The 279,112-nt window shown below is 40.5% G+C and overlaps 12 protein-coding genes and 3 long non-coding RNA genes across 36 annotated transcripts; 10 read left to right on the forward strand and 5 right to left on the reverse strand.

Annotated features, from left to right (window-relative positions):
• The first annotated feature begins 12,448 nt into the window (after positions 1-12,448).
• LOC109989268 (hemicentin-1) lies at positions 12,449-31,029 on the forward strand. Its single transcript, XM_020640953.3, has 22 exons — positions 12,449-12,639; positions 14,007-14,282; positions 14,356-14,679; positions 15,329-15,556; positions 15,639-15,902; positions 19,105-19,356; positions 19,454-19,612; positions 19,854-20,066; positions 20,252-20,494; positions 21,654-21,855; positions 23,342-23,396; positions 23,449-23,608; positions 24,179-24,454; positions 24,840-25,163; positions 25,311-25,571; positions 25,826-25,977; positions 26,064-26,107; positions 28,632-28,789; positions 29,427-29,693; positions 29,776-30,108; positions 30,195-30,449; positions 30,534-31,029. The coding sequence occupies exons 1-22, from the start codon at positions 12,582-12,584 to the stop codon at positions 30,539-30,541; spliced, it is 4,512 nt and encodes a 1,503-aa protein (XP_020496609.2). The 5' UTR covers positions 12,449-12,581; the 3' UTR covers positions 30,542-31,029.
• Positions 31,030-31,493: 464 nt separating this feature from the next.
• Positions 31,494-33,501, forward strand: cmc4 (C-x(9)-C motif containing 4 homolog (S. cerevisiae)). Its single transcript, XM_020640919.3, has 3 exons — positions 31,494-31,632; positions 31,718-31,777; positions 31,865-33,501. Exons 2-3 carry the CDS (start codon positions 31,720-31,722, stop codon positions 31,999-32,001), a joined length of 195 nt encoding a protein of 64 aa, XP_020496575.1. The 5' UTR covers positions 31,494-31,632; positions 31,718-31,719; the 3' UTR covers positions 32,002-33,501.
• A 1,938-nt stretch (positions 33,502-35,439) lies between these two features.
• LOC109989188 (cell division cycle 37, HSP90 cochaperone) lies at positions 35,440-40,992 on the forward strand. Its single transcript, XM_020640847.3, has 8 exons — positions 35,440-35,815; positions 36,096-36,377; positions 36,902-37,007; positions 37,107-37,222; positions 37,440-37,562; positions 39,831-40,013; positions 40,106-40,177; positions 40,343-40,992. Exons 1-8 carry the CDS (start codon positions 35,708-35,710, stop codon positions 40,481-40,483), a joined length of 1,131 nt encoding a protein of 376 aa, XP_020496503.1. The 5' UTR covers positions 35,440-35,707; the 3' UTR covers positions 40,484-40,992.
• A 2,890-nt stretch (positions 40,993-43,882) lies between these two features.
• Positions 43,883-53,749, forward strand: tyk2 (tyrosine kinase 2). Its single transcript, XM_065964473.1, has 24 exons — positions 43,883-44,042; positions 44,544-44,746; positions 44,870-44,993; positions 45,501-45,633; positions 45,734-45,897; positions 46,650-47,028; positions 47,135-47,326; positions 47,617-47,774; positions 47,872-47,989; positions 48,086-48,269; positions 48,365-48,483; positions 48,584-48,754; positions 48,867-48,954; positions 49,162-49,289; positions 50,261-50,396; positions 50,945-51,096; positions 51,197-51,347; positions 51,435-51,526; positions 51,611-51,800; positions 52,138-52,256; positions 52,445-52,617; positions 52,707-52,824; positions 52,931-53,041; positions 53,124-53,749. Exons 2-24 carry the CDS (start codon positions 44,563-44,565, stop codon positions 53,265-53,267), a joined length of 3,528 nt encoding a protein of 1,175 aa, XP_065820545.1. The 5' UTR covers positions 43,883-44,042; positions 44,544-44,562; the 3' UTR covers positions 53,268-53,749.
• A 710-nt stretch (positions 53,750-54,459) lies between these two features.
• raver1 (ribonucleoprotein, PTB-binding 1) lies at positions 54,460-65,907 on the forward strand. 4 transcript variants are annotated; one of them, XM_065964950.1, is made up of 15 exons: positions 54,460-54,837; positions 55,805-55,871; positions 56,791-57,260; positions 59,973-60,164; positions 60,258-60,378; positions 61,165-61,265; positions 61,371-61,442; positions 61,789-61,867; positions 62,176-62,363; positions 62,465-62,546; positions 62,661-62,803; positions 62,997-63,068; positions 63,436-63,567; positions 63,780-63,845; positions 63,952-65,907. In XM_065964950.1, exons 1-15 carry the CDS (start codon positions 54,514-54,516, stop codon positions 64,096-64,098), a joined length of 2,256 nt encoding a protein of 751 aa, XP_065821022.1. In that variant the 5' UTR covers positions 54,460-54,513; the 3' UTR covers positions 64,099-65,907. The 4 variants fall into 4 exon arrangements, with proteins under 4 accessions (XP_065821022.1, XP_065821023.1, XP_020499859.3 ...); XM_065964951.1 differs by having other exon boundaries at positions 61,371-61,406; XM_020644203.3 differs by lacking the exon at positions 61,371-61,442 and having other exon boundaries at positions 61,786-61,867.
• An 11,561-nt stretch (positions 65,908-77,468) lies between these two features.
• On the forward strand, positions 77,469-129,364 carry pde4a (phosphodiesterase 4A, cAMP-specific). 2 transcript variants are annotated; one of them, XM_020644227.3, is made up of 15 exons: positions 77,469-78,664; positions 107,977-108,162; positions 108,571-108,607; positions 108,783-108,853; positions 109,636-109,685; positions 110,436-110,548; positions 115,737-115,830; positions 115,960-116,123; positions 116,557-116,655; positions 116,747-116,911; positions 117,037-117,136; positions 117,956-118,110; positions 118,247-118,369; positions 124,885-125,067; positions 125,274-129,364. In XM_020644227.3, the coding sequence occupies exons 1-15, from the start codon at positions 78,369-78,371 to the stop codon at positions 125,784-125,786; spliced, it is 2,349 nt and encodes a 782-aa protein (XP_020499883.2). In that variant the 5' UTR covers positions 77,469-78,368; the 3' UTR covers positions 125,787-129,364. The 2 variants fall into 2 exon arrangements, with proteins under 2 accessions (XP_020499883.2, XP_065820547.1); XM_065964475.1 differs by lacking the exon at positions 77,469-78,664 and adding an exon at positions 105,398-106,295.
• Positions 129,365-129,898: 534 nt separating this feature from the next.
• Positions 129,899-137,239, forward strand: prkcsh (PRKCSH beta subunit of glucosidase II). The gene is made up of 18 exons (XM_020644191.3): positions 129,899-130,053; positions 130,387-130,523; positions 130,605-130,721; positions 130,896-130,991; positions 131,524-131,581; positions 131,729-131,846; positions 132,347-132,476; positions 132,657-132,741; positions 133,072-133,150; positions 133,278-133,361; positions 133,437-133,601; positions 133,696-133,789; positions 134,133-134,202; positions 135,202-135,291; positions 135,394-135,468; positions 135,574-135,673; positions 135,790-135,949; positions 137,018-137,239. Exons 2-17 carry the CDS (start codon positions 130,436-130,438, stop codon positions 135,934-135,936), a joined length of 1,596 nt encoding a protein of 531 aa, XP_020499847.1. The 5' UTR covers positions 129,899-130,053; positions 130,387-130,435; the 3' UTR covers positions 135,937-135,949; positions 137,018-137,239.
• Positions 137,240-137,566: 327 nt separating this feature from the next.
• elavl3 (ELAV like neuron-specific RNA binding protein 3) lies at positions 137,567-155,288 on the reverse strand. Of its 14 annotated transcripts, none has more exons than XM_020644195.3 (8): positions 154,852-155,286; positions 147,803-148,022; positions 147,606-147,709; positions 145,319-145,472; positions 144,964-145,189; positions 144,561-144,614; positions 143,925-143,963; positions 137,567-143,146 (listed from the first exon to the last, which is right to left on the reverse strand). In XM_020644195.3, the coding sequence occupies exons 1-8, from the start codon at positions 154,858-154,860 to the stop codon at positions 142,798-142,800; spliced, it is 1,155 nt and encodes a 384-aa protein (XP_020499851.1). In that variant the 5' UTR covers positions 154,861-155,286; the 3' UTR covers positions 137,567-142,797. The 14 variants fall into 14 exon arrangements, with proteins under 14 accessions (XP_020499851.1, XP_020499852.1, XP_020499849.1 ...); XM_020644196.3 differs by having other exon boundaries at positions 137,567-143,125; positions 144,964-145,192; positions 154,852-155,279; XM_020644193.3 differs by having other exon boundaries at positions 144,964-145,192; positions 154,852-155,279.
• Positions 155,289-163,453: 8,165 nt separating this feature from the next.
• LOC109991805 (dedicator of cytokinesis protein 7) lies at positions 163,454-195,133 on the forward strand. 4 transcript variants are annotated; one of them, XM_029279408.2, is made up of 50 exons: positions 163,482-163,681; positions 165,699-165,780; positions 166,039-166,217; positions 166,421-166,489; positions 166,612-166,738; positions 167,186-167,398; positions 169,167-169,252; positions 169,353-169,419; positions 169,690-169,839; positions 170,009-170,089; positions 170,299-170,455; positions 170,585-170,715; positions 171,178-171,271; positions 171,393-171,555; positions 175,613-175,730; positions 176,898-176,968; positions 177,081-177,219; positions 177,341-177,442; positions 177,545-177,631; positions 177,981-178,212; positions 178,472-178,636; positions 178,760-178,932; positions 179,488-179,589; positions 179,947-180,033; positions 180,894-180,989; positions 181,176-181,316; positions 181,976-182,089; positions 182,194-182,364; positions 182,458-182,597; positions 184,086-184,255; positions 184,369-184,520; positions 184,825-185,007; positions 185,285-185,411; positions 185,521-185,605; positions 185,739-185,835; positions 185,934-186,068; positions 187,653-187,805; positions 187,956-188,114; positions 188,202-188,302; positions 188,384-188,576; positions 189,959-190,102; positions 190,635-190,766; positions 190,885-190,899; positions 191,396-191,521; positions 191,619-191,708; positions 191,915-192,151; positions 192,262-192,405; positions 192,920-193,026; positions 193,123-193,296; positions 193,882-195,133. In XM_029279408.2, the coding sequence occupies exons 1-50, from the start codon at positions 163,632-163,634 to the stop codon at positions 193,922-193,924; spliced, it is 6,354 nt and encodes a 2,117-aa protein (XP_029135241.2). In that variant the 5' UTR covers positions 163,482-163,631; the 3' UTR covers positions 193,925-195,133. The 4 variants fall into 4 exon arrangements, with proteins under 4 accessions (XP_065820546.1, XP_029135241.2, XP_029135242.2 ...); XM_029279409.2 differs by lacking the exon at positions 179,947-180,033 and having other exon boundaries at positions 163,483-163,681; XM_029279410.2 differs by lacking the exon at positions 179,488-179,589 and having other exon boundaries at positions 163,483-163,681.
• On the reverse strand, positions 173,052-174,662 carry angptl8 (angiopoietin like 8). The gene is made up of 4 exons (XM_065964750.1): positions 174,438-174,662; positions 173,766-173,918; positions 173,375-173,482; positions 173,052-173,294 (listed from the first exon to the last, which is right to left on the reverse strand). Exons 1-4 carry the CDS (start codon positions 174,660-174,662, stop codon positions 173,277-173,279), a joined length of 504 nt encoding a protein of 167 aa, XP_065820822.1. The 3' UTR covers positions 173,052-173,276.
• Positions 195,134-202,919: 7,786 nt separating the features above from the next.
• Positions 202,920-204,899, reverse strand: LOC114920865 (uncharacterized). The gene is made up of 4 exons (XR_010668911.1): positions 204,623-204,899; positions 204,244-204,337; positions 204,004-204,107; positions 202,920-203,420 (listed from the first exon to the last, which is right to left on the reverse strand). It is a non-coding gene; the product is annotated as an uncharacterized lncRNA (long non-coding RNA).
• A 10,780-nt stretch (positions 204,900-215,679) lies between these two features.
• LOC136183123 (uncharacterized) lies at positions 215,680-221,774 on the forward strand. Its single transcript, XR_010668942.1, has 5 exons — positions 215,680-216,063; positions 217,643-217,675; positions 217,893-217,961; positions 218,830-218,896; positions 220,518-221,774. It is a non-coding gene; the product is annotated as an uncharacterized lncRNA (long non-coding RNA).
• A 79-nt stretch (positions 221,775-221,853) lies between these two features.
• Positions 221,854-223,418, reverse strand: LOC136182972 (piggyBac transposable element-derived protein 3-like). The gene is made up of 2 exons (XM_065964247.1): positions 221,959-223,418; positions 221,854-221,875 (listed from the first exon to the last, which is right to left on the reverse strand). The coding sequence occupies exons 1-2, from the start codon at positions 223,416-223,418 to the stop codon at positions 221,854-221,856; spliced, it is 1,482 nt and encodes a 493-aa protein (XP_065820319.1).
• A 227-nt stretch (positions 223,419-223,645) lies between these two features.
• On the forward strand, positions 223,646-226,154 carry LOC136183122 (uncharacterized). 2 transcript variants are annotated; one of them, XR_010668940.1, is made up of 3 exons: positions 223,646-224,999; positions 225,297-225,347; positions 225,534-226,154. It is a non-coding gene; the product is annotated as an uncharacterized lncRNA (long non-coding RNA). The 2 variants fall into 2 exon arrangements; XR_010668941.1 differs by having other exon boundaries at positions 224,750-224,999; positions 225,581-226,154.
• Positions 226,155-266,266: 40,112 nt separating this feature from the next.
• On the reverse strand, positions 266,267-270,742 carry LOC109991827 (ADP-ribosylation factor-like protein 4D). The gene is made up of 3 exons (XM_065964265.1): positions 270,576-270,742; positions 268,756-269,435; positions 266,267-267,274 (listed from the first exon to the last, which is right to left on the reverse strand). The coding sequence occupies exons 2-3, from the start codon at positions 269,197-269,199 to the stop codon at positions 267,110-267,112; spliced, it is 609 nt and encodes a 202-aa protein (XP_065820337.1). The 5' UTR covers positions 269,200-269,435; positions 270,576-270,742; the 3' UTR covers positions 266,267-267,109.
• Between the last annotated feature and the right edge of the window lie 8,370 nt (positions 270,743-279,112).

The following is a 279,112-nucleotide window of genomic DNA, read 5'->3' on the forward strand; positions in this document are numbered from 1 at the left end:
AAAATAAAATTGCTGTGTGGTTTAATGTGCTGACTGGCCATTTGAGAAGTCTGTGCTGCAGTTTTTTCAGTAAGTACAATTCTATTTTTTCAAAAAAAACATTTCTACATTTTATAAGCTGACACTTCTTAGCAGGTATTCCTGTGCTCAGCATAACCTGTTTTCTCATTCAGTTTGTCTCAGACATCAATTTATTTGTGGCACCAAGTGCAGAGGAGTAGGGATTGTTGTTGGCCTGAAAATCATCCCAAAGTTATACTTTCAAAGTTGCGTGGTTCTTGTCCATCAGATGCCACTCACTCTCCCTCCTAAGTAGAAGAGGCTCAACAGCAAGTCTGCTGAATCTTACAAAGTCTATATGCTTTTAAAATGTAATAAATACATAACTCTGGTCAGCAATCAACACGAAAAGTCACATTCTGGGGGAAATAAGGTGGTTAACTAGTTTGTTTTCCAGCTAATATATTACAAGTGCAAAGACTGCTTTGATAACATGATGTTCCTCCAAGTCGGCTCCTCTTCAGTGCTCTCTTCTGATCTAGATATGGCTACTTCTTGCTCCCCGACAAAAGCAACAGCAAAAATGCTAAACTTAAGGCTTAGAATAGGAACAAGAAAAAACAATGGGTGACTTCACAGTGGCCACTATTTGTAGACCCGAGTCGTGTTTTTTTTTCAGCTTCATATGAGAGTAAGATACGTTTTCTGTATAAGCAACAGTGTAATTAGATCTATCAAAAACGATGAAGGCATTCTGAGTCTGTGGTTCGGAGCGGCTCGTCCCTTCCTACACAGTCTGAATGTTCTCATTGTGAGGGTTCAGAGTTTATCAGTGAATGTCCTCCCAGTCTCACTGCTGTCTCTTTCTGAATGTTCTGTTTCATCAAAGTATGAATATTGGCACAGTGTCAAATAGAGGGGGGGGGGGAGGCCCTTAAAAGACATAGATCGTCCACATTGACTGCCTGTCTGCTGCAGAGAGGGCTGCTTGTGATCGGGCCTGGTGACAGTGGGCCTCACAGGCATGTGGTGCTGTTTGAATTGCATCACTTTATCACTACATTCTTTTCCTGAATGATAAGTTTCTGATAAAAATACAGGCTTCCTTATGTTTCTCTCTTTGCTCCTTACAGTACAACCCTTCTGTGTATTTACATGTCCACATGAATGCATGCTTTAAGGGTCACAGGCTCATTATTTGAGCATGCTAGAACCAGTGATCAAGTCACTGATGCCAAGTGCCTGGAAGTAGGCAGATTTATTGAGGAGAATGGACCGTGTCTGAAGAGTTGGAACAAATTCACAAACTATGTTCAGCTCTGTCTCCCTCCCACACATCTGGGTATGAAACCCATCAATGTTCCCCTTCAGCAAAAAAAGAAAAGAATCTGTGATGAGCTGAGTTGCCGCCCAGCTCACAGTCATTTCACATGAAGCCCCTCCGTTAGATTTCTGCCCGGTCTTGTGTTTCCCGCTGGGCTTCTCTATATTTCTCCTTCTCAGTGGAAGTGTTACAGGCCTTCTGGCAGGATTTGCATCTTTGTTTCGTGCGTGCCAGGAGTGGCCAAACCCAGGCGCAGCCCTCTGGAAGTGAAGTGATTTTCTGTGGTGTTAGCACAAAGCGAGACCTGACGGTAACAAACGTGTTGCAACTCACTCATTTCTGGCTGCCTGAGAATGGTTAGGAGTGGGAGGTGTGTACGTGATATGAAAGATATGAAGCTTGAAGTGTGTTGGTCTTACTGGATGTGATGAACTTTTCTGTATTTATTTGTGATCTCTCTCTGCTTTTAGGGGTGTGCTTCTGTTCTGCAGCCTGTGCACGACATAGCTCCAGGATACATTTAATTGGGACTCCATTGATCCACTGTGAGCACGGTACTGAAATGGACATGGATCAATAATGTAGCACAAAAAGTCTAACAGATAGATGGCATTACCAAGAACTCTCGGGCGTTATATTCTGTGTTAAACTAGTGGCAAATTGCTTTTGCCTGTTTTTACAATAAAGCTAAATCATGCAACATGACCTCAGAGAAATACAAAGTATTATGCTTGCTTTGATAAGACCAGGTGGGCGTGTCCAGTAAAGAGGGTTGAATCAGCATCAGTTTATATTTGCAGTGATGTCATTTGTTGAAGCAACAGAACTTTGGCAGGAAGAGACTTACAAACACTCGAGGTCATTGACCCACTTCAGGGAAAAGCCACCAATCAGTGTGTGTCCCTGACACTTAGAATTAATGAATTTTCCCTGATGTAAAGAGGGAACAGAGCAGTCTTTGTCTGTTAACGCACATATACACACCACGTCTTTGTCCATGAATGGTTAAATATATAACTGCTTTTGTCATTTGTCAACAGCTCCTTCCTCTTTGCTCCCTTCTTTTCTAACCTGATCCCTTCCTCCACATTGTTCCACTGCCACGTTGCAGCAGTTTGGTGCTGGGGAAGGACAGACACCTGGATTGAGCTTTTTTTTTCCACTGAGATTGTTCTCCTTCCAGAGGAGCTTAAGCCGTGGTCATGTGAAGACAATGATGATGTGGCGTAGTCTGATAGTGAGAAACTAGTAAACAGGGGGACTCCACACCCCCGTGGCCCCCTCAGCGCTCTCCCCTCTCCTGAATCAAAAACGCAGAGATGTGTGGGACTGCTCTCACAGGAGGAACTTGAACCCTCTGACTTCCTGCCCGCTGATGAGGTCACTGGTCTCAGAGGGGATGTCTGTGAAAAGCCTGCTCAATAACAGCCGAATGATGGTGAGGCAGAGGGAGAGGGAGGAGGAACGAAAAAAGAGGAGAGAGGGGACATGTAACGAGGGTGGAGGGGAGGATGACAGGTTGAAGTGGGGGGAGGAAGAGGGGAAGAAGGGGGATAAAATCGTCCAGTGCTGTCTGTACTGGGCCTGAGGCAGCTGGCTGAGCACAGCATGCGTGTTATGGAGAGGACTCAGCTCTAAAACAAAAAAATTGACAAAGGGGGTGGGGGTGCGAAAGCTGCACCGCCAGGAAAAATCTCAGAAAATGGCTGAGAATGTTCCCGTCTGACGGAACTTTCTGTTTTTCATTAACTACGTATGCGTCAGTTAGTAATTGCCATCCGAGACAGTGCATATTTCTAAAATCTGACTCACGTATTAATGTGAGGGATCAGATAGCGATCAGGACTCCATATGCCAGAATGCCCTGCTTCGCCCTGAGGCTGGTCTCTTTTATGACCAACAAAATGAGGCCTTCAACAAGCCAGCTGACTGTCTGATGAGCATCTTGCACAGATGTTATGCTGTCACAATATAGATTTTTTGAGGAAGTTCTAAGTTTTTTTTTCTTTTTCTGTAAGAATTGTACAGCCTGTGGTATCACATGCTGCCCGCTGTCAGCTGGCCTGCCTCTTGCTGGCCCCCGGCTGATGTCAGAGCACTGCTGATTAAAGAGCAGACTGCCTTTGGTCCAGGTGAAGGTCAGGTTGCTGTGAGGTAACTTCTGCTCCCTGAAAGCAGCAGCAGACCTATGCTTCTGTGAAGCAAGGGAGGGGGGAGCACCTGGTACGGCCTGCCTTAGGCTGCGGCACTTATAGGTAGGGGGTTAGGAAGAGGGGAAGGAAGGGAGGGGTGGGATGGTGATCGCACATACAAAGCCATCTTGTTTTAGGTCAGGCTCAGATGGAGCTGCTCTGTTGCCAAGGCTCCAGAGCTCTACATCCTGCCGCTCAGTGAAAGAGTTCAAACAAGCTGTATGAACAAAGAGCCATACAGCACCCCTCCAGCACACACACAAACACACACACATACACTGTATTTTACACTGCATTGCCCTTCATCTCTGATTTGACTTCCCAATGCCACCCTAATTTAACTCAAAATATTTCTCAAGAGGTCACAGTTTCATACCTGAACTCCTGAAAAACAATGTAATTAAGTCATTCTCTGTAAAACACACACAGCTTGGCGAAAACACACATAGTCACTCCCCCGTCATTGCCTCCCTGAGCTTCACCCTCAGGCAGCAGCAGCATCATAATGCCTTCCAGATGTGAAGATACTGTACTCTCCAGCCTCAGCAAACCTTGGAAGTCAGTGCCCCTCTTTCATGGTGTTAATGGTGCCCAGGAGGCCTCTGAAAGGGGGAAGGGTGGGGCGGGGTGGGGGTGGTCGCAAGACCTTTCAAGCTCCTGCTGAGACTACAGAAAGACCTCGGCATCCTTTCCCTTTCAAGGGGTAATCGCTGATCTGTCTTCTCTTTGCACTGATCAGCAGGGTTTCAAATGAAAAGCAGCATGAGTAACATGGGTGGGGTTTAAAAAGTCATCCTGGAAACGTTTGAGGTGTGCTCAAAATAAGAACAGAAATTACTCTGCAGCTGCTCAGGTGGGTACAGGTGGTAAAAGCTGTTGGGTTTGTTTTCCTTGGGTTGGGTATCTTTTGTCAGCTACTCCTCATCAACTCATTAAATTATCCCTATAGTCTTTTTTCCTTGTTCTCAGTCTGGTTGTAAGAGCTTCTAGCATAAAAAAATCAATGGCAACTCTCAGGGGCTAGCTTGTGTTACCATCTTCCATCTTTTCCCTCCCTGTGACCCTCGCTAGATGATCTCATGCACACAGTCTCAGATTTATGTTTCAAGCTGTGCTCTATTAATCTGTTAAGGGCCAATCATTAGGGCCCTATATGTTTCCCAGTATGGACACTAAAACACCCTTTGACGTTGTAGACAGCCACAGCCCCTCAGGGTACATTAAAAAAACACGCTAATCTAATTTTAAAAGTCAGTGATTGAGCTCATCTGGCTTCTGTAGGAACTGAAATTTCTTTATTTTCATTTTCTATTGAGTTTTGTGGTGGTCGGATGATGAAATGCAACAATCTAAGACTGCTTCCAAAATTGGTTTTGGGGTTTTCCAGTTATTTTGGCAGCTTAAAGCGTAGTAAAAAATGACTACTGATTTATACTCGCATGTCTGGAGCAAAGGGACACAATGTGAAATAACATAACATTTTGGCAGGCCAGTGGATCCATCCAGGCCATGGGTGAGCCCCCGGACTCTTTACCCAAAGATGAGAGAGTGAGTCAGGGGGAAAGGAGGGAAACAAGCTCCAGGCCCAGGAGCTCTGTGAGAAAGTGTCCATCTGCAGCACATATTGGAGACAGCCCAAAACAAACAAGTTTAAAATTAAACCACAGAAAGACAGCCAATCTCCCTGTTTAAAGATCCTACAAACAGAGGATTACCCTGTTACCATTTCAAAGGTCTGAGAAATTGTCAGTTTTGTGGTTTATCCCATCACAACACCGCCGATAATGTCTGTAACTACAGCGACACCGCTGGCTGAGGCAAAGCTGTTTGTCACGTTATGAAGAAGGAAGAAAATAAAACCTTTAAAAAACAATGTTCAGAAGCACTAGCAGGTGAGTTCAAATCAAGCCCAGGATTGACTCTCACATTCATTTTACTTTAATTAGTAACAGCTCTCATATTCACACTTAATCATTTCCTCAGATGATTTTAAATGTATATTTCAAAACATGACCTCTGCTGTAATTAACACAGCAAAGTGAGCCAGATATAATAATGTGCCATATGATGGACTCAACACCTTTATGAACTAGTGAGAACACGATCACTCAACGCTGCAATGCCAAAAAAAAGTGCACAATGAAACTAAATGTAGGCCTATGTGTGGTTCACAGAGATAAAACAATGTGATGAAGCAGAGAATGCTGAAGCTTCACTTTAAACTGTGACAAAGTCTCATACACAGAGATGTCATGAAATCTGCCTTTGAATCACATTTCCTGTTCTGTGTGTGTTCAAAGGTTGCCTTGAAGAAACAAACAAGTTTAGATTTGAGCAGTTTTTGCTGACAAAAGAAAAAACATGCAGCGACATTAGAGCTAAAGAGAACATGTATGGGACTGACTCTCCTACCTGTCATTAATAATGAGCTTTCATATGAAATCTAACTAACAGGGATCCTACTGTTCAGCACAGCTGCCTTTGACGTTACTAATTAGGTTTTCACCAGAAGCTTTGGTATGGCCTCAGAGTGAGCGTATGTGGTCGCTGTGGTTGCAACAGCTGAGGTTTCCCAAATCCATATGATATCCAAATGTTTTCAGCAGCCCCCTTCTCCACCTTTACACAAAGCTATGCGTCCCCCAACAACTCTTCCCCCCAAGTTTTGGATGAGAGGGTTGAAGAGAACTATTGGAATTCTGATGTCAGATTTGACGCTATGCTGCTATCTAGTGGTGAGGATTAATAATCTGGGGCTGCTGTTTTTGGAGCGATATTTTAAGAGACTGGATAAGCATTGGAACTAGAAAACTTAATTTTGACGTCAAAAATACACTTAAATGTTTGTGAAGTTAAGTAATTTCCTGGTTTGTTCACTTTTATTTACTTTACACTTTGCTGAAGTCAACACTTGAGGGAGCCAGAGATCAGTGACTTCCAAGCATTAAAGTAGTAAAGCAGGGACAAGCCCCCGTTCTGAACCAAGAGCCATCAGATAAAACATTCCTTATGTTTCTCTTTCTCCCTGCAGAGGCTTTCATTTCATAAACAGATGTCATTTGTGGGAATGGGGGATATCATGCAAAGGGTCTGGAGGACTTTTCCATAGAGCAATCGCACCAAGATGATGTAGGAGGGTCTCTGCCGTTCAACTGGAAAAATATTTACAGTTTATTACTCCCCAAATTGCATGACATCATTTTTCACACTCTCTTCACACACACAAAGCCAGTTTTCTTACTCTCTACAAATCAAACTAATTACACAGAGGCTATTGCAAACCAAAATAATCACATTTCGACTTTTTTTTTCTGACAGAATTTTCTCCCCAACATGCAGCCCCTATAACCATTCCCATATGGCAATGATGTCAAGCTTTATGTTGCAAAGCAATGATCCTCTCTATGGACAATCAGATACTGCGGTCAGACCCTCCCTGTGTTTGTGGAACTGAATCACACTGTCAGCAAACATCTGTCCTGATCTTCATCTTGAGGTGATCTTCAGCAGAAACAACCTTGAGGGCTTTTTGATGATTCTTAAATTGCATTTTAAGGAGAAAAAAAAAGGGGAAATGACACAGATTTCTGTGTAAAAAATTGTTGAGTGATTTAATGATTTTCTCTGGAAGCTGGGTTGCATTGTGCAAATGTGAAATGTATTTGGCTTAATCCTTTCAAAACTTGTACAGCTGTCCTGAGGGGGCTTTGTGTGGCAGATCCTCTGACTCATCCTCCCCCGCAAGCTTGAAGTTTCTGGATGAATCTGATTGTTGTCAGTACACAGTAATGAAAAAAGGAGTGTGGAAGGGGCTGGTTGTTCTTGGAAAGACCTTCTCTTATGACTCAGCTGGACAGGAGTGAGCCTCCTTACACTAAACAATGTAACAAAACAAAGTCATCACTGTGAAAGGAGGCCTTCAGTCTCAGCTGAGACTTTCAATAGCCCTGAGGACTAAAACACTCCTTCATTTCCAACTGAAGAGAGCTGTTACATTTAAAAGGAGGATGGGAGAAAGCAGCCGAGAGAAAGCATATCCATGGGAAGGAAGTGGTGGGGTCAATTAAAGAAAAAGAAGGGGAAAGCTTAAGATAAGAGAAGGATTTAAGACAGCAATTCTCCACTCACTTTACAGTGGCAGAGACCAACATCCACTTGGGACACGATTGAGCAACAAGCTGCATTGTTTTGTTAATAAAGGTGAAGGTGAGGGGATACGAGGGAGCAGGCTCACAGTTTGATTGTTGTAAGTAAACAGATATAATGCAATCAGGAACTGAGTGTCAGACAGGACAGGGGATGTATGTGGTATCCAGAAAGCAGAACAGGAGATCATCAGATAAGAAATGAGATCAGGAAAAAGAGGCTTCCAGGCTCCTCTGCATGGCTCCCCACTTCTAACCGATTTGAACACTCTTCCTGTCTTTTGTCTGCTCCATAGACATGTTGCCGACTGTAAATGGGATATTTCCTGTTTTTTTAAATGTGGTTCCTACATATATTATATGAAGCCTTTTCATCATTTAATCATGTGTCATTATTTTTAAGTTTATTGACTTGGCAAGATTGTTTTTTTAAGGCAGTGCATGAAGATGAGTAAGAGTAAGTCAAAAGTGAATTACAGTTATAGCACTGGGAAATAATAACTATGGTCTGTAAATCAGTAATCCCAACACATTGGTCCAGATTAGACGGACTGACCTTTAAAATTGTGCAGACAATCATGATACACGGAGGAAAGATCTTAATGACCTACTTTTCAAGTAGCGCAAGCAAGTGATAAATGTCACATAAACTGAAACTCCTGAATCTATCTACTTGATGCAGTCATAACATTTGACAACAACATTTCCTCTGGCTTTAGTGGTCCACTGCAGCGCTGTAGGCTCCTCTTGTATTTTCTTCATTATTTAGAAAACATTATCTTCATTTATTTACCAAAAAACATAAAGCACATTTGAACCTTTTGAACACAGATATGAGTTCCCATGTAGTCTTCATTTTTTATATATATTCCAACCTCTTGGATACTTTCCATGACATCAGATACACTACACTTACAGTATCCCTCCCATGAGCACATGTGCATTCCAGAAGTGACCTGTGCTCGGCTTAATGATCGAGGGAAGAATTCAGTCCTTGGCAGGGGAATCCAACTTACCCAATGTTTTGGTATGTAGTCCTAACTCTCAGATGGGAATTTGTGCAGTGTGCGTGCGGTCTGCCTAGAAATCAAGGAAAGCATGTTGAGACTAACTTCAAACTAAATCCAAAGACAAATGACTTCCTTTGGGTTACCACATATTGGATCTGGAACATTTTACAGTAGTATTTTCTCTGTAATTCCTCTGAGGTCTGACAAAGTAGGCTGGTGGGTTATCATCAGAGGATGAGTAAGAGATCCTCCTTGGAAACATTACACTAATAATGCCGTTTTCTCAGCTGGTTATGTAAAATATGATGTGGTTTGTAAAGGACTGAACCATTTTCCTCGGCATAGATATCCATTACAGAAATCCTGTCTGCAGACTCCGTCAGGCCACCCTTACATTGGCACCGTTGGGTGCACAAGATAAAGGCAATGGTTTCAAAGTGAAAGCAGAGACACATGGAATGTGTGGACACAGAAGGACCTCTGTTAGACTCGTGCATTTTCCATGACAACATTACAGTAAGATTGGTTTCAGTTGGTGAATGGACAACACTTAAATTGTTGTTCTGTGAATGTCTCCCATTGTTCCCTCTGATTTCTTCCAGTTGTAAATTAAAAAATTCACTCCAGTTTAACAATACAGATGCCAAGTGGCTGAGAAAAAAAGCATCTGGACTCCAAAGCTGACGTATGGCTCTTTACTCGGAGGTCAAGGTCACACTATCAGTGTCCCAACAAGTCATTAGTCTCTGGATGGTTCTGGATGTGTACTCGTTCTATCACATGAGGTGTTTTTTTCTGGTCATGGTCACTGTCGAACTCTTACAGCTTTTTCCTCTTTGTCACAGGAAAAGTTCTGTAGTGGTAAAAAAAATCACTTATCCCCCCCCCTCAGCTAATGATACTATACCCTCCATGTAGATAAATAACCGGATCTAGAGAATCAGTGACTTGGGGATTTTTCTAGGGAATTTTACAAATGTGTTGACCTTGTCTTTCTTGCTAATCTTTTATTACACCACTTCCAGTTCCCTTGTTTTATCAGGGATTAGTGTTATGCAACTTTCCTTGCATAACAACTAATAACAGGGAACTGTTTTCAGTTCCTCTGATATTGTTGCAGGGAAATACAGACACCTTGTCAAGAGATTAAAGCTAAACATATTGGCAGGCGACCAATAACAATTTAATGAACTGTAATAGTAACCCTCTGAGACTGATATGACTGTGTGCACAGACCTCCTGTAGTCAGAGTGGAGAGTGGAGAGTGAAGAGTAGTGCATGGCTTGTCTGTTTTGCTTTGAGTTTTTGTGAATAGGGAGTGTTTCAGCGACATGACCGGAATCTCAATGCTTGTTGTTTTAACTGAAGACCCCCTGTTTGCCTATCTTCTTATCATCTCCTTCTGCTCCCATCTGATGGACTGCTGATATAACCTTTCACCCTGACTGGATTAAAGATGATGCGTTGTGTTGCGGCTGTTTATTCTCAGCATTCTCTCACTTTCCACTTTTAAACTACAACCATAATGCTCTGCTTCTATTAATCATTTTTATCTGGGTCAAAGGAACTCAGGGAGGATGTGATTCCACTACACGCTCTGTGCCCTCCTGAAAAAAAAAAAAAAAGCTTATAGATTTGTTTTATATATTGCTGGTCAGAGATACCTCTCAAATGAAATCCTATTAGCGTCATTTCAGCTATTTCAAATGAGCCATGAGGGGGATTTTCTTTTCCTATTACAAGGAATTCACTTCCAGTATATCCTGGAATATCCTGTACTTACAAAACCTGAAACAACTAAAAACAGGATGTGACTAAATGCTGTGTAATGTGGAAATTCCACAATTGTCATAAACGTCTGCCTATAGTAGAAGATGCTATAACTGAAAGAAAAAGTGTTTCTCAGACACGTTTTATTAATTATTAATGCCTAATTAAAGTCATCTTTATTTCATAAATTTGATTTGTTTTAGGTTTGCCTTGTGTCTGTCTGTTTTTCTATGGAATATATTGTTGTCTGTTTTCTTTTTCTATGAATATCTTAAGACCATGATGAAATAAGTTAGCATGTTGTCCTCCATATTTTGTAGTATTTTGTGCATCTCTCTGGGTCTGATAATCCCTATAATCAATCAATGTATCAATCAATTCTGTGATCATAACAGAGCGTACTTGTCTAAGCCATAACTCATTCCTGAAACCTGAAAGTGAACAGAAGTGATAAGAATGTTTTGGGATTTTATTTGTGTTAAAACATTCGGTCTAAAAATATGCAAACATAGTGCTGGAAGAGCTGCAAACGCTCAGTCTGTCTAGAAATGTGGGTGTTAATCTATGCACTGGTGACCTTAATAAGTGTGGGCATAATGAAGCCTTGCAGAATGCATTTGAAACATTTTCAACAGCTTAGCCTGATGGAGTAAAGAAGAATGATAGCATGTCTTTTGTTTTTGTTTTATGTCTTGAAATGAAGCAGTGCTTTATGTTTATATTTCAAACACAAGAAGATTCGTAAATTCTAGCTTGAAGTTTTTAAGTAAAAGTACATAAAGTGGAGCGCAGATAACACCTGTACATAGCATTTAGGAGCAATACATACAAACCCATTTATATTCAAACAGATTCATTTTGGTGACTTGATGGTGAGAGATAAAACACACTGGGCAGGACGTTTAGTGTTCTGACTTTTCTGTCTCTCTTTAGTCTTGTTTCGGTCTTGCACCTGTAACATTTTATTACGGTTAAGTGTTCTCCTTTTTTGCTGTTTTTGGACTTGATGGTGACACTGCTGACTATAGTCTTAAATGTTAAAGTGCATTGAACTTGTGAACTCTTAACCACAATGTGTATTTCCTTTTTTGGAAAAATAATTAGTCTGCAAAGATTTCTTGAGTACCATGATTTCTTTCTTCTCTTTTTTCATGTTCTGGTGTTATTCTAAATCTGTCTATGCTATGAGATATGTTTGACATCTATATGTGCAGTATGATTCTATTATTGGGGCAGTAGGTGGTCTCAAACAGGGGGTGATAGGAATTAGTGTATATGTGTAGTTACATTACAGTAAAGCAAATGGGCCCACATCACAATCAGTTAAAATCCATAAAAAAAAAACCTCAACATGCAAATCCATATACAACTTTTATACTTCAAAAAAAGACTGTTTTTGCATCTAAATGGTTCAGTGTTATCTTCATGTGGTCCAAAAACCTAAACCATTCAATCGTCAAAAATAAAAAATGAGTTGAATGAATATCAGAAATATTTCACAGAGAGAGGGAGAGAAATAGAGGGAGAGGGAAAGTTAAAGGGAGAGGGAGAGTTAGAAAGAGAGAGTGAGAGTTAGATCAAGAGAGACACAGAGAGAGAGAGAGGAAGAGGGAGAGGGAGAGTTAGAAAGAGAGAGTGAGTGTTAGATCAAGAGAGAGACAGAGAGAGAGAGAGGAAGAGGGAGAGGGAAAGTTAAAGGGAGAGGGAGAGTTAGAAAGAGAGAGTGAGAGTTAGATCAAGAGAGAGACAGAGAGAGAGAGAGGAAGAGGGAGAGGGAGAGTTAGAAAGAGAGAGTGAGTGTTAGATCAAGAGAGAGAGAGAGGAAGAGGGAGAGGGAGAGTTAGAAAGAGAGAGTGAGTGTTAGATCAAGAGAGAGAGAGAGAGAGAGAAAGAGGGAGAGGGAGAGTTAAAAAGAGAGAGTTACATCAAGAGAGAGAGAGAGAGAGAGCAAGAGAGAAAGAGAGAGAGGGAGAGGGAGAGGGAGAGGGAGAGGGAGAGATAGAGAGCATGTGTACCAGTTGGCTGTTGGCTGCACCTCATTGGCTTCCTACGGATCAGAACAGAGCGACAGAGAAGCCGAGCAGAGCTGGAATAAGAGACAGAAGAGACATTGTTCTGATCAGATGAGTAAACAAATCAAATGAGTGAAAGTACAACCATTATTCAACTCTTTGTGGGGTTACTCCTCAGTGTGGCAGGTAGGTGCTATTCACTTTCTTAATTTCATCTCCATTATGATCTATCTTTTTTTAATGTACACTTTTCCTTGACATTTTCAGGTTTGTTATTTCATTTAATCAACTCTTTATCAACTCTGTGTTCAATACCCAGAAGTTTGCAAAGGCTGTATGAGCTCCTGCTTTTTCTCGGTCAGACATATGGTGCTCATCAACAACAATGAAATAGCAGCAGGTAAAACAGTTTGATGGTATATTAAGGTGCAGAACTTTGTTTAAACCAGAAGAGAGCAGTACAACAAGGGCAGAAAAGAGACAGGCAGCTGATTTATGCCACAAGAAGCCACTTGTTGATGAAGAAGAATCACTCAATAAACCTAAATGGGACATTGAGAACTATTGAGAGAAAAGGTTCCTCCCATATTTCCCACCAGGGGGCTTTTGAAAAAGATTTAGAGAAGAACAGTAAGTGAACACACATGCACAATATTTATAACTTTTATTGTAAACCTGCCATACTTAAACATGGGATGCTTTGCTTTGTAAATAGCTCATCTTTAACCGAGATTTATTAATGTCTATATTTCTGGAATAAATTCATCTGTAGGCCATATTAATTGAAAAAAACAACTGGATTTTTATGTCAGAAAGAAAAACTGAAACACATGAAAACACACCTGTGGCTGATTTTCACTTCGACTTATTTTGTTCACGTGAAGTCTTTTAAAGAAGTGAAAGACTTTTAGTGGGAAAGAACCCATTGCAGGACATGGAGGGAAAGGTGACCGTTAATCTATCGGTTTCCCTTTAAATGACTACATGTCCTTTTTCACTTTTCACTGATATGCCTCTTCTTTCTGAATAGGGGATATTGTTTGTTATGAAATGTTGGTCAAATGCCTTCTACTAATCAACACATGCGCAAAAACCAGGAAAGTCAGGGATGGTTTAGTCACGGAAAATCAGAAGTTTTCATCCTTTTAATTTATTCCAGCTTTCAGAATCAGAATCAGAAATACTTTATTGATCCACAAGGGGGTCCTTACAGTTGCTCTTACACACGATATAGAAGTAGAAATAGAATGTAAGAATAGGAATAGAAATAGGAATAAAATAAGAAGTGTAAATAAGAGATACATCTGTAATTACACCAAGAGTGTGGAAGAAGTAAAGCTGTGAACCAAGTGCATGTTATTAAAGAATAAGCTATGTATGAAGCGCACATTATCAAAGAAATTAAAGAATTAGCTTGAGCTATTAGCTTTCAGTCTTTGGTATAGATTGGGTGGGGCAGTGTATACCTTACTTTTAATCACCAAAATAAAAAGTTGTGGTAAAAGTTTATAATGTAGTTACCCCATTTAACTGCATTCATCTTTTGTGTAAAGGTGGACATGCCTCCTGCCCCATTGAGTTGAGCCCACCCAGTGTTGTTGTGAGGTATGGAGACCCAGTCTCAATCAACTGCAGCACATCAGAGACCCTGTTTGAAGGAATTGGCTGGGAGGCTACAGAAGGAGCAAAACCCCTCCAGAATGTCAGCCATCTCACCTGGACTGTGGACAAGCTGACCGACTGGTCCTTCTCTACCTCCTGTTACTTCAACTACCATGAAAATAGTTCATCGACCCAGTGTCTCATTACCCCAGACGTTGTCCTTTACAGTAAGTTTAGCTTTTTGTTTTGATACAGTTTGATATCTGGACTGGGTCTAATAAAAATATTTTTTTCCCCCAGCATTCCCAGAAGCCATCACAATGAGCTCCAACAGTGATGAGGGTGTGATGAAAGAAATGGAGGAATATAACTTCACATGCCACATCCCTAATATAGCACCTGTTCAAAGACTCAGTGTAAAGTGGTACAAAGGAGATGACTTCCTTCACACAGAGACTTTCAATAATAACAATAAAAAGCCAGTCAATCAGACATCCATCCTCCGCTTTAAAGCAACAAGACAAGACAGTGGAGTCACTTTCAGATGCGAGGCCCATATGGACCTGGGCCAAGGAGAGCTACAACTTATTGTGTCTTCCCAAGACTATAATATCACAGTTCATTGTAAGTATACGCCAATCATGTAAATATACCTGTTGAAAATGAACTGGAAGACATATTTAAGTTATTTTAAATGGTTAATTTTAAGATTTTCTACACTTAAAATGAATGATTCTCTGATTCAGAGATTAGACAGAGAAAACTGATTTGCAGGTATTTTAATTACCAATAAATAATATAAGTCAGCAGGGAGAAATGCGGATTAAGGAGATTTCTGTAGCTCTTAAATTGCGTAAATGTGCTCATTTTTTCCTCCCAAGCTATATTAAACCAAATAAACAAAACAGGACCGTTTAGGATGAAAGGTTGAGTTCTAGAACAGATTAGTGATGTTTCTCACTGTTATGTTTGCGTTTTAGACAGAGATTAATACATTTCAGATGAATGAATTAGCCACAGTCCAATAATTCACTATACCCTAATAAATTCTAGTTTTTCCAGCTCCAGCTCTACGGTTAATTATCTTGGCTGTAAAACTTTCATGTGCCAAAGAGAAAAACGCTGACATTTACTGTGTCTGTAAATTGTACATAAGTAGCCTAGACAACACAACTTGGATAAAAATACTATGATTCTGTACATGTGATGTAGAGTTTTGCCAGTGTACATTAAACGTTTAAAAAGTGTTTTCTTGTTTTATTTTTGCTTTCAGATGGACCAGAGTTGCTCTGTCCAAGCACTTACACTGCTCTGGAGCATGCGCCCCACAGTCTCACCTGTACTGTTAAGGGCTTTCCTGAACCTGAGGTCGTCTGGTACAAAGAAGGCGAGGAGGTGGAACTTTCAGAGAACCTAACAAAAACAGATGCAGGGCAGTACATTATCACAGCCTCAAACAAACTTTCAAGTGTCAACCTCTCAGTGGATATCACTGTCCTGTGTGAGTTATTTTGACAACAATCTTAAATACCCAGTTAAGTATGATTAAATATGTACTGAATTTGACTTACATTGTCCTCTAGATCCACCGTCACAGATTGTTGAGCTTGAAGACTCTGAAGTCAGCGTTGGTTCCACTGTGTGGTTGAAGTGCTCCTCAACGGGCAACCCACGACCAAAATATTCTTGGGATTATTACCGTACTGACAATGTGGAGGTGGACAGTGAGGATGGAGTGTCCCGTCTGATCATCCATAATGCTACTGCATTTAACATGGGCCTCTTCACTTGTCATACCTGGAATGACATGGGAAATGTCTCAAAAACAGCCAGGGTCACAGTAAAAGGTAATCAATCTACCTCTAAGATAAAGAATATCATACCAGGAAAGCATTAGCCTGCTGGCAACATCATTGTGATAATGTAAGCATCATAGACTGTGTGCCAAGGACAAAAAGGCCATAAGTACAGCTTTTTTGGAAGTTGCTATTGTGTCATTTGGAGTTAGAAAAGACCATGTCACATATGACCACAACCTACTGATTCAAAAAAAATTATCCTTACCTGCCAACGCTCACAAAGGTTTCTAACTTTCAGGTAAATTCAGGAGTATGCAGCTAACAGCTGTTTATTTATTTTCTTTTACCTTTATTTTACCAGGTAGTCTCATTGATATTTTGTAATCTTTTTTTCAAGAGAGACCTGGGTACATCAGTGGCAAATAAAATAATTAAAAAAAACATCAAAGTAACAGACACCAAAAACGCGCATGGCCAATACACACAAAAACATCATACAAACACATTAAAAGTCAAGTCAGGTGTCCAATGCAGGACTATTTACATCGACAATTCCCAATTGATTTAAATTCGTGCTCTTTCAGCATCCCTTTAAATTCCACTAGAGCAGGGGTGCCCAACCTTTTTTGAACCAAGATCTACTTTTAAAGTTACCAGTCTGCCGAGATCTACCAGTCCACATAGTGAGCCATAGCCTTTACCAACAGCCTACAAACGCATTTAATACTCACACAACAAACAGAAAATAATAAATGAGAGTTCTGTAAAAAATAATGTAATATCGACATACTTTTTTTTAAACTCTTATTTTAGGGTAGGCTACAATTTAATATCAAGTTTGTATTTATATCACATATGTTTTTCCCTTAATTTTGTTTACAACAAACAACTTTAATCTGTGTGGAGATGTTCACAGACTACAGCAGGCTGCTGTGAGATGATGTTGCTTTTGTTAAATTAGCTGCAGACACGGTGAGAGTGAACGGAGTAAAGTCCAACCGACTGTTTGACCGGGTCACGTGTGTTCCCACCTCGGTCCGTACGGATCACGGATCAACTGTGTGCTGTAGCACTAAAAGTAAAAAGTAAAAAGGTTCGCGTGGTGGCTGGCGCTCCAGTGCAAGTGTGTGCGTGTGCGTGTGCGTTTGCGTTGTATGTTGGTGTGTCTCAGCGTGCCCCGCGATGCTCACAGTCATGACAGCAGAGAGGAGCAGAGAAAAGTAGCTGCAGCTTCATCAAATGCGCTTAATACTCGTAGCATAGTTTCTATATATGACTTTTTGGTAAAACATTTACCCCCCGGTTTTACCTGCACGTCATTGCGCATGCCTGCACTCTCTCTTGCGCGCGCTCTCTCTCTCTCTCGCTCCCCCGCTCGCTCTCTCTCTCGCTCTCTCATGCACGCAGCAATTTCATGAATAAATGAAAAATTAAATACAAACAGGTCGGAAGTATACTTGGCTCCCCACACAGGTATCGTGTGTGGGAAACAGTGCAATGAGATGAAATTGAAATCACTTTTCTATTTTACAATTGTATTTTATATTGACAAAACATCTCGCGATCGACTGAGAATCAGTCAGCGATCTACCTGTCGATCGCGATCGACTGTTTGGGCACCCCTGCACTAGAGTAACCAGATCACTCAGACGCAAATCATCATAATTATGATGATGACATGGATAAAAAAATGATATAGATTAAAAACATTAGCTTTGGGTTAGTTTTTTAGTTATTATCCCGACAATAGAATTTACAGCCTCACACAGCTGCTATAGCCATCCTCTGCCAATAGTTTACATCACAAATCTTTTTTTACCTGCCCATACAGTCGATTTTCAAGTTTTGAAAAGTTGGGTCTTTTTAAAAGTTGTGGTTACATTGTTTGTGCCACTTTGACCAAAAGATTAGCCTATTTGGTTAATTTGTAAAAACACATCCGTGGGCTCTGACACTTAGGCCTAATTCTAAAGTGAACATTTGGATTATTATTATTATTATGTCATTTTCTACCAACCTGTTTGTCAATAGCAGGCTTAAACTTTTTTCATTTTTCTTAATGCAACAAAAAGCCTCTGGTGTCCAGGCTCACTTGTCTCTAGCATGCGCGGCAAGTTAGAGACATTTATAGACACAGTGGTGCGTGTGTGTGCGTGTGCGTGTGTGTGTGTGTGTGTGTGTGTGTGTGTTGTGTGTGTGTGTGTGTGTGTGTGTGTGTGTGTGTGTGTGTGTGTGTGTGTGTGTTTGTTTGTGTGTGTGCGTGTGTGTGTGTGTCTAGTTCCCATGTCAAGTAAGTTTTCCGGGGGGAGGGGGAGGGGGAGGGGGGCTAGAGCTGGGAGCCGCGCTTGCAGCCATAGCTTAGCTTAGCCTTCTCCATAAAACGTCAACATTTCGCCGCTGGCTCGCCCCATGCAGCGAAGGAGAAGCAAAGAAGAAAAAATCACTCGAAGGCGCTCAGTGTAATAGAAAAGGGCCGGCAGCTGTTGGAAAATCATCGGAGACTCTTTTCAAATGGATGAAATAAACTCTCTTCGTCTTCTAACAGTCTTCATAACTTTAGAGCTGCTGTCGGTTTCTAACGGGACGGGACCGAGTAAGTTGTGACACTCGGCGAGTGATCTTAATGTTATTTCTCCTGTTAAAAGATAGAAATATCTCCATTAGACGTATAGGGAACAAAAAGTCTATTTGTGTAGATTCCTGAATGATGGCGACGAGTTAACTTAAGGCAACGGGAATATCAATGTTAAAAATGGCTGAGAGGACAACATTGTTCATGACATCACAGGCCTATTACTTATTATTTGAATGTGAAAGAATAGTGTTGTTGTGAGTTAGTGAATACAATTGAAACAATTGGTTACTTTGGTAATTTAATGTGTGTCTAAATACTGATAATAATGCTTTTGTATGCAGTGAACATCATGATAAAGCCAAGTCCTTCTGAATTACTTGACTTAAAGCACTATTCTGTGATAAACTTGTATAATGGGACTCACATTATTGAGATATTAGCCTATAACAGAGTTAAGTCAAGCACAAAGAATCACTATTCTTTGTGCTTGGCAGCAAGTGTTGACTTTTTTAAGGGAGGGGTGTATCCTTCCTGAGCCTTTTCCTCTTGCCTCCCTCGCTTTTGTTCAACAGTATTTTACCACAGCACTGGAGGTGGAAATGTTGTGTTAAGATAGTGGAATATGTGTAGACTTTGACTGGAATAACATTCCCACTCCCACTCTATGTTCAACAGGTGCAGAGCAAGAATGCCCTATTGAAATAACTCCAGACAGGATGGTGATAGAATACCAAGGAAGAAATCAGAATGCAACATGCAAGGCAATATCCAACATGCAAGGCAATGTTAAAGAAATATACTGGCAGGGCAACAAGTCCTCCAGTTGGTCTGCTGACACCCATAAAGACTGGGATCCAAAGCCTGTTTGTAACGCCAACTTTGAGGGCATAGGATGGTGCAAGAAACGTTTAAACTTCACTCTTTACAGTATGTATCTTTACCTTCTTCAGAACTTGCTCTGTCACCTTCTCTGAACATGTTTCTCAAGTTTTTGAACTCTCCTGATTTCAAATCATGTCTTCAGAAATCCCAGACAGTGTCTCCATCCTCATTGTGGGTAACTTAAGCTCTGTGGTGGAGGCGAGAGAGTTCCAGCTGCAGTGTGATATTACCAACGTTGCTCCAGCAGGAAACCTGGCAGTGCGATGGTACATAGGGAATGAAACCATTGAACCACTGAAAGGTAGGAGGCATTTCTTTACATAAGTCCCAACTATCTCTCCATTTTTTAAAATCTGGGCTGCAGTACTAAAAAAGAAAATACAAGCTATGGTATAAAAAAAAACAACCCTTGTTTCTAATCAGCTGAGCTCTTATTTGCATCAGACTTTGTCTCCTTTCAAAGTACTCTAAAAATCAACATATTGTTTTTTGTTTTGTGGCAAAACTTTTGACAAAGTAAGGTCTGTCCTCATGTTCCTCAGGCTCAGTGCGGGTGACGGGCTGCCTACTCGAGAACAACAAAAACTGTGATGGCATTCTATCGCCTCTGAATGTGTTGTCGACTATCAGCATTACTCTGAACAGAACGCACAACGGAGCTGAGCTCAGATGTGAAGCGCAGTTGGACCTTGGATTTGAGGAACCTCAGCCTCCTCCAAACATGAAGTCCAGCCCCCTCAACATCTCTGTCCACTGTGAGATCACATTTACATTTTCTATAACTACAACTGAGAGTTTATGGCTCTTGCTCATGATTTTGATATTTTGTTATTACCTTAAGTGACAGTAGAAACGTTCTTTGAATTTGGGTCACCATGCCATAATGACACACATTCTTTGACCTCACACTGCTCTTGTTTTCCATTTTTTTTTGCAACAGATAAGCCAATCATTAATACCACAAAACTTGCAAAGACAGTCCCAGTGTTCAGAGGTTATCCTGAGGAGCTTGTTTGTGAAGCTGATGGTAACCCACCTCCAAAGATTGTGTGGCTCTCCAGCTCGGACAACGTGCCCCATGTGTCTGGAAACATGTTGACCGTGTCTGAAGCGGGCCTCTACAACTGCACGGCCGCCAATGACGTAGACTCCATCTCCTTTGAGGTTGAAGTGATTTTAAAAGGTAACAACAAGTTTCATTCAATGTTATTGGGAACATTTGCCTGAAAAAAAAATAGATCCCTTTTCTAAATATATAGTGTTCCCGAGCAGGGAAAACAGATATTCTGCTGCCATTAAATATGTACCACAGCTGAATCATTTTAGTTTCTGTTTCTTTGCATTGATGCTTGAAGCATTATGCTAATTTTCTTTTTTTTAAAGATTTATTTGTGGGCTTTTTGTGCTTTTAATGGCATGGATTAGAAATCAGAGAGACAGAGAGGAGAATGACATGCGGGAAAGGAGCCACAGGTGGGATTTGAACCTGGGCCGCTCACCTGGAAGAGCAAGGCCTCCATACATGGGGCACTAACCACTGCGCCCCCGCTAATTATCCTTTTGAAATGTAACACCCCCAACGATGTCATTATATGACTCATCAGTGGCACCCTGAAAATTACTTTACTGTAACTTCAATGTGAGCAAACAATAAAGTTACAGTGAGGTCATTTTCAGTGTGCCACGGATTATTGAGTTATTTTTAATAGCGCACCTGAGAACGTATCGGCTGTGCACTGAGGACCCTGTTGGTCATTTTGTCATTATAAGACTGTTATCCCTAATCTTTACTTTTAAACAGTTAAAATGTTAGAGTTGTGCTGGTTGGGTCAATATAATAGAGAAAAACAAATCTATATACTGATGAGACAAACAGCTTCAATAAGGTTCTGTCCAGCCACATGATTTATTTCAAAAATGCCGACAGGACTTTTAAATCTTGTTTGGTTCCATAGACAGATATAAAAAAAAATCAGAAGGTCAGTGAAATATTTGAGGTTTTGTTAAATCTTCTTGAAAATATGTAGCTTGTTCTTACACGGTGTAGTGCTCTATCAGAAGGGTTTCTACATTTCTACAATAATCATGCTAATAAACAAAGCCTGTCTTCCTGTCTGAGGGGTGAGTAAAATCTTACGTAGATTATGATGATTGTCAATATTATCCAAGAAAAGTATCCATGTACTAAAATGCAGCTTCAGTTGAAAATGAATGCAGATTAATTTAAACATTCACATAGATCAAGTGAACATGAAGTGAAGCCTAATGAGACGGAGATTTCTAGAACTTAAAGCCGTTTTGATGATGTTCCTAACACTATCATGCTTCCTGTTTCATTACAGAGGACTACCTTCCCCTCATAGCTGGATTTGTGGCTGTCACTGTAGTTGCCATCTCCATCATATTCGTCTTCATCTACTCAATCTACTACAAGAACACCAAGATGCGACGCTACAGTCTTAAAAACCCCAAACTTAACACCCACAATGGAAACGTAGCTCACAACGGCTGGGACATGCAGTTTCCTATGACTAAACTGCCCTAGCAGCACATCTGTGCTTGCACAGAATGGAAAGTTGACCACTCTGAATGAGCTGCATCTCTATGCCAACAGCAACTTCAGTGTTTAAAAAAAGCCACTCTGACAGCGGGCTCTCACTGGCCTTTTGGAAATGTATTCCTCCAAACGTCACACTCTGTTTTGCCACATGTTGTATGTTTTCTTTTCATTTCCATGGAATAACCTAATCACAAAAAATGAGCAACATTGGCCTGAGATGTACACTTTTATATTTACTACTGGATTTCACCTGTTTTCACTGGATGGACAGAAGAGGAGGAGCAAAGACTAAAAACCAGGCCCTGAATTGTCAGGAAAAACTGGCAACTGTTTTGACGTTGTTTGTGAGCACAAGGGGAATTTGTTGTTGTTTTGATGTCTTCTTTTAATGTACTTAAAGTCAGATATATGTATGCTATATTGTATGTTATTATTTTACAAACCAAACCATGCAAGTGTTAACTTAAGACTGCTGTGGTTTTAACAGTTACACTAACAGGAAGTGCACTATGTTTATAAAGGTGTGATATTGAATCTGTGAAAATTAGACCAGTTCGGCCAAATTGTGTAGACACCTCTGCTTGTACATTCTTTCACTGAGTCCATTTTGCCATCAGTATTCTTTGAAAGTCACTCTGCACTTGTTTCTGAGTTGGTTGCGTTCTCTGTGCCTGACCCTTCGCAGTGCCATGCTGTGCCAGGATCTGGCCTAATGGGAGACACTGTCTTGTACCAAAAATGTGTGCTTTTATATGACTGACTGCAGGCATCGTGCCGTATATTCAGGATAATATGTTATGTAAATGAAATATGTATTTATTTGTAAAAAACAACAACAACAAAAAACATTAACGATTGAGCTATTTAGTATGGAAAAGGGACTGCAGTGCATTTTGATGTTACAAATGATTGGAAGTCTCAGTGGAAATGACGTCCTACCCGCAAAATAGGCACATGAGGAAGTGTAACACATTTGTGAATACAGCTGTAAATATTTGTGACCAGTGTAAAACTGTATTTTAATAATAAAAATATGGCTTTTCAAACTGATCGCTCTGACACCTCAACTTTCATTTATGTCTTTGTGGATGGAGGAAAAAATGCTCTATAAAAGTAAATAGTTCTGCAGTCTTATACAACACAAAGTTTGGAGTTAACTTAAAGGAGAAATCTCCATTTTACTGAGTTCCAGCACTCGTTTAATCTTTCTGAAACTAACAAGTGAAATCCTAAAACTTGCGGCACAGCATCCTCTAACATCCTGTAGAGGGTGCTGTACATGGCCCCCTATATCGGAGATCCATATGAGATGTATGCGGCATTCTAGTGCAGTCGGAAATATTATAGACTGGGTCTTTTCCATGGTAGATATGGGGTTTTCCGATACTTAAATTGCAATTTGAACAATTTAAGGGTTGAAAGTGCGGGATATAGGCCTATGTTCATGCAATTTTCTTGTTCGACGTCCAGCTTCTCACACGGTAGACGACGTAGGCCTACTCGCGCGCGAGTGTACGAGTTTCACGTAAATGCATCACATGGGTAGGTTTAGCTTTCGGGACTTTGTATTTCATTAGGTGAATGAAAAGAAGGAAAGGGCTGACACGTACGACGGACACATTTTTGTCAATACGTTTTTCGTCTGGACCATTTTTCATTTGACTTTGAAAGGCTTTCGTCTTGGCACATATTGCAGAATGTTGTTCTTCGTTCTTATCGCCTTGAGTGCGTGCTCAGGTAACGTACATTCTCAAGGGATCTTTTTCGAGGTAACTTAAGCGTAGGCCTATAAATTCACGTTACAAGTTAGTTTTTTTATATTGCGTCTCGATACAGTCAGAGTGACAACTACTCGGAGTGGCCTACGCCCATTGCTTTATTATCGCTTGTCTGTTCTGACACATTGATCATATTTGTTTGTTTGTAAATCGGTGTTTTTCATATTTTCACCCGGCATGTTTATGTATCACATCTCAGGATGCCTTTTAACTAACAGTCTGTGTGAACTTTATCATATATTTTTATTTATTAAAGAGAAAATCAGGACACAAGTTGAGGATTTGTTGTAGGCTAAATAAGAAAATACTTTCATTTTCCACCTCTATGGCATTGGAATGCTTTATGTCCCTTAGTTTTTATTAGAGTGAGAGATATATTTCCCACATATTGTTGCAAATGCAGTTTAGTAGTTAAAACATGAAAACAGTGTTACCTGTGTTTGTTATCTGTAAGACTGTTGGAATGGCAAGTCAGGACTGCTTTGTATTTTGCTGGTAGTAGTCTGTAACACTGACTGTGCTCTTCTAGGACAGCCTGTGACTTCCTCCTGTCCGGTTGAGATGAGTCCTACCACAGCTGTGGTGAGATTTGGAGACCCCTTCTCTGCCAACTGTAGCTCATTGTCTAACCAGACAGAGGGGATGGGCTGGGAGTCTACATTAGGAGGCACACCACTTACACACGGATTCACATTCCTTCCCTTAAAAATAGACTCTGTCACAGACTGGACCGTAAATGCACAATGCTTCTTAAATACGCTTGATGAAAATCAGTGTTTTAAAATCCTGCCGATCACAGTGTATAGTAAGTACCCATTTTACTGCATGAAAAGTTGCTGAGGTTGCTCCTTGTATCTATTAACAAAAAGGCCGGCCCACTTTCTCATTGCCACAAAAATAAAAGGTTATTAAATCACAAAGCTTTAACTGGTTTTTGTCAGGGGATAGATTTTGAACTATCCTGACAAAGACCAGTCCGTTGAATCATTGTGATTAAATGAATTGTTTCGTGGCATTGAGTTAGTGTGTGGGCTTATCATCTTTTACATGTTTTTGAATTGTCCTTATCCAGATAACCACCCTTATTCAACCATCCCTTGTTTCTTTTAACCATTGCATAAAACTGATTTTGGGACTAATCCAAACGTTTTTTTATTATCAATTTGTCCCTTTATTTCTTTTTTTTACAGAAACACCAGACAGTGTGTCTGTTCATCAAGTGGATCAAAAAGGCCCAATAGTGTCGGGCCAATTATATTATTTGCAGTGTGACGTTGAAAATGTTGCACCAATGAGACACCTCTCTGTGTACTGGTACCAAGGAAATCAGTTAGTTGAAAAACATAAAGTTGGCGATCCAGATCCAATTCCAGCCAGCAAGTCATTTACCCAAGGGATGCGTGCCCATTCTGATGATAATGGGACTAAGATCTGGTGTGAAGCACAGCTGAACTTTCCGGGAGTACCAAACGCTTACACAGTCCGATCAGAGCCACATGAATTGATTGTCCTGTGTAAGTTTTTTATTCTATAATCTTTATTTAACCATCACAGTTGTTGGGTTACCTTTAGATTATTGGGTGTGTTAACCATTCTATTTTAATTTTCTCCTCTGTTTTTTTCTCTGTCTGTCTGTATTTAAATTTCATGTAAATCCTCAGACCCACCCTTTTTCATGGATCCTGCAAATGAGACGCACGAAATTCGAGCTGATAGCAAAACAACATTAAATTGCACTGCGACAGGAAACCCTTCACCCAGTTACAGCTGGCATTTCCCTGACAACACACAGATGAACTGGAGTCAACATAAGCATCCAGCCTTTTTGACTCCGGACAATGATGTTCCAGGGACTTATAAATGCACTGCTTCTAATACCCAGGGCACCACGAGCAAATATTTCACTGTCATCAAGGCTAAAGGTAAGAAAACTAAAGCCTTTTTATTTCTCATAATGTTCCTCTTTATTAGAAGTCATTCTGTGATTCATCATGCTGTCGTTTTCCATCAGGTAGTCACCCCGGGACCACTGCTGGGATTTTAATGGCTATGTTTTTTGTTTTAGTCTTTATTTTGGGATGTGTCGTTTATCACAAGCAGAGAAACTCTTCTGTTGCAAGACCAGAACAGATGAGCTGAGAGTGAGAATTTAACAAAAAACTCCCTCCTCCCACAGGGAATCGCACAACCTTTGCAGCCTTGGTTGGAGGATTTGTGTCCCTGGGAGCCCTGCTATTTGTCGGCGGACTCTTTTTCATGACACCTGAAGGCACATTTGCTTTCAACAAAGGCAGCTATCTCAAAGGACAACCTACCTCATCCGGACCTGTATGAGACTGATTTTTTTTTAAATTCCACTTTGCATGGCATAGCAGTGGCAATGGCACTTACTAATTATTTTATTTTGCGTATAGAGACGCAAGAAAGATTTCCTGCCTTTTAAATGCTCAGGGGCTTGGTACTTTCTGCATGCTCAGTTGGTGGGCTTGGTTGGCCTTAAAGTTGTGCTTGGTCACTGTAGCTTTAAGAATACTTCATCTCTTATGCTCTTTTTGAAACTCCACTTAAAAATATTATCATAGCAACAAATAATACCTTTACATGTGTTTGAAGAGTTTTTTTCTCTTAAACACAGTAAACAGTTAATCTGCCTGTAACCGTGTTGGGTGCATGTAAACACTTTGACTGCAGTGAATTACTGTTGAACCAATGAACTTGTAAGTCTGGGGTGCTATGGAGCTTTTTGGAGCTGTTTTTTTATTTTTTGTTTTATTTTATGGCCTGTGTGTTTCTATACAATGTTTTAAAGTATGAGTAACTCTGATCAAACTTGTATCCACACACATCAGGGATATGTTTCAATATACAAAAAAGTCCTGATAAACCCACTGTCCTACAGCAAAGTGACTTATAGGTGATGATATTTAAAAGAAGTTGGTATGAATCATAGAATATGGTGGACACATAAATTGAACACTTTATAGGGCCATAATAGGTTTGGACACTGGGTTTGTCAGCTGATATAGAGTTTGCCCCTTAGTGGCCAAAAGGTTAATACATGAGATATCAGAGATGGCGGCATACCTCTGGATAGAGGTCTATTTTTAAAAACTTGCTGACAAGTCATTGGACTTGTATAAATAGGTACAATCTAATGGTCCTCATTTTAAGAAATGTACTCAGGTACATTAGTTTGTATTTTTTGTGACAATCTTTCCAGAAACTGCAAAACATCTACAGTAAATACTTCTGAGCAATGGGGCACAACGTGGGTTCATAGTGTGACTTTTTGTATTTGTATTCACTTTTTGGTGTATGCAAATACTTCCCTCATTTTATGTTCTGTAAAATGATTTTATCAAATGATTTTTTTCATATATTTTTATACGCACAAGTTTAACTCTTGAATGTTAGAATATTTTTGCACTGAAACACTAACCATGTTACTTCCAGGGCTGGCCAACAGATTCATATGATGAGACAATCAGTTGCTTTGTTGAATGGAGCTAAAAAATGAACCACTAGAGGATGTGTTAGACATGCATCTTGTCTAATGTACCAGTGAAAATATTTGAAAAGGCTGATCTTTGTAGTCCTTTGTTGGTGAATGTATGAAAATGTCTGTAAGATAAAATGACTTAAATGTGATGTGTTCATTAGCAGCTTGTTTATATACATCAGATGTTGAAGTAGGCCAGTTTCACTATCATCCTTAGGCAGAATACTGATTGAGCCAAAGTCAAACCAGAGTCTTTCATGACTGTTTTGTCTCACTGCCAACTTTTGTTACCCCCACCCCCTCTCTCTTTCTTCTTCACTTATTCAATGTGGCTTACATGATACACCACCGAGACCGCAATACTAATTAGTAGCCTACTGAACTAACTCAATGTAAAGGAGAACATTTGTTGTCTTGCCTACAGCTGCCAATTAAAACCTTTTATTTCTGAACCGGGTTCTTTCTGTTCAGTCTCAGTCATTCCTGTGAAATATTTCTGTTTGTGTATGATCTGAAAGGGTTGCTATAACAACCTGGCAAAGTTGATATTGCTCAATTTGTCATGATGTTTAAAAAAATATGCCTAATATAGTCACACAGGCTTAACATATTCCTCTTGAGGGCTTGAAGCAGGAGCAGAATGTTAAAAGTGAAGGAATCATGTGCTGTCATTTGAACAGGATTCTCTGCAGGGTTGTCTAGATATCCATCAGAAGCATCTGATTACATGTTCACTTGTCCAGCTGTGGTCAGAGTGGGTATGCTGTGTAGCATTCTGGTCACAGTGTGAGTCTAAAAAGCTACACGCTGCACAACGACAACACTCCTTCCTGCTGGGACTCACAAAGCATGAAGTCCAGAAGCAATAGGAGTCAAGCAGCAAAAGTAAAAGTAAAAAAAAACGGCTTTTGTTACCAGCAAGTCACGGTTTGACAGCAAGATGAGAAGTGTTAATATGAAACCTCAACATGACCACACCTCAGGCTGGAATGTAGAGAGCATAACATAGCATCAAACTTTTACCTTTTTATATGTAGCTTTAATCAGATTTATGTCTGTATCTAAGGTGATTTACGTGGGTCAAAGGTCATTCTATCAGATGTTTGGGCAACATAAGTTTTTAGCTGAACTTTTTCATGGTGGCTACAAGCCTATTTCAAATGTACTGTAGATAAAGGCCTACTGATAAAACGTAAACAGTAAAAATGTGTCATCCATGTTTTGTCCCCAAAACATATATTTGACTATACATTTAAAATGTACAAATCTCATCTGAGTCTCTCTATTATTCTCACAGTTGAGTTGTTTCATTGTGTACATTTTGTGCTCGTGGTACATTTAAAGTCCTGTGATTTCCTACCAAAATGTGTCTAAGTTCAATGCAGTGCAAAAGGAATAGGCTGTGTTTTTCGCAGGCCTGACACCTGTTAAATTTCCCTCTTTCCCTTCTACCCCCCACCCCCAAAGTCAGCTGGGATTGAAGGGGGCCCTTTTGTTCCAACATAGTTCCCTGCAGAGTTGCCAAGTTTGTCCAAGTTGGATTTTTCTTTCCCTCGCGGCTTTATCGACGGATCAGTGCAGAAAGTAACATGGGGACCACATTTCTCTCATGGATTCTGACCTTTTGCATGTTTTACTCAGGTAAGGATTTGCAGTACACTGTTTTTTTTCAGGCACTTTTTTGCGATAGTTGATGGCATTTATTGCAGTGTTCGTGATGGGAAAAACGGTAATGTCGAGATTAATGAAAACGTAGAGTCAGTTCGTGATATTTGGTCGGTGAAAATAGACATACAAATACGCATAGGTTTTTGATGCAGTCGTAGGAAAGAGTAGGCCTAGCTTTAACCGCAAATGTATTGTGTCTAACACAACTAGAGCAGAGAATAGAAGCTTTACATTACAGTCCTCGCAGAATACACGCTGTAGCTCACTTAGTAGGTTGTTCTTTACGTTTTCTACACAAATAAGCACCAAGTAGGCCTAGACATTCTAACGGACTTCCAGTTAAACTTTGTACTGTTTTATAGAGATTAAGCCAGCCTGGGACGATTTTCATGTTCTGCTGCTTTAACAAAACAACAACAACATTATTAGCAAGACTGCCAAAAAGTGTTATTGAACACAGAAATGTTAACCTTTGCCTGATAACTTTACTTTGTGTTGTAACTGGGTTACATAATAGGTACTGCCTGCTTAATGCATTTAAGTGCTACAAGTGGACAGAAGGGGGTAGTGATGACATTACATTGATGAAGACTTTGGCTGTATGTCTCAGTGTCAGGTGAAGGTTGTTCCCTAATCCTCAAGCCCTCCAGGGTGGTGGTGGGCTTTGGGGAGCCGGTGTCAGTCACCTGCGAGGCCGCCCGCCCCGTCCGTGTCCTTGGATGGGAATCGGCCATCAGTGCTGCACACACTCAGCAGGAGTTGTCTGTCCAGTGGAAGGTGGACAGTCTCATCGATTGGATAGAGGAGCCCATCTGTTATGGAGTGTTTTTCACAGCCCCGAGACAGTGTGAGGAGAAACTCAACCTTGTCCTCTACAGTGAGTCCTGTTTTAGTTTAGACAATGGATGACCGAGAGAAAGCTGTATGAGTGAATTGAGCTTTGTGTCTTCTTCCTTTAGAAACCCCAGACAGTGTCTCCATCAGGCCTGTGAACCTCACTGGCCCCATGGTGGAAGGAAAAGAATACCAGCTGCTCTGCGAGGTTCAAAACATCGCTCCAGTTCAGTATCTCACCCTGAGGTGGTACAAAGGGCAGACTGAGGTTTACAACCACTCCTTCTCTGACCTCACATCCACCTCGCCTGTCCAAGTCTCCTCTATCCTCTTGGTCACACCGACCAAGGCTGAGAATGGAGCACAGTACCGTTGTGTGGCAGAGTTGGAGCTCGGACCAGAGGGACCAAAACCCCCTCCTACTGTGACCTCAGAGCCTTTAAATGCCTCTGTGTACTGTAAGTCATTTAATCAGTCCTTCAGTAGAGCTCTCATATATTTAATATGATACAGGTATATCTAATTCTTTTAGTCTTTTTCCTAGTTCCCCCAGCGTTTCTCAATCCTGAACCAGAAGTTTTGGACCTTATAGAGGGCGTTGAAATAACATTAAACTGCACTGCCACCGGAAACCCTGCGCCTGTGTATAGCTGGCAGTCCTCACATCCCATACCAGAGAGGATGGAGGATGAAGCAGCTCTTACCTCCTCCTCCTTGATCCCAGGGACGTACACCTGCACTGCCTCCAACACACTGGAAAAGAGGAGCAAGCAGTTCATTATCAAGGCCGCGACCAAAGGTAGAAGGGACCTAGGAAGGGCAAATGTACCAGTCATCTATTCACAGTACATCCTAATCAGCATCCTCTTTTGCTTTTCCATAGGTGCTTGAAACAGGACGTTGGGATGGGACAAGATGACCACGTTGGATATACAGTTCAACCAAGGAGACTTTGAAAATGCATTTATGACTCAACCAATATTTATAAAGCGATAGAGAGCATATTTAAGAAAGCATCAGGCAGAAGTAACTCTCTTTAAAAGAAAAGATCTTAATACTTTGTGTGATAACAGTCAATTAATTTGTCTGTATTTTCTCTTGAATGTGGTCTACGAGAGTGATCAGAGTCGGAGGATGTTCACTTCTTATGCTCTCAGTGTGATATCCTGTATCTATTTTATATTTTTTTGCTTGGCTAACTATTGTATTAACAAAATGATCTTGTGACTTTGCGAATATGTAGCTACTTTACATAGCATTTCTTGCTAACACGTTAATTTAATACTGCAAATGTAATACCAAATGTTAAAGATCAACAGGCTATTACTGTAAATATGAATATTTACCTATCTTTATGAATAAAGTTAAAATCAACAGTATTTGTTTTGTACTTACATACTTTATGCCTATGCTAACCCTAACTATAGTACAGCTTTGTATAGCTGCTGTGTGTGACTGCTAAACTTAGTTTATTTGATAAAGGGCATAAACCAAAAGCATTGCAGGGAAATGTTATATTTTGGTTTCACATTAAAGCAGAACAGTTCTCATGTTGCGTATATTGGGGCTTTAGGATAAAATCTCCTTTACAAGCCCTATGAATAGTTTTATAATAAATATAATGTGACATATAAATAATAAAATGCAAGGATATATGATATGATGTGACATATAAGATCATATAATATATGTTTCAAACAGTTTAAAGTCATTTGAAGTGGAATTTGTCTGTTTACAGTCTATGGTTTTCACACACTGTAGAAGATGGCACACTGACGTGCGGCCACCAGATGTCGCTGTTACACTTTTTTTCTTCCGCGATCATATGATTCGCTGACAGGACGTCACGTGACCACAACATTGCCTGGCGCCTTGTATTCACTAACAGGAAGTAGCATTTGGCAGCTAACATGAATGAATGACGTTACTTGGACTTTCCCAGCTTTCCTGACAGATAAATGAGAAGACCTATCCATTTTCAGGTACTCTGTGATTCAGTGCCTGATATTTGTTTCCCAAATACGAGTGAAACATTTTAGACAAGTGTTCCTCTGTTTTCCCCTTCAGGTATGCCACAGAAAGATCCATGTCAGAAGCAAGCATGTGCAATTCAAACGTGTTTACAAGGTACAAAAAAACACCCTTGAGTGCCGTTATAAGTTATTAAATGGAATCTGACACAGGCATTTCTCTAATTCGCTTCTCTTTGTGCAGCTAACAAATACGTGGAGAGCATGTGTGAGGATGTAATCAGGGAGATGCGGCGGTGCTGCGAGACACATGCTGCAAACTCCATCTGCTGCTCCGGATTCAGGGAGTCAAAACCCCCGGAGAACAAGAGTAACACATAGCTCCGTGTGAAGATAGCACAATAAAGAACTGTGTGTCAATGTTTGAAACACTGTGGTGCAGCTAGCTAATGAGCCAGTGCAGTGAACTCTTTTCTTATCTCAATGTATAGAAAGTTTGAATTCGACTTCGTCATAGCAGTTGTTCTGGCATGAGACACAATAGTACCATCACACCTACATGTATGAAGTACATCTACCAATTTATAAGATCAACATACCCTAAGTAAGGGCTAATCCACCCTATAGGCTATTGGATATATCTTCACAGTATGTCCTGAACAAATTTGACCTGAGCCAGGAATAACCTCACAACAAGTGTCTGTTCTTACTTAATGTTTCGGAGAAGAGGGAGAGAATTCTTTTTGTTTTATTTCACACCATTTTTTTGGGGGGGGAGATAAACACCCACTGAGACATCATGTATTATTTTACAGTAGACATGAAAATGTAACAGCCATGAAGATTTCAATATATTCACCGTGAAAATGGAAATAGCTTTCTGGAACTGTTTGGGTTTATTAAATAATCCTGTGCAACTGTGAAACACTGTCCTCTCTGCTATCATCAACAGAATCCTTATAAATACCATCCATGATAATTAAGTATGAATTCAACAATAATCAACACTGAGTACACAAGACATAAAAAGCTGCTTATTGAAAAATAGTAGAAAGAGGAGCTGTAATCAGAGTTAATTTCCCTCCTTCAAATCACTATTACACTATTCACTACTATATTTCTTTTCTCATGAAAGATCAGAGAAATGGTCCTATACAGTAAGTCTTGCTGCCATAATATCAGTCAGTTGAATGTCAGATCAGGTACCTTTATAATCTTATCCCCCACGTTTGATCTGTGTTTTGACCTCAGTTAGCTCAGAATAAATTGATTCTGATTTGGTTATTGTATGATTATTTTGTTACACTGCAGGCGCTTTTACTTGAAGGTGCAGATCTTGCTAAAGTGTCAAGGCATCCTCTGACCTCTGTCCCTGAGATCGTCATTCTTATGTCAGTGTTTCAAAATTCCCCCATGACTCATCAAAGGCCAACAGGTGCCTTTCTCTGAAGGAACCTGGGCACACGTGGTGGGAACGCAGGCAGTCCTAAAAATAAACAAACAAATATACAAAAAATACACATAGCATGTAGTGTTTCACTGTATGAAGATTCCTTTAAATCTGTTTTATTTAATCCAGGTCGAATATGAGCCAGAACGTTTTTACATTTCAAAATGTTTTATTTTGTGTATATTGGGTCATTGTTGTCAAAGTTAGAAATGAAAGACTAAAATAATGACATTAAGGTTTTCTTTAATGCTGTCAAACATCAAAACGGGTTTCATTTGACCTGAACAGTATGTCAGTATTAATGTTATTAAAACTGTGTTTAAGAAGTAAAATTGTCACATCCCATGTGGGTTGCAAATGAATGTTGAAAACTACAATGTATAGGCTGTGAAAAAGACGATTTATTAAAGGGAGATTCTTTCAAATGTAAATGTTCCTTTCCTTTTACATCATTGAGTCCACACCCTGTTATCAAGTATGTGGCACATGTTGGTGCATGTCAGCAGTGAGCTATACTGAAACGGTTATACTTCTGTGCATAAAAGCCCCGCACAACCACGGTGAACACACAGCTGATTTTCTTTTTGGGCTTAGAGGCATAGGATTCTTAGGACTCCAACTGTGTGGGTTTGTAGTTATTAAACTTGTGTTTCTGCTGTTTCTGAAGGCTTCTCCCTTTTCCGAGCTTAGAAGCTAAGCAGGGTTCATCATTATAATAAACACCTGGTGTGTGTTCACTTCACATGAAAAACATGTTTGACGCCTCAGCAGTGTATACTCATCCAGACACTTAGAATCCCTGTCAGAAGAAAAGTTTCCTTTAAGATCCTCCATAGCTTCTCGTATTTACCAACATATTTGATGTTTGCAAGTTATAGTTTGACTGAGACAGTCAAAAGTTACAGATGCCCCAAACTGCAACAATTATCTAGATTTTCCCCAACAGATAATTATGAAAAGCTTGCGTCAGGCAATGTGTAAACTGTGTGGTCATAGTTGGGCATTTGTGGATTTCACTGAGATTACCTTCGAACATGACAAATAAACATGAAAATATTTGTTTAAACAGAGCTTTTCAAAATAGTATGTGGAGAAAATGCTATGTCCGGGTTTGTGGTATTTGTTCTGAAATAAACAAATAAATCAGCCCTATGCAGATAAGTTCTCTGTTACTTCTTATAAGCCTAAAAGAAATGATCTACTAAACTGATGCATGAACAATACATTGTGTGAGTCGTAGGGATGTAAAGATTAATTGTAAAATCGTGATAAAGATAAAGTGTCAAGATCATATTGGTACTCTGAAACATGTATTGGAATAATATGGTGAGCGTCAGCAGCTGTAGAGCAGAGGCGGTTGGCAGCTGCAGAGCAAGTTTTTGAAATTGAGGAACTACCACCTTAATTTAAATCAGAGGTGTGGAAGCATTTTGGCTTCCCGAAGACAGAAAATGAAAGAGGTGAGAAGATAACTGACAAGACAAAAACTGTGTGCAAATATTGCAAGAAGACAGGGAACCAAGCAAATAGAACAACCAGCATGATACAACATTTAATCAATACCACAACGAGAAACTTCAATCACCTCACCTTGTTGAGAGAAAAAAAACATTAAAAGGCCAAACCACACTGACAAGTGGGTTTGCAGTCATAATTTGTCTACAGTCTCATTTTAATAATAAATCGTGAGAGAATCGTATCGTGAATTGAGTGAATCGTTACATAGTTAGTCGTAATAAAATGGGATGTATTGAGCAACCTTTTCAACATCCACAAATCGATAGACATAAGAATGAGGCGAAGTTGACTTTATTTTTCTGGAACATTTGACATACTGTACCATATGACGATGTATACAAAGCATTTCACATCACTGACTTGCATGAATGGGCAGAAAATACTCACGGTATAGAGTTTATGCTATTTTAAGTATTGGAACCTTGAATGATTCAAGGGCAAATATCTTATGAGGAAATTCCTTTTCACATATAAAGACAACAAGATATTTGACTCATATCTGTATTTATGGATAGCTGAAAAATGGAATTTGCAAATGAATCTTGCCAATCAGGTCATTCTCTGCATAAAGAGTAAACAAGAGATTAGACTAACCAGAGGAAATGTTCACAATATATCCTAACAGTGTACTAGATGAAAAAAAATAAAAAATAAACCTACATAATGAATTAAATGGATAAATATAATAAATGATAATAAAATGAAAATGTTTAACTGTATTTGTATTACTGCATTGCTAGTTTTTTCCTACCGTTATGTGGTTTTTTTTTCAATGAGAAATTATTAACAGTAAGGTAGATACTCATTTTCCTCCAATCCGTTGCCGTTCGTCTAGGTGACGTAATGACGTACTAACGTCAAACGGAAATTGCAGCAGCAATTCTTCTAGAATTTTGTATCAGTTTGTGGCTAGCCCGCGCTGGGTGTGTATGTTTCAATTGTTTTTGCCTGAGCCGAAAACAGCTGAATTGAACGCAAGTACACATTTCTGAAGAGTACTACGTTCTTATGGTCTATGTTGTATGATTAAGGAGCCGGTTAGCTTCGTTTAGCCCACTAACTTAGCCGAGTCATTTTCCAAGCTAACGCTACTTGCGTAGTTGGGTTGTTGCTGGCACAATGTCCAGGATAGACTACAGTGTTTGGGACCACATTGAAGTGTCTGACGATGAAGACGATACCCACCCAAACATCGACACACCCAGCCTCTTCAGATGGAGACACCAGGTACAGATTTCAAAACAGTGGTGGATTTTTATCTTGTTAGCGTTACACATGTCATCTAGTGCTGTGTACAGTTTGAATTTAGTTATTAGCCCCTGATAGGAGCAGGCCACTCCTATAGTAGTCACAATATAGTAATAATGTGTCAACCTAATTCTATTATGAATCTTGCTTGTCAATCTAAGAACTAAAAAATGGTAATGACGCATGCTTGCAGGACTATGGCGGATGCATTACCATGGTGTATTTGCTTGTGACTTGTGTTTTAATATGTGTACTTCAGGCACGCGTGGACCGGATGGAAGAATTTCAGAAAAAAGGTGAAGATATGAACAAGTCCCTCCGAGAATCCCGGCGTAAACTGGCAGAGGCACAGAAGAAGGTGCAAGAGCTGACTATCTCAACGACGGATGATGCCAAGGCAGAGCTGGCCAAAGCCCAGGCTGAGGAGAAAAAACTGAGAAAGGAGGAGAGGGAGTTGGAGAAGAAGATGGACGAATTCAACAGGGAAGAGAAGAAGATGCCATGGAATGTGGACACACTCAGCAAGGAAGGGTTCAGCAAGGTGAGGCGGATACAGGAGTCAGCTAGACTAACAATGTTTTCTGGACCCACATTCAGGTTGACTCTTTGTTTATAGGATCAATAAGTTCACCCTGGTAACAAGTATCTTCAAATCATTGTCTCTGATTGGAAGGTGCTTGTGGCTATTGGGCTCTGGGGATATCATTAGTCGGTATTGTGAGAGCTGTTTCTTACATTAAGTGATGTGCCATGATGGTAGTGCTCCTAAATATTTTATGGTACTGCTGTGTGTTTTGTTTTCTATGTCAAATTTGTGGTGAAAAGGGATGCCAAAAACAGTTGTGGTTACTGCGAAAGCACACCCAGACCCAGTAACTTAAATTTCAACCTTGATTTGTTTCTTTGCATCCATATTGATTATTCTCAAAATGTTAAAATGACTTGATCTCAAATCTTGGCTCTTCATTTTGTATCTTGATTGTTTTTGTGAGATATTTTCATGTCCTTTACGGGGGAATTTGTTGTTACATGTTGTAATTCTCTGCCACTGTCGATCCTTTTCAGAGCATTGTTAACATAAATCCTGAAACTGCTGATGAGACGGAAGAACAGAAGGAGCAAAAGCATAAAACCTTTGTGGAGAAAAATGAGAAGCAGATCAAACACTTTGGTGAGGATTACTGACATGTATTCCCCATTGTTATTCAATTCCTGTTATTAATGCTGTTTGATCGTCTGTGTTTGTCCTTAACTGCTGTCTGTGCTGCAGGTATGATGCGACGTTGGGATGACAGCCAGAAGTACCTCTCTGACAACCCTCATCTAGTATGTGAAGAGACCGCAAACTACCTGGTCATCATGTGCATTGACCTCGAGGTTGAGGAGGTAAATACTGCAGAATAGAATGGGATTCTACATGTTGCTCTAAGCAGTCATATATCATGCAATATAAGTATTTTTAAATTGAAATCAATAAAAGTTACTGTTATGGGATATCATATTAGAATCGTCTTCATTTACCACAGCTGGTTTTCTTTACAAAGCCATTGTGTTCTTCATAATATTTACAATATTCTAAAAATGCTTCCCCATTTTTTTATAGAAACGCGCATTGATGGAGCAGGTGGCTCATCAGACCATCGTCATGCAGTTCATTCTGGAGTTGGCAAAAAGCCTCAAGGTGGATCCCAGAGGCTGCTTTCGACAATTTTTTGCCAAGATCAAGGTGACTCATTTTGAAAAAGATATCACTTAAAGTACTGTTTGACCAAAAGATTTGACAAAATACTTCTGGAAGCTATGGAGAAACGAGAGGAACTTCACCTATGTCCCTTTTCCACTTTAGGGTTTGTGTTTCCTTATGATCTGAAGAAGGCAAACAAGTCCAATTAGACTGAATGCACATTTTAACACCTCGCTAGGTTAACACAAAGTGATCACTTGTCTTGTTCTCCAGTCATGGCCCTTAACTATGTCTTGGTTCGTATTGTGCCTTTAAAGGAAGAATATGCAACTTCTTGATCCAGTAGATGTCGCCCATGCACCCAAACATGCATGAAACCAAAACAACTTGCGCTGCATTGTTGTGTTAGCATGCTAATGCTAGCGATCTTTATTATGCTGGTATCTTCACACTGCATGTAAATTTACCTGAAATGAGCGTGATCTAGAAACACAGTTAAGCAGTGAGTACAGTATGTTATTCTTCTTTTCTCTAGTCCCTCAATTAAACAACTTTTATACACGAGGGGAGGAGTCAGCCGGCCGTCCCGACGATGTAAACAAAGCGACGATAAGGCTCGGAAGATTCTGAAAGCATCACAGACAGTGCGACTCTAGTGTCACACTCATTGTCGACTGACATGACTCATAGAGTTATTTTCAGAGTAGTGTGAAAAATCGCATATTCTTCCTTTAAGTATCTGATTAAACCTTCAAAGAAGAACGATTGAGCAGCTGGAACCAGTGAGTGGACAACACATAGTTATGGCTTCTCCAGTCAAACACAAGTTAAATAATACTTTACGACAAGGTTTAAATACAGCGTTTTGCTCCCTTCATCAGTTGAACATTTAAAACCTATTACACCTCTGACCACACTGCTTAATAGGGGTGCAGAAATGCAAAAAATTCTCTAATCGATTACTCTTCCCATTGATAAAGCGAGTACTTGAGTAATCGTTTTGTAGTTCTTTTTTTTCTGTGATTCTTTTCCTGCACGGGAGGCCCCGCCCCCAACTATGACGCGATGCCGACTGTATCTATTGATTAATTTGAATCTTCGGGATTTTAATAATTGTTAGTAAGGGCGCGGTCACACTGGCCATCTGTACTGTGCTGTACCCAAGCACGATTGCGCCGCCCCTGCTACTAAGAGGTCTTTGTATTAACATTCAAATATGACATTTCTTACTTCAACAGACAACAAACCTCAAATAAAAAATCACACAGACGTATCTTATGACTGTTTTAACACTTTATTATAATTAGAGCAGTGAGTGTGGCGAGTGGACGCGCAGACATCAATGAAGCTGTTTTGACAGCAACATTCTGTTAACAAATACTACAGTCTGCAGTGTAGAGCACACTTTACTCTGGTAAATGAAGTTACAATAGAACAGGTGTTTAAGTGTCTGTCTGTTCTATCTTTCTCCTCTGTGCGTAATGACACACTCACTCAATCTTGCTCGCACGTCCGCTATGACCTATTTCTACCTATAAGGTCGTTGCATTTTGTAGTTATTAAAAGAATAATCATCTAAAATTCCAACATATAGGGAAACATCTAGTTATTCTGCTCTGTCCTGGATGATCAAACGTCTTTGGTTTAACGGAGTAAAGCGGCAATCGCGAAGTGAAAGTCCTTTTTCTGTGGATTAAAAAGACAATTTGAACTGAACTTTCGGAGATCATGTTGCATATTTCGTTTGTTTGGGACTTTTTGTTCATTGTGAATTCATAGGGGGGGTAATTAAAGGGATATTTTTGTTAGGGTAGCAGCGTATGGATCAACAACGGACGCATTTCAGCACAGAGCCTTTATCAGCGCTTTGTTTGTCGTCTATTTTCTTTTTGCGCTCGTGCTCCTTTTCTTCTGTTTTGAATTAGGCCGATCCTAGAACCCACAATGCAACAAGAAACATATACAAAAATGTGGGCTACAAAACAATTATCGATTACATTTTTTTGTAACCGATTATTATTTAATGAACAAGTACTCGGGTACCCGAGTACTCGTTTGCACCCCTACTGCTTAACACTGATTGGTTATGGTTAAAATCACATTCAATGAATATGTCGAAGGCTACTAGAGTGCACTGTAAGAGGTATACCACTAGATATTAGCAAACAAATGATTATGAAATTCTAAATGTTCATACAAGAAAAGGTACCAAAGGTTCCCTCGGACATAACTGTGTGGTCATTATTATGACTAAGTAAGATGTTTAATTTGTATGGTTACCAACACACCACATGACGTGTCCCCCCACAGACAGCAGATCAGCAGTACCAGGACGCCTTTAATGACGAGCTGGAGTCCTTCAAGGAACGGGTTCGGGGCAGAGCGAAGATCCGCATAGAAAAGGCCATGAAGGAATATGAAGAAGAGGAGCGACAAAAACGTATAGGACCCGGGGGATTAGATCCTGTTGAAGTGTACGAGACCCTGCCAGCTGTAAGTCTTTTTTGTTTGATGGAGCTCGTGTCACTTTTCTTTCTTGCGCTATTTTTATTTTCAAATGCTTTACAAATGTGTTCTCGTTGTAGGAGATGCAGAAATGCTTCGATGAAAAGGACATTGGAATGTTACAAGAAGTGATTAGTAAAATGGACCCCACGGTAGGTTCCTTTTGCTAATTTAATTTTACAAGAATGTGTTTAATTTTACACATTGTGTCAACACTTAAAGTGTACTGGGAATAGTATTTTGGTTGTCTGATTCGTATATGAATGTTTGTCCTTCTCTGGTTCTGTTAATAAACGTGATTATTTTACACCCAATAGGAGGCAAAGGTTCACATGAAGAAGTGCATAGACTCGGGTCTCTGGGTTCCCAACTCCAAGACGGACGGTGGGGATGAAAAAGAGGACGATGCTACCTATGAGGAGGTGAAACAGGAGCAGGAAGAAACTGAGAAGGAATGACCATCATTGATCCTATAAATTTAAATTGCTTCTTCAAATGTACTTTCCCACTGTATTGCAATTTCACCCTGTGTGACTAGTTTACCAATTAAGGAACAATGAAATAACTTCTCTGAAGTATTTAGTGGAGGCTTCAGGGTTTAGTGTTCACCAACTGCACAAGTACGTCCCATCAAGAAATGCTATTTGGATGAAATGGGTGTTTTTAGGTGTTTGATTTGTTTGGACATCACTAAAGGTGCATCTTAACATTTAATTTGTACACACCTGTTAATTTGCTTTGGCGTTCATGTGCACACATACCTGCTGGCTTCATTTGCGCTATTGTTTAGTTGAAATACATTCTATACATTGTCAGATTGTGCATATCATTTTTCTTTTTTTATTTCCAAATTGAAGGCTTGTGTTTGACTTTGAGGGATTCATGTATTAAGATGGTTATTTCCTGAACATTTTCTACAAACTTGCTCGACTAAAAGTTGAATAATATCCAATAACTGACGATCAAAGTACTGTGGTAATGTCTTTATACTCGCTGTGTTGGTGTCAATCCACACAAATCATCAGATAAGAGGTCTAATGTGTGAGGTATAAGAGAATCAAAAGAAGAAAGATATCTATGATAGAGCAAGTGCACATGTTCATGGGTTTTCTAATGAAGCAGTTGGTCAATGAAAGTGTGACTCAGACTATGTTGACTGTGCCTCCACTGCACTCTGATATAAATATGATCTCCATTGCTTTAAAAAAAAAAACAGCAAACAAGCAGATGTAAACTCAAAATGAACATTTTTTGTTAAAAGAATTTGGCATGCAACCCGATAGGCCTTGTTATAACTTCTTTCTGATATACATGAATGGTCTTGATAAACATTGATTATGTTAATATGACGTATTGTTCGGGGGTTTAGTCTTTATATTGCCATTGCACGCCTCCTCAATTTTAAAATGTTCCACCAAAACAAGTTTCCTGCCTACACGACTAAGCAAGGACCCCAACGCTGCATCCTGAGTTCAGCATCACCTAAAAGGTTTGTGATTGTTCCAAAGAAATAGTGAACAACTGACAAGTTTTTTTTTGGTTTTTTTTACATTAAGTGAAATTAAAATAGGTTTTGTCATTTTTTGGCTAATTTTCTGGCGATGAGATTTAGTTATAAAATCAATTATAATGCATTTTCTCAATTTGACTGAAATAATTTAGGATGCAGCAGTCTTTGTTTACATGGTTGTATTTGCCTTGTTTGTTGCTTTCCATAACAACTTGCAAACCAGACCTGAGGCCTGTCGACTGGTGGCTTGTGCCCTTAAAGTGACAAGATTCAAGAATCACTTGATTTGTCCCACAAGGTGCTACAATCTGTCATGGGCTCTTCAACCAGGCTGCAGCCCACATTCCTCATCCACATAAATCATTCAATATTATTAAAAGATGTCTGTAAACAAAGATAAATACCATCACTCTTAAAATACCAGTGCAAAACACAAAGCCAAATCAGGGTCCAGGGTCATCCTGCCTTATTAGCCACTATTTAAACATTTTACAGACGGGGATAGATGCATTTTTAAACTAGTTCAGTATACAACCACTAACACTCAACCATGGCAGCAGCTATCTCTGTAGAAACTGGGTTACTGACAATCTTATTGGCTTGCCTGACAGTGGCCTGTTCAAATAGTCTGCATGGATGTGTGATGTTTACCTCCAGTCATTTCCTGTGCAGTCTGAATCAATGGGATCAGTTAAGTTTGTACCTACACAGACATGTTGGCAAACCATCCTGTGATACCATACCTCTGATAAGGCTCTCTAGACTGCCTGATAGAACAAACATAAACTTCTGGTCAACGCCATCAACTCTCAGATGAGGTAAGACATGTAACACTGTGTGTTACAGGTCAATAGAAATGCCAGGATATTAATATAAGGACACCTTCGTGATAGTTTGGTTGTGGATGACCACAGGCCCCCCCGGGGTCAAGCACAATCACCTCTGTCTTATTGACATTCAGGAAAATGGTCATCCTCACACAAGTTCACAAACTTTTGAATCTCTAAAAAGTACTCTGATATGTAACAGCTCTCTTCCATTAGGGATAAAAGTGCAGTGTCGCCTGAGAATTTGATTATGGGTGGTTAGAATTAGAGATTCTGCACTTATCAGTATATAAAGGGAAAAGAGTCTGAATTTTCACAGCCCTGGGTGACAATGGTGAACATACCACATCCCACAACTGAGGTCAATGAGGTCTCTATGCAAGTCCAAAGAGTGGACATTTAAAATTCAGCCTTAGCCTCAAGTGACTTCTGGTGTGAAAAACAGATAAGAGATATAAGCCAATACTTTCTCATCTGCTTGCAGGTCTGACAGACGAATTGTGACACACAATAAAGTCCAATTTGAGACATGAATACTAACACATAGTCATAGAATAGTTGATAAGATTGGATTTTAGCTCTTGTATCTGGCACCTATTGCTCTTAAAACAGACTTTTGTCCTGCATGCAACCAAATCCTGCTCCAACCTGCCTGTTCAGAAGTCAGAATAAACAGGAAAAAGTAAGCAGAATAAAGTTAATAATGCCTAAAAATATGAACATATTAACATACACAATAGAGTCCCATGATGACCCTGATAGGCCTAAGACCAAGGGGTGATTGAAGCCTTTCATGAACGCTACTTATTCCCTCCGTAATCTAATTAGAAACCTTATTAAGCGACTTACAGAGTCTGTGCAGGCCTTAACAGTGATTTCTCTCCAGGCTGCCATAAGGCGATAAGGCACATGACCCAAGTGTGTTTCTAAGCTTTATTTTGAAAGTTAACGTGCTGAACAAGAAGAGAAACAGTTTACAAACGCAAGAGTCGATTTTTTTTTTAAATAGACAACAGGACACACCATGTACTGCTTAAAAATAAACTTATTCCCAAAGCTTTTAGTCTGATATACTTGATGAAGGACTTGCCCTTCTCACTTTCAAAGTCTTTCAACACAAGTGTTTGGACAGTATTTCACTTTCGGGACACAGAAGATAAGTTAGCCTACATGTCAATCTGTGCCATGAATGGTAGCCTACATGATGGAGGTTGAGATGTTCTCATTTTAACTCATGTAAAATAAGAAACGTGAGGGATTAATGATCCTATATTTTAAACTTTACTATTTAGGCCTACACCACAACTTTAAGTGTAAGCTTTCTACGTATTGCCTACTTGTCTGTTTTTAATTGTATAATAGAATATCCTGAAGCGCTTAATACTCGGAGTGGGAGATATTAACCGCAAAAAAACAATGTATCGATTTAATTTGGAGACGTCCTCTGACGTTTACTTTGAAAGGCCAACGGTGTACGTGCTCGCTGCTGGACGTAAGAGGGAGTAACCGTCCATGTTGGTGTCGGGTCTGCCTCTTCTCTCTCACGCAGTTGAAGAGAAACTGGGCGCGTAGGCGAAGGGGAAATACGCACTCCAGATAATGAAAGGAAGACCGACTGTGAGAAACTCTTCGTGTTTTCTCGGTCTCCATGTAATAACTCGAAAAGCCCGCCGCTAAACGGTAAGGTACCTTGCTAAGTCATTTACGGATATGCCTTTAATATTGTTTATTTGTTTCCTTGTCATGGCATCCGGTTCACTGTGAAATTTACGAGGAATTATATTTCTGGGTCAGTCGATGACGTAATCACGTGTTTTATTCACAATTATTTACATAAAATAGTGTGTCCGTTTGAAGGATAAACAGTGCAGTGAATGTAAACAAACAACTTGACATGTAAACCCCGGAAGCCAATCCTACTAGGCTACATGATAAGATAACGCGACTTCATATTTTAATTGAACGTGCGTCTTTTGTCACAATATGTAATTTACCAGCTTAGTGGTTTTGTTTTCATATTAATTTGATATTAGAAAAGCACAAGATGTTGCTTTAAAAATAGATGTTACCTTACCTTTGATTTTATGTAGCACAGGACTTGATAGGTATGTGATGCTTGCCATTGCAACAGCTGATCAACAGTCGTATACATTGATGTGTGTGTGTGTGTGTGTGTGGCAGTTATTTGGCTGTTCACACCATGTCTAGGAATGGTTGGTCCAAGCATTCAAGGCCAGGGACACATCTGGGCCCGAGTGAGCCTCTCCTGGGACAGGGCATCCATGTACTCCTTTTCTGGACAAAGGAAGGGGAAAGGTATCTGTTCCACAACAGTGGAGAAGTCACAGCAGAACAGCTGTGCATCTCAGCTGCAGAGGCTGTAGGTGAGACTGACCTTGACCAAATAGATCCACACAAACCAACGCAATGTTTGAAGTCCATTTCATGTGTTATTATAGCCTGCTTTTGGCATGTGTGTGTATATAACCTCAGTGTTTACCCCACAGGGATAACTCCTCTGTGCCATGTGTTGTTTGCTCTTTACAATCCACAATCATGCTGCTGGTACAGTCCAAACCATGTTTTCAGTCCAGAGGACAACTCCAGCCTAGTACTTCATTACTGTATGAGGTAAGTCAGTTTTGTATTAACACTGGATGCTGTGATGATTTGCCCTCAAACTAAACTAAGAATAAAAGTGACTTAAAAGGCGAGACCCACTGGCACAGCTTAATCTACCTCTAACGACAATGTGTCCAAGGTCTTTTTATTAACGTGAATAACATTTCCTTCGGTTAATTTGACATTTTCAGCAAGTAAATAAGAAAAGAACAATGTTTTTTGCAGCCCTTCTTTCCTCTGTCAAAATACAACAGCTATTCCCTTTGGTTGCTTGTCCAATACCTGCCTGCTCACGTAGATCCAGCTGGTGAGCCCACGGCCCCCGGTACCTTCTTAACAAAAGCATTAAAAGAACCCTAGTTTGCTTCAAAGGAAATGATGAATACATTAAACTTATATTTCAGTTTTTCTCCAAGACAAAATAAAGAAGGTTTAGTTTTGAATATTATGACATTTTTCAGGCAGATGGACCACTCCAAGCTTTTTACATGTGTTGTCTGTTTTCCTTTTGCCTAGGTTTTACTTTCGGAATTGGCACGGACTGAATGAGAAGGAGCCCAATATATGTCGTTATGCCCTTAAATCTGGAACAGACCAGGGGGGCTCTCCACTGCTCGAAATCCCCTCCTTAGAGTACCTCTTCTCTCAGGTGTGTGTCCATATTTATGTGTATCATATTGAACGTTTATTTATTGAATGCATGTAAAAGTTAATGACCTAACACTATCCGCTTCTTGTGTCTCCAAAAGGCTAAATATGAATTTGTGAACGAAGTGGTGCCGATGGAAGATGTGAAGTCGGAAGAGGAGATAAGTCGCTTCAAAAACGAGAGTTTGGGGATGGCTGTACTTCACCTCTCACACCAGGCAATGCAAACAGGCTGCAGCTTACAGGAAGTTGCAAAAAACACAAGGTAAGTGTTTTTAAAGTCTTTGTATGTGATTTTTCACCCTTAAATGTATAAATCAAGTATATCCTCTGAAAATATGACTGTCTACAATGGGTGTAACACCCGAGTCCCACTGTCTGTGATGTTTTCAGAGTTTTCAGAGTCCTATCTTCAGTTTGTTTACATCGTCCGGACAGCGGCTGACTCCTCCCCTCGTGTATAAAAGTTGATTAATTGAGGGACTAGAGAAAAGAAGAACAACATACTGTACTCACTGCTTAACTGTGTTTCTAGATCACGCTCATTTCAGGTAAATTTACATGCAGTGTGAAGATACGAGCATAATAAAGATCGCTAGCATTAGCATGCTAACACAACAATGCAGCGCGAGTTGTTTTGGTTTCATGCTGGTGCTCAAGGGCGACATCTGCTGGATCAAAAAATCACATATAAAGCCTTTAAAGGAGTGAACATGGCACATAGAGCATGTGCTTTGAACCTTTTTTTCTACAAAGTTGTACGTACAGTTAAAACTATATATTAATAACAGCTAACTCCTCTCAATTTATTTACAAAGATTATACATTTTCTGGATTGATTATTATTTACTGGAGTTGTGTTTAATTAGCCTATTAGATTGATTGGTTAACATTTTCTTTATCCTATTTTTGCTACAGTTTTATTCCAGTTTCTCCTCTGGATCATCCAAGCTTATTTAGTATTACCTTATTTAAGGATCCTGGTTTGCTTTTGGTTTTGTTTTTTTTATTTTTCAGCTTTCTGCGCTGCATTCCAAGGTCCTTTGCGAAACACATATCAAAAGACAACTTCTTGACAAAAATCCGGATTCGGCGGGTGTTTGCAGAGTTTGTACAGACTTTCCAGCAGCACACTGTGGATAAAGGCCGGCTGGGCGCCCAGGAGATCATGTATAAATACATTTCTACTCTTGAACACTTGGCGCCACAGTTCGGCACAGAGACCTTCCCTGTGTGCAACCTGGAACTGAGAGAGGAAGGGGATGGAAGCAGTTCTTACGCTAACACCACCCATGCTCAGGGTGTCACAAAAGACAACTTCACAGCTCCCACCACACATGAAATAAATGTATCAGGCACCAAAGGGATACAGTGGAGGAAGGTGTCCGGACAAAAGGTTGTTAAAAAAAAGACTACTTTTGATCTTCTTATGGCATAATTTTGTGGCATGCCTTTGTCTTCTGCCGATGAAGTCATTTTGTCAAATCTGTCTCTCTACCTAGGCACAGGCAAACTCTTACCTCAGGAATGACTCTGCAAACTACATGAGGAAAACAAAGCAGCAGTCCAGCCCAACAGAACAGAATGCAAACACTCCCAATAAATGGACATCCTTTTGTGATTTCCCAGAAATAACTCACATAGCCATTGCTGGAGCTAATGTATGCATTAGCACTCAGGACAACCACTGCTTGGTGAGAGTGCTTGTTTATCCTTTGAACTAAAAGCCGCAGTACATACATTTAATTGGTAAATGTGCTTGTAATGGATTAGGGCAATTGATATGGTGGAATGAGTGATGTACAGTATGTTTGAAGTGCCTGAATGTACTGTACAGAGGGCATATATGCCTAGATTCTCATATGCGCTCCCATTCTATATGTTCATCTTTATAAAGGCTTTGCACATTATATTTTGAATTTGCATGTATCTGTAGGTGGGAGCTCTGATTGTAAGCTAGTGGTGTTTGTGTGTGTGTATGTAGGAGGCTCAGATGAACTCCAGCCAGGAGGCCCGTTCCTTCATCTCCCTCCTAGATGGATACTACCGGCTGACTGCAGACGCCCACCACTATCTTTGTCATGAAGTGGCTCCCCCAAGGGTAGTGCTGAGTGAAGCAAATGGACTGCACGGACCTCTGCAGTGAGTTTTCTCCTCTTTACACATGCACATACAGACAAAAAGCAGGCTATCCACGAACACAGGGTGTTGTTATATCACAACTCTGGTGTGTTTCCAGCGATGACTTTGTGTTACTGAAGCTGAAAAAGGAGGCAGCAGGGGAGGGAGCTTTCCTCGTACGTTGGAGTGCTCTGGACTATCAGCGCATCATCCTAGCTGTCCTCAACAAAAAAGAGGTAAATAACACCCACGCCACACTCTGTGAAGAGTTACAGTGTAGTGATGTCAAAAATGATCAGCTACAGTTTGTGTTTTTTACTTTTGGCTCATAGAATGGAGCTACACCAAGCCACAAGCAGTTTCGTATTCAGCTCAGGGGTTCCATGTTCTGTCTGGAGGGCTGGGACAAAGAGTTCTCCAGTTTGAAAGAGCTCACAGAGAGCCTCAAGACCTTTGTACTCAAGTCTGGTTCGGATAGCTTTACGGTTAAGAAATGCTGTTTCCCAAGACAAGCAGGTTTGTGTTTAGTACAACTTTTAATTCAAGACATGTATATGTATTTTTTTGACTTTGTGTTGTGAAATGTTTGTCTTTCTCTGTTTATGATGTAGAGCGTTCCAACCTCCTGGTAGTAAGAGAAGGTGTCAATCACAATGTTCTCACTCAATCCTTGTCCCTGAACCTGACCCAGCTGCGCTTCCATCAGATCAAGGATGGAGACTTTGTACAGGTGACAAGACACACTTGCCACCTCCGTCTGCTTTACCTGACAAGTTTTCTGTTCTCAACTCTGTGACTGACCTCTGTCTGGGCTTTATGTGTATGAACAGCAACAGCATTTGGGACGTGGGACCAGAACCAACATCTACTCAGGACGTCTGCTGGTGCGAGGTGGGGGAGCAGATGATGAAGACGACGAGTTCAACAATAACTCAGCTGACCGCAAAGGCATTCAAGTGGTGCTGAAGATTCTTGACCAAAGCCATAGAGATATTGCACTCGTAAGCCTTCACATCTTTGCATTAATGAAAAGCTAAGCAGATATACCCATGTCAACCTGTTCATGCATTTGATCATTGCTGTCTCATATTGTTTCCTCTCATGTTATTTTAGGCTTTTTTTGAAACAGCAAGTCTCATGAGCCAGGTTTCTCACAGTCACTTGGTGTTTGTACACGGTGTGTCGGTCAAAGGATCTGAAAGTAAGCACTCCAACTTCCACATTTGTTACTTCTTCATCACTCTCACGAACAGTGTTTGTTAAGTCAGAGAATGTGGTACCAAGCTAACCGCAGACCAAATGCTAAACTCTGCTTACCCTGTTCTGTTTCACAGAGGAGGTTGCATGTTTACATGTGGCTTTAAGCAACACCATTCTATATAAATTTGTTACTTGGTTTACTTTACAGGTATCATGGTGGAAGAATTTGTGGAGTTTGGACCTTTAGATGTTTTTCTACGCAAAGAAAAGGCATCGGCGACTCCTAAGTGGAAATTCATTGTAGCAAAACAACTTGCCACTGCCCTCAATTATCTTGTGAGTTTAAGTACTGCTTTCTTTATGCCACAAGTTATTCTGAGTGACAGCAGCTAGGTCATTTAAATAAATTGATACTGAGGTCATTAGAGTGTAGCACTATGTATGTCCTGATAGTCTTAGGCCTAATCCAAACGTAGACGTTTTTTGTTGAGGTTTTCCTCAAAAAATGATCCTGTCCACACATACTAAATTCTCAAAAAGATCTTCGTCCACATGAAAATGCACTTTTACTGCTGTCAAGAGCATGCCAAGTCAAAAACGATGTTCTATGGCATGCTAAAATTCTCTCGCCATACCTCTGCAAAGACCATTTCATTTAAAAGGTAGTCCATTCAGGCGTCTCTGATCATCAACATAGTGAGAGAGTCACTGTGTCATGTATGTTTAAGCATGTAAAAACTCCAGTTAGCAAAATTAACACCAGCATTAGTTTGGTTACGTCTGCTGTTGCACTAATCTCATGTAAACAAAAGGGAAAGCGTTGCGCAATGACGTCCACGGAGAAACCAGCCCACAGTGTGATGTTACAAACCCAAAAAAGGAATCCGTTTTCCCCGTCTACACATAAACACCCTAAACAGAGTTTCTGAAAATCTTCACCCTGGAAGGAGTTTTCCAAAAGGTGCATTAACCTAAAACGCTGTTTGCGTGTGCACAAAAGGTCAAAATGCACAGTTTTCCAAAATACCCGCCTACATGTAGACGAGGCCTTACATTTAACAGTCAGCTGCCTGCAGCTATGAATGGATGACACATTTCGAATAACAGAAATAGGTAGTGCAGCTTTCCAACACAAGGCTTTAGTTTGAGTTGCTTGCAGATATGGTATTCATCTATTTTCTTTTTTTTGTTTTAGATCAAACATCAAGTTCATTTTTATTTTGATGCATAATATCATAAACAGCATGTGTAGAATGTATTTATTCACCTGATAAGATCATTCAAACCAGTGCCATTGTCATCATTAGGAGACCAAACGTCTGGTTCATGGAAACGTCTGTGCCAAGAACATTCTGGTGGCAAGACGGGGTCTGGAGGAAGGCACCACTCCCTTTGTCAAGCTTAGTGACCCAGGGATCGTCCTGAGCGTCCTCTCACGAGAAGGTCAGTAAACACACATGAAAGTCTCAAGTCTCAGTCAGCCTTTGTTTTTCTTCAATTTGCGTATTGCTCTGCCTCTGTTTAATCAGATATATGGAAACAGGAAACTTCCACCAGACCACTTCTGGTGACATATTTCCTGTTGTCTGACAGTTTTTCTCAAAATGTGTCATTCTAGTCAAACTCTGCTTAGAAGTCTTCTTTCAACCATCCTGGTTAGTTTTGTCTATAAATAAGAATCTCCCTTAGCAAATAAGAACCAAGATCTGATACAGTGAAGTTAGGATTATTTTTAGTGGCCATTAATACACATGCTAATCAGGTAAATATTGTCTTAGTGAAGAGCTTTGTGGACTTTAGCAAGTCAAGGTAATTATTATTAATTGATCATTATTATTAATTAATAATAGCATTATTGTTTTAGGAACCATATTAAATATAGATTTTTGGTTGATTTTCTAAATAAAAAGTTTAACTAGAGCTTCAGAGGCATCACAACATACAGTAAAGCTAACTTCATACATTTAATTTTTGCTCTATGCACACTGCAGAGCGTCTGGAGCGTATTCCATGGATCGCCCCCGAGTGTGTTGACAGCGGTACACCCGTCGGCAATGCCTCAGACCAGTGGAGCTTCGGTGTCACGCTGCTCGAAATCTGCAACAACGGCGATCTCCCAATGAGTGGCAGCACATTGTCTGAGGTAGGCACTTTATATCTTTCCAACAACCTCAAGCTGCAACCGCCTGTTTTGTCCTCCCAACTTTGGAATCGGATAGCTGAAACCTTTGCCCCTTAAACAGAAAGAGCGCTTTTATCAGCAAAAGGGCCGACTCGCTGAACCGTCCTCCCAGGAGCTGGCCAGCTTCATCAGCATGTGTTTGACCTACGAGCCCGTAGAGAGGCCTTCGTTCCGCACTGTGCTCAGAAAGCTCACAGAAATTATGATCAAAAGTGAGTCCTAACTTGCTCGTAGAACTTTTTTTAACTGATGTCATAGCATTTTGTGGCATGTCAATTTTTTTTTGCTTTTGGTCACAGATCCTGATATATCTCCAAGTGAAGCTCTTCCTGATGCAGACCCTAGCATGTTCCATAAACGCTACCTGAAAAAGATGCGGGTATTAGGAGAGGTGAGATTCACACATTACAAGCAAGTTTAAATTTTTTTTAATGAATCCTTGAAAGTAATCTTTGTCCTCTTGTGATTTCTCCAGGGTCACTTTGGAAAGGTGACTCTTTACCTGTATGACCCTGCCAACGATGGGACGGGAGAGCGTGTGGCAGTGAAGGCTTTGAAACAAGAGAACGGCCAGGTGCCTGACGGCTGGATGAAGGAGATCGAGATCCTGAAGTCCCTTTATCACAGCAACATTGTCAAGTACAAGGGCTGTTGTACTGAACTGGGTGAGTCCTCAGCTGTCATCTATTTGCTTCAAATGTATTTATTGACATGCTGTGCTTGCATGTGCAAAGGAGTACTTACTCAATACTCTCTCAGCTTGCAGCACTCGCAGGATGATTCATGGAATTGATTTTCGCTCCCTGCTGTTTCCCTGTAGATATTGAAAATCTATTCAAAGTGCAACTCTGCTTCCATGGCGTGTCAATATTTTGAGCTTTCAACACACAGCATGCTGCGCACCACAGCCAGATCAGCACCAGGACAGACAACAGGCAACTGTTGCCTTTAGAAAGGGATGGGAATGAAAGGATTGAGACACTTTGCACTCTCTGTTGACAGGAGGACAAGTGGTGCAGCTAATAATGGAATACCTTCCTCTGGGGAGTCTGCGAGAGTATCTCCCCAAGCGTAAACTGGGTGTGCCGCAGTGCCTTATGTTTGCTCAGCAGATCTGTCAGGTGAGTAAAGTGTGCATCTGCATTTCCACTTGTTCTTACAGAATGTTGCTCCAAAAAGACGTTTATTTAAAGGTCCGGGTTAAAGGGGAGTCACCAGCCATGTCAGCAGCTGGGTGATGCTGTGAGGACAATGCTGATTGTGTTTTGAATGTCAATGGCTTAGCAGGTCTTTGTTGTTTCTTCTAAAGGGTATGGAGTACTTGCACTTGAAGCGATACATCCATCGAGACCTAGCTGCCCGAAATGTCTTAGTTGAAAATGACAGTTTGGTAAAGATTGGAGATTTTGGCTTGACCAAATACATACCTGAAGGTGAGATCTACTATCGCGTTCGTGAGAATGGGGACAGTCCAGTGTTCTGGTAAGCTTACATGGCAGAAGACAGAATTATGCAATGCTTCGCTCTGTAACTTTTGCCATTCAACTGCATTTTTTTTCTGGACTGTAAAGGTATGCCATCGAGTGCTTGAAGGAGAGTAAATTTTCTTTTTCCTCTGACATTTGGTCGTTTGGCGTCACTCTGTATGAGATCCTTACCCGCTGTGATTCTCGCCAAAGCCCTCCAACAGTACGTACTAACTGCACATATCTTTATCTCAAATGTATTGGGTGTTTCTACAATCCTAGCCTCAATGTAGAATTCACTCTTTTTCTGTTTTGTTTTTTTATTGTAGAAGTTCTTTGAAATGATGGACGAAACGCATGGACAGATGACAGTGATGGTACTCATTAAGCTCTTGGAGAAACAGCGGCGATTGCCTTGTCCCAAAGACTGCCCACATGAGGTAATATAGCAGGCCATTTAAATAAATGAACATCATTTGCATTATGTGTTGTGTGACATTTTTTTTTTATTGTTTCCAACAGGTGAAGATGTTAATGGAGCAGTGTTGGGCTGCAGAACCTGCACAACGGCTGTCCTTTGGATCCCTCATCCAGAAGTTTGAGGGTATTCGTCAAAAATATGACTGGCAGTCGAATATAGACTTTTCTTCGGCTCAGATTTGCTGATCGGGACTCTGAAAATCTACCTGTCCTCTTGTGATCACTTTGCCACTGTAGCAGCCATATACAGTATGAATATAGGGTAGCTATTAATTTGTTTGCCTGCTGCATTCATTTGAATAGTTATCTTATGCTGTTGGTTCCTTTTTGATAAAAGCACACAGCTCCTCTCTTGATGAACTCAGTCAATGTAAATTGTTTCTTGGCTGATGAGTTTACCAGAGATAATATAAGGTGATGTCGTTAGCAGACAGGCAACAAGTGTCAGCCTTTGTCTTTTGAAAGTTCAAGTTTGCAACATCACTTCATGTATTAAGAATTTCTCTATGCTTGTAAGAATAATGTCTTAAATTTTAGGTTTATCTTTGTATGTTTCCTAATCGTATGTTTAATTGGGTTTTATTTTATATACCAGTATACCAAAAGAACAACAGAACAGTCTTTTGAAATGTTATTCATTTGCATTGTTATTAAATACTTAAACAGTCTGATGTACCAGTCTTGGAAGTGATTACAGTGCTTTTCAGAATTAGCTGTACAGATTTGTGTCCTATGTGGAAAAACTACTAAATCTGTTGATCTGAAACAGATCACAAGCTTAGGGATGTACTGATATTTTCACATTTGTATATAATTTTGGATTATTCCACCTGTAGACTCCTACAAACAACTAAGCATCTCTAACTATTACGGCTATAAATAACTATATACTGTACATAATAACAGCTTTAAAATAGTATTTATTTTGTAAGAAAATCTTTAAGCAAAGCAATTAATTAAATTAAGGTCTGAGTTAGAAGTCCCAAAGGTTAGGGTCTCTTTCGCTTATAACCTCAATCGTTTAATAAACTACACACTTAAAGTATATCAGGAAAGTTGTTGGGTGCATTTAGGAGAACATTATTATCAGAGTTGCTTTTTAATGTGATTGTTTTATGTGTTTGCCGTGTCTTTACAGTTATTCAGCCGTCTTTATAGTCCAAATCTGAAAATCTGATCCAGTGCAAACAAAGCAGGGCTGATTACAGCGAACGGGGAAACCGTAAAATCCGTTTGAATCTAGTTTTGAGGAGAACACTTTCAACCGATACAACAACCTTTGCCCCGCCCTCGCTGTCAGTGACGTCGTCATCGTGGAGATACGTCCTCCTCTCATCCAATAGGAAGCGGCGCTGGGGCCATGTGTGTATTGTTTAAACTGCTCAAATCCAACTCAGTGTCCAGAGCGATAAAACTTCCACCAAACTCAGTGATGGCGGCCGTCGTGTCTGTTAGCACCGCTGCCAGCGATGAAAACACAGATACAGGGTTCAGTTTCGACACTCGTCCACTTCACGATAATTACGACCCCGTTGAGGACAACGAAAACTGGATGACCGGAGGCCACCGGCATTCCGAACTCGAGGCCGGCGAAGAGGACTCAACTCCTGAACGCGAGTGTCAGCGTCGGGTCGACGAGGACTTGACATCAGTGAGCCCCGAAGAAATACAGAGCCGCTTAGAGAGAACTCGCCGGGAGTTTTACAACCGTAGAAAAATTATAATTAAAAATCTTCCATCCGACGTTAGTAATCAGGTGAGGATACTTTAAAGATTGAGTTTAAATTGCTAAATGATTGATTGATTGATTGATGGGTTCGCCTGGCTAACTCTAGCCTAGCTCCAGTATGCCTGCCATGCTACCAATGTTAGCATGCTAGCCATTTATCTCGGTAGCTGTTTAACTTTGATGTTGTATTTTGCGTTAGTAAATTCTACAACTTGTTTTATTAGAAATAACATATACTGGTAGTCACCAAAACAAATGTGCATTGCTTAACTATATTAGTTTAAACTGACAATCACTGCTGTGTGTAACTGCCAGGTGGTCAGATAACTGTCAATAATGGTCACTGTGGCCTGTATGACCTGCGAGTCTGGCCTCGTAGGTTTAAAACATTATAAATCATTCATATTTCTTTTCAGTTTTCAAGCAGTAGCACTAAACGGTAAAATCATGCAGATTAGATTTAAAAATGTGTATTACTAATGGGCTCTATGTAGTTTAAGCGTGTGACTGTGATTTACACATGATGCCACATTTTTATTTGGAACGTGCCTGACTCGTTGGGAGAGCTGGGCCTGCGGGCGGTACCATTGTTCAGTGGGGGGGATTCGAGATGTGAGTTGCACTATAACAAAAGGTGGAAGGTGTGGGGACAAAACGTTTCAGAAAATGCTAGACAGCATCGCCATTCGTTCGTGACTGGTCAAAAGCAGCACAGAACAATTTTTACTACAACAATGAGTCAGTTATACAACTCTCAACCCCCCACAGGTGCACTTGTTGCTAGTGACCCAGTGGACACGAATTAGTTAATTGTTTGATTAGCAATATCTATGATCAAACAGTCTACAATTACATACCATAATAATTTTCTCAAAATGAATAATGAATAAAATTACCATATATAAAATTACCCATAAAATTATTTACACTGTGCTATAATGTGAAATTATTCATTTTATGTCTGGATATAATTGTAGCCTTTTCATTTTTACAGGAGGTTCATGAACTGCTCGGCAACTATGACTTGAAGTACTGCTTTGTTGACAAATACAAGGGAACAGGTTGGTCTTATTGGTTATATATCTTTTCAGATATTTAATGTTCATTTTCAAATAATTAAAAAAAACAATACAAGATTTGAAAAAACAGTTGACAAACTTTGAGGCCACAGTGGCAATGAATATTGCTAAATTTGTGACTTGTCACAGCACAAAGTCATCATTTGTATGCATCAAGACAGCTTCTTTTTGCAATTAAAATACGTAAACAAAAATATATATATTTTTTAATTGATCCCAAGGGTGTTGAATCAACTGTGTTTGCCCAATAAAACGATTCACTATGCTCTAAGTGAATCAAAGATCAGCTTGCTGTTTTAGGCCTAAAAAAAGAGCCTTTTAAGAAGAGCAGATGTGTAGAAAACTGCATTGGAAACATCAGCTTTGACTAATGATTTCAGAACGGTTTAACACATATTTTATCTAAAAGGGGCCTATACGAGGCCAGATGCTAAATTGAGAATATGCCTCGTATCTTTCTACCAATCTTTTGTGGCAGATAACCAGTCATAATCAGATGTTGTTTAGGTGAAATGCAGAGGACTAAAAGAGTCTCTCATGCTTGAAGACATTCTAAAAGTAGCTGTTAATAACATTTAACTTTTAAAAAAGGATTTGAATAAAAAATAGCCTGGATGAGGCTGCTATTAAAAGGATGCTCAGTCACATCAAAATCATTCTGCCTTTGGTTTTTTTTTTTTTTTTAGCTTTGGTGACAGCCATTACTGCCCAATGGGATTGTCTAAATGTGTTGTGATGTGACACTGTGCCAGCATACTTAAGGAGAAATGGTATCACAACCACATGAGACCTGCTGTGAAAGATAATAGAATTTTCTCCTAACACTGACTGATTGACTTCCTCACTTAACCCTGAATTGTTGTTATTGTCTCTCTTCCTCCCTCTCTCCCTGGACCCTCAGCGTTTGTCACACTGCTCAATGGGGAACAGGCACAGTGTGCAATCAAAGAGTTCCACCAGCATATGCTACGAGACAGGGAGATCTCTGTGCAGCTGCAGCCAACAGACGCTCTGCTGTGCATTGCCAACTTGCCCTGTGCGTTCACGCAGCAGCAGTTCGAGGAGTTGGTGCGACCCTTTGGTAACCTGGAGCGATGCTTTCTGGTTTATAGCGCCTCCACAGGCCACTCCAAAGGCTATGGCTTTGTGGAGTACATGAAGAAGGACTCTGCAGCCAGGGCCAAGTCTGAGCTTTTAGGAAAGCAGCTGGGCTCCCGCATGCTGTATGTTCACTGGACCGAGGTGGGCTCCCTCACTTACCCACTGCTGCACTCTAAATGCCTGTGTGTGGACCGCTTGCCCCCAAGCCTGCTGACAGCCATGGACCTCCGCAACGCCCTAGCTGACACCCATGCACCAGTCTTCTGCCAGGTCAATTTCACCTCATACAAACATAAAACTTCACACAATTCTACTACTCTAGTAGTAATTACTCTCATAGTATTTCTGCCAGGCCTAATGAATAGTATTCCTGATAGGATGTGAATCTCTTGGTCCTTCTAATGAATTAGTAGATTGACAGAAAGTAACGGTACATTACACATGTTACATTACACGTGTTAATTACCAAAGCCTTGATTCCACAATACACGTGTGCGGTGGTTCATTATGCTGCGCCCTCAGGAGCTGATCACGCCTACTCTAGTCAATCTTTGTATTTCTACTTTAGGCACCGTAGCTGTCTCAGAAGTGTCCCAGAAGTGCCACTTTGCTCCACTAGAAATGCGTGCCTGGTCTATTTTCAAAGAAGAACAAGCTAACCTGAAACGCTTCAAGCTGAGAAAAATGTAATAATATGGTAGAAGCAAAAAAATAATAATCTCAGATTAGTATCCAAATGAACAGTAAATCAAACTTGGTAAAGAAAACTGACCTTTTATTTGTTTTGTATTTACACATTGTTAACACGCAATCTCATGATTCACAAGCAACCTTTTTAGTTCTCTTGTAATGTTGTGAATCCAGCTGATTCAGGCTACATTCATCTGAGCTGCCCTTCTGACACGCTTCCATTAGGGTTTGGTGCTGGATGGCGGACAGATCAAGGAATCATAAATGTCATTACTCTAATGCAAAGAGGCTAGACATTCGATTAAACCAGGTTGGCAAACTTTAAATTAGTCCTGTTATTCAGTGTCCATCATTTTAGTAAATTATTTGACATGTAAAAGATATTTTTAGACTATCACAATTTTCTGGAAGACCAACTTCATGTTGTGGTTTCACAGATTAAATACTATAGATAAAATATCTGGCTGGTTAACTGATATGAGAAAAGGTATTAGTTGTAGCTTTTACCTCTTTTCTTTCAGCTTACATTTTTAAGCAGAATGCGACCTATGACTCCAAATCAAAGTTGGTATTGGTAAGCTTTCTCTTTTCCTTAGTTTTGGTTCCTTTGTGCAGCTGTGCTTGATTATTGCTGTCTGATGTTTTTGGAGGTGACCTGTTTGTGATCAATGTATATGAAAGTTAAGAGAATCGACACTAAATGGCTCCTTGTGGCATGAACTATTTTGTGAAATTGCATTCCCTATTGGAGCTTTCAGTCCCTTTGACCTTTACCCCAGATTCTATGGCCACTCAAAATTTCTATGGTAGTGAGCATTACTGGTTTCTATGGTGATGACCACCTGACTTTCCCATGTGGTGTCATTCAGCCACTGTTTCTGGAATGAGAGAAAGGGATGTCCTTTAGCCCATCACAGTGGTACTTTTCTGCTGGTTTCAGGGTATTTCAGAATTATGGTAAAAGCGGCGATGTTTGAGGGTCATGTGGTGCTCAACAGGAAACAGTTTAGCACGTGCGCTTGTTTTAACAGGCCTGCCTGTGGAACAATGAAACACTGCCAGAGTAAATCTGAGGCCACATCCACTGACCTTTCAGTAAAGGGCATTAAATTCAAAACTTAAAAGGTCAGCAAAATAATGCTTCTCACCAATTCTAAAAATGAAAGAGTTTATTGGTCCACAGTTAATCTCAGAATGTTCTTACTTAAGACAAATTGGTTATGTTTAACATGAATCCTTTTCTCTCTGCAATCCCTATTTGTGTTTATTTTCTTGTAGGCTGCTAACTATCTGCTATGCTTCCAACCACTAATGTGTAATCAATTTGAAAGATTTCCAACATCCCTTTCATGTAGTTTGATCAGTCATTCTGGTGCTTTTCTGTGCTGTTACAGAGCACTTCCAACAGACATGTGTGATAAGACAGGAGTTGACTTTCAGTTAAAATTACCAGTGGCCCTCTTGGCCACTAGTTTTCAAGAATCACTGGCCCAACCATTGTAGCCGCTGGCCCAGGAACGTTAATTGTTATCCAAAAAATAACAGTCGCCAATTTAATCTTGAACCATTTTGATGCAAAAGTCAATTACAACTTTTATTAAATTAATTAAGCTCTAATTATATCAAATATTGTGTATTTTCTTATATCTACATGCTCATGTTTATTCACCATGCTTGTAACTGTAAGAGTCTACTTAATCTGATATTAATGAGGCTGTGATAGATCTGGAATCGCTCCTTCTTTCTTCTGTGAGAAACTCTTCATCCTTAGATCTTAAGAGAGCTCCTTAAGTAAAGATCTAAAATGCTTTGTGAATAACTTTTATCTTTACCAGGATCTAGTCTTTAACTTGAATGTGTTCCAGCTCCTCCAGCTGTCTGTCACTGTGGATCAAACTTTTCTCCCTTCTGTTTTCGTCATGCCCTGCTGTCACTCAACTCTTCAGGTGATTTGTTTCCTTTGAATGCTGATTTAAGCTCGGCTTTTGTCGGGATCTGATGGTTTTAAAACCGTTTTACCAACGGTGTTGTTTTTTTATTATTAGAGAAAACCTGCGCTAAGATCTGGGTGCGAGTGTACAATTTGAGAGTAGCGAATGCGCTCGCGGGAGGGGCAGCAGTGAAGCCGGCTGAACGTGCAATCAGCTGGCCTGGACTCTGTCAATCATTCATCCAGGCCAGTTATAATGTCGAGCCCTGTAAAAGGTCTCAAACATGTACTGTCCATCCCCTGAGTCTAAGTGAAAAAGCACCAACATCACAGTTTCTGTTGGCTTTTTCTTTCCTCCACAGTTGGCACAGGGACAAGATGGAAGTTTTCGGCGGTTTGCCGTGTTGGAGTTCGCTACAGCTGAAATGGCCGAGGAGGCACAGCGACCAACCGATGGCAGGCTGCTGGGCGGGACGCATATCAGGGTGTCCTTCTGTGCCCCTGGCCCTCCTGGAAGGAGCATGTTGGCTGCTCTGATTGCTGCTCAAACCATGGTATATAAAGTCAAATTCATGCACTGAATTCCCATTTCCATTTTGTCTTTTCTTTTGTTCTTCATTCCTCTCTTTTATCCCCTTTCCTTCAAGGCTGTGAATAGGGGTAAAGGTCTCCTCCCTGACCCCACAGCCATGCAGATACTTACAGGCCTCAATAACCCAGCCACTCTTAAGATGCTGCTCAACCCACTCTCACAGGGACACAAACAAGGTGAGCAGTTACATCATCAGTTGATCAATGTTTTTATTTAAAGGCAGGGTTGGTAATTTTCTCAAACTAGCATGATTTTTGAAAGTAGCATTCCCTCAGTGCTCCGTCTGCACCCACCCCCTCCCCTCTGTGCTCCCTCAAAAGCGCCATTGGTCCAGAAGTGAGCCTCAGCTCATGTCTTGAGTATGGGCTCATGCATGCATAGGGTAGAGAACGATCAGGGAGACAAAGGAGGCAGGTTCATCAGATTGGTACCTCATGGCAGACATTGGTCAAAGTTTTTACATGCTACAGATGACAGATTTTCTTTGTTCCTTTTTCAGAGCACATGAGTTATTAATTTCTGTCAGGACCTAAACACAATTTCAACAAAATCTTACAAAGTGTATCTGGAGAAAATGATTAACCCTGCCTTTAAGATCTATTCTGAATATGTACATTGTTATAAGGGCTTGGTGATATAAGTTCAATATATCGCTGTTATTGTTTTGTGTGTGTGTGCAAAAGTCACATCACAGGATGGGCAATGTCAAAAACATGTCATGCTGCCACTTTTTAGAAAAGGTTGATGACATAACTAGCACAACTGATACACCCATCTGTGTTTAAAAAGATCTGGTTTTGTTTTGTAAGCATGCGATAATTTTAATCGGAAATAGTGATTTAAAACTGACAAAACACACTACATTTTCTCTTTAATACTTTATGTTTACCGCAGAATGAAAAGTAATATAATTTTTTCCCAATATTGTGCAGCCCTAATTTGAATAATCACCTTGTGTGCAGGCCTGCTCGGTGCTGCCCCTACGATGCCCCTGCTGGCCAACCCCGCCCTCTCTGCTGCGCTGCTCCAGCTGCTCCTTCAGAACCAGGCCAAGGCCCAGCAGGTACTGTCACCTCTTTCTGGTTCTTCTCTGACCTGTGTGTGCAACCCCTTACTGCTGAGCACCTTTTGATTCATCCTCTCCCACTCCTTCCTTCTTGACCATTAGCAAGCCTTTCTGGGAAACCATCTTCTGTGGGCTCAGGTGCTGCATAAAAAAGAGAACCCTTTTGTTCCTTGTGTGAGTGATGATGGTGTTTTTGTTTTGCTCTCTGTGTGTGAGGCAGTAGCAAAGGGAGTGGATCTTGGTCTTTTTTATTTGATTGGTTATTTTAAAAAAACGTCTGGGTAGGTAAGCTCTGGCTGGTAGTGTGTTCTCTTTCATTGGTTCTGAGTGATGCAGTGGTTTTTCTTTTCTTTTTTGTATACAAAGAAGTGCAAATACCTGTTCTGTTAGGACATAGTTTAACATGTGGTGAGTAAGTCAAAGCTCTACTGAAATGTGCTCGATTAGTTGATAAGTTTCGAAGCCAGGCTGTGTGACCCTCTGTGACACTGAACTCTCCCCTCACTCCTTTGGCCAGCAGGTAGGACTCATTGGGGAGAATCCTCTGGCGGCTCTGCCTGTCCAGCAGGGAGTCCATCTGCTCGGAGACCTTCCCCAAGGTTGGGAATCCATCCAACTGAGCCCAGCCTTAGCATCTTTCACCACACACTGCATGTTTTCACTTTGCTTTAGATGTGCAACATCTGTAGTCCTCATTGCCTTTAAATCATGGTTTCACCTCCTATATTATACATATGTCGTAAAAACTCTTTTATACTTGCATGTTATTTATTAGGAAAGCTAACACCTGTAGATTAGAAAGACATGATTCTCACTGATTCTAATTAAAAAAAGTACCAAACAAGATTCAGTTGATTGTAATTTCAGTTGTTTCACTATCTTATTCCCCTTGGCTGTGGGGTCTCAGGTCTTGGGCTTCAGACGGATCCTCTGAACCCTCTAAAGCCGATGACACTTGGCAGAGCCCTGACAAGGGAGCAGGAGTCCCCAACAGCAGCTTGCACCTTCCCACAGACTTCCTCTCCCACCCTGCAGGGCATCTCCATGCCTTTGATGGGTGGCATGATGGGGGCAGATGGCCTCACAGCACAGGGGGTGAGTTCCTCAGTACTAGACGCAATACACTCTCTGCATCTTGAATTTTGTCCAGCTCTGTATCCCAATGTAAATGTTTACAACTCTGCCCTCCCTGTCAGGTATCCATTCTTGGAGATCCTCCCAAAGATGGGAACCATCCTCAGAGTGCCTTTTTAAGTGTCAACAATGGTTTTCCGTCAGGTGAGTGTTTTTTTTTAATTTTTTATAACGTGGTTCTGATATCGGAACTGTTTTTTTTTGTTTTCTGTACCAAATGGGGTATCAAGTTAATGTGTGACTGCCCCACCCCCACAGGAGGAAGCTGCAGACCTCACCCCTATAGAAAGAGGCCAACTCTTAGTAATGTGTCTAACCAGCACACACACCAGAGCATCCAGCCAAATTACAACCTGCGCTACCAGGACTCCTACAGCCCAGAATATCCTCCCCTCCACCAGGTAACCTCTATGTTTCTGCTGATTTGTCAATTAAAGAAGTCCATGCTTATCTTAATGGCCTTCAGTCTTATTAGGTGTAGCTTCATGATGTCAAGGTGACATGGTGGGTTAACATTATATCTGCTCATTATAAAAAGAAACTGCTGCTATAGGATGCCATCTGATCTGATACCCATGTCATGTTTCTCCCCAGGATCCACTGGCCCACTTGTATGAACAGCAGGAGAACATCGACACTGGAGCCCTGACAGGGTTTGGCCACCAGGTACTGTTTAGTAAACTGTTACAGACTGCATGAGTGAACCTTAAATGCTATTATGTGACATGAATTCTCTCTGACTGATGATGACATTGGAGTGGATTTCACTTCACTCTACAATCCACAACCAAACATACTGTCATGTCCCAATCCATAAGGAATTAAAACAGCCCAGAAAATATGAGCAATGATGTCGTATTTTATAAGAACTGCTACTGACTTATTGTCACAATTCCTGCCCTAGTCACAGATCAGTAGGTGCAATTCCCATCCTGCAGGAATGCAATATGAATCTTATGACTTGTAGTATATCTTGGGGGGGGGGGGAGTATAAACCTGTAATAGCATAACTTTTCTTTGGTCGTGTCTGCAGCTTTCTCGTCACCATGAATTCAGTGAGCAGTTTTCCCACTGCAGTTACCCTCCCAGCCCGCCCATGTCTTACTTCAGCTCAGGGACTGAGGCCTGTAGCAGCAGTAGCCTTCCTGCCACCCAGCTTAACAGGGTAAGCCCTTCTTCTTGCAATTAACTTCTGTTTTGGTTTCAAACTATTGGTTACTTGTCAGTGAATAAACATCTTGACAGCATTGGAAGGGATAAAAAGTGGAGGGTCAGGTCTAAGAATAACCCCATGCTCAATAATTGATGTAGAGCAGTGAGTGCATGAGCCTCTGTAGAAGAGTTTGGGGTCACTGAGAGTTTCTTGTTTTTCCTCAGGCTGTTGGAATGCCTCCTGTAAGCCACGCTGACCACTACCCCCCAGGTCTTGGTAATGCTGGGAAGGTAATTGACAAACTTTCATCTCTGCTTGTTTAGGTTTCAACTTTTCAAATATGTTTTTCTGCTTTAAGACTGAGATGTTGTTTATTAACCTATTAACCAATCACAGACTCCCATTGGAAGCCAGAAGCGCGTGTTCTCCCGACTGATTCCATCTCCAGAGCCGAGTCCAGAGGGCAGCTATGTGGGCCAGCACTCCCAGGGCCTTGGTGGCCACTATGCAGACTCCTACCTGAAGCGAAAGCGTATATTCTGAAGACTGCCCAATGCATCCTTATGCACGAGCCATTCAACAGCCAAGACACAGTGTGCATCTCCTCCGGCCTCCTCCAGTGAACTGTATAGCTTGGTGGTCCTCGGATTTATCTTGTGTATTTCTGTGAGTGACCCCTGGAGGGTGCTAGGGAATGCAGCCTGTTGCTATCTGGACAGTTGTGTCACTCCATGGGAATTCTTGGTGGTTGTTTTTTCCTTTTTTTCTGTGTGTGTGTGTGTATATATGATTTTTAGTGTGTTGGTAAAATAAGTTTTAACTTTTCCCCTTTTTTTTTTTTTTTTTTTTTTAAATTAGACTTTTAATTTCTTGTTGAGAAACTTGTACAGTGAGAAAAAATGGTTAATTAGCTAATGAAGTCTTATCTTTTAAGCGTTTTTAACTCCAGTGTTTGTGTGTGTGTGTGGTGTCAGCAGAGCTACAGATGGTTTGGCCTGTTTTTAGTGGCAGCTTGAGGCTGCTCTGTGTTTGACAACTGACTTAAGTGATGCTGTCTGTAATTTCAGGCAAAGGGACTTGCATAGTGTAAAAACAAGCTTTACTTTGAAGGTTCTCTCTTTTTTTTTTTTTAAAGCCTTCCTTATTTCCTGTAAAGAGTTCAGTAGTTTGTTTAAATGTGATGGTGTTTTCGTGTTGTGTTTTCGTTTCCCCTTTCCTTTTCACAGGGTTGTATCTTTTGCTCTATGACTCTGGATTCAGGCCTCTACTTGTTGGTCACATGCAGCTTTCCATCCACCAATGACAGCTGTATGTACCTGCCTTTATGTTTATGACGAAGTTTTTCCGATAATTCCGGCACGTTTTGTCTCAAGACCTACCTGTTCCACGTCGTTTGTCTTTTGAGCCACAGCCTCCAACATGTTTACGGAGTCTGTTCACTATATTAGTTGTCGATTGATGCACTTGGAGAGGGCACATGTCACAACTCTGATCTGTTTGCACCGCCGTATTCAAGTCTCGTCTCACTCATTTGTACATAAGTTAAATATTTTCTGTGTGTGAGTTCAGTTTTCAAAATTATATTTGAACGTCTTTTGGAAGTCCAAACACCACACCTGGATTGTTGAGTTGGTTGGATGGGGTGCTGGAAATGTGCTGTGAGCTATCTCTCAAGCTGCCAGCAGGTGGTGAATACAGGAACATAAACCATCTCTCTCTCAGCCAGAGAGGCTTGACTGAGTGAAATGAGCATCTCTAGGAGAGTAGATAGCAGCTGGAGTGATATACAGCCTGTGTTCAAAGGTTTCAGTACTGGTGGGAGTTTTGGTATAAATGGAAGCTTGTGGCAGGTGATTGGTCAGTGACATGACTCTCCTGTGTTTTTTTTTTCTTTTTTTTTTATATAATTATCTGATTGACAGTTTGATTGTGAAAACCCATTACCTCTGACTTCTGCTAGGAAATGCAGCTACACGTGAGCCTGAACTGTGCTTTGCATCCATCAACATTTACCATTTCTGTGTTATTTGCTGTGTAAAGAGTTGGGTGTGATCATTTTCTCGAGTCCAACTTTTTTTTGTTTTCTTAATCATACATGCCTCTGGTCTGGTGTTTTGAATGAATTTGCTGCTCCTCTTGTTTTCGTTGTTCTCTGCCTGTTTGTTTGAATCTGATGTGACAGAGTGGTGCCACAGCAGACTGCTCATGTTGTGTATGGACCAAGAGATGCAGCTGTACTGTATGACAGTCATCTATTTCAATTGATTGGATTCTAACTGCTATCTTCACATCTGTACCGCCATGGTTGTCTGTATGTGTGTGATGTGAGCAAGTAAATGTTATTTAAACTCACACTGTTGTCAACTCATCATTTTAACTCACCATTCTAACAAGAACCTGGCCGATTTGGGATTTTTGTGTCTGTCAATATAATATTAGGAATCCCTCGAATGCAAAAAATTTTTTTAATGAAGATGGTCACTCAACTGGAAAGTAACTACATGTGCATTACTGCTTGACACTCTGGAGAGTGATGAAGAAGATTTACTTTTATTGATCCCCGCAAGGGGAAATTTCAGTTTTTACACTCTGTAGTCATGAACACACACAGGCTGAAGTATATATGCACACAAACAGGATCCTATGGACATGCACTAAGGGAGAGATGTCAGAGTGGCGGAGCGGCCTACAGCGGGCGCTGCTGAGCTGATGGTGGGGAGGGGGTTTGGTGCCTTGCTCAAGGGCACCTCTGCAGTGCTCAGCAGGTGATCTGGCACTGTGAGCTACCAGACCAACTTCAATGCTTAGTCCGCACTGGGACTTGAACCGGTGATGCTCTGATTCCCAACCCAGGTCCCTATAGACTGAGCTACTGCCTGAATCAAAAATTGAAATGGAATCATGAGATACCCAAAGATTCCCAGCCCTAGTCAGTTGACGAGCTAATATCGGCTGGCTGATGATTCAGTCTGGTTCTTATTCTAAACGGGGCTCTGTCAAATCTGTAGGTGACATTTTGGGGATTTTCAACAATTGCCTTTAAAATACCTCAATTAAAAATGTTTCTGGAGCCATGCCATAGTGTAGGGGTCAACATGATCTCACCAAGAATTAAAGGAATTTAAATTACTTTCAAGAGTAGTTGCAAAATTAATAGGTATGTTTGAATAGAGCTGGATGATCAGTTAAATAAAGTTTGGACATTTTTATTGAATTATCTGTTTGATTCTAGCATCAAAGTAACAAACCTTTCAGAGCATTTCTGAGCTCTTTTAAACTCTAAAGATGCTCTGCAAACTTACATTCTTTTTATTGAAGGGAGGACACACACAAGTTTTTCTTTTTTTCTTTTTATAAAGCCAGAGGGATCGAGGAACACTATAGTGATAATATATCTTAAATGTAAAAAAAAAAAGAAACTGATGTGCTTCTTCTCATTCAGTGACTGCACTCACAGCGAGCTGATGCTTTGCTTCATTGCATCGGAAAACCAACCAGGTAAATGCTTCTGCACGTTTTAGACGGAGCTCGAGTGGTTACAACAGAGATATAAAGTGAGCAAAGGGAGAATGTGTCAAGAACATCTGCTTAATGTATAAAACATCTGCTTATCCAACTCTTGGCTGTGAATTGGACAGCAAGATTCAATTCAATATGCTTCTTTTTCGCATTGATATACCATCATCCCCCTGACTCTCTCATCCCAACATTTTCTGCCTCTCTTCAGCTGTTCTGTCCAATCATAACTTTATGACTATAAAGTAATAATTCATCCAGGTCTTTCTTCATTGAAAAAGGAACTAGGAGAAAGCATCTTCCGACAATGACAATGTGTGGGGATGTACATAATGCCTAATGAGTGTTAATGAACCCGCCTCAGCAGACACTTATCTGTTCACTTCAGCTACAGCATGTTGTCAGGAGGAAGCCAAGGGCGTAAGCTCCCTGAATGCCATGAATGTGACCTGTCTGAATGTTAAGCAGGTAATTGCTAAGAGGATAATTTCAGCTCACTGATGAATAATTATTTATCACCTATCTCAGTCAGTTATCAGCTGTAAAGGCTGATAACAGGCTCCTGAAGACATGAAAAACAAGCCAAGAAACATGTTGAGCTGAGGGGTTACTTTGATAAGTCTGGATACAGAGCCTGGCATGATGGCATTCAGGCTAAATTTAAAAGAAAATTAACTAAAGAATGTCTTGATGTCAGCTACATGCAGAGTTATGAGCCTCTGTGCGGGGCAGAATCTGAAGGAATCAGCAGGTCAATTGAGCTTTTATCAGGCAGAAATGGAGCTTTTACTCTTCTACCCAGGAGATTGGCTGTGTGGCAGTACTAAGCCCTTTGCAATACTGCCTGTCACCCTGCAGACTGAGGTGCTAGGAGGCAAGAGGCAGTGAAGAGAGCTCCTCTTTCCCCCCTTTGGCCGCCATCAGGATGAAACGTTTTGATTGAATGTTATTCTTGTAGTCCCAGCGAGCCTGAAGGAGCCGAGCCGCTGATGGAGGTTTCCCTAGATGGAAAAAAAAAACACCACTGTAGTACACTGGTCAAGAAAACTTGCTTTTAAAACACCAATATAGTTTGTGACATTTTGCAGCAAGCATATTTTTTGGTCTGTAAGGACATAAAAGCAGAAAAACTATCATGTATATAAAGACAATGGAAGTGAAACATTGTGATCAAATGATGGGATCATTTTTAAAAACGGCCTTTGAGGCATTATGTTAGTTTGTTTTTTCAAGCCACTGGGTTTAATCCTGCCATATTGGTCTGTAATGCTTCATGCACCCCTGAATTATGTTCGTGTACCTGCAGCCACTCTACCCAGAGTTCTCCGAGAGGACCACAGAGGCTCAGTTGACGCTGTGTCAGACACATTTAGATTTCTGCCTTTCATTTTTCCACCCACTCAGTCATCCCGCACAGTTACTGGTGAATGCTGCTGAAACCTGTGATCCCCCCCCCCCCCCACCAATACACAGAGGAAGGATGACTGGCTCTGATGCAGATAACTGCAGCATCGTTTATCAAAACTTACAAGCACAAAAAAAACTAAAACAAATGTCTATTTCCACTTCTGTCTTAATGTGTGTAGTAAAGCGAAAAATGCAGCTGCCCCCTCTCTCTCTTTACTGCACATGTGTGTTGAATAGGAATAGGGCTCTTTAAATATACAGTTTCACTGCAATAAACATGGAAAACACTGAATTCACAGGTACCATGATTTATTACGCCTTTAATTTCAGTATACCAGCAAGAAAAAGGAACCAAGCAGAGGATGTCACAAGAGCTGTTTATAGCGGGATTAGTCATAGAAAGCAGCCCACTCCCCACAGTGACAAACAGTCTATAAAAGAGGAGAACATCTCAATGAGCGCAGGAGAAAGCTACTGGTCTGCCTTTCAGCTTCAGGAGAGGAAGCCTCAGCCTGAGCGGTGCTCCTGCCTAAACGGCCAAACAAGATTATATTACAGCATGGATTTAAATTCCAAGCCCGAACATGAACCCTTATCCCCCTGAAATAAGCTCAGGTATTGTTACGCTCCTTATTGTCATCTTCCCCCAGACGATCCTCTGTGTAACTGTATATCACTGAGATAATGGAAATAAAAAGCAATGTGTCTCAGTGCAGTCTTACTCTTCTGATGCACAGAGAAACATACCTGACATGTGAGAAGAAGCTTGTGAACAAACATTCTCTGAAGCTTTGTACTCACAGTGAGTCTCATTTTTAAACATAGAGATACTAAGAATCCCTCTTAAATGTTTATTCAACATCTCCAGCATGCAGATGTAACCCAGACATAAGACCCCTTGCAGGGAGATTAACCTGACTTGAACCGTCTATCTGGCTGAGAGTTTTTTAATTAAAAGTAAGGCATTGATGTGATATATGACAGTCTGGAAATCTTCATAAACAAACAAACAAACCCTGAAACACTCCTCAAGAAATAGCTCTTGTCCTCGTCTCTCCTATTGAATTAGCTCGACTGTCGTACATCCACCTCCTCAACATTCAAAAGATGACACTTTTGAAGGGCAGCCATCTTTGTTTTGTCTATGCTGGCATGGCTGGTAAAGTGAAGACATTGTTGGGATAATACCTACAACCAGTGCTCCTTCTTCCTATCCATTTTCGACGCAAGTAGTCATAGTAGTTAGTATTTCATTGAACAAAGTCAAAAGGATTAAGTTATCAGTGTTGATCAGTGAGTCATAAACAAGTTCTTTTGTAGATTTGTAGAGAATTGTACTTACTTTTTTGCACACATAAACCAAAACAATGCAATCTGCTTGAATGAATGAGAAATTCTAATCTGTTGTGAACGACAAATTAATTGTTCAGAGATTTGAGTTTAATGTTTTGAAAATGCTTTTCTTGAGAGTTCAGCTAAAGAGAATGAGAAAAACTGGAATCATTTATATATTCCACAGCGGTTCTAGTGTATGCAGAAGCACCATGCGGTCATTCTGACTCTTGATTCCTATCTTCAGTTACCATTAGAGTTCGCCGGTACCATTATCAGAAGTTTTAAAGCTCTAAAATCTACTTATTGCATCATTAGAGCTCTCACTGATCATCAGCGTGTCCCTAAAGTGAAACATAACCTTCCTGATGATGCTTTACATCCTTTCCCATCTAACCCCGCCCCTCCGCCGCTCCACCTCCATGCAAACACACTTATCAGCAAGTTTTGATCGGTTTGGAGCAAGAAAACACTTTGGTGAAAAGTATTTGCTCACTCTGCTGCTTGTCATCACATCCTAGAGTCACTCCTGAATGGTCGTGCTGTTCAGTGTGTGGGGGATTTCTGCAGCTCCAGACTCCAACATTAATCAGTGTGAGTGTGTGACTGTTTACGCTGATGCACACACAGCATGGACAGAAGGACAGTCCACCCACACAGCTGCACCTCCCCACAGAAAAAAAACCGATTAGAAGTAATTTCAGGGACCCTTCATGTATTATGACCTGCTAGCCTGAGAAACACTGTTTCACATATTAACTCAGACGCGTGTGAACATGGCTATATCTCACACCCGCACATTCGAGCACGTTCAGCTATACTTGTCATTGTCTTACATGGGTGTAAACACAAGCTGGGACACACTCATGCAGTGTCACACGCAGTCATATTGGCCGCCAGAATATTGCTCACTGTCAGGAAAGAGCAGTCGATTACTATTTCATGGCAGAAAGTGGATCCGTTTCCCAGCATCCCTGACGCCCGATGTGTAGCCTCAGTGTAGGCCAGAGGGAGCCTGTCTGGCCTCTGACGCTCTTTCTGCTTGGCATGCAGTTTGATGCCTTCAGTGATGGACTGCGAGCTGAAATTCATCTAATTTTAAGCTATAAATTTCCTCACTCTTCACCACTCCAACTTTCAAATCTAAATGGAAGGAAAGCATTTGCATTTTCAACGCCCTGCACAACTCTCTCATCCACACATACTGAGTTAGTACAACTGCATGGCATTTCAATTATTCCTCACAATATGAATGTATATAGCGTGCAGAGCCATTGGGCGAGTCTGGTCTCAGTAAATCAGATGCTCATGAAATGGAGTGTGCAGCTGACTCAAGAGAGAGGAACATTTTTTTTTTCTCCACACCACAAAGGGGAACTCTGCTCCCCTCGGTGGGCAGCGTTCATTTCATCCTCCAACCTCCTCCTCCCCGCCCCCCCCCCCCCATTACTTTTCTATTCAGGATCATTAAAATAAATTACAATGCATAATACATCATAAATGCATGAGGATTTGTCACCGTCACATTTTCTCTGTCATTAAGGACTACTTTAGACTGAAAAAGAACATATTAACATTCATTTCCCTTCCAGTGTCATTTTATATTCAATTATTGGTACTGTTGTAAATTGCTCGGATGTTACCAGAATAATTAATGCCTTGAATAAAGAGTGGGATAAAAAAAAATGTGCCTCAACAGAAAAATATCACCCAGTGTCACATTCCATTGGTCTGCTTTCTTGCTTTTTTTTCGGTCAAGGTTTTGGGCAGATGAAGGGCCTGTCAACAAAAACCTGGGTATTTATTAAAAAGTGTGTGTGGGCATACTTTCCTGTTGGATTTGGTCAAGGTTCTTTAGAGATAAAATGAAAGCAAAGATTCTTTTGTTGGTGTGCTCGAACTAAAAACTGCTGCTGTCTTCATGTGCTTATTCACGTTCTACTGAAGCCTCTGAATCATGTTTAAACATGCTGAAATTGTCTTAAAGAGGAATCCCATTACAGGCGTTTAATCTCAACTGAAAAGTCATATTATTTTATTCTAAAGGCCTTTTTGTTTCCCAGACAAACACTACTGTAGTCTGTGATTCTCATAAACAGCCCTGAGTTTTCCTTTAAGAGTGTTTCTGGACCTACTCTGGACCCAGAATAGCTTTTTAATATAACTCCATTGTTTCATTAACACCCCCCCCCCCCTCTCTCTCTCACACACACACATGCACACACACATACTCTTTCTATATCCAGTTTCAGACAGATTCTTCATTTTTATTATTTTCATTTTCTAAGGCCGTGTACTACTGACGAATGTCTCTCAAGGAGACAGCACTGAATGTACTTTAGTCCAGCTGCCCTGAGAGAAAATAATCATTTGCAGTTGAAATTCAATTGCAGATTTATTGTGTGGTGGCAGGCAAGTAAAGAGGGGAAAAGAGTAATATCCAAACTCATATCAAGATGACATTTAACTATAGATAAAGCTTAAGACTGGGCTGGCTGCTCTACAAAGTGACCGCCAAAGGCAAATGATATAAACCACTGGGTCTGATTGGGTATATTAATTTTTCATTACATTTGTGGGAATCTGAGTGAATGTCTGACACTTTGAGGGGTTTTTTTTTTCTTAAAGAAAGTTACAGTTAAGGTCTCGGTTGTACTCAAAATGCACTTTGTCAAATCTCTTCCTCCAAGCTGACTCTCACAATAAACAGAACATTTCCTTTCTTGACACATTTCCTCAGTTATTAATATAACATGCCGAATAGGAAGTGTAATTGTGTTTTATTTTGTACAGCTGAGAAAAACACTAACATTAGGCCTGCCCAGGCTTTTAAAGAAGCAGACAACTTAATTGATGCTTTTCTGTTGTGCCTGGACTGCTGCAATGCTTCTGTACGCGCTGCCGCCAAGCTTCTGCAACTCCACTCAAGCTTTAATGCTGCTGCTGCTTTTTTTTTTTTTTTTCTAAAGGCTGCTGTCCAAATGGGAGTTTTGTGAAGGGAATGAATTCTACTCTGAAGCACAAAAGTAGTGTGTAAATATTTAAGGTCTGTTGGGTCAAGACAAGCATTCCTGGGTCATTATCTGGTTGATTCAGATTGCTGAATGTATGAATCAGCATCACAGCTGAAATATGTAGTGAGACCCAGTCCAGGGGTGATAATTGAAGGTTTCATCTGTCTGTCCGTCCATTTAATCTACAATAAAACGACTCGACCTGTTGTAGATTTTGTTGAGCTGTGTACTCAGTTTGTTCCATATTTTTCAAACAGTGTTGAAACCCAGAGGTACATGTAATTTTATTTTAGGAGATGGTACATTTCATTTTTGTTACCTGTTGTCCAGACAGCAGGGACATGTCTTTGGAATTGCCTCAGGTGGCATTGCCAACCCCTACCCCACCTCCAAAATCAGATTTGCCATCTGATAATCTATGTTTGGCCAACTGCCTGATGGGAGTCGGGATTTATTTTTAAAAACAAATAATGTGGCTCTGCTGCAACCAACAAAGTATTTTTCGCATTTTAAATTGGCACATTTCCCTTGGTAAGTGGACTAAATGGACTTATGGTTGTATAGCGTTTTTACACCACATATTCAGGGCAGCTGTGGCTCAGTTGGTAGAGTCGCCACCTCTCGATCCTCAGCTTCAATCCTCAGCTGAGCAACGTGCCCAATGTGTACTTGGGCAAGACACTAACCCTGCAACCGCTGCTGGGGCAGTGTATGAATGGATTAGTGTTGTACTTACTCTCTGATGTATGTCGCCTCGGATAAAAGCATCTGCGAAGTGAATTGGAACAATGTGACATATCACACCTATTAACACACTGATGGCAGAGTTGGCAGTTATGTTAAGTGACCATCAAAAGTAACTAATCCCATTCATACACATGCACATGTCGCAAGACAAAGCAGTGGGAGCAACTTGGGCTTAAGTGTCTTGACCAAGAACACTGGGGATCGAACACCTGATCAGCCAGCTGACCGATTTTTGGGGAGAACACCTTGTAAGTAAGCAGTTCAGTAGAAATGATAAGAATATACAAAAATCTTTATTAAATGCTTATCAGACATTCATAAGTCTGGACATGTCGGACTCTGGGGAAAAGCATGACTGATTATACAGAGCTTTTATATTGAAGGGCCTACAAAAATAAAATAATGGAAAGCTTTCAATGAAATGAGGGGTCCCATTTAATGGTAAATGGATTGGAGCATAGCACTTTTCTAGTCTTCTGACTACTCAAAGCGCTTTTACACTGCAGGTCACACCTACCCATTCACACACTGATGGCAGAGGTTGTTGTGTTAAGTGACCATCAGAAGTAACTAATCCCATTCATATATGCTGCTGATGAAGCAGTAGGAGCAATTTAGTGCTCATCAGACATGTTGCTGCAGGAGCTGGGGATCAAACCCTCAACCCTTCGGTTGAGAGACAATGACTCCGCCAACTAAGCCACAGCCACCCAATTAAGACTGCCTATCTATGGTGCCCAAACTGATTCAATGCCCCTAGGCTTCTGGTGAATTAGAGTGAAATAACATTAGGTGAGTAAATCTTTTTTTTTTTTTTAACTCAGCAAGAAAATCATTTGTTGCCCCCCAAAAAAATCTTCCTATGATTACCCCTTCTGCAAGCCATCAAACTATGTGTTTGCAGTTGTTTAATTTGGGAGAACTTATAATGTACCTTATAGGGTACATGTCTTTGATATTTTCATTGTAACTCAGGATGTAAAACTTAAAATCAATTGTGATTGAATAATCAATCATGTTGGACTATCTGAAGCTGCTGATAATCTTCACACATCACCTTTAAATGTTTCTGTTTGACTGTGCTTCTGGACTGTATTCATCTTGTCATTGCACTATATTGCTTCAAAGTCTAAAACCACAGCTCCAGCAAAACATATCAAACAGAAAATGAATCCACTATGTGCTTTGTGTCCCTGCTCTGAAACACAGACAGCTGGACACAATCAAAGAATACAATAATTCCCTTATTTGATTTGAGGCAGAAAAGAAAGAAGTGAAAAAGCATGGGGACAACAGGAAACTATACTGTGCAGAGTGTCAGTCGATATCCTCAGCCAGTAATTACAACAGAGATAGAAACCGGCCCTGTGAGGCTGTGATGAAAACAGAATCCTGTGCTTATTCTAAACGTCTTTGCACTTTTTTTTTTCATCAATAAAACAATAAGAAATATGAGGGTGGACATGATCGATAAGATAGAAGATTTATTACCAGGATACAGCTTATATTTCAACATTTCTTTTAAAATGATTGCCCATACGAAGTCTCCTAATATACCCTGCATTTCTTTCTGCTCATGTCCTTCTTTTCTGTTGTAATCTATCAGCTAGGAGAAACTACCACTTAGGAGAAATGAGGGAAAGCTTTAAGGGTACCCTGAGGAAACGGTGGACTTTTAGTTAATTCTTAGTGGCACCATCGCTTTGCCAGTTCAGTTTAACTTCTACTACTGTGGCCTACAGCTGTTCGTCTGTGGTGGCTTCCAGCTAATAGGCTTGACCTACCTGAGGGTTGGCGCTGGCTGTGATGTAGATCAGCCAGTCAGAAAATGGATGAAGGGGGATCTTGGTAGAACTCCATCAAAGATCTCAGCAGTCCCTCATATCAAAGTCATTACAGTCAGTGGTGACATCTTTGTTGATTTGTTTACATATGACAACTGCTTTCAACAGGGAGGCGCCTCTGTATGTACCCTGCATCAACATCCCTCCTGGGTGATCTGATTACAAGTGGATAGTGTGGGAATACACCCCAAAGCACCCTGAGGACGGCTCGAGATCTGGTAGCTCGGACCACGAATACGGAGATGGTCTTGCATGCATCCATCCGGATTTCTTGCATCCTAGGCAGCAGTAAGGACCAACCCCTCAATTGGAGGGTGTAAACGATGACTGTTTACTTCAGCAACTTACTTCAACAACTTTTTATCAGTCAGTCCAACCACTCAAACCATTCAGAGCATCCCTCCTGAGAACATTTAGACTGAGTTGGCAGGAAAAGAAGCAGCAGCATTTTTTCTGCAGTTTACATCCAAACATCCGTCTGTCTATTTTTTTGCTTTTAGCTCCTTATCTGTGTCAGGGTCACAACCGGCAACAAGCAGCAGAGCCAAGATGTTCTGTTTCAGGAAATCTGAAGAGAACTGAGGCTCAGGCCATAATGAGTCCAGCCAGTGTGGTGCTTCCTGGTGGGCTGTGCTAATAAGGATGTCTATGGTAGGGATCTTTTCTCACAGCCTCACATAACCCTAGCAGCAGTGACTTGACTTTTGGATGTATGAACTCCTCCATTTGAAGAGCTGACACTTCTCCTCTTTAATTGGGCCAGTGATTCTGGTAAAGAACTCTCACATCATCACAAGCGCATGTTCAGCTACAAACCCTTCAGATGCATCCGCAGTCGCAGACGCACGTAAATGTCACCGAAGTAAACAGTGTCTGGGCCCCAGCTGCAGCCTGATCACGGTCTGATTCAGGTGTTTGACATCTATAAAAAGAACAAGCTGGGTTAGAGATGCACAAATACAAAACAGCTCTGACTCTGAGTGTTGGATTAAAGACATTAAAATAGTATCATTCTAACTTTATTTTGTGGAAAACAAGTAAAATGTCATGTAATGTAATGTAATGTAATTCATTAAAAATTTAAAGTTGACAGTGGTCAATGATTATTTCAATTCTCCTAAATTTTAACTCCCAGTTGTGTCCACTTCAGATTTATTGTGGATAGAGTGAACGTCACATCATATTTTATGACATAAAGACAAAAAATTTTACCCTAAAGGCGCTGAGATGGCTGTCAAAAATGTCATAGTTACATTGAATGAGATATGGCAGGAGATGACAACTGTGACCTTTTGAAAGATGCTAATAATAGCATATTGATCTCAACCTGATTAACTGGAATGGTTGAGAGTGAAATCATATTTAGCATAATTTGAAATACCATCTTTTATTTTTTTTAACTGTAAAACACTGCAGTAAACATTTGCAGAGGTCAGCATTTTGCCTACAAAGTCACTCGTCAGGTGCTTTACTGTACCATTAGCTGCGGTGGCCCTGATGGGAATAAAGCCTTTTACTTCGCAATGTTCCTTCTCCCAAAGTAACCAGATAGTTTTTACTTTTGCACCTCGTCTAAAAATACAGGCCGCAGGAACACCTGGGGGAGGACTGAAAGGACTCAGGGTTGTCTCAGACATATGAACATGTTCTCCTCAAGCCTTGGCCACTTAAAGTCAAAGTGACAATTTTCAGCTATACCAAATAAGTCAGAAAGATGAAACAGCATCATTTAAGATGTCATGTTTGATATTTTGACGAGCTTCTTTCCCAGCTGACATCATTTGAACAATTTCTTGTGTTTGTTCTCCGTCAAAGAAATGAAGCAGTGAACCAGAGCATTGGGCAGAACATAATGGATGAGTGCATAAAAGGTTCAAAAACCCTCCAGTGCAGACAAATCACAGAGGAGAACAACAACCAACCAGCCACCATAGACTGGACTTGGAGGGAGAGAGAGAGAGCGATAGGGAGAGAGAGTGATAGAGAGAGAGAGAGAGAGAGAGAGAGAGAGAGAGAGAGAGCGAGAGAGAGATGTGGTGAAGCAAGTGTTTGTCGTCGAACTCCAGCAAATATGAGGATGGGAAGATAATGGCCCAGACTTAACAGGATGACTGAATTATGAATTTTTGTCCTTTTATGATGCATTGTGGGAAAACAAATACCGAGGAGGACACCCTGGACAGCAAAGAACAAAGGATCGCATGTGGTTTTTGGACATGTCCAACCATTCCTCACACATCCTGATCTATTGAGGAGGAATGGTTATTGAGTCTTTTCTTCTAATCTACGTAAATCACTGGATCCAACATCTCCATGGAGGAATTATACGAGACTTCTACTGTGTGTGCGCGCGCGCAGGGATGCCCTAGCTCCACATGAGCCGTGATAGATTGGAGTACTTTTATGGAAATTGCTTGGAAATTTCAGCTCAGCTGAAAGAAATCCGGGCAGCAATAATCCAACAGCAACACACACACACATAGAAGTCAGTGCCGGCGATCTGTGTGTCTCTGCAATAAGTGGCTGATAAAACGCAATAAATTCTCTAAAATAAATACAGTCATCCGGTTGTGCGCTATGGGCGACGAGGCGTCAAACTTCAGGGGCAGCAGCAGGACCGGTGTCTCATCACCAAAAGCAAGGACTGGTGAGGATCACGGCAAAGCGGAGAATCTGGGCTAAACTAAATCTATTCTCTACAGAAAACAATGAGATTTACGATTTTTGGATAACTTATTAGATGATCACTGTGACAGTTTTTGATGTTATTCAGAAAACATAATTCAGATCTGCGCTGTGCTGGACTTGGTCACTTTGATTTGTTCTCTCGGAGATCAAGTGGCAGAGTGGGACATGAGACGTTGTGTGCTTAAAATAAACGAATACAGCCATAGCATTTAATCAATAAGTTTAAAGAGGACTCCTGATTTTTTTATATTATTATTTTTGCACTATGATGGAACCACCACCATGCTCGAAGAAGAGCCTGTCCCTGTCGCTCCCGGTTCCCCGGGAAGGGCAGGCGACTCTCAAGCCTCCGCAGCATCTTTGGAGGCAACCCCGGACCCCGATCAAAATCAAACACAGGGGCTACTCCGACACCGACCGGCATCACCACCGGCACATGGAGCGCTCCGACGCCGTGGATACGAGCGACCGACCAGGGTTGAAAAAGTCTCGGATGTCTTGGCCATCATCCTTTCACGGGACTACAAACACATCCATTGGAAATTGTGTCGGCAATAAACGGTAGGCGAGAGAGCCGTATGCAATCCAAACATCCCAATAATAGCCCATGACAGCCCACAAGGCATATGCGTAAACGGGGAGGGAGGAGGGGGTGCATTTTAATGAGTGCGTAATAACGCAGTGTGCCTGAAGGGTTAACTGAAATGAAACGCTTTCTACCGGGAGGCGGGACGCGTGGGTTTTCGGTGCTGATGCGTTATGCGTCTTTGGATAGACTGTGTCAGATGGGTATGAAGCGCAAACCAGTCCGCCTACTCGAAACGCAGGAGCAGCATCTGCAAACACCAGTAACATTTTACAGAGCGTCCACATGTTCCACGTAGTTGATAAGAGGCATGAGGCGCAGTGGTTTTAATGGCACCAAAGGTCTATTGGGTGCATTCGAGTGTGAAGCACTGAGATATTGCCATCAATGCGCACGCAGGCTTTTATCAGCTTGTTTGCAGAGGGAGGCTTGGACACAATTGGCTGAGGACCAAATATTCAAGCTCCCTGTTTATTAGAAGGCACCCCTCTTATAGCGTGTTGTGTCAACCTCTGACCCCCTGTATAATGACAGGTTGAAAATACACTCTATATAAGGTACAAATAAAAAGTGACAAAGTTATGAGGTGTTACAGGCCTGTCACACAGATGGTTTCAGATGGCCTCTTATTGGCACACCAGGTTGCTCACTGATCAGATATGAGAGTAAAAAAAAAATCAGTGCATTAGAAAGAGGACACTGACTGACACTGGAGACCAACAGGGCAGATTTTATGATGCTTAAACTCTACCAGCTAACAACTCTTCCAGCCCTTTAATTAAATTACACCATGCATGTTAATCATGCAGATTAGATTAAAGGCATCTTATTAAGTGAGTCATGGAACGATACAATTTTGATATAATTAGTCTGTCCTTACTCAACAATGGCTCCATTTATCTTCTTGAGGAGACACTGTAAATGCCACACCTGGTTGTTTTTACCTTGAAACACAGAACAGAACATCTTTGAAAGAACATCATAAAATTCAAAGTACAGACCGGGTTCAGCTTGGTTGATGTTTGTCAAAAGATGTCTGCCTACAAGTCAAGGCTGTAAATGCTGGTTTTCCAGGTGACTCCCTCTTCCACTCTGTCCTTTGTGTAACCCAGAATCCCCCCCCCCCCCCCCCCCATGTTCCTGAAAGTAAGAGTTGGCTTACATTCTAGTCTGTTTCTTTCTCCCTCCTTAATGTCCCTCACCTCCTTTCAGCCACATATAAAGCCTTAATGTGCTTCTTCCACAAGAACAACACATTAAACTGGGTGATGATTACACTAATAACATTGCTGAGAGTGCTTTGGGTCTCGCGGGAACTGGTGGGATCCATTTCTTTTTCTTACTGCTGTTATTATTTTCATTTTTTTCTCTCTAGCATTTTTTTAAATGCCACAGACGGCCTTCCCGGCAGGCCCCTGGGAGAAGGGCCAACTCCAGCTGACTGGAGGAAGGGCTGATTTGTATTTTAGTCCTCCGGACACGCTCTGAAGCAGTCCAATCTTTAGTGCATTGGGACTGACTCTGCCTGCCCTTCTCCTTCTGTGGGCGGCAAACCATGAGAGGGCAGAGAGAGAAAGTAAGAGAGAGAGATAATTTGATTCTGACAAGCTCAGTTCTGAGAGCAAACCAAGCTGGCTCAAACTATGTGTGTGTAAGTGTTTGTGTGTGTTTGTGTGTGTGCCTTCACAAATCCATGAGGTGAGCTGTACAATCTGGGGGTGTTTCTACTACACACTGGTTAAGAAGGAGGGTGTTAGGAGGAATAGAGGCTGGTGGAGAAACAGGTGTGTCATTTTTAATGGTGGAATGTGGCCGGTTGTGTCATGGTGAGTGTGTCTGTGTGTTTGGAGTTATTTATGAGTGGGCTGTACACAGGTTAGAGTCTGACCTGGAGCCATTATGGATTGCAATAGGCCTCATTTTAACGGTCTTCATATCAAAGGAGTGCCAGGGGAATTTATTTTTACATATGTACATTGTATTCAGCCTCTTTAATGAATCTTGATGGAGGGATCTTCTCATTGGATGCTTCGTCTCTCCTTTGGATTTATCAGGCTTTTATGAGCATCCATGTCGATCAAGCAGCTCTGTGTTTATTAGCTTAGGGCTAACTAGCATTGAGTTCCAACCTAAGAAGGCAGCTACACGCACATCTCCTCTCACTACTTATCTGAAGGCCCTTTTTTAACATGCACTGAACGTCTGGGAATAGTACATCCCCAAACCCTGAAAAATAGTAAATGACAGGCGTTAACTAGAACTTGCCCTAAAGACCCTGCTTTTATTGACCATGTTCCCCGGGTCCATGTTATAAACCTTGGTCTATAAAAATGGACAACACATTTCTACCTTTTGCTGTTGTACAAAGGTGAAGCCAAAAACAATTCCAGTGACAATTAGGGATAACTGGTGGAGCCACGGCATTGATGTCACACTGTTTCTGTTAACCAAAAAGACAAATTAAATCACTGTTTAATCTTTAAAGATCCACCATGTTGATACAACCCACAGCAGAAAAGAGTCTTGAAGATTTAAAGCAGCAACGTGATTAAAGAAAGTCCAATGACTCTTATGTCAGTGTTCATTACGTTTCCTCTCACAGTCCTCATTTACTCTGCTGATCCGGGGCACCACAGCACTACAGCATCAGCATTTGTCTAAAGAGCTGTAAATCATGGCAGTTTACAACTTTTTGTATTATCAAAGAACAAATCAAAAAGCAACTTGTTAGGAAGAAGAGGACTTGAACAATAATGGTGAATGGAATTCAGATTAGGTTGTGCACCATGTACAGAGACTATAGTCATCTAAGCCGGCATCCTGAGTTCAGGTCAGACCTGCGACTCCTTTCCTGCATGTCATTTCCCACTCTCACTCCTGATTCCCTACTCTATCCATATTTAGTCTATGAATTAACTCAGTTAAACCTGTCTTTAATTTGATGATGATGTGATTGTCAGAGTTGGGCCAAGTAGGGCTGGAAATCTTTCTGAACAGGAGGAAAGCCTGATGTGAAAACATTAGCAGGCTTATTCATCCGATTCTCAGGCTTACAGTGAGCACTTAACTGCTGCTGACATTCTGTGATATAGACAATAGTGTGAAATCCGGCCACATTTTTTAAAATAATTATTATTTTTTTATCACGCTGACAATTACTGTAAGTTTATTCACCAGGGGGATATTAATTGACATTGTTGTTAGACAGCTGAAAAGTAATTGGTCTATGATTGGTTGGGCACTGATCGAGCCAGCAGATGACCTCCATGTCTCAAGGAAGAAAAGCGGTTCACTCACTGAAGACTCAACCAAGACCTCATCTCGAGGTTCGAAAGATCAATCAGAATGAGAGAGGCTGGTGATATTGTTTCAGACAAGATTCAGAGAAGACGTGGCTTGTACGTTGTTCCTGTAATTGATTCCCTGGCTTTTGAAAATGAAGCACTCCCCTCAGTCTCCAGTTAAGGGATGGATAGCATACAAGAGGGATTCTGGGTGTTGTCTCTCATAATTGTTTGAATAATCATTGTCTGTGACAATGATAAGACTATCCCACAAAATGTCAGTCTTAGTGGCAATCAGCTTCCCCTTAGAGTGTCAGTCTGCCTCCTCTTCCCGCCCCTGGTGTCTTTTGTCAGAGGATGCTAATACTGAGTATATCAGTCATCAGGTCCCATGCTCAATACGCTCTGGGAAGTTCCAACACGAAAATGAATGACTGACACTGAGCGGCTCTTCCCGCAACTCTGTTGCTATGGTTACTTGTTTAGTACATTTGTAGAATAGATTTCATTTACCCAAAAAAGGCAGAGCCCACAGGCACTTGATGGGCTTGACTTTATAATGTGTCAGTATGTAGCAGATCCCACTGGATATGCATCATGACTTGTATGTTTATAGGAGAGAAAAGAGAATATTAATACACCTCTGCTGAAGAAGCGCAGTCTGCCAACAGTTTAATCACAGTCCTCTGTAACAATTTCAAACCAAAGCCTCCCACCCTCTCTTTCTCACCTATCACTTCATGCATTCTTTACACATTTTTTCCCCAAGCTGGGATCCAGGGTGGATTTGTAAGCTGCTGCTGCTCTTTTGCCTGCCTGACTGGCCGGCTGCCATAATAATTTAGTTCCTAATGAGGTACAGCTCCAGTTAATTACAACAACAGCTGTATTTTGTTGTTGATCATACATTTCTAAACTCTGGATGTGAAAAAAGTATCATGCAGAGTGCATTCAGGAATTATCCCAACAAATGTGTTTTAATAGCGTTAAGTAATAGACCTCTTATCTCATTTGTGTAGTGGAACCATCCGTTTAAGCTGGGATTGCGCTCTTCTGTGAATACATTTCGCTCTCTCTCCACTCTCGGCACTAATTAGTATCTGGAGGCAGTTCATGTACTGGAACGGCGCTCGCTGTTGGTTGGCTCAGGCGGCTCCAAGAGACCTCAGGTAAAATCCCTGCGAGATCTTTTAGCAATGACACCAAACGGGTTGTGTGTTCACAAGGAATCTATAAAGCTCACATTCAAGGACCCTCTTTATGTTTATTCTCTCGTCATCACTTTGTCTCCTTGGGGGCTCCTCATGCTCTCAGGCCACGGGTAACCACATTTGGCACAGTAGGTTTACTTCATGGATCAGCTGGAAAACTTGGCCTCCTTGCATTATAATTAGTTTCACACTGAATCCTCCTAAAATGGCGAAACACTCGTCATTTGTTTTTTTGTTTTCTGACAAGTGTGAATGGGCAGGGATCCCAGCTGGAGGAAACAAAATGAGCCATGGCATCAAAAAAATCCAAACTACACAACAGTTCCACCTGTTACCCACAAATATCTCCTCGTATGCAACTAGTCTGCTTACATTTAAAAAATATATATTTTCCCATAATTTTCATTTTATTCTTTTCATCCCTGCTAAATCGCTGCCGGGGGACTTTCTGCCACTTACTACTCATCAGTTGCACAGCCTCTTTCAAGACGTCCAGTGTGATTGTAATAGGCCCTGTGCTGGCCATTTGGTATCCATTCTGATCTAATTATATTGCTTGAATCCCTCTTTTGTCCATAAAAATTACAGTCTCTGATAACAGCATTTATCCCTTTTTAATCCTCTACCCTCTCAGTGCTTCATTTCACCCTGTCGTGAATGGAAAGCATTGATTCCATCTCTATTTCTGTTCTCCGTTTTGTCTCTCTATTGTGCTGCCCGTCTCGCTAGCCCCCTGTAGTTTCTGAGAATCTCTGATAGCCTTCTTGTTGCTTACAGCGGCATTAAGCACACAGTTTCTCTATCATAAATCTATCATATCATCCCACTCTCCCTCTCTCGTTCACTGAGATCATCAGCTGCTCGCAGAGTCTCTCCCCCCTCGAAGCCATATCTGAATCTCAAACCCTCACATCCCCAGTGGTGATACTGACTGCCCACTACTGACAGTGTGCAGTGCCTCATCTCGTCCTATATTCTTCTCCTTAAAGGTATTTTACAATGATGTCATTTTTCATTCTTCACACTCTTGCCGTGTCTTGAAAAATCACAGACTTCAAGGGCAGAGCAGACACAAACATCTCCATCACCAGGCTGGGGGAAAAGAAGCCGCCATTAAAGAGAGAGTTTAGACAGACCAGTTCATCAAAGAGCTGTCTATTTGAAGGAAAAACAGTTAATGATTACAGTGCGAGATGAGATTACACACTAAAAATCATTCTGTGTTAAATCAGAATCAACTCGTGCTGGGATTTGTTTTCCTTTCGGCACAAAAAAATCTGTATTTTGGCAGAAGTAACAGTAAGTTATTCTCCAAGCCCATAGGAGCTAAGAGGAAACTGAAAGGAAAAACCTTTTAAGTGTGATCAAGTCACCCACTCTTAACCAAAAAAAAAAAGGTCTAAACTGCTGAGACTCTGGAGAATCTAAATGTCAAAATGTGCTGTGTATTCAATTTCCAAATAAGTGGTAGTCTTTCACCTCTCAGCAAACAGCTCTGCTTGAGAGGAAACTCTAATATGATTCTCTGTCTGCGTTAGATTTCTTTACAAAAAAAAGACACACAAAGATGGATTTTGTATCCACATTAAGAAGGTGAGAGGTTCTGGATAATTTAGAGGCATCCAGCTGTGAGTGATGGTGTAGTACATATTGACTCCATTGAGAGTGGTACCCAGCTTAAAGGCGCTTAAGGCTGCTATCATCGGGCAGATGTGCCTGAATGAGTGAGACTGACAAACCCTTTGTCAGCTGTGTGTCACTGCAGCACACACACACACAACACACAAATGTACTCAGTGAAGCAGAAAGAACACATAGCATACACCTGTCAGGCAGAGAGACCTGTCAGACTAATTTGAGGTACATCAGAGGAAGCCTTGCTCATATCAGGAGCCCACAACAAGTCAGAGCTCAAAAGGATGAACGAGTGCAGCAGGACACACAAATGCAGAAGACTGTGTGCTCTTTTAACTGCCTGCTGCAGCTTGCTGATACCCACGACTCATCTTGGGTATCACTCCGACCTGCCCCGGGACACTTCTCTGGCACAAATGTATCGGCAGAATGTCAGCATCACTGTATGAATATGAAAGACCGTCAGACCTGGTTAGAGGAAAGGGACAGATGGCGTTAATAGTGGCTTACCTTGTCACTGACTTTCCTTACTGTATACTCTGGCTGAGACCCAGTGAATCCTACAGAAGCTTTACTTCATTGTTATTCCATTCACAATACAAACCCTAACTCGGGTACAGCCAGTTTATCAAAAAAAAAAGTGTTGACAGACAAAGAGTGCGCACCAGACAGAAATATAGTGGGGAATATTTCTTGTTTGGCCCGTTCGTGGTCTGACTCAGCTACATTGGTTGTTGTGTGAGCTTGATTGGAAAAATACTGCAAACAACAGCAAATAATATTTAGTTGCCATCAAAACAACAGCATCAAGATTGGCCACTAAATATATTAAAGTGTGCTTATTGGGAAGCAGAAACCATATCAGCCTGCAAATATGAATTATCATTGGGCTCTTGGATAGAGCCCTTATCTGTTACATTTCTCTAACCCATGTGAAACCAACAATACTGCAAAGCATTTATACTACAGTGCATGTCAAGTATGAATCGGTCAATCAACATGTTATGTCAAGCGGAGAAAAACAACTTTTACATCTAACAGGGTAGATTTTTGGCTCCAACATTGTCACAACAGTGTGACGAGGACTGTAGCTAGTGCCTTATATTTATTTATATTTAGTCCATGAACATTTGTTGTTGCTGATGTCTTGATTGCACATCTTTTTGCACACTATCTTTGTACTTTTCTAAACCTATATTTTAAATTTTTTTTTGTATTTTTTAATATTAAGAGTTACAATGGAGTTTGCACTGTGGTTCGGAGAGAAATCATTTTTTGATTTTTCTGTGTGTCCAGTATGTCCTTCACTTTTACAGTTGCCCTAGAGTAGATCTGCTTTTGCAATCATTGCTTGTAATTGTACAAGAAATAACAAAAAAGATATAATTTCTGCTTCATAACAAAAAAAATTGGATGGGGGTGAAGGATGGCTCGAGGGCCCTGGGTGGTATTTCTATTTGATGCTCTACTTTTCAGGATCTTGATGTTTTTGAAGATTTAATGTTTTTTATGCCTCCGCGCACACAGCATCCACGGCCGGAGGCTTATTGTTTCTGGTTTTGTCCGTCTCATTGAGCTGAAATCTCAGGAACACCTAAAGGACATTTCTTAAAATATGGCAAGAATGTTGACTTGGTCTTCAGGAAGGACTGATTTGACATCAGCGATCAAAAGTCAAGGTGACTGTGACCTTGGTCATATATGGAGAAATCCATCGCCATTGATAAAAAAAAAAAATTGACACAAATATCAAATTGGATAAGACGATGACAACTATGACTAATGGTCAACTTTACTATTACACAGAAAAACTCTCAACTCTATGGCCTGGAGCGAAACGTTCTTTAATGCGTATAGCACATAAATTAGATTATTTTTGGGAGCCATAGGGTTGTGAGTCTTTGTGCATCATATCTAGTGATTTTTTACGACTCAGCATCTGAATAAGTGATATGCGTTTGTTTGCTGACTTTTTCAGCTTTACAATGACATCATAACAATGACATCATAATGTCCAGGAAGAAAGCACTTTCTTGCAAAAATTTTAACAATAATTGAGAAAGTATTAGAAGAGATTGGGATCATATTTCACATCTGTTTAGAACCTGAATTGGTGACACTGATATCGGGTGCTCACCTTGAAGCTGTTGTAGACGTTAAGATGTGTTGTGCTGTTGGGTTGAAGAAAAGATAAGATAATTAATTGAACCACAGAGGAGAAATTCAGGTGTTCAGAAAAGATGAGTAAGAGTAAAAGTGTAATATGTGTTGGAGTTGTTCATGTGTGGAAATTTGTTGCTTCTTTGCAGGAGCATGTATATTTGAATTATTTCTTTCTTTCATCACAAGTGTTGTAGTCAAGACCACACAAGACCAAGACATATCTGAGACTAGAGTGCTCCGAGACCAAAACAAGACCCAAGAGATTTAGGGATTGAGACAGAGTCAAGACCATGACCATGGCAAGGCGAGACCAAGACAAGACCAAGACCATGAATATTAAAGAAAAATCATCATCCTCTGTGCAGCGGGCGTGTCACTCACTTAGCACCGGGATGGTTGCTGCCGTACCTGGGGGATTAAGATAAAATTATGAGTGACTTGAAGTTTGTTCTTTTAGAAAGAGGTATTTTCCTTCTAATCAAAGTAATGACTGAAAAAATCAGTGGTGGTCTTGACTGGAGTCCACCCAGTTTGAGACTGAGACAAGACTGAGTAAAAACGTTTTCCATTCTGAGATGAGACCTTCTCGAGACCGGTCTTAAGACCAAGACCGATTTCAAGTACTACACCACTATTCATCACTACAACCACAGCTATCAGAACTATCACAACAACTTTGTGTTTTTGCAACAAATAAAAGCTTTATTGACCAGTTATGTGAAGAGAAATACAAAGAATTTGACTGTTTCATTGGGTTTAACAAAATGAATCTACACACTTACATGTAGCAAAACAAGTTAAAAAAATACCTTCAAGTCACATCAATTATATTTGTACATCCCAATATAACAAATTAGAAATTAGCCTTGAGGGGCTTCACTATCTTAACAGAAAACAACATCCTCTATTCTTAGATGAGGAACAACTACCACTAACACATTAGCAACAAATAAATGAATAAATTACTCAGGCAGAGCTACAGAGGTCTCTCTCTCTCTCAGGACAGACGGACTTACAAAGGATTTCACATGATCAGAAAATATCAACAGTTAGTTACGTACTACTAATAGGCTCCTTTTGTAGCATCCTCTGCCATCACTGTGTGAATGTGTCTGTGAATGCGTGTGTGAATGTGGCATGTGATGTAAAAACACTTTGAGTGGTCAGAAGACGAGCAAAGTGTTGTAGAAGTACAATCCATTTACCATTTAGCATTCACACAACCTCTACTCCTGCATGGAGACACTGAGGAGGACGGACTACAAAATCTCCCATGAGCACAGCTGTAGCTCAAACAAAGCTGCTGATTGAGCTACAGTTCTCTATCAGTCCTCATGTTGTCCCCTGAAAAATAGTCTAGTACGTGTTTGTTACTATAGGATGTACTGGAATCATAAACGTCATTATTATTCAGTCTTCATGGGTCTAAAAAACAGACATGGATGCAAATTGTAGCTTAACCTGTTTAAATAAGGCTGTAATTCAATTTTCTTTTTTTACTTTTGACAGCTCCGCAGCTGTAGGATTTTAAGAACATTCTCCATAAAACACTCTGTCATGAGACTGCAGAGTGGTGTGCACACACAGAAGTCACACATGATTGAAAAGAAAAGCAGAAAGATGTCAAGAAAGCCCATGAAGATCTACAAAAGATGCAAAAGGAAGCACAACTTGAGAAGATCTGAAATGGAGGTAGTGCTGCATAACCTGCTGATTTTTTGGGGGGTCTTTTTACCTTTATTGGTTAGGACAGCTGAAGAGAGACAGGAAACATTGGAGGAGAGAGTGGGGGGCAACATGCAGCAAAGGGCTGAGGTCGGATGCAAACCCATGGCTGCTGCAATGAGCCTCCGTAGGCTAGGTTATCCAGCTCCTCAAAAACCTGCTGATATAATATTTAATGTTAAGTAGGACAAAATACTAAACTAAAAACCTACATCAGATGATATCACTGGTTCAACAAAGGATGTAATCAGAAAAGGACACACACCAGTCAAAGTGAAAAATAGTAAGAAACAGAAGACAGAGGCTGATCATACCTGATTATTATTCATTATTAATACAATATAAAATGAATTATTCTCGAGTGTGCCACTGCTAATTGATGGAACATGTGTCACATTTATAGTTTAAATGCTTATGTGTTAAGATAGGCAAGTTTTGTTGGAAATAAGTGTTCTTGAATCAACATATGTTTGAAAATTGTTACATAAGTGTTTAGGTTTAGTGCTTTGTTTATATTCTTAATTTTACATTTTGCAGTTTTAAAGTTGACCACATGGAAATCATTCATATGAAAGTTCATAACTGTGAAAAATTACAGAAAACTCAATAACTTAAGAAGAAGAAGATGTACTTTATTAATCCTGTGAGGATAATTCTGTTTTACACTCTGTTGTTGAACATGGTACACACACATAGGCTGAAATAATTGAGAGATGTCCAGGAGGCTGCCCACAGCGAGCACTCCTGAGCTGGTGGGGGGGTTCGGTGCCTTGCTCAAGGGCTCCGAGGCAGTACTAAGGAAGTAGACTGGCACGTCTCCAGCTACCAGACCAATTTCGAGACTTGGCCGCTCCCAACCCAAGTCCCAGCATACTGAGCTACTGCCGCCCCCACTTAAATGTGCACGAGAGTTAAGTGTTTGTAGATTTTTTTCTAAGCTAAGTCCTGGATAAAAATATTTAGGTGAATGTCAGAATCTTCTTAAGAACTGCATAATTACATTTTAACAACACATTTCTTCCCAAGAATGGTTGGTGAATGTGGCCTGTGGCTATTTCTCAGGCGCTTATTTTGTGATTCATGTGTGGATTGGAGTCATTAGTTGCCAGGTTTTCTATGGGTTTTCTATAGTGCATACTCTCTTCTCTCAAGCTTGACTTTTTTGGTGTTGAAATTCTTTTTAGAACCTGTTAGGTTGCTGGTGAAATCCACAAAATTGGCAGTGTAAAAGTTTCAAAGTGTCCCTTATCTTTCCATGTGTTACAGCTACAGCGACAGCCAAATTCATCCTGCAATTACCATCCCCGTCCTTAGTACCTGAAATACCAGCTTGCAGCATTGTGGTTAAATCGCAGCAGTAGAAGAAAAAAAAAACAGCATGTGCTCTGCAGCATATCATCGCTGCCTGCCAGCTTTAATAGAACAGAATAGAATAGAAGTCTTTTGCATCGAACAGGTGAAGCCAGCATCAGGGAGAAGGTGTGAAGATAAGGCGAGCGAGAGATGAACATATAGGTAAATGTGACAAATGAGGAAGCACACACGTGTCAAGAAAGAAATAAAGATGTCGGTTGTCTTCATGGATCTCTAGCAATTTTGAAATTTGTCACATCAAATTTGATGCGAGACCTGTCTGTGATTGGTCGTGTCTCTTGCCATTCAGGCCTTAGTTCCACAAGCTGGTGATGTTGTGCACAAGGAGGCCAGCCCTCCTCCCTCTCAGGGTGCTATAAATAGGGGGAGAGAAGCCTGGGGCTCTCAGTGTAATGAGATTAAACCAAACCAGCCTCAGCTCCTAGTGTTTTATTGAGCTTTATTTCAGTTCCCATTCTGTATTTTCAATATGTATAAGGAAGATATTGAGTGTAGCTGCTGCTGCGTGCTGCACTGAGTCCATGTAGGAACATTATGTGATCGTAATGTGAAAGACTTGTGTGAGTATGTGTGTAATGCCCTCGTTTTGCCCCCCGCAGGGCATGAAACATCTCCTAAAGACGTGTTCAACATGATGCTAAAGCGTTTGTCACCATAATTTCCTGCAGTCACGAAGCTCCAACCGCTGGCCCCAGAGTTGCCTCGAATTCCTCCACTTTGCTTGCAGACCTTTTCCAGCAGTTTCCATATTATAGATGTGAGGCAAGTCGGCTGCTGCCAGTGGAAAAGTGAGAGTCAACCACAGTGCACAAGTCCTGTGCGATGGCTATTGTTGAAGCAGACAGAGAGAGCCGTAGTAGAAAAGTGTTTGTGGCTGAACTTCTGTGTCTGGGTATGTGCTTGAAGGAATGCTTTTTTTTTGGGAGATGGAAAGTGTGTGGGGAAATACAGAGTCGTGCATTCTGCTTGGACATACTGCTGATTCTCACAGCCCATATTCCCAGACTCTGACGTTTTTAAACGGTCTGTTAGCCTCTGACTGCCTTTCCAAGCACGCCGCATAGACATCATTTCCCGATCACAGCTTCTTCCAACCGTCATTTTGCCATCAGTCAGGGTCTCCTCAGATTCACTCTATTCTATGCTGAAAAAAAAAAATCTATTATTTACCTCCTACTTTTCCTGCTGTTGTGCACATATAGGATCATCTGTACATGAAACTCTTTAACGCTCACATTCATCAGTAGTCAAGAAAGAGAAAGTCAGAAAAGAGTCCTTTTATCAGGGTCAGGTAAAAATAAAAAAAACATAATGTGACCAACACAGGTGACACTTAAGATGCAGAAAAATCCAAGCTGCTGGCGTGATGTGACGAGGTGGAAAATAAGTGGAGACAAGAAGGCTGTGTTTGAATGAAGGAACATTTTTGCTGCCCGACATAATAGTGCCTGTGCTTACAAAAAGAGGGAGATTATGAGAGAGGACAGGGCACAGACTGACATACAAGTAAGAATGACACACAGATTTACTCATCAGAGGAGCATGTCGCAATCGCTGCCCCGCTGCAAGGACAAGTGAATCCAGTCTTGTCCTCTCTAATGATATCTCACTGCTATCTAAGACGATTACACTGATTTTTCTTATCGCTCTCTTACTAACATGACTCTCCTGGTTAATAGCAATATAATTAGAGTACAGTTTTGCTAATTGTCTTTCATCTCCATGGCTGTAATTCCCCCTAATCAACTTTTGATTTGGCAAAAGAGATAACAGTATGAAATCATTGAATACATTAGAGTGGGTGTTATCCTAAACAGGGTAAATTAAAACAGCTATAATTCGTATTTTGTAGAAATTGATGTGTTATGTGAAAGGGGGATGTTTGAAAATCAGATTCTGCTGTAAGTCATAGCTCTTAGACACATGATAGCATCTTCAGCTTCTTGATTTCGAGGTTTCAGTTTGAAACTCGTCTCTTTTGGTTTGCTCTCAAAGCTCTAAAAAAACAACTGTTTGTAACCGTATCCGTCACAGTAGACCATAAACTCATCACTGCAGAACTTATTTGAATCAGTATATGCTTCTGCCACAAGTGTGAATATGATGGTCAATACAGTAAAATCAAGAAGAGGGAAGCAATTCACCCATGATCTCACTTTTTTTATTCAAGCCGCTCCATGAATGCAAAACAGGACAATTCATAGGCATCAAGCTAAATGGACCGTTTTACTGTGTGTTCAAATCAACCTTGTACTGCTTTCTCACTCTGCTGCACCCTGCCCAGCATTTGTTTTTACAGCACGTTATATATGTAATTATCTATCATTCCAGGGTAATGCGCAGCCAACCATCTTTGTGCTGGGCAATATCTATGACGAATCGGATGCCAAGACCGCTTATTAGTCCGCATTTCACTCCTAGATTGGATTAAATATGACAGTGAAAGTGAAATTACACGGAGGATGTGAAGATTTTCAGTCCATGAAACGCACAATGATAGATAGATAGATAGATAGATAGATAGATAGATGGATTTGTCAAAAGGGGCAGATCGAGTGTATAACCAGAGAGGACGGAAAGATGGTGAGATAGTGAGGAGGAACAGAGCCACAGTGACACAAAGGTAGCTCTGGATGACTCACACTTCTCTATCTCTCTTCATCTCACTCTAGTCTGGGTTAAAATAAAAGAGGCCCAGCAGCCCCATGCCTGCAGTGAGGGAGTTAGGCGCTACATCTCAGAGATAGGGTGGGCGCTAAAAATACCACTCCCTGTATGGGCTTGTTGGGGAGGGAGGTTATTATATTTGTTGGTACAGTATAGACAGTACTATCACATCTGTCCATAGTCCAAGCATGGTTGCATGTCCAGCTTCCTTATAAGCCTTTTTTCTTTTGTCATCACCCCTGCTGTGCAGTGTGCACTAATTGGGTTTTGTAAGATTGCTCTTTTCACTGTCTAAGAATGCTGCTCAGTGCAATTAAAATTCAGTTCATTAAGCGGAATTCAGTAAGATACCACTTTCATCTTGTGACCCCCATTCCTTCATTCTCTCACAACCGGCTCTTCTTGCATCTCCTCTCTGACAAAACTCCATTAAACATCAAAAGCGAATCGATATGTATTGCTCTCGCGGCTGCAGAGCAGTTAGTCTCCCGCACAGAGGACTCCCTCTCCCAAATGCTAATTTATCACGATGCGAGTGGCAGGAAACTAAACAGAGCACCAATTGAACATGTCTCTCCATCTGTCATCTCTCATGATGGTTCTCTCTTGTCAGCTAATCCATCTGTTCAGCCCAGCTTCAGTCTCCACCACAGTGGAGGGGAGGAGGAAACACAGTGGATCTCCCCGCAACACAAACCTACAAGGCGCCTTCTGAGAGGAACAATGCTCATTAAACAAAGAGTGCCACTGATTTTCCCTCTGATGTTTGGGAAACAGAACGCAGGTTACAAAAAAGAGCTGGGTGAGGAGAATAACAATTTTTGAGTTCTTACCTTTTGCACTAAACAGTCCCCGGGGGTCACATTGGGGGGATTTAAATATAAAACGGTGAGGGAGCTCTGAGGAGGCTGAAATGTGAAGAGAGGAAGGGGAGGCAGGAGAATGATTTTCTTGCTGGTGACAAAATGTAGCTGCACTGATTTACTTTGCATGTAGACTGAATCAGAAAAGAATAAGTGAAAAAGACTTTCTGATAGGCTGACAGATGAAAGACAAAAAAAGAGCACGGAAAGGAAATAGTACAAGTTGTGCTGATCTTGTTGCCCTCTGTTTCTGATGCTTCAAAAGTTCAGAAGACAACAGTAAACATTGTGCAGAAATACAGTGCAGGTTGACAAAGGTTTTTCATTGCTTTGGCTTTGCTCCAAGACAGAGGCTGTAAGGATAGTGCGGTCATTTCCAGCCTTGAAGTTCCTTGGAGGTATTTTGGGTAAAGTGCAGTACCCAAATTCAAGGGCACTTCAGCAGGAAACATACCGACAAGAAAATCAATTAGATGTCCTATTAGTAAAGTAATCTTGACAGACCAGATCAGTGTTCTGAAGTCGACCCAGATGAGTGTCTGTTTGACTTCTCAGAGACCAGACTGAAGGCCAAAAGGCCTCAGAACAAGCATGACGTAAAGATGGCTGCTGCAGAGGCATCACAGTGGAAGACCGAGCAGGAAATAAGCATCCTAATATGAATTTTGATTACTCTTGATTTAAACGAGTCGTATGACATTCTGTACATTTCCAGTTAGATTTGGGGAGCAAGAATCAGTGCGTTGATACTTTCACACTTCACTGTGCTGTTGCATTGTCTGTGCAAAACACATCCACTGTGTGTTGAACAGTAGGCCATGTCATGAAGTTGCATCTAAACAGAGTTGATGTCTCGTCAAGCAGGCGCAGCGCTGACAGAATGAGTCGGCCTCCACCTGAGGAGAGGCTGCTGTGAGTCTTCAGGAGTACAAAGATGCGCTGACGGTGATTGGGAGTGACAGTCCGCCTCTGGTGGGTTTTCAAAGAATACAGCGTGTAAGACAATCCACACAGCAGAAGAACCTGAATTTGTCAGGTGTTAAGTGATGAAAAAAAAAAAAGTGCTCCAAGGGCCACCTGTCTAACTGTGAACAATTCACTTCAGGTACACATTATTTTGATCAGCGCATTAATAGATTAAAAAGGGCTCCTTTCACAATGGGATGGTCCTGTTGCTGCGCAGAATAAAGGATGATTATCCTGTCTAGTGTTGCCCATAAAGTAAATCCCTTTTCCTGTGGCGTTTGCCAGGTGTGTGATTGTGGCCAATCCCTCCGGGTTCTTCCTGAAAGGCATGTGTTCTGCACTCTCAAAAGCCCTCTGTGTTTGCGGCCGCCCGGAGAGGGGTTGGTGATCCTGTGGGCAGCATAATCTGCTGTAATCCCCGGTTCTGTGATCTGACCACAGCGTGGCAGAGAGATGGAAGGGTTGGGAGAGCCTACGCGTGGTGCAGACAGTAGTGTGTGTGTGTGTGTGTGTGTGTGTGTGTGTGTGTGTGTGTGTGTGTGTGTGTGTGTGTGTGTGTGGGGGGAGGGGGGGACCATGGCAGGACCCAGGGGAGTTTAAGGCCGATAAACTGTTAACACGTGGATTTATTACTTCTTAGAAATATAAATCTGCAGGCATTTACATTCTGTGTTAAATAAACAGGTAAAGATGTGTTTGTTGTATTTAGCACGAGTTGATGTAGGACTCTTGATTTAAAGGGAGACCAGAGTTGTAAAAACAACTGGGCTCTAGTTTGACGAATGTTTCACGTCAGGTTTGCTTTCCAGTTGCATCAGACCTCTCAGTAATGTTGGATTTACTGCCTGTAGCCCACAGTAATGAGCCAGTCCTTAAAACTGATGTGGCCTTCAATGAAGCTGAGGGAGCGGAGAGGGATTTGGCTGGAGTTTATTTTGATTTTTAATCAGGGTTAATATTGTTTTCATTTGAGATGCATGCTTGAAAATACTCATAACAAGCCCCCAATGTTCCACTGTACACACACGCCATAGAGGAAGGGTTTCTGCAGTTCCAGAATAAAATGAATGCTGCAAAGTATGATATTAAGTTAACAATATTAGTGAGCTAATATTATTCGGTTAGATTACTAAGCATGAAGCAGTCATGTTGCAAGAGGTCACAAAGCCCGAGTTCATCATCAAAAGTTCTAAAATACTTCGGGATGTGACATATTTGATCTTATAACATTAAATGTATTCTAAAAGATGGATTGTTTTCATTACAGAACAGATTTTACAGTGTGACTACTGAGAAAGCAGTCACTGTCACATTGGCAGTCTTTTCACAGTTTTCCAACTGTTTATCCCCGCTTTGGCGTCCTGTTTTGAATTTCTTCCTCCTCCATGTATGTCACTGCATTATTCTCCTCCTGGCTCTGTGAAGCTCCAGTGGCCAGATGCTCTCTCGCTGCCCATGTGGCGTGGCGCCAGCTCTTTCTCTTCAGAGCTTGAGCTTCTTGTGCATCCTACTGTGAAACTGCACATTAAACTGGAAGCAGGCCTGAGCGTGCGCCTCTCTCTTTCCCCCTCGATCTTGTCATTGCATGATAAGAGCAAAGGGCAAGCAGAGGCAAGCCTAGATGGCAGGCTCGCTCTGGACATGTCATTCGAGATGTGTCAGTTACGGGCATGTTGCCCTAGAGGCATGCCCCATCCGAGTGCCTCATAAAAACCTTGATAGATCCGCTGATGATTCAAATGCAGCAATAGAGAACATCTGTGATTATATGGTCAGCATATAAAAGTAACACCCCCTCCCAATTTGCAAGTCCCTACTTTTCTTCTCTTCGACTCCCCTTACTGCCACCCCCACACTGCTAGCAATCAGCCAGGTGCTAAATGCCTGGGTGAGACACAGCTCATGTGGGGGGGGGGGGGTATAAGGGATGTGAAGGGAGGGGGGTTTAAATTGCACGTAGAAATAAGCATCTGTGCTTGCTTGGCAGAGGAGGAAGCGGGGGCAGGAAATAACTGTCACTCTCCACCGAGTCTGAGAGAACGGACTGTGTGTGTGTGTGTGTTGGTTTGTGTGTTTGTGTCTGTGTGCTTGTCGTAGGGGGGAGAGGGTGATGGACTCAGGCAGGTTAATCATTAACTTACTGAACTGAAGAGAATGAACAAAAAGGGGGGTAGGGGGTAAGGACTGACTGTTTTTTTTTTTTTAAGTAGCTTAAATGAATGAGAGTGGGTTTCATCCCCTCAGAGGGAAAGGCCTGATTAACAGCATGCATGCACGAGGGAGGGAAAGGAGAGATGACACCAACCAGACTGGGAAAACGCTGATAGCGTAGCAGCTCTTCTCGGCTAGAAGCTGGACCTGGTGATGACTGTTAGTGAATAATCGATGGTAAGAAAGGGTCAATGGAGGGATGTATGTAAATCTCCTCTACACTGTCATACAGACTTATAGGTTTAATTAAACTAATCACCGCATAGACTTGGGGCTCCACAGCTCTTTGAAGCCTGCTGTACTAATGACATAATATCAAGCCCCCCTTTTTGTTAAAGAAATGTGTGCAAAAAAAAGAGAGAAAATTAAGAGCTGTAGCAGAAATATCCAGTTTAGCTGGCTTTTTCTCCGCACAATAACACCCAGTAAGAAGATGCATAGTGCTTATTTTATAACTACAATATTGCTACAGTAATGGGATTTCTCTGAAATGCCTTTCAGCTTGATGTTACACAGCACATGTGATAAAGGTGCTCTGGTTAATGACCACATTTCTGTCATACAAAATGAATTGTTGTGTGTCTAAAGTATGGTCCAGTTAGTTAGTTATGTCATAAGGCATTGTCATTATTCCTATTGTTGTTTACAAAAGAAAGACTGGTGCCAGTAGGAGGCAAAGAGATACACTTTTGTTGTATGTTTTCTATTGATTGAGAACAGTGATTATAAGCACACAGTGTTAGTCAGTGTTAAGTTTCACATCATGAGTAATAGTAATAAGAAAACTCTTCTGTACTTTTTTTCAGTTAAAAAAAAGTTTGTAGAACCTCAGAAAACTGCAGTATAGGTCAAGTGCACTTCAATTCTGTCCCAATCGACAAGCTGTGGAAACTCCCTGATAACATTAAGTGTTTGTGTCAGAAGAACTGCAGTGTTATTAACTGTTAACAGCTTGTAATGTTTCTGTGTTATATAAATTGAAACATTCTTGAAGCTGATCTGTCATTTTCACTATGTTCTTGTACTCTCTGGATGAATTAATATTATGTCAATATACTGTATGGCAATTCATAACAGTTTCTTGTAAAAAGATAATGATGTGAGGTTTCCAAAACATCTAAGTGTTGTGGTTGATTGCAATTTGGATATTATACAAGCAGCAACCTCCGGTCTTGAAAAATGAAGCCAAGGTGGAAGTACAAAATCCTGCAGTTCATCGAGTGTCCACTTGAGGCTGGCTACAGGAACACCAGAAGTCACATACACATGACTGGCAAAAAAATGTTTTTCCAACATAAATAAACATGTTTAAAGCCAAAAAAAACCAATAGGTCTGATTATTTATTGTCATTACTGGCACACACTGTACAGGGCATGGATTTTTTTTAAACGGCTCAGTTTTTATACGTGTTATCAATAGTTAGGCGCGGAGCTGACATGATTGACAGGTGGGCGCGATGTAACGGTTGGTCAAGAGGCTTAAAACCCGCCTCAGCTAAAGCTCTTAGCTGGGATTTCCAACATGGCTGCTGCTGCCGATGAGCCTCCGGAGCCCCCTGCCCTGACTGGGCAGTCTTTGTCACACTGGTTGCAGGTTCGACTCCCGTTCCTGATGCCGTTCAGTGCATGCCATTCTCCACTCTCTCTCTCTCTCTCTCTCCACTCCTGACCCTTAAAACCAGTCCTATCGAATACAGACCAAATGGCCCCAATGATCTAAAAAAATAAAACAACTTGGTGTTTTCCATTTTCTACTTAGCATCACAATGTCTTTTTTGATTTCATGTTTAATTTTGTTTATATTTCTAATTATCTAATTAACTGGCTTATGTTGTGTTTCATATTCTTTTCATTAACTTCATTCCTTCAAACCATCAAAATTGTAATTAAGGCTTTGGGAAAACACATCACATGTTTCTCCAACTAATTAAATTGAAATTGAATTTTGTATCCCAACATATTAGCCATGTGTTCACAGCAGTGTTTTGAACAAGAGGGATGTGTTTTATCAGTCAAGCTGTTTTTTTTAATAGAGTCGTAGGGTTAGACAATGTTTCAGCTTGGAATGCCATGAACCCCCCGGCCCCCCTAACAAGTCCCACCATATGCCTCATTGCGGGCCAATTGGGGGGCTTGGTATGATGGATTAAGGCTGGAAAATCTGAAAACTCACCTCCAGAAACTTCTCCATTTTACCCAGAAAAGATAGTTACATTTGTAAAAGAGCAGGCTCACCAAATGAACATTAAGGCAGCTAAAGCTAGATATTGATGACAGCCAAAGTGTACCTTTTATAGACACCAAAAGAAGAAAAGGCTATGTTCATGAAATCTATGGAAATTAAGAGATCACCTCAGTTGATCCACTGAGACAAGACATCTAATTGATGCCTTTGGGACAGGGACAAAGGACACTGTTAGAATCACTAATGAAAGAGAAGCTGTCATTAAAGGAGATTTTGACAGTGAAGCAGTCAGACTGATTGTGTGGTTTGCTTGACGGAGAGAAGCTCCCTCCATCTCCACCGTCGACACTTCAGTAACAATTCCTGACAATACTATGAGTTCTGTCAAAAGAAACTAAAGGGTGAAAGCTTCAACACTGTTAGCCGCAGTGAAAGCAGATTAGGTGTTATTGAAGAATGAGAAGCAAAAAAAAAAGTAAAACAGAAAATTCATCTCAAACTGTAGCAGCTATGCTAAGGTATGATTGGAAAGCTAAAGGGAGAGGAGATGTGAGATACAGTATAGGCGAACTGCCCACTAATAATCCAAGGGTAGTATCACCTCCACGGACAGATGGGACTCATCTTGCTTGAGTAGTCCAAGAAAATATAGCCCTGCACATGACCCAATCCAGTTCACTGAGTTGAAACTCACCTCAACGAACAGCATCTCCATGGACACATCAAGTGTGTTGTTACTGGACGCCGCTAAGATGATGCTAAAAAATGTATTGAGTCTGCACTGAACATGATTCTCAGGACAACATCCTTATTCTCTATATGTTGACAGATGTATGCATCTCTGTTAGCAGCACAAAAAACGTGTCTCCCCTGTCTTGCAGTTCATCATCAGAGTTTTCTATGTTGAGTTTTCTAAGGTAAATAAAGCTTGAAAAGGAAGCCAAGAAAATGTTTGGTATGTATGTTCTTTGACTGCACAGGTTTGTGTGTAGCAACAGATCAGTGATAGAGAGTATATCAAGAGTTATATAGATGTTATTCTGTGTCGTGCAACGATGCAACTTCCCTATCTCACCCAAACTTCCTGTACCCAGCTGTCTCTCTTACTCTCTCCCGCAATTAAACAGTTCCACAGAGTCCCCTATAGTCCTGGAGCACTTCTGTTAAAGGCTGAATACATGTGTTTTTTTTTACTTGTTTCATTTCTGTACTTTCAGTGCGTTTGATTTTAATGCAAGTGTTTTACATTTTTGCGGCGCGATTGTTTCTTTTGATTTGATTTTTTTTTTTTTTTTAAATACTTTATTAATCCCTGAGGGAAATTCTGGTTTTACACTCTGTTATTTGGGGACATGCTTCTCACACACATAGTCCCGAATCACACATATGCACAAACAGGACCTGTGGATATGTATTAGTGGAGATTAGTTTGTCGGGATGGCACAGGCAGGGTTGGTTCTCTCTTGATTGGACTGCAACAGTTGTGGAAAAGCTGTGTGAAAATCTAGTAAATTTAGAGTAAATCAACCTTCTCTCCTTTTCTCTTTAGCAGAGAGCTAAACTACTAATCTGATGCAGGTACAAATGGCTGTGGCCAGAGTTTGTATCGGAAATATTGCATAAAGATGCATAAAGTGCTAGAAAAGTTCAGAGTTGCTCCCATTAAGGTCACAACTGCCCTCAGGACAGAGTTGCCCAAGGAGACACATCTGAGCACAACTCCTCAGCGGTGTAAATATTACCCTAGAAAACCCCACAGAGCCGCCTCAAGAGGTTTAAGTGTAACGATGCTTCTCACATCAAATTAGTTTACAGGACCTCAATCCTTAGGAGATACACACATACAAATGTCACCACACAAATATTAATTGGAGACCCTGAAGTCAAAAGGAGTTCAGACGCTAAAGATACAAACCATAGGGCAAATAAATCTCTCAGAGTAATTGTCACTCAAGTTGTTGAACGCCACCTTTTCAGTGTTGAAAGTATAAAGGTCATAGTGTAACAGCTCACAGGAGCAAAAGGATGCAAAGTGCATTACCATGAAATACTAACAGCATTCAGATGAGAATAAGTGGTTTATTAAGTGCACTTTATAAGATGGATGCTTTTTTCTGACCAAGACGAAATCCTCAAGTCGGGAGGAAATCTGGAATATGCAGATGTCTCTTTTCTAAATGTAAATATCAAAGACTCTGTTTCTATAACCAAGCAAATCTCCAAAGCATGTTTAGTCAGTTTAACCACTTATCTCAATAAATCAGTCTAAATATGAATACAGAATCTGTTGGCGAAGGATAAGATTCTTAGAGTTGGAAGCATTCTGTTTTCCATTTTGTAGTTTGAGTTGTATCGCCCACTAACATAAACAAGTGCATGGAGAAAATATCTTGGCCGGGATTCTTTCAGGCTTATCTGAACAACTAGAGGCCCAAAAAACATCTTGAGGGGGCACAAAGGGTTCAAACATTGGTTTTCCAACAATTACATAAGGTGAACAAGCCTTACCTGAAATACTGGATGAAATTATGACAGACGCCTTCTTTAATGGTTTTTAGGAACTAGGTGAAGTTTTAAAGCAAGTGTACAAATCATTTTGTGATGACATTCCTGGCTGAGATGCATTGTGTATTCAGCATGACCACTTAACACTGAAATCATGCAGGAGATTTTACTTTATTTTGTTCAGGAGAGACTAATCAGAACAGTATGTAATGTGCCAATCACCTGCTCACCATGAAATCTGGTGCAGCTTCAACAACCCCAGGTTGATTTAGCAGAGAGGGCATGTATGCTTGTGAGAGATGTGTTCAGTATCTCAGAGCAACTCTTGGGTTATTGGAATCAAAAAAGTACCTCACTGATGTAACAACAGCCCATGATAGCACACTCAAATAAAGTACAAGTTAAAAAAGCTGAAAATTAGAGGGGCGATTCCAGCTTTTTAGAGTTAAACGTCTTAATCGAATTAGGAAATGATTTGTGTTTTACATGTGAAATAGATATCATAATAACTAATAATTTGGTAGATTTGTAGATGACATTTAATGGGGTCTGCTTAATAAAATGTTTTTATGCCTTTTCATTTACATCAGTGTTATTGTAGTTATATCACTGGCTGGTGCATTTCTTAGGCAAGGGGGCAAAAGGATAGTTGGTGGACGGCCTGACAACACCCCCTCCTGTTCCCTATCCTTCTTCCTGCATCTTATCCCATCTCCTCCTATCCCATTTTCAAGCCCGGCGCAGTTTCAGTTCTGCCTCTTAAAAGGACATTTTTTGATTGAAGGATGCAGGGTCCACACATGGTTTGTCAGCACAGTTAAAAGGAAAAATCGGAACAATTTCATTCTTTTATATGTCGAATAATTGTTTACAAGAGCAACAGGTTTGTCTTTTATTGAGGAACATTCAAAAGCTGGTTAGAAAATCAATGTATGAGAGCCAGTGCGATGTCAGTCTGTAATGTTAAACAAGAAGAGGACATTACTTGGTTAAAAACTTGGTTTATTATGCTGGCATATATAAACTTGATTCATTTGTAATTATAGATTTGTAATACACAAACCCAGAGTTTTGGCTGGTGTTGTACGATCAATAAAGCCACAAGTTCAAAGGCAGACCCTCGTTCAACCGAGGATGATGCTGGAGTTGTTAACATATCCGTGAACATAAGTTTTGTCAGTGGCGTGCGTCACCCGGCTCAAGTGAGTTAACAGAGTGAGGCAGTTCAGGTAGCGAGGCTACATGAGAGACAGCAGCTTTAATGTGTTCCACTCCATCCTCACAGAGATGGTTTGTTATCTCCTGTAAGAACGAGTCACTCAGCCGGCACAAATCCCTGTCCCTCTGAAAACCTCTGATCATCATGTCATTGTCCGCAGCGATACACTCCAGGGACTCTGCTTTCACATAATGAAACCAAGAGAGCTGCCCACAGTCCGGCTTATAATCACCCTGTGCACTGTGTGTGTGTGTGTGTGTATCCATGTGTACATGCATCTAGCTTGTCTTTTTATAGTGTTTGAGTGAAAATAAAAGAGCTTCAGAGCTAATGTTCACCCGTGTGTGCACTTAAGTGCAACATGGGGGTGTGTTCCTGCTAGTGTGTGTCCACATCTGTGTCTGTCTGTGTGTGTGTGTGTGTGTGTGTGTGTGTGTGTGTGTGTGTGTGTGTGTGTGTGTGTGTGTGTGTGTGTGTGTGTGTGTGTGTGTGTGTGTGTGTGTGTGTGTATGAGTCACTTTGAGAGGTTTCAGCAGCTATTATTGAGCTGGGACTCTGTATTTAATAGGAGATAGAATAATTGTCTCTTCATCAGCTCTCCAGTGATTTCAATAGTAAGTGTCATGAGAATTAAAATTCTTGACATTTTTCCAAATCTGTCTTTGAAAGGTGCTGTATGTTAGGCCTTGTCAGAAGTGACTTTCCTAGAAGAACTGCACCATCAATCCCCCTGTGTGTCATAAACAAACAATAGTTACTCTCTACCAGTAAAAGCGGAGAGGGGAAGGAGAGACTCAGGAGACAGGGTAAACTACTGAATGTGGAAGACAGGAGGCGAGGAGGAAACAGCTTGACAAGGCATCTTATCTCTTCTGTGTTCTTCCCTGTGCTCAGGCTTTAAGCTGCTTGCTGAGAGGTGGAACACTGAATTCATGGAGCAGGTTTTTTTGCGAGCTTTTTTTTTTGCAAGCTTTTCTAACAGAAAGAAAACCAGCCACTGTTCACAAGTCTTCTCATTTGTGCTCTCATTTTGTATGTGGAGAGTGTATATTCAAATTTTGACACAAAGTTGGTATATCTTTCCTGTTGGTGCCTCACGACGGTAGCAAATAAACATTGAAATACAGGTTGCCACAAGGATGTGCAGCTGACATGATCTCACTCACTCACTCACTCACTCACTCACTCACTCACTCACTCACTCACTCACTCACTCACTCACTCACTCACTCACTCACTCACTCACTCACTCACTCACTCACTCACTCACTCACTCACTCACACACACACACACACACACACACACACACACACACACACACACACACACACACACACACACACACACACACACACACACACACACACACACACACACACACACACACACACACACACACACACACACACACACACACACACACACACACACACACACACACACACACACACACACACACACACACACACACACACACACACACACACACACACAATTTCAGTTTTCAAATCTGTATTCAAAACACTGACGATAGGTTAGCCCAACTACCAACAGCGAGAAGTGTTTGGAGAGTTTTCCACTTTGACAAGCAGAAATTAAAAATGACTTTGAATCAAGGTTTGGTGATACTATTGTTTCTTTTTCTAATTTCAGACATTACAACAAACCTGAAGAATGGACAGGAATTATTCTTATAGACATAACTTACTGAAACACAGTACTGGACTTGGCCTTTGTTTTGAAATTGAATGATGTTATAAATAAATCACCAAAGACTAAATATCCACATATATATTTGGTAATCTACTTGACTCGGACTCTTTAGAAAGACATAAAAAGGACTGTAATTCCACTACAAAAACAGTCCCGTATAAATGTGTTCCTCTATGAAATGACAGCAATGTAATGTTACAGATAGAATCTCTGAGAATCTCTTTCACACAATTGCAATATCATTACAAAGGAACAGTGATGTATGACTTTGATAACGTGCTCACCACTTCTCTCATTCTGTCTTTAGGGGAAGTTCCACCTATTTGCAACAGTGATGTTTGCACATGCAATTTTGGTAATTCGGTGGTTAATGAGGTAGTTAGAATGCTATTAATCAATATCCTTTTTGCAACTGTGCTGAAAGCAAACACAACAGCTCCAACACAGTTTTATAAACACTGCCGTCAAATACTGTTTTTTGCATTTTGAGAAGCACCCTGAAAGTAAAGTAGGCATGTGACCACATAAGTGTAAAAAACAAATCCTGCTTGAGGCGGTCTCACATTGCTATCTCCGATGTCATCACTGAATTAGTTATGGTTGACCTAATGCTCCTTGTTTGAAAGCTATTTCATGGTCTAATTGTTGCTCATGTAGGATGTTAAGGTAGCACCGGGTCTGCTCACATCTAAAGGCCAAGGAAAAGTGCTGTTTAGAGCAAGGCTGTTGATGTCAAAATACAAAATGTTTTGGGCGCAAACCTTGCACGCTCTTTAGTGGAACATGTAAACATTTACACAGGGGTATGAGTCAACCCCTTTTCCCCCTGCCTTCCTCCTCTCTCTGGGTTGTGTTCTATCTTCCCTTGAAATCCTCATTACACAGACTCTGTGTGCTGCTCTCTTCTAGACTGTTGTCTGTTACTCTTTCTGATCAGCCTTCCTGTTGCTGCAGAGGAACTGTGTGCAGTGAGATAAGGATAGTGAGAGCACATGCTTGCACTGGGGTGGTGGGGGGGAGGAGTGAAGAAGGAACAGATACAACGTGAAGGGCGAAAGGCTGACTAATTAGGAAATTAACAGAGATCATTGCATGTCTCGTGGTTGTTTTTGCAGCCCAGGTGTCTCACAGAAGGGGCATGTGAGACAGCAGCCACATTAACCTGGAGACCAGATGACGACACATGGTCCAGTTTGGGCCAGTTGGTCCCAGCAGCGGTGTTGGACTGAAACAGAGCTGAGGTGGTGAAATATCAGAAGAGCTCTCCTCTTGGAGGCGGTTACAGAACTGAGCGGAGGAACACACAAACCTGCACAGGCAAGGATTAAGGAGACCTCCTGAAATCCAGGGAACAAACTGAGTATGTGAGAAGGGGTGAACTGAAGTTTAAGCCTCCAGGGTCTGAGGATGACTGAAAGCAGGATATGCATATCCATGCACTTTGACTCCTCCGGCATGACACGCATGGGAGACCAGGACTGAAGGGAGGATCAGGCCTTGTTATTAGATCTGGCTCTGGATTGAGAACAGTCTGGGCCACGTACAGCAGGTGCTGTCTGCCTGAGACGTGAGCCAGCGCATTAAAAAGTCCACGAGAGGGGCTGCGTGGGAGGGAGGCAGCCAGTTTTAAGTGGAGGCTGGGGGAGTTTTCTTTAACTGGTCGGCTACACCAGGGCCAGAGTCGGCAACCATGAGTCAGAGGAAGCTGACGCGACAGCTGAGGTTGTGGGAGAGTCCTGAGGGTCCACCTCCTGTGCCCTCTCTCACCTCACCTGTGTCACCAAGTGATCACTCTCGGGGACCCGGGGGCTCTGCTCTGTTTCGACGTATGAAACTGAACCGCAGTATCCAGGAGCGCAGGCGCTCAGCACATTGTTTTTGCAGGTAAAGTTTTGCACCAGACTAGTGATTTGATTTTGGGAAGTACTCACTTAATGATCTCTTATCTATTTAAAAATATGTTCCATCAGTGATTTGTGAGTACTCTGCATTCATGTGGGTGAGATGCAAGTATTACAAACATTTGTTCAAATATTTATTATTCACAAGTATTGAAGAGAGCTTCAATAGATTTCAGGATTTAGTATTCAATGCGCACACTTGTGACTTTATTCAGATGGATTAGACTTTAGAGGAGGAAAAACTCAGGATGCTGAAGTCTTAAAACTACATTCACTGTTTGGAGGAGAAAAAAGAAAGAAAAGAGGATTAGTGCATGCAGCCATCAGAGGGTCCCCCCTGGTACACATTTTTGATGTGTTGTACGATGCTGGGCCAACTTGTGAAATGATAATTTGATCTCTAGCCATATTAAAAAAAAACCTTCAGGGGGGAGGAGGGGCTCCTTAACTGGCCAACTTAGACACGTGTTCTAAAAATATCACACTTCACACTTCAAACTTCATATTCATAGTCAAACTGAAAGCCATACAACAACTGGGTTGTACATGTATAGTTTGAGAAGTTTTGGAGAAGTGGGGAGATGTTGTGGGGATGAAAGTTATATCACATTAAAAATAGATGCTGCAGCTACACTGCAACCTGCTTCCCTGTCTGTCCTTGTCCTCCTACATTTGACAGCAGCCTAAAAGTGTCAATTACAGATTCATATCCTTGTGTATGGAAGGGTCTGCTTCAACATCAAACTCAACCAGTTAAACTGTTAACCTTTTACAAATATTGTATTTGACTGTGCTGTTCTAAAAAAGTGATCAACTATTTTTTGATATCTGATGCTAAACTCCTAATTGTGATTCAATAAATGTCTGAATTTCTTAGGTACAGAAAGAAAAAAACAAACTGGTTTGACGATTTTTGGTATGGAACAATGACTTCAGATGTTGTTGGAAAACAGAAGATTGCAACCTGAGAAGTGTGTTGCTGTGTCTCCTTGGGCTAATCTGGAATGTAAAAGGTTGTGGCATATTAGTTTCAGCCTTGTGTTTTGGATTTTTAATGCTAATCAGCAATGTGATGGCCTGATGCTGTGTCTCCAAAGGAGTCAACAGACATTGATTTGACATGACTGTAAAGGTCAATAACAATGTTCCTTTGTCGCTTCTTTTCTTTTTTTGAGGGTAGATTTAATGTTTGTAGTATCCACTTGGTCACTTTGCTTTTTTGCCAAAGTTTGCTGATGACATAAGCAGTTTTAATATGCACCGTTGTCTATCCTTGTTGGGGATTTTTCCCTGAAGAAATCTGAATCAAAATGTAAAACCTCAATCACTCAGGCTGTCAGACAGACAGCTTTGGCCAAGGGACATGCTGTTAAAGATGTGGCTCATTTTGTTCACTTTAACATGACTTGATCTGAAATTTGACAGCAAAGTGTAATTCTCAGGGCATTCTGGCACCACAGAGACGCTGCTGCATCTGTCACATCTCTCTTTCTTCAACTTCCTCTCCTAAACACCAAAAACCTTTCAGCAGGAAGGACTTCCTTTCTTGTGTTTGGGCTTATCTTGCATCTATTTGTCATCACTGTGAGATACGAGAAGCAGAAGACAAACAGACACTTAGAGCAACAGTTGTAAACTCTTTTTTTCATCTCCTTATCGTTCAGCTTCGATTCAGAGAATGGTCCCTCGCCAGGCCGCAGTCCCATGGATTCGCAGGCGAGTCCCGGGTTGGTGCTCCACCCTTCTTTCCCTCAGAGCCAGCGCAGGGAGTCCTTCCTCTACCGCTCCGACTCGGACTACGACACGTCGCCCAAAACCATGTCACGCAACTCCTCCGTCAACAGTGAGGGGTAAGCATGAAGCCATCATCCTCGATCCGTCACGCGGCAGACTGAACTTAAACACATTTTTTCTTTTTTAAATCTTCAGTGTCCCCTCACAGACACACCACAGTAAGTGCACATTATCCCAATCAACAATGCAACTGTTGTTCTTGTAATTATGCAATCATTATGCTAATGAAATCATGATGAATCTCTTAACATTGACTGCTGTGCTCTGTCTCCTGGCTTGTTGAAACCACCCAAAAAAAACCCTTCCATATTGATTTCAGGGCTGTTTCTCTGTTTGTATCCACATAGGGCTCTGTAAACACGCAGCTCACAGACACAGCCTCTCATATAAACACTAACACCAAGTGCCTCAGCGGCCAGTAACACTCACATTCATCTTTTCTGTTCTCATCTCTTGCCCTGTAGGCACGCCGAAGACATGATCGTCACCCCTTTCGCTCAGGTATGTTTCCTCATGCACCTTCCTGACATGTTAAATTGCTGTAAATGACTAATACGGTGGCTAATTAGTGCAGTGAACTTGTCCCCTCTCCCTTCTCCCCACTCCTCCTGTTCCCTTTCTCCCCCCTTCCCTCCCACTTCTTCTGTCCCTCCTACACTGTCCATCCATCCCCCAGGTGTTGGCCAGCCTACGAACTGTAAGAAGCAACTTCACCATCCTCGCCAATGTCACAACACCCACTAACAAGTCAGTATCATGCTGTCAAACACCCCTCCCCCCACTTCCACTCGTCACGACTACCTGCTTAGTTTGCAGTGTGTGTTTGCCTGTGCCTCCCTCTCCTTTCTCCAGGGAAACACTTTAGCCATAATGATTAAAGAGTTTGCAGTTATCATACTATGCTCAAGGAAAATATGATCTGTAATTCTTTCTGGCGTCCCTCCAACTTGCTGGCTGAGGACCGAGAGCAGAGAACAACTTGCCTCGGCATGTGTGTGTCCCTGACTCTGTACCCAGACGACGGAGATGGTCAATAACGCTAAAATTATTCTTCTTTGAAATGCAGCAGAAAGAGGGAGCTTGAGTTGGCAGGCTTTTAGCGCCACGTCAATATGATATATAAAGCTGTGCTGTACAGAATTATCAGCATCTATAATTATGCTGTGTCTGGCTCTGAAAATGCATCTAACTACATATTATAAACCATGAGGGTTCCTAATAAATAGAATAATAAATGTTGAGCAGAACTCATATTTTGTGTTTCACTATTCAGGGTCCTTGAATATTGGGAATTTATATTCACACATTGGAGTTTTATGATAAAATAACTTTTTAAATAGACATGCAAACCTCTCTTTGTCTCTTTTTCATGTGCCTATTAATGAATAACATACATAGAAATAGTCATACCTCCTCTGTGAGCCAAGCCTTTTGTCCCCTCTTGTTGAAATGATAAATGCATGTTGAACCCCAGCAGGGGGCAGCAGCGTGTGCGTCTCCCTCTGATGTAATGCTGTGTTTGTCCACAGGAGGTCACCAGTGACAAGCCAACCCACTGTTCCCCAAGCTACACTCTCTGGTATGCTGTCAGCTAATTAAAAACTTGCGGTCCAAAGAGACCCACACTCCCCTCACACGGCCTTAAGGACACACTAAGGCTCCCACACTCCCCGAATGCATCTTCAGTAATGAAAATGACTGCAGCACAGACCATCATGTGCCTACTACTGAGGGTCCTCACATGAACTGAACACATTTTACGAGACTAAATACAGTTTGTATCACTCAACATGTAATGCAGAAACTAACTGTGTGTAAAGAAATGAGAATATCTCTGAACAGCCAGAAACTGAAGAATGCTGCAACATCTGTTTCTGTTAAAAGATTACAATACCTTTAAATATAACGTATTTCTCATCTAATCATACAGTTATAAGACAAGTATAGCCACATATTTAGACCTGCAAATCAATCATGGGCTAATAGATGTGTTTTAAATGTAAACTAAAACTTTATGTGGCTTCAGCTGATCATAATTTAAAAATATACATTGCTGTGGCTTTGTTTACAAATATTATATATGTAATATTTATATATCATATTATAACATTATATATAATATTTTCATGAAATCAGAAAAAAATACTTTGGGTCAGTTATTGTAAATGCATGCACTGGCTATAATAGATTTTTAAAAAAGGGCATAGCTCACAGTACATAGATATTTTTTCTAACAAGCCTTCAGTGCTTTAGCAATATTTTTTCTGCTCTGGTTTTATTGTTGTTCTGTGTATTCAGCATGTGTCTAATCCGCGCGTGTCATTCCCAGAGGAAACATACCAGCAGATGGCTCGGGAGACTCTGGATGAACTGGACTGGTGTCTGGACCAGCTGGAGACCATTCAGACCCACCGCTCAGTCAGCGAGATGGCCTCCAACAAGGTGTGCATATACCTGTCCACACACAAACATCTCTCACGGTGCTGATAGTTTGTCATCAAATTGGTAACTTGGCAAGCTTCTCGACGAATATATAAAACTTTTTTTTCATCACTGTATGGCACATTATTAATATAATGACAACTCATAATGAATAAACACATATATTATGATATTATAAATACCTAAATATATATTTTTTTATAACCTCATGACACTATTATCATAATAAACCCTGATAGTACAAATTAGATGGTGGAAAACTTCCTGTTTAAGCTTCCACTGTACAAATACGGCCTTATTTGCCTTATTTGTATTGTAGCTGCATACAAATAATGCAGCTAGAAAAGGGCACATAAATTACTATCATTTTAAAAAAAATAATAGGCTGGAGCATCAGCAAACATACTCATAAATGTGAGTGATTAGGATCTCTGCATTTTCCTCCTCAAACCTTTGTGTAAAACCTTCACTTTCAATCTTTACATATAAAGACAAAATATTGTAAGGAAAATGAAGTATGATTGTTGAATGAGCCATGTGCTGCAGAGGTATTTCGGTACATTTTTAGAGTTGTATATAAAAAAATAGTAATTTTTAAAAACATGTGTTTCTTATTTTGTTTGTTAATTTTTAGATAAAGTTGAATTAATGTGATATGCACCTCACATGTAGAAATCCATCTCTGGGTTTTTATGTCACTCTGTCTGTATTTGTGTAACTGTAAGAGTCGTAGGCTGGTTGTATTGAATTTTGGTGTTCATTTCTATCTATGCGCATGGGCAGGTTACGTTGAGATGCACACATCTGTATTTGTGGGAGACAGAAGGGAGGAATGGTGACACTGTGGGTATGGGGGACATGAGAGGGAGGGGGTCCTGATGCTGATGTCTCTGCTGTAACCTTGGTTGCTATCGAACAGCAGCAGGGTCTGCCCTTCTCTTTAAGCCATTGGCTTGCAACTCTGACCACAAGCCATGTGGTTTGGGCAACAACCAATCAAATGGAGGCGATGCTCCTTTAATAGTGTTCTTTCTTAAAGGGACAGTACCTTGTTTGTTTTATTCTACAAATTCTTCCCATGTTGCACTCAATAATTATTTATAGTGAGGTTCTTAGTTATTATCATTATAATAACTAAGAATCATTATTCAGGCTTTTGATGAAATGATTGAGAGAGAGATAACAGGGCTTGAATGACATAATGTATATGTATGTGTGTGTACAAATATGCAGAAAAAAAGTATCCTAGGCTAAATGGAGCCTGTTCATTTGGTGCTGCCTTTTATGTAGCTGCAAAATAAGCTACAGAAATCCTCTGCACTGTGCCTACATGGAGGTACACATGAATATTCCCACTCAGTCTCTCACTCATACTCACCCTCACTTACACACATATTCTCAGCAGACGTACATGCTGTCTTGTTGCACATGCGCATCCAGCCAGCCAGCAGAGGCAAGCACAGACACACACACACACACACACATGCATGCGCCTGCAGCCACACTGCCTGATTAGCTTGCGAGAGCTGTCTACAGCATCCAGGGAAATGGCGCAAGAAGCAGAGCATTGGAGGAAGAATGGCAGCCTAAAGCGGCAGGATTAGACCTCTGGCATTTTAGACAGCTGAGGCATGGATTGACTAGGAGCAGGGGACTGGGCAGCGGAGCCAGCCTGACTGACTGTGGGTTGCTGGAATCGGTGTGTGCAACAGCACAAGCGAGCTGATGCACCGGTAGGACTGGGCCGGGCCTGTGGATCCGTACCGTGGGGGAGGGGCAGTCGACGCAGGGAGAGGGAGCCTGTTTTTCAAGACCACAGCTCTGGTTTGATTCTTCAGCCTGATCGTCTGCTACAGGCCTGCTCACATCCCTCTCTGACTCTTTCTCCTCCTCCTATCCTCTCCATCCTGGTTGTCTCTGCTGCTACTGTCATCCGGTTCTCCCTTCCTCATTCCCAATGATCCTGCTGCCATCCAAGCTACCCTCACCCCCATCATTAAATTCTATGGTCATCTCTCCATCCTGTCGTCACCATCACTACATCCCTCTCACCTCCATTACCTAAATTTTTTATTACTGTTTGTCAAGCAGCTCTGCCCTCATTATTTTTTTCGTTTGCATATCTCTCACATTCCCACTCATCTCCTCCATTGGGTCCTCTCTGTGCCCTTCAGACGGTCCCTCAATCCCTCTCTGTTTCCCTCCATCTTCCCTGTTTTGGCTTCCATACACCCCTACCCTGCAGTGACTACATTTGGGTCAGTCTGCTCTGCAAATGGGATAAGATGTAGTCTCCACAGCAGCCAGATCCAGGGGGCTCCTGGTCTGCCCATCAGGGGGACCCTCATCTTTGGACAACATTTAGGCTGGAGCCTGTCTCTGGACTGACTGGGGGGTCTGCTTTGGGGTGCTGCATGTAGGCAAGGACTGTTTTCAACAACAACCCCTACCCTCACCCCCTTCCCCTGTTCCTTGGTCCCCCATCTCGGGGCAGCCGTCACTCTGGAGAGTCCCGGCTTGACTGGTTGTGGCCTCTCCCCACACACCCTGACGACGCCCTCATGCCACTGGGGCACCTGCAGTGCGCCCACCCCGCTCCACTACCGCACCTCTTGCCTGTGCCATCGGCCCAAACCCCCTGTCACCCTCAACATGGGTGTGGTGGAGGCCATTGACCCTGCACCATCCCCTTGCCCCTCGCCCGTACCAGGAGGTTACAGGCTGCCCCGCTCCTCCAGCTACAGCCCCCTGCAGGGGAGGGCAGGGGCAGAGCTGGACCTTGATGCGGCTGCTGGAGGGGTTCTGGATGGGGGTGGGACAGCGGCAGAGCGCAGGACACCCTTAGTGGACCTGTTCTGTGAGACCTGCTCCAGGCCCTGGCTCATCGGTTGGTGGGACCAGGTAGGACTGGGAGAGTTTGCAGAGGGCAATGAGGCCTGGCAGTGGCCATCTTGGATAAATGTTTTGACTCTTCAATTGTTATGGCAACATTTATGCATGTGTGAACAACTCATCTATTTGTGCTTACTTGCTGGTTTTACTCCAACCATAATCTGTTTATGAGTTGAATGTCTGTTAGGGAGAACATTACAGTACAAGGTGCTTCATGGAGAATAGTTTATGATATACTAGATAAAATCTGATGTGTTCAAGGAAGGTTTTATGGGTCAGACAGTGGCTTTGTGAGAAACTGTGGGTGGTGGGTATATTCCTGTACATTTTTAAATAAATCCATGAAGGGGAACAGTGATAAAGGCACAGAGTTAATTAACTCTTCTCTGTGTTTCCACATTGCCGCAGCACTGTAAACAAAAAAAACAATATCACTCTCATTCTTTGTCCTTCCATACTGGTCTATATTCCTCTCCTCTGAGAAAACACCAAGATGCTCCGAACACAAGAAATAGCTTTTGGAATTTTTTAAGTAATCTTGCTGTCTTCACTGCAGGTATTTTGCAGTGTCACATAATGTCCGTTTCCATCCTCCACACCTGCGTCCCACATCCCACTGCCTTTCTCTCCTGCTACTCTGAGGCTGGCCTCAATAAAGACTCAAGGAAGCCAAGCATATTGTTGTTGAAGGACAATGCTTATTGTCCCAGGATTGAGTAGATGTTTTATTTTCTTTCTTTATTCCTCAGGTGTGCCACAAAACATCCTTAAAAATATATGAGGTTTGACACTGCGTGAGTTTTTTTCTCACATGTCAATTATGCAGTCGATTTGTTGTCCTTTCACCATGTTAGTTAAGTCAATTCCGGGTTTTGTCGTTCCTGCTATTTTGTATGGTATGTTGACCTTTTGATACATAAGTTGCTTCAGTGCTCATTTTTTTGAATTATGAATTCATTCAAAATACAGGTTAAGTTCAGAGGAGTGTCAAATTTAGCATGTTTAGTATTCAGTTCCAAGTTGAATGTAATAACTGGATGCATAGTATTTTTTCATGAGCCTACATTTAGGTAAATAAAGATTTCTGGTCCCCTACATGTGCAGCTAGCAGTTAGCATTTGTGGTCATTTCAGTGCAACGTTAGCATGTCTGCTTTATTAGTCAGTGTTAGAGGGAGAGTGCTGTTTGTCCTGGCACTCGGACTGGCACCGTGGAAGTGTTGGTTGGCAGCTATGACTCAGCTTTACATTATAACAGAAGGGAAGAATGAGAGCGAGAGCAAGAGAGAGGAATAGGTTTGGGCTGATCCTTCTGTCTTAAGTGTGCCACTGGGCTTGACTTGCTTTCCTGATGACTGACTCTAAAATTTGATGTTTGCTTGCGCAATCATAAAACAAAGGCCACACCAGACGGCATGGGTCAATAAAGAGATTTGACTGAATGTGCAGGAGTGAGGACAAGGGAGGATTTTGGGGCTCGAGGGCTGCAGCGAGGAGAGTTGTTTACCTCGGGAGAGAGGGGAGGAACAGAAATAAGAAATAGACAGATGTAGAGAGGGAACAAAGCAGGAAGGGAGGGTTGACCTTGGTAAAGGTCAGAGACACCTGCCTACTCTCTCAGATTGTCACCCAAGCAGCCACCGCTCTCACATCAAGCTGAAGGACTGACTATGAGGAGGCAGTTGCCACGGCAACCGCTCTGGTTGCCATGGGGATTGTTATGTGTGAAAGATCAGTCAGTAGGACACAGACCGAGGGGTCTTGTCCAAATCGCATTGTACCTTTGAATGACTTGTGCGACAGATGGCTTCCAAGCCTCCAAACACAACCGTTGTTAAAAAATATTATACAAAGGCTGAGGGAAAATTGAAGAACAGTGTTTTCTGTCTGCAGGGATAATGTATTCACTTAATCACATTTTCGCTTGTACTGCAAAGACCTGCAGACTGGTTGTCCATGACAACCACTGGAGAAAAATATTTTAAACAAACTACATTACTGCGTATTGAAAATAAATGACAATCAATTGAAAGAAGTGTGAGTTGTTCTATTGAACAGTATGTTCTCAAAAGAGGAGGGATGATTAATAATTTATTTTCTCATCCTTAAGTGTATAAAGTGAGATTGAGGATTATAATCCACTGTATCATATTTGACTCACAGAAATGTTTTTATATTTATTAGAACAAATGGGATCCTATGCATAATGTTGATTATTCTGCTGATGTCTTTATTTTGGAGAATTTTGTGCTTCTACTTTGTCACACACCTCTTGTCTCTATCTCTCCTCCCATCAGTTCAAGAGGATGTTGAACCGGGAGCTGTCCCATTTGTCAGAGATGAGTCGCTCAGGGAACCAGGTGTCAGAATACATCTCCACTACCTTTCTAGGTAACACAAACCTGCCATGCTCTGATGACCAACAGCTGTAGCAAATCCTTTATGGCGCATGTGCCTGTAGCCTGAGCCAAGCACAACACAAGTCTCTATTCTGACTGACCTCCATCTTGCCCCCAAAAGATAAGCAGAATGAGGTGGAGATCCCATCCCCAACTTTGAGGGAGCGGGAGAAGCCCATGTGTCATATCAGTGGTGTGAAGAAGCTCACGCACAGTTCCAGCCTTTCTAACTCCACCATGCCTCGCTTTGGGGTAAAGACTGAACATGAGGATTCATTAGCCAGGGTAAATATTTCTTCAATTGTCGCATTTGTTATTAAGGGATGAAATTGATTTTTTCTGTCTTGCTGCAAAAAACTCTAGCGAGAGAACAACAGTCTTAGCTGACAAGCCTTTTTCTGACCATCTGAATGCCATTGTCTTACTCTAAATATAATAACAGACCAACACATGTTTAATGTCTCCTCAAAAAAAATGTTAAGCACTAGAGCAGAAACCAATTGCATTATTCCAAGACTTAAAATACAAAAAGATGTCAAGAATTATAACCAGTTGAATGTTGTAAACTTTAGGTTCCATGCAACTCAGTACAAATCTGATAAATGTAATTATTTGACAACAAACATCAATGGTAACATGGATCTTTGCAAATAAGATGGGTGACACTATGCTAACTGGTTTTAATAATGTTTGCTAATGCTGTCTGTTGTGCCTTCAGGAGCTGAACGACTTAAACAAGTGGGGCCTTAATATCTTTCGTGTGGCAGAGTTCTCTAATAACCGACCCCTCAGCTGCATAATGTTTGCCATCTTCCAGGTGAGAGGAACTGCTTTGACTAGCACCTGAATGGTAACACGTTGCTTGACTTATTGATGTCCATGGCACCTGTGTACTATCTCTGCTGCAGGAGAGAGATCTACTGAAGACCTTCCGAATCCCTGTGGACACTTTTGTCACCTATGTGATGACCCTGGAGGACCACTACCATGCCAATGTGGCCTACCACAATAGCCTCCACGCTGCAGATGTCACTCAGTCCACTCATGTCCTGCTATCTACACCGGCTCTAGATGTAAATACCTCGACTGATCTGCCAAAATTCAAATGGACAGACTCTCACAAACACAAGGCCCTCTTCAAAGACTATAAACTGCGCCTTAACATTTTCCCTTTTTCTCTTTCTCTTCTCACCATAAGGCTGTGTTTACTGATCTTGAGATACTTGCTGCACTATTTGCTGCTGCCATCCATGATGTGGACCACCCTGGAGTGTCCAACCAATTCCTCATAAACACAAGTGAGTCCAAATCACATTTAAGAAACACACAGACATATTAATCATAAAAGTGGGAAAACAGGGGACACCATGATGGCAGTGACTCTTTTTATTTCTTCTATTTAAAAAAATAATATTTTTGGGGCTTTTTGTGCCTTTATTGTAGAAGAAAGTGGATAGAATTCAGGGAGAGAGAGAGTGGGGAATGACATACGGGTAAGGAGCTGCAGGTCGGATTCGAACCTGGGCCGCCCTCTTGGAAGACTACTGTATGGCCTCCGTACCACTACGCTACCTGCGCCCTGATGGCAGTGACTCTTAAAATACAACTTTTGCTAAAAATCAAAATGTCCTAGGTTTGATTAAACCTCATGTATTGCATACAACCAAAAAAAGTGCTCCTAAACAAAGAACAAGAACATTTAAATCATAACATAAATTGTCTATAAAATCCCTTTTCCCCAAAAAAATAAATAGGTAGGGCAGGTCCATTCACTTGGTCAGTTTCAGATAAAGCCACTACTCTGAGTCAGTTATTTTCAGAACATCTTGTATTAACTTTCTTTTTACCAAGAAAAGTTGTTTTCCTTGCGTTTTTAGATTCCTTTTTAAAATTCTTGTGTCAATCTTTGTGCAATTTTTTACATGAGTTTCCTTGTTATTATGTGTTTGAGACCTCTATACCGTGTTTTATCTACTTTTTGTGAATCAAAGATCTGAAGAGTATGTTTAAGGCAGCACAGTCTTTTTCTATCACTAATGGTGAAATCATGTTGCTGCAGATGAGGTGATATATTTACTGTGTTTTGACCAATGTCTGTCCTTTGGTGCTTCCTTCAGACTCAGAGCTAGCCCTGATGTACAACGATGAGTCTGTGTTGGAGAACCATCACCTAGCTGTGGGCTTCAAGCTGCTCCATGAGGACAACTGCGACATCTTCCAGAACCTTAGCAAGAGGCAAAGGCAGAGCCTGAGAAAACTTGTAATTGATATGGTGAGTGTAGACAACACAATCTTTCTGAATCATGAGAACTATTACCTTGCACATAGTTCTCTTTATCTGCTCCCATAGTTCTCCTTCCTTGCCCAACAACCATTATGAAATATATCCATATCAACTCTCTTTCCAGGTTTTGGCAACAGATATGTCTAAACACATGAGTTTGCTGGCAGACCTCAAAACGATGGTGGAAACCAAGAAAGTGACGAGTTCTGGAGTACTGCTGCTCGACCATTACACTGATCGGATACAGGTGAGATGTCATCTTCAAGTTAAATAACTACAATTAAAATTCAGCGATTCAGCAGATGTTTTGATTTCTTAGTTACAAAAGAACTGAACATGACTAAGGATGTATTGAATGTAAGGGTGTAACGGTTATTTGTCCCCATCCGTGACGGTATGGATGTCAAGGTTCTGTGCATGAAGTCTTTCAACAAATACATCTGAGGGAAGAAAAAAGGCAATCACATGGCGGTATCTACACCCCAGTCCGGGTGGCTGTAATGCTTGTAGCTGTTTCCAAACAATATTTACTCTTTCCCCGCCATTGACAAGATTTTGCAGTAGACAAATGCAGTAGATCTGCTTGCTATAAATCAGTTATTTAGGAAAACTTTGGGTTTCAAGTCGATATGTCATTGATAATGCGTCAAAAATGCTAACTGATATTAGTTGGCACCATCCACACGTGCCAATCTACGCAGCTAGGTGAAAAGAATAGGTGTCCAACAACTAATCCCTGCTGTTTACCAAAAAGCCTCTGGATGGGGTGCTGGATAACCTAGCGTCTATGTTGTGCGCCTGATGTACTGAGGCGGTAGTCCTCATCACAGCAGCCAATATGGCAAAAATGTCCCAAAAAATAAGCCTCTGGATGTGAAAGCAGCAAGAGGGTCGAAGACATTATACCAAAGCTAGTTACATATAGGCCTACATACATACAACAGCTATGTGCCCAGTAGCTGATCCTGGATTCAAGTGTGTATTAATAGTGCCCAAACCTTGGTTCAATATCACAATCCATGTGCACATAATCCAGTTCATGATCCGCCCTTCACTGGTGTACACGAGTGGTGATTAAGCTCGAATTGTCCACTTTACCTGCTGTTGCACTAGCAACAGATGGATTGACCTCCTGTGCCTTTGCTAACTATCACAGGTAGTTCTAAAAGACACTGAACAAACTGTAACTTGTCTAACTGTCAGTTCAAAACAAATGAGAGAAACCTAGACTCATGCATTTCGTTCATTTTGCTGATCTTTTCCTGTTGTACCGAACTCATGCTAAACTGTTACCCAAACACTTGAGGTACAAACCGTGACTGCAGTGTACCGTTGTACCCCTAATTGGTTGAAATGATAGGTTACACTAGCAGGTTACAGGTTAGGTTCAAAAGGAGGGCTGAGCAGGATGTAAACATTGTTTTGGTATGGCTGATGTAAAAGGTCACTGGCGGGTTTAAAGGTTGATTCATACCACTACGTCAAAAAGTGTTTGAACCTTTGTAGAATGTGGCTCTCATGTAGAAGATATGGCCTTGTCATAACTTACAGTAGCGGTAAAACTGTGAATATAGAAGCTGCAAGAGCTGTGTGTGTGTCTGAATGTTTTGCAATTTCTTCTATGTGTTCTGTGCTTGGACTGTAGGTTGGTAATGAAGAGTTAATTCCTGTTTTTTATATGTTTAGATGTAAAGTGACTAGTAGGTTCCAAATGTTTGAAATTTCTACAGTTAATAACTTCAGCCAGCAGCTGTAACATGCCTGTAATGGCTACAATGTAATGGCTACAATGTAATCCTTTGGGGCAATTACAGACAGAGACACAATAGGCACCCGCTCTCTAACTTTAGACAATGTGTCAGCAACTCACAGAGTTTTTAGTCACAGACTAAGATTTTGCAAAGACTGGAGATCTTACAGGGTCACTAACTGCAAGACTTCAACAAGTTTCTTTTTGAGATTATGACCCATAATGTATAAATTGTCTACATAAATACCATTAGGCCAACTCATTCAAATAAAATGAGAAACCCTAACTATATGGACGTATTTCTTTTTTTTTTTTTTTTTACATCTTATCGTTTCTATCTGATGAATAAGATGAATAGTTTTTGCAAGTCCCTGTAAATATAAGACAATTCTCAGTCAAAGAAACATATACAATTAAAAAGAAATCCTGAAATATAATATAATGTAAACTTTTTGACTTTTTAAAACTTTTTAAAAATCTTATTTGAAGGGCCTTTAAAGTTGTGAGGGTTTAATAATCCACTCCCACTCCGCGGTAAGAGGTTTTTAGATGGCACACAATGTGGCAGACACTCCACGTGAGCGCACAAATGGAGTGGAAATGGAAATGTGTCGGGAGAGGTTGTATAGAAGGGTTTGAGAAAGGCCCTATAACTCCACATTCCTTCACCTCCTGCCATGCTTACCAGTTTGCAGATTCCTGTTCGGTGAGGGCAAGACCGCTCCTATTGGTTGTTGACAATGGTAACATAATTGAACATCACAATTCGCATACGACGTGACTAAATATCATTTGGTGTTAGGCCAGCATAAGGTGCTTGTTTTTGTGATTCCAAGTTTCTGAAAACACCAAGAAAAGCATCCCTCCAGTTTTGAAACCTGTAGGTAAACTCTAAGTAAAAGAAGGCAGGGTCTTACTCTGCACACTGAAGGAAAACAAGCTGCTGCAACGCTGCAAAACTCTGGTGGTACTAAATCAGGTTGTATTCAGTTGAGTGCTACTGTAGAAGCTCAATTAGGTGTGTTTTTTTGGTTTAATGAGTGGGACCTGTTGTATGTTGTCTTGATTTGTCTAGGGATGATGATTCAGACACTTAGCAATGCTGTGTTACCACTTTTTGGGGAAATTATAAAACATGCTAGTCTATCTGCTGTCCACAACGAAATGCACCCCAAATCTCTTCCTGCAGCAAGTCCTGAGCATTTGAAAGCTTTCATTCAAATGCGCATCTAAAAACACATCCCAATTTAAAAACTGTAAATCGTAACAGAATGTGAAGATTTGCAAAAGATCTAAAACGTATTTTTGATTTTAAAAAAAGAGCAAAAGACAACGTAACAAATTTTGAAACTGTGAAATTACATCATTTTTTTGGAGAATGACATTCTCATATTTAATTTGATGCTGACAGAATGTTTTTTAAGAAGTTGGGACAGTGGCAACAAAAGACTGGAAAAGTTGTGAAATGCTTAAAAAAAAGCTGATGGAACATTTTACAGTTAATGAGGTTATTGAGGTTAGTAACTTTATTCTGTATGAAAACAGCAGTCTTTGTGAGGTAAAGATGGGGAGGGGTTAACCCTTCTATGAAAGATCGAACAGGCAAATAGTGCAAGAATATAAGAACAAAGTTGAGTGCAACTGCAACATGCACATAGTACTGTTAAGCCCACCCCTCTTAGACAACATGCATTTGTTTACAAGCAGGTGGTGCAAAGTTGGCAAAAATGTTAGACACACAAGAAGCTTAGAAACCATGCTGACTGACAAGGTACAGTAATACAACCAGATTTTGGGTGAATATGCAAGTGTTTTCATCCTGTTGTTTCCATTTGGAATATGTGTATGTGTATTCAACTGTTACCATGGTATCTATGGGCTGTGGCTAAATTCCTACATTGGAGAGGGTGACGTATTATGCTAGTTAAGATAGGTTTGTAAGATTCCCAACTTACAGCATATCTGTTGTGAATAATATGGGCTGGGGTGTACACACCTGGTCACTCCCTCTTTTTATTTTTTGCCTTATCCGTCACCGTCTTCTTCCTCTGAGCCGCCATATCAAACCGTACAGATACGGGCTAACTGGCTTCTATTTTATGACTGAAGGCTTGTGTGTGTGAACAACCAAACGCCATACACACTTCTTGCAAGTTGATCGCATCTGATATAATGAGGGTGCATTAGTACACATGGAATGGTTAAGCTGCACCAAAGTGATGGCGCAATTAGTGCTGTATACCATATGCACGGATTTTGGAGTAATGTTTTCTGCCAAATAGACAACTTCTTTTTCAGGAAAGGTCTTAACCCACAGTCTGCATGTATTACATCAGTATATGGCTCCATTTTAAAAAAGAGTCCAAATGCTATTTGACCTGCCTGCAGTCTGTAAGAATGGTAAAAACACTCCTCGTTCAAAACGACTGAAATTGGTCTCAGTTCCCAAACTCTTAAAGACTGGTGTTAAAAGAAGAGGAAATGCAACAGTGTTATACATGACCATGTCTTAACTCTTCATCAAATTCAAAACAGATTACCAAAAACAATTACGTTTTTTTAGTTTTAACATTTTATATGTTGTCTTTTTGCTGTTTTGAATTCAATACAGGGTTTCAATGCTTGGAATGGAACCACAACAGGGTCTCACCCTGAAAGGGTTACTCTGTGATACCAGCTTCTCTCTAAAGAAATTACAAAAACATATAGATGTTGCAAAAAAGATTTTACTGATTTGAAAATATTTTTTCTTCTACTAAAGAGCTCACAGTTGGAATCTACAGTTAAGAGCTGAGACCATAACAACAGTAAACTATTTTCCTTTCTTAAAATGAGACTGCCGCCGCGACCTGATCTCGGATAAGCAGAAGACAATGAATGGATGGATGGAAAATGAGACTAATTAGCTTTAATACTCACATTAAGCTGACCATTTCCAATGATGGTCTGACTGGATTACCCGCAAAGTTTTGAGCAGCACGTGATCCACAAACACCAGACTTTTCTACGTTTCATCTCAGTTCTTATTTTGCACGTATGAGCTAGTTACAGGTGACAACATTCAGAAATGTATCATCAGTAACGTAATTTCCTGCACTAGTTAAGTAGGTAGCTGCAAGCTAAGATAAAAAAAACTATGTTACAGTGTGCTGTGTTTGTTCCAAAAACTGAAGATAAAGCCCCTAGAGTCATACGATTCCTTTGGTGTTTTGTCTTACTACACCGTAGACTGTAATTATGGATGAAGCCTGAGTGAGGTCACCACCAGCAACTCTGGGCCCCGTGAAAAGATATCACATTGGGCCCCTACTACGGCCCAAACTAACCCAGAAAATTTCTATGACCATCACACAAATGACCCATAAAAACTTTGAACAACTATGCTTTGTTTTACACCCTGAAAATGGAAGATAAATAATCACTGTAATATTTCCTCATAGCTTAAAAATTATTTAAACTTCGTAATATTTGCACCTTTCAGACATTTGAAACATTTCCAGCAGCATTATTTTACTTATTAACTTGCTATAGTTAATGTTCTAAAGGCTTTTATTGTCTTAAGTGATCTTATTGGTTAGCTTATTGAATTTAAATTCTACTGGCATTAATGATAAACATACAATAAATCTGAATTAGATTCTACCATACCTTTAAAATGAGGCTGTAATAGTTCTTCTCTGTTCTGACTTCACTTTAATTCTTCTTACACTGCATTATCATTTGTCTCAGCTGACGTTCAAAATATTGTTTTTTGGGCAAAAGCAGCGGACTCAGTTTTGCTGCTAGCGCGACAACATTGGTATCATATGAATTGACAGTTTAGAAAGAATCTGTTGATATCAAATGTGTGTGTTTTACCGCGATGTAATATTTTTACAAAATAGGGTCATATGAAATCGTATCTATGAAGGGGATTCATATGGTGAATTTATGCATAAAACACAAATTTAACAAAACGATATTCTTGGCTTAATCTGGTTTAATCAGCAGCCTGCCACATCTCTCCCTCTTGACTCGACTGACTGACAGACAAAAGAGGGGAGAGGGGCCTTTCAGACAGACTCCACAATTTTTTCCAGAAAGGAATTCTGAATGTTTGTTTATTTATTCAGACAATTTTAGTCATCTTATTGCGGTTATAACTTAGAGAAAAAAAGCTAAATAAGAAATAGATTTTTATTTATTTTGTTTCATCCCGCCAACAAGCCAGCTACCATCTTAACTGGCGAATTTGAAACTCTTTCCCCTGTTGTCATCCTCTCTTTTCTCTCAGTAAATGGACTGAAACCAAATTAACCGGACTTCTGCAACCATATGCTTTTTTTAGTAACGGTTTGTTCTTCTTAGCAACAGTGATCAATCAATGTATAGCAGACCGTTGCTATGCTTAACTGGCCAATCAGAATCAAGTATTAAACACAGCTGTGCAATAAATGTATGTAATAGCTGCCAGGTGTATGTGTCAGATGAGGTGTGTTAAAGCATACTGCCAAAACAGCCCTTTTCTTTTCTTAAGTCATTTTCCACTGCAGAGATTCACAGTGAGTGATACCTGAGGCTGTTCAAATTAAGATCAGAAAGGACTTCTCATGTTCAAGACAAGGTCAGCAGAGATCAGAGGCAAAACTTCATCCACAGAGGGCTACAAAATCAATGCAAACCAATAGTTTCTCATAAGATCAATGTAGGTGACAGAATTGTAACAGGGAGAGAAGATGTTGCAGTTTTGCTTGGCTTTTTAGAGGAAGAAGAGTGCATTTGAGGTGTGACTGGAAAGTAATGTGAGAAAAGGGAGGAAAGAATTGAATGAACTTGAAAGAGGTGGTTAGATACAGGTTTTCACCACGTACTTTCAGCTGCTTAAAAAAAATTGTTTTAAAAGCACAAATGTTCAGATTACCATGGGGAGAGATGAGGACACGGTGAGGTGATCGTCATGCATATTTAAGTCAGTGTTAATAACTTATGAAGTGTTAATGCAGTGTGGAACGTGTGACTGTGTGTTTGTGCAGGTGTTGAGGAACATGGTGCACTGTGCAGACCTGAGCAATCCTACTAAACCCCTGGCCGTTTATCGACAATGGACAGAGAGAATCATGGAGGAGTTCTTCAGGCAGGGAGATAAGGAGAGAGAGCGAGGGATGGAGATCAGTCCCATGTGTGATAAACACACTGCATCTGTGGAAAAGAGCCAGGTAAGTGAGCATGTCTGATGTATGACTCTGTAGACTACTGGATAATGCTGTAGGTGGGGTGCTAACGACATTTTCAGAGAGCGATCTGACATCTCTGATCACAGCAGTCATCCTCGTACATTTTTAATGCTAATTATGTTGGGATGAAATGACACCACTGTGCTTGTTCTTGTCATGCCAATCATGCTCTGTTTTTGTGGATGTAGGTGGGCTTTATCGACTACATTGTCCACCCACTGTGGGAGACATGGGGGGACCTTGTGCACCCTGATGCCCAGGACATCTTGGACACCCTAGAGGACAACAGGGACTGGTACCAGAGCACTATACCACAAAGCCCCTCCCCTCCTCCTGTGGGCCAAGATAAGGAGCTAATTGACAAGTTTCAGTTTGAGCTCACCCTCGAAGACAGCTCTCCGCGAGAGGAGGGAGATGAGGGTGAAAAGTCAATGCTAAACCACGTGGAACAAGACTGCAGTCAAAGGGAGGAGGAGGAGGAAAATAAAAAAGAGGAGGAGGAAAACACAATGGTAGAGGAGGAAAACGAGGACATAATAGAAGAGGAAGATGAAGTGGCAATGGAGGAAGAGGAAGCTGAGGAGGAGCAAGAGGAGGAGCTAAAAGCTCAGCTGGAGGTGAGATCTGAAAAGGAGAGACTTTCTGACACAAGTCCTGTAGAAGAAGAGGAAGATTCTTCTTCACAAGCTGAAGATACATGAGTTCTGCTCCTGTATCTCCCTCTTCACTTGCACACATTATCTTGTTCATCCTTGGCCAAACCAAGAACAAAAATAAGACTGCAAAGACGATGCAGACCTTTAAATATATATTTTCAAAAAGGGAATAAATCAAAATTGCTCAAAGAGAAGGTAATTACACAGCAACTGTAGATTTGGAATGGGACAAGTCCTTGGACTTATTTCACAACGAACTCTGAACCAAGAGGAATTTAGGAGATTTAAGATGGGCACTAAAGACAGCGTAGCACTCTGGTACTGGAATGCACACACATAAACACACATCAAGTCACACAAGATCACACATGGTAGGGTAATGTGTTGAAGTGCAGGCATCAGTGCATTTCCACAGCTGAGACCAATGCACAGGACACACACACACACACACACACACACACACACACACACACATACACACACACACACACTTGACTTTATGTTTATGTGTGTGCATAAGGGCCATTGATCATGTAATGAATCTCTTTGGAAAAAGCCATCTCTCAATGGAGTATTAACTAGTGTTCAGTCAGTATTAGTAATTCATGTTCGTTAGAACCTCAACAGAAACTGTTCTCCTCAGAAAAGCTACATGTCCGAAGGGACTTTTTTTTTCCATTTCTGTCGGAAAAAAAAAAGAATATCCACAGAGTTGGAGGAGAGAGGAAGGAGGGTACAGAAGGAAAGAAGGATGCTGCGATGAGGGGGCCGCCTGGTCCCACACCCCTTTTTCCCTTTACGAGGCGAGTGCTACTGGTGCAAGATGGCTCTGTGCCTTTCAGAAACACCAGCTTCCTGAATGGAGCTGTCGTGAAGCAATGCATTGTGGGCTGGGAGTGTCTGATTTGTTATAATTTTTTGATTGTCTCTTGTTAACGATCTCTCACTGTTCATGATATCGTGGTGTGTATCTCACACGTACAGTTACTGTGGTGATATGTTTTAAGCTGTAAGTCTTCCTTTTGTTGCTCTTCTGGTAATATAAAAACTCAGAACTCTAGATGCAGAGCAATCACTACCCGCCACCACAACCACCAGTGGTTCTCATTTTCAGCTTATGTTTTTTTCTTATTAGAATTATTTAAAAAAAAAAAAATTCAGAGAATAAGCCATGTGATGCTTTGAAGCATATTTTTTGCCTAATATTCTATTTGCTGGATATGTTCAAGGGGTACCGATTTATTTCATGAGCAGAAACAAATTCTCAACCGCCATCTCACACCCTCTTGCACTGTGTGTTTATGTCTCCAATGATTCTCACCAAAGTAAAGGATGAGAAACTCTGGCAGTTTGACAGTGGAAGAAAGGATTGGAAGGAACTCAGAAATATTTGAAAATCAGGGAGGTAGAATGTCAAGAGAAAGAAGTGCGACTTGGCCAAAAGGAGGTCCGGCAGTCCCTAATCATCCTTGTTATGTTTGATGCTTTTTGCCTTAATGTGAGATGCAGGAAACATACCTGCCAGTATGTAGATTTATAAGATATATAATAGATATCCTAGTATATTTATATCACGTCTGTATGCTTATTTCTGTGAGTATCAGTGTGTCTATACACAATGTATCCAGCATTGCATTTGGATGGAAAATGGAAACATTGCTGACAATAAGTTTTTATGCAGTTGCTTTGCTGGGACCAATGTAAAGAATGTGTTTCAATCATGACGGTAAATGACGATCTTTGAACTACCTGGAGGCATGCAGAGGAAATAAAAGAGGGTATTTGCAGGAGATTAGAGGGGAATAAGGATGTCCTCTCTTAGAAAGTGACCAGATAATAATTTACTGACATGGTGTAGTTGATGCTTTTTTTTTGTTCGTTTGCTTGTTGGCTTATTGTGTTGTCATGAGCAGGCTATTGAGTAACCAAAAAAAGAGAGAGAACAGGACGTTAAAGATATTGTCATAAGTGTAATTTTATTCCCTCACTGGCATCACCACACCTCGTGAGTCGTGAATGGTGTTCGGGATTTGATTAGCACAGCTTCAATAGGTCACAGGTTTGTTTAGGTGTTTGTTTTTCACAGGGTAAAAAAAAAACAATGAATAAAAAAACATAGGTGTGGTTGTTTTGAAGGTAAAAGCGAGTTTCTGCAGGTCAGTAACTGAGTTTATCTGAAGACACCACAGCTCGGTGCAACAGAAACCTGTGTGTTTGACCTGCTCCATCGCAGGATGGGGCAGAGCTGCGGGGCCACCACACAGGCTTTCTTACTGGTAATGGGAATTCAGGATTACTACTAGGATTACTTAAAGGTTCCCATATGCATCGGCCTTTTACTTTAACGATGTTGCTTTGTTTTTGTGGCTTCATGTTATATCATAAGCTATAAAAACGTTACTATTTAATTGCCATACAAACACAATACTGTAGCAATTGTTTCTTATTAAGACAATTATTCAACTGATTGATTGCTGCCATTCTTTTTAAATGATGAGAAGAAAACCATGGTAAGTGTTTTCTTTGAACAGTTTGTGTACAGTTTATTTTTATATCATTCTGGTGGATGGTCTGGAAAATAAATCAAGTATTGATGATAGCTATAAGCATTACCACTCTTGTATATAATGTAATATTGGAATGTAAATGAGAAATTTATCCAAGTCAAAATGATGACAAATAACTACTTAGGGTTGTTAAGTGAACCACAGAGGCCCTGCAGGCCAACCCCCCCCCCCCCCCCCCCCCACCTTGTTACTTCTATGATTGTTTTTGTTCACTTGTTGCTTACATTCTGTCACTATTTTCTGTGTCCACATTTCTGATTCAAATCAAATATATTTGTACCAGCACTTTATTTCATCAGGTTTAGAGACAGGCGGTGATTTTCAGGTAGTGTGGGGTCTCTGCTGGTGGTTTGGTCATTGGAGGTCACCTGTTGATTATATTCCATTGGGCCGAGTCACAAACCTTCATCATGCAGTCGTCAACGTTTACCTTTTTTCTAGTGGTATAAACAAACATACAAAACATTGTCAATTACTAGTCCATGTGAGATTAAACTCATTTGACTGATGCGGTCAAATGTAAACTGATGAAGTCACATCAGATGTGATATGTTTAAAGGAATCAAATGTGTCCTTATCCAACTTGGCCATTTCTAGTACTATCAACACCTCCTTTTCTTAGTAACTTTAAATCACTAGCCTGATAGCCTAAATGTTTGTCCAATGGCGACCAAACTAGCTGGTCACCATCAAGTTACTTTGTCGTCGACTGAATCCTTCTGTGTAAAATTCTCTGGGCTTTAATACATATGTTTGTTCACAAGTAAGAAAGGTTATACAAGGGGAAAACAACATTAAATGATTGTAATATTTGTAAATGATCTTGTTGTAATGTGTAAAATGTGTCCAAGTTATTTTTTATTATATTATTTTTATGAGAGTTTTCCTCTTTAACAGAGCTGAGGTGTCATTTTGTGAATAAATGCATTTAATAAGCAAACATCTATATATAAAACAATATTATAGTATATCAGTATATTTTTCTTTTATTTCACTGTTCGGTACTGTAAAGTGTGTTAAAAATACAAATAAAGTAAGATTTTTATATTAAATGCATCACCATTGTCATGTTTGGTGTCATAAGAGTTTTAGTGCAATACATTTTTGGAGGTTCTTAAGAAATAGACTGTCATTATTTAACTTCTTTGCAGGCTTTCATAAATAAAGTTAATTGATAAGACTAGATGCTGATAGTGTAATCATATTTTGAGACTATACAGCATTAATTGGTGCTTGTTTCAAGCCTCATTTGCTTAAACTGAGGGTTGTAACCACTAAAATGAGTCTTGTTTCTGACATTGTGCAATTTGTGGGCCTAAAACTTTATGTAAAACCTGGCCCAAATACTAACATATGATGTCACTAATGATATAATATGTTGGCAGAAAATGTGATTTTGTGAAAAACATGTACATACATTTGGATGATTATGGTTCATTTAAATAGACAATAGTACAATTGGAGGTTATTTGTATGGTTTTTTTTTGTACGTCAGTTTCAAATAATGTGTAGGTGAAGCATGTTAAACGGAGACAACCACCTGCAACTGTCTGTCGCTGGCATGAGATGGCTGCATCCTGAAATGTACCCAGAATCCTCGACTCCAGACGGCTGCCAGAAGTCTTAGCCAATCACAAGAGCTAAACAAAGCATTGCCCAATCACTGGGAGACAAGACAGCTATGGGTGCAGATATGCGCATGCGCTTTGTCACTGCGAAACTGGGCGTTTCATTAGCCGGCAACGGTAAGCTATGTTTTCAAGAGTTTTTCATTGTCATTATCTATTTTAACTCTGAATTTTTATTGTATTTTAGGTGTTTTACTAAGGTATTGTAAAGACATGAGCCCTATTGCTATTTGTATCAACTTGCTGATAAATAATTGTCCGTATGCTAAATCCGCTAGTTAGCAATTATTTGTTAGCTCTCGACTATCTGACAAGAACTCGTCTCCTCTGTCGAAATACGTGATTTTTTTTAGTTAGTTTATTAAGTTTGTGCGTATGTTACAGCATACTATGGTTAATACCGTGTATTTCTGGTTTTAATCTTCAAATTCTGTCGGATGTGTTACACAGCTGATTCTTGCTACATTTTCTCAAACTGCGGAGGTGCATCCACAACAACATGTCGTGTCTCTACCTGCTGCTGCTGCTGCTGAGTGTGGGAGTCTCAGCGGTGGAAGTCACACGCCCTCGTGGTGTCCCTCTATCAAGTAGGCATTCATTATTATAATACAACTATTAAAAGAGAGCTATGGATAGTTATCAACTCATTTGTTGGTTCTCCTCTGCAGAACGGCAGTTCTATGAGGAGGACAAACCTTTCACTTGCCTGGATGGCTCCCGCACTATTCCCTTTGACAGAGTGAATGATGATTACTGTGACTGCCAGGACGGCTCTGATGAGCCAGGTGCGTATGGTTTGCATGCTTTAACTCCTGTATTACCATGTCGTTCTCTTCTTTACTCTACCTTTTATCTTCTTGTTAAGGCCTTAAGTAGATAAAATGGGTACTGACAAATATAGGTTTGCTTTGTCAGTGTTATTCTTACCATTTTTATTCAATGACATCTTTTCTTTTCAGGAACCGCTGCTTGTCCCAATGGCAGCTTCCACTGCACCAATGCAGGTTACCAACCAGGCTTCATACCTTCCTCCCGCATCAATGATGGAATCTGTGGTATGATTCATAATTTTATAACCCATTTCTTTTAAGGTGGCTCAGTGTTAGAGTTGTTCATCCCTCAATGGAAAGGTTGGCGGGTCAATCCCCTTGCTCCCGCAGTCTACAGGCCCAAGTGTCCTTGGGCAAGACAAAATGGGATGGTGCATGATCCTTTTAGAAATATGTTTTGGTTTAAAGTTAGCTCTTGAATCCACTTATTCATTTATTATTTCAATTTGTTTTATTTTTAATGAGTTTGTATTGTTTGTTTATTTTTATCTGCTGTACAGCACATTAAGTTTATTTTTGCATGAAATGTGTTATACAAATAAAATTGAATTGAACAAATAAATTGAACAGTATGGATGAGTAAGTGGACACTTCATGTATCAGTTCCATCAGCATGTGGATGTGTGAGTGGAAGTTTAAATAAGATATGTAGTGTAATGCTTTTAGTGGAAGACTAGAAAAGTGCTATGTGCAGTCCATTAATTATTTTAAGGTGAGTTCGCAGAAACTTTTTTCAAACACTGTGTTTCCTGTCTAGACTGCTGTGACACAACCGATGAGTACAACAGTGGGGCTACCTGTCAGAACACATGCAGGTGGGGATTTGCCTCTTACTGTAACCTTTTGTAGACCAGATGTTTATTCCACTGAGCCAACACAAGTGGTTGTATTCATATTGAGTTTTCAATAATGTTCCCTTCGTTTGTTTTTGCTAAGTATTTTGTCGTAATTTGTGATTGCAGGGAACTATTGCGCAAAGAGACAGAGAGCCTGCAGAAGTTGGCCGAGATCGCAAAGGAGGGTTTTCTGCTGAAGCAACAACTTATCCAGGAGGCCAAGAAGGGCCTAGAGGATAAGAAGGTGTGAATGACTAAGACAACTTTTGGTGTATGCTTATTTAATATTTTAAATGCAGAGGTCTGAAACATTGATTGCAATGTTTTCAGTTATGTTTGTATACACAGACACATACAGTTCAGTTAAGAAATGACAAGGTGCCTATTACAAACCTTGTACCACTAGTCTTAACCTCATCCTGAGAACATCCTACTCAATCTGAACGGGCTTGGTTCATGTTCAGATACCACGTCTCCTGTAAAACATGCATTCAATATCATTCCGGAGTAATGAATTCTCATAAATTATGTCAGATTATAGTGAGGTTATTGGAGGAAAACTGTTGTCATTCCTCACTGTTTATTATTTTGAAATTATTTCAAGCAGTTTTTTTGAGGCCAATGTCGTAGCAGTTGTTTTCCCAGGAGGTGATGTTTAAAGTATTGTTTCATAAGCTAAATTCAGTTTTCAGATAATGTGTGGGTCTCATTTAAAAACAACTAATACATGTTTTTATTTGTCAGGTTAAACTTGCAGAAGTCCAGGTTAGCAAGAAGGATCTAGAAGATAGGGTGGAAGCTATTAGAACTGAAAAGGAGACCGTAGAGCAGCCAGAGAGAGAAGCCAAAGAGCGCCATCTCAAGGCCTGGGAAGGTAAGTTTAAATGTAAACAGATATCACCATCTACTGTTTGTACAGAGTATCACATTACAGATTGTATAAGTGCTTTTTATGAACACTTTGATTTCAACTTATATGTTTGATTGCAACATAACTAACTGTAGTAACACCATGAAAGGAATCAAGAATAAATCTTTTTCTTCTTTTTTTTAGATGAAAAGGCTGCTATTCACCTTAAGAAGGAGAAAACTAGAATGGCTAATGTGTTTCTTGAACTGGACGATAATGCAGATGGCTTGTGAGTATCCGCATCCTCCAGAATTTGTAGTGCACACAATGAAGAAATATTTGGGATCACCTGTAACCACACAGGTATATGTATGAATAGAACAGGTAGACAGGCTGCATTTTAAAGTTCTCTGTACATTATTATAAGGAGTTGACATTGATCCTCCACAGGGGGCTTAAAAAACATTTGGAATGTGATACAGAAGATAAGATTTTGGTTACCTAAATTCCATCCTTGTCTTTCATATGTAACATGTTGCTGATCATTAGTCGAAAGACTGGCAGGCATTTAATTAAATGTAATTAACTCTGAATAATCTTTACATTTTGTTCATCTCAGTGTTTCAGTGGCTGAGCTTCTGTCTCACTCTGAGCTCGACCCAGATTCAGATGGTTCATTAACAGAAGCTGAAGCTCAGGTAAATGTTTTTTTTTTTTTTTTTTAAAGTATCCTTTCAATAAATGTACTATTGTTACTCTGTTGTATCATTAAAGGAAAGTTAACACACAAAAATCCAAGAGTGAAAATAGATTTTGTTCACTTAGGGACTGTTGGGAGGTGTAGACAAAGTCGACACGGTGGCATTTGAGTCTGTTTGGAATAACATCAAAGAAAAATACATCTCCGAGGTAAGAATGTGAAAATTATTTTCATGAACTTCATGGTTGAAATCTTCCGTTCCTCTAAACGTGTCGTGGCATCAGGCCAGCGCAGACAACCCAGCACCAGTGGAAACTCCGCCAGAGGAGACGAGGGACTCGGTCTCTGACAATGACTCGGAGCAGTACCCTGAAGATGACATCCCAGAGGAAGATGAGGAGGATGATGAAGAGGATGATGAAGAGGACCCAGATGCGGGAGACTACAAGGTAAGCCCACTGAATTTCTTCATCAAACTTTGGCTGCATGATTCTAGAGGTTTTTGTTTTTTTCAACTGAGTCACTGTTGTCTGTGTTCGACAGAGCCCTCCTACGACACTGACTCAAGAAAAGAAGGATGACGATGATGAGGGGACTATGCCACCCTACGACCAAGAAACGCAGAACCTCATTGATGGTAAGAATGTGGATGAAAAAGAGTGACTCAGCCTATCCTCAGCGATGAGTAAGTGAGTCATGCTGTAAATTATCAGGAAGAAAGCACATTCACTGGATATATACTTGTTTGAATTCTGATGTGCTATCTTTAAACTCATCACTCATCCTTGTTTATCAGGGGAACAAAGTGGTTTACTGAACAGCTGTGTTGCTTTTTTTGTAGCAGAGGTATGCTGCTTGTCGGTTCTATAAGCATAATCAAGAAGGCAGGATTTGCTTTGACGGATTGTATAACTATAAAAGCACATCCATGTTTACGTGTTTGGAGTGAATTTACATCGAGGTTGAAATTTGTTTTCCAGCTGCTCAGAAAGCCAGGGATGAGTTTGATGAGGCTGAGAGAGCTCTCCGGGAAGTAGATGATCAGATCAAGTAAGTAGAAAGCCTGAACATCAAGAAGCTTCTTGTCAGCAATTGAAAGAAATTTAATTACTAGCCCTATTCAGACTGCCTGTTCAAGGTGTGATATTTACATTCCTGTGACGTTAGGCCCTCACTGTGCTTATCACAGAGACGTAATGGGGGTACAAAGTGATTCCCCCCCTTTGTGGATTGTAACAGAGATGTTACAGGGGAGAGACAGGAATGGCGGCGCTGGCAGTGGTGGTCATCGCTGTGTGTTTGCTCATCTGAGTGTGTGTATGTGGAGCTCCATACACACAGCTGTTACTACATGTTGTGCTTCTGCAACGCCATAAGGCAATGTGAATTCACAGACTAGGACACCAATATTACGCCCTTGTGGATTCAACGTGACAAGGGTTGCAATTTATCCACAGCTAGAAACATGTATGCATGGCATCTACTTTGTATTTTACATATGAAGCAATGCTCATGTTGTGCATGTGTCTGTGTTAAATAAACAATTAAAATGAATATTCACCTGCAGAGTCCATTTGCACATTTAAGAAAAAGCTAAAGACCCTGCTCTTTCATGAACACTTATGCACATAATGATCAGGATGGTTTTGTTTATAGTGATGATGACGATATTTAGGATGGTTCTGATGCTGACTAGAACTCTCAAGAACAGCTGTTGATGTTGTGCATTGCCTATCAGCACCTCTGTATCAGACTTAAAGCTGTTGTTCATTTACACTTACTGATGTTGTTTCCTCCTTCCTTGCTTGTGTTGTACTTACTCTCTTATGTATGTAACTTTGAATAAAAGCATCTGCTAAATGAAATGTAGAATAATATATACAAAGATGTATAAAGGCGGAGCTTGGGTACGGCGCTGTTGCAGAATCGCACTCTGAAAAGAGTCCCAATGGAGGATGATGTTGCGCAACCAGTTTGTTATACATTAAAGGCTGTACAACTAAATTAACATTTTAATATGTTTGTAACTCTAACTCTTTTTCCCTTCAGGAACATTGAAAAGGAAATCTCCTTCGACTTTGGACCCAGTGCTGAGTTTGCTCACCTCTACAGCCAGTGTTATGAGCTGTCTACAAGCGAGTACGTGTACACTCAGACTCTTTAAAAATGTCCTGTTGTGATGAAAAATTTGGTGATGAAAAGTTTCTACTACTTAAAGAGTAAGTCAGTGTTTGCTTTTAGGTACATCTATAGGCTCTGTCCGTTCCACAGAGTATCTCAAAAACCCAAGTATGGCGGATCAGAAACTAACCTGGGGTAAGAGAAGAACTATATAGTTCCCCCCCCCCCCCCCCCCCTTTTTGAGTTTTATGCTGCCTCTTTAGTCCACATTTGAATCATCCTGTACTCTGCTTTTTGTAGAACATGGGGGAAATGGTCTGGTCCAGAAAATGATGTCTACTCTTTGATGAAGTATGAACACGGGACAGGGTGTTGGCAAGGCCCGAACAGATCCACCACAGTGAGTATCCGCTTCTCTGCCTTGACTTTCTATGTTGTTGTTCTAACCGATTTTTAACCCCATTAATATCTCTGGATAGAGATCTGGATAGCAACATAAATCTCTTTGTCTGGCAGGTCAAATTAACATGTGGGAAGGAGACCGTTGTGATGTCTACCTCAGAGCCAAGTCGCTGTGAGTACCTGATGGAGTTCACCACCCCTGCTGTCTGCCAGGAGCCCCCAAGCCTGGATTTAGGCCTACATGAGCATTCGGAGCTCTAGATCATATAGATTTGTGAGTAACTTGGTCCTAAAATACAACATTAATGATGAATTGAGGCAATCTTGCACTATTTTGGGTGTGGCCCATTATGGAGTTTCTGTTGCAGGACAGTTAGCCTAACCCTAACCTCTAATTGGACCTAGATTTGGCAGAGAAGTGACTGTTTTGAGCATAAACATCTACTGCACCTACGCAGCACAGGAGATCAGCCTTTTTAGAATATACTTACTTTAGCAACACAAAGACCAGTGACAGTCAGAGCTGTCAAGATTTAGCGTTTTAACATTTTGTCTTGAAGAAACACCTTCGTGCAGTTACCCTTTAGAATAAACGAAGGACAGGAGCGAGAGCAAGGTAAAGGAATCTTATTTGAGTTTATTGTAGCTGATGCGTTCATAGAGGATTAAGAATTAAACCGGCTACAGTATTGGTCTCTATGGTTGATTTTGTGGTGCAGTATCATATCCATCATATACTGCAGACACTTTCACTCTTCACGTGTTCACACTGCTTTGACAGTTCAGCCTGTTGTAGGTGTTAGTTAACTTTTGTCTTTTTTTAACAGAAACATTTATTGATAGTATGGATTATAAATGATTATAAATAATTATATGGAGGATTCTTTCTATTTTTAACAGCTGTGTTTATATGATACCACATTGCATCATAGATACTGCCAAAACTTTCAGTATATTACTTAATACAGAAATAGCTTTTCAGGTTATGTCATTGTAATCAAGACTATAGACTACTTATGTGTATGTGATATTGTAGCGTGTGCTTTTCTGTTAGGCCCTGCCCCTGGTGGTAAGTTGAGAGCATAGGTTGTAGCATAAGAGCATAAGAATAATTAGAGACTATTTAAACTGGAACGTGTTGTTATTGACTGTGTCCAGGACCTCTAAACCCAACACAAATATGGATTCTGATTCTGAGCTGGTACACCACTGATGCAAAGGCTTACTCTCTGGAAACTTAACCTTCAGGAATCAATGACAGTGAAATTGACCTTCACTTTCACAACTAGAAAGTCAGGACCTAAGCAGACGAGCCCTTTGAAATGTACCTTTGCTCTTGCAGGTTTTTCCTTGAGGGACCACAATCACTGCAGCAACATGATGTTGCCAAGCAATGAGCAGCTCCACCTTGGTGTCGGTTAACAATCAAGAATCAAGGATGGAAATTCCAATAAATTCACACTTCCAATTTCCAAAGCTACCTGGGTTGTGCTGTTTCTGTGAATGTGTCAAATGTCGTCATTCCATTGTTTTTCTCAAATAAAGTTCATTTTATCATATTCCACACCTGAGTTGAGTATCAACAATTGTGATGTAACAGCTTGTGATTAACCCACTTGGCCTCCAGATAAGATCCATGCAGCAGGAATTTACTGTAGAAGAAGACTTACTAACTGAAAAGTATGTGTAGAAATCCTCAATACATGTTTTAAAATGATGCAGTCTAATGTTCCTCTGTAAACATTCAGCACAGTATGTATTCTGTGTTTCATTTATTGAGATGAACAATGTCGGAAAAGAGCTCCAAACCAAACTTAGAGACACAACGACAGAGCCATTCTTTTAATAAATCCTCTCATCGTACTTTGAAAGTCAATAAAACTGGGGCCACTCAATATTTGTAACTTTTATTTTATTTTTTTCTGGCATGTAAAGTACAAATAATTAAACAATTCCATGAAAAAGTCTTCAAGCGTCTTCAGCTGAAATCCCAGTAATAAATATCCTAGACTAAACTGAAAGGTTTTCATTTGTTTTTCTTCGTTAAATTTTGACTTTGATCATTTGGTCATGTTTGGAAGTATGAGATTTTTGTATTTCTTTCCACTGACAGTGGTGTCAGCAGAACTGTTTTGATCATTTTCACCTTTTGATTTGTTCTACCATTCCAGGAAAATGTAAGAAAAACATCACTAAGTTACTGCGTCCCCTCTTCTAAATAAATAGACACAAAATACAGTTGGTTGAGAAACAGAAGGACCACTCACCCCATTACTACCCTAGAGACTCTCAAGAAAACCTTCTTGCAGCTTTTTTTCAGCACTGTTCTATTATGCCACAGCTCTTGGCCCGGTTTGTCTTTGCATCTCACTGCTTCAGAAAATATTAGTTTCAATCAGACAAATTCATTCAGGTGATTTCTGAATTCAGTGCTCTTCCAAATAAGGAATCATTATCTTTTTTTTAAATTACATTTTGAACTATCAGCTTAAACAGGAAAGCATCTTGAGAGTCTTTCAAAACCAAGGACACCCCCCTGTTGTTGGCTAATTGCTGGACCCCGGCCGGATGGGCCGAAAGCCTCGCTACAGGGACGTCTCATGTCTCAGGGGTTCACCGAGTGGTTGAAAAAACAAGACTGTGATTAGATTAAATAATTAAAAGATATTCATTGAACAAGACAAACAGAACACAGGCAGTAAAGGCATAACATCTAGCACACAGCATGTATGTTTATACACTTCAATTAGGTAAATATAGCAGTGCATTCTTTGACTATGGAGAACATTTCCAAATCATACTTCTAAAGCTGTTTTTCTATTTGTCCCCCTTTTTAAGAAACGAAATGGTGTAACCACAATTTTGGCAAACTTAAAATCTTTTAAACTTGCAAATATAATGAAATAAACCATAAATATACACAAAACATACTTTATACGAGGCAATAATAATAATAATCATAATAAATAGTTTTTAAGTTAACAATAAGTTAAAACTACAAGCTTAAAGTCGCCCAAATAATACAAGTTTGTTGGCGCTATTTTGAATTTTTTCTGTTTAAATTATTTTTATGTTGCAACAAAAGCTACCACAGACTTTTACAAACACAATTGAACACAGTTTGATTGAAATAAAAAAAGTCTAACTAAGTCTAAAATCTGCATACACCGTCAAAACTGCAACTAATTAAATAATGGAAGAAAATAAAACATTACCCAATCAATGCAACCGAACAAAAATCTTTGACCCATGTGTGTTCTCTATGGTAACATCAACAACACAAATACGCTAATTTAACAAGTGAGTCTTGATATGTAAATGAAATCAATAAATTACAAGAAAAAAAAATGATATTTGAAATTGACATGGGCTAAAACTGATGATATATTAGACAGTATTCCTTTCAAGGTCGTTAAGAATTGCTCTTTTAAGTCAGCCAGATATGCTTTTTTTGTCGAGCTTGCATGGTCAGAGCACAAATTAGGGGGCTGAGGAAGTGATTATGGAAATGTCGAGATCCGAGCTCTCATTGATTGTTTGATTTTTTTCTTAATGAGTCTGTTTCGTCTGAACTTTTGCTCCTTTCGTTATCCCGCAAACCTTTCAAGTGTGACGTTTAATTTCTTTTTTAAAAAATATATATCATTTGTAATCAGTCAATATAAAAACAAAGCACATTGCACTTACTGTTCCATAGGAAAGTTTTTTTGTCTTTTTCAATGATTATTGTTGTTGTTGCTCAAGCAGTGTAGTACTGTTTCCTGCCATGGTCCTTGGCTCTCTACTGTTCATCAGGTTGTAGGTCTTTTTATAGGCTGTGTATGAAAGGTGTTTTCAGGCCGTGGGTTTGCTTTGTGGGTTGACTGTACTACATTGGACATGGCTGGGTAAACAACTCCAGCTGCAGTTCAACGTGGCCTGTTATCTCGGTTGTTTCTAAACGTCTATCACTCGTCTCACCAAGTGCTCAGTCCTATGGTGCTCTCTCTCTTTTTGCAAATTGCTCGACCCCAAAAATGATCTAGATGAGACCTTTTTATGTGGCCAGCTCTGAACACAAAAGCAACTATCATTCAGAGTATTTCAGGGATGAAACAGTATGAGTCAGATCAGAAGATGCCAGAGTAAGGTGTGCAGTGTTTATGTTTTTTAAAGGATTCAATTGGTCACGAGACGAAGCAATGATTTACATGTCGGGGGGAAATACATTATATGGATGTGTACAATTGTTTCCTTCGTCTAGAGGTGATCATCATTAAGGTTTTTTAAATCTCTGATATGCCTTTTTTTATTCGTCGTGTGCAAATTGGATGACTTTATCTGTTTCATTTTTAGCATTTGGTTTTAGTTGTTTTAAGATTAACAAATGCAAACTGATATGCGCAACTTATTCAAAAGTAATGATAACAGAAATTGGAGAGGGTCCTTATTCAATAAATAACATAGATTTGTACAGCAATTACTCAGGGAATAATATAGTTAGTCTTAATTAATCCTTCTTGCAACTGACTTGCGAAGCAATTCTTTGGCAAAAAATCAAATCTATCTAATCATGAAGAATCATGCTCAGTGTTCATAATGAATCTGTATCACTGTTTGAATCTGTGTTTTTAACCTTTTTATTTGCAAGCAGCTATTCCGTTTGTTTTTTTTTCAGCTGGGCAGTGAGCCAGTCTCACTGCAGCTTTGTCTGGGATTCTCAAGTCAAAGAACTTCACTTCACTGCACCATCATTAAAGCAACACTGTACACAAATCCAGGACAAATGATGGGAGTGTGTGTTCACGCACTCAAGATTACAGATGTGTCTGTCAGGTTGTACCCTAACTTTACATTTAATTTATTTTTCTTTCTTTTTTACATCAAATTTGTTTTTGTTCAGTTTGTTTCAATCGTCTCCATATGCTTGAACAGTTATGTTTGTATGAGATACAATGTTCCTTCGCCCCCTCCCTAAATCCCCTCCCATACACCGCATGCTTATTCCCCCTTACTCTGCAAAGATCAGAGGGTTTAAAATAAAGCCATGCGATGTCCCAATTTTTCCAAGCTTAAGAATCTGTAAAAATTCAGCACAAGGTCTTGTTCCTTTGTATGTATAAAAATAGATTTATCTCTAATGTAATCCTTTCAAAGAGATCGTCCTCTTTGGCTAACACAGCGTCATTTAGAAAAGCAAAAGCAAAAATGTCTTGATATACTTGACCTTATTTAATCTATTATCATGTGCAGATGTCTTGATATTGTTAGACATGAGCTCTCCCCCATGGTACATCTAGGTCTGGTCTTTAACAGACATTCAACTAGACAGGTTGGCATTAATGTTTCATCAAGGGTTCCATAAATAATTTTCATGCATTTGGGTTAGGGATATTTAGAGAAATGCTATTTTTGTGGTAGGGCCAAACAGATCTGAAGCAAATAAATACAAATCGTTCTGCTGTAAACAGAAGTATAATTATGACCCTAATTTGTAGGCTTGATGTTGTACAGTCATTATTTGAGAGGGCAGGAGTTCAGATTTCCTGGGAAGCTTTTTTTTAAAGAGAATAAAAGGTTTTTAAATAAAATCGAGAAACATTTGGCAAAGCTGAAGGAAGTGTTAATCTTTCGCCTCGGTGGAAAAGTGATCTTTTTTAACATTGCCAGATATCATCGCTCACACACCTGACTCTGAAGTCAGTTTTAAATGTTCTCTTAATCTGCTCTTTTTTTAAAGTACTATTTTATATGTTCAACAGAATGGTAAAACTAAACCTCACGTTTGAGCTTCTACCTCTTCCCTAGACTGAAGAATAATACCGGTGCTCTTTGGGTTTTTTGCTCATCTGTGTTACTTCAGACCTCTTAAGACTGTTTGTCAGTCAATGGGGTGGGCTGATATAAAGAGAGATGTCTACCCAAACCATGGCTCACAAAGTGGCTCCATTTAAAATGATGAATCTAAAGTTCATGTTCAGTGAAGAAGTGGCACAGAAGGAGAGAAAACACCGGTATTTTTCTTTGGCTGTGGCTGTGAAATGATTCCCCCTTGCTCTCGTCTACTCCTGCCCACAGGAGAGTTACCTATGAACACTGTCAGCATGGGAGCTCTGCCACTCTGCTCTGAGTTTACAGACACAGGTTTGTGTGAGGACCATCCTGAAGATAGGTTAGAAGAAATACAGGAACTTTTTCTGTGAACTAATTTTTTTTTTTAGATTTATATATCTCCTAGACTTTGATCTATGTTTGTGTTATACATACGTGTACTATTGTGTTGTTCAGTGTGAGACTATGAGGGAAAGAGTGATTCTGACGGCCTTCGGACTGCTCTTCTCTGTGACCAGTATTCATTGGTTGACCTATATCTAATTAGGTCTGAGCTAACAAGCTCACATAGGGTAGAGAAACTGCCTTTACGTTAGGCACCACCTAATGAAGGTCAGGAAACAGTAGTCAAAGTTTCTAGAAAATGCTTACATACTCGGCTATTATACCACCTTAAATATATAGTTATATTTTTTTAATAGACGTATATAAGAGAACACTGTTTTTTAATTTCATTTTCTTTGATCTAAAAAAATCGCTGATTCAAAATGCCCAAGTGTAAAAAAGTGACTACATCCTCTCCAGCAGGATAAAGGGAGAGATGGTGGGGTAAGAGTTAAGGTAAATTGCACATATTCTATCATTTAAATTTTTTTTGATCGATTTGTTCATCAGTTGTCTTCATTTGCCTGAATTCAATCAAAGCACTCAGTACACATTCTCTGTCACATTCGTTAGACTGTCTCCTAAATAGATAGCTCTTGCCCATACCCAACAAACCAGCTACGTACCCCTTCTAATTCAATCCAGGCAAATATATAGGGAAGGACTAGCATGTTGTGTAAAGAGAAAAGAAAAACTCCACTAGTGTGTTTGATACTCTGACTCGTGTATGCTTGAGTATGGATATGTTTGGTCGTGTGTGCATGTGGGTGTGTATCTGCCTGTTTGTGTTTGGGGTAATATATCATGAATTTGTGTGAGAACGTGTCAGAGAGAGACTCAGTCCAGGCCCAGGTAGAGTGAAGGCAGAGGGAGCTCAGGTGGCCCTCCCTGCAGGTCGAAGGAGCTGGTGCCAGCAGCCTCTCTCTCTCAGGCCTTGTGCTGCTTGCTGGTCTTGAAGGAAACCTGCAGCACGCGGTCACCCAGGCGGTAGCCATTAAGGCTAGCGATAGCCATGGCAGCTTCGTCGTAATTGGTCATCGTGACAAAGCCAAAGCCCTTACATTTGTTGGTGGTGAAGTCACGGATGACCTTGACATTGGTGACAGCGCCGAAGGGCCCAAAGAGCTGCCACAGGACGCTCTCATCCGCCTCAGGGGACAGGTTGTATACAAAGATGCACCAGCCGGCTCCAGTTGGACCAGTGAGGTTGACTCCAGCCAGACTGGTCATGCTGTCAATTGTGATGGGGGAGAATCTGGGGAAGAGAGTAGGAGAGCTACCATGGGTGTCATTCTGAAGTTCAACACAGCATTCAGTGATCTATACTGTCTCTTATGGCCATGTTTCTCAGTGAGAAATGATAAAGACTGTAGTTGGGTATGGAGTCAGGGGACCCCATCTCCATTCCCTCTGCTGTACAGTTAGTAGGTAAATATGTGTGGGCACCACAGTTGCTCCAAACAACCTGCTTTCATACAAAATGGCACTGTGCGCCCTGAGACACACACACCTACACAATGTGCATGTTTTCTCTGCTGACCAAAGCCTATGAAAGAATTAAACACATGAATCACAATGTTCAACGAAAATCACAGTGTATCGAACAAAACACAGAAACCTAGAGAGGGATGAAAAGCAAATTGGAATCAAATCATACACAAACTGGAGCAAACAGAGGAGACGTAAACGGAATCTGGTATGTCCATGCTGGTGAAAAAAAGGGGACATTAAAGCAACTGAAACTGACAATGTTAGTTCATAAAGAAATACATAAAACTTATTTCTATTAATTCAAAATAAAAGAACGAAAAGGTTAAACAAAGCCATGCCAGAATACCCTGCTGTTGGAAGGCTGCACCATTGCTCATTGCAATTACTGTTAGTATTTAGTTGTCTGTGCTGCTTCTGTGACATGGCTAAATGGGCAGTGGGTATTAAGAATTACGGCCATTAGATCTGATTTTGAGATGAAGTCAGCAGGTGGTATTCCAGGCACTTTGTTTGAGGTTTAATTTTGGCATGGATGCTTTTGAAAATACACCTTTGGCATTTACCTCTTGACTCCGTAGCTGGCGTTTAGTAAATTGTCGAGTCTGCAACGCAAGAGGGAGAATGAAGGGGATGAAGAAGTTAGTTATGAGAGCTACAAGGAAGGGGGGCTTTCAGATAACATGCTGCTCCTTCACCAGCTGGCCTCCAGAGGGCATCCTTCACTGCAACGCATTTCCAAACCATCCAATCTCAAATTGATGCAGTATAAAGTAGTTCTGTGAATATATGCCCCATCTGGTAGTTACTGTTATTATTGTTGATGTTTACGCTCCAAAAATCGATTCCCCTTAAATATTTTAGATATAGGATATACAATATATGTGTCCTTCGTAATTTCTCATCAACTGATTACAATAATTATCCATACTGAAGTCATTAGCGTTCAAACTTATGAGGCAATCTATAGCTGTTGGTGAGGTTCCATGAACATAATGAATTCTTGAATAATTACTTTCAAACCTTTAATTAATTTCCCTCAAAAGACGTTCCCAATATATGGCAATTTCAACTTTCGGATAGCTATGATGCCTATGTAGGATAGGTACAGTTCGAAGGTTCAGTATTATTCCCCCTAAACAAAGATTTATTTAGCGTTTGTTTTCTTATTGTATTTGGAAAAATCAAATCTGGTCTCTTACATTGGTTTTGAGCTGTTATTTGGATCTGGTCCCTTTCCAAGTGAAGGGATCATGCTGCAGTTTAAAAGAAAGTCAGAGAGAAAGAATGAGAAGGAGGGACAATGAGATATTGCCTATTCCTTCTGAAATATCAAGCAATGGCATTGCTTAGAGGAACAGCTTGCTAATACGATGTGTTAACATGGACAGAAAGTGCTGTTATTCGTTTTTGAGTTGTTTTGATTACATATTTTCTTCTTACAAAAGAAGACCACATGTGCTGTTTTTGGGGTGTGCCACTTCATCGGATTTTTTCTTGTACATCTATTCTTAGCATTTCTCTGTTGTAATAGAGGCTTGACAATAAAAGGAAGAACATTCAGAAACTTGACGATGACTGTTAAGTGAGGTTAAGGTTCAGTACCTGAAACGTTGAGTCTGGTGGTGGAGGGGCCCCGTGTAGCGGCGGGCAGCCGTCTGGTACAGCTGAGTCAGTAAGGCCTGGCCCGTCTTCTGGCTGGGGTTGTTGGCGAATTTGACAGTGATTGGCTCAGCGGCACCCAAAGGCTTCTGTCCGTTCAGACCTTTGATGGCCTCCTCTGCTTCATTTCGCTTGTCAAACCGGATGAAGCCCACTCCTCGTGATATGCCTGCTCCGATTAAGAAGAACAACAAATGTTACTACCTTGGCATCATGGACGGCGGCTACCTACAAGTCTCAACCACATTCAGAGAATTGTTGCCGTGGTGACAGCTCCAAAAGTAAAATAAGGCTATACCTGTGACCTGGTCCACTAGAATGCGGGATGTGATGATGCGACCATATTGGGAGAACAACTGTTCCATGTCCTTCTGGCTCATGGTTTTGGGGAGTCCACTCACATATAGATTGGCATCACGAATAGATGCCGAGCTTGGCCGGGCATATGATACCTGTAACAGCCAAATGAAAGAAGTTAATGAGTGATTTAGAAATAAAAAATAGAAAAGTATACTAATTTAAGTTGTTCTAAAGACTTGATGTAACCCCAAAGAGTTTCAAACAACTTCCCAACAAACAGTCTTCATTAAGACGGTTGATTCCTTCTCATTTGCCATCGCCATATTCCAGACTGTCCTTTTGCTATCTGTGGACTTAATCCGTGCTATAAGCTCACACTTGGATAGAATGAGACGGTCTCAGAAACAATATGATGACTGCAACCTTTAGCCAAACTGATACCAATTATCAGTTAACAAGCTCAAGTTTGAGCTCTGTTTTAGCACTCAAAAACATCATCCTAATTGATGCATTTTCCAGAATTCACTGGTGACTTAATTAATGCTCGGCCATTTTTGGTGCGTCTGTGTTGACATCCCTGTGGTTTTTGTGTTGGTCTACTTTTCAAAACATTTTCCATCTAGTGCTGCAGATGAATATCTGACTGACTGTGAAAAGAGAACTTGTAAATATATTCTTGTTTTGGTGTGGACAGGAGCATGTGAGCACGTTTGTGGTAGATAATCCAGTTCGGTGCATTGTTGGCAGTGCTGTGTTTTGTGTGTGTGATGCAGAGACAGAGTGAGTGTTGTCTGAGATAGGCTGATCTGCCCTCCCTGCCCTTCCTCCTTCCTTTGTCTCTATCCTCTTGGGGAGAGCAGCTCAACTGGCAAACAGCAAACAATGTAAGTGCATCACAAGACTCGCAGGATCCTTGACTACTCATAAACACACTGTTCAGGCAGCTCACATTGTTTTTAAGTAAGAATAAAAATGTTAACAGATTCTCAGAAGATATATGCCAGATTAAAATGTTTCTTAATGCACAGCTAAAAAGAAAGCTGGGATATAAATTAAAATGAATTGAAAGTGATTTGTCAAATGAATACAGGTGTTCAGATTTCAGCCGTCAGCACTAAGCACCAGTGCCTTTTGTGTACACAGACGGACTGTATGAGCAGGAGGGTTGTGTGGTGCAGTGATTAGGGTGTTCTGGACGAATCAGGGGGGAGTTGCTGTGTTCGGGGAGCAGAGGCTGCCCTATAATTAACCCTCTCCCTGTCGCTCCCACAGTACAGATGGTGCCTGAAGCCCATATGGCCTCTAATCCTGTCATTGGCATTCTGCTCCCTGAGCTACCCCCTACCTTCCACTGCTGCCCCCCTCCCTCACAGCCTTACCAATATCTTGTAAAGCTTTTCTTCCAAAAAAAAAGAAAGAAAAACTTTTGTCCAGAGGACCTATTTTTTTTAACTTTTTTTTCAGAGGTTAATTTCAGGGAGAGCATTACATCATGTTGTATGATATAAATGAACATGATCTCCGGGGTCAGAAATTAAAATGTTCTGAAAGCTGTTTTATGATATTCTAAACTCTATGAATACACTTCACTTACTTACTTACTTCAAAAAATCTTCCTTTATCCATCCTTCCAAATTGAAACTAATTCAATTGCTTGACTTCTGCTGCTAATGGCTTGCTGTTTGATTATCAGAATTAACCCCCTCACCCCCACCCCCACCCCCACCCCCGCCCCCACATTCATGGACAGCTGTTGGGAGATCACCTGCTCTGCTCTCTCACAGATTTGATTTCTCAATCCTGCAGTTAGTCAAAATCTTTGATCTACTTTGATCAGGCCTGGGGGATGGAAGGAAGCAGTGTTTAATAATATGTCCCTGGTTCCCCCCCCCCCATCTGATTTTGATTTGGGGACAAAGAACCCCCCTAATTAGCCTCAACTCGAGGCAGATGGGGTAACCTGGACTGACCCTTGTGCACCACAGTCAGGCTTCCTAATTACATTTCCATCACAATAACCTCTGCATGCTGTCCGCCCCTTGCTTTCTGACCTCCACTCTCCTTCTCTTTACACCCCATCTTTCACTCTCTTTGTTCTTGCCACCACTCCCTTCTGCCTCCTCCTCCTCCTCCCCATTTTCCTCCTCTCCCTCTGTCACGTCTGCCACCACCTCTCAACGCGCCCCCTCCCCGAATAAGTCCCCACTTCCTTTTTTTTTGTCTAGTACAATGCCAAGAATGAAAATATAAGAGTGAATATTGTAGATATTGACCAAGTTCCTCACCTTGATTGTTTTAGTCTGCAGTTTGAGACCATTGAGTGTGTTGATGGCCTTATCTGCATCATTTGGATCCACATAATTTACAAAGCCATATCCCAAACTCTGACCTGGACACAAACAAAGAACCACAGTGGTGTCAGGGATTGTCAAACCAAAGTGTTGTGGCAGTGTTTTAAATCATCATAGAGAAATAATGTTACCTGTTATCTTGTCTCTGACTAGTTTGCAGGACTCAATCTCTCCGATGCTACCAAACAAACTTTTGAACTCTTCCTGGGTCATGTTCTGAGGCAGATAGTTGACGATCAGGTTGGTTTTGCTGTCGTCTGTGGAGCCATTGGTGCTAATGACTGGACCGTTTGGCAGACTGGTTCCGCTGGGACCGTTGGACACCTGGGTTTCCATGGTGCTGATTATCTGCTGAGGAAGAGGGTGGGGTTAGATTCATAATTCATAAAGAGACACAAAAGACACAGCAGTAATATGACTGGATAGAGGTGCACATGCTAATATTGAACATGTTTAATTCATGCACAGAAAACCAGACCTACAGACAGGCTGTGCACTTTGTCATCGTCAGAGGGAAAGGTCAGGAATCAGCATTGCTAAAATGGAGATGGATGCAACGTCTGAACTCTCCCCTCCCCCACTTTTACCCCATCTTTCCTCCTCCCTAGCTCCGTGCCTCTGGTCCTGCAGATGTCACAGTCCTTTTTCCTTACTCTACCCCTCCCCCTACTCTGTTCCAGGGTCAAACACCATTACATCATTACACAGGGACAGATAATAGTAAGTGTGTATGAGGTTGGCAGGAGTTGAGATGAGGGACAAAAGGGAGTGTGGCCAAATTTAAATGGATTTTGTTAAACAAAGATTGAGGTATATCCCAGTATGTTTTAAAAAATATCTACACATTTGTTCTTCTGACTAAATGTTATTGTGCAGTCAACTGACGTTTATTTTTTGCAAGTGGAGAAATGTTGTTTGCCAGTGCACAGTGTAGTGTCTGTGCCTCCTGTGTTGCTTAAATTGATCCACAGGGGATTCTCAAGAAGCATCTGTGTGGTCAGAAACAAAACTTCCTGCTCCACTTTCGCTTTCCCTTTCCCTTTCCTCACACCTAAACACCTATCTCCTCTCTGGATCGTTGTTTCCAATGGAAAATCACTGCAAACTCTCTGCCTTCAGGTAAACAAAGGACAAACGTTTTCAACTGGTTTCAGAGTTGAGGCTTATCTTTGTTCTTTGAAGTGAAAAAAAAAAGATTTACATTTTACTTGCTATTTCTGATACACAAATTGAATATAATAACGTGCAACTTGAAATAACATCAGTGGGATTGTTACCTTCTAAACATTGGTAGTTTGACTTCTTGAATATTTTGATTGTCTGCATATGTGCATGTCTACTTACACTGTCCTTGTTGCAACTATAACAAGCCACTTTAACTGTAGCATGTGTGTGCATTTGCAGTACCTATTTAGCTGAAAATGTGATGCCTTAAATGTCTGAGTTCCTTCCTCAGTAAAAAAAAAAAGTAAGGTGTTTGGATAAACAGTGTGATTGCATGTACAGTGAGCTGGCACTGGCAAAATGTAAATTGTTATGTCAGATTCTGGGTTTGAGCTGTTCCACATCTCGAGCTGGTGGGTGTTATGAATGTCAATAAGGCTAAATGAGTCTCCTCTTAAGCTCGTGTAGTCCAAAGCAACTGAGGGACTTAATCATGAACCTTGGAATTATTAAAAAATTATATAATCAATGGATTTATAAAGAATTACAGTCGATTCCACTAAAATATGAATATCATTTAGAAAATAAACTTTTACCTGACTGATTAGCATCTGTGGACTTTTAGAATCATTTCCTTTAATACATTTAAACAACAGCTTTCTTCTCAATCCCTTTATCTCATCCAGCTTTTCATGCTATCTCAAGTGTTTTCTTTATAAATGACCGAGGAATGATCCCAGACAGAATGACTATTATTGACCCAGGAGAGGAGATTCTGTTCATTCGCTGCCCTTCATCTCTTCTGTTATTATTCAGGCTCTGTTTCTGTGTTATCCTCACATTATTATAATGACTCCTTCTTTTACATTTTCCCCTTTAAATTTACATGACATTTAATGTGTTCTCTCTCTTTTTCCAGCTTCTGAAAATGAGTCTGTCTAGCCTGCCTCGTCTCTGCAACCTGCTTTCTGCTCTGATCTTTACCTCCACTCGGGTTGTCCAGGTAACCGCCCCTGAAAGACTGCATTGTTTCTAATGGCTTTCTTACTTTAGGCTGAGTGTGTTTGTGTCTCTGCCTATTAGGAGCAGATATACAGGTCAGAGATTTTTTACTCCGTGTATTAATATTATATGGCCCTGCAGAGGCAGGGACCATCATAAGTCAAATTGGTAATGACAAGGGGAGAAGGAGCACAGTGACAGAGTTAAGACAGCCTAAAAATAAAATACTTCAGACACATCGCTGCACAAAGGCAGTACAACGAAGAAAGCAAACTGTCAAGATTCTGATGCACGGCTAAAATACCTTCTGACTTTCTTTTCAATGCCATAATGAATTACAAGATTTACACAAGCTGACAAAAGGGTAGAATAAAGCTGGTATATTGTAGTTTTGTCAAATTAACCTGGGAAAATGTGGTTTGATGTGATATATCTGACTAACAGAAATGAGCAACTGAAAGTGTCCCAAATATGACAAAAGCATTTTGAAGGGATGAAAAAAACAGATTAGGGCAAATTTGACTCGCCAACTGAAATAACCCTCAGCATGGCAGAACACACATCCCCAGTGAACACAGTGAAGTTATATAATTCACAGACCCACTGAGTAAGGGCTGGGCACTGAGATTGGCTGACACAAGCAGCAACTAAGAATTTGAAAAAAGAAATGGAGGAAGACAGCATGCTTTGACGTTCTTTGAAACAAATTGGGAAAGATAAAAAACCAAAGAGGACTGTTTCATCTTTAGGCAGTCATATTTCATTTTGTGTACCAACAACAAAAATTAGATAGTCTAGAGTTTGGTTTGACATAACCCAATTACTCTGACATGAAGAGACGATAAATCATTGTGATGTCAGAGGAAGGCTGGCAAAAGCACGAATAATCTCTATCCGCCCAGTATAGATCTACTCCAGCTTTTTCCTCTACTAGAGACAATAAAATGTTCACTCCATGGGCAGCTTAACCATGGCGTACAGGGCGTACATATGGCATGGGAGTTTATGCATATCATTTCTGTTTTCTCTAAATACATTTCTTGGTTTTGAAACTAACACCAAAAAAAAAAAAAAAAAAACATGGGACAACAATAGTCTTTTATAGCTGCTCTTTTTCAAATCCAGCAGTTAGGGTAGCACTACTTCTATTTTGGGGTTCGGTGAGATCTCCCTTAATATTTAATGCACTGCATCAGCATCGCCCACACATGGTCGCAGACTTGCACGCAAACAAGAGCCCTGCCTCCACTGCCAAACACATGAACCCAGACTTGCACGCAAACAAGAGCCTTGCCTCCACTGCCAAGCACACGTACCACCTACACTGTACACAATTAAATTACAAAACACAGAAGCATTAGACGACTGAATGTAAACGCAGGCAGTGTTCTTCATCCTCTGATGCTTTCCCAATTCATTTCTGCTCCAAATGCAGCACTGCAGGCTATACTACACAGGAGAATAATTGCTACCCAGTTTAGTCATGACATGATATTTGCCACATTATATGTAACAATGCAAGAATGAAGAATAGCTAGAAATGAGATGGTCATCATCCTGTTTTGTATTGGCATACAGTGTCTGGAAGTATTTGGCTTATTTTAAATTCAGAGTATATTCAAGATGTGTTTTAATTCTCTTTATAGACAAAACTTAACGTCAATCAAGACGCAAACTTTTGTGCAAATAAATATTTTAACTTAAAATTGTAATGTTAATAATGTCTAATTTTTCTCTATATTCTTGGTCCACATCAAAATGCATTATATAAAGATATGTTTTTCTTAAGGCATAAATCAAACTGAATGCAAGGAAAAGTGTAAATGAGCCTTCTAAATAACACAGATTACAGGATTATCCCAAACAAAGGGAATTAGCCACACTCTCTGCAGCTTAAGGGATCATGGTGGCAGCTGTAAAACAACAGGACGACAGGAGTCACAGCTCATGTCAGCCATGCACCGAGGCTCCGTCCCATTCTCCGCTTCGCAGACTTAGAATAAAAAAGATTTCTAAAAGATTTCATCTCTCCGAGTCTCATGTGCTACTTTGATAAGATGTGAGCCGACAACGTCAAATGCTCGGGGAGACAAATCTGTCCTGCAAGTCCTTGTAGCATGAGGGGCGCTCTCCAGCGTGCTGAAAAAGGGAGTGGCCTTCGGACGGTCTCATTTGAGGCCACAGAGGCCTGTAGATTCGAGCAAAGACCACTAAGGCGTTTTATTTATCATCTTTTTTTAAACTAAAATCATTTAACTTTATTTCTTTCTACATAAATCCCACATATTTTAATACAAGAGACGCATGACACAACCTCTCGATTTCTCCGTTTCTCTTATTTTGCCCCCCTCTTTTTTTTTTTTTTTTAAATGGCAAGACTTGTGAGCTCTGCAGGCATTCATGAACCGTAGCGCCTTTTTGCTGAATAAACGTATTGAAACGACCAAACAAAAGAGCCACCCGTTCCTCCTCTTCTCCCTCGCAGAGGCTATGGCAGCACTATGAATATTAATGTAAACAGTGGCGCTTTGTGTCTTGGCCAGGGGCTGCAGGACTCTCCGGGAACAATGACTGTTACAGTTGCCAGCTACGATTCAAAAACGCCTCGATAGGTCAAATAAAATATCACCAATAAACTAAATATGTATTTATTAACCTTGGTGGTCTTGCCATTTCGTGTAAGTTGCAATTAAAAAGCTGGTTAGACTAAAATATTTTCTAATAAAGGGAATAGCCACTATTAGCCTATAAATAGTCCTACAAATAACTATTAACAAAAAAATACAGTTTTTATGTAAACCTTAAAAAAATGAGGTCTGGGTTTCATTAAATTCCAACATTACTTGTGTCATAGAATCATCAATATTTGTTTCCGCAAAACATGATTGTGATCAAAAGTAGTCCCTGAAGTTAGCAGTGCAATGTGAGAGATATAAGGTACGGTCTCCGCCTCTTTCTTCCCAACAGGCTTTATATTTGTTGCTGATAATTACACTCGGTCGTTGGCAACAGGAGGCAAATCGCTGCTTACATAACATAATTGCATTTAACGCCTCATATAAGTTAGACAGGTCATATCTTAACTGTGAAGATTAAAACACGACATGAAACCTTTCAATATATTTTTTGTGTGTGTGTGGGACATATTGGACTAAATGCTTTGTAACCTTTTACATTCAACTGCCTTATGTCCTAGCATTTTCAACTTAACATCAAGGAAGTGTTAGGGCTGGTTTTACAGTGAGGCCTTGGCTGCCCTTGCCCTTGAATTGTGTAAGTGCTTTGGATAGGTTATCTGACTCAACGCTTTTATTTGCTTGGCACTGCGGTACAGGCATGGAGGACTGCGGACCATGTGGAGGGGAGCTACATCCTCTGTCGCTGTGATTCTGTCGAGGCATGCTGTGGACAATAGGTAATGCACAACAAAGACAAACTAAAATTGGATTCTGAAATGTGTCAAGTGGACAGTTGGAGCCTCGCAGGTGATGAAACAGCGTGCCGACCACCTTCATTTTGCAAGATTATTATTTTTTTTAAATATCAATTGCTAACCGTTTCAAATTGGGTGAAGTGAATCTTAAAGTTGTTCATGGACCAACTCCCTCCCTCACATCGTGTTCCTGTTATGTGTTAAATAATGTAGGCTAGTTTGTTTTCATAATATTAGTCATAGACTGAACAGCCTGACATTTTGTTTTCTGTGGATTAAATAACAATCGTAAGGCGTTATGTCGTTTTCTAGCAAAGTAGTAAAATAGTCCATGTTATCTTTCGTCACTTTCACAAGCAGTGTTTTGTATTTATTTTATTTTTTTTACACCTGCACGTGTTTTGGTTTGCTTTGTGCAGCAGCTGCGCTGATTCTTATTTCTTTAATTCCTGGCTTCTACCATTTGATGTAAATGCGTCTGGTCTTAATTGGTCTGCCGTGAACATTAGAGCATGTCAAGAGGTAAATGGGAGGAGGCCTTTGAGGCTTCAAGGCCCTCGTTTGGTGCTCACGTCCACCAGAGACACGCCCAATCCGGCCGTCTGCTCACAGCAAAGCTAATTTACAACCGCTTCCATCCTCTTTTATCCGACCAGCGCAGCGCATGGCCATCTTGTACTGTATGCGATGTGAAATTCGCTTAAAATGGAGATGTCCCTGCGTGTCCTTACTGTCGCGGCCTCTGATTTCCAGCCCATTTACTCGGTTGCATCGCAACGAGAACCCCGAGGAATTTGACTTAGTCTGATTCAATGCAAACCGATGGATGCCTAATTTCCCTCCTCCCCCTCCCCCTCCCGGAGTGACTCGACCCTTTTTTCATTTGCCTTGCTGGATGGGCCCTCAGCCTCCAAGGCATCATGTTTTGTCTCGGAGAACCGTCTCCAGCATCCTTGTGCTGCACCAGGCAAATAAGGCGAGACCCCCCTCCCCACACACACACACACACACACACACACACACACACACACACACACACTACTGAAGCCAGCGCCTCATCGCCTTTCTCCCTCTCCATCACTGAAATCCTGCGGGATTCCTAAGTCTTCACGCCTGCATCTTAAGGGCTGTGTAATCAAAGCTGCGACATTGAAGAAGTCGGAGTGGCCGTGATACAACAACGTAAATGCTTTGCCATCTAAAATGGCAGAATACTTTATCCATAGCTGATGACTGCGGGCTAAAGCGCAGCCGGCATGGCGCATCAGTATGAGAGAGATTACTAATTGCCACTATCGATCGTTAATCTTATTAAAATGATATAGCACTGCACATTGGATACAATAAAGGACATTAATGCAAAAGCTTCACTGTGTTTTGGCATTTCGGCATTGCCATGGAGCTCTGTTACACATGATTAGTGTCTCCATGTAAGATATCAGTAAGATGTGGTGTAAATCTGTGTATGGCTACAACACCTGTGTACATGTTTTATAGTGCATAACAATCGCAGACTGAGATACAATGTAGCTGCTACAACATCCCCTTAACAAATATAAGAGAAATAAGAGTCATACGTACAGTAACCATTCTTGACGTACAATGAAAGAAATCTAGGTCCTTCTTTGCACTGGTCTTGAAGCTGAATGCTGAGTCTCTGTTTGATCTTCGGCCTTAATATTATGTGGCCCTTATGTTCTGTCAGGAGTCCAAATCAAAAGAAAAAAAAAAGAAAAAAATGAAAAAAATACAATCTTCGCCAGGGAATCTCAGCCCTCTGAGATTGTAGGTGTCCTCTATAGGATGAAAATGAGGAGAAAGGGGTTTTCTACTGGATGATGATGAGGGAGAGTGTTCTCTCCAAGTGGCGTGGGCGATGGTTCAGAAAAAAGAGAAGCAGTGATCCTCAGCAGGGTGTGTCCAGGGGAGGGTGTTCTGGTTCGGCTGTTTTTATGTGTAATTCCCTGCTTCTCTTGCAGTCTCCTTCTGTGCCTCTGCTGCAATGTTCTTCTTTTATGCCTCCTCCTGGCAGGCAGAGCGCGCTGCTGATTGGCTAATTGTGCAGGGAGGTACTACATGGCAGCCATTGCAATGCGCTCTTCTCCCATTATCCCCTTCAGGAGAGATCACCAAGAGCCCCCCCTCCTCCTTCCCCGCCACCCTCCCTCTTCCATCCCTGCTCTTCCATCCCTCCACTCCCTTTTTCTCACATGCCCTTCCTTTCTTCCTGCCCCCCCTCTTCACACACACATGCAGAGCAGAGTGAATAGGGCTCCACCTGCACTTTCAGAACAGATGGGTGCAGCAGAAGACAGCCGACTTGTCTCTCTAGTTCCCCACACTTTGCACTCACTCCTCTCTAAGCACAGCCCCTTCTTTTCTCACTTTTTCCTCCATTTAGGCCTGTGAAAACCATTGCAAACAACTTCACTCATCAGGTCTTTGTCTATGCACATAAAAGCAATTTTGAGTGTAGATCGTCAGACTTTCTGAATCCACATTCTCCGCTGATAATTGCAGAATGAGAGCAATGGGGAAAAGCACACAAATATGCAGTAAGAGGTTGTGGATTGTGGCTAGAAACAATGCATTAAGGCCATAATAATGAGTGGATAATTTCTGGACCTCTCATGTGAGGCAGATGGCTAGCTATAGGGTCAGGTGCAGACATGAGAATAACAAATTAGACACCCCCTGATTAAATCCATGTCAATACATTTAAAAGTTGAGAAAGGTGTGGTGCTAGCTCTCATCAGGCTCTGCTTAACCTGCTTCCTCAACAGAAACGGGGGCCAGCAGTGATTTTTGTCTTACTTTACGACATCCCTGTTACCTCTTCCTGAAGAATTCTCATCCCTCTTTACCCACCTCCTGCTGTTCTCCACTGTGTCTAGCTGTGTGGTGAGTGCTCACTGAGACATGCTGTTTGGGCTCATCTATAATGCATTCCCCTGCCCCGGGACATCATGTGTGACAAATGACCTATTTCTGCACAGACCCCCATAGGGCCTTGACCTGGGGGGGTGGGTGTGCGTGCAAGTGTACATAAATCAGTGTATGTTTGTTTATTTGTGTACGAGTCAAGTGTTGCTGTTCATTTGAGGGGGTGTGGTAGCTAAGGAAGGTGGTGCGTTGTGTAAAATAAATGTCTGCTGTGTGTGTTTTTTATCAGTCGATGACGAGTGGTGATGCGACTTCTCTTGCAACAACAATCAGTTTCTCTGCTTTGCTCTCCCTAGCTGACCTTGAGGAGTCCTCAGACATCCCTGGCTGTAAGGACTGCTGGTGCAAGCAGAAGATTGTTTGCGTTATTGACACTGACCACCTACCTTTCAACGCGCTGTGGATACAAGCCTGTAAGCACTAAGCAGATAAAGATAAACCGCAGGGAACACGTTTCTTGTTTTCTCGTATTTCTGTTGTTGTTTCTCTCGCCTACCAGTCCATCCTTCCCTGTCACTTTTATATCCCCCCTCTCCTCTGTCATTGTCCCGCAGCTCTCTTCCAGTCAGATTTTGAACATGGACTCTGTCTGATATTTTACATAATTGCCTTACATAAGTAGCAAGCTTGGCTCAGAGCTTGGATGATATTAGTGGAGATGAATATTGCATGAGGAAAGCACTCGTTAAGCGTTAATAAGAGGATAGAGATGGAGCCCCACTGTCAGTCTTTCTTAACCCCGCCCCCACCGCTCTGTCAAGCAGTGACTCAACTCGGCCCGGATGCGTTGGAGCCTTTGAGTCAGTTTGTAAGAGAGGGAGAAAGAGTGTGTTTTTTATGTGTGTGTGTGTTTCTGCCGTTTTGTATGACCGTCTAAGAGACGGCGAGATTCAGTCATTAGGTGCTTGTGTTTTTTCCGTCTTTGTTTGCTGAATAATAGTGGCTCTTGTGATACAAAGACACCCAGGTCTGTCAACTGACTGCAGCCCCACTTACAGTTCACACTTAATGTGAATAAATGGGCTTAATTGTGGCCTCTCATTAGAGCTCTGGTTGGTAGCACGGCAGCTGAATTCTCCCTGTGGGTAAGAGGGCATTTGAAGTGCCTATTGTACATTACTGAATCAAAGGATCAAGCATTGCTTTTGCTTAAAAGGCTTTTTGTTATTCTTCTGATTATTTTCTTATTGTTAAGTCTTCCTTCACTAGTGCTAATTAGGAGTCTCATTGCAGTGGTGTCTTTGTTTTTTGGCATATCATGGAATGCTCCTTGGTGCCAGAGGGATGAACTCTTCACATTAAAAAAATTAGTTTCCTGATTTTGAAGTTCACAAGCCCACACGGGGTACGTATTTAGCACTGCTATCATGGAAACTACTGCACAGGAGGCAGAAAAACACATACATTCTATATAGCATATACGATTTCAATTAAGTTTTATTTATATACCTTAATGCCAGTAGTAGAAATGTATTATAATTGAATTCAGAATAGTTAGCAGATAATGACACTTCACTTTGTAAATTGCAAAATCCCTTAAGGTCTGAATTTCTTGGCCTAGCGTGTCCTGTTTCTTAAGTCTATCATTCTGTAGTATTACGTCAAAATGAATGCCTGTTGCCATTGCCCTGCGGTAAGGTAGTGGCCTTGTGTGTGTGTGAGCGAGAGAAGGAAGGGAGGGAGAGCGAGTGAGCGAGCGAGCAAGTGACACTATGACAGTGTATCTGGGGGATGGGGAAGATGATTCAGCCTCAGGTCTGGTTAATTCAGTGGCCTCTCTTCTAGGCCTGGCTCTTGGCATTTCAGGGAGCTGTGGCGGCAGCAGTTATTGCTTTTAGGAAAAGATCCAAAATGAAATTAACCTCTTTTTTAAAAGGACATTTGTTGGATCATGGCAACTGGCCTAATTCAGCCCTTTATGTATTATTTGGCAAATTTCTTGTAGACTCCCTCATGGGTTCACTTCTTTCTCGGTGTCTCTCGCCTCTCTTTCTCTCAATATCTTTCTCTCCCTCTGTCTGTCTGGATTTGTTGTCTCTGGGCTATTATTAGAGTAGACAGGCTGGTGGGAGGAGGTCTCTGAAGTAGACGCTCTTGTCATCTTTTTATTTATGGATTATATTCTGCTTTCCATGTGCCTGTTTAATTCTCTGTGAACAGTTATCTGTGTTAGCTTGTATGAAGTCAGTGCACTGTGCGATGTGTTGAACCGTTAAGGTAATTTGATTTTGTGTACTCTTATTATTCCACTAAAGGAAAACAAAAAGACACAATGAGCAGTACATTCATTTTTATCAAAATGTGTCAGTACTGTATGCTCATGAATGTGATGTGGGTTAAGATTGGGCCAAGAAGGACTAACCTCCTTTTAAGAGACCACACTCTCCTCCAAACCTTTTTAGATATAAAGCTGTAGTTATAAATCTTTCATTTTGTCCTGTCTGAGTTGGTATCTGGGGAGAAACCTTAAATACACAAAGCTCTTAGACATTCTCTTTGTTTTTCTCAAGCTCCTTTTTTTCTTGTGCTCTCTCTCTCTCTCTCTCTCTCTCTCTCTCTCTCTCTCTCTCTCTCTCTCTCTATGTGACATGAAAAAAAAACACACACACAAGTGACAGACATAAAACAAATAGACGAGGTGTAAGTATGCCTGCTCCTGTTAAGCAGAGCTGTTTTTAGCTTCCTGAACTTCCTGACTTTTAATGAACGATAAATAATATAAAGCGCATGCCCCGCCTCAACCTAAAATGTACTCATTGTTCTGTGTAGAGTTTGTTTTGTATTTACTTGACAGGGAGAGAGTAGAGTACTTGATACAGGCCCAAATGGAACAATAATGTTCCCTGGAAAAAGCTCACTGGTTTGGGCCATTGCACTCTATTCTTCCCCTGCATCTTCATGCTTCCACCTCTCCTCTTTCAATCCCTTGCTCTCACTCCCTGTAGTCCAGCTCTCCTCCCTTATGGCCCTCCCCAGTTTCAGTAATAGGAGACTTGAAATCAATAGCACATTAGTCTGGCAGGAAACTCATGTGGAATTAAATATGAATGACTGAGATTGCAGCTCTTCAGTACCTGCTGCTCAGAGAGCTGCATGATGGCTCCTGGGGAAGTGGGTTTTTTGTTTTTTTTTCATTCCCCCTATAAGTAAACAGGCAGGCAGTTTTGTGCTGTTTTAGTGCTTACCGGACCTCTCTGCTATACCTTTGTTTGGTCCGAGAGCAGCGATTACAGTGCTGCGGACTCTGATAGGAAATTGTTGGGGTTGTTATTCTTCCTCGGCAGTGACCGATGGCCAGTCCGATTGTATAATTTGATAGAGCAAATGGGTTCGTGGAAAGCACAAAGCCGCGACAGCTCAGGAGGCAAGAAGAATCAACTGGCCACACCCATCCTCCGAACACAGCAACACTATTTGAATATGAAAGAGCTCTCTTATTTATTAACAGATTGCATCTTACTATTTTTTTTCCAGTATTTCCTAAAAATACGATATGTGCTTTTGCTTTCATTAAGCTATTAGGTGCGCTGCTCTGCACATTCAGTCTGGAACTTTTTACATGCAAATTGTGTTGCTTGGTAGTCTTTCATTTTCTGCTTCAATGTGTAAAGTGGCAAAATGTCTTCTTACATGCTGTTTGGCTTAAAAGCATAATTTGCAAGGTGGTTGGAGAGTGCTGGCCGGTGGTAGGAACGTAATATGAGACAAAAAGCCACGGTGTTTGCTTCTGGGAATTGGTAGAGGCTTGGGCAGCAGTAAACTAATACACATAGATGATGTAGAGGTAGATGTATTTGCGAGCTATATTTCATCCCATTAGAGATGAAACGGTTTGTGACAGATGGAGTGATATTGTTCCCCTATACAGCCCACGAGTATGGCGCCTCCTGCTCTCCCTCCCTGACAGATGTAGGGGGAGGACCACAGTGCACTCTTCTTTCTTTCGATTGATTTGGGTGCTTGAACCCTTAGGGACTGGAGGATGGTGGTGGGATGGGGGGGTGGTGGTAATTGTGATGGGGGTGTAGTTGTTTCCTGCAGCACAGAACCTGTAAAAAAAGTCCTGAGCAAGTGCCGCTAAGAAGTCATAAACATATTAAATGCATATATCTGCATATATTCAAGCACGGTAATGTGCAGTGTGCTCTGTGAACTGACTGCAGTGAGCGGAGCTGGAAGGGAATATTTCCATAAATCTTGGTTAGTGAGTGACAGCATAGCAGGCAGCCATGCATGTAATGTAGGCAGAGGAGAAAGTGAGGCTGTGCACACTGGTGGTAGAGACGTAAGTGTTGCTGTGCAAGATATTTTCAATTGATTCCTTACAGTTTATTAGTGAATATGCACAGAGCTGCAACACATTTCTCCTCTGTGCTCAACATATCTATTTGTGGCTGGAGGAGGGGTGAATACTAAATTGCGTGTGGCTGTCAGATATTTTAAAGTGATTGAGCCATGATTACCGTAAGCCCCCCAAAAACCCCGACAGTAGAATCAACATTAGGAGTCTTAACAGCTGTCTCGGAGCAGATGTGTCCTGTTGCTGCTCCTCTCTCTCTCTCTCTCTCTCTCTCTCTCTCTCTCTCTGTCCCTGGAGGGGAAAGGTCAGGACAGGGGTGGAGGTTAAAGCAGAGACTCTCCTGAAGATGCTACATGTTGATGCTTTGAGAGAAAGAGACAAATGAGCATCTGCCTGCCCCTTGTATATGACACCACCACAGGATGGAGATTAGAATTAGCATTATTGATTACAACTTTCAGTCTGGTGTAATTCCTCCATCCTGCTTTAGGATCGGACCTGTGCAATCACTTCCTTTTTTTTAACACAATATATTTCTTCAAATAATAAATAACACTTAAAGTAATTATATTATTATAGTTATTATAGTTATTGTATGTGTATATTTATTCATTGTTGATAATTTATCTTTATTTATAAAGTTAGTGATCGTTTTGTCCTTCTTTTTTAGGAGTTAATGTCATTCAAGTTTTTACAGCTGTCTGAGTAATATCCTAAAAGCAGACCCCAGTAAGAAAAGTGGTTAATGATTTTAATAGGACTCCCTGGTGGGGCGGCATAGAGGGTGGACGTGCCCTGGCCACGGGCATGTGGCAGTGGAGCAGGTGGATGACGAGCAGCTGAGTAGTGGGCTCCGAGGAAGGGGGGTGAGTGGGGGCGTGGGGGGGGGGTCCATTTTGGAGCACTCTTGGGGTTGAGCGAAACCCTGAAAAAAGGCAACCCCATCTGGAACTGAGGTGGGGGCTCTGGTGTGAAAGAGATCTAGTGGGTGGTGTCTGACACTCTCTCTTTTGTTCTTTGGTAACGCAGCAGTGATGGTGGTGGTGGTGGTGGTGGTGGTGGTGGGAGGCTCTTGCTGCCATGGGGGCTGGGCGCTCAAACAATAGTTCCGATCTAGGAATTGAAAGCCTTCGATGAACAGAAAGGCAGGGAAGGTGCGGACAGAAGGATAAAGCAGGCGTGGATTCAGCCTACTTGTAGTAAGCAGGTTTTCCAACAAGGACACTGCAATGTCACACAAACACACAATCTGCTGAATGAATATATTTTGAAATGGTTTATATTCGGGAATAGATTTAATCAGTTAAGTTCAATTTGATATGTGTAAGATGTATTTGCATATTAATGCCAGGAGGAGACATATATCATACTTAATTAATTTAAAAAAATCTACTATGGTAAGCACCATTGCACAATAAATTTAAATTTGCTGAACCTAAGGGCGGAAAAGAAAGAAAGATTAGTTTTTGCATTGTGATAGAAGCGTGCTGGTGTAGGGTGGTGGTGGATTCATTTATTTTCATTAGCAGCATTCATGGAGCAGACTCATGCCTGCTGTGGGCTCTTATGCTACTTTCACTGCCGCTCTACACATAAACATATATCCCCGAGACGTCTGTCCTTGCTCGGGAAACAGCCAAGCCTCTACCATGCAAGGTTGATTTTTACCTTCGTCTCTCCTCTCTGTTTCTCCCGTCTCTCCTATACAATACAAGCCATTCATCAGCCATCTCACAGAGGACGACCCAAGTACCTGCAGCAGCTCTCCGTGGTGCTGAATGAGTCGACTGTGGGATAGAAGGAATAAGCAGCAGGGGGGTTGGGGGGCTGCAGCAGTGAGCATTGCTATATGAATTCTTCGTAGAAACATGGGGGTATGAAGTACAAGCAGAGTGGAGGCTGGCTTAGACGTGTCGTTACAACAAACTGACAAGTCCTCCATTGGTAGGAAGAGTCACTGACAATTTCATTCCTCACTGTCTCAAACAGACAGAAAAAGGGACTTATATATATACAGTTACATGCATATTTGTTTTACCCATCTGAAATAATCTGTAACATCCTTTCATGGCGACTTATAAAGATGGGTAAAATATGTTTTCATCAGTTGACTCTCTAATATGACTCTCAGTCGCTTTAGGCCAGTAAACAAAGCTGTAGCTTCCCCCATCTCCTTTTAGAGGTCAAATTTGAGGACTGAATCTTAAACAATCACTGATGAGACATGACTTTCTTTTTCAATCATGGTGAACAGCTCCACCTGCTGCTGAACTTTCTATACAACACGCTTTGTTGCCTTGCAGACTTGATGTTGTGCAAGCAGTCCTCTAGATGTTGCTATTGTGCATTTTCTCCCTTTAATTACAGTAGATTTGACTGCAGAGTTTTGCCCTGAATTTAAGTTAGGGGGAGAAATATGAATTATTGCGAAATCCAGATAGGTAATTGAATAACACTTTGTCATTTATGAGTGTCTAAGCCGGGTTGTCAAAGTGAAAGAAAAAACAACTAAAGCTTCACGGTGAGGATTATTTGACCCGCTTCCTAAATGTAGTGCAGAAATGAAACGAGAGAGACCTTAACCAAGGTGGATGTGCGTCATTATCAGAACTCTCTAAACCGGTCAGGTGAGATCTCAGCATGCACAGATGGTGGATATAGCCACCGAAATCAAGCTCGTTTCACTACTGAAATGAGAATTGTAAGACCGGAAATAAACAGATGACGGCCACGACTCTGCTTAATAAAAGTAGCCTACATTGATTGGTGCGCTTATTTGAAGTTGCTAGATCGCTATAAAAGGATGTGGGGGGGGGGGAGTTACATTTATTTAATATTTCACACTTCGCGTAATGGAGCGGAGGATTTGTAATGTAATGAAATTTATTTTATTTTGACTTTTCACCGGATGTTTTTCATGTTTCACGTTACAGTTGACAGTTCAGCTCCCAGCCGCTAGGAGGAACAAGGAGGGAGCCATGCCCAGTCCAAGCGTGGAGAAGGAAGCGGGGCAGGGAGTCTGCATCCCCACACAACAAGTCGGGACATAACCGAAGCAGATGACCTGAGAAATAGTTCCAGTTTGACTTCGAAGAGCTTATTTACATGGGGACAGGACATGACATCCACAGCGAGCGAGAGGAGGGCGTTTGCTCATAAAATCAACCGGTGAGACTGAAACACAAGTTATTGTTTAACAGATGACCTGCTGGACGGTACACTTAGCAAGTATGCTAGGATTTGTAAGGTATCACTACACATTAACCAGCCCGTAAACACACTGTGGAACATTTCTGCAAGTAAATACGTGTATTTCAAACTGTTTCCACCATCATAATTGGTCTTGAATACTTTAAAGAGTTTATTATTTAGTCATGTTTCTTTCGTTATCGTAGCATCGTAAGCGCATTGTCATAATCAATGATTGAGCTACTTAAGGATAAAACTGTCAAGCTGAGGACTAGTCTAATGGATGAGATGTGTTAATTGGCTGTATTAAAATGTTTAAACGTCTAGGAATTCATAATATGGTAACACTTCTAATTATTTAAGCGTTTTATTGTTAGTATATATCGTGTGAACGCCTTGCAGCATTGTTGTAGCAACCTGTTTCCACATGTTGTAAACTGGTTTTCCCTCCTCTAAAAAAAAAAAAAAAAAGTGACGCTATATTTGCACTGCATAGACTTCTAGTCAAAACCAGTGTCTTATTATGCTAATATTATTGATCACACATAGAAATCTTAAATACATGTGCTTGGCTCTTTAAATAACATGTTATAACAACACTGGTGTGTGTGGAAGCCAAGTAACTCATTGTTGGCCACAAAACATCTTTTTTTTAATCAATAGAACTTTTACAAACATTGATTCTGTCCAAAATGTAACTTGCTTTCCAGTTTTTTCACCACATCATTCAGTTTTTACAGGAGATCTTGTTGTGCTGTTTTTCAAGAACCAGCATGCCTTGCAGATACTGTAGCTTTTCCAAGAGCCAGTTAAAAAACAACAGGATGACAGATTATTATCTTGAAGGTTCACTTTTTAAAGTCCAGTGTAACCTTGGTGAAGTCTTGCCTTTGCTTACACATTTTAGGCCAGGCACCATCACAAGTTTGTTTCTTTTCATTTTTAGTGTTGCATTGTAGGTCAGCTGTCATTTTGTACGAGCCTTTGGATTGTTAATACCATATCATGTAGGAGTATGTGGGTGATTAAAAAGCATCACACTGCATTCCCCAAGTCCTGTCGTCCTCTCCTTAGACCATTGTTTGGTGCCGGAAGCAGGAAAGGGTGGGAAGGGGTGTGCTGGCCATTGCCCTTGCAGCCGATAGCTTTCCTTTTTCCTGTTTTAAATTGAGGTGCAAAGAGCTGCAGACACTCTTTCCACATCTTCTGAGGACAAAGCCACCGTAAAGTGTAAATATTTAAAAAGAGAGTCTTTTCAAACGGTTCAGCTAAAGTTCTAAAAGTCTAGCTACATTTTGGAGACAGGAATTGTGATCCTAGGTGTTCTCTGTGCATTGATGGAATGACGGCTTATACCAAAGCTATGTAATCATGAGGGCCACAGTTCTGTAAATGTTGAAGCTGTTGCAGCTGTGTATATGAGAGAAGGAGTTATTTTGTGGTTCTAGAGTAGCAGCTGCTAGCTATCTCTGTGAGAGGATTGTTTTTTCCCCATTTTGTCTCTCTTTTAAGCCTCCCATTTGCCGTTAGTACATAAAGGCTGGGGACAGAGCTCTGGCTCTGTGCCTGCTCCCAGGAGCCTGCCCGCCATCTCTCTGTGAGATCTGCCATAGTCCCAGTTCAGAGCAGCTGCTGGCTATAAGCATGGCTACTGGTACAAGCAGCATAAAAAACAAAAATGAAGAGGTTAGCCTTGTAAGTGAAGCTACAGCTCTGTATTTGATTTTTAAAGCTTCACAGTGAATGACAGATTTGTTTATCAAACTTCTCTAGTGTTGTAAAGTCATTCAGTTTCTTCTGAAGTTCAACCACTCCTTTGATCCTTACAGTGGAGTATTTCAACATTGGACTAAAGTGACCCATCAAACCAATCTCTTTGTTTTTAATTCATACGATCCATTTGTCAAGATGTCTACAACTTTGACTTGTCTGTAAATCTTTATTTACTGTATGTCCTCTGTTTTGTGTCTTTTGTTTTTTTAACTCCCTTTCTCAGGACGATAGCTGCTGAGGTCAGAAAACAAGTGTCCAGAGACTATGGATCTCCACAGCTGACCAAGAAAAGGCCACACCACCCTGTGAGTCACACTGTTTTTACCTTTAAAATGGTCATAGGAAGTTGGCTAGATCAGCAGATGGTTGGTGTAACTTGTGAATTAGGTTAATACATTTTTAGATAGATGGAAAGTGTCATCTGTCTGCCCTTCCTAACTGCATGCTGTCTCCTCTGCTGTTCTTTCTGAGTCTTTTCTGTCATGGTGATCAGATTAGGATCCTTCACTATGGCTGTGTTATAGTAACTGTTACATACACGATTATCTACTGTTGATCGGCAGTTGCCCCTGACGGAGGTGGTTGAGCCGGTGGACTTTGAGGAGTATGTGAGCAGCCATGCTCCTGGGGTGGAGCCTGGTCCTCTCAGACAGCTAATGGAGTTCCCCCAGGATGACCTTGAGCTCCTCCACCAGGACAAAGAATGTGTTACACTGGAGCCACCGTTGCCTGAAGAGGAGGAGTGAGTCAAGCTGATGATGGACAACACATATTGTAACACATACATCCATATTAAATTGTAACATTACCTCGCATTATAATACTGTAAAAACAACGAAGGCAAAGATGGACACAGACACGAACAAAGCCTTTGTCTTTGTGACACTGAATGTACTAGATGTATGCTTTGCTAAATTATTCATAAGTAATGTGTTTTTTATGTAGCTCTCTGGATTCCAGAGTGAGAGACGCCCTTGCCGTCTACACCGATGACTGGCTCATTATTCAGAGAAAGTAAGTTGTGTCAGTTGAGGAATCAGTGGAATTAGCCCCAAATATGTATGTCATTTACATGTAAACGATGAGCACCACTTCCTTGTTCACTGTTTATGATGATGTTTTCAATTCTTCTCTAGATATCAGCACTACAGCACCACATACACCCCCCACAACTCAGAGCGACAGAGGGAGAGGCAGCGAGGGCTCGTCAAACAAACCTTTGAACTGGACGAGGCTGCTTCTGCTGAGCGCCAGGATGACCAGGTAGCTGATGGTGATGTTCAGACCCAGATGACATCTCAGTCTTCTGGGTTCACTTGCCACATTTGTTGATATAGTGTACATATAGTTTTGCTACTGTAGACTAAAAGGTTTATAAACGGCCATTGTGTGTTAGATGGACAAATATATGAAGAGAAAAGTCAGAGAATAAACCAGGTCTCTTACTTTGTTAGGGAGAGCAGTATGAGTTGGATTCCTCTTAGTGATTTCATCATGCAGAGATGAGTAATGTATAAATGGATATATCATATCCATTATCCATTACACAGTCTCCACATGAATCATATTTAATGGGTAATGGGATCTTCAGCATATTGTTTCCCCTTATATTTCTAAATCATCCTCAGTGAGCACTTAAAGGTGACATCTGTTCCTGGAGGAAATAAAAACATATGATCTCAACCCTCCACCTCACTCTTTTTGGCTCAGGATGACGCAAAGCGGCGGTCAGTCAGTCTGGATGAGACACCTAGGGGAAGCTGGGCCTCCAGTATCTTTGACCTGAAGAACTCCTCCCCAGATGCTCTCCTGCCGTCCGTGCTGGAACGTACTGCTGCAGAGGACATGGACCACCGCAACACTGAGGCACGCCTGCAGGGTCGCCACAGTGACCTGCTGGGTCTTTACCCTCCCCCTGATGAGGTTTGAATTTAAAAAGTTAAGTTCAGTATGATTCAGGAAAGTAAACACTGGCTCTGTATCACAAAACAAAGTCCACACATTTTAGATGATTATTAGATGATTTTCTAACTCTCTTTTAGATACTACGGTACTTGGACAATGATAGCCATACACCTTTGCTAACTATTACCATGAAGAAACACTGAGTGTCTAGGTCTATTAGATAGCATCCATGATTGTGTCGGTTCTTTGCATCTCAGTCTGTCCCACCAGAGATGCACGGAGAGATGCAGGAATGCTTTCCTCTGAAGTATCAAGTGATGCGACATCCGTTTGGGATTAAGGCTTCAGAGCGTTAAAGCTGCACCAGCTAGTTTAACTCTTCTTTGTGTCTGACCACATTAGCACTTTATTAGTTCTAAAAAATAATACACGCAGTAACTGTTTTTTTTACTTGATTATTTGACCTGTTCAGAAACATACCTTTACACTGAGAACAACCTACAGTGTGTTTATTTTGTGGACTTTATCCTGTTCCGGACCACAGGAATTTTTGTTTTTGCAGCTTAATGCTATAGTGTAAAAAAAATTAAACCTGACACTTGTTACAGATCAGTTACTTTATACTTTTATTATTACACAACATTAAGTGTAAAAAGTGTTTCTTAGCCACAGATATTTTTACTCTCTTAGACTTATGTGCTATCCAATAATAAAAGTTCATATGGGAAAAAATCATCATGGAAAATAATTATTTGTTTTATACCAATATTAGGCTTTATGAATAATAATATTTTGTTAAATCAGAAACCGAATCATATGCAAAACTTGGAAGTGATACACTCTATTATATTGATTTTATAAAAGTTATCATGAATATTTCATTCCTAATTGTCTAGTCAAACTCTTTTATCCCTGCTTATCAAAACACAACTCTTTAGAAGCGGACATATGTCTGTAGTCTGTTTCAAGGCACCCCTTAGTGCTGTTTTAAGGTCTCCATTCTCAGTTGTTAAACTCTGCTGATAATTGGAAGTTTCAGTTAGGCTGGGGGGCGTGTCTGTCAGTAAAACTACCGTGAAGGCTGCTCTCATGTATCCCGTCATCGCTCCGAGCGTGGATCAAGGAGTGAGGAAATGTCAAATAAGTGACTTGAGATCCAGCTACAATAATACAAACATTTTTAGTAGTATGCTTCTTACATTAGAAATGCTGTATTTTAGAACTTAATCAAGAACAATCTCCATCAATAAATGTATCACCAAGGAAGTGTATTTAATCAGTAATTTGTTTACTTCCTGACATGCAACAAAGAACATAATGTGTGCAAATCTTGAAACTTAACTCTACAACTGAGTTTCCACATCTAAGCTGCTCAAATGAAAGCATGGAAAACCAAACGGCATGAACGAAAAATCAGAAGTAAACAAGTTTCCAGCACCAGCCACACAGATTGAAGGCAACTTAAGTTCAGAGATCAAACCTTAACAGAGCAACCAGCAAAACCCTGAGTTGAAAATGTTGGCAAACATGGCTGCCATTTATTCAGCTCAGTAACATTATTAAGAGTTGCCGTAAAGTGAATGTCCATAACGTCTGGAAACCCATCCAGCTGCCGAGCTGTTTGCTTTCCTTTCCTCTGTGCTCTCACTTTCTTGCTCCGTCCTTCTTTATAATCTGTGTACACACGGCCGCTTCCTTTTCTCTCCATGTTTCCATGACATCTGTTCAAATGTTATGTTGTAAGTGTGTGTGTGTTCTGTACATGGCTTTGTTCTCTGTGTGGCAGGATGAGGCAGTGGAGAGATGCTCTGTCATTGAAGTGCCCAAAGAACACTGTGGCCAAAGGATAATGGTCAAGTGTCTGTCTTTGAAGTGAGTTTAGAACAAGCATTCGTATATAACATTCAACGTTTATGTCTCCATGCCCTGGTACACACTAACAAATACCCATAATGCTCTCTCTGTGTTTCAGGTTTGAAATAGAGATTGAGCCGATATTTGGAACACTTGCCTTGTATGATGTCAAAGAAAAGAAAAAGGTACTTTTTTGGTTCCAGATGTTGTTTTCCCTCTTTTTTTTCACATAAGTGTTCTTCTGCTGACTTTAACTCTCTATAGCCACTTACGTAATGCTGAGTTCATGCTTAACTAATTGAATTTCCCTTGTCTCAGAAAGCTCTTAGTGGTCTTGCTGTTCAGATCATTGAGTCCAAACTGAATTAAAATCCCTTGATGTGCATTTCCATTATCATGTTTCCTTCCCCTCTCTCTCCGCTGTTTCCCGGTTATCTCAATCTTCCCTCCTACAGATCTCGGAGAACTTCTACTTCGACCTGAACTCGGATCAGATGAAAAGCATGCTTAAACCCCATACGCCTCACACAGCCATCTCCACACTTGCCCGTTCTGCCATTTTCTCCATCACGTACCCGTCCGCAGATATCTTCTTGGTCATTAAGGTAGAGAGAGAAGCTGAAGAAAACCTCTAAACATGTTAAATAATGTTTTCTTATCAGCTTAGAAGACAATTATTATTTTTTTAAATGCAACCTGAACCTTAATTTAATTCCAATTCACAAATAAGATATGTGCATTATTGAATCCTTTTTCTTTGTGCATGGATTTCAGCTTGAGAAAGTCCTGCAGCAAGGAGACATTGGAGAATGCTGTGAGCCCTACATGGTGATGAAAGAGTCTGATTCCTCTAAGGTAATGGATTTTTAAAAAAAGGAGTTTTAAACTGTTGCAACACACAAGGCCAACAACCAGCTTTTACTGTCTAGTCACCATCATTACTCAATCTGTCTGGAAAGCTGCAATATTTACCATTCATAGGGGTCAGCTCAGCACACATGAGAAGCCCGTATTTATCTTTAAATTATGTAATCATATCTGGTCAACTTTCTGTCCTGCTCCAGCACAAAGAGAAGTTGGAGAAGCTGCGTCTACAGGCAGAGCAGTCGTGTAATCGTCTCGGACGTTTTCGTATGCCATTTGCCTGGACGGCCATTCACCTTGTCAACATCGTCAGCAGTGTGGGAGGTCTGGACCGGTCAGACCCTGACTCTGACTCTGGTACTTAAAACTTAAAACAAGTCTTAAAATGAATCCAGTTTGAAACATGCACAAAGAAATAGTAGCAGCAAATTACATTCAAAAACATTCCTGTCTAACATTGACTTTTTTTTTCTCCTGTCTGTTAAGAACGCAAAGGTCATGGAACATGGAATGAGAGAAAGAAAAAGGGCTTTGAGCGGATGAGTGTTGGGGAAGACATGTGCAACTTCGCAACGTTCCGTCCTGCAACGTTGACCGTCACCAACTTCTTCAAACAGGTCAGGACCTTTGAAGCTGCACTGCTTATGATTTCTAAAGCTTGGCTGTTGTTGCATCCATCTTGTCGTGTGACAGCAGAATTACTTCTAGTTGAATCCATCATGCTTAGGGTTGTAGCTGTAACGGGATAAAGACAGGAGCCAACTTGTACTCTACTTTGATTACGTCTGTGCAAAGTTTTGCAATCAATAGAAACTCACATACTTTTCAGGGTTTCTCTAGGAGTTTCCTAGGTTGTGACTAATTTTATGAAATAAGTTCTGTTTATTATTGGAGTTAAACTGCAAAATAGAAGCTGCAATTTTCCAGAGAGACAAGCTGGCATTGATTAACCTGAAATAATTTAAAGGAAGTAAACCTTTTAGTACTTGACTTGTCATTACTCTATGTATTTTAGAAATTACTGTTTTATTCACTTGTTTGTAATTTGTTGTAACTCTTTCCTATCTGTGTTTTTGAAGGAGGGGGACAGACTGAGTGATGAGGACCTCTATAAGTTTTTGGCAGACATGCGCAGACCGTCCTCTGTTCTGCGACGCCTAAGGCCCGTCACCGGTAAACAGGACAACAAAGTCCAGATTTTTATGTGACATTGGAAAGAGGCGTTGATGGGTGATGTTTGTGGGGGATTTTTGATATACAGTTTTTTTCGTCTTGTGTGTCCATTGTCCCTCAGCCCAGTTGAAAATTGACATCTCTCCAGCTCCGGACTCGCCTCATTACTGTTTGTCACCTGAGCTGCTTCACGTGAAGCCATACCCCGATCTGCGTGTTCGACCTACCAAAGATGTGCTGGAGTTCCCTGCTCGCTACGTATACACACCTCACACCACCTACAGGTGAGTGTTCACTTTTCACAGAGAGACAGATGCACACACACACGCACACACACACACACACACACACACACACACACACACACACACACACACACACACACACACACACACACACACACACACACACACACATCAACACCCCTTCACTGCATGCCTGGTTTTCTGTGTTTGTCATTTGCAGCAGACAGAATTTCCCTGCTTTTTCTGCCTTGTTCTGGTCTGAAGTTTTAAGAAAAAAGGACAGTAGGTTCTGAGTTTAAACATAAACACAATTGTATTCATATCATTTTTTTTTTTAAATATATAAATAACATTGTTATCAAAAGTATTCTTCATGATAGCTTACAAAGAGCGCAAGGCTTTGTTTACATATTTGAAAAAAATTAACAATTTTTGTAAGTGACAAAGTGAGTGAAGGCAAATATAAAAACTGGTGTCCTTGTTGTGAGAGCCACAACGAGTACACAATCGAGAGTGCTAATATATGACATTTGAAATGATATATTAGCAATCATGAAATATCGTAGATCTTTTGCAGAGTTGGAAGGGAGTGTAGTGTGGATTGAAGTTGGAAATTAGCACCATAACCTGCCAAATACAGGTTTTTTTTTGTTCTTGCAGTTAAAGGTGAATTAGCTCGACCTACCAGCCATAGTGGCGGTTAAATAAAAGTAGTGTGACGAATTGATTAGTGACAAAAAATAACATAACTTGAATCCTGGTCTTCTGCTTGTTCCGCTCTGACTTTATGAGCAGAACCAGGCGGTCCTGCATGCTCAGTAACCACAAGGCTCCACCTTCTCCTCGTGTCAGAGTGGTTGTTGGTGTTTACAGTGATGGGCTGTCTGCTGAGAAGACTTGGCTTGATGTCACTTCAGAGTAGCGTCGCACAGATTAACATCTCAATTACAGCGGTTCTACGTGCTGAAGGTTTGTTTAAACTGATGTCTGGCGGTGTCTTGTTTTTAAAGGAGCAGTTTTAAATACTGTTACTCCCAACAGCGTTATCAAAAAATCACCTGGGCACATTTGTTGATAAACACATTCTATTTCCGACAAGTTCTTCACAATAAAAGTCCTCCATTTAAATTTTGTTGAAGTGCTTTTATTGTGAATCAGGAAATGGGGTATTTTCAGTAGTAGCACCTTAACCCAACTCAGACTTTTGAAGTTTCGTTTCACTCGTGCGTTTTTATTTCAATCTTCAGATTTAGTTAAAAGCTACGATGTACTGAGAACCGAACACGCAGTGCCCTATAAACATCTTACTTAATGAAACGCACACTTTCCAGCAGAAACCTTCATGATTGTGATGACTCCTCATTTAAGCTCATGTACTTATTAAACAATATGTTGATTACTTTGCCTTTATTTGAGCTTTAGTTGCAGCTAAATCAGCCTTTGAGGACAGGCAGCAAGCGAGACTCTGAGGCGCCTTAAATAATGTACTCAAGTAACTGAAAAAAACTTTTTTTCTGTTTATGAGCAAGACAAAGAGCATGTCTCTATTTTCTTTAAAAGCATCTTACTTAAATACTATAAGCCTTAATTATAATATTTACAATACATCTTGCTGTCTATTAAAATAGAGTGACTGGTAGATTTTTGAATCCACCAGTCACAGTGGCAAAAGTTAATTTCCAACCCTGGTGACGATACAGAGTTAAAATGTGGATGGCTCTTGTCTTATTCATTGAAGGCTGGGAGACCCATGATGAAATTTAAACGGCTATGTCACTCTGAAAGGAGAAAATAAAACTGTTAATACATTGAAATAAAGTCACCAAAGGTTCAAAACTTCAGATAAGTGACTAACCACCTGAAGCAGTTTGGAGAGCTTCTCATTCTGGGTCTCAATCATCTCTTTTTGAAACTCAGTCAAATGTTGTAAACCTCTCAAGACATCGGTTATCTCCTCTGCTCTCTCCTAAAGACAGGAAGACAACTCTGTATGATGAAAATCAGTGACTGGTATTCAAGTATGTTGAGTGATCAAGTGTCTTTGCATCCATCAATCTATCAATCTTTGTTTGTATAGCGCCAATTCATAACAAATGTTATCCCGAGACACTTTGCAAAAAGCAGTTAAAATACCTTACTCTTAAGCAGAAGTTAATGTTAGCAGGCTGCTGTGATAGACAAAAGTGACCTACAACATTTACTCTGCCTGAAAGTTCAAATTAAAGAGACATTATTCAGCTTTCTGATACCTGCAGATCTTTGACGCTGGTAGGTGGTACTGAGTTTATAACGTGCTTCTCCAACTTCTCTACTTTGGTCCTCAGCTCTGCCTCTTCTAGCTCCATATTGGCCAGCCAGTCTTTAGTCTTCTTGGTGTCCGCCTGTTGCTTGGCCATCTGGGCCTGTCAAAAGAGCATCTGCCCTTATTATCCTCTTCCTCAACAAAGATCTCAGTGTAGCTGGCAGCTGCCTGCCCCACAGTGCACTATACAGCTTTCAAAAGACACCCTCACTTTCTTATCTCAGATGGAAGAATGAAAGACCAAGATTCATCCATATACATTGTAAAAAATATATGAAAGAATCCTTTGGTCCTCACACAATAAGAAGAGTGACATGCCCAAGCACAGACTGTTGCATACTGTATATGTTTATGCAGAAATTGTCCAGGCCTTGTTGTGTTGTTGATCCATTCTGCAAATCAGCAAAGAGCTGCTATTTATGTCAGTTAGACAGTTTTTTTATTCTCCAAAGAGCTGATCATCTACTCTGATGGAGGTTTTAGATACTCAGATCTACACATTGTTCCGTTAAGATCTGGAATCTGATTGTACTTCCCAGAAGTAGTCTGTCTTGAAACAAAAACAACATTGGGCAGCACATGAGGAATGCATTGTTTACATGTTTCTGTGTTTTCTTACCTGTAGCAGCTGTATCACCTCCTTCATTTGCTCTTCCACCTCTGCAGCCTGCTCAGTCTGCCTCCCCAGCTTTTTGAGAGTCTGCTCATGCCTTTTCATTTTCTGGCTGATTTTATCTATCTTAGCCTCTGTGGTTTCATAAACATATTTTAGGGATTCGCTGAACTGTATGACACCAAACATAAGCACTTCGACTTCTCCCTCTGGTGCGGCCATATCTTCCATCTTTTCGGTCTTCAGGAGCGGAGCTGCGTGGACTGTTCTTAAAGCCATGGCCAAACAAAGCAAGCACAGACCCAAGATCACCTTCATAATAACAGTCTCTTACAAACACAATATAGTCCAGTTGTCTGTTTCCAAATTCAAGTCAGCTAAAGTAATAGTACAACAAAAAGAAAAGTCAAATCATAAGGCTCTAAATCTCTCAAAGCTGTGCCGACCATGGCATCCTCAGAACGAACCATGAGGATGATGAATTTTGAGGATGGTCAGACCGCCTTATATTTGATATGTGCATGCAACACCATAGTAAAACATTAGCTCAGCAGCGGTTCGATCACCGGTCTTGTCCATGGCATTAATCCCTGTGACTTTGCCTTGAAGTTTAACCCCTGAGGTACTAGTTTTGTCATTTAGGTCACAAACAAATGTGACATGCATAACTATGTATGTAGCACATTTTATAGAGACCATGCATGAGCAGTATCACAATCTGTGCAGCACATATTATTTCATGGTATTTTAAAAAATACGATTTCTCGAGTGTAAAAAAAATCGGCTGTTACAAGAGGTGACCAAATGTTACCTCCAGTGTTTGCCTTGGAAAAGAGTTAATGTGACCAATCAAATCCAGTGCTTGGACACACTCTTCCCATGTGCACACATGGTGCTCTTTATCTTTTTTTCCTTTTTTTCCTCTCTTATCTTTGACTGTAATACAGTTTTGTAGGATTTCAGGATTGATCCATGATAGATGAATTGTAATGTTGCTCATAATGTTGAAAACATAAACAGATTAAACTGGACTGTGAAGCACTCATTCTTAAAGAAGTATATTAAATTCTAGGTTGCCATCATAATTCACTTCAACATGAAACCATATTGGTAATATTGTGTTATTTTCTCTGTCCTTGTCCACTCTTCTCTTTCTAATGTGTGCCTTACATCATTTTCAGGAACCTGCTCTATGTTTACCCTCAAAGTCTGAACTTCAGCAGTCGTCAGGGCTCAGTGAGGAACATTGCTGTGAAGGTTCAGTTCATGGCAGCAGAGGATCCAAGTCAAGCTTTGCCAGTGAGTCACTGTGGACGGATAATGAAGTGTTGTGACTTCGATGTTCTCAGAAAAATGAAATTCCAGACACAGAGACCTGCTTGAGGCACTGAAATACTATACGATGTCTTCTTGGAAAAGCGAACTTCTTCAAAGGCATTAGTTTTACTCCGGAGGCAGGGGAAGTCAAGTTAGGGAGCTACAGGAAAGCTCTTTTGTTCAATCTCAAATTTATTTATTTTAACTGAAGAAAACCAAGGAGTGGAATCTTATATAAAGAGCACATTATAGGGCTTTCACACTTGCAGAAAACTCCTGAACAACTCCAGGAGGAGCTGTATGTGTGAACACAAACAGCCACATTTTTCACTCATGAAATAACTTTACCTGGAGTTTCTCCTCCCAGACACCTAGTATATTTTTCTGCATATATATACATATGTATACTGTGACTGCTGCACGGTGCATAGAGTGTTTTCACGCAACCTCTACGATCTCGTTGCACGTAATTAAACGGCTGCATTACTTTTTCTGTTCGCCAGTATGTTGTTCTCCTCTCTTTTGTTGATGTTGTCATTCCATTGGACTACACATAGCATTGATATAAAGGCAAATATTTTCATTATAGTATCGTATAGCGGATTCTGTTGTTTCGTCCGCTACTTCAACGTCCTTTTTTTTAGCGTCACCTCTTACCTCAGTAGGCCCCCCTGCCCCCCCCCTTCAGGAGTGCATATGTGAATTGGCTTTGGGGTAATACTCCAACCAAAATCTACCCTTTGAGTACCAGGTATTTATGCTCTCTATACTTAGAAGCTAAAGGTGTCACATCAAAAGTAGAGTCTCCTCAAACCACGTCTCTAACATAATACATTTTGTTTTCAACCACTACATTTTTGCCAAAACACTCCTTAAGTGTTGCTCGTTTGGTTTTAAATCTACAATGGTGGTCCGCTCAAAGAGTGGAAATAAATGTAAGTTTAAGGCTCCTGCAAGAAGAAAATCATATATTTGACCTATATTTGTCGATTGGCCTTTGCAAAATGATGTTCATAGCAACGATAACAGTAACACCATAAGGCTGTCTATCCAGAAAGTTGCACCTTTGAGAGATGAATCAAGGATTGTACATTCAAATTCCTCCTCTTGGTTCTAAACAACTTTCTTCATCGTGTGGTGTGTGACCAGGTTATCTTCGGGAAGTCGAGCTGTGCTGAGTTCACGAGAGAGGCGTACACGTCTGTCATCTACCACAACAAGTACGGCTCAGTCATCTGTTGACTATCACTGTTTATCTTCCACTGGAGTCCATCCAACTTTCCGTCTTTCACTGTCTCTTCCTAAATGTTGCGTTTAACTCTTGCTCAAAAGGTCTCCTGAGTTTTATGAGGAGATGAAGATGAAGATTCCCGCCAATCTGACAGACAACCACCATCTGCTGTTCACCTTTTATCACATCAGCTGCCAGACCAAACAGAACACTCCTCTGGAGACCCCTGTGGGCTACACTGTGAGTACAACCCTTCAGCTGGCCCACATTTCATACTCCCACCTACACACTCTCCTGTTTGATCGTTACCTTTGTTGTCTTGACATCGATGAGAGATCGCGTGTCTCATTTCTCCTCACAGTGGATCCCTCTGATGCAACATGGCCGACTACGCACCGGCTCCTTCAGCTTGCCTGTCTCGGTGGAAAAGCCCCCACCCAGCTACTCTGTACTCACCCCTGATGTAAGTGTGTGAAGATATTATGTGGCTATCAGTTTTCCTGCCATCGCCTACTCCTTTTGTGATGTGACTGAGAGTTAAATCAGTTGGATGTGACTCTGGCAGGTTCAGCTCCCAGGCATGAAGTGGGTGGACAATCACAAAGGAGTGTTCAATGTAGAGGTGACAGCGGCCTCCTCAGTTCACACTCAGGTACACTAAGGTGTTTCTATACTGTACTTTCTACCTTTCTTTGTCTTATTAACCTTCCAACGTATTATACAATTTAGGACTGAGGTTAGTGTATGATATAGTATAATAGTATTACATCACCATCTGTCGTGCTAAAATAGAAAACCCCACTATTAACAATCGAGGTACCAACAATCAAACACCATCAAAGGTATATTACACAACAGGTCTTAAGGCATACATATACCATCAGCCTTGTCTGCTCAAAAGATGAGTCCTTTAATCTCATTGAAGTATGGAAAAATAATGACAGAAATAAAATTCCCCCAGTTAAAATGATACTAAATATTTATTCCGTCTGTGACTTAAGGACCCCCACTTGGATAAGTTCTTCACTCTAGTGTATGTCCTGGAGGAGTACTCCTTCCCCTTCCGTCTGAAGGACGTCATCATCACTGAAGCGAACATGGAGGGCGAGCTGAAGGCCAGCATGGTAGCACTAAGGGGGGCTCTGCTGGATACCTGTGTCAGGTTCCTGCACCAGCTGCTCAATAAGATCATTCAGCTCATCGTCTACCCACCAGTCATTTCGGGGCAGATTGGTAAGTGAGGCTGTTTTACATCGATTCTTCTTCTGGAGATTGAAGTGCACATCTCAGAATAAGACTGAAGCTTTGATTCGAGCAGATTTGAAAACATTTAACATTATCTTTCTTTACATCTAAAAATTTGAACATCAACTCATTGGCGATAATTGATATCAGGTGCATAATACATGCTAAATAAAATGAAGGTCTACACTTGTTCATGTTCTTTTTTACCCATGATTTAACGCTGTTTTTACACTCTAATTATCAACAGTGAACCTGGGTCGAACTTCCTTCGAAGCTATGGCTTTATTTGTCAACCAGATCCACAAAAACCTGGAGGGTAATCAGGACCAGCACGGTCGCAACAACCTGCTTGCGTCCTACATTCATTACTGCTTCCGCCTGCCAACTGCAGAGCCAGCCATGCCACCGACAGGTAAGACACAGATGAGTGTGTCACTCAACCATCAGCAATCTTTTTCTATTACTTTATTATAATTTTTGTCCCCCTGTCTATTAAAACCCTCTTACTGTTACTGTGTCTCATCTCAATGAGAAGCTGGTCAGCAGTCCTATGACATGCCCATGCAGTATGCCACCTTGTCAAGAGCAACAGCCCGACCGAGCAGTCTACATCTGGCCCGCTCTAAGAGTATCAGCAACTCCAACCCAGACCTGGCCAGCACACCAGTTTCTCCTGATGAAGAGGTGCAGAGGATCATAGGGAGCAAGGTGAGAAAGTCTCTTCTCAAATTGTGTTACTAAATCATAATGAATCAAATTTTGCTCCAATATAATTTGTGTTTAAGTTTAGAGGACTTTATAAGATGTTTAAAAAGTAATTACTGCAGTGAAATACCTTATAGACAATTTAAAAACTTGATTTGTTATTTCATTTGTGCATTAGCTTTATTTACAAATTGTCTGATATTTGATTTTGTAATTTTGTTTAGAGAAGAATAAAAGTAGCACTAAATTTTTTGATGTAATGATTCTTTAATCTCTAATCTGAGAACTCTGTGCCAACAGTTCAGTTTGCTACTCAGTGGAGAAATTGTGCTTCGTGTCTCCTTTCCTTGTGTTTTATGAAGAACAGTCGCATTTTATTTGTGCATTCCCCTCCTGCTTACTTTGTTGAATCCAGCTTCAATTTCATCCTCCCTTACCTGGTTTTCTTCCCGATGTAATCCTTTTAAGTAATCTCTTGTATGGTGATTACCTTCCCTTTACTCACTGTGCCCTTGCCTGTTGCTGCATTTTGTGTGTTTCTCTGGTGGCTTATGGTAGGGCATTGACCGCTCCCACTCCTGGGTAAACTCTGCTTATGCCCCTGGCGGGTCAAGATCTGTGCTGCGCCGGAATCCCAACTCCAGCTGTGATCTCAAGCAGGTGCCAAATCCCCCCCCTCCTCCTCCCTTTCTTCTTCCACACCTTCACCTCCTCATCTGTCCATTGCTGATCTCTATATGTGCTTCTGACTGCATCCCTCTCTACTAACGAGCCATACCTTTTTCTCTACAACTAAAACTAGACTTTCACAATCTACCATTTCACTGTCGCGTAACTGACCACATCTGTTATCTTTTGGGGGCAAAATCTCTACCTTCTGCTATTCCGATTTCTTACCAGCCTTACACATCAGAGATCATAGAGATTTCTCAAGCCACCCATCCATCTCCAGTCACCCATTTTCACATCACTTTTTCCTCATCTCTGTGTGTTCACTCCACCGTCACCCGTTGTCAGGCACACGACCGCAGCTGCAATCGCATGTCTGCCTTCCTGGACACCGTGGCCTTGTTTTCAGTTCCCACAAGGCAGATTACCAAGAAGGTAAAAGACAGATCTACCATGACAAATTAACACATGTCCTTTCATTCACCAACTTTCTGTCATTAACCTTCATCGCCCTTCATGACATTTAACCTTTGTCTTTTTATGTAAGTTGGTGTGACAATACGATTGTAGATTCTTTGATTTTTCTATTGACTGGGTTTGAAGAATTCAGGACTAAATCTGTGACGGACAAAGGGGTTAAATTATTGAGTATTTTTATTTGTAGTAGTAGTAGTAATTTATTTCGGTCTATATAAACAGTCTTCCATCAGGAATATCGGTAGAAAATAACTAAAAAGGTGTAGGCTGAAGCTTTAGCTTATTATTGCTACCCTTGTTACAAATATTATTATTTTAGGCACTACTAGTTTAGTTACAAAAACATATCAGAACAAAAAAAAATTCAAACATTTCTTACAAAAACAAAACGAACAAAAACAAAACAGAAGTTCCAAACGTAAATTTCAAAAACAAAAAAATAATCAAACAGACCTTTTATATTTGTTAAGCACACTATTAAAAAAATAAAAAAATAAAATCTGGAAAGTGAACCACACATTCTTAATTCCATGTCATCACTATTCCACAAGTTAACCCCTTTTACCGAAATACACTACTACTAAATTACTACTAATACTACTATTTATGATAAATCATGTCAACAAAGATTAGATCTTAGATAGTTTCAATTAAATAAGGTACTGCACAATTATCCAAACATAGCACATTTTTATCTTTTACGAAGTTTAGATGGGTCTTGTTTAAAACAAACCATACATTTTATATTATTAAGTTGGCAGCTTTCTTAAGTGTTCTTGATGTGTGACAAACTGAGCTCTGTGTCGGTCTATGTGTAGCTGCTCCATGAAGAGTTGGCTTTACAGTGGGTGGTCAGCACCAGCACAGTGAGAGAAGCAGCGCTGCAGCAGGCCTGGTTTTTCTTCCAGTTGATGGTAAGCATTTGTTGTACATTAAGACACTGCTCTCGAAAAGGTCTAAATATGAAGAAGTTAAAGATAATAATGGAAGAACGAGCCTTGATACAAAGGTACTATGGGAGCCAATACTATGACAGGAAATGCAACATTTCAGTTATAAGTAACTGTGTTTTTTTTTTTTCTTTGGGCCGTCTCCTTTAGACAAAGAGCATGGCCCATCACTTATTCCTGACCTCCAAATTGGACGTTCCCCGGCGCCAGCGCTTCCCAGACCGATATGTGGACGACATCGCTGCACTTGTATGTGCCATCAGTGCAGATATTGCCAATCGATACCACAAGGTAAAAAAAACCCACAAAGCTAAACTCCAAGAATATAGAAACTGCTGAGAGTCCATTAGTTTTCAATTAACACAATATTGACTTACAGAAGATGAGAGGTGGGAGAGGTTCTAAAATGTTATCAAGTTAAAAGATGTCTTAAAGCTCCTGTAAGGAGTTTTAACCTTCTTATGACAGACCAAATAAACCATCAGCAGCACGATTGATACTTTACATGAAGCAATTTTTAATACTAGTAACCACTCTCATAGGGTAGGTGTAAAAGGGAAGTGACTTGCAGCACATTGTTGAAGCAGCCTTTGTTGACATTTTCCACAGCAAAGCTTCACAGTGAGCTTAATCCTTAAATATATTTGATTGTTAAAAGAAAGAATGATTCAGTTTTTCATCAGAAGTCAAATACCTAAGCAAAGAGATATCAACAGGGTTTTTTTTCCAAATTGAAGCTAGATAAAAGTTCATCAGGGGAGCATAAAAAACTTGATCATCATTGGCCATTGTTGGTTATTGCAATGAACACAATGACGAGGCAAAGCCAAAATGTATGTTTTCTCTCGGATACAAATGGTTCCTCTTTTTTTAACTGTATAATATAAAATTATTACCTTGCTCCTTCCCTACCTTCTCTTTTTGCTTGTGTGTCTTTGTCTTTCTCTCAGGACGTGGAGCTTGTGGAGCGGTTGAACAACAGTCTGGCCTTCTTCCTGAATGACCTGCTGTCTCTCATGGACCGGGGCTTTGTGTTTAACCTCATCCGCACTTACTACAAACAGGTGCCTACTGACTCCTATTGAGGAATTAATCAACTTATATCCCATATCTCCCATGTATATTTTTAAACCGTTTTTACTAATTTAAAACCTTGTGTGTTAAACAGATTGCTAACAAGCTTCACACAGCACAGAACCCCAGCTCTCTCAATGCGCTGAGGATGGATTTCACACGCATTGTCTGCAGCCACGAGCACTATGTGGTCCTGAACCTGCCGTGCTCCACTCTCAGTCCTCCAGCTTCCCCCTCGCCTTCCACCTCCTCCACCACCTCACAGGTACCAGAGCAGGCTTGAACATACAATATACTAGCTCGTATGTGTTATCCTTCTATCTTATCCTCATCCTCCTAACTTTTGTTGTGTACACAGAGTTCAGCGTTTTCCAGCATGGTGCAGGACCAGGGAGTGGCCACCATGTTTGAGCTCTCTGTCCCTTTCCGCCAGCAGCACTTCCTGTCAGGTCTGCTGCTTACTGAGCTCTCACTCATCCTTGATCCTGATGGAGAGGGGTAAGCCCTTATAGGGGAGCTAAATCTTTTAATATCTCAAAATTCGATTTGATTCAAGGCCACAATTCAAAAAGCTTTACTGATTCACAATCAATTCCCTACTTGTTGCAAAGGGTTTCTTATCTTTTAGGATCTACTCCAGTCTGCTGTGCACTTTATTATATGCGTGTCACATTGTTATTTGATGTTAAAAAGTTCTATAAAATGTGTTAGGATAATGCAGCGTTTATATTTGTAATGTTGCAATACTGTAGTGTAGATTCAGAGGAAGACCTAAAACAAAGATGACATTTATTCATGCTGAACTTGCTGAACTTGCTGAATAGTTTAATATGAATTCAGTGTGTGTGATTAAGCCAGTTAACTAAGTTTTTATCAGAAGCTTATCAGGGAACAAAAAACCTGATCATAAATCTAAAGCCTTGTGACTCTGCAGGGCAGGTGTTATCAAGCAGACCGTGGTTCTTGTTATTTTTAATGTCCATTAAGACTTTTCTGCAGATCAGTAACGTGATGCCTTGTGCGTCAGCCTGCAGGTTTTTGGCTGTTATTTATTTTAACTCTGTGTGGTGGCATTTGACATGAGCTCAGGCTTTTGAGTTTCTCCTGACATACTTCACTTTAGTTTTGTAGACGCTGCATACTGAGGTCAAGCTTCCACTTACTGAGAACTAGCTTATGTTAGCAGCACGGCAGATGAGATGGATGTTTTGAATCAGTTCAGAATCTATGATTATTATTGCGTAAATCGATTTGATCCCACACCTGTACTTAAAATCTGCATAAATAAAAACAGGACGGTCATTCAGTTTTCCTAGAAAGGATTAATCAGTTTGAAAATCCGAAAGTGCTTTTAAAAATCTGGGTACAGTTGACTCTAATAAAGAAGCCCTTAAGAGGGCCATGCATGTAATCATAGAACTGGAGTTACATCAAGTAACCCAACACAGCACTCAGTTACGGAGTTTAAGTATGCAGCTACAGACTACAGCAGGATGTTAGCTATTTGATGATACTTTTAAGATTTAAGATTTACTTTTATTGATCCCCGCAAGGGGAAATTTCAGTTTTTACACTCTGTAAGTCATGAACACACACATGCAGAAACAGGATCCTATGGACATGCACTAATGGAAAAAGCCAGAGTGGCGGAGCAGCCCACAGCGGGCGCTCCTGAGCTGATGGTGGGGAGGGGGTTTGGTGCCTTGCTCAAGGGCATTCCTGATTGTTGTCACCCGCAACCAACAGGCTGACACCTGTATGACACAGGCAGGGGGTCTCCTAACGGAGCATTCAACAGCAGTTGGATCTCACATGAGACGCAGGATGATTTAAATCCATTTGTTGTTGTTTTTCTACAACAGTAGTTAAGGCGGAGGGTATGTGTTTAGGCAGCCGCCTTAGCTATAAAGTGCTGTGGGAAACACTGGCATAGCATATGCTCAGTGAGTAACTTACTGTATTTATGTACTTTATTTGTACCTGCAGGGTTTTCTTCCTTCATAAAAAAGCCATTAGTGCAGTGCATTCCCTGCTGTGCAGCCATGATGCAGACCCCCGCTACGCTGACCCCCAGGTCAGAGCCCACGTTGCTCAGCTCTACTTGCCCCTGGTCCCCATCGTCATGGAGACATTGCATCAGCTCCACGACTTCACTGGTAAGCAGAATACATATGCAACCCGTCAGTATTGTTCTTTGAATCCTACTCCTACGCACATTTGCGTGATTTGTTTTCTAGCACCTGAGAGAGCTTTTCTTATTTCTTTGTAGACTCCTCGCCTGCTAGGGTCCGCCATGCCTCAGCCCACGCTGACGATGCTGACCCAGACGGTGGCAACACTATCAGTCAGTCTGTTGCCATGGCAATAGCTGGCTCCCCTTTACCACATGCCAAAGCCAACCAATTCACCCTGCCTACAGTGGTGAGTGTTAGCAGCAGAGGTCAGGCTGTTCCCCGGGGCCCTTACAGACTGACAGTTCACAGATCCGCTTCTGTGTGGGAGGCCGCTGCCTCAGTCTGACAGACGATCAGTCCACCCTATCTGTTACTTCACAGAAACACTCATAGAAAAAGAACAAAATGAGAGAAATGCAAATGCTTTTTGAATAAGTACAACTTCTCCTCCAAGCCTGTAGGTGGCTCTCTGTCCTCTCTGAGTAAACAGTCACTTTGTACTGAAACAGATTAAACGGCTCCCACTGAGTTTATGTGTTTGTCCTCACTAGGCCGGGCGCCAGTCCAGCTCACTGTCTGCTGACTGCAGCCGCACTCTGCTGGTGTGTTTCCTGTGGGTGCTCAAGAATGCCGATGCTGCCCTCTTGGAGCGCTGGCTGTCTGATTTGTCTGTGCTGCAAATCAACCGCCTGCTGGATCTACTGCACCTCTGTGTCTCCTGTTTTGAATACAAGGTACACTAACAAGTCACAGCTCTTAAAATCATTTATCACAAATTCACCCTGTTAGAAATCAATTCTTTATTTTGCCATGCAAAAGTTACAGTACATGATGACAATGATATTTTACTCGTTAACAATTTATTTAGGATCTTTTGAGAAGCATACTGTGTATTTCTTCTCAAAGTTTTTATAATGCCCTTAGCCATTTTTATTAGTTTTTGATCCAACTTCAGGTTTTTGTATTTGTAGTTCGATGTCTTTGTCCTCTGATTGTTGATGTTGTTTGCAGGGGAAGAAAGCTTTAGAGAGGATCAACAGTCTGACTTTTAAAAAGTCTCAGGACATGAAGGCCCGATTAGAGGAGGCCATACTGGGAACTATTGGGGCTCGTCAGGAGATGGTCCGCCGCCACAGAGGTAAGGATCATGAGACAAAAGTACTGTGTGTGTGGGTGTCAGTAGGAGAAATATTTTAATTTCTGGTTCTTATTAGTTGTTTAAATGTTTAATATGATGACTGTTCCAGAAAGGAGTCCTTATGGCAGCCAGGAGAACGTGAGGTGGAGGAAGAATGTCACTCACTGGAGGCAGAATACAGATAGAGTTGACAAGTATGGACTTGCTCCCAATGATGTTTTTAATGCATTATTCAAATGTTCACTTTGAGATTAGAATTTAGTCAAGAACATGCTATATCTCACCTAAACTGTCATACTGATAAGTATGCTATATGACTTCCTACAGGACTAAGGCTGAGATGGAGCAGGAGTCTGTGGTGGATGGAAACTTAGCCACTGAAGCCTCTCTGGTTGTTTTGGACACCCTGGAGATTATAGTCAAGGTGAAGACTTAAACTAACTGACCATATTAGATGTCGTGCCTTTCTCTGACTGCTCGAATGAATGACCTTTTTTATAATGTGTTGTGTTGTGGTTTCAGACTGTCGTGGCATCAGAGCTAAAGGAGAGTGTCCTGGGTGGAGTCCTGAGAGTTCTCCTCCACAGCATGGCAGGGAACCAGAGCGCTCTCTTCCTGCAGCACTGCTTCACTACACAGAGAGCGCTGGTCTATAAGGTGAATAAGTATAATGTTTCTATTACATTTGACTGTTTTCTTATCCATTTTTTTTACCATCTTTGTATATTAATCAGTGAGTCCAATTAGGATGAGTGATATTAGATGAACTGGTTCTCATGTTCAGTTCATGGCTACACACAAGAAGATTTTGGGCCCAATTCTGTTTATGATGACCAAATTATCTGGAAGTTTAAAGAAACTGTTTTTATTCAAAGCAAGAGAAGTTTATTTATTTAGCACATTTCAGCAACAAAGTGATTGAAAGTGCTTCATGTAGGACATTAAAAAAACATCCTGACAAAGGGGGGAGGGGGGTAGGATCTGTAAATACGACATAGAGAGACTGACCAGATAATTTCACTCTTCAAGGTTCACACAGGGTACTAAACATTATCAGGATGGTTATCATAAAGTCCCAACAGATGTTGGTAACACTTAATAAATGGTTAATAATGCTTGTAAGGTATACATTTATTTGATCATAGTACATGTTACACAGCTGCATGTGTTTGTATAGTTCATGTTTAATATGCAGTTTTAAAGCATCTTTCCACATCTGATCTGTAATCTGTTCTCTTCAGTGATTGTGCATCAGATAAACAGTGAGTGACAACAAAAGAGTTAACACAACTTGGATATGACAACTTTACTTGTCATTACTTGTAACTTATTTGTACAATAAATAATAAAACATAAATAAAATATGTTTATAACCCGTTTACCTGTAGAGGAGAGTATTAGGTATAGATGTACTAGACCAGATGTCAGACGGTGCCAGGATCCACTATGGAGCCCAAGTGAACGAAACAATTCAGCACTGAAGACACAGACACATGCATGCTTTTGGAAGTTTTGTCTGTAATGATAACATAGTTGACCATGAATGGACAAAAAAAAGATGTCTTTAAGGTTTGTCTCTGTCCTTGTGTTGCCTAAAGAATAACAAATAATAGGCTAATGAAAGATTTATAATCTTTTTCTCTTGTAATTGTTTAATACCTTCACGAGCCTCCTCCCTGTATAAGCAAATTCACATTATAAACTCAGATGCTAATTAGGTAGAGGTGTTCCACTGTATTTCTTCATTTACTTAATACAACCTAACAAACTGAGTCGATCGAGGTGAAGCATCAGAGGGAAGAGTTTGATCGGATGATGTAGTTTCAAAAAATGACTAATGATCAAAAACAAAAAGACAAGGAAAAAGTGTAAAAAATCAGCTTAAAGAAGCATCTCAGCACCAGATAAAGGAAGTGAGCTCTAAACTGAAGATAAGTACAGAGGCATCTGAAGGGAGGCTGTTTGAACTCTTTGTTTAATGTATTTTTATTGAATGCAGCTTAATTAATGCACATGTCAATGCCATCATTTAACCATGTTTAATCATTGTCTCAAACACTCTTTGTAACTCCTTTAAGAGAAACTCTACACAAACAATACTTTTATGTGCACATGTCATCTTTCTATACTCTGCCTCTGTGTTCAGTAATTGTACAAAGAATGATAAAAACACAAATTAATTGATAATTATCCCAGAAAGCAGTATGAAGTGAAAACGTGTTTTTGTTGTGTGTGTACCAGTTTCCAGAGATGCTGTTTGAAGAGGACACAGAGCTTTGTGCAGACCTGTGCCTGCGTCTCCTGCGTCACTGCAGCAGCAGCGTTGGCTCTGTCAGAAGTCATGCCTCTGCCTCTCTTTATCTGCTCATGAGGCAGAACTTTGAGATTGGAAATGTAAGTCTAGATGCTCTTTTGTTTTTTTCAATGGCCTTGTTTTAAACAGGAATTAACCAGTACATACTTTGGTAAGGACAGGATGTATGAACAAGCATGCTGCATTAATATTGTTAGTTACAATCTGTCCTTTTATTGCCCAATGAACAGAACTTTGCTCGAGTGAAGATGCAGGTCACCATGTCCCTCTCGTCTCTGGTGGGAATGTCCCAAAATTTCAACGAGGATCATCTTCGTCACTCACTCAAGACGATTCTGACCTACGCTGAAGAGGACCTGGAGCTGCGCGACACGCCTTTCCCTGAGCAGGTGGGTATCAGCCTTAGCACAAAGATTCACGCTGCTAGATGGAATTAGACTTAAATTACCTGCTGTGTTACACTTTTGAAACTGCAGGTTCAAGATCTGGTGTTCAACCTGCATATGATTCTTACGGACACTGTCAAGATGAAAGAGCATCAGCAAGATCCAGAGATGCTCATTGACCTCATGTATAGGTACTATGATGCACATTGATCAAGAAGAATACCATATTTAAGTTCACGACTTAAATATCTGATATTCACTTCTTTTTCCAGGATTGCAAAGGGCTACCAGAACTCCCCTGACTTGCGTCTGACGTGGCTCCAGAACATGGCAGGAAAACACAGTGAGAGAGGGAACCATGCTGAAGCTGCCCACTGTCTGGTCCACAGCGCAGCTCTGGTGGCTGAATACCTCAACATGCTGGAGGACTGCCGCTACCTGCCAATTGGTTGTGTCACTTTCCAGGTCAGTTTAAAGTATTAACTTAGGTACTCTTAAGGCCCTGATAAACCAAGGAGACCATCAGTCGTCAGTGAGTTTTTGCAGTGTGTCCGGCTCCGTCGCTGCCCATTTGCCTCTGTCGGCCCTGTTTTGGTCGCTTCGACATGTTGAATTGGCGTCGGTTCGGCGCTGATGGTGAGAGGAATCTCTCTGATTGGCTGTTCAGAGGTTTCATTTATCTCCAGCTCTAAACACAGGTTAGGGAAAGCCCCTTGAGAATGCCGCTGTAGTATCCATGCTTTCACCCATTAGTGCGATTTCTCCTTATTTTTCGCCTCCGCCTCTTTTTTTTTTTTTTTTAAAGACCAAGGATTTGACAACGCCTGTGCCAAATTCAACTTTTTATCAGTTAGTAGGCTACCTATAATACGAGTGGTGCGCAACGGCGGTGTGAAAATGGTCTTCCCGTATCATAACAACGGACTACCGTCACCTGATGACACAGAGAGTTATTTCCTCTCAAGCATGTGCAGAACGTACGTGGTGGTTGGCTTTTGGCTGTAGTTTTTGCGGTGTGTTTTAGTGCAACTTTTTGGCCGAGACATGAGGTGATGCCAAAGGCTCGCCACTAGTTCTTAGCCGTTTGCTCGGTGGGTCAGGGCCTTTACTGTACATATTTCTAAAGAATATATTAAGCAGCAGTATAATGATGTTTTCACACATGCACAAAACAGGGTGAGTTTCATGTCTGAAAGACAAGTCAAATGTTTAATTCCAACTTTACCTGTCACCAATGTAACACCAATCATCCCTTTAAGCTGGTGGGAGCTGATGTTAGAACACAGCAGGTGATTCATGAAATTCACTACAAGAGAGCAGGCCTGGCCGATGACATTTATATCGTACAATTGGTGCACAACAGCGCAACTTTCATGCATGAATGAAGCTGCTTCATACTCTTTTCTGGACAAACACCTGTCATGGTGATGGACTCTGTCACTTTGTCCACCATCTTAATAATAATAAATTTTATTTATAAGCGCCTTTCAAGACACACAAGGACACTGTACAACAATCAACATTTTAAAAACAGTGATGGATAAAAAACAGCATACAATAGCATACGGAGACGGTTGATGTTTCGTAAGTGGAAGTATGCAGACCGGGTAATGTTATTGATATGGGATTTGAATGATAGTGTGCTGTCTTGGATCTATGCAGTGCCGTATGTATGTCATGTCTTTTCTGGAAGTTCTCAGGGGTGCATGTGTGTCAAGGAGATTAGTCACATGAGATATGAGGTTGTTTTAAAGCCCACCATGATACATGAAGAGCAACAAGACTCATTGTCATTCCTAAGAGATCAAATACTTGTTCTGATACTGATACTTTTTCCCCCCCGCCAGAATATTTCATCCAATGTACTGGAGGAGTCAGCCGTGTCCGATGACATCCTGTCACCAGAGGAGGAGGGGATTTGTGCCGGGAAGTACTTCAGCGAGTCTGGCCTCGTGGGCCTCCTGGAGCAAGCAGCTGCCTCATTTTACATGGTACAGCTCATATTCTCCATACACATGATGACAGAGTGCATTTTAAGAAAACTCAAGATTCAGGACCGTAAAATCCGGTGTATAAAACACGCTTTTAATACCTATTTTTTCGTCTTGAAAGTCGGCTGCGCCTTATACACCGGTGCGACCAATATACCAGTATAAAATACTGAAACACGCGCCGTCATTACAGTGGGGCAGCAGCCCCTATCACTGCAACCTGACGTGATTTAAACCCATCCCCATTCATTGTGTATTGAAAGCTGAGTGCACGCTGTGCTGGCAAACTCCTGAACATGAAAAAAGACGGGACTTTAAGAGCAACACAGCTGTACAGAAACTGCACGTTGTAGACATCACTGAACACAATATAAATCGTCATGCAGGAAGACAGTTCAAACTTTTTTTTTTCTCTCTAAAAGACCTTCAAAACAGAAGTCTTATATACCGGTGCAACTTATATTTCGGATTTTACGGTACATGACTGAAGAAATCTTTGTCTGAACAAACTTTTATTGTGCTGTAACTTCAGGCTGCCATGTATGAAGCCATAAATGAAGTGTACAAGATCCTACTGCCCATCCATGAAGCCAACAGGGACTTCAAAAAACTGGCTACTGTCCATGGAAAGCTGCAGGATGCCTTCAACAAAGTCTACAACCAAGTGAGTGGAACGTTAGATCATATATCCTCCAGAAATTCACTGGGCTGATCGTGTCGTTTAAAATGAGCTGTGTTCTTGATTCCTCCTTTAATGCTTCTTTTTTTTTTGTCTCCTCTAGAGTTCAGGATGGGAGGTAATGAGTTCATCTCTTATTCCTGAGGCTAAAATTGATTGTTTTATTTTGTATTGACATTCTTTCTTGTCCTCCTCTCTCGTGCTGTATGAATGACGTGTCACTGGTGAGTGATTTTAAAAATCTATTTCAAACTTTGACAAAGTTATTTCCTTAGCCCTATCCATAGAAAACGGACACATGTGCCCCTTTTTTCTTTTTTTAATGACTTAATATTTCATCAGCTAGCATGAAATAAGTCAGTTTATCCTTTATATCATTAAAGTCTCGATGTGATCCTCTTTTACGAAGAACATACAACCACAAAGAGCACAAATCTCATTTTTAGATGAGGGGATGAATTCATTGCCATTCACTAACGTGTTTTTGTACATCTTTTTAATCTTTCTTAGTCAACGTGTATTGTGTTCACTATATCTTTAAAGTGAGCTGATTTAAATTTTCTCAATCTCTGCACTCTTGAATCATGCCTTTGTGTCCTCTTTGTAGTGATTAGAGAATGTTTGGAACCTACTTCCGGGTGGGTTTCTACGGCTGCCGGTTCGGAGACCTCGATGAACAAGAATTCGTCTACAAGGAGCCATCGATCACCAAATTAGCAGAGATCTCCCACAGACTAGAGGCATGTCAGCATTTACTCATAAATACTCATAAAGGTGTCGTTGGTTACCGTAACTATGAGGAACACCTTTTTTAAGCTCAATCTTTTTGTTACACAGGAGTTCTACTCCGAGAGATTTGGGGATGATGTGGTTGAAATAATAAAGGACTCGAACCCAGTAGACAAAAACAAAATGGATCCAAACAAGGTAACAAGATCATTACACACTATACAGTATGTGACTTACTATCAGCACAGGCAAACTTTGTGGTAAACTGCCATTAACTGCCAGGAATCTTGGGAATTCCCGGGCATTCACAGGACTGATAATCTGTGTTTCATGCAGTGTAATGATATATCAGTGTGGATTTTACAAAAGGATTGAACGACTGATAACGGTTTGTTCTTGTTCAGGCCTACCTCCAGATCACATACGTGGAACCCTTCTTTGACACGTATGAGCTAAAGGAACGGATCACCTACTTTGACAAGAACTACAACCTGCGTACCTTCATGTACTGTACTCCCTTCACACTGGACGGCCGAGCTCACGGCGATCTGAACGAGCAGTACAAACGCAAAACCATCCTGACGACATCTCATGCCTTCCCTTACATCAAGACACGCATCAATGTTATCCACAAGGAGGAGGTGGGTGTCTTTCCCGGGGGGGGGGGGGGGGGTTAGGGTTAGGTCCTTATATGAATATAGTGAGAAGGAGGGGGAGATCTGAACTTTTTTTTATGTCTTTTGTTCTCTAGATCATTCTTGTCCCCATGGAGGTAGCCATTGAGGACATGCAGAAGAAAACTCAGGAGCTTGCCTTTGCTACAAACCAAGACCCTTCGGACTCAAAGATGCTGCAGATGGTCCTGCAGGGCTGTGTGGGCACCACGGTCAACCAGGTGCTTGTTAAGACTTGCAGTTGATGATGTATAACCATCCTGCTTTTTAAGGTGCACTATGTACATTTGGTAGTAAAATTTGAAAGTTGAAGAAATGAAACAATTCTATGCTATATTTTCTGAACTAAATACAGAAACTAAATCAAAAGGAAAAAATTGGTCCCTGGAACACTGTTTAGAGCTTAAAAGCTACCAGGAGAGTTTCGTTTTCACTGTTTTGGGCCCCCCCACCACAACTTCCCGCGTTGCATTTAATCTTCAAACAGTGTTCCAGGGACCAACATTTCCTCTGAGAAAGGTTTGTGTATAGAGTTATGATCATAAACCACCAATCTGTCAATTTCTCCAACTTTCACATTTCTCTACCAAACCTCCAGAGTGCACCTTTAAGTGTCAAAAGCTCAAAGCCACCTAGAATAGTAATCCCGTCTAAAAGGGTTCTGATGTCCGGGTAAGATTTTCAAGATGTCATTCCTAAGCAGGTAAATAACGATGTTTCCCTCCCCCATCACAGGGTCCCCTCGAGGTGGCGCAGGTCTTTCTGTCCGACATTCCCGATGACCCAAAGCTGTTTCGCCATCACAACAAACTGCGCCTGTGCTTTAAAGATTTCACTAAGAGGTGATTACACACTCTAAAATCCAGATGCAGACTGCTTTGTAACACATTAGACAAAGCCCAAGCACCCTGTGTCTTTTCTGCCCCTTTTGCACGCAGGTGTGAGGACGCCCTGAGGAAGAATAAAACCCTGATTGGACCAGATCAGAAGGAGTACCACAGAGAGATGGAGAGGAACTACAACAAACTGAAAGAAGCTCTGGGTCCTCTCATTAACCGCAAGATCCCCCAGCTGTACAGAACCCTGCCTGCACAGACGACGCAAACTCAACGGTAATTTAAGACATGAAACAAGTACACACCTGCACGCACCTGCTGCTTCTCCTTAACCATCAAACCACCAATAGAGCTACTTAAACCCTAACTTTGATCACACTCAAGAGACTGAAAGAAACCTCAAACAGAATAGAATAATTAAAACAAAGTTACTCCTGATGATGTGCCGTTTACCAGTCCCTCCAGGAATATGCAACGTTGTGATCGTTACTACTACAGCAAATTCAACCAATTACTGCAAATTCTATATGATGCCCTGCAATGATGTCTAACCAACACAAAACTTTCACAATTTCAATTAAAGTGAATTGTGGCACAACAATCATGTAAACATGTATTCTCAGTGAATAACAACATGAAGAGGGTGTGCTCGCCTGAAGCACGTCTCTTTCTCTTTGTCTCGGGCTTTGACTCTGGCCCTCAAGAAGGGGGGTCCTTAGTGTGTGAATATGTGTTCATATGCTCATTCATACCGTGATATATTAGCATGCTGTTACTGAAAAAGATCATTCAAATTCAAATTTTTTTCAAGAACATGTTTGTCATTGTTATTATTTATCTACTAGCTTTTTTTTCTTACAGGAACTCCTACAGTAGATCCAGTCTCCGCAGAGTTGACTGCTGAGGGGCAGCAGACTGGATTACAACACATGAAAATCCCCCCACCACCACCCGGCTCCTCTCCAACCCCCCAACACAGCATTACACATCAACTGTCACAAGCACACACGTACCATCCTCTTCCTTCTCTAACTTGTCAACCTGTCATGATATTTTCCTCCACCACACACAAGTAAAGACACACACACACACCCCTTCCTTATTTTTGCCATGCTTCATCTCCCCCAATCACCATGACTGTCACAACTCTGTAGCAGAAACCAATGGCTGTTTTTTTTACTGAAAGTTGATTTAATTGTTCAATTCAACAAGGAGCAATCTACTACAGGTCAGCGTTTAAAGCGTTTAAAGCGTTTACGTGACATTTTTACTGGAATAGAGCTGCCAAACACAATTTTGCACCCTAATCGTTTGGGAGGTTTATTAGTGAGTGTGTTTATTTTCTCTTTCTTCAACTGTCTTGCTTTTGAATATGCTGCAGTGTGTGTATTGTGTAATGGCCTTAATTGTATTTCATTTGAACAAGATTTTTTCTTTTCTAAACTATGCCTTGTAGAAGTCACTGCCAGACTTACTTAGAAGTAGCACCAGGGAGATTTTCTTTTTATCAACAGACCAAACGACCAAATAACTGACATTCCTTTTTCCTCTTGTTATCATGTTTGCCTGCCCATCTTGGGTTATAGGAATTCATCATAGTGAAAGGACATAGTGTCCAAGCTGAAGCCCAGGACATGTTGTTAGTGGCAGTTTTTGAGCAGAAGGATTATTGCAGGATGGGATGTTTAGCTGTGTTTTTAAACTGTGAAATGATCTACTAATGCACTGCAGTCACATGAGATGTTAAGCATAAAAGCACTGCTCATAACCAGGCCATCTCACTTACTCACACATACATTTTCAAACTGTGATGAATACCATCACCCTGCAGTACAGTCTGATAACAGTACAGAATGTCTGTGTTGTGTAAGACAAGTCCTCTCTTGTCTTTGACTGAACTGCTGTCAGAAAGCACTCCATGAAATGTTTCCAACACATCGATTGTTGAAGATTTATATCAATTGTAGCTAATGCCAATTTCCAACCACTGTATCTTTTATATTGCACTATTAAAAACAAACTGCAGCACATTAACACTGTAACTAAAATATATGAACTGTTGTTATTTTACAAGTCTGGAAACCTTTTTTACACATTAAACATGTTTTATTTATTTCGACTGGTTTTTTTTACTGCCTTCTATCAAAATGTCCCTGCCCTCTGGTCGTGAAGCGTTTGTGCGCTGAGAAGAAAAGTGCTAAACGTCTGTCATGTCTCTATGACAACAGTCTGGTGACAACGGCCGCTGTATGACCGATGCTGCGCCGTTACTTTTTACTGCATGTTTTTAATTTTAGATCGTTTGTTTCCCCATCAGACACAGAGCAAAGGATATACAAGACACAATCCATAAAGGGCAAAACTACGGGGATTATACATTTGGAAAAGAGGTTAAAACAAGTTAAAGATTTTCAACTCAAGCGCTCAGAGAGGCCGCACTAAAAAGGTGGAGCACTCGGGAACGAGGATTCTGGAGCTCTCTACTCATTAAAAACAATTGAACAAAGATGCTGGCGCTCAGAAAAAAGTTAGGTGAACACGGGCTTTGGATATATTGGTTTTTATCTGATTTTAAAATACATTTCCACAACTGCAGTTGATACCACTGGAACGTTGCATGTGTTTCTTGTTGAAAAGAGGCTGCAAAGGTATTTGCCGCACACAGCAGCTGTGCTCAGACTCAAGTTAGAGCTACAAAATTTGACATTTTTTCATTTAAACTTGGTTACTAAAATCACATTTTAACATAGATCATTGCATGTCACCAACAATATTAAATAGAAATGTTTCTCTGAATTAATGGGTGTCTTTTGTCATTGTATTTGACAATACCTTTTATTATAAATAAAATTTATTATTATTATTATTATTGCTGTTTTGTATTCACTTCATTACAGACCCAGGTCTCAATCAAACAACCAATCAGGATTAGCTTGCATGTGATTACCCAATCACAGCAACACTGGGAGTGGAATGTTTGAATCCCTGTTTGGAAACAAAATCATGCTCGACAAACGTGGAAAGTCAAATCCTTGAATGAGATGAAAAGACAAGAGGAACAGAAAGTACAAGAGAGAGAAGAAATGGAAACTGGAGGACCTCAAAGCCCTGGAGCAGAAAAGAGAGGCACAACAGTGTCTGCACTAAGAGCGTAAGCACATCAATGCAATGAAAATGCTCGCCAAGAAGCAGAGGATGGAGGAGGAGAAGCTGGCTGACATTAAAAACGCAGAGTTCATCCAGAAAAAAATGAAGCAGGAGGCTGAACAGGAAGCAGCGCAGAAACGCAGAAAGAAAGAGAGAGTTGAAGCGTGCTAAGATGTTTGCTCGGCAGAAAGAAGTTAGAGACAACAAGGCAGATCAGGATGAGAGCCACACTAAGAGGATCAAAGAAATGGAAGACAGCAAATGGAGGAGAAAAGAGAAAGATCTGGTTGCAAAGACAGTACAAGAGGAAGCAAAGATGCGCACCGATCGCTTGGAGCAGTCACACTCCAAACAGCACCACCAGAGTAGAGAGGTCATGCTTCAGAAAGAAGAGTTTGAGCGGGTGTTAAAGGCGTCACAGTACAGCATCAGTAAACAGGTGGAGGAAGAGGAGAAGCGTGAGAAGGCAGCAAACTACTTAGAGGCCTTACAACATCAGAAAAAGGAACAGGATCACTCAGCCATTGCAAATCGCGAAAAGATCATGAAAGAGGCTCATGATTTGATTGAAGCAAATAAGCTGAAACGTGTGCAAGTTGATGAGACTAAACAACACAAGCTGAAGGAGTTAAAGGCTACAGGACTCTCTGAAAAATACTGCAGTGTGGTGGAAAGGAAAGTTAACAACAAGAAGACACTAAAAGACCAAAGAGCCAGTGATAAGACACACAGTACAGAGGGAACACTCCTTAATACCATGGGGCAGATGACGCAGGGTGGAAAAGGAAGTGAGAGGCAATATAAGAAACATTTAAATTTGCTTGCTGCTGAGGAGGTAGAAAGTAAGAGACAGGACAGACAGCAAAACAAAAAAGCCATTATCCAGCATCAGAATGATAAGGAACAACATCAGCCAAGGCAAGCAAAGGAATTGCCTAAAATAGAAGGTAACATGCTCCCAAGACGGCATCAAAGACAACAGGCTGAGGCCAAGAGAGATGTCCTGTCAGAGGAAGGGTCAGTCCCATTTTTTACAAGCAGGATCACAACAAGACAGGGTTTGGATATCAAGAGACCAGGATTAGTGACCTGCGACCGACCCGCTTCTCAACTGCACCCTCTCTCTCTAAGGGCCGGCTGACCTCCGCAGGGCAACCAAACTTCCGCCTTCCCCCTATCCGCAGATAGTTCAAGGAGAGAAGCCTGAACCGCAAAATTCCTTTCCTGTCCCACCCACCTCATTCCTCACCATTTCTCTCCAACATTCCCCTTTCCTCCTAACTTTGCTCCATCTACTTCATCTACAATTCACTTAGCAGTGAATCCAGAGAGTAAGTACAACACAAGCAAGGATCTAGAAAAAAGGGAACAATGTCAGTAAGAGCAAACGATCAGCTTTGAGTCTGATTGGACACACAGGTGCTGACAGGAAGTGACCAGAGGCAAAGCACAACATTGACGGCAGTTCTTGAGAGCTCTAATCAGTATAGAAACCATCTTATAAGTCATTGTTATCAAACAAAAACCATCGTCATTACCATCATCATCATCAATAATATGGAGACCATCATCATTAAGTTAGTAGGTATTCAGGAAAGAACTGGGTCTTTAGCTTTTTCTTAAAGGTGCAGAGGGACTCTGCAGATCGAATGGAGTTTGGAAGTTCATTCCACCACCGGGGGGCGACAGAGGAGAAGAGTCTAGTCAGAGACTTAGGACCCTGTTGTGAAGGTTGGATCAGACGCCTTTCATTGGCAGAGCGTAATGGGCGGGAGGGAGTGTAGACCTGGCTGAGAGAGTTAAAGTAAGGAAGAGCCGTTTTTGTCGCTGTTTTGTAAGCGAGCAGCAGAGTTTAAATTATTATTATTATTTTTTTTTTTTATTGTGCTAAGGTGAACAAGTACACATAGACATGACAATTAAAGCGACGGCAAATAAACAAAAACAGGCAAAACAGAAATAAACAAAACAAAATCAAAATACGCAAACATTAGCAAAGACAAATACAATTGAAGTAGATATAATAAAAGTCAAGTAGTAAGTTGAAGTAGTGTATAAGAAGCGTGTGAATGTGTGTGTGGCAGTATAATACATTAAAGTGAGTGGCTGAATGGGAAGTAGCAAGAAAAATAAATAGCAACAAAATTTAAGATAATTGAGAGGAAGAGGAAAGAGGGGAGAAAAACAAATATATATATATGTGTCAACATTAAAGGAGAGAGGTTTGAGGTATGATTTTTCTGAGATTTAGGTGAATTATGAATGGATTCCAGGTGTTATTAAAGGCTGATATATTGTTATTGTTGCAGGCTGTGATTCTTTCTATTACAATGTGTTCTGTGAGTAGGTTGGTCCAGTGAGTTATGTGGCAGTATCTTTTCGATTTCCAGTTCTGATAGATGATTTTCTTGGCGATAGTTAGAGAAATGAGTAGTGTTTTTGCAGTTATTTGGGATGGTGATTTGTGATGTGTCTCCAAGTAAGCAAAGTAATGGGGATGGGAGGACTCTGCAGCCCAAGATAGTGGAGAGATTTTCAGTGACTGTGATCCAAAATGAGTGAACTGGTTGACAGGCCCAAGTGGCGTGAAGATAGTCATCTGTGAAATCATGAGTGCATTGTGGACAGATGTCTGTGTTAGCTAAACCCATTTTGAACATTTTACCTTGAGTGATGTGTGTCCTGTGGATGGTTTTGTATTGTATAAGTTGTAAATTAGTATTATTGGTCATAGAAAAGATGTTTTTATTGATTTGTATCCAGAAGTCAGGGTTGGGGGGCAGCGTCAGATCCTTTTCCCATTTTGGGGGGTGTAATGGAGGTTGTTGATGTGGCTATAAGTTTATAAAGTTTAGAGATGATTTTATTTGAACTGTTGATTTTCATGATTTCTTCGCTAAGTTGGGAGGGTTGCAGAGTGTTGTTAGTTATATTAATTTTGGATTTGACTATTGATTTTAATTGTTGATACTGTAGGAACTGGTCCCTCCCAATCCCGTACTTCTGGATTAATGTGTTGAGTGACATAAACTGATTGTTTTGAAATAGGTGATTGAGGTGAGTGATTCCTTTTTGTTGCCATGATGGGAAGTAGATGGGGGTGTTGCGTAGCTGGAAGTCTGGGTTATGCCATATTGGGGTGTATCTACATGGTGATAGTGATGACTTGGTGATATTATGAGTTTTCCACCAGGCTGTCAGAGTTGAGGATATGGTGATGGTTTTGTGGTAGTCCAATTTTTTAATTGATTGTGGTAGTTATGGTTTAAGGGACCAGTCACCTATTAGAATGACCATAATACTCACCACCACCAGTTATATGAGTTTCTTACCAGTAGTTAGGATTTAAGGGATCTTTGGTTTCCCAAACTCGTACTGATATCTGGACAAATAAAGGACTTAAAGGCAGGGTAGACCATCGCCCGAGTTGTTGAGAGAAGAGGACGTGATGCCTTGAACCGCTGCCGTTGTGCAGCGCCTATACTAAATGAATGCCCTGAATGATGTCATATGACTCGGCTTGTCTAGGATCCGTGACCTGACAAGTGGCCCGTCATGATTTAAGTTGCAGTCATGTGGCTTGGCCTGTCTGGAGTCCGTTTAACCCGGCATGTGGCCAGCATGACATGGGTCTGATTGACCTTTGTGGATAAATCAACCGATGCGTGCCCGCTGACAAGGATTTCCTGATCAAGACATCATAGGAAAGAAAATTATTTTCCAAAGCACGTGGAACATGCGTGAAAGCAATTGCTGCGAAATCTTACAGCCATACACACTGATCATGAACATTAATGTAACCACATTGGTGATGTAGCAATGATGTAGTACAAGCTGCATTAAACTGTAAGTCTCATCCTTGACACTTGTCCATATGTATGACCAAGTTGGATGATGTTTAAAATATACATCAAAAGTACATCAAATTTCTGGACTGTAAGTGGGACGGTTCCTTCAGTGGGTCTGAGTCATCAATGAATAAGCAGGAAACTATAACCTCATCAGATATTATGTCCAACAAAGCTAAAGCTCATGCAAAGACACACACTGCATGGCAGGTGTTGTGTGTGAACCCCTTCAACCCTCTAAAACCATCAAAAGACCCACAATTACACCGCAAAGCTGTTTATTAAGCGTTGCTTTAACTCTGTTTGTTTAACACAGTATTCTTAAAATGTGAACATTATGCAGCACAATAATTGTGTATTTTGGTTTCTCTATTATCAGTGTTGACAGATGATGACATCCGGGAACTGCAGGTTGTGGACCCAGGTGCTGCAGTGCTGACAAGTCTGGAAAATAGTGACACGGACACTGCATCATCTGACCCTGATTCAGAGGAGCATCCAGACTTACCTGAGCCCTTGACTGCTTTATTTGATGCAACACTTAGGGAACTCTCACCACAGAAAATGCAGGTAAAATGTCAGGATATATTTCACAGACTAAAAACTACACTACAACCTCATCAATGTGAGAAACTGGAATTTGTGACACGGCAACAGTCGAGGTCAAAGGAGTGGCACACCTATAGGGCTGGTCGGATCACAAGTACCAAATTTCACCATGCGACCACAACTGACAAGATGAGCAAAACATACCTAAATGATATGATGCAGTACAACAAAACACAGTTAAATGTCCCATCTGTGCTCTGGGGTCAAAACATGGAGGAAACGGCAAGACAAGCCTACACTGCATTTATGTCCCAAAGCCATCCAGATTTCAGCATCAGCTCATGTGGCTTGGTAGTGAAACCTTCTGAGCCACACCTTGGATCATCGCCAGATGGGATAGCAAGATGTACCTGCTGTGGCAAAGGGGTGGTAGAGATAAAGTGTCCCTACAAATACCGCAATAGCCTTCAAGGATGTACAGAAGACAAACAGTTTTGTCTGGACAAGTCATTCTCATTGAAACATTCACACACATACTACTATCAAACTCAACTTCACATGTTTGTGTGTGGTGTTAGCTACTGTGACTTTGTGTTGTGGACGAAGGAGGAGTTCATTGTGCAATATTCTAAGAAATTAAGAGTTTCTGCAGTAGGCTTTGCCAAAAGCACATGACTTCTTTATCTCGAGTTTGTTGCCTGAACTACTGAGAAGAAGACATGACCCTGTCTTGGTGACAAAGAGACCCTGTGAATACTGTGAAAGGCCAGATTTTGGAAAAATGATAATCTGTGTCAAATGCAACAACCACATTCACTACAGCTGTGCACAAATACAAAGGAAGCCAGCAGAATGGTTATGTAGGAAATATCTGAGAGTTGAGGCTTGAATGCCTTCATTTAGGACTGGGCAATATAATGTATTGTATTGTGATATGAGACCAGATATGGGCTTAGATGTTAGATATGGATTGTCTTTTCCTGGTTGTAAAAGTTGCATTACAGTTAAATGATGTCATGTTCTGAACCTACCAGACTGTTCTGTTCTATTATTTGCCTTTACCCACTTAGTCATTATATCCACAGTACTGATTGTTATAGATCAAACACCTCATTGTGTAAATGTTTTGTGAAAGCACCAATAGTCGTCCATATTGAGGTATTTGGGAAAAAAATATCAATCTGAATCTGGTCCATATCACCCAGACCTACATTTATTAAAGTTTGAAACAATGAATTCATCAATTTATCAATTTATGTTCATTGTTGTTAAGTGTTTGAAACAATGAATTCATCAATTTAAGTTAATTGTTATTAAGTGTTTTATGTCTGAAACCCTGTAATTGAGCTGCTGCCTGTCTTGGCCAGGACGCTCTTGTAAAAGAGATTTTTAATCTCAATGAGACTTTTTTCTGGTTAAATAAAATAAATCAACAGCCTTTTACTTACATTTTATGTTGTTGTTATTGACTGCTGTGTGTAGATGCACTTCAGTGCAACAAGACATTTAAAGTTTTATTCTGTAATGCTATATATGTATCCATAGAAATAATTTGCGACCTAAAATTATTATTTACTGTTTACAACATACGGAACCAGTTTGATTCTAATATATTGTACATACTCCTACTTTCCATGTTGTTAATGTTTAATCACACTTTAATGGCACCTATGTTGTTTGTATACTCTGTTAATAATTTTATTACAAATAAAAGTGATACTGCACTCTGAATTATTGAGAGAATCTGGGGGGAAAAGGACCATTAGACACACCAGCGGCAGCCAATGTTGGGAGGTTTATTATAATTAATTAAGTTTTAAGTACAGTAAATACATGTTTAACAAATGGAAATCACTTTCTAACTCATACATGCTTATGTGCAACTCATTTGGGAACAACACTCTTACAGAGGGCACCACATACAGTCACAACATCATCTAGTAAGTTAACCTGCGATACTGGAATAACTGTTTGCAGAATCTTAAAGTTTTTCCACCGACCAATAACTCGTTCCACATGGATCCTCACACGAGAAAGTTGTCTAGATGTGTCCACTTCCTGTGTAGAAAGCTGCTTTTTTCCTTTTGTGAAATGAGGGATACGAAGGGTTGCACCATAAGCCGCAAGCTTGTCTCTGATGAGAAAGCCTCTGTCTGCTAAAACCTTATCCTTAGGCTCCAAAAGTTTGAAGAAACCTGACTCTTTAGTGATCTGCTTGTCTGAAACCCGTCCACCCCACCCAGGAGACAGAAATGAAATTGCACCAGCTGGAGTGATGCCGATCAAATATTTAATGGTGTTGTTGTGTTTATAATTTGACCATGTCTGGGCCCTGGAAGTCAGATTACTGGGTCTAGCTATGAAAATTTCTGTGCAATCTATTATGCACTGGCATCTTTTTAAGTATTGCCCCCTTACTTGGCCATTTAATGAGTGGCTTGAGGATCAAGGCCATAGCAGGGACCCAGCTCCGCAAAATACTTGATATGGCGGTTTTTGATACCTTAAATCTATATGCCAAGTCAGTATTAGATAGGCCCAACCTTAATTTCATCAATATAACCAATAGGTGGTCCTCTACTGTAAGTTTTTTGCATATTATTTCTACGCTGTCCGTTATTTTTGTAAGCAGCCACTCGAAGACCACGGAGGTCAGTCCTGTGAGAAAAATTAATTGTACAATGTTGCACTTGACAGTGGTGTAGGAAAATGTAGATTTTTGCAGCTCCTCTTTCAGCTTTACATTTTCAGCTCGTAGTGTGTCAAACTCCTGTCGCAGGTTGACATAGTCCTCCTGAAGTTGACTGTGTCTCAGGTTCAGATCATCGTACTCTCTCTTTGGAACTGGGATATCCTCTTTAATATACAAAAGTGAAAAATTAGCATGCGCTGCAACCAATGCAGACAAGTTCACAATCCAGGGGTTCTCACACATTTTTACCAATGAATTTTCAAAACGTTTCCATGATAGAAGAGAAGATACTTTATTGATCCCAGGGGGAGATTTTTCCTTTGCATTTGACCCATCCAGGGGCCAGTGTACACATACACACATACATATGCAATTGGAGCAGTGTGCCTGGCAGGAGCACACACACACTAGGAGCACACTGACTCTTTCAGTCCATGATGTTTCCATTATACTTAGGAGTTTGAAATAGGTAGGCCTATATTGTAGTATAATTACAAGGAGAGTAGGAGAACAGGAAAAGAGGAGGAGTAAGAGGGGAAGAATAAGAGAGGATGAGGAGGAGGTGAGGCGTGGGAGAAACAATACCCAAAAATAATGTGTATTAAAAACTTTTCATAAACATAGTTAATTCCAAAACCACTTCAAGGCCTGGAAAACTGTTCTAATGTAATAACTTCTCCTGGAATTGCATGACGGTGGGAACCCTGACAATCAATCAGTTAATTGTAAGATGAAATATATTCATACCAGAACAATGATCCATGCTGCATTCTTGTTCTGGAGTTTCAGAAGGAACAGGTTGATTTGCTGCAGTGTTAGGTCTGTCATCTCTCCTCCTTTTCCTATGGTACCTACAGTCAAAAAAAAAGCAGAAATTTACAGTTAGACTGATCCATATCTCAAAACAGCAGCTGTAGGCACCAAAGCTTATGCAAGAGAGGAAAAGAAACTAAAAAACGACTGAGAGGAGGGCAACTCTAATCTTACCTGTCCATCTTTGCATCGGGGTTCTGGCTTTGTTTTGTGTACATAAACACAGAAGGCACAAAATCAGGACTACTAGAGTCCAATGACGCCTCACCTGCAAATAAAACACACTTTTTCATTTAATTTCATCATTTCAAACATTTATTTACACTCGTAGGGCATCGAAGTTTCTCTCACTTACAATGACGACGAGTTTACAGCAAGGGACATGCACACAACAACAGCAATGACACAAACACGTTTGTTTAGCCTACTAGACAAAACTAACGCCAGCTTATCAAACTTTAGCTGCATTTGATTATTATTCTACATCGTACAGACAATCACTAATGTAAACCAGGCTTTTCCATAAAATCCAAGAGTAGATAGATAACCTTACCTGATATAAAGTGGGCGCTGCAGACCCGAGCATTTTTGATTATGTCCTCATTCCAGTCAACATGTTGAAGCGCCTGCAGCCACAGACGCCACCGGTTGCTCTGAAATGGTCGTGATCCTGTCGGAATCCTATAAAACTTTAGTCCGCCGGTGGAATATCGATTCTGACAACCGTATACGCAACAACCAGACATTTTGATGCTGGAAACACTTTTAAATGCTTGCTAACCAGTTGCTACCTCGTCTGTGTGAGTCAGAATGACTGGGGAACAACACCACTTCCGTTGCCAAAATGCGCACGCAACTATTTGATGACGTCGACTGTAAAAGGGTCTATTACTAATTGATTCTGTCCCCCTAGTTCTTGAGGAGTTGGATGGTCCAATCTAGAGCACCTGGGCCTGTTGCTTGCAGGGCATAAAAGCCCGACCCCAGTGTGGACTCTCTCTCTCTCTCTTCCCCCTAACATTGACATTCATTCTATGTTTGTTTGTGCTATGGTTGTGGGTGCGTTGTTCAAATAAATCATTGTTACCTCAATTTGGCGGCAGTTGCTCAGTCTGTAGGGACTTGGGTTGGGAACCTCCAGTTCAAGAACCCGGTGCGGACCAAATATGGAAGTTGGTCTGGTAGCTGGAGAGGTGCCAGATCACTCTCCTGAGCACTGCCGAGGTGCCCTTGAGTAAGGTACCAAACCCCCTCCCCACCACCACTCTGACATCTCTCCATTAGTGCATGTCCATAGGATCCTGTTTCTGCATGTGTGTGTTCATGACTTACAGAGTGTAAAAACAGAAATTTCCCCTTGCGGGGATCAATAAAACTAAATCTTAAATCAAGTTGTTCTTTCTCATATTTGTCATGGCCATGAAGCCAGGTTATGACAAATTGGGGGCTCGTCCGCCTTTTTCTCTTTTGTGCCGTGACTTGGGTAAGAAAGTTTGTTTGGTAATTGGTACTTGGTTGATCAGTTAATTTGGTGGTTCGTTTGGATAATTTTTTTTGGCTCAATAAAATCTTAAATGTTCAAATTAACTTTAATTTATCTTTAAGCAAGTTTTTGCTTTAATTTGAGGAGTTTTGTGTTTCAAACTTTTTTGGATTCTGTGTGCGTAATGTTGGAGCGCTCGCTGCACGCGCAGGAGTCTATTGTTGTGTGGTGGACCTGTTCGCGGTAAAACTTTTGTCGGCTCGTGTATGAGCAGGAGTTTGTTTGTTGGAAAGGACGGCCTATTTGGGATAACAGTGCAGGGTAAGTTAAGTGATTTGTTTGTAGCTTTGTGGATTGTTTGTTCTTACCTTGACGTTGCGAGAGAGTTTGTTTGTCAGCTGCTTATTGTTTTGGCTGCTGGCTGGTACTTGACAGTTTCCTGTGCGTAATCGGTAATATAGTGTGGTGTTTTCCCCTGGTAGGCTGAAGCGACGTTCCTCATATGGGTTCGTTGTGCGGGGATAAATTAGGAGTGCGGTGAACGTGGGTGAAGCTTTTGCTTGGGAGCATGTCCGTGGTTTCGGGAAGGTTGCTAGCCTGCTTGTCACCCAACTGAGCCAGCGTCACCAGTGCATAAATACCCACCACTGCAGCTGCAATAGGGTCGAGTTTAGGTAGCTGGGTTTATGTTTAGATAGTCGGGAAAATCCACATTGGATTGAGGAGTGTTCACGGGTTAGTGTCTCTGTGTCTGCTGGTTTCTGTGTGTGCACAAAGTTGACAATTTTTTATTTTTCTTCTCCGGTTCATTGTTACATAAATTGTAATTAAAATGTCTGAAATCAAATTGTTTATTGACAAACGTGTTAAAGACAACATTAAGTCAGCGATAAATGCGATTTTTTTAATGCAGATGGAACATGACAGAAATAAATGGGAATTAGAAATTAAGAAACAGCTTGAGCTCGAGCAAATCCGTCAACAGTCTTAACTGCCAATTCACACATACTCTGTGCGCACGCGGTCCGTCAGCGCCGCGCACTACGTTGTACTTAGCTGCCAGTCTAGTCAATCATTGTGTTCACACAGGGCGCGCTGCGGTCCGTCTCCGGCGCAAGCCACCGACGGCACTGCGCTCTGCTCCGTTTCAAATACGCAGCGAGTCTATTTCCACCGGAGTACGCTGCAGGCACGCGTCAAGCTGGACAGAATATGACAGCCCGGACAGGAAGTCTGACAAGGAAACGCACAGAGCATCCGGTCAATTTCAAAATAAAACACAGTATACGGACTCGTGATCGTATTTTTCATCACTTTATCAACATTCCTTCAAAACAGGAACTGAATTAACAACAATGCATCCTCAGAAAGACAAAGCAACATGTTGTTTGCATGTTTTTCTCTTTATTCCCGCGGGATCTTGTAGTTCTCCTGTGATGTGTCATGGGTGCGCTCCGCTGCGCTCCGCTGCGCTAACGTCCCAGAAACGGATCCAGTGTGAATGGGCGCGAGCCGTCTGACGGAGCAAAACCGTGGCGCTGACGGACCGCGGCGCGCACGGAGTATGTGTGAGTTGGGGGTGAGAAGGCTGTAGATTTGGAGGAGTTTCGTTTGTCTTTGGTAAGGGATGGCATGTTGTCTGGCGAGGGGCAGGGCGCACAGGATCCATGGCTCTTCCGTGCAACGCTTTGATGTTAATCTTACCACGCTTTAATGAAAAGGACCCAGGAAACTTTTTCTTGTTGTTTGAACGTGTGTCTGGAGCAAGATGTTGGCCCGATGCTGACTGCGCGCTGATGCTTCAGTCTGTTCTCACAGGGAAGGTGCAAAATGCATATTCTTCTTTGAGTTTTGAAGACAGCTCCAGCTACGTTACGATAAAGTCAGCTGTGCTTAAGGCATATGACCTTGTGCCCGAGGTTTAGCATTTTAGAGGCTGGGAGAGAAGAACAGTCAGATGTACATGGAGTTTGCATTCACCCGTTGTTTTGTTTTTTTTGTTTAGAAGAGTAATGCGCATATACAGTCAGGTAAACAAAAAACAATATCACAATGTAAATCAAGTAAAAAACAGATTAAATAACTAAATAACATACAGTACATAAAGGAAAGTACAAATGAAAGACAGTAATATACAGAATATTAAATAAAATAAACAAATAAAGACGCATTTAAATAGAGGGAAAAGGTTTTATAATAATGCAGATATTTGTTATATTTTCTGTTGTTAATTAAAAGTAGTGATTTTAGTCTGGACTTTAACTCTAGATTAAAAATTGATTAAATTAATCCACGCTCGTTTGTTTTGATTTGGAGGCGGACGTGAAGTGACGATTTACGTTTAATTTCGCACAGCATTGTGGGTGGTAAAATACAATTCATTTCCTGAAAGCACGCATCCGATCCATACTGCATGAAACCCGGAAGTTAGTATCCATACTGAAATGTTCAGTATACTGAGGTGGACCCAAAAAATGACCACTGAATGACCATGAATGTTCAGTATACTGAAACTCCTACTGAAAAGTACTACCTACTGAACTGTGGATATTCAGAAACGGCCACTATCTTGTGTTATTAGGAAAGGGGCAGGTATTATAAGTTTTCGTATTCCTGCTCCTGTTTGCTCATGAACAGTGTTTCAGTAAGTAAAAGTATTTTGGAGTGTGGTGAAAGAGGCAGAGGCCAAAGATGCCTGTTTAAGTATCTTTTGAGAACAGGTCTGTTGAGGATTTAGAAATGTGAGGGACAGTTAATTCCAGCAGATGGCAGCAACGCACCGTTTTTGGATGCCAGATGGCAATACAGTCCAAAGAAAATGTATTGTTCCACAGCTTTCATGTCAAAGTTGGGAGAGAATCAGTGAGGGGTTATCAGTTTCCACAGGGGAAATGATCGCACTATTATAGTAGTACAGTGCATAGTGTCATAATCCAATGTGGAAAAACATAGGAGATGTACCCAATTACAGAAAACCAAAGTAATTTTATTTTTTAAACACATATTTAAACAAAAAGGCAAAACAAAATCATATTATCTTAACAAAAAGTCCAAACTGAAAAAACCCCACAAACAGTCAAAAACTGGTAAGCACTGGAGACCCTGGGGGAAGGAACACAGACTAAATTGACACAGGGTTAATTAGACACAGGTGAAGACAATCAGGGCAATCAAGACTGGAGGGAAACACAGGCAGGAATTAACACAAGACAAGAAACACTGAGGACAAGAGCTACAATGTAAATCAGGAAACACTGAAGACACAGAGAACTCAAGAATGTAACAAAACAAGCTAGAACAAAGAGACATTACAAAATAAAAACCGGAAACACTAAAGACTAAACTAGGAAACATAACGAGAAAGAAACCCACAAGGGAAACAAGCAACATCAGGGAAGAACGAGAAGTAAAACAAGAAAATCTAAACACGGAAAATATGCAAAACCAAGTAAAACTAAATCACGACAGATAGATACAATTGAGTTCAGTCATTTGTTCAGATTCAAGTTCATCACTAATCAGTTTACAATACAGTTGTTGAGACAGCAGACCAGAACTTTTCATAGAAATAAAAAAAAACATGATACAGAATTCAAATGATGGGTCTTAAAGTTGTGTTTTTATTGGTACCTGCACAAATACGCATAAAAGGCAATTCATTGGCAGACAAGGTGGCTACATTAAATACTCAAGTAGATTTTACAGTTAGCATCAGTCGAACAGAAGTGATGTCATGGTTCCGTGTGTTGAAACAAGGAGAGGTGGACCCAAGTGTAGAATAAACTAAAAGTATTTTATAATCAAACAAAAAAAGGCCAAAGGCAAACTTGCTTCCAAGACTCAACAAAAAACACAGGGATCAAAAACAGGGCGCCACAGAGCAGCACGAGCAAAAACTGACATACCAATGAACGACATACAAACAACAATGAACTGACACAGATGAGAAGAACCACAGAGACTAAATAGACATGGGGTAATCAAACACAGGTGAGACTAATAACACAGGTGAAGACAATCAGGGCATGGAGGGAAACACACAGAGGAAGGAATGGACACAAGAAACACTGAGGACAACTATAAAATAAATACATGAAACACTGAAGACACACAGAACTCAAGAATGAACAAAACATACTTGAACATAAAGAAACACTAAACCCCCGAAATGCAAAACTAAATAATACCAAATCATGACAAGTGAAGAGTATTATTAAACAGAGACTGAAGGAAAGGTGGCAAAAGCAGTGGGAGGAAGAAAGGAAAGGATGATGGTTTTACAGAATGCAAAGGAAGCTTGGTGAAATGAGAAGTTCAAGAACAAATAGGAGAAATTAAAGAATAATAGGTAAATTAAGATGTGGACATACTGGACTAAATAACACATTGTTCAAAATAGGAAAACATGATAGAGGCAGACAGTGACTACTGTGGATAAGAGAAAACAGTGGAACATGTCATTCTGCATTGTCAGAAATATAGTTTTAAAAGAAGGCAGATGATGGAAAACCTGAGACAAATTAAAGTATGTTTGAATTTAATAGAAATTCTACAAAAGACCTCGGAAAATGAGGGCTATAGGATTTTTTTTCAGTACCTTGACAAACTAAGTGGATTGAGAGGATATAATTGATTTATTTTAACTGTATTATTATTATTTTAAATGATTATTATTAACAGAAAAGTAGTACACATTACATATTCCAATCCACACTCCTTACCAGTAGGTGGCAGAAATGCACCAATTCGTTGTTTGCCAACCACTGTAAAACCCTAAAGAAGAAGATGATGATCGCCTTCATCAGTTTCACCTGTGTCTTGTCTGTCACACCTGGGTTTGATTGCCACCTGCATTTCATCACGGAAGCCGTTTCTGAATATCCACAGTTCAGTAGGTAGTACTTTTCAGTAGGAGTTTCAGTATACTGAACATTCATGGTCATTCAGTGGTCATTTTTTGGGTCCACCTCAGTATACTGAACATTTCAGTATGGATACTAACTTCCGGGTTTTATGCAGTATGGATCGGATGCGTGGTTTAAGGAAAGGAATTGATTGTGCTACTTTTTCCATCACATGAACCACCTTAACATGGAGCTCCAAGGCAGGGATAAAACAGAAGCCGTTTTCACATATGCACTCTGGATAATATCTAGACATTTACAGGAGGACTTCTCCAGAGATTCTCCCGACCTAGTCGTTCACATATGATCCTCACAGCGGGGGACTTTCCCTGTCAGAGGGGAGGGGGATCGGGGGATTTCCTGAGGCAAGACGCGACGTAAATAAACAACGTGGAAGTAGGGGCCATAACAACAGAGTCCGCTACACGACGTTAATAATGAGAATATTTGCCTTTATATCAATGCTATGTGTAATCTAATGGAATGACACTATCCACAAAAGAGTGGAGAACAACATGCTGACCAACAGGAAACAGAATGCAGCCATTTAATTACGTGTACGGAGATCGTAGTGGTCGCGTGCAGACACTTTAGCCGGTCACTATAGAAACGTCATTCTCTTTCTATTGGATGAAATTGAAATCTCCGGAGTATATTCGGCTGCGTTCAGATATCAGCTCCTCCGGATTATCTGCGGAAAAAATACTAGGGGTCTGGCAGGATAAACTCCGGGTAATATCGGAGTTAAAAATTCGGCTGTTGCGTTCACACATACAGCTCCTCCAGGAAATCTCCAGAGTTTTTCAGGAGATTTCCCTATGTGTGAAAAGGGTTAGCGTTTCAGCTTGTGGAGAGACTTATGCTTTCCAGAAAACTGATCTATGTCCAGGCAAAATGCTTCATTTCCCCACACTGTGTAAATCAGGCAAACGTATCACAGAGGCAATGACGAGATTTATAGATGCTTTCAAATAAACTTTGCCTCAAGATTAGAAAAGTTCAGTATCCCACAGAAGTAATGACATTTGTGAAGGACCCTTTCTGTGTGGATGTCGAGGGAGAGTTTGCATTTAATGCAAAGGAACAGGTCACCTCACTGGATGAGGCATCTTTGCAACTTGAACTGATTGACATTCAGTCATCTGAACCTGCGACAGGTTTTCAAAAGTTCTGGACTGGGGCCTCATGTATAAATGGTGCGTGTGCACTAATATGTTGAGTATGCTGTTTCTTCCACAGGTTTGGATGTATGAAAATCAGCGTGACGTGAGAATGTGTGGACCATCCCGCAAACTCTGTCATTTGACAGACATTATAGTTCTGAAACTCGCCAGATGAGCCATAATAAATTTGCCACTCAATTTCCCGCACGGCTTTAGTGAGGACACGACCTGGCTGGCGCCCCTCAGCAGTTGAAGCCCCATGGTCAGCTGCTTTGGAGACGATGGCCTCTGATCCAGCCTGTAATTCCAGAGAAAAGAACACAAAATAAAATGTTTTCTTGCCTCCACCTCAGTAACAAGCACCTTAATTTCACTGCTCAAAGATTATTGAAGTCCGGTTCAAAGACTTGAGCTGTGGAAGGAGTGTGTGGTCCAGATAAATACAAGATGCATTCCTGCTGTTGAAATTCTAGATGGCTAGCTCTGGCTTCTTTTCATTCAGCGACCTGTTTGTTGAATAGTTGTTACTAAAATGCGAATGTAACCGTCTCAGTGCTGCTGTGATGACTTTGTTTCTTTTATGTTGTCTTGGCTTCTTTCAATGACTCGGTAGACTGTGAAACTGAAATGCCCTTCTGGGATTAATAAAGTTGTCTGAATCTGAACGCTTAAAACATTGATGTGCAAGTATCTGGAAATGAAGAATGGGCTGCAGATTCTTATTGGAATTTCTTTTGTCTCTGCACTCCAGCTGTACACAGAGAATGCAGCTGGTGGGCGTTGACGGATGAGGGTGCACAGAGCCGTAACGGAGCGGACACTCAATGCACTCGTATCTCGTGAAAGTTTGGGGTCAGACACTTAGTTGGTATGCATGGGATTAGCTACTTCTGATGGCCACTTTACTTTGGCCATCATTTTATGAAAAGGCATGATAAAACGCTTTGAGTAGTCTGAAGTCTAGAAAAGCACTATCCAAGCTCAATTCCATTTATTCGGCCTAGTGGTTGTAAAGTAGCTGTAAAATTGCTTACAAAACAGACTTATTAATCACTTTATTTTTTTAAAGCCAAAAGTTTTCATTTAATATTTCACTGCTGAAAGTGCAGTTATTTAGTTTGTACTCTGCCAAAAATAGTGTAGTTATTTAATTTTACTTTGCTAAGAGTGTGTACCTCAGCCTCTGCGGGCTTCTTCTCAGACCTTTTAATTAGGCTTCATGGGAGCGTCAGCCGGGGCTCTGGCCTGGCAAACCACCAAGTGTCTCAAAGCATTATTCTGTTCCATGGTCTGCTGGTTGGACAGGCTGCTCTACAGGGGCCACTCCCTGCAGTTTGCATATCTTAAGGAAGGAGCTGCTGTCAGGAAGCTGCTGTGCTGGGTGCATGCTCGTCTGATTTCTCTCTGTGCAATAGATGTCCCCAGCTAATTAGATAGTGGAGCGGACATCATGTCCAGATGATGATTTTTCCATGTCTCACTCTGTACTCAGCACCTTATCTGTGTAGGGCAGTGTTTGTGCTTGTGGTACCATCCGTACCCATCGTGATTAAGACTACATCCTGCTTCACCTCTAACCCAGTAGCGATAACCATAGAGGACATAGCCTATACCAGTGATTCTCAAATGGGGTTACGTGACAAATGTTTTTTTTTTAAAGTTGCATCACAACAAACTAAAACAATGTTTTCTATGAAAATCAATAAACTGATTAAAGACAACTTTATCAACAGCATGTAATCTCTATGCAACATCAAATAGGGCACTATTTCCAACTTGAGCATATTCATTCTACAAATCACTTAGCAGATGCTTTTATCCAAAGCGACGTACATCAGAGAGTAGGTACAACACAAACAAGGATCTGGAAAAAAAGGGAACAATGTGAGTAAGAGCAAACGATCAGCTTTGAGTCCGATTGGACACACAGGTGCTGACAGGAAGTGCCCAGAGGCAAAGCACAACATTGAGGGCAGTTATCAAACAAAAACAATCGTCACAACCATCATCATCATCATCAATAATATCGAGACCATCATCATTAAGTTAGTAGGTATTCATGAAAGAGCTTGGTCTTTAGCTTTTTTTTTTCTTTAGCAGAGGGACTCTGCAGATCGAATGGAGTTTGGAAGTTCGTTCCACCACCGGGGAGCAACAGAGTCTAATCAGAGACTTAGGACCCTGTTGTGAAGGTTGGATCATTCATTCATTATTTCTATGGAAAACGGACTGAGTTAGAAATTCTGTACAAGTGTCTGTACTGATGCAGCAGTATTAATGACAGGCTGTGTGAAAGGACTCGGCGCGGATTAAAATGGAGATCCCCGACTTACAGTGGACTCATTGTATCATTCACAGAGAGGCCTTGGCATCAAAGAAAATGAGCCCAGAGCTCCATACAGTTTTGAGTGACGCCGTGAAGGTAATTAATTTCATGAAGTCAAGGCCACTTACGCCTGTTTTGTATACTGTGTGAATCCATAGGATCTGAACACACAATTATTGCTCCACACAGAAAGTGCGCTGGCTGTCTTGAGGGAGAATACTGAACAGCCTGTAAGCTACGCTGAGAGGTGCACAACTTTCTGTCTGATCATAGATCATCCCTGGCCACCTTGTTTCAGGACACTGACTGGCTTGCAAAGCTATCATATCTTGCAGATATATTTGACAAACTCAACAAACTGAATGAGAAACTGCAAAGCAGGGACACTAAAATCTTGAACCTTTATGACAAGGTGGGTGGTTTCCTCAAGAAAACAGAGCTGTGGAAAAGATCATGTGCACAGGGGGGATTGTGCCTGCTTTCCTCAGATGCCTTCCTCTCCAATGAAGATGTGGACAGAACTCCTCTTATGTCGACCATTAATGGACACTTTGCCAACTTGACTTGTAATTTTGCTTCTTACTTTCTTGATATGAAGGAGAGATCTGAGCCACTGGATTGGGTGCGATATCAATTCATTGTGTCTGAAAGCAATAGAGACGAGCTTCCTGTCAACCTACAGAAGCAGCTCATGGATGTGTCTTCTGATTGTGGGCTGCAGATGACATTTGAGAGGTGTACTCTCACACAGTTTTGAGTGTCTGTGAAGAAGGAACACCCTGAGCTAGGACAGAGAGGTATGACCCAGATCAAAACAAAGCAGAGAAACACACTTTGCCCTGCTCTGCTGCTTATTTGTCTTGTACTCAGAACACTTTTCAGTAAAACCAGCACTCAGAATGAGGAGTATGAGCTTCACAAACAACTCATCAACAGGAAAAAAACAATTTGGTTCTTTGGAAAAAAAAAAAAAACACATGGCATTGTTTTTGCATAATTTGCATTGCATTTGGTGTTCAACACACTGCTTCCATTATATCCCACTGTAAGCTAAAAGAGAACGTAGTTGGTTCTATTTGTTTATATAATGATAGACTCCTATTTAAAAATCTAAGCAAATCTAAGGGTGCAGTGAGCACGAGGAGACAGAAAGCCTACTGTGACTTTTACATCACTGGTTCATTCGGTTATAACAACCTGACAGAAATATCAACGATGCACTGTGACTACCTCGGTACTTTGCTTTTTTATTTTTATTTTTTAAGTCTTTTTTTGTGTACCACTCTCAGGATAGTTTTATAGACAAGTTTATGTGTTTTTTAATCTTTCAAAATGGCAGTGTAAATTTAGAGAATAAAAACAATCTAAAATTCAGGTTAGCCTTTAATTATGGTGATTTTTCTAATGGGTTCATTTTCAGTTGTCTATCTTTTTGTTTTCCTTAACATTATTATACAGACTAATTCTGTGTGTCAATGAGGTGAAACTAATGTAATTCTCACCTTTCAGTCGCTGGAGATTCAGTACTGTGAATGTGGACGATTGAGGCAGACTCAGCAGCAGATATAGTACGCCAAACAAGTGCCATCTTTTACATGTAGTATTTAGTTGTGTGTTTTGGCTTAATTATTTTTAAGGTTTTATTATCATTAATGAGCTGTGTAATGAGATGAAGATTTTAAAAGGAAATTCTTATAATGAATGTATAATTTCTTTCTTACAGACAGTGGACCAGACTGAACGGACTTCAAACGAGGATTTTTGACTATACTCCAAAGGATTTTCTAAATGGGTACTGAAATGACCATGCAACAAGGAATCAAACTTGTATGAATAAATAAAGAAATAGATCAGACCGCTACAATCAGGGACTGTATTTAGAAAAATTCTGAGAAAACTCTCAGAGCTGGATTACACAAGAAATACAAAGTTATATTTTTATCCCTGAACAACACATCAAGATGAAGACACAGTGAATTTTATTACCCGTCACTTTTTTCATGCTGGGAACATTCAACAACAATTGGATTTTTGGACATATTTTCACACTGCCATGTCCAATCGCTTTGAAACAAGAGAAGATATTACATTTCAAAAACTCAGAGCTCAATACCCCAGGTAAGTTGATGTTTTTTTTGTTATGTTTAGCAGATTTAGTTTCAGAAGACTTTCATTTAACTTTAGCTTGAGTAAAAAAGCCAGAGTAGTGAAAAGAAAGATACTGTTATCAGAAATATCCACCCTAATTCAAATAATTCAGAATCAGAGATGGCAGTAAAGCGGGCAGCTCGGGCATACTTGCCCGAAAATTGTCTCGCGACATTAGTGAGAATCCCGAGAACAATCTCAGAATCGACATTTCCTTTAGAGGTGACCTGAGGCTAGTTAGGTTTTCTTCCTGAAGCTTAAAAGCCAAAAGCCTGTGGCTAGCAATAATAGCACAGCATTGTTCCTGGCCAGTGAAATGGTAAGATTGTGCTTTTGAACAGTTTTATACATGTTTATTTAAACTTATGGGCTAAATAGCAGTCAATTCTTTGTAACTAATGAAGAATACAGAATCAGAGACGGCAGTAAAGCGGCCAGCCTGAGTTCGATCTGACCAGTGGCTCCATGTCATTCCCCACTTGCTCTCTCCTCAATTTCTGACTCTATCCACTGTGCTATCTCTAAATAAAGGCATAAAAAAAGCCCCAAAATGAAATGGAATCATCGTAAAGGCTCAAAGGTTGTGATGACAAATACACGGCCGATTATTGTCTCGCAACGTTAGTGAGTCGCAAGAACAACCTCAGAATGACGCTTTTCCTCTAGGTTAGCCAAGGCTATAGTTCGGTTTGCTCACTGAAGCTTAGAAGCCGAAAGGACATGTGGTTAGCAAATAATAATAGCACAGTATTGTTCCTGGCCAGTGAAATAAGAGTGCATGTGTTATTGAACAGTTTTATAAATGTTTATTTAAAGTTATGGGCTAAATAGCAGTCAATTATTTGTAACGTCATTAGCCTGTTAGCATGTTGTTAACAACGATAGCTGGTGGACCATGTGGAGTTTTTATCGAGCATGCTTCTTTACAAAGCTTACACGCTCTGGACTCTGTGTATCATGGAGCTCTGTGGTTCATCACTCATTTTAAATCCTTTTTTGTATGCGCATGTTGGATGGACTACTTTAACCAGTCACAGACTTAAACACTTGTATTCTTATATACAAGTCTATCTGAGGCCTACTTTCTTCATACATTCTGACCTTCATCTGTCAGAAGAGTACAGTGACTTATATTCTTCAATCCCAGGACCTTTTGTTACCATCTGTTCCACACATCTGGCTGTAGATATTCTACCTGATGTTTTTGTTGATGATTTCAACAAACATTTGCTGTTTAAATTTGTTATATGTGTCAGATTTGTTTTTTTTTTATCTCAAGTTTCTTTCCTGATTTAATGAAGTTAAATAAAAATATGAAAATTTAAAGTGAAAAATGTGTTTTGAATTAGTTAGCATTTCTTGATGTGGATCTTGTGTTTATTCCAAACTGTTATTGTAAATTTGAGCTAAGAAAATATGTTGTGTTTTATAAATGGCTGTTGAATTGTGTGGAGTTCAAAGGTGTAAAAGAGGTCAAATGTTAATGTCAAACCACTTACTTATAATTCTAACAAAAATCAAGATAATTGTCCTTCTGTCTCATACTCAGGATCAACCAATTCAACCCAAGTTGCCTATTCAAGTGAGTATGATTATTTTTAGCCATCCTTTAGTCCTAAATGTTGAACTTCAGCAGGTCTTTTATCACACTGCATTGTTTCTTTTTCCCACACAAACACACACACACTATAAACAACTTTGACTTTGCAGATTTGATACTAAATCATGAAATATTGTATAATCAATATCAAATAATTTCTGTCCTTTTCATTATTATATCAATTGTGTTTTCTGTCCAGTGTGTGACAGACCCGAGTGGTTTGAATGGAGTTGTTGTGTATGGAGATCACACCTATGCATTAACAAATGTAAGTGTATTCACATTGAAATAAGCATGAATTTGTTTTTAATGCAGCATTTCTTAAACCTTTTGCATCACGGTCCGATAAAAGAAAAAGGAAAGTGTCCTCTTCTGAAAACTTCAGAGTGGCTGAACACCTATGCTAATGAGACTACTTCTACTTTTTCTTGTTCTGTTCTCTTCTGAATTAACTTGCAGTTTACAAGAATTGAGAATTGAGTTAAGTATCTGTCCATTACTGTCCATTGTATCATTCTCTGAGATACAAACTAAAAGTATCAAGCGACTAAACCTTTGCCACACATTACATATAGCATAAGCTAATTTGCAATCGATCCCTTGATTGGTCATTAAAGGAACAATATGTAACTCTGACACCTAGTGTTTAAAATCGTTAATTGTTAAGCAGCACTGCTTAACCCCAGACCATTCTGGATCGGGATCCAAAACTTGGGAGGAAATACTGGCTGCTGCATTGTTGACAGAGAAGCCAGCACTTCAACAAAGCATGTTTCCTAATGTCTGATGATATAATAAGGTCATTTTATGATTTAATTAAGTAGATATCTTACATATTGTTACTTTAAAGAAGATAAAGAATCAACAAAAAAATCACAAGAAAAAGTACAACACAAACAACAATAAAAAGGATATGAGTATGACGCAACAGGATACAAACAATCATACCATTAAACTCCGTAAATCAGAAAGTAGAAGATCATACATGATAACATGATGGAGTCCTCTTCAAAAACTGTTTCATTTTGAAACAAAAATGGGAGAGATTGAAGAGCTATATATATTATTCTATTCTGCAATGTTCACTGTGCGCCATCTAATGACCCTCTGACTCACCCTTCTGTCCCCTGCTGCAGCCCCTGATTGGGAACCATGTGGACAACTCAACCAATGTGGGTGGTGTGTTGGAGCAGCAAAGCTCAGGTAAATCATTATAAAAAACAAAGTAGTCAATCTCCAAAATAGATGTGAGTTTACTTCACCAGGCAGCCATCTTGGTGCTACTGCTCCAGAGACACTAGAGACCTAGTGGAAGACCTAATGTGCTGCTGAACCCTTGTCCACTCTGCCTTAATGACACCACAACAGAGGACCCCAGACCAGGGGCCTCAGATTTAAAAGACTGGGCAGCTTTCATACTGAAGTCGGCGTACTCACAAAATTGGAAAAGTACTTATGCACAGAAGTGTCCATATTTACAAATCAACGTATTCACCTGTTCCTGCTCCCCTTTCCATTATACATCCAAATGAATGCTAAATTAAGCCCAACTGCACGTGCCCGTTGGCCCACCTTGGCTCTTCCTGTTAGTAGCTGCTAATGACCATTAACATGCCACATGCCTCAGGAATTTGCAACAAACAAAAAATGACTGAGTTCACCACAAGTGTAGTAAAAGCAGCTGGCTCAGAGTCATGCTTAACGGCTGAAATAAAGAAAAAATGGTCTGACATCAAAGCAGGGCCCCCCACAGGTGGGGGGCCCAGGAAATCCCGATATGATGACTCAAAAAGAACAAGTGGCTGCAATATTTGGAGAAGCCATAATTTCTGGTATCATACCAGCACATGAGGGCGACTCAGATATGTGTGTTCTTCCCAACCAGCAACCTCCAGTGTTAAAAAATGAAGCCAATGCAGAAGTGCAAAATCCTGTAGAAGAAATTAATATGTTTACAGCCTGGTTCAAAAAATTAAATTAGACTGAGTAGCTCATGTCTCTATCAGCACACACTGTACCATATTCACAATAAGGCGTGTAGCTGATCTGACTGGTCCTGGTTTGTCAGGAGGCTTAAAATCCACCTCAGCTCCAGCTCTTAGCATGTTGTTAGGTTGACAGAAAGTTAAGCACCCCCCCTCCCTCCCAGCATTAGGCCAGTCATGAGTCTTTTTCTTCTTTTTCTAAAGTCATTAGTGTCTCTGTAATAATCCGGGGGTTCCAGCTGATTGAACCAACCAGAATGTGGAGCTGGAGTAACACACATATGCTTACAAAACAGTTCAACACAGGGAAACAGTACCGTGTTTCAGCTGACAGGGGATGTGGTCTGTGAAGCAGCAGGTTTGGCAACAAGGAAGCATTTATTTATCAAAGTATCTGAAGGAGAAAGGCAGAACAAAAATTGTTTGTTTTTAAAGGGTTTTTATCCATTTTTTATGGATCCTAATAATTACGCTGTTCTTTTTTATATTATACATGCTTCCATGCACTCATTAAGATCTCATCTGAACATATTTCTGTCATTCAAACACGTAAAAACTTTTTTAAAGTTTGTTAGCAACCTCCACCGGTGGCCTTCTGAAGCCCCCTGCAGTAAAAGATGGGTGACGTCACTAAGGCTTCATTGATTTATATTTACAGTCGGGTTATTCCTGGTAGGCTAAGTACATAAAATAAAGCATGACACAAATTTGCTGCTGGATTCAGAGACCACCTACAACAAAGCATGCATCTATCAGTCACATGTTACATTCTACTTTTATGTACAATAAACTGTCTGGACATACAGAGTTTCAAAAAGTAATGTAATTTATTGTTACAGATAATGTGGAAACTGGGGAGTGCAGGAACACATCACCCCCAGACCACCTGAGCCAGGCAGAGTCAGGAGGAGTAGGGGAGGGGGGCCTAGGATCTGAGGCCAGTGACTCCAGAGACTCTGGAAGTGCCTCGCTTGCTGAGGGCTGCATCGGGCCGGGTCCTCATTACACTGCGCAGGAATCTCAGATAGAGATTGTTGATACAATGAAAGATATCTTGCAGAAAATTAAAAAGAATGAATGACGTTCTTGATGGAATAAGTCACATGTTGAAAGACCTTAATAAAAATAAGAAATTGAGGGCGCCGGTAGCCTAGCGGTTAGTTAGCACACCCCATATAAAGAGGCTTTAGTATGCAAGAGGTCTTGCTGTCCAGGTTTAAATCCGGCCTGTCGATCCTTTCCTGCATGTTATTCCAAACTCTCTCTCCCTGTTTTCTGAATATATCCGCTGTCCTATCTCTAAAATAAATGCATAAAAAGCCTAAATAAGATAAATCTTAAAAACAAAACAAAAATAAAGAGAAATACTTCTCATCTTACCGTGTTCTTTCACATTCTGTGTATCACATTGAAATGGAGATGTATAGTTGATGTGTTTGGGACATTGTTAGGTGCAGGGTCGTGGTCCGGTTTGCCCGTAGCTCCTGAGGCACATTCACAACACGTTTTTTCTCATTTCTCGCACAGGAGCTGGGAGTGCACCTCGCTTCCTTTGCATCGTATATGTGCGCTGCAGCAACTGTACAGTAGAGGCTGACAGGACAGGAAAAATAAGTTAATTTGATGTGATGCAATTCTTTTGGAATTGAGATGTTTATTAAACCCTTAAACAAAATCCCCCAACATTTTTTTGTCATATCATGTTGTTTATGATATTTTTTTTGTAGCACATTTGATACATCAGGCGTTTTTGGCAATTTTTTGCACACATTTCAGGAAGCTTTTCTCGTTGTTTTTTTTAACATAACACTTTTTACAGCCTTTTTAGTTTAACATTTTGAAAATACAGAACATTTCAAGCAGTTCTTCTTGTTTTTTTAACATAACACTTTTTACAGCCTTTTTATTTTAACATTTTGAAAATACAGAACATTTCAGGCAGTTTTTCTCATTTTTTTAACATAAAACTTTTTACAGCCTTTTTATTTCATTTTGTGGTAGGCACAAAAACAGTTTCTGTCCTTGTTCAGGCAAAGATGCACCTTACACTTCTCACAGTAGACATGTGAGAAGTGATTGCCAGTGCAGTGCTTGCATCTCTGTCGGGTTTCCCATGTTGGAAAATGATCAATGCCATCCCTTCTCACATCAAGAGGCACACTGCAGCTTGGTCTTTTACGGGGTGGTGTTGGAGTCTCTTCTGGAGAGGATAGTGGTCTGCCACACCTGATTTTGGCCTTTCCTGCGCTTGTCAGAGAAGTGCCAACCAAAGCCTGAAACCTTCGCAGAGGCATGGGTTTCTTCTTGGGGTTTAGCTTCTTCTGGTCTCTTCTGTAGAGGTTCCACGCATTGATGACTGCCACTGTAACAGTGTGCCACCAGATGTACATGTACCATCTTCGGGATCTGAAGCTGAACTTGTAAAGTGCAGACAGCATATCAAGGAGATCAACACCTCCCATGAACTTGTTATATGTTTCAACAATGGCTGGTCTGGGAACCATTATGTGAGTTTTGGATTTGCGATCCCAGCGTTTCACATTTCCCGCAGGTTCAATGCCAACAAAAGAGGAAATCAGGTTCACTGCTTTGTTGTCGTACCATCTTACAACGATGTTGTTTTCCTGGTTCACTCTGAAGTCCATTGACCCTCTTCCATTTTTTTTCAATTCTTTTTCATCCATCATGGTGCAGTGTTTCATCCTGTTCATCCGGATCGTGCCAACATAGTGGATTCCTCTTTCTTTTAGGTGTTGCACCAGGGGAACTGATGTGAAGTAGTTGCCTGCAAAGACCTTGTGATTTTTTCCTGCTGGAAGTGTTGATGTCATTTTCAGCACAACTTCTCCTGTAACACCTACTTCAGACTTTTCTCTGTCTGGATTTTCTGCACCTTGACAAATATCAAAGTCATAAAGAAAGCCACTTTGTCCAGCACGTCCCCACATTTTGAAACCCCATTTGTGAGGTTTTGCAGGCATGTAGACACGTAGATGAGATTTTCCCGTAAATGGCACCATGATTTCATCAACTGCATGGCTTTCTTCAGGAGGTATGTAGAGAAACTGTTCTCGCAGTTTTTGTAACCATGGCCTGAGCTTCCACAGTTTATCTTTCTTTGCATCATCAGACACACTGAGGTTGTCCTGAAAGTGAATCACTGTCAGCAATTTCAGAAACCGATCTCGAGACATCACATGACAAACTGCAGGGAGCCTTGTCTCCATCTCCCAATAGGCTCTCACAGAGGACATCTGTACTAACCCCATATGAATGTACATGCCTAGAACCTGCTCTATTTCCTTGGCAGTTGTGTTTACTGACTTGCCCTCTTTTTGTACACTGTACAGGTTTGTTTGTTCTGCAGTTTCCTCTAGCATTTCATCAGTGACAAACTGTTTGAAATACATGTATGGTGTCCAGTCACACCTGTCTTCTGTGCCTTCCTCAACACTTGCAATGAAATTGATAGATGGAGCTTGATAATTTATTTTTCTCCATCTGTATTCTTTCCTTTGTGCATTGGCCTTCACTGACTCCTTTCTGATTGTGTCCTGTGTTGTTGTTGGGATCTCAACTTCTGTGCTTGTCTGGGCTACACTTTCGTCTTGATAGTCTTCCTCATCACTGCTATCTGAACTTCCATCATCATGCATGGCCTGAGGAGTCCATTCTTCCTCATCCTCCTCATCATCTTCCCCTAACTGCTCTATGTCACTTGAATTGCCATCCATTATCATGTTGATGACATTTTCAATGTACGTTTGTTTTCTCACTTCTTCCTCTATTCTTTTTGACATCTAAAAATACACACATAACAAATTGGTCAATATAGCGTAGCGATTATGATTTCAGAGGAATTGTTATTGTGAAAATACCCAAAATGTATTTTAAAATGGCATTTCAGTCATTAATTAGATTTATTAAATCATTAAAATAGTGTGTGTTTGTATAATGGTAGGCATGATGTAGATTACATTACAAAAATTTAGAATGACCGTTCAAGGATAAAGCACCTTATATACCTGCAGTATCAAATGTGATACACACATTTTTAACACGATTTAACTGTAATATGAAGAATGAATTATTAAGTAATGATGCATTGTTTTAATACAGAATATACTCATATTGAAGAATGAGTAACAATATAAATGTTATTCTTACTGTAACTTCTTGAAAATTAGCAAAGATTTTCCTGCTGAAAGTGTGTGGATGCTAGCATGATGGTGGCCATTTTTTAAAAGGTCAAAAAAAGCCCTTCCACTGCCTGCAGTAGAATGCAAATCCTCTAGGGGGCAGAATACATGTATCAGGTCATATACAACAGGTTTTAAAGGAAAGTTTTGATCATGTTGATAAGACAGAGGTCTCAGAAACTTGCGTAGCAAATATGATACAAATGGTTATATAGGGCAGCCGCATCAAGTGTTACACTTCCAACCAATCTGCATTACCTCAGATAATTGAATATTCCACCTAATACAGACTTGTGTGCATGATAATAAATTGTATTAGCAAAGAAAATAAAGAACATTTAACAGAACTTGAATTTTTTATTATTTTGATTGAAAAACCACATAGAAACAAAACCTCAACACTGACTATAGCCAAAATTTGATTAGATAATTCCAGAAGTGTTCAGAACTTTTTGGCTTATTCTCTCTAAATAATGCCCGTGTAGAATCCATTTTTTTTGCCAGTAATGTATCCATCCTTGTATCCTAATGACATCCTAACTGCCAATTTAAGCTTTTGTTTTGTAATATACTGAGATGATGTGGTGTGAGCATTGTGTTTTGAAAATCATTTTCTAAGGGGAAAAATCATATAACCTTTTTTAATTATCATCCATGTCCTTAAACACACACTTAAGGAGCCAGTCTCCCTTGCTGTAGTCTTTTATATGAAGTTGAGGATATTTTCAGGTTCCATGATTACAGAGCATTTCTCGTGGCAGCTGGACTGCAAGGCCAACAACAAACCTCAAGGCAGCAGTCCAACTCCAGACTGTATGACTCTAAAAAGGATTAACTGAGTCAGGAGGTGAGGCTGCAAGAACTGAAGAGGGTGTGCATCCTGATTTAAACCAGTGGGCGCGCACTGTAGCTGTTCCCACTCAACGTTCTTGAAGCCAAACTACGCCGCTTAGGGGCGCTTCCATCTTGCGATATTGACGTCATTTGGAGCCAGAGTCTGCGCAGTAGGGTCCAGGGGCAGGAGCCCTGGTAACACGCCCCGCCCACTTAGCGTACTGCCCTGATGACATACGCAGCCCAGCTACGCCGAAAGCGCTCTGCCGGTCTACGATGAAGAAATGTGTAAGTACAACAAACCACCGTATTCAAAGTCTAATATTTAAACACACTGTGTTTTAAAAAATCCCGCTATTTTGATCATTATTGAAAATACGTGGGCTGCTGGGTCCTCTGTTTTTGCCGAAATCGTTCTATATTTAAGCTATATTTAAGCTAGGTTAGCACCACAGACCGTAGACTACAGGTGGTAAGATATGTTGTATTTTGTTAGAAACTGATAGTCTGCAATGCGATTCAAGTCTGCTTTTCTAATATATTTAAGTGAACAGTAAATCAATTGTTTTTTATGTCTTCATTTAGGCAAAGAAGAGATAAAAGCAGCTGGTCTGACATCTTCCACAGAGGTGAAGTGTAAGTTAAAATCATCCGTTAAAAGTTATATATCCTGTGATTTTTATTTAAGTTTCATAAGAGGATTGTAAAAACAAGCTATTGTCAACAATACAGTCTTCTAAAAATAAAAATCAGACTGAGTCATACACCAGCTAAATGTTAAATAGAAAGGTGATGTTTTCTTTTCCATTTTACAATCAACAGAACCTAAAAATGACTCATTTCAACCTTCATCTGCACACCTGTTACAGAGGTCAGGCTGGGGTCACATAGTTTGAAGGAACCTCCTCCTTTTTTCACCTGTGCTTGGACTAAGAGCTGTGCCAGATGCCCTGCTCATCCACTGTGGTAGAAATGACCTTACACCAGCATCTCTCCCAGATGAAGAGTCCTCTCTGCCATCACCCAGAGGAGCTGATTGACGTCTGAAGAAGGTGGACAGAGTCTGGTGCTTTGTGACAGTGAACAGTGAGAAGGCTACCATAGTCATCCTCAGATAAAACACAGAGATCCTGGTCAATATTTAATTTATTTTTCTTTCCATGATGTTGCCCTGTGTTTGAAAGGCCAGATGCTGGAGGGTTGTGTTGGATTTGCTTTTCCATCATATTTTAACAGTCAAACAATCATCCAGGATCTCTATACTTTATTTGATTTTTGGATTTGGATTTCTTTGTTAAATTATTTTTTATACTTTCTCCTATGTCCCAGCAGTTCAACCTGATGGTCTCCCTTACTTATTTTCCACATGGTTAATGAAGCCAGGGGTTGTTTATTGAAGATTTCTTTTCATAAAATGTTTAAATAAACTTTTTAACAATCTGACATGACTGTCTCTGATTAACTGGAGTACAACAAAGTGTTGGTCACAGTAAAATAATTTAGCAGTTAAGTTTATAGCTCACATTTGAAAAGTCCTTGAACTGACATTCATTTCTTCTTGACCAACAACAGCTAAGACAACAACAAAGCTAACAGACGAGCTCAGCTTGTCACAGCGGGGCTCGTCTGAGATAAATGGCCTTCAAACTTATTTAATATTAAACATTTAAAGCCAATAAGCATAGCAAGATACGTATGAGGTTCCATTTCAATTTATTCAATCACAGACTTGTCAAACAGTCTGGCATTTTGTGCTGCTGTTTTCAAGAGTTAATAACTGAAGAGAAGAAGACCATCGAGAGAGGACAGGAAACACTCGGGACGAGTCCTCTATGTTGTCAGGGGTTGCTGATGGATCTGAATCTGAGAGCATCTTCTGTAATAAAGAAAAACAATCACAGAGTTAAATGTAAAGTATAATGAATTTTACTGTGATGTTTCTGCCTCAGACCTGAAATCAGATCTGTCCTCAGGTTCTGCGAAACTTCAGGTTCTAAAGTTTGTTTTTAAGACAGGATAACTATTTATGAGGAAAAACAAAATATAAAAGACATGATGAATTCAATGATATGATCAGCTTGATGAATTTATGTTTTAAGACAAAAGTGTTCCTGCCACTTTCTATTGAAGATTATTTTAAACTGTCATCACATGGGCCAGCCTGATAAATTAAACTAATGTTAAATATTCTCATATAATCAGACAGCCAATTTGTGTGCAGAACCTCACCGGAGCTGGAATCAGAGTCTGGACTGCTGTTTCCTTTGGGCATTGATTTCCTTGAAGACAGAAAGAAGAAGAATTTAAACATGAACTTCTTGCAGAACCATAGAGGCTGTTAAAATCTTCTGCTAGTCTTCCTTACATTTTAGGAAGGATTATAAATTGTTACTAAAATTACTTTGATGCTGATAGCGGTTACAATAACACGGTCCAATCATATGAGAGATCATTTTACCTTTGAGTCCTATGTGAAGGAATCAGCACGGCAAAGACCAGATGAAGGCGTCCACCTTCACAAGCTGCTGCTTCAGTCTGGCTGCATCATGGTCACCTACAGGAACACCACAGAAATGCAATCAAAGTACTTCACTTTATTTATCAGAGGATGTACTGTATGCAAAGTAAAAAAAATTTAGCTGTAATTCCTCAAAAAGATTTGAGACTGCTTTGTTATTTGAGAGCACAGATTGTTTCTTTTCCCTTCTCTCTGTTTGCCTGTACATGATCTTTTAGTGCTGTAAAAGATGCTACAGTAAATCCTGGACCAGCTGTGTGGATGGTGTGACTGTGTGGTAAAGCTTTGTTAAAGTTGTCACGCACATACTCATATGCCTTTGGAGAGTAAAAGTACAGTGTGGTGGCAAACTGCTTATAAAATATAAAATAGTATTTTATTGGTGAGGTGCCCCAATCAAAGCGTCCTACAGAGTATCAGCAGCTTTAGAGGGAGGAGACGAGCGCATTGTGGAGAGGAGGGGGAGAGACGAGCGACAAGAGAAAAAGGAAATCCCTGTTTAAAATATAATGTTGACGAAAAGAGGGAAATAGGACGACATAAATGTCAATGTTGAAATTCTTTTGAATACAGAGGCTGTGAATGTTCAGTTTTCTTTGGCTATAAAAAGGCAACAATAGCCTGTAGTTTAATCATGGTGTTTCTCTTCGTTAACGATTATTGAAGCGAAATCAAAAATAAATGCATGACATTTAAAACATATTAACATGTGTGAGGGAAAAACGTGATCTTTATGTCTTTTTTATTGTGCCTGTGTCTCCTCCTAACTACAATAACAGCAGCCTGTTGTGTGTAACACTGGTCTCCTGCATTAACACCTTCCTTTCAAAGGTGTTAAGTACAGATACAGTCACAATCACCGCAATGTTTGTCAGGTTTTGTAAGTTTTTAGAACAATTTCTCTATGAGTGTCATTAAATGTACAATATGATCAACTTGTGACTGTTGAATTGGTCGTGTGTGAAAGACAATGCAGAATATTTATCACGTTTAAGCAGCATGATGCTCGGTTAATATTACATTACACCGCCGCTGGTTGTTGATGTTTGCGTTCACGTTTCGGTTAGTCTCTTAAATCAGTAACAATTATATTAAATCAGATCTTACCTTTAGTTTTATCTGGATACATAGAGAAATATTCTACCCTCGTATATAGTCCTATGAATTTCAGCCTGCACGGTGAAAGTAAAACCTGTTACTCTCGGTATAGCCCACTTGTGGACGGCTGTGGCTCAGTTGGTAGAGTTGCCGCCTCCCAACCAGAAGGTCAAGGGCTCAATCCCCAGCTGGGCAACATGTCCTTTGGCAAGACACTTAACCCCAAATTGCTCCCACTGCTTCGGTGGTGTATGAATGGGATTAGTTACTTCTGATGGATGATACTACATAGCAATCACTACCATCAGTGTGTGAAAGGGTGTGAATGGGTGGGTGTGATATGTGGTGTAAAAGCACTATGAGTAGTCGGGAGACTAGAAAAGCGCTATATAATCTCAAGTCCATTACCATTTATCACTCAGACTGTAAACATGTACACATTAGTAATGATGCAGGCCAGATTTAAATTATGTGACTTTGTTTTTGCCCTAGATACTTTTTTGAGACTTTACCAGACGTTTTTATTTTTACTGTAAAATAACTGTACAGTCAATGAACCGCATCTATGAGCGGATTTTATATTACGATTCTTGGTTTTAAATACAATTTCAATCACAATAATGATATAACAATATCAAGAAACATAACATGTCAGTTATTAGGTTTGCTCATTTAATAAAATAAAATAAAAAGATAAATCATGCCGGATAAGTAACCTAGCTTTACAACATTTCAGCTAACTTTAGACTGCTTATGTGTTAGCTAGCTAGATAATGACTTTAACCAAACAATGACACATAAATCATTTTTACTTACCGAAAAAACTGCAAAGATCCCTTAGCTCCCACAGGTCGGTTAGAACAGTTTACTGCAGAACAACTCATTTTGCCAGCTCAAAAAAGACAAAAAACTGAAAAATTAAATGGCGTCTCGGCTTTCCTTCACTACATAACTTTTGCTATTCACAAAGACAGCGACGCAAGATCGGCGGCTGTCAATCATCGTCAAATATGACGTAAAATCCCGTTTTTCAACCTCAAATAACTTATTTAAAACAAACTTCACAGAAAAATGAGCGCTTGAACACAATGTAGGGTGATAATAACTAATGATCACAGCAGAGTTTAGGTTTGGAAAAAAATTATGTGACGAGTATTTTAGCTTTACAGTTTGACCCACATCCCGTCTGTTATCATTGAGGAGGCGGGGTTTATGACCTATACTGCAGCCAGTCAGCAGGGGGAGCTCTAAAAGTAAAAGCTTTACTAGACCGGGGACCTTGTCCCGTCCATTATTTTTACAGTCTATGATTTAAACGCACAGTGTGTAGCTTCCACCACTAGGGGGCTCTCAATCAAAACAATAAGAAAAGATGACATTGAGGCTGATGAGAGATGGCCGACCGTACCAACTGAGCCACAGCCGACAAACACATTCAATTTTGGTGGTCAGTTTTTCTGTGAAAACCAAACCTCAGTGTAACCAACTACCGGATGACATTTGGTGTGTCAGCTACAACTACAGCTTTGAAGTCTATCTTTATTATGTCTATGCAATTGTTGTTCGGATCAATATTCATGCTTGATCTGATCCTTTTCATGCTTAATGAATTACAGGATTCCGGAGCTCCTTCTTGGCCCTCTTGAAAAGGAAATCAAACTGATGCTTTCCCTGGGTATCATTGAGGCCTCCCAGAGTGAGTGGTGCGATCATATTGTTCTCGAAAGATGGCACGATTAGATTCTGCATTGGCTTTCATTCCCTGAATTCAATTTCAAAGTTCTGACTGATACCCCTCACCACGCATTGATGACTTGATTGATCATCTGGGTAAGGCCTCACTACCATTGACCTTTCTAAAGGATATTGGCAGATTCCCCTTACAACCACGTCCCGTGAGCTGACTGCATTCAGGACACCTCAGGGACTTTTCCGGTTCACTGTCATGCCTTTTTGGTTGCATGGAGCTCCTGCTACATTACAAAGACTGATGGACAAGGTATTAAATGGTTTGTCACATTTTGCATCTGCTTACCTGGATGACATTGTTGTTTATCTGGAACATCTGAAATCAGTTTTTGAGTGTCTCCAAATTGCAGGTATCACAGTTAACCCAGCCAAGTGTAGCCTCCTGGCAATGGAGTGATCAAGCCTCAGGTCCAGAAAGTTCAGACCATTCAATCCATTCAACTAAATTCAAACAAATTTGCTCTTTTTTACACCTTTGTCCTTTGCCTGATTACTTCGTCCCTAACATTGTTATTTAATTAATATTTTATTAATTATGAAACAACAAAATATTGTAACATAAACCCTATAATACAGTTTTATACAACTGTAGATTTAAATTAAATGCATAAGCAGTCATTTGGCCTGAGCCGGTCAGAACTCAAATGTGTATGAGAGTGCTCTTGAGTGTTCGTTAATTCTTTTCTTATATCATCATACAAATCCCACAGAAGAAAACTTTGGTGAATCCCAGAATCTTCTTAAAAAGTTTGTAAGTAGGATTGAAGAACAAATTTGTTGTTAAGAACGGTTGATGAATGAGAGCATTGATTCTAGCTGTCCACTTAAAAAACTCTTCATATGAGTTTAAGGCCTAGTCCACATCTAGGCGAGTATTTTTTGAAAATGTAGATTTTTATTCGCGTTTTGGCCTTTTGTACACGTGCAAACAGTGGTTTAGGTCACTGAAAACTTCTTCCAGGGTGAAGACAGGGTGTTTATGTGTAGATGGGGAAAACTGCTTTCTGGGTTTGTATCGTCACAATGTGCGCCAGTTCCTCCTCCGTTTGACCTAACTGTGTGACACTGTTATTATTTGTTTATATGAGATTAGGGCAATAGCAAAAGTAGCCACTAACACTAACTTTGCTAACTGGACTTTTTACATGCTAACACATACATACACAGTTTGTTTCCCAATATGTTGACAAGCAGAGATGTCTGAATGGACTACGGAGTTCACTGCTGTTTCATATAACACTCTGACAACACAGACCTGCGTCGTTGTTTTGGACGAGACCCCGGTCAGACTTTGTATTGAGGGACAACTATTAAAATGAAATGGTCATTGCAGAGATTGAGGAGAAAATGTTCCCATGTCAAGGGCATCATTTGACTTTGCATACTCATGACAGCCGTAACATTGCTTTTTGGCATTTCATGTGTACGTAAGAAGTTTTTGAGAACTGGCCATGTGTGGATGTGATAATATTTTTAATCGGAGGAGTAAAAGCTCAGTTTTAAAAAAATAGATGCCTACGTGTGGACGAGGCCAAAGAAACAGAGCTCAATTATTGTTTAATAAAAAAGTGAGGATTATTTCAATAAATGGAGGATGTGGATGGTTTACAGAGCATTATTCTTGAAATATTTCATACTTACAGCTTATAAGTACAAGAAACAAAAGACTGAAAATAACAACGATAATGGGCTGAATGTTTTTAGGTCAACCTCAACTGTTTTGTGTTTTATTCTCTTGATCATTTGGGGCCTGACCACCAATCTGTCTTTCCACTGATTCCAAAAGTTGATCATACTCTTCAAAAAACAACCTGATGCACAAACATCCTGAGCTTTTGTTATTGTCAGCCAAAGGAATGTGACTGTCTTCACCACAAGATGTGAAGCGCTCACACTGCGGGGAATAGCAGTTATTAGTGCTGTTGTTGTAGACAGCATGGAGCAGGGTCGTGGTCTGGCGCTGAACTTGCACACAGGAAAAAACACAATGAATCATAAAGAATGCTATTTTAGCTTGTCTCAGGAGGCAGATGGGTCCTCACAAATTCAGACAATGCAACACAAACAAAGCAAGAATTCAAACAAGGATGGACGTGTTTATGGAGGTGTGGATGCATTCAGGGTATTCTTATTGTGTAGTGAGGCTGTTTGTTTTTTTTGTGTGTATGGTGCATCTGAAAATATGATTGTGTATTTATTGTGTGTTTACAGATTCCTTATTGTCGCTGGTTGTTATTTTCAGTCATGATGACTGAGTGACAGTGTTTGTGTGGTTTTGGATGGACAGTACTCAGAATGTCAGTGTTTATGACTGCTGACTATTGTCTTGTGGACAGAAAAAACAAATGATGTCCTCTTTTGTTCATGAGGACATGTGACAGCCGTGTCAATTTTATTTTGACCCTCAGAATTGTTTTTTTAGTCTGTTAAACTGTTAATTAATATTTTCATAATACAGGCCCTGAATTCTAGTTAAATGTGTGTATAAGCTGTACAGCATCGGCCAACCACTACCCAGGGCTGTAGCTCCTGCAATAATTCTGTACTTTCAGATGTTAACCTGCACAGTCGATCAATGGCATCCCATAGATATGTGATAACATTCGTTGTGACTCTAAAGGATTGATTGGTTGATAGTGCTGACCGATTTGTCTGTATTTTGATGTAGACAATGGAGATAAAGGTTTATGTATGGCTGTGTCACCTGACATGAGCAATGGTTAAAGCGATACTTCATGCATTAAGCTTTGTATGATTAGAAACCTGGTAGTATTTTTGAATGGTCGTGCATCCCGCCCTCATTTTCCCATGAGATGGGAAATCTTTGTATTTCTAAGTCTGAAAAGGAGCTTCCAGTGACGCAAAATGACTATTTGTGCGTCACTGGAAGCTGTTGCAGTTAGCGGGGTGAAGCGGCTAGTTCCTCATATTTTCGACCACTGACGCTGCAGACCAATCACAGATCAGTGGGTGGGAACTCACTCACAGAATCGAAACTTAACGTTCGCCATATTGCTTGGTAGCTATGCTAACAGGATCTATGGAGAAAGCTGATAATGGCGAAAAAAATTTAAATAAAGTGGTGAGACGGCTGCTGTTGACAAGCCGGTCTTGTGTTTTGGGCCGGCCGGCGCTAGCTAGCTAGCCGTGACCAGACCGGCCTGTCGGCAGCAACCGTCTCGTGGCTGGAATAGAAGTGATTTGTTCTTTTATTATTTGTAATTCTGTACCCTTCATTGCTTATCAGCACCTCTCACAAGTTTCCAGTCAGCTTGCCTGCCCTCTTCATATCAGGATCTCTTTGGGATTCATTAGAGTCAAAAACAGACAGCATTACCAATAGGTTACAACAGACAACACGTTTCCCTGTTGCCTGCTTTCTTTATTGGCCAGATTGGGCTTGAAACATCTGGGACAGCTCTGATCAGTTCCAAGGGATTTTGCCCTTAAATGGGCCAGTCCCCTCCTAGAGATTGCTTTGAACACTGAAAGCAAAATCTTTGGATTAAAAACAAAACCTTAAATACAAAAATAATAAATAATAATAATTCATAATTTGAAAATGTTTAAAATTAGATAAAAAGCAAAGGGAGAGAAGATTAATTGAGCTTGTCAGGCTGACCCTGTTGCTCTGGAGCTCTCCAAATGTGCTTGATTTGGGTGTAGCTACAAGTGGACAGCGATCACTTCACCTAACTACACATAATTGGCATATTCCTCAATCTGCCACACTAACTGTCCTGTCTTTTGTATTGTTTCTCTGTTTGTCTCTTTTTTCTTGTCTTTTGTCTTAAAATATATATATTTCTAAAACATCTAGGCTTGCTCCAGTATACTTGGTGTACCAAGGTGGTCAACATGCACGGATTAAAACACCTTACCACTTCTGTCAGCGTCTTTCTGGACTTTCTTAGATATAAAACCCACTTTCTTCTTTTAGTTTCTAATATTGTTGACAAACTGCTGCTGCTTTCAGTTAGTAGTGTTTAATGGACTTCCTGTCTGCAAGCTTCAAACAGCATAATCACACAAAGGAAGACATTTCAATGAGAGCTCTAGGTGCATCCAGCACACTTGGGAGGACGCATTATCAGAAGTGGCTGGCATATGGGATGAAAATCCACGGGGACTTTTGAGAGGAAAGGTCAGTGCAGAGGGCCTCAGACACTCGGGAAAGGGTGTACAAGTGTGCGTATATTTGAGTCTCTCTTTGAGGAGTCAAACCATATCATGAATGAATGAGCAACCTTAAAACAACCAGGGACCTTCAGCACACACATGGCACCTCTTCGTGTGTGTGTGTGTGTGTGTGTGTGTGTGTGTGTGTGTGTGTGTGTGTGTGTGTGTGTTTGTGTGTGGCATATTTTTTCACAATCTTTAACCCCTTATTCTCTGTGTCTCTCAAAATGAGTCCAGTTCTGCTTTCAATTGTGGTTTGTTTTTCTGTCAAAAATAATTGATCTTAGCGTATTTGAAAAGGTATGACATTCCGAGGTGCTACAGTTAGCCACCATTTGTCCAATGATATGTAGGCTATGTTTGTTGCGGCTCTGCCTCAGTGCAGAAAATGTATTTATTGTATTTGTTAATTAGTTGAACTGTTAACTAACATTACTTAGTCACATCGACTCTCTCTCTCTCTCTCTCTGTGCATTCAAATCATATTACTGCATGTCACTATCTGTAAATCTTAGTTACTAACCACTATTTTCCTGGGAGATCCAGAGCTCTTATGTGTCGTAGGGTTCTCGGGATTGCTGGTGCGGGGACGGCCTGCTGCTCTGGACCCCATCTTTACTTTTATCAGTGGGACTTTTCCTCCATTTAGCTCTTGAAGCTCATTGGGTACTTTGATTTTCACCTTTATTGGTAAGTATTTTTATTTTCTCTGTCACAAGGTCTCAGGTGACTGAAATATATATTCTCAGGCACACACACACTCACACTTTTAAACACTGCAATGACACCCCGCCATTATCTTGCTGCAGTGAAGTCTAATCACAGGGAGGCAAGAGGGACTTCCCTGCCTTGGTCCAAACACTGCAGCGAAATGACAGATATGTTTGGCAAACGTCTCAGGGTTGAAGGTAATGATGAGCTTGTCGTCTGGACCACAAACACAGCTCTGAGGGTTATTTTTGATCACTGTGAAGATGTACACGTGTGCAGGACTTTGTCTTCATCCTTTTGTATCTTTTTCTTCACATTGTTGATTTCATGAGTAACGGGTTAACAGAGCAGGCAATCCCCCAGATCTAAAACATGAGTCAAAATTTCAATCTAAGAACAAAGCATGACAAAGGCTTATTTTAAGATGAGGGCTGACTGTACTAGATTGATGTGGGTGACTCAGTGTTAAGACTCCTTGACGCATACAGATAAAAGTAATAGGCACAAAGTTGTAGGTTGCATCTACTTCTTACTGCCAACAGATTCTACGTTTGAGAAGATGAGAAGTGTTCTAGTTTCTGCTGATAGTACATTTGTAGTAAAGCCTATGTATGCAGGAAAACAGTCCATATAGACAGTAAAATTGGACTGGACTTAATCCGTGGTGATGACATCCTGGTTATAGCATTTCTTTTATTAAGATGACAATTTATTTATCTCAATAAACTGAAATTTGCAAGCGTGTTGAGATCGAGAAAGTAAATCATGCATATCCTGACCTCCTGGACTGCCCCTGAGGGCTCATGAACTTAAACCAAAGCAGTTGAACAAAATGTGCAAATTTTGCAATGACAGTGGGAAACCTTCCTAAGGGGGCCCCATCTGACAACACTCATTCTTGTCGCCCTGCTAAGCATTGCATGCATTATTGCTGTAAAAACCAAAGTTCGTCAATGAAAGTCAACAAAGAAAAATTAAGAGGAATTATCCGTCTATAGGAGAGAAAAAAGATACATGACAAAAGAGGAAGAGGCAGACACAGGCAGACATGATGGTGATGAATGCTGTTTAGAGGGCCCCCAAATTGATTCTTTCTTAGGGCCCAAAGAGACTCTAAAATTGCTACTGCAAAAGACTGCACTTCCTTAAGTGTCCACAGTATGATTTTTTTTTTCTAAGTCATCCATTTTGATTTTATGAAGTCTAGTCTTTTCTTAAGCTTTAGGCCTGCTTCTGCTCCAGCTCTTTGCCTGTTAACATGTAGACCGAACGTTACTATAAAGTGCTGATTGGATTGTAAACAATGCAGGGCATGGAAAAGGATGTCTTAGTTGGATGTCATTTCTCATTAGCTACACTAGAAAGCCTGAATGGCTTAGATTTGTGGTTAGATTTTAGGACTTTGGGGGGCCTTTTTTGTAGCTAGACTTGAGACCTTAGTAGGGAACTTCAGAGGATCCTCTCTTTGTATTTTTTGTTCCCTTAATTTTTTATCCACTCTGACCATCATATATTTTCATTTAACTCAAAAATGGCATAAATAGGGAATTTTACTCTTTTGTCTCAAAAAATATTGTTTACACACAACTGACATCAGGAAAATATAATAACTAGGATTAAGAAAAAAAAGGTGCAATTATGGTAATCAACAGTAACAGAGATCTGACTTCAGATGCTAATCTTCCCGCTCTCTTCTCTTGCAGACAATCAAAATGGACCTGGATCTAAACACTGGCATATTTAATCTCTTCTGAGTGTCACTTTTTTTGTGCAGTGTGCAGTGAGTTTGTATGGTTAGGTGAGTGAAAGCAAGCAAGCTGTCAAAGTGTGAGAAAATGGGAAAGGTGAGGCCATGAAGTTGTGAAAAATGACAGTAAGGTACAAATTTATTTAAGGCTACATTCAGAAAGTTTGAGGCTTAAACAAGCTCCCCCCAGATCCTTCCTCACTGCATGTACATTGTCAGAGCCTTAAGCCGACCCTGTCTTTATCCACACACAGTTGAACACAAGCCATCCTTCACATTTCATCCTTCTAAAACACAGAGGCTATTCATAGTTGATACACAGGTGACTGTCTGCCAGACACTGCAACACATTTCTGACACGATTACAGGGAAGGTAATATTGGAACATAATTGGTCCTGAAAGTCTAAATTGTAACAATGAAGGACAAAGGAGTGTTTGCGTACGAGATTTCATGATTGTTTGTGTGTGTGTGTGTGTGTGTGTGTGTGTGTGTGTGTGTGTGTGTGTCTGTGTCTGTGTCTGTGTGTCTGTGTGTACATGTGTAATCTTGTGTGTAAGTGTTTTGCTTTTCCCGTTCTTCTTTTCCCCCAGGTGAGCCAAACAAAGCAGTATTTGTTTCGCCCAAGAGTGAAAGATGTACTTTCTTTGAAGATCATCTGACTTTTCATGCACTGTAATCATTCACTTTGAATCATCCTGCAGCGACATAACAGAACACCTGCTCGGCTGTCTCATCCCCACTGTCAAAATCCAGGCTGGACTCATTTTGAATCTCCCTGTTGTTGTAATATTTACATTATTCTGTATCGTTCAAAGAAGCAACTTTCCCAACAAAACTAAACTTTCTGTGCCGCCTTACTCTCTCCTGTAAATGTAAAACTGTACAATAGAGTGCCCCTACAGACCTGGAGTACTTCTGTTAAAAAGGCAGAACTTAAAGCATTTTTGTACTTGCAGTTGCATTCTAAGTACGTGTGTTTTTGACTAGTTTTGCTTATTTGCAGATGGTTTGATGTTAATGTCATTTAGGCTTTTTGTGGCAAGCTTGTTTCATTTGACTTGGTGTCAGACGTTGCAGTTGTTTTGGAAGTTTGCAGTTTCTGCTGTGTTTCTGAATCTAAGGCGGATTTGTGTAAATGTACATCGTTTCAGCCGTTGCAGAGCTTTTGCACCTACCGTCCTTCATAGTAGTGGCTTCAAAAGCCACAAATGTGACTAATTAGGCACCATAATATAAGGGAAAGTTTGTATTGTAAATACCTTCAAAACATTCAATGTCAATGTATTTTAAAATCATTGGAACAGAGTAGTAGGATGATTATGGTATCTATTGAATAAAAACTTTTTTTATCAGTTTTGAAATGCATGTGTGTGTGTGTGTGTGTGTGTGTGTGTGTGTGTGTGTGTGTGTGTGTGTGTGTGTGTGTGTGTGTGTCTTTGCCTTACGACTCATCTGCTTGTTTAATCAAGAGGGAATATTTAAACAACAGTCTAGACTGTTTGGACGACAGAGGCTCATTTTTCCACTCCACTGATGTAAAAACCAGACTGCCACTGAGCCGACGGGAAAGAGTTGTTCATTTCAATGTGACACCCATTTAATCTTACATTAACAGGCTCACTGGGCATCCAGGTCAATATATAAAAAACAACATCTGTTCTTTCCCGGCATCACATCAAATCTGTTTTCTTTAATGTGTACTAGAAAAGTATGTTTGCGAGTGAGGATTCAAACCTCACAAGAACAAGCACTACTGAGAGTTTGTTCCTGTATCTGGCTGAAATATATTGTATTTTGTGTCCAGTTTGTGCTTTTTATGCCATGATTTCTTACTCCTCAAGCTGTGAATCACATCAATGTTTGTGAAGCGTTTGCCAGACAGTCAATGGAGGCCTTAATGAGGATCCTACCATCGAAGCACACACAATTCCATGGCATGTAGCTTATCATACCCTGCGGTGCCCCCGGTTTCTGTGTTCCAAAGTGTACTATCTGCAGACTGGTGCACAGTGGAGTGGAGAAAATTGCAGCCCTTTGCCAGGTCATCAGTTTGTCCACTCCTTGAGACCTAAGTGAAGTTGACCAAGCATTTGCACAGTTGGCCTTACAGTCTTCTCGAGATGCATGGGTGTATGGGGGGGGGGGCATCGTTGGCCTAAGTGCTTATGCAGCAACTTGTTCCAGGCTGTTCATAGTCATCCTCCTCTTCACCAGCCTGGCAAAATATGTACTGTATGCATGAGTAATATTAGATAGCCTATATAAGGATATTTCAGTCAAGTAAACTCACCTGCATTATTCATCTGACAAACTTTGTTTAAAATCAGTTCCTGTTAATAGCAAGGATGCTCTTATTAATGATGTGTGACACTTGAGAATATGACACTATCAGGCTGTAAGGGGATGTTGATACAGTTGTGTATCTTGAAGTTGGATAACCACAAAAACCGTCAGCACAGTATTGAATAGGGGAGAAACTAAATAATGAACTAAAAACAAACAAGCTCCCTTAACTAATGTTTACAGTAGATAGGGGGAACAAACCACTTGATGTTTAGCAGTTTAGAGTACACAGCATTCTTTGACTCTCTGGGTGGGGTCCTTGGAAGGTGTTCCGCCTGTGGACTCTATAGTTCTACTTAGGGACTTCAACGCTCACATGGGCATTGATGGAGTCACCTGGAGGGGGATGATTGGGAGAAACGGCCAGCCTGATTTGAACATGAGTGGGGCTTTGTTGGACTTCTGTGCTTGTCATGGATTGGCTTTAACAAACACCATGTCTGAGCATAGGGATGTTCATGAGTGTACTTGGTACCTGAACACCCTAGGCCAAAGATCAATGACAGACTTCGTAGTTGTTTCATCAGATCTGCAGCTGTATGTCTTGGACACTGGGGTGAACAGAGGAGCAGAGCTATCAACTGATCACTACCTGGTGGTAAGGTTGGATCAAATGGTGGGAAAGCTGCTGGCCAGATTTGGTAAACCTAAACTTTTAGTGTGGGTCAACTTCCAACTCCGCAAGAAGTTCTCTTAATCCCAGGGAAGGTCGAGGACATGAAGTCTCCCCTGTGATCATGTACTGTAGATCTCTTGGGATCTTGTGAACCTGGGAGCACAGCTGCTCATGGCTGCCCACAGCTGCACTCATGCTTCAAATGGAGGTGGAATGCTGTGCACACGGATCCTGTGGAAACTGCCAGTTAGGCTGGCTACACACTTAACAAAATTCAAATCGATTTTAAAAACATAGGAGACCACAGACAAAAGGACAATTTCAACAGTTAATGCTTCCCAGTCGAATCGGAGCCTCCCTGACTCAAAAGGGTCAGTCCATCGAGGGATGCTATCCCTGAATTGGGACGCAGTTTAAATGTGTAAATTATGTCACAGGCATGAAAGATGAAGTATTATCCCATTTCCTATGTGCTCTGAAAAGTTTAAATATTGCTCTTGTGTATCTTCGCTTATCGCTTTCTGGATTCCCTCTTCGCTGTTGTTTTCTTTAACAAGTTTCTAAGTTGTTTTCAAATTGGTTTATTTAATTGGAACTGACCATTTAATAGCAACCATAGAGGGCATTTTTTGTTTTACTGCAAACTTCTTAGATATGATGCAAAGTGTAGTGCAAGAAAATTAATTTCAACCTCTTGTGTAATTTTCAATTAATTTGCCCATGTATTGATATTTTTGTACATAAAATAGGAAATAACAATAACTGAAGGAAATAACAGAACAAATATTCTCTATTCAGAATTGAAAAACATTCTCTCATGTTGCTGAGCAGATTCCACTGCATATACTATTCTGGTGCTCTCTTAAATCTCATTAATGATTGATAGCCAGAGCCATCAAGTTGTACTACATTATGATGGGGAGAAAATTCACTCTGTGGGGATCAGCTGAAGTCTCCTAAGTCCTTTCTGATGTTTTTTCACCAACATGCCGTAAGCAGCAATAAAAACATTATGAGTGTACCATCAAAAAGATTCAGGCTAAACTGCTGGATAAGCTCTACCTATAGCTCTCTTTAGTATCCCAATAGATTATAGCCTGTGACTACACATTAATGGCTCATAATAAGCTGCTCTCTAAATTTTTACATATTGACTCCTGGGGCTAGTTTGACATAATCAGAATATCAACCAAAGAGCAGAGAAGAACATACTGTACTGGTGAACAGAAAACATAATGCAGCAGTTTAAATATGTGCACAGAGATTGTACCACATGGTCTATGGCCGTGCACCAATCACAGGGAATAAACATCACCACCCTCTCCCATTCGCTCGCGATGAATTCTCCTGATAATATCCTGCTGCATTCTCACATCAGCTCAGTGGAAAAAATAGTGGTTCTGGGAGGAGAAACTCCAGATAAAGTCACCTACACACATGGAGCTCCTACTGAAAGTATCAGGTTTGTGAAAGCATGGTGAAGCACAAAACTGTTTAAGGGAACAAAATAACGTTTGTCCATACTAGACTTACAGCCAATCAGAAATAAATAGTCCTCTCAATGATAGAGAATAGTACCTTTATTTCTATACCATACAGCCACATAGGCTCTATTTTAAATGTGTGTTAGTGCACGCTCAGCTGAGAGGTGGTGTCTAGAAAGTAATTAGTCATCTTCAGTGTTAAATCAATATCAGAATAAGTCATAACAATGCACAGTCAGAACTGCAATGGAATCACAAATGGGACATCCTCACGAGGACAGTGAAAAATATAGGTGGCAGCAACATCACTTGCTAAGTATGTTATAAAAAGTCATCTTGAAGTGCTGCATTTCCAACATTTGCTTTAAACATTTATACAGCACAGACACATTGCAGACACACTGTAGTACAGGCTATGTTGTCAAAGTCACAGTGCTTCATGATAACAACAGTTCTGATCTATGTGATTAGGTGTGTTGAAAAAATAAATAAAATAAATCCTTGGTGCAGTCTAAAATACATAAGCCTGTTCTTTTCAATACTTGTTTTGTTTTCAGTTAGGTTTATAAACATATTTAAATATGATTAATAAAATCAGGTTATAATCTCCAAAAGTGGGATTTTCATGTTTCTAAATTTGAGGTTTATTTTATCTATTTGTGGGGCGGCTGTGGAGTCTGTGGCTTCTCAACTGTAAGGTCAGGGGTTCGATCCCCTGCTTCGGGAGCACCATGTCCTTGGGCAAGACACTTAACCCCAAGTTGCTCCCCCTGCTTTGTCAGAGGCGTATGAACATGTATAAATGGGATAAGTTACTTCTGATGGTTAATTTACAAAGCAGCCTCTGCCGTCAGTGTGTAAATGTGTAAGTGTGACCTGTGCTGTAAATGTGCTTTGAGTAGGCAGAATACTATAAAGCGCAACAAGCTTAAGTCAATTTACCATTTAAAACGCTGAGCAGTGTATAGAACAAGCAAACACCTCAGTTAACTGGTCTTAACTTTGAAATCGGCTAAGCAACTGGTTTGTACTAAATTCTTATTGAGTGGACTGTTGTACTTGTCTGTTTAATGTAACTTTAACATCAGAACCATTTTGAATCTGTGAATCTTCATGTAAACAGTAAAGTGAAACAACAGTCATTACGTGGTCTCTTTAGTCTGATCCAAACAAACAGATCATTTCAGCATACATACCGGTACATGAGACTCTGGACTTACAAAAATGCATCCAACATTGGACTGCAAAATGTTTGGTGTGTGCTACTTTGTATTATTATACCACAAAAATGGAAATTTGAGACGGAGAGTCTTACCTGCCAAGGCTTTTTTTTACTTTATAATTTTCTTTTTCTTTTAAATATATGATGTGTATTCTATGCTGTTTATGGCTCAAATAAACTTTTGCAGTATCATGAAATTCTCCGTTTTAGATCGAGTATGTATAATTGTTCTTATCACCTCTGCTCCCCAGTACATTCTTAGTGCTGAGTGGAGCTGAAGAACGTGGGAGCTGGATTCCTCGTGACTGCTCTGCCTGTGGCATCCTTTCAGCACTTCACTGCCAGATACTTAACCACTCTCCTTATAAAATGTGTGTGCGTGTGTGTGTGTGTGTGTGTGTGTGTGTGTGTGTATTCTTGTGTGCACTGACTTTATTGCACAGCATGTGGTATTATACCTCATGTTGAGGTGGCAATCTTCCATCTGTGAGCTCTTACAGATAATTATATGTATTGTGTGAGGTTGCTCAAACGCTCATAAAATGTGTCCATGTGCTCACGCTGCAGAAGATTGTCAGAAAGTGGGGGAGCAGAGTGCAAAGAAAAAGGAAAGAAAAAAATTGAGCCCAAGTTTAACATATTACACATCAGATTTATCTTGTGTCATCTGAAATATGTTACGGAAATTAGATGCACACTTTTTTTTGATTCCTCGTGAAAATAGTTACAGTTGTGTAGGTGAACAGGCGTTGGCCTTAAAGCAATGACTAGGATTTGTCCTCAGTTTTTACTTATAGTGGGTGTTAAGAATGAAATTAATCAATGGATTTGTTTTATTTTGTCACATACTGGCTCAAAGTAAGTGGCAAATGAAGGGTATGACACATGAAACTAGGTTTAAAGGAAGTTCATTTATTATTATTAAACTAAAGTTAAAACAATCATAATTATGTAAATCAGTCATGAATGCAATGTATGGATGAGTGTAGGATTGTAGGGTGCAAACAAAAGCAAACCAGCTGGTGGAGGCCTGGGAGAAAGAGAGGAGAAGCCACTTATGAGTCCTGATGGAGTCAGGTGTACTCAGTTGGACTAATGGCCTTCCTGACTCTGCTCACTGTCTGACAAGCCAGGAAGCCAAACAAACAAATACTGACAGGGCAGGACGTCACAGTAGTATCAAATGACTGATAAATTTACTGGGGAGGGAAATGGGAACACTTTACAATAAGGTAAACACATTTAACATAGGCTAGCTACTGGGGAATGAATGAGAAACTAACTACTGATTAATAAATAACTGGTAGATAGTGAAACACAACCACCATGTTTCACCAAAAAATGTCAATATGGATCAGCCAGGGCAGTCATGTACACCCTTTGTCAGTAATGATAGTAATTCCTCTGCGAATGTGTTTCTGTATAATTGGAAGGGTGATGATGAAATCACTTTTTAACAAGGCTGAGGACAGGTCTTCTTCTGCCTTTTAACATAGTATGAAGTTATGATGGATAACAGGAAATACTTATCATCTGGAAGACAGAGACAAGGGTAAGAATAAGCACCATTACCCCGACATGCTTGCTTGTTGTCATTTTTTTATCTGAATACTTCCTGCTGCATTCTTACATTTGCTCCCCCTGACTCCAGATAATTCCAGGTAAAGTTGGGACAAAAATACCGCTGTTTGCATTCACACATGCAGCTCACCACAAACATTTGCATGTGTGAAAAGACTTACACTGACCACACCAGATACAGAGGAAAAAAACAAAAAGTTAGTCATACTTGTGAATAAAGCACTGTGAGTAGTTTTACCAGTGATATGAATGCTTCATTGTGTTGGTTGTGGTAAGGTTTGGATGTGATGCATGTTTATCCAGCCAGTGATTTACCCCTCTGTCAGCTGAGTATGAGAGAACATACAGAAGAAGAGCACTTAAACGGTACCATTGAGTCATGTTTAATCTATTTAGCGTATGTTCTAACATTTATTCCTAAGGACACTGTCTTAATGTTGAGGTCAAGATTAAAATATGTGTAACAAACATTCACAATTATTAACTCCATGCTAGATGACAGGGGCGAACTAAAAGTAGGTAGGTCCTCATTCAGTCTGTTTCAGTAAACAAAAATCCAATAATCAGCAAACAAATCCAGAGGAGCAGCCAATCAGAGAGATCCCTCTCACCAACACCGATTCAAAATGTCAAATAGGCCGAAAAAACTACTGCGACAACCACTCACCGACAGTCCAACTAGGACCAACAGACGACGATCTCCTTGGTGTGTCAGGGCTTTAAGACAGAGGCTAGGTCCACAACCGCATACTTTCAAACTATTAATACTAAATATGACGCTACATTGAGTATGTAGTATGATCCAAAATCACAGTTCGCAATTTTGTGTATTTTAGCCAGCGGAATGCATATAAAGTCACATTTTACATTTTATATGTTACCAAATAATATTAAAATGACTACGTAGTTGTTATATGAACTGATATTGTTGTTTAAGTCTTTTTAAGACGAACAACCGCGCTAGCTTGATGCTTGCTTATTCAATGTAGCTCTGGCCTAAAGTTCACCACGTGACCCATAGTTTAGTATGTTGTTGATGGCATACTAATGGTTGGGTTTGTTTGCAGTATTGTTTGAGTATGTAGAAGCCAGTATGTACTGTGTGAATTTGGACACAGCCAGAGACTAGGCTAAGTAGGCATATATGAAAAATATTAATAAATGAAAACATGAACTAACTAAAAAATTCTTAAACTCTAGATGGAGTTTCAATGAGTAGCTCATGGAATTAGCCAATTTTGGCCAACATAAAAATGATAAATAGTTCCCATCCCTTTAAAAGTCCTTGGATCTGCTGACATTCAAACACTTGTCACAGAGTTCCCCTCAAGGTCTACAGTCCCTCATGGCCGATTCAAGAACAGTCTATTAAATGCCCTGGCAGATGGTGTTGGCTCTGAAATGACACAAGACCTTTTCATAGTGCAACTCCACAACAGGGCCATAACGAAGCTCAGCTGTCATCATGCCCTGAAGACATTCATATTGAGTCCTGCAATATGGGTCTCCCAGTCTAGGAATTCACATTGTATTTCAGAGTTGTGGAAGCGCAAGAGAGCACAGCAAAGCTAGGCTACACTTACTCACACAGTCTAACATGCACACACACACACACACACACACACACACAGTGCTGCCCCTTCCCAGCTGGCTCTGCTGAGCCTATCTCGTCCCTGTAAAGCCTCAGTTACTATCTCTGAAAGAGGAACAGAGGGGGGATCACTTCACCCCCCTATTACGCCTCCCTGAAATTCACTTTTAAGGCCATACATCACAGTGGCATAAACATCAGGATAGACACGGCAGTCTAAACAGGGCTAAAGACTTGCTATTGCACTGTTATTCAAATCTATGAACCGGTTTCTGCATGATTGGTCAATACCCCTTAGACTTCAAACTGACAACAATAGAAACCAGAACATTTCAACAATTCTACAATTCTACATCCCCCACTGATGGATTATACATTTTTTAAATCATAAAATCGAAACAATGTCGCTCTATACCCTCTAAATGTCTGAGGATGTAGAAAATGCCGAACTGGAATGCATCCCAATTTAAAAAAATAAAAAGTAACTTCATTCTTTTTCTAAATTGAAGCCGCAGATACCAAATTAAAATCCCTGATGACATCAGAGTTTTTTGGTTAAAGCCTTGGAAACCTTTTTCCATAGTTACAGTACTCTGTGTCTAAAAGCTGAGATCCAGGACACAAAGGAGAAAAACAACCTCTCTTGTGGTTCAATGTGACTGCTGGCATCCTTACAGGTGTAACAGGAGCCTCTCAGTGACTTTCTGCCCTCAGATATCTAATGAAGACAAAACAACACACTGTGCTGCAGTGGCACTTTAATAATCACAGCTGCCTTGCCAAAAGTGTATGAATGATAAACATTATTAATAGTTTTGAACACTGTTCAGTTTTTATTATTTTTTTCCTTTTTAAGCTTTTGGGCAAGTCTGTTGTGAACATTTAAATGTGCTAAAGGTATAATGTCACCAAGATAGTAACAGGTACCCTCTAATATAAGAGCTGCAGGGTTTCTGCTGCACTCAGACCTAAGTATAACTGACCACGTATCACTCTGCTCCACTCTACCGCAACCTTTTTCCAAGAGTCTCTACAGAGACAACCAGTAATTACATGTTGAAATATGATGACTTCCAAAAAGTCCCAAACCACAATGAAGCCTTTGTGAAGGATAGCCGGATCAAGCTATAGCTGAGCCAAAGGTTACTGTGGCTAAGAAGTGCAAACTTGCCCCAACAGCCCAAATGATTTCCATACCAAAAAATCAGGCTGCAAATTAAGAAATTATGCAAATGGACTTGAGTTTATAAAGCTTATATCTTCCGACTACTCAAAGCGCTTCTACACCATATGTCACACCCACCCATTCACACACTGATGGTAGAGAAGTTGCGGACTAATTAAAAAAGAGTCCAATATAAAACGCTAGAATTTTTTATTTTTTTTTTCAACAAAAGTGCACAGAAGAATAACTGGCTAACAGAAAACATAATGCAGCCTTTTAATTACATGAATGGAGATTGTAGCGGTCGTGTGCACACAGTTTATGCACCGGTCACTGGAAATAAATGTCACCACCCCCTCTCACTCACTCGAGGTGGATTCTATTTCTCACATCAGCTCACCCGGACTTAATGTGCAAAACATGCTAGGTGGCTGGCAGGAGAAACTGAGGGCAATGTCTGAGAGAAAAATTCAGCTGGTTGCATTTACATCACCTCCTAAAAATGTCAGGAGTTATTCAGGATTATTCTGCATGTGTGAAAGTCAAAATAGATGTTCCTCTCTGCACTTTTGTTGATATCTTATCTTATATGCTTATATGCTGAAATGAACATAGCACTGATAGACTTCTATATTAAAGGAACAAATGTTCATCATAGTGTCAGTCCCTGTTGCTTCGTCAGAAATTTTCAGAAATGCACATGTTTAAACAGTTTATGTTTCTTTCATTTCTTTCATTTTTACTATTTTTTTCCATTGATCCCATTGTAATTAAGCCCCCTCCAGAATGTTGGCTTATATGATGTCCCTGAGTATTATAGTGTGTTGAGTAGCGCAGTTCATGACTTTTCTTTAAAGATTGTACCTCAGTACAATCTTTTGACAAGAATAGGAATTAAGGTTGCAGATGAAGACAAATTAAATAAAACTAAACAGCATAATGCACTGTTTTTTAAAGAGTATCAATGTTCCTCATCTTGCTTGGTCTGCACCTCTTGTCATCTTCTATTCTTCTTGTTTTCTCTGCATCGTCCCCTCTCTATGCTCCTCCTTCCTCTCTCATGGTGGGCCTCTCCTGCTGTGACTGCAATTACTGCAGGAGATTAAATTAAGGGGTGGAGGTTACTCACGCGTATAAAACTCACACAAACAATAAAGGCATCTGGCTGTAACACAAATATTCTCTTAATTGTCAAACATTACATGTCCTTACACCACAGACAGAATTCTCTCTGACTGAGCAAAGGCCAAAAGAACCCATAAAAGCCATCAGTCATTCGTACAATACAGTTCAAGTGTTAATGAGCGGTACCATTTAATGTTGCAGCTCTATCTGCAACAACAGAGGACTGGGACAAAGAGCAGAGGGCAGCAGAGGAGAATAGGAGGTGTAACCTCTTAATAAAACTGTGGCATCAGGGTCCCTCACTTTATGACCTGTGGGATTTAGAGGGGACTGACCATTGTGCATGTCTGTCACAGGATGGACAAGGAGGTTAAGGGTTTACCAGAGGTCACAGGAACCTCTGAAGCAGGATGAAGCCAGCAAAGCTAAACTTTTTGTCTGCTGTGTTGTTAGTGGGCTCGGTTGTCTGTGAGGAAACTACAGTTATTCCTTTCACAGGAGTCAGGAAGTCTCACACTGCAGCATCAAATAACAGTTTGTGTTGGGACATAAACAGCATTAAGTTTTAACCTGTGTTGGGATTCCCCATTGTTCAACCTTTAAACAGGTCATCATTTTACTCATGAACTGCAAACAAAAGTGGAAGTATTGTCTGATTTCAAAAGTGAACCAAAACAGAATTCCTTAACCTGCATTCTATTTAAGGTCAGCAGGGGGAGATGCTACTGCTTGCTAAATACATCTCAACCAGATAGCAAAACTACTATCAGTTAATTAATAACTAAAGTACCTACATCTATACACATCCTACGAGTAAATATTCTCAATCCCAAATTTCAATGCAGCCTTATGTTCTTAAAAAAATGTTTGCCTTTGAGTAAAACGGACAATAAAGAAGAGCATTTTTTTAGGGTGATCGACATGTAGCCGCTCATTAAGGATGGAGGAACAACAGTGTTTTAGCTCCTGTGGCAAAGTGACTATTACTGGTCACTACTAAAAATAACTAAATAAATAAACAGGATGAAGAAAAAATCTGGATCCAGAGTGCCAAACTAAGGGTTACAAACTAAATTACTTCCAGTGGTTCTGTCAATATACACTCTAAGGTTTAACATTCAGATTTTATCTTTTTCTTAATCAATACTGTATTTCAAACAATCAGAATCAACCAATCTGTGTACCTCTCTACCAGCACATTGTGATGCCCACCTATCTGCAGTGTTTGAATTTACATATCATTATACTAATGTTAGCAGTCAACCACTTCCTACCTAACATGCCAAGCTAACTTCATTTTGTGGTGTGCTCTGATTGATGGTTGGCCTGGATCTTCCCCTGCATGGACCCAAGTGCATTTAAATGCTGGTTTGGAGCTTAGTGTTGAAATCAATCTCTCAAAGGACTATGGAAACCCTTATAAAATGATGCCATCTCATGAATCCAACGATATCCACACCATGTTGAAAACCATCCACAACTAGCTGCATGTGGAGAATTTGCAAGGCTAGCAAAAGTGCCTCAACAGCACTCAAATCATCTTTTATAAAGCTTTATTATATTTCACACATCGTTTCTGTTTTAGTTCTGACGCACTGGTTTTGTATTTTATGACACGTTGGAGCAGAATTATGCTGGTTTTATTTATTTAGTATTAGAGTAGCAGCATGATGAGAAATATTTTCTCTGTGTGTTAAAAGGACCAGAGACGAACAGAGGTTGTTCAAAGGCAGTGGTCTTTTAGTCCTTATATTTAAAGTGGCATTGTTATTTTAAAATCTGAGTTCTTTTTTAGTACATACACGTGTGTGTGTGTGTGTGTGTGTGTGTGTGTGTGTGTGTGTGTGTGTGTGTGTGTGTGTGTGTGTGTGTGTGTGTGTGTGTTTGTGTGTGTGTGTGTGTGTGTGTGTGTGTGTACAGTTATGCTTCTACTGCTCACGTCCTGTTCTTAAAAGTTTGTTTTCTCTACATTACAAGCACTGTTTCTTCTTAACACACAATTATGTCACCTGCTGTGTACAGAGTACATGCATTACATCAGCCTTTATTAAAGGCAAACACACACACACACACACACACACACACACACACACACACACACACACACACACACACACACACACACACACACACACACACACACATGCAGTTCATATCTGGTTTACTCAATTAGAAGTGTATGGGCAGAGAATGGGACTGCGTAGAAATGTGTGCGTGAGAGTGTCAGTGAAAGAGACAGAGATTTCCTTATCATACAGAAATATTCCAAAACAATGTTGTAAAAAGCTCAACTGTTATTGACCCATGTCAGAAACCAAAAAATAGATAGTGGATAGGACCAAGAATCAAAACAAATACACTTCTTTTTAGATTATTTTCTTCCACAACATCTCTGTGTTGCCATGGTTAAAGTAAGAGAAGTAGCCTGTGTGTTCATTAAAAAGCTAATGTTTACGACATGTCTGATAGTTGGTTGGATAGCTGCAGATGTATGGAGGATCCGCATGTTTATGCTGTGCATCATACTTACTTTGGCTCACAATAGATTAAAAAAAATCCATTAACATCAAGACACGTGAGTGGGAGGGTTGAAGAGCTGGGAAGTCTGCAGACGTAAACACCAGCTCTGCGACATTCCTTAAATACCAGACGCAGTTGATCCACCCAATGCCATGCACCTGCTGCTGCTCTACACGCTGTCAAGCCGGTTGAGCTTGAAAGGATTGCTGTTAGCAGTCTGTAGTTGAGGTGGGGTGGATCAGAGATGCTATGTGGGAAAGTGCAAAGCTGTGGACAGAGAGAAAGTCAAGTCCCAGAAAGGCTAAATAACACAAGGATGGTTTTCACAATCAATCTACTAAATGTTTACATATTTTTCTAAAAGTTAATATGATGAACGAGATTCAAGATCTTTTGTATATGTGTAAAACAGGAGTCCTGTATATAGAAACCACTTTAAACATGTGCAAAATGTCACACAAGGTATACAAATAATAAATCTGTGAAGGCATATGAAATCAGATAACTATATACGTTTCAGGATTATAAAAAACATGTTATGACATTTAAGAGAAAACATTTGTAGCATTTGAATGAGTTAAAGTTTTTCATCTCTCTAATCTCATACATGCAAACACTACAAAATATGAAATGAAAATATTGCATTGCTCACTGAAGCATATCATAAAGATTTTGGTGGTGCAAGAGACAATGTTACACCTCACTTGTTTTGTGTTGATGTCTGGTGATCTCATGGAGGCAGAAGAGAAAAATATCTATAGTGACTAAATCTGACTGCAGTAATTCTTGAGGTGAGGAAAAACAAAATCATCAAATCTGAATGAAACAACAGTCAGGGGGGCACAGGCAACACCTGTCTGTTCTTCAGAAAGAACTACAGGTTAGTTTTAACCCATTTGTGTTCTATCAAGAGACTGTAAGCTTACTAATGTTGGCTTCGAGGCCAAAATGTTTATCATTGCTTGGAAACACCTTCAGCTGCTCATTATCTCTCTCACTCTCTTTTGTTGTTGTGGTCCCAAAGACAAAGTACTGGCACAGCTATGGTGTACAACTGAAACATCTGTTTCAGAGAGCTCCACACAAACACACAGTCAGATATGCACACACATACGCATTGCTGATACGGTCTTGCCGGGACGGGACAGAGGTGGGATCACTGCATCCCCCCATTACGCCTCTGTAACATTCATATTCAAGCTGAAACGTCACAGGGGCGTACATCCTGTATGTGCAGCTTGAAACGGCAGTCTCAATGAACAAAAAAGGTATTTTCCAAATCTTAGCCTATGCCGTTAATTTAACTTAAAAAAAAAACATTTTACATTGAATTTGATGAATAAAATGAAACAACAGGGCACCAATTCTTATATTATATTTCATTCAACTAAAAGCTGCATAGATAGCCAAGGGAATGAGGAATAGCATTGTATTTTATCATGAGGGTGATTTGGTCCTCAGTAATAATGAACACATGTTAGAATAAAACTTTTCAGTTGTTTTGAATTTATGCAAGTGGATGGCATGAGACTAAAACTTTCTTAAATTACTTTTTTCTAAACCAACAGTTTGATCATTCTTATTTTTATACCTGTTTATCCAGGCACTTCACTCAATGTTCTATTTTTTTTTCATTTATCATGAAGCTTATTCATCAGACTGAGACACACACTCACACACAGTGTGGTTATCTATCTGTGTGTTTTCATCCCTTCAAGGCTGAAGCCATTTGTATTGTTCTTCTCAGACCATCTGACTCATATCTTCCCTGAACAACAGACCTACTGTCTTACTGCCACTGTGCACAAACACACACTTTGTACACACCGCACTGCCATAGCACTAACAGCTGTTAGTTTAATCATCAGTCTACCTGGCAGAACAATCAAGCACAGACACACGTTGCAAAGGACATCATAAAAGTTCAAATTTCATTCTCAACAGCCGTTTTCCACATGAGAAACAGACTGTGTGCATGCATGTGTGTGACTGATGAGTTCATATGTGTGTGAGCAATTCTAACCATTTTTTTCCAGACATCTGCTGAGGTATAGGGGCTTGCAGTTATGCAGTGGTTCAGCGATGTCAGGAATACATTATCTCACAGGAGCCTAGACCATTCTCACTGTGCAGGGGCTGGTTTTCATTTCACTATTTCACCGTAAAAAAAAATAGTGATTTAACTACAGTATAAGCATGGCGATTGTTGCTTGTGCACACCTGTTTTAAGCAAACAGAATGTAACACTGTCATGACAAGCGAATGTAGTCTATATATATTCCTTTGGTAAGAAATAAAAAGTTATCTACAGAAACATTACTTCCCAAAAAATGTATCATTTAATTTTCACAATTCTAAGTTTTTGTGTTCTAGTTGTGTTATTTGCTACTTCTATAGTGCAACCCTGTGTTCTAATGTAAGGTTCCTGAAAACCATTATAACAGCCTAATGCACATATGTTTATGCACTTCTTTGTATTTCTTCCTTATATCTGCATGCTGATATCTTGTGTTTTTATGCTTATATTTTTTTTAGAAACAACTGGAACACCCACATTTACCCCCAGTGATTAATAAAGTATATCTGATTTTGATTTTTTAAAAATAATATGGCGAAAGGGGCTGCTTATTAAAATAAATGTGCTGAAAATGAAAAAGTTGTTGCAAAATTTTCTTGCACAAACATGCTGCAGAAACCATTTGCAACAGAAAAACACTGCTTTTTCAATCATCACAACAAACGTGATGGGGTTGGGGGGGCAGGTGATATCTCCATCAATAAGCTGATATTAAATTTTACACTATTCGACTACTTACCAACAGCAGAGTTTGCAGGCTGCAAATAGCTCCTCATGTGAACTGTTCTCCTTAAGGCAGTCAGCTTGGAGCTCCACACGTTCAAGCTTACTCGTCTCTCCATTTACCAATTAGGTCTCTATCTCTCCCTCTTACATCACTCCCTCCATCCTGTCAGTCAGAGTACCAATTAGAGTGTGCAGAACACATAAAGAAATACTGTTCTTTAGCCATCCCACCTACTCCTCCTCCACTTTACTGTACATCTCTCTTTTTTTCATCTTTCTGTTTCACGTAACGTGGGGATGAGAGACAATGATAAAACAGTCATGCAAAGGGACGCATGAGCAGTATTGGAACACTCCAGCTACTGGTCTATTCATTACTGTGTGTTACTTTAAGGTAATTTCTTCATCATAAATAACTAGTATATTTTACAACAGTTTGGTATTTATGTAAATAATTATTTTTTACTCTCTTGAGAATTTGAAATAAAAAATGTTGCTACCACTCTTTCTGTATTATGCATGTGAATTGAGTACTGCAGGGCAGTTTGGCACTTTACAATATGTAGCAGCCTCTGTCATCAGTGTGTGGATGTAATGTGAATGGGTAAATGTGACAAGAAGTGGAAAAGCACTTTGAGTGGTCAAAAGACTAAGTGCTATAGAAGTCCATTTACCATTTACTGAAGAGCACAGTGTTAAGGTGAAAGTGACTTAAGCATGTGGTTAACAATAGAAAAAGATGTCGATCAGCTTTAAATTAGGGGGCACGGGGTAGCCATAGCGGTTACATTGCTTTCCCCATGTACAAAGGCTTCTGGAAAGATAGGTGGTTCTTATACAGCAGGAAGCGGAGGATCCTGTGCAGTCCTTAGTTTGCAAAGGTCTGACACATAGCATTAGCAATGTGCTTGATGCTGATGCCGCATATGTCGATAAGCTTGTCGCAGTGGCGTGGGTTTGACTCCAAGCTTTGACACTTTGCCGCACGTCATTTTTCCCACTCTCTCATCCTGGTTTCCTGCGTTATCCACTCTCCACATCTCTAATAGAGACATAAAAGCCCCCCAAATTATTAAAAAACAAAAAAGGTTTGAATAAGCAATACGTTATTTCTTAGGTCACTTTTGCCTTTATTGGACAAAACAACTGAGGAGAGACAGGAAACATTCGGAGGAGAGGGTGAGGATGGCATACAGGATTTCCAACCTGCGTTCACTGCAGAGAGGACTCTATAGTCTGTGACATTCAAGAAGAGCATTTTTCATCCCCTGGCTTCCTCTAACAAATCCAAAGACATGCTTAATGGGGATGTTAAGGACTCTTAATTAGCTTTATGTGTGAATGTGTGTCTGAATTATTGTTTGTCTCTATAGCACTTTTTTTTACAGACATTTCTGAATAACACAGAAAGAAGCTCCTTAGTAACGCGGTTATGCACTGTCGACGTCATTTGCAACCAGAGTTTAATTTTGGAATAAGACTTTGCATGTTATTTGATGTTTAGACATGTATTATGGTTTGTCCCCCTTTCTTTCTAATAACATTTAGAAACTTCAACAACCCAACAGGGGTGCTTGAGATGGTTGTGCTTCACTCAAGGGCAGCTTTCATGTCATATTTTTTTACAATTTCCCAATTGACAGTGAGTCACAGTTAACCTTAAGAGAGCCAATCTGCCACAAACTGAAAGCAGAAGCATGTGGGAGAGATCTACTCTCCAGTCTAACTTTTTAATTCCTCGTTAGACACCTTATGGGTTTCCCCTTTTCTTTTTGAATGCCTCTCCGATCCTGCTTACTGTAATGCCCCATATGAAAAAATAGGAAAAACAAAGATATATGAATACATTATGTGTGTTCTGTCTTGCACATGATATAAACCATTGTATTTTGTATAACAAGAGTAATACAACTTGCTGACAGTCCAATGCTTTGCTTACAGAGCTGTATTCTGAATCTTTACAGAGAGCTGGTATTCATCAGATTAAAAAAACATGTCCTATGTCAATTTGGGCTAACTGATGCTGACCTAAATAACTTCCTGTAGGATTTGGGTGATGAATAAATCCCTTTCATCAGTCCAGCCAGACCTGTACTCTAACTGATACTAAAAAAACATTGATATGTTCTTTTTGTTTTCCTCTTACACCAGGAGGGATGGTGCTGCATATCCAGAAAGGCTTGTTTTCAGGTATGTGAGTTGCTGCAGGGCATTCTGGAACAACCTTTTGACGTCAGTACAGCTGCCTGGCTCCGCCCTCCTAAATGTATAGAGGCAGAGAAGGACAATAGAGAACAAGATGAGCCATGCAGAGGGGAGAGAGCTGTCGTTCCAGCACAGTATTACTTGAGTAATGATCTGAATTTTCTGACCGGGGCACAGTTACTGTGATTAAGGTGTGTCTAAATGTAACAAGAAGATATTGTTTCTAAGAAACACTGGGGACAGTTTGGCCTGATACAAGATGGATTGATGTGTTTGTGCTAAAAAGTATATCTAATCTTCCAAATGCACTGTATACTTATGAAAATATTCACTGAACACTACAAGTCTTAATATTAATGAAACGAGCAGCAGTGATGTGTTTATAATACATTGTAGAACTGTTCTATTTAAGAGTAAAACACTGAACTATTTAGAGCTAGATGCTTCCCTGAGGGTGTTGAAATGTTAAAGTGCTTTGACGCATGTTAGAGCACATAGCTGAAATTCTTGTCATATTTCACATTCTGAAATACCTCCTGAAACTCTGAGGTCATTCCAAGTCATACCAGGTGATACAGAGGAGGTTTCCCTGTTTCAGTGAGAACTGTAAACGAAAGGGTATAGCATGCAACACTATAAAAAAAATCATATTCAGGGTTAGAAGTAGAAAACTTTTCGAAATTGCAACTTTTAACTACAAATCATTGTTTTGTGTGAGCCAAATTCAGAATGAGATGTGGAAAAAAGTTTTAAAATTTTTTTTTTCTCTTTGGCCAAGATTCATAGATAAACATGAAGTAATAATACCCTTTCCAATTGCATACACTTTTTTAAGTGTTATTGCTATTGCTCTTGAAAACCTCCGCTCTAGGCTGCACTGTGGTGCATTGGTTAACGCTGTCGTCTCACATCAAGAAGGTTCCTGGTGCTAATCCCTGGTTGCACAGGGACCTTTCTGTGTGGACTTAACATGTACTCCAACTTCCCTCCACAGTCCAAAGACATGCTCATTAGGTTAATTGGTGACTCTAAATTGCAGTAGCTGTGATGAATGACTGTTTGTTTCTATATGTGTCAGGTCTGTGATTGACTGGCAACCCGTCCAGGCAGTACCCTTCCTCTTGCCCAAAGACAGCTGGGATCAACCCCAGCCCCCCAATATGATAATGGCTGCATAGGACCTCCACTGTGCAATCTTGATGAAATGGATCTTGATGAAATGTCCTCGTGTTCTATGTATATCCTGCATTGTAAGTGAAAATACCCTAATACATGCTCTCTCTTTCTTCACTTTTGGACCGCTCTAACTTTTCTTTACCTACCTTAATAAACCTTTTCTACATGGCCTGACAAACAATATATGACATGGTCTCTCTGCACTTTATACTATTAGCATGGCTTTGGTTCTCTCTTTAGTTTGGTAATTGTACCAAGACTTTCAACATTTGGCTGTCCAGTCGGCAGCCCGTAAGATTTGAAATAGTCTTTCCAAAAGCTTGAAGTCTTTTGATTCAGATTTTAAGAAGGAGCCAAATATAATCAACTTTTCCCTACTGTTCACTATAGGCCTATATACCTAGTGTTTATCTGTCAGGACATGAAAGCTGGATACCTTCCCAGCTTGTGCACCAGTCAGAGTGGTGAGTAATAGGCCAACCAGCAGGGGTGGGGCTCTGCTTGAGGTTCAGTTTAAAACATATCGGTTTCTTCTAGGCCACAAGGGTTAAGAACAGAGCAGCTGCAGAAAGTGAAAATCAAAGATTGGTGGAAAAAAATGGGAAAATCGAGAATTTCTGGATTGCGATAAAGAGTTGACTTTCTGGATGGTTAAGTCATCTGGTCTAACATGAAGAAAACCAGTGCTGTAGTCATGACTGTTTGAAGTGAGACCAAGTCATGACCAAGACCAGAGTGTATTGAGAGAAAGACATGAACAGGACTTTGATGGGGTTTAGACCAAGAGAAAAACATGGCATGACTACAAGATCAGAACAATGTGAGTCCCTGACTTTGTGACACAAACCTACAATAAAAAGTGGAACATGCAAACCACTAGCGCTACAATTAATCTCAAAGATCCACATTACCAAGGCTATAAACCCACAAAGAAACTGTTGTCATATGTATCTTTCCAAGAAAACTGTTAATATCAAATCGTTGAAGAGGTTTTTTTTTAATGTTCCCCCTCTAAAATATATACCGCCCATCAATTAAACGTCACATAGTTCTCTTCATATAGTTTCTAAATATGAAATGTAACATAATGGATGACTGGTTCTGATTACACTTCTACTCACCTCTGTTTATGTGCCATGTGCAGAATTTGGTAAACGGACTTCAGCTTGTATAGCGCTTTTCTAGTAGTCCAACTACTCAACACGCTTTTACACCGCAGGTGACACACATTCACACACTGATGTTAGAGGCTGCTATGTAATGAGACCATCAGAAGTACTCATCCCATTCATACACATTCATACGAGCAGTGGGAGCAACTTGTCTTGCCCAAGGAAACATCAGACATAGCTGCAGGAGCTGGGGATTGAAACCACACCCTTCCAGTTGAGAGACAACCATCACTCGCTTTAGTGTAAGAAATGGCAGTAATACATAATAATGGTTGATTCCTGCAAAATTTCTATTACATTATCAGGCAATTCTTTGTTACATTACTTACAAGTGTTTAATCATTTGAAATAGCTTCTGTTTCAAATATAAAACACAAGTTGTTTTTCGAGATACATTTCAAGATGAGCTGGTCATACAGAAGTTTCTGTCTAACACATGGAGTCTTTCAGCAGGGTCAAGCTAGTTATCTGTTTTCAAGGCTGGTCTTCCTTAACAACAGTAACAATGTCAACAGATTTTACAACTCCGAATCAGGATCAAAGATGTTGATCTCTTACTTTTGGCTTTGTTTTTTTCACCACTCATTGTTTTTTTACTTATTGTATCTATCCTCTGCTAAAGCTCATTTGGAAGTAAACATACGAAGAGTCATATTTTGATAGAGATAGAGAGACAGATGTTGTGCCATGGAAACATCCGTTTTTGAATTCTATTACTTTATCTTTTACATGTGGATAGAATGGTTGACTTTTGCTTCACCCTTCTCTTTTTCTCCCTGCTATGGTTCCTCCCTCAGCAGCACAGTATTTTTAGAATCCTCTGTGGGTTTTGATGGGTATCTTCATGTCTGTCAGTCCACCCAGGCCTTGCCGGAAAAAAAGGGAGGCTCCATCTTCATGCGTGATTTAGGATCAGACATGCCTTCCAAAATAGATCTGAGTGCATCCGAAGCATAATGTTACCATCACTGGTGGAGTTAAACCATCAGATAAAAATTCACCATTTAAAATAAGTCCAACCCTTTCAGGGTTAGAGTGGCTTTTAGAAGCATGTTGAATTGGCTGCATTGAAATGATTAAATATCTAACTATTATCAATTCAAATCCTAGTGCTAGTGATAGAGTGTTGTTTGCTCCTCTTTTTTTGTCATTGTTACAACAGCATTGTACACACATAGCATTAGCAATGTGCTTGATGCTGATGCCGCATATGTCGATAAGCTTGTCGCAGTGGCGTGGGTTTGACTCCAAGCTTTGACACTTTGCCGCACGTCATTTTCCCCACTCTCTCATCCTGGTTTCCTGCGTTATCCACTCTCCACATCTCTAATAGAGACATAAAAGCCCCCCAAATTATTAAAAAACAAAAAAGGTTTGAATAAGCAATACGTTATTTCTTAGGTCACGGTCTTAGGTTATTTCTATGTGAAGAACTATGTAAAGTTTAATTGAAGTGCTTCACTTTAATAAGACCTCACTGTATCTACTTATTTCAACGCATACGAAATTGTGAACTCTCATGCATGGAAGGCCATTTCCACCAATAATATATAAATATATAAATAGGATCATATACATTTTATTTAGTTTTATTTCTTCCGCACATGGCAATACACACAACCCTCCATTGAAAACGATTCACAATTTCACAAATCACAACACATGTTCAGAAAGCAGCAGGGAGAAAGTCAATCTTATTTTGTCTGCCCCTTACTCAGAGAAAAAACAAATCATCTCTAGATGCTGATTACAATCACTTGGCAACCAATACCACAGCAACAGAAACAAAATCCGACAATTCAGAGTCTTTGACTTCATGGTAAAATGGACTTGAGCTATTCTAGTCTTCTGACTACTCAAAGGACTTTTTTACCGTAGGTCACACCTACACATTCACACACTGATGGCAGAGGCTGGTTTGTAGTGAGACCATCAGAAGTAAATGGTAAATGGACTTGAGCTCACATAGCGCTTTTCTAGTCTTCCGACTACTCAAAGCGCCTTTACCCCACAGGTCACACCTACCCATTCACACACTGATGGTAGTTATCGCTATGTAGTATCATCCATCAGAAGTAACTAATCCATTCATACACCACCACTGAAGCAATTCAGGGTTAAGTGTCTCGCCCAAGGACACAACGGACATGTTGCCCAGCTGGGGATTGAATCCTCAACCTTCTGGTTGAGAGGTGACGACTCTGCCAACTGAGCCAAAGTAACTACTCCCCATTTGTCTGTGAAGCAGCAGGAGACGACCGATTGTACCAACTGAGCCACAGCCGCCCCTTCGTTTCCACGTGAAGTGATGAAAAGAACAAAAAAAAATGTGCTTCAAATGACATACAGTCAAAAAATTCACTCCTCCTAAATGTTATTAACGTGAAATTCACATAGCTCTTCAAATCATTCTTTAAAGATTTCAGCAGCTTGATTCCAACAACATAAATACAAATCTGTTTTAAAGTTGTCTGTGCAAACTGATGCTCAAGATTGAATCTCATCCTTAAAAAAAGAACAAGTAACTTTAAATAATGAGATACTTAGTTGTTTTATTTAGAAAATGTAACAAAGATTTGTGCTTCCGTACAATAACTCACTATTTGGAGGTACATCATTACTTTGAGAACATGTAGTCATTACATTCACAGAATTGAGCCTCCCTACTCATGCCTGAAAAACTTATTGATAACAGGTACAACTTTGTATTCCTTGTCTGGGGAGAGAGTGGTAGACATTTAACAGAAGAAGATACAGGTAAATAAAACTGAGTCTGAGTGAGATGAAAGGTCAGAGTGGAGAAAAACAGCTCTAACTTTGCACCAGTGTGGAGGAAGGAGACAGAAAGGTGCCAAAAAGAAGAGAAAACAACACAAGATGAAAGACAGAGGAGCAACAAGAAAGAAAAAGCTGTCCGACAAACTGCCTGAATCAAAACAACTTGGCTCTCATTGGCTTAGGACTTTTCATGTGGAGGGTTTTCCTTGACATTCTGCTGACTCACTAATCCTGCTATTTACTTATTATGTCAACAGCTGAGTAGCAGCAGGAGGGGGCCTCCAATCAGGATAATTGGATTGACTTAGCAATACAGGAGGGTTAGAACGGCGATGTGAAGACTACAGGGAGAGAAGATGGATTTCACTGACAGCTCTATTCCACCAAATATCTTTGTCAGATCAGCACAGCACAAACAGAAAACAGAACATTCTCCATACACGAATGTATTTACAGATGCAGTGGTGAACATAAACATGCAAGGGACTATCTTATATAGCCAGCCTAGAAATAAAAGATAACTCTGTGCCACACCTTTATCAACATTACAACATGAAAATCATTACACAGTCGTACAGCATTTCATTTTGTGTTTTGTTTAAAAAAATGATGCTAAAATAAGTTTGTATTGGACAAAAAAAACCTACAGTATGTGCCATATAAATATTCCTTTATAGTGAGGATTCTAGCAAAGGAATAGGCACTTAAAGGGAAAATACGCTTTATTATAACAGGTTTTATTCTAATTGCGCTTGAAAAAAGTTATATCCAAAGTGATAATGTTGTACATTTATTGTCTTCTGTAAGTGTAAAGCAATTTTTAATCCTGGTTTTGGAAAGTGCTTTTTATATCAAATTGGACCCAACTGTTTGCTTTGATGTATTATTAGCCAAACAATTGATTTTAAGGTTCCTTTAATTACTTTAAAGGCACAACATGGGCTGGCCTCTTCCTATATTTCTAAGGTTTTAACCCCTTATGAACCAAGAGGACACAGTCTGAGATCCTCTGGCATAGCTCTACTGGGTGTTCCAAGTTTCAGGCTGAAAAATAAAGGGGCATGCATTTTGCTGTCAGAGACCCCAGACTCTCAGCCTAACAGAGGAGATCAGACTCGAGTCAGTCCCTTGTTTTACTTATCTACTTAAGACTTTATTTTACACAACAGCTTTTACTCTGTGATTTCATTTTAAATGTGAATATTTAGTCTGCTTTTGTTGTATGTTTGTTTCACTGCCGTAGCATGTTTGGTCTGTGGATTGTTTTTATCATAGTTTATTGTGTTTGTTCTCAAGAGTCATCTTTTGATTCTTCCAGAAAAAAACATTGGATTATCATGAAACCTCCTAATCTCTGCCCATGTACTACAGATGAAAACAAGGTCATTGTGTTGTATAGTGTCCGTGCATGATGAACAATAAATGATTTTACACAACAAAATAATTTTGAAAAAGAAAGAAAATAAACACCATGTAGAAAAAACAACAACAACCATTCAAGGCTTTCTCTCTACTATGAAGGGCAGGGTTTGAGGATGAAGCTTCGCCTTATTTCAGCCCAGAGTGGGAAACATTCACAGTTCACATCATTCAGTAATAATATTACTATAATAATATTAATTGATTGATGGCTGAAAATCTGATTGGATTTTAAAGTTAAATAGCTGAAGTTGTCCTATTGACATTTAAGATGTTGACTGAATGTTAAGTCATGCAGTAACTAGCATGAAAGCAAACATTACGTCTTAGAAATTGTAGCAGGAAGTCTTTGAGCTGCACGAAAACCTCACATCCAAGTAACGATGGTTATGTAAGATTTTAATGAAACACAATTTAACCTTGACGCTCATGAGGATGTGCTGTGACAAAAAATATTGAATTAATTCAGTGACTCATTTACATTTCTTTGGAGTGGATCCCACTTAATAATAATAATAACTTTATTTGTGTAGCATTTTTAAAAACAAGGGTTTACAAAGTGCTTTAACAAGCGCAGACGCATACATAACAACCCAAACCACAACAAAACACCACAACAACAAAGCAACCCATGAATGAGACACCCAACCACTAACAACAACACAACCCCAACAGTTAAAGAACTCAAACAAAAACACAACCAACATCAGGACCTGAACACCACAATAATTAAAGCAACATAATTAAATCTTTGAAAAAAAAATCACTGGTAAACTCACTTGTTCTATTTTGAGATATTGCAAAGGCCCTTTAATCTGGTGAGAATGTTTTGTGCTGGGATGCCCTTATATTCTTTTTCATGCAATCAATTTCATTGGATGTAGATGCCAGAGGAGATGCTATTGGCTCAACCTAAATGCATCAGTAAACTCCATTTAGGTGATGCTGGGTATAGAGCTTCACCAGTGTAAGAGAGAACATGGCTCATATTTGGTGTTTAAAATTCATATTACAAACATTCTACAAAGAACCACCCAATTTGCACAAACAATAATGGAACATGGAAAAGGTTAAATGATCTTTGATTTATTTAATAATCAGTGTATATTTGAATTGTCATACAAGACAAAAAGTATACATATGAGATTCTTATAAGACAGCGAGATGTCCTGTTCAGGATCAAGCCTTCAGAGACTCCTGTTAGAGTTAGACATCAGGAAGAACACATATGGCTCTTGGTATAAAGTGGACTTGGGGATAAGGCTGCAGGTTTGAACATATGGCAGGAATGACTAGTGGAGGATGGGCAATGATTTAACCCCTCAGTATTTAGACTTCTTGGAGTGGGTGTATGGACCAATAGCGAAGGTATCAGCAGCTTACATTAATGCAATGCCTACAAGAAGCTTATATCGATATACTTTAGCAAATTAGCAAATTATTGGAAGTGGTGGCAGGTCATGCTCTGTGAAAATACATGGTATGGTTTGGGTAGAACTTTTATATATAACACAGGTGGAGGAGTCTTTAGTAATGTTGACCTTTGTGTGTTGGTAGTACTAGTATGCATGAGGACATATTCACTATGCAAACAGATAGATTGGAAAACAATTGACAGGAAACCAAAGCAAGCAAAGAAGACTATTAAAAAAACAATAAACTCTGCACAATTAAAAAGTTAAGCTCTGAAATCTTCCACTGAAACTTTCCTTGAAGATATGGCTGGTTTGAAAGTAAATATTGAACATGTGTGTAGTGTACACACATGGCGAAATACGTGATGACGTTAAGACAAAGCGTAGTCTGTATGTTACCGGAGGAGTGTGGAAGTGTGATGTCGTTGGTGTTGATACGGTTCAGAAACACTACAGTATGACACAAATGTTGTCACAACAGTTTGGCTGGCCACCCCCTCAGGCAGGACAACAAGTAGAATGTTGTTGGTCTGAGTATCACAGTAGAGTCGTCCAGGTTACAATGAGGGGGGGGGGGGGGGGGGGGGGGGGGGGGGGGGATTGGGGTATCAGAGAGAACAGCCCAGACACATCATGATGGTGGGGGCTGGGCTGCTGAACGAGGACTTTAACATTCCTGTGTGACTGATAAACAACTGATAGTTATCACACATGGGGCTCCAGTACTCCTAGCTTGTAAAAGTTCTGTGTTTCAAGGGTGCATACTGTGAGCTGCCTGCTGTCAAACACTTGTACTCATGTTTTGGTTAAACAGAATCGTTTTTAAAGAGCTCTTTGTGGAAATAGTTGTTTACTGACGAATATTCCAGCCTCATCTTTTAATCCTACATTTCATTCCATAATCAGACTGCGATCTCAATGTGTTAAATGTACTTCCTTTTGATATTTTACCTTCAATTTGAATGTTGTGAAGGCGTAATGGGGGGACAAAGTGACCACCCTCTGTACCCTCGGTAGTAACAGGCGTTACAATGACGGGACGGGATCGGCGAGACAGGATAGGCGGAATCAGCAGGGGAGTGCAGCAGTGTGTGTGTGTGCATGTCTACGTGTCTATGAGGAGCTCTCGCTGTACCGTTCTCTCTGGCACTTCTGAAACGCCGTAAAGCAATGTTTAATTAGAGAATGGGACACTAATATTACACCGCCGCAGAATCAATATGAGAGTACAAAAAGGTACTTTTGGCATTGTTGCCGAATCCCAATATGAAAAAGGCTTATGTGTCTCATATCACTTCACATTGGCCTGCACCCCCGCTCTTGTTCCAACACAAATCTGAGATTCACGGCATGGAAGCTGAAACATTAGCAGGCAGTGGTTTCACACTGGGAGGGCTGAAACACCTCAAACAGGTCAGCATTATGACCCTGAGAATGTGATACTATTAAATGTCAGAGTGGGAGAGAGGAGGGGGATGAGGCAGAGACAGTGGGAAGGGTAATGATACAAAGCTATGTTGGAGAAATAATGGGATGACCCATATGTGAAACTCCTGCCTGAGGACACTGACATCAAAACCTGTTTGATGCCTGTGTGACAACAAATACTGCTGTAGAACATGAGCCTGTTTTCTTCCAACCACCCACAGTCATGTCACCAGTTATCTATGATCTGTACATCTAACAGCAGACAGGCGCTCTTAGAATAGAAAAATCAAGGAGTGCACTAAAGGGGTAAAAAAAGGGACAATGGTTTAAAAGATATTGGGATTTTTTTTGTAGTGACTCTTATAATATAAAGTTGGTTTGGGTATATGAAAAGAATGTAATCACTGCCAAGGTCTGCACTATTCTGGATTAATGGGTCCAATCATAAACTTTATATGTGAAATGACTCATGACTTCAATCCTTGAACACTTGTATCCGTGTCAAAAACCATTGAGTCTTCACACCTTCACACACACAAAGACAACAGACGACATACAGGAATTAGAACCTCAATGCTGTGTGCCTCTGCCAAACAGGAAACCTGTAGTTACCATCCCATAATGTAGTCATGGCAGTGATTGGGGGAAAATTGTTTTTTGAGAATATTTCAAAGAACACAACACCATTAAAGAGCCCAAGTAAGTAAAGACTCAAAAGTCAAGGTTGAATAAGTTTACTGTAAACCCCTCAATTACAGACCTGCTGTTGTAACTGTTTCATAACTTACTATAAGGTGATAAGAAGTTGCATCGATATACACTATTCCCTTATGTTTGGGGGGAAAAAATTAAACTTGTGTATGTATGTGTGCATATTTTTGAAGACCACCATGTCAGCCTTTTTCTAAAGCTTAAAGCATTTTAAGTGGTTTAACATTTTACGTTTTTAACAGTACAAGTACCTTGTGACAAATCCAAGCAGCTAACCTGTGCCAGCAAGCACCAGCCCCGTTCCAAGGACGGATTATATCACACCGTAAGGAGCTATTGTATCTGCAATATAAGAAGAGGAGAGGATAAAAAAAAAGAAAAACACACAGAAAGCTCCATAGTCCAATCCAGACATCTCAACAAAGCCAGAGTTAAAGAAGTTGTTGAAACACCACATACCAGGACATTTTGAGTTTCAGGACAGGACTTCCATCATGGACACTGGGGTTGCATCCTTGTGTCTAGGTTAGTTTATTGTCATTATTATTTTTCAAACCTCTCCAACAGCTGTAAACAGTTTTATGCAACAACCTGCAGGTATGATTCACTCACTAATGTGTCCCTCACATCCCACCAGTGTGTTTCCTGAAGCAGCTGTGCCAAAGGTCAAAGCACTGCTGATGTTTGTAAAGACATGTTCAGACAACTCAGAGGTTGGACCCGAGTCATTTTAATGTGTTCCTGTTCCCACTATGTCATGCAACAACAACAAGGCGCTTCAAATAAGGAAACAAGTCTCGTGAAAATATAGCAAACTCTTTGCTCAATAATTTATTCTTGACATTTACAAAACAAAATCTACACAAAGATGAAACGCTTGAACTGGCAACCAACCAATAAACCATTCAGCCAACCCTGAAGAACCAAACTAAGACAAGCAAAAAACTTTGGTAAAGAAGGGAACAGTCAAAACTTTCATGGCTGTAATCAGAAGTGTTGTTGTTTCAGTTTGTCGTGCTGCTCTGTGTAGTCCTAGTGGAGACCGAATTGAATTGTGGGCTTATTGTCACCCACAATAATCACAATACTCCTCTTTGGACCCCAAAAAGTGTTGTCTTAATATTCCCAAGCAAAGAATTGGGTGAACATCATGCAACATAAAGATATAGAGTAAAGTGTGACATCAAAACGTAGTGAAAGGAACAAGGACTGTGCTCAGGCCACGCCTGCAGGTTTCTGTTTGAAGTACAGTCTTCTCTAAAAGCCCTCCAAAAAAAATCCTTCAATACTGGAGTGAGTGCAGCAAAGTGTTCATCATATATTGCACAGGTTTTCTTTGTTGTGCTCTCCTGAGCTGTATGCCTCGAGGATGCACTCCGTTCAGGATGTGAGATGAGGAGAGCAAAGAGTGCCCAGGAGGACCATCATCCATAGGAATCGTGTCTAATGTCTACAAAGTGAAGGTGTTAACATTTTGCTCAGACTTCCATTCCTTAGATGACACCAAGACACCCAGGGCTAGTTTCCTTCTGGTTCCATCTATTGAAGTTCGGAAGTGTCCCTGACATGGCTGCCGAGAAGATCCTCAGACAAGGAGTGGTTCAAAGTCACTTCTGTCACCTGGCATCACTGCGATCCCCTCATCTCTTCTTCTTGCTGTGTCGGAGCATCTTCTTCCTCTTCAGGATCATCTCATAAAGGTTTTCCAAGCCAGGCTGAAGGCCCTGACCGTCTAGAGCAGAGCAGCCTTGCGTGTGGTGCAACGTGTTTGAGCTCAGCTCATGGAGGCCGAGCGCCTTCTCCACCTGAAACACAAGAGGCGCAGAAAAGAAATCAGTTAAAACCTGACAATTATTACACCACATCTGAGCTTTATTTCAACTTCCATTTAAGTGAATATATAGCCTTGGAGATGCCAAAAAAATGCACGTTCCCAAAAGGCACTCCCGTAAAGTTGCTAAGAGGCTCAGAAAAGCTGCTTAATCTGATAAAAAAAAGTTGCCTAGTTGGCCACACTGCTGACCACTTTTACTTGATTAACCTTGAGTGAAATAATCACTTATAAATATTGACTTAACCTGACAATCAACGGCACTAGAAATTCAAAGCCAGCTGTGGGTACCGAAAAGTTTCCAATAATCTCTGCTAGGATTGTTTAATACAGAACGATTAAAATGGCATTTTACATTTTTGTGGCTTCATTGTGACATGAAATTCTCCCTCTTACATGAAGTCTGTTGTTCTCCTAATTTTTCCAATTATTGGGACTATAGCAGTCGTTTTTCTTCTCACACCACCCTTTCTCGACTTTTAACAAGCATCCTGTTGCAGCTGAGGAGTTAAAACATTCAAACTCAAGCAACAAAACAATTTTACTAGTACTAGAAATGTCTGGGTATTGCTCGTGTCATATCTGTTAATGTTCTTATATGCTTGAACAAGCTCAGGGAATGCAACTTTTGAAAAAGAAGCTCACCATCCTACCCTACCAATAACTGAAGCATCAACTCTTGTGTGCAGCTAGTATAGCTATGAAAAGTATGCAGTCTTTGGTGCCTCTGGTTTGTTTTTGTAGCCGCAGATAAAGTGAAACCAACACACCCAATGGCTGCTGAACAATATATTTTGCAGTCCTACTTTGACGCTTTTAGTTCGACCAAAGTTTTAAGATCAGTTATGAAGGCCTTCTTATAGATTGCCAGTAAAACTTGTTGAGAGAATTAGTCATTCATCTATCAGTCAGTATGTTTACATAAACAGTCACGTTAAGCTAACGTTTTAACTCGATTAGGCCATTTAATTGGACTTCTGTCCTTTTCCCCAATACAAGTAAGGGGGAGAATTGATTTATTGAAAGAAGTATTTCCAACTCTGCTACAGTAAGAGTAACTATTTGACTATCTTCCCATTGACCTTGCTAATAAGTAAGTGTCAAACTGTGAGAACATGTACAACTTGTACTTGTAGAAATGTCCCTCGTCCCTCTCGCAGACGACAAAGCAATTTCTGTTATGCTACACATCCTTGCTGGTCAACCTTTAGGTCAAAGCCCGGCGAAGGGACTGTGCTGCATGCACTGAACACCTAGGTTTGAGTTGGACTGAGAAAATCGTTCCCCAGCAGCAGCATCATCATCTAGGTGTGTTAATCTGACTTTGAGAAACCTTGATATTTAACTTAACACATATTTGACTCAAACTGAAGCTCACTCCAGTAAATGGACACACAAACTGGAAAATCATCTTAGCTCTTGATAATTTCAAGGCTTCAGTGCGATTGTAATTACCTCTGAAGCTGACATGGCTCCAACAAGGTCCTGTTTGTTAGCCAGGACCAGCACAGGTACCCCCTGGTTCTCTGCTGATCGAGTGATCCTGTTGAGCTCCACCTTCGCCTCCTCCATGCGTTCCGTCTCAGCTGCATCCACCACAAACACTAGCCCATCCGTCCTCCTGGTGTACGACTTCCAGAGGGGCCTCAGTTTTTCCTGACCACCTACGTCCCAAACCTGGAGCATGGTAGCGTTGGTTTTGGAGTTTCCCATAGTCACTTTAATCCGCTCCATGTTAAAACCTTTGGTGGGGATGGTCTCAACAAACTCCTGCAGCTTGAGTCTGTAGAGGAGAGCTGTTTTCCCTGCAGAGTCCAAACCAATCACCACTATGTGTAATGACTGAAAGTGGGGGAGAAATGGGGTGTTTGGGGCAATTTCTGTTAGCTGGTTTCCCATGTTTAGGTCCTGTGATAAGTGTGATAATCCTTCTAATGATACACAGGACTAAATTATCTCCTTCAGCAGGCCATTCTTCAACCCTTTATATTGGTCTTTTCCTGGGTCTGTGTCTCACTTAGCCCGTCCAGAGATGCTTTGAGTTTTACAGGAGGGACAATGGGTTTGGCAAGAGAACAGTTAACACTCCACTTCAAAGGTTGGTGCAAGAGGCTGGGGCTGCAGTCACGAAAGACCTGACAGAAAAATAGAAGGGGGAGGATGAGTCAGCAATTTCTGCAAGGGCAGTGGGCTGTGAGTAATTAGACTGGCTGGGACTTAGTGCAGCTCCAGTTCTCACTGTGCAGAGGACTACACGACAAGTTTATACTAAATTTGACATCTGTTAGATAAGTATACTTCAGGTTTTATAGCATGCAGGGCTAACATTTGTATGAATAGTCCAACTACTTATAGGAAAAACACATGGACTTATGTTAGATTTGTTCTAAAAACCAGTACTAGTATCAGAAGTGCTTTGGATACTGTCTAGAATGGGGAATATATAATGTATATACAAGTATGCCCCTCTCTTGGGGCTATGAAAGCATCTACTGAAACGATATGTATCAAGATGCATGGGTTATAGTGACGTGACGGCCTATTTTATAATTCTAACTTTCAGAAAGTAAAAACACGCAGACAGAAACACGCATGTACAATATCTTAGTATCTAAATTGTGCGTATGGAAGCATACAGTGGATTCTGCTGATAAGACATATATTAGGTAGGCTACTTTCCGTGAAATCTTTCCACAGGAAAGATTACAAAATAGTAGATGTCTACTACTTTATTCCGAGACGGGCAATAAAAATAAACATAAATCCTATCTGTAAGGGTAAGCATCTCTGTAGCCTCAATAAATAGACCAGATTACTAAAGTAGTTTGAGGTGTGAATAACATTTACAAAACTTCTTTTTTGGAGATACTGAATTTGCAAGGGCATCGTCAGCAGCTACAGCCTGGTGTTTTCTGTTTCGAGCTGTATCCTGCACACGACTGAAAAACCGGGGATTAAAAAGAGCCTGCAGCAGCAACACAAACACTCACGGTTCAGTTTGTAATCCAGTTAAAGAAACAACAGATAGGCTAGCAGCTCTTGTGAAAAAACACCGCACGCTTTCAAATGTTTTAAACCATTAAGTGCAAAACAGGAAGTCACAATTAAGCAAAAATGGTTAAAAATGCAGTAAAAAGTTTATCCCTGTTATCGTTCTTTGATAATGTTTTTATCGGTAAGATCTGTGAGGATTGTTCTCGAGCGTATCTCCGCTCTCATAAGTAGCTACACGATGTTTATGTGAATTTTGTTGAAAATTAGGCTACTTCTCTTACCTGCAAGTAATTCCTGGCACCTTAAATTTTACAACAGCTTTTCAGTACGACGTATTTAAAACAATATCCAAGTGAACCGCCAAGTAGTCCAGAAAAAAAATCGTTTTAAAATGTGCAGCGTGTAGGTGTAGGTTAGTGTACTCCGTTTGTCCGACGAAGAGTGGCAGTAGTGGGAGACACAGCGCCGGGAAAAGCACTCCCAACCCCCCGCTGATGACGTAACAGCAGCGGGAGGGACTAAAGGAGCAGCCTACTGAAAGAAGATGTTTTAATTACGATATAATTAGATATTATGGCATTATAAATGTTGATGAAACAGGCTAGATTACACATGAATAAAAAATAAAATCCATGCAGACTAAAGTTAGTTAAAAAAAAAATGTATCACATTTAAAAAGGCCCATTTCGTTGTGCATCACAGTTTCATGATCAGAGGATGTAAATCAGAGCTCAAAGTAACCACACTTTTGCTTACAGATAAATGTATTAAGTTAAAAATGTAATATACATTCTGAGCTGTAGAGGAAAACAGTATAGCCAACAAAGATTATTTAAATGTTACAATTCAGTTTAATAAATAGTGAATGTATTTATTCCCTCATGTTTTTTTAGGCTAACTTAATGTTATGTCCTCTATTTAAAGTATATTTGTAAGATATAAAACAGCACTAATGCATTTTCCTAACAGTAGATCTAATTGCTCTGACAAACACATTCTCAGCACATGGGACTGCAAATAAGATTTTTCCACCCCAATTCTATTGTGTTGACTTTAAAATGAAATATCTTAAAGACTAAAAAAAATGTAGCAACAGGAAAAAACATGTTCATGTGTGCATGTGCTTGTAATTTAATGAGGGCGACTTATGAAACCAGAGAGATGATTGATTTTTTTCTGGTGGGACAAACTGGATTAGCTACAGCTATAGCTAATTAGCTATAATGGATGGAATTGTTAATATGGGATTCCAGGTTATTGATTTCCATTAAATGAGAATTCAGACACGTCCGTTCATGATCCTGAGGGATGGTACGAATGAGGGAGGAGGGGTTGAGAAAAGTCTGCAGGGCACTGGTCTTATGTGACTGAACTAAGAGCAATGGTTCCCAACCTCTGGGGGCAAACCGATATTACATTTAAACAAAGATCTTTTGGTAAATACAAGGGTGAAGGCATATTCTGACATTTTATCAATGAAAACTGTGGGCCTTTGGGGGGTCTAGATACAAGTGGGGGGCTCCAAGGCAAAAAAGTTGGGACCACTGCTCTAGAGCACTCTCACACAGGAGCTCATTCTCTACTTTTTCTTAACTTCTCAATCACTGTAGAACCATGTATTTGCTTTGGGACATTGAGGGAGAGATGGTTCAATCATATTTTTTACTCAGTCAAGGTGAGATTTCAAAAAAGGGCTAAGCTAAAGAGGGCTTTGCTTTAAGTAAAATGTGTTCTACAACTCCCAGGCCAATTTTGGGGCCAAATGAAACAAAACTAAAAACACAAAGCTAAAATGTTAAACCTGGGAAAATAATAAACATGATGTTTTGTGTATAATGATACAGGGAGCTGTACTTCTGTGCTTAAAAGTCAGTCATTGTTTAACTTTGAGGTTTCAAATTCTAAAGGGGAAAGGGATTTTTTCATTACCCATTTCAATATTTATCTGAAAGGTAAATAAAAGACATTTTTAATGACTGTCCATTTACAGAATCCAGCAGGTAAATGTATGGTGTTAATGTGATACATGGTTGAAAGGGCAAGTCCGGACAATGTCAGGATTTAATTGTCTGAAAAAATTTGTGAATATTTGATGATGCTTTGAGTAACTGAAGCTAAAAAAGGCTTATTCAGATGCAATGCAAATGATTATTCTGTCTCCATGTTTTTCTCTAAGAGGACTCTACAAGCAGACAACAAGTTTAATTGAAAATCATTTTAAAAAATGAGCAAAGTTTCCCTTTAGAGAAAGACAAATTAGAAAATGCTTTAGGGGTCAACTGAAACAGTTCTACCTCAGCCCCACCAGCTCAAGTACCGAAAGGTCACTGTGAGCTATCTGTGGCATAATGGGTCAGCTGTATTGATTTGCATGGTAATGGACTACATAGTTCCCCATTGTTACCTAACAACGATAGCGATGATGGCTGGCTGCAAATGGGTGTGTGTGTGTGTGTGTGCGTGTGTGTGTGATACTAGTGATGACCTGCTAAATGATGGGAAGAAACAATGATGTCATGGATTCTTCTTTGGGAATCCAGTCCTGAAAGAGCAGCTGTATTAAGGTCCTGATTTAAATAGAGGATACAGTTGTAAAGTTGTACAATTGCTGCTTGTCAGCATCATGGAAGCTATGCTAAGTGTGACCAGAATACTCATTTCACTATCAAAATATTTCTTCTCCAGTGAGCCCATTGTCATTTTGATTAAAATAACGAAACATTTTGAGCATCTTGGTTTGAGAGTCAAATACAGGTATCATTTTGGTCAAAGTGACTTATTCATTGAAACAAACAAATAGATTAGACAGATGAATTCAAGCTTGTTGGTGTGTTGCACACCTTGCACATGAAAAGTATTTTGCTGCACATGACATGAGAGCGTTTTTGATCAATAAAAAGCCATACAGGTTCTGGTTATTTACTGCATAGTGTTTTAGCGCCCTCTGTTGTCTGCCAAAGGAATGGAAGCTCCTGGTGACTAACGGTTTATCTCAAGTAATCAAAACTGTAATTACAATGCTTTACAACATTTTGTTACTTTGCAAAAAAAAAAAAAAACTTTTATGGTTCTTTATTAGTCTTTGCAGATTCGACTGAATAAGACTGATTTCTTGTCATACAAACTGCTACTGTACATGTTTAGGATCAATTCCGTGCTCTGCAAATACTCAGATTATATAGATGTGTTGTGTTAGTGTTGCTGGAAAAACTTTTTGTTCCTCATTATGTGAACATAGTACTTTTTAAACCGCCTCAAAGTGTAAAGGCAGCAGAAGCTTAGTCTGTAGGGACTTGGGTTGGGAACCAGAGGGTTGCCAGTTCAAGTCCTGGTGTGGACCAAATATGGATGTTGGTCTGGTAGCTGGAGAGGTGCCAGATCAAAAATTTGACACAGAAACTCAATATCTGGATGAAGGAGTTTGACACTTTAAAGGTAAACATTTGCTGCACATAAGTTCTGTTTGTGTTTCAGGAAAATGTCCTTTAAGTGCTGTTTTCAAGGAATGATAGCTAAAGTTGCAAAAAAAAAAAAAAAAAAATGCTAAACAACAACCTTCAGTAGAAACATGTGGCTCTGCAACAAATTTCTCACTTGATTCAGTTCTGGAATTCAAAAGACCTATAGAGATTCATGCAAGAAACATAGCTCTTACATTTTCTGTGAAATCCAGATAGAAACTGTTTACGAAATTTATAGCCTTAACCTATATAACATTGACTCACATATCTTGCTTTAGAAAGGTTGTGACCTTTTAGCATAACATCAAAGTCTGTCCATCTTGGTTCCACATGGCAGATCTTATCTTCCTGTTAAAATTAACTGCACACAATGATGGATATGAATTTTTCCGCTCTGTCCTGCATTAAGATTTCATCAGGCAGAGATATTTCATGGCCAGTATGGACAGAAGGGGTGACTACAGCTACCTTTGAATGTACATAGCCCACTGTTAATCCATATTGTCAATTTTTTTAATATTATTTAAAAAGGCAATATCACACAAAAATATACAACTGTGTCTTTACCAGTCCTTTTCCAGTTTTTTTTGGTGTGGTTTATGCCATACGTTTATGCACAGTAAGAAATAATTAAATCCACATGGCCTGTGAGAAAATCCACTTGGTTCTGATCACATCAGTCAGTCCTGTCCAGTTCATCGCTGTTTCCCGGTGTATACATATTTTTATATTTGTCAACTTGCATTTCCTTTAAAGTATACACCTCCAATACCAAAAAGTATTCCACTTACATTCCAGTGAGTGCATCCATTTCTGCTGTTAATCTTCTAAACATTAAAGTTCTTTCATAATCACATTTCAAACAAAAATCCTACTGTTTTATACTCCAGTAAGTATCCTGTAGAAGGCTGTCACTTCATAGACTAATGAAACAACTGAGAAAACAAATGGGACGTTAAATAAGAAAAGTAACACAGAAGCACACTCACATAAAGGCGAAACCATTATAGTGAGCCACAGGGAGGTAGCATATGATTTATCCACCCCACCTTTCTGCGTCTCTCTTACTAACTACTTCCCAGGAGAGTATTGTGTTGCCTAGAAACTCAACTTAACAAGGTCAGAGGCAGGCAAGAGGTAAAGAGAGACTGACACCTCAGCCTTCACCAATCCTCCACAGAGGCTGCTGCAGCTGCTTTCTCTCCAGAGGACAGGCCAGGTGAGCCAACATTTATTTACATGCCCTCTCTTTCTTAGCTATGACTGTGCTCAACTGTATTCACTCCTGTTATATACTGTACATACCTCGCTTTTTGTTCCTTTATTTTCTGTGATTACCACAAAAGTTGTGTGTCATTTGTATTCACAAAACCTCTCATGTAAAGTAAGTACCCGATTTGAAAAAACCCTGAATTATACAAACAAATTACAGCACACTTTGTATGGTGGGCCCCTATTTAATTTTCATGGATGTCTTACAAATATAAACCTTTTTTGAACGTTCTTGTCTGCACTAAATAACTGGACATCTGTTTATTTGTATAATTCAAAGCTACAAAGGTAAGATTGATAATTAATTAATTAATTCATACTTTATATTTCCACACATAGCTGTTGACATGTTTAAATGAGATAGCATTTAAAATGTATTTTTGTGCATTCTGCATACACTTCAAAATAATTGTAAATTCATGCATATGCCATGTTTCTATATATTGCTGAATAAACAGAATGAATGATTATAATGGGTTGTATGGAGTCGCCGTGATAGGTATTCAGAGTGTGCCAGGTGTCAGGAGTGCATGCAGAGGAGGTAACCCAGGAAAGAGATCAGTAATCAGAGGAGCTGCTGGCAGTGGTTGGAAGTTAGAGCGTATCAGGTGACTCTATTGTCAGATCACATGAATGTAACAGAGTTAGAGAGGTGGAGGAGGCATGGGGTAAATCTTAGTTTTTATGTGTGATCCCTATAAAATGTATTTTATTCAACTGTAAAGCCACCTGCTGTCATGTAGTTACTTGATAATTGTGAAGTTCTGAGTCCTGAGTAGTAAGTTAACGTCTGTCTTTCACTGCCCTTACTGACTCAAAGTTTGGAGACTGTTTCAGGGGGATGTGGTCAGAGATGTACTCTGGTAGGCTCTAGCACAGTGCAGGTTTGAGGCTGGTGAGGTTTGTTTCCACTCCACTGCTATAAGGCACACAAATATGCCTCATCTGCCAACTTGAATCCCTGGAGGCATTTAGTATGAATTTGGGTAAGCGAGGAAACTTTGGATTTTTTATTGATTGATTGATTGATTGTTGTTGTTTTTTTAAGATTGTTTTTTTGGCCATTTTGTGCTTTTAATGGAGAGACAGGACAGTGGATGGAGTCAGAAATCAGGGAGAAAGAGAGTGGGGAATGACATACAGGAAAGGAGCCACAGGTGGGATTTGAACCTGTGCTGCCCCCTTGGAGGACTGCAGCCTCCATACATGGGGCGCGCGCACTAACCACTGCGCCACTGCGCCACCAGTGCCCCAATTGATTAATTTCTTTAGTTCGAACATGTAAAAAACAAAACAAACAAAGAAAAGCTGTAATTAAAAATAGATTAAATACACAACATGAGAAAGAAAATTCAATGTCCTTCATTCACTCTTGCATGCCCAAAAAGTAGTAGCAAGATGTTAAAACTGATCTTATCCTACCCCTTTTACCCAATTTAATAGGTATTAATTTGTATTAATTAGTAAGGCTGTTAACTTCTTACTGAGACACATGCGCATGATAAGTTCTGCTTTAAAAGACCAACACATATAAATGCAAGAATTTTTCTAGATCCCAGAGGTCTTTGAATGAATAAGAAGGGAAAGGCAAGAGCGTGTTCCAAAACCCTCTTTGGCTCTTCCTGAAGATTTGTCATACATCGAAGCAACACACTAAATGGACTATACAGAGACAGTTTAAGAAAAATCTATTCTCACTGTATTAATGGAGCAGAGATCATATAAGCTCCATCCACACAGTCGATTTATTTCACTCTTATCTGCAGTTGTAAGAAGTGTTTCTTTTAGCCTGGATAATGTGTTTATGTTCTTGAATTTGTCTGATACTCTGATTGTAATGTCTCCTCTAGCTGCTGTACATAAAGATGTCAGCTATGCACTGGGAGGCCAGACGGCGTCAGAGTTCTCTGGACAACAGGATGGCAAGACACAAGCTGCAAGTAAATAACAGGTTTAACTGACCGTACTAAGTGCACATAGTCAGGTAACTCTAATGAATTCAGGCAATGTTGAAATATAAACTTCCAAACACTGCTCAGCAGCGGATGGTGGTGCAGCAGTCTGCCTGCTCTACTTTATTATTGAACAACAGCGGGGCTGATTGGAAACTGAGCAGGGACATGTAACACCCCGGCAAGGGGCAAACTTGTTTCCTGCGTTAGTGTTTCCTGTGCTTGTATCCGGTTGCTGATTTTCAGGATACATTGAGATACAGAAACCTTTGTCTTTTTTAATATTATTATTATTTTTCACAGTTTGGTATAAATCAATTTAAAAAAAAGATGCTTACACTGCAAGCACTCATCCAATCAAGTGTATTTGTCTAAAATCTTATTACAATGACACTTATCTCAAGCCACATTCACCTGACCAGATACATATCTTACATATCTTATTTTAAGATATAAAACACAAAAAATCAGTCGGACAGTGGATAGAGTAGGGAACTGAGAGAGAGTGGGGAATGACATGCAGGAAAGAGACAGGTCAGACTTGAACCTGTGCCGCCTGTTTGGAGGACAAAGCCTCTGTACATGGGCGCAACCAAATAAATAGGACATCCATAGCCCACCAGAAGAACTTTTGAGTAAAAAACAACCCAACTGTTTCAAACTACAAGCTACAGAAACACTAGAAATAAAGAGAATCGAAAAGACAGCTCCAAGAATTACACTTTAAATTGAATAAATAACACTTTATATTTAGCCTACCAATTTGTTCTGTCTGTTGAGGAGAAATTTGTTTTTTTGACTGCTGGAGTTTTGAAGTGCTGATTTCAGTTAACCATTTGTCTTCACAGATGTTGCAGAACAAACCTGAGACCAGTAGCAATGAACCTGCATCAAATACAACAGAAGAGCAGACAGGTATTTTTATTTTTAAACAACACCATTCATCCAGTACTATAGTTGGTCCTTTTTTTAAAGCAGTTCCACTCCCTCATTTTTCCCTCGGTTGTTCTCCATAAGTATTTTTACTTCTTAACTTGGTAAAAAGTAAACACACACTACCTACACTCCAACAAACACAAACAAATACACACCCGGCTAGCCGTCACAGTCCAGGGTGCTCTCAGTAACACAATCACCCTGATGGATTCAGGAAGGGTCACACAGTCTGCTCCACTATGTGTGTCAGAAATCAGGATTACTGTTTTCATCACATTCAATCCTGAAAGGAATGATGGCATGTACTGCAGCCATGTTTTTATTTTATGGAAATCACTGACACTGATCAGTTAAGATTCCTGAGTTTAGGGATAAGGATAACTTTATTGTCCCGAGATAATTCTGTCTTGGACTAAAGCGACACGCAAAGCTGCAATAATAGTGATACAACCATCAAATAATGAAAGAACAAATGAGTATTGTTTGGGAAATTATACCTTGTTCATTCAAGACAGTGTATATAAAAGCTTTTATTTGAATGTTTGCATGTTAACATATTTTGCAGCTAACCCAAGTCAAGTCCATTTCATTTAAATGGAATTATCTATTATTTTACATTATAAACAACTATTTAATTAAAATGTTGAATTGTTATTAATGCATAATTATAATCATAAATATTTAATCTGAATTATCCATAATAAGGATTCTGGAGTCTTTGGTTGCCTCGCAGCCTCATGTTTGGCTCAGCTTGAATCATCTTTTTCATGTGATGTTTCCAGCTGGAGGACAGTGTCCTCACTGTAAGGGTGACCTGAGGACACCTGTCAATCACAGTGCCAAGGTCCCCAACAGATACTCAGTAAGTCGCTGCACCTTCCTGAAGATACAATAGTACTGTCAATTTAAAAAAATACAATGAATGAGAGCCTCCAAACCAGTAGGCATGATCCCCTCATCTTTCTTTTTAAATCAAAGCTTATATATAGAAGTGTTAAAAAAAATGTCTCTTCTTTTACAGTCTTTGCAGTACAAACAGCAGTGGTGAAGAAAATGAGGAACAGCACCTCTCCATGAGTCACCTGCAGGATTACTGGACAGTTTGAAAGTTCTGAAAAGCATTTGTTTTTGCTAAAAAATTAACTGATTTCTAATGATCACAGCGTTATTTAAGGTTAATGGGTTTCTTTGAAGATG

This window comes from Labrus bergylta, chromosome 16, assembly GCF_963930695.1.
Source record: "Labrus bergylta chromosome 16, fLabBer1.1, whole genome shotgun sequence".
Classification (NCBI taxonomy): Eukaryota; Metazoa; Chordata; class Actinopteri; order Labriformes; family Labridae; genus Labrus; species Labrus bergylta.

Excerpts from the sequence above, each read along its gene's own strand:
- LOC109989268 (XM_020640953.3), top strand. The coding sequence starts at position 12,582 with ATGAGTGAAAGTACAACCATTATTCAACTCTTTGTGGGGTTACTCCTC. Across the intron at positions 23,609-24,178 it reads CGCCTTGAGTGCGTGCTCAG|GACAGCCTGTGACTTCCTCC; the intron begins GTAACGTACATT and ends GTGCTCTTCTAG. Across the intron at positions 25,978-26,063 it reads AACCTACCTCATCCGGACCT|AGACGCAAGAAAGATTTCCT; the intron begins GTATGAGACTGA and ends TTTTGCGTATAG.
- cmc4 (XM_020640919.3), top strand. The coding sequence starts at position 31,720 with ATGCCACAGAAAGATCCATGTCAGAAGCAAGCATGTGCAATTCAAACG. Across the intron at positions 31,778-31,864 it reads AATTCAAACGTGTTTACAAG|CTAACAAATACGTGGAGAGC; the intron begins GTACAAAAAAAC and ends CTCTTTGTGCAG.
- LOC109989188 (XM_020640847.3), top strand. The coding sequence starts at position 35,708 with ATGTCCAGGATAGACTACAGTGTTTGGGACCACATTGAAGTGTCTGAC. Across the intron at positions 35,816-36,095 it reads TCTTCAGATGGAGACACCAG|GCACGCGTGGACCGGATGGA; the intron begins GTACAGATTTCA and ends TGTGTACTTCAG. Across the intron at positions 36,378-36,901 it reads GCAAGGAAGGGTTCAGCAAG|AGCATTGTTAACATAAATCC; the intron begins GTGAGGCGGATA and ends GATCCTTTTCAG.
- tyk2 (XM_065964473.1), top strand. The coding sequence starts at position 44,563 with ATGTCTAGGAATGGTTGGTCCAAGCATTCAAGGCCAGGGACACATCTG. Across the intron at positions 47,775-47,871 it reads GGACTGCACGGACCTCTGCA|CGATGACTTTGTGTTACTGA; the intron begins GTGAGTTTTCTC and ends GTGTGTTTCCAG. Across the intron at positions 50,397-50,944 it reads GAGCGTCCTCTCACGAGAAG|AGCGTCTGGAGCGTATTCCA; the intron begins GTCAGTAAACAC and ends TGCACACTGCAG.
- raver1 (XM_065964950.1), top strand. The coding sequence starts at position 54,514 with ATGGCGGCCGTCGTGTCTGTTAGCACCGCTGCCAGCGATGAAAACACA. Across the intron at positions 55,872-56,790 it reads TGACAAATACAAGGGAACAG|CGTTTGTCACACTGCTCAAT; the intron begins GTTGGTCTTATT and ends CTGGACCCTCAG. Across the intron at positions 61,266-61,370 it reads ACCAGGCCAAGGCCCAGCAG|CAAGCCTTTCTGGGAAACCA; the intron begins GTACTGTCACCT and ends CTTGACCATTAG.
- pde4a (XM_020644227.3), top strand. The coding sequence starts at position 78,369 with ATGATGGAACCACCACCATGCTCGAAGAAGAGCCTGTCCCTGTCGCTC. Across the intron at positions 109,686-110,435 it reads TCCCCAAGCTACACTCTCTG|AGGAAACATACCAGCAGATG; the intron begins GTATGCTGTCAG and ends TGTCATTCCCAG. Across the intron at positions 117,137-117,955 it reads CCAATTCCTCATAAACACAA|ACTCAGAGCTAGCCCTGATG; the intron begins GTGAGTCCAAAT and ends TGCTTCCTTCAG.
- prkcsh (XM_020644191.3), top strand. The coding sequence starts at position 130,436 with ATGTCGTGTCTCTACCTGCTGCTGCTGCTGCTGAGTGTGGGAGTCTCA. Across the intron at positions 132,477-132,656 it reads CCATCTCAAGGCCTGGGAAG|ATGAAAAGGCTGCTATTCAC; the intron begins GTAAGTTTAAAT and ends TCTTTTTTTTAG. Across the intron at positions 134,203-135,201 it reads GAAGTAGATGATCAGATCAA|GAACATTGAAAAGGAAATCT; the intron begins GTAAGTAGAAAG and ends TTTTCCCTTCAG.
- elavl3 (XM_020644193.3), bottom strand. Across the intron at positions 145,473-147,605 it reads TGCAGACTAAAACAATCAAG|GTATCATATGCCCGGCCAAG; the intron begins GTGAGGAACTTG and ends TGGCTGTTACAG. Across the intron at positions 143,147-143,924 it reads GCCAGCTACGGAGTCAAGAG|CTCTCCTACTCTCTTCCCCA; the intron begins GTAAATGCCAAA and ends CACCCATGGTAG.
- LOC109991805 (XM_029279408.2), top strand. The coding sequence starts at position 163,632 with ATGACATCCACAGCGAGCGAGAGGAGGGCGTTTGCTCATAAAATCAAC. Across the intron at positions 185,606-185,738 it reads AATACAGATAGAGTTGACAA|GACTAAGGCTGAGATGGAGC; the intron begins GTATGGACTTGC and ends GACTTCCTACAG. Across the intron at positions 187,806-187,955 it reads AGAACTTTGAGATTGGAAAT|AACTTTGCTCGAGTGAAGAT; the intron begins GTAAGTCTAGAT and ends CCCAATGAACAG.
- angptl8 (XM_065964750.1), bottom strand. The coding sequence starts at position 174,662 with ATGGAAGATATGGCCGCACCAGAGGGAGAAGTCGAAGTGCTTATGTTT. Across the intron at positions 173,919-174,437 it reads AGGTGATACAGCTGCTACAG|GCCCAGATGGCCAAGCAACA; the intron begins GTAAGAAAACAC and ends CTCTTTTGACAG. Across the intron at positions 173,483-173,765 it reads CCAGCGTCAAAGATCTGCAG|GAGAGAGCAGAGGAGATAAC; the intron begins GTATCAGAAAGC and ends TCCTGTCTTTAG.
- LOC136182972 (XM_065964247.1), bottom strand. The coding sequence starts at position 223,418 with ATGATAATGGATGGCAATTCAAGTGACATAGAGCAGTTAGGGGAAGAT. Across the intron at positions 221,876-221,958 it reads AAACCCATGCCTCTGCGAAG|AGACTCCAACACCACCCCGT; the intron begins GTTTCAGGCTTT and ends CCTCTCCAGAAG.
- LOC109991827 (XM_065964265.1), bottom strand. The coding sequence starts at position 269,199 with ATGGGAAACCAGCTAACAGAAATTGCCCCAAACACCCCATTTCTCCCC. Across the intron at positions 267,275-268,755 it reads GAGCCATGTCAGCTTCAGAG|GTGGAGAAGGCGCTCGGCCT; the intron begins GTAATTACAATC and ends CTTGTGTTTCAG.